Source organism: Patagioenas fasciata, chromosome 5, assembly GCF_037038585.1.
Source record: "Patagioenas fasciata isolate bPatFas1 chromosome 5, bPatFas1.hap1, whole genome shotgun sequence".
Lineage (NCBI taxonomy): Eukaryota > Metazoa > Chordata > Aves > Columbiformes > Columbidae > Patagioenas > Patagioenas fasciata.
Window position 1 is genome coordinate 33,393,620 of NC_092524.1, and position 243,793 is coordinate 33,637,412.

The window sequence follows — 243,793 nt, forward strand, 5'->3', positions numbered from 1 at the left end:
GTCTGCAGCTTCCTCACAAGGGGAGGAGTAAGGACAGGCACTGATTTCTTCTCTCTGATGGTCAATGACAGAAGCCAGGGGAATGTCAGGAAGACGTGCCAGGGGAGGTTTAGGTTGGACATGAGGAAAAGGTTCTTCATGCAGAGGGTGGTGGAGCACTGGAACAGGCTCACCAGGGAGGTGTCACAGCCCCAAGCCTGACAGTGTTCAAGAAGAGACTGGACAACACCCTCAGACACATGGTGTGAACTGTGGGGTTGTCACATCCAGGGACAGGAGTTGGACTTGATGATCCTTGTGGGTCACTTCCAACTCAGGACATTCTATGATTCTGTGATAAGGACCGCTCTCTGGAAAGGTGTGTAACTCTGCTTAAGTGTGGACTCCGGAGGGTCTTGTGATATACATAAACCTTTTTCTTAGGAGCTTGATACTGGGTTCTCTCCTTTATGGCCAATCTTTATTTAACTCTTTTGTTTCCTGTTAAGGCAGTTATTGGAAAAAAACCACAACATTTTCCCTTAGATATTCTGAAATTCAGCAGTGGCCAGGAGATAAACTTGTCCTTGGTCTTTTAGGGCCTTGCTCCTCCAGAGCTGAAGAGCCCCTTGATGTGCTGGATGTCAAATACGCCTTATCTTTCTTTCAGCAGAAGACAAAGCCTTTTAGGAAGTTTCAAAGGCTCTTCTCTCTCTCTCTCTCTGACACATGCAGTAGAAGTGGTGATGTGTCTGCACATCTTTCCAGTTAGGCTGCAGACTCTGTTGGGATGCTTGATACTGCCAGGCAGTGCTGGCTACTACAGGGAGAGTGCAGTCCACAGGAGCTCTGTTTGCTTTAGTGGCATTACTGCTGTCTCTCTCCCTGACATGTGGAGAGCCCCCACTTAGAGTTATGTCCGTGTTCCACTCAAGCTCTGTCTCACTGTGGAAACACACAGATGCTACACAGCTGGCAGAACAGTCCCTGACTCTGTTTTCTCTTTGGTGACTCCTTCTTCCAGCCACTGCTGTGAGTGTGCACTGCTTGCAGCTACCCTGAGGGTCAAGCTGCGTAAGGACAACTATTTTCTGCAAAAATAGGTTGTTGTGCATTACCTGGAGGCTCTCTGAGATCTTTTTCATATGCACATTCACAAATTTCTCACTTTCCCCCACACTTTGCAGTGCTCCTGGAGGGAAAGAAGCTGAGAACTGAGGAGATTGTATTTTGCAGCCTGCTGTGTCCTTTTTATACTAATGTATACATGGGACTGATGCCGTGACAGTATGTCATTGTGAGGGCTAAAATTGTTTCCAGACAAAGTGGCAGTCCGTGGACCTACATGTCCAGTGACTGGAAAATGCCCTTTCTCTTACATTAAGGCTGTGAGTAACAAGCCTGCCTCTGCTTGCCTGAGCTTACCTGGGGCAGAGACTGTTTGTGTAGGTGGTGTCCTCTCCTCTTGCATGGCCTGCAGGATGAATCCTCATTTCACTCATAGTGAAGGGACACATGCAGCTGTGGGATGAACTGTCATGAGCAATATGAAGTACGGGGGTGTCACCTTTATTTGAATTTGCTGTGTGCTGTGATGCATTTATGATATGGAGGATATGGAGGCATGAGCCTGAGAACCGGAATTGTATTAGCTTTGTGTATAAAGCACCAGGTACACTTTACATGCACTCATGCACAGCTATGCCTAACCTTTTTTTTCTGATCTATTTAATAATGATCTACAGAATTTCCCTCATTTGCCCTCCGTGTCTTTAACTTAATTTTTGTTCTAGTAGCAGCTGTAGCCTCATTTATTGCTCCAATATGCATAATGGTGAGCAGAGGTGATTGCTATTTCTGGCACAGATGTATGAACCATGGGCCATCTGAAGATAGCCATTTTTTTTCAGAGACAACAAAAGAGGTTTGCCTTTTCTCTTGATGTTCCTCTATCAACTCTTTCAAATTTTGGCTAGAGAAAAATGCTCCAAGATACCACAGCTGGGATGTGGGATGCTATAGCCAGCCATCTGCAGACACCACGTCCACTGAGGCCAAAGCATGCAGCACTTAGCCGAACTTTGTTCAGCTCTCTGTGTTTCAGTGTTCATGTTTCAGCTGAGGGACGAGCGAAGTAGCTCTGGGTACACTCACTTCACACTGACCACCATGGCACAAACAGAAAAGGACCCTTAAGCCAAGGAGCCTGAGCTCTTAGAAGCAATCAGACTGCTGGAGGAGGCCTAAACAGGCCCTACGGGCTGCTGAAATAGGCTCCAAAGCTGTTGATCCTGCTCTGTTTGTCAGCACCGTGTTCTCCTGTTAAAGAAAAAACTGGACACAGGAAGCATCAACACAAGGTGGGAGAATCAAGACCTCAATCCAATGTACTAATAATACTTAGCACTGTACATCACTGTACTGTTACTTACAAACATTAACTAATACATCCTCACAACACCCCTGCGAGGTAGGGAAGTAGTATTATCCCCAGTGTACAGATGGGGAAACCGAGGCACAGAGAGGCTAAGTGGCTTGCTCAAGATCACACAGCAAGGCATTGGCAGAGCCAAAATAAGAATGGAGACGTCCCTTTTTCCCCACCCCATGCTGCCGCCCACTAGACAGTGTTGCACATCTGGACACGGGGAACCCAAGAGGTCCCTTCGAAAAGCAATGCCTGGACTTGTTGCCTATGAATAATTTTTATTTGCCTTTAATGAATTATTTCACAGTTTTTCCCTCACACTGTACACCACACTTTCACAGTTCATTCAGCATTCTGTGGTAGCTCACAGCCTTCTCCTCAGGCACCAGGACAGCTCTGCAGGGGGTTAGTAGGGTGCTCTGTGCTTTCATTAAGAGGATGTTTAGAAACAGTTTTCACTGGCATTAGACTGGGAGCATGTGAGTTCTTACTTGGAGACCGGTAACACACACTGGAGACGCAGGCAGAGGGAACTGATGGTAAAAGGGCATTTGCTACTCCCTGTGAAATGATCAGCAGCTTTCTTGGTTTCTTAGCTCTTCAAGGCTCCAGTGAACATTGGGAAACTGTTTGTCTCCAACTTGCCTGGTCAGGAAGTCATTGTTCCAGGGTTGCTTCCCAAAGGGTAACAGGCAGTCAGCTCAGGACCAGAAATGAACCCCAGCATTGCCTACTCCAGATGTGTGACACCGTCTTGGAAAAAGGTTGGCTGTAGCCATTGTGCTCTCCTGCCATGGGGAAGGCGTATTACCACGACTGGCAAGCAGCCATATCCAGCGTCTCTTTTTTTCAAAACTGGGATTCAATGAAGAGCAAGGGAGAGTGGATGGATGAGGAGATGAGGATGAGGCAGAGCAAACAGGAAAATCCACCAAATGGGCTTCTAGGAAGGGAATGTTCCCCCTTTGGGCACTTCAGCTGAAGCGGCTTCATTTTCACATGGCTTCTTTCTCTCTCTGGGAACATCTGCTGAGCTTCATCTCTGTCAGCTGGATATATCGTATGACATTGGTATCTGCAGGGAAAGAGCACACATACATGTACAGTGGTTATAACTCCCTGGAGAAGACAAACACACTTTACCTTCATTCTCAGTGCATCACCTGGGGAGCAACATGGCTTCAGTGCTGCCTGCAGGAACAGCATCAGTTGGAAGGGGCTCTGAACTAAACCCTGCAGCTTTGGTTTTGAAAAGCCTGGTCTGATTTGTGGTCACTATCCCTGTTGCTCACAAGCTTACCTCAGCTACTTTTTACCTTCTCACTGGTTACTCTTGGTCAGCACAGTTGAATCTGCACAGTGGAAACTATCCAGGTCATCCCTGCCTGTTCTTGTGGAACAGTACCATCATTGGCTTCCATTCCCTCAGTGCCTGCACGCAAGCCCCTAAAGGCATTTTGTGTACAGATATGCTCTGCCTTTTCGCCCTCTTATTCCTTTTACAGTCTATTTCACCCTTCTCACGTGTTTTTCCATTATGAGTTGAGTTGGGAAGAGCATCCTTCAGATTCTCTTTGTACCCTTTCTTTCCATAAATTTCATATTTGGAGGTTCTTCCAGCATGACACTATCTGCATTTTTGTCATATGCTGTATGCTGCACACTGCCCTGTCTGTCTTGTCCAATGAAGTTCCTAGGGGCTGGGAACCACTGATTCATCCCTGTAGAGAGCTGTGAGGTCCCAGCACTGTGCAGGTAGCAAGCTGAGCCCTCTTTTTTTCCTTCCAGTATTTCAGTGCATCAACACAGCATGCCGAGCATGTGAGTTTTGTTTTACCTCCTGGCCTCAGCAATGAGGGAAACTCTACACCCTGAAGCACGGGCTGATCAAAATGAGTATGTGTCTCCAGACAGAACAGACCCCATGATTTTGCAGTCACAGTTAATCCTTTCTCAAATCATGTCGATTTACTATCATGAGGGTGACTTCCCACATACATGTCACCCACATAGTGGCAAAAGCCACATAATATCAGATGCAAGCAAGCAAAAAAACAGCCACTTTCACTTATGTATTGATTCAAAAATGGTTCTTCGCTCACAAGCCTTACTCAGGCTCACAGCCTTACTCAGCCAGCCAATCAGGACCAAATTAGTCCATTTAAGTTATTAGATCCTCAAAAACCAATCCGAAGTACACTGCAGTCTACAGTCAGAGGGCAATATTGCCTCCTCCTCTTCCAAACAGCTATGTGCCCCACACCAGCTAAGGAAATGAGAAGTGCTTGAACTTTCAAAGAGATGAACAAATTACTGGTAACACATCCAGCACTAGGAACTGTGGGCATCACACCCACCAAAGCAGTTATGGGTGCAAAGTTTCCTTTAAACATGAGAAGGGGACATCTCTATTTCGCCCTCAGCCAGAGCTGAAACAGTGGGAGACGGATTGGCTTCCCTTTCACACAGAGCTCTCCACAAATGTGCCACAGGGTAGCAGTGGGCTGTGGCAGTGCTCTTGCAACTTCTCAAGCTGTCTCTGGTGAAGTGGGTCTCCCTACTGAGTCTCTATAGGTTCAACTACATTATCCTAGTGAGTCCAGAGGGTGGAATTCAGTGATCAAGCTACTTGCCCTGTTTAGGGCATTCTTAAAGATCAAATAAGTTCTGCTGTTGCTTATGTTAGACAAGGTGCACCAGCATCCTGGGCTGTTCATGCATGAGCATTTCAAACCAACCCAGCAAATTCTAAAGCAGCTTTTTTTTAAAAAAAAACAGGATTGGTTTTAGTTGTACAGCCTTCTGGAGCAAAGAAAGTCAGTTGAGGGGGTAGTGCTGAATTTTAGGCCTAAAATACAATCAGTGCACGTGGCAGGCAGGTGACTAACAAGCTGCCAGCAGTGCAAAGGCAGAGCTCATGGCTCACGGCAAGTTCAGAGTCCTGCTGCGCTGCCTGCTCGTCACTGCAGTGTCTCTGCGCTGTGCCCTTCCAGACTTTGATGGGCTGCAGCCTGGGTAAACGTCACTGCTGCAGAGGTTCACACCATGAATGTCTGCCCAGGGCAGGTGACAAGTCACAACTGCACAGGTATGTTAGTAAATCACACCGGAGTGGGCCTGCAAGGACTCCACGCCTGGCTGAGGGGGCAGAGGTGATTTTCCGTGGATAATTGGGCAATGAAAGGTTGCCAGCTCCTTCTGGCTTGCAGGTAAAGTAGCTGCTGATGGCACAACTTCACTTACCTGGCAGATTTCCACATACCTGGGAAGCTGGGGCAAAATCAGGTGTAGCCTGATAAGAGGGTGGGAGATACTCCCACTGTGAGCTAGTTATAAATCTCCCAGGCAGGCCTCACTATGTTTTGCTTATTTTTTGAGGGCTGCTATTTTACCAAAGAGAAATGATGAGGGCAGCACTGTTTACAGAAGAGTTAGAGTTTTGTGAGGTCTTTTCCATCAAATAGTATTCTGCCTGCAGAAGTATTTCAAAGCTAAATGTTAATGAAGGCTCTCAGCTCTTAGTGAGGAAAAAGCGATCCCCTTCTGCTGATGTGGGAATAACAGGTGAGGACAACTCAGATGAGGGGTCAGACCCATGCAAAGAGATGCTGGTAAAGCTGCAGTTATCTCTGGGGTCTTAGGACCATGCCTGTGCCCTTGTGCAGAGTGACCTCCTGACATTTTGAAGGTCATTTCTGCTCCTCCCTGTAACTTCAGAGCCCAATTGCTTATCTGCTGTGCAGACACTGTGACCTGGGTTTTACTCTGGGGACTTCTGAGTTGGAGATGTTGAGGAAGGCAGCTCCTGAGCTCAGCTGTGATCCTGCTTCATGCAGGATGGGAAATCTGGCATTTACGTGCAGTCTGTGTGATGTCCAGACATGAGCTTTCAGTGCAGGGCCAGGAGAGACTAACCACAGGTGTTTTGATATTATCAGGCCAACTGATGATCTGGTCTAAATCCCAGTCAGGACCTACCTTGATGATGTGGCCCTGTAAGTGGGAAAGAGCTGAACAAGGCTTGAAGGTAGGTGAGGTGTATGCTTGGCTGCCCTTCCTGCACCAGCCTCTGGACACAGAGCTCAAGGAGGGCTGCATGTATGCTTTGCACAACCTATCAGTGGCTTCGCTCTCCTTTAGTAAGGGGGAAAGGTTACACAATTATCTTCTGTTATTTCCATCTGCTTGTGTGATTTTCATTGGGAGGTGGCATAAGAAATCAGGCCAAACCCAACCTTCACCCTTGTCAGACAGTAAACAGCTATAAGGGATTTGCTGTGCTGACAGCCCTTTAGAACAGTAAAATCCTTTGCTAGCTAATTCCTCTTTACTGTTTAAAGTCTCCCCCATCAAAGAGAATAACTGCCAATGATTTGTGCCAAAAACATTCCTCGTTAGGAAAAAACCCCAAACAAATAACCGAATAAACCCCAAAACACCACATAGAACACAACTGTAATAATAAACAAGTGTGTTTACCAGTGAGCCTAGTGAAATCCCAGGTTAAGAGAAACAATTGTATTTTGCAGATGGAGACACTGGCTTATTCCAGGTCAGATAATTATTCTTGATAGTGTTACCTCATTCCTACTGCTGTGTTTTAACAGCTGCATCCTTTCTTACTGTATGCATTCGGTTCTTTCCCCCTGAATACCCTTCACGTTTTCCATAATCATAAATAAAACAGTGGAACAGTGGCCTTGAATGGTCTAACAATAGCAGGGAAGAGTCTCTGATGCAGAGCTGAAGGCCAGAACTGTTTTTTTGTATACATTAAGGGCCTTTGGGGATACTTTCTGGTATGTTTTTGCAGCAAGCTGTGGTATTTTAAGCCGTTGCTGTTGAATAAATTAGTATTTATTTCAAGAAGCAATGAGGGATACCAAATAAATAGTATAGAGGGGTGGGGGGAAGCACAGGAATACATATTTTGAAAAAGGAAGCAAAGTGCTTCAGCTAAAAGGACTTTTTCACATCTGAGCCTAGTCAGAAACTCAAGGTTAGGATAACTTCTTATTTTCCACTGACTATTTTTTCTCTTGCATAGGCTCCTCCATTTCCTGGTTCTGGCAAGAGCTGAGAGCAGAAGGGCACGCTGTAAACCAAAATAGGCTAAACTGAGCTTTTAAGCACATTTGCTCAGGGGGTGTGGGGTGCACAGCTGTGCTGTTGGATTGCTGGGAGCCCATGGCCAAGTGCCGCAGATGGGACCAGGCAGCCTTATGGGGGTGGAAGAACAATCAGACCCCAACAGACCCTCCCTGGTGCTCCTCCAGGACACAGCCACCGCAGGAGCCCTGCAGGGCCAGCGCCCGTAGGACACGGAGCATCTCCCTTGCCACCTCTTGTTCCATGAACATCAGCTCCACTGTTCTCTGCCAGGGCCCAGGTTCACTCCTGTTTCATGCTCAGTTCTCTCTTCCCTCTCGGGTTCAGGTGGAAGAGCTGCTCTGTGGGATTCTCCTTGCACATAGCTTCCATTTTGCTTTCTTACAATCCTCTAATTTTTCTTTGAGTATTATTTAATATTTCTTTGAGAATTGAGAAATTACTTTCTTTTCACATAAATGGTTTACACAATAGTGTGGTTTTACATCTCTGTTAGGCGGCTCTCTGAAAAATAAAAGCACCATTGTGACCTTCTGCCTGCCTTCTGAGGTTGGGTAGGTCAGCACAAAGGTGGCAAGGCTAAGTTGTTCACATATATAACTTCTTGGCTGTCCCAAAATGAATTGTTGGGTTTTGACAAGTGGATGACAGATACCTGGCTGATCTCATAGTAAAAGTTGAACCATCCTGATAAATACTTTGTGAGTAAATGTCTGTGTCTCTGGTCAAATTACAACATTAACCCTTTACTGAGATGGTGGAAGGCATGGCTATTGGGAATTACAAATAGTCTCCTGACTTTGCTAAGGGGAAAAAGCTTATTCTCAAAGAGTCAGAAAATGTAATGGTCAGGACACACTCTTCACCACCCTGCTTTCTTCTTCAAAAATAAACTACGGAGAGAAAGAGAGGCAAGATCCCCCCCGCAGAGGCAGGTTGTGCTGCAGCCTCCGCAGTGGTTAATGGTTGATCACTGCAGCCTTGCTGCAATACCAGAGTGCTTGAAGGGGAGTATGGCTAAAGACACAGCGAGTCATGCTCAACCCTGTGGAAATGAAAGCAATCAAGTCAGGGACAGACTGAGTGTCATGAAAAGAATGGCAGAAGCCCTCAGTGTAAAGCCACATCCCTGCTTCCCCCTCACCCCCCCCATACCTGTTGGCTGGCGGGATCTTGCCTCTTTCAGGTAGTAGAGGGCCTTGTTGTAGTCACCCAGGTGGTAAAATGCCACTCCTGATCGATAGAGCGCCTTGAAGTTCTCACCTTCTTTCTGGAGCACTTTGAGGCAGTACTCCTTGACTCGCTCGTAATTCACCAGCTCGGCCTGGAGCAGGCAGGCTGCAAGGGATGGGGGAGACAGACAGACAGACAAACGTTATTGCCGTTATTTCTCCCTGCTCCTGCAATCCGTATGGGGGAAGAGAGCAGCTTAGGTGAGGGAAATGACTCAGACCCGTGATTCAGCAAGGGTGCAGTCATACGAATTGTTTGTCAAACCCGATTGTTCACAATTTAAATACCAATGCTTCTATATTTGGCATTGCAAAGTGAAGGTATTGTGTTTGCTCCAGGGGCCACTGGGAAGAGATTGAGAACATAAACATCCCTCTGCAGAGTGGGAACACTGTATGGTCTCGTGACACTGACTGGCTTAATTTGTAGTAAAATTGCTTCTCAGGCTGAGGGCTGGAGCTCAGGAAACTATAAAAAGGCAGTCAAACAGTCATCTGACAATAAAAAAACCAAAACTAAATTGGATCAAATTTTATATTTGTCTTAATCCAAGGCTGTTAGATTTACAAATAATATGTAATCGCCTTTTATCCATGAGGTTCTGTATGGAGTTTTGCTATAGGAAACAGCAAGAGGCTCTGCTCTGTTGAAATGTGCTGCTAACAAACCAGAGGCACCAGGAGTTGTAGTACAAGGAACAAATGTGCTCAGCTGTGTGCTTTCTGCAAAGTATTGCAACGCAAGGTCATCCTGAGAGGTCAGTTCTGCTGACTTCCTAAAGGAAAAGGTAATAATGGAGAAGAAACCGCGTGCTGAGGGCTCTGTGTGCTGAAGGACAATTGTTGCATGAATGTCAAGGAGCTGAAGAAAATCCCTGCAGTGAGTTTCCCACAACTAGGAGTGAAATAAAGAGGAAAAGGCAAGATCCTTGAGACATGCTTCACAGCTCCATTTGTGGCTGACTGTGTTGCTTACTCCAGTGGGCTAAACTTATTAGGTATAAGAATGGTTCGAGGAATGCTCACAACAATAGGACATGGTGCAGTCATGGTCTTTGCGAAAATGAAGAAAGTTGTGCTGTTCACAAGCCCACCTAGTGTTGTAACCCAAGGTAACTTCGGGAATGACAGGATCTGGGGAAGGGGGAAGGCGGGCAGGATGCTGCTGCAAGGATTAGTTCAGAGGCTGGCAATGTCAAGTGCCAGGGCATGGAGAGACATTTCCCATGGCAGGTGGTGTTACTCAGTGTGTCTCTGGCAAGGAGACTTGCTGCTCCTGGAAATCCAAGTCGTCACAGTTCAGGTATCACCAATGAACAGCCAGACTTTATTTTTTGCATAGTAACTGCAGCTAAGAGGATATGATGCTGGGTCAGGAATATGCTAGAGTGAGTTCTTGATCCCCTTCCCCTGCATCCCTAAAGTAAGCCCTGTACCCTCTCTGTACCTCACTTTATATGTCATGAGCAGGAGGTTGGCCAGATGACCTCCAGAGATTCTTTCTGATCTATGTTAGTCCACGTCTACGATCAGTTAACGTGGATAGAATACATTCCTTACCAAAGTACACATTTAAAGTTTAAATAGCTAACCTGTACAAACATAAACAGGCTTTTACCAGTAGAGAACTGATGGTACGGATGTGTTGAGCAAGGACTGCAGAACTAGCTCCACTGCTGGTATGGTTGGCTGAGTGACGCAGTAATTACAAACAAGAGCTTTGTCCCATTTGCTTTAATGATGGACTCTCAATACATTTTAACAGCTCCTGCCATTAAAGTGCACAGGTATTTCAAAGGCATCCGGTTGCTCACTATTTGACTACCAGTTAAGAAATATATATGTTTCTAAAAGCTGCATTTCCTTATCTAGAATTTGTTCCTTCCTATTTGTCAGACATTGATTTTTCTCACTCTAGTTTCTAGTGGACCTTGAAATGACTGTGCCTTGTTTTCTTTCATTTTTTAAAGCTATTAAAAAGATGGCTGTCTAAATTTACTGCTGGCTTCACAGCCCTGGAAATGGGATTGCATTGTTTATCTGCTGACCAGTAGCATGTACAGCAGTGGCAGTAGCTTTCTGAATGCTGCCAATCTGATCCAGCCTTTCAGGTTCTGTGAAACTGCCTTTGAGAGCAACTGAGGGGAGTGTATTTTGGTCTCTCTGCTCATTTACTTCTTGGTATTTCCAGTCAGAGTCATTGAAATGGCTTTGTGAAAAATGACAGGCAGTCTATTCATGTATATTAACTCAGTAATTCCATATTGGACTTATTTCACGGTTTGGTTCAAAAGAAAATGAAACGTCTCCCACATCCTGCTAATCCATAAACCCAAATGGGCTTCCAGATACCCAGCTGGGTTCTTTCTGTGACTCACAGTCACAGTAAAGATTCTGCAGGGCATCCCCACTACGCGTGCAGGCAGCTGAGAGGAGTCAGTACCACATGGCCAGCAGGAGAGATGCATGTTTATCCGAACAAAGTGAGCAGATGGGTGTGCAGGAAACTGTTCTGCTGGAAGAGTTGGCCATTTGGAGAGCCAGCATTGGAACCAGTTCTAGGAGATGAACCTGGAGGGAGTATCTCCTTTAGAAATATTTAGAGGTGCATGCTTTCAGTTCTTGGTGGACTGAAATGATTTTAATGGACTGTGATTCAATGCAAATATTGAGGCTGTTAGTAACTCAGCTTCCAGAAATGGAAGAGACATGGAATCCTTGTACTTCCTACGTAATTCAGTCAAGGGGAGAATTGTTTTGAAAATGTATTGCTTTCCTAAACAGACATGCATCTCTGGCTGAGAGTGTTTGTTTACCACATCAAACACCTCATCACCCTCCTTTTCGGTTCATAATAGGTCCCCAGTGAATCTTTCTGAGGAACTGATCTCACTCAAAGAGACCAAATCAAGAGGTTTATCCAGCTTCTCCTCCTGCTTTCTTGAAATGGAATGGGCTTGATACCACACAGCACCATGTCTAGTAGCTCTTCAGAGATTAGAAGCGTGTCCTTTACTTGCAGGTGCAAACCTACAGTCACCCATTCCTTGCAGGTCTCGTTGTCACTGTAATACAGCATCCAGGGGGTACATCTCTCCAGCTCAGAATGTTGGGTGTCCTGCTTCCCTGCAGTGTGTGATGATTATCCATCACACTTGCTTATCATTCTCTATTTGGCAGCTCATTTATTGTGTCAGCTTAAGCAATAAGTAACACTCAGTTTTTAAACCATGTATGTCATATGATGATGAAGAGTCCCTATCTCTGTAAAATATGCCATTTTGAAACTACTGGGTGAAATGTACTATGATGCGGGGGAGAAGGTTAACGCTATTAGCTCCAACGGAGGGACCCTGTCCATCTTGCTTCCCACCTGACTGTTGAGGTTTATGCAAGGAGACAGTAATTTGTCTGTTTTTCTTCGTAAGAGGAGTGTTAAGTCCATATTTCTAAGTTTATTTTTCTCAGTCTATGCCAGCCAGTTCCATGAGCTGCATGGATTTGAGAGACGCTGTATAGATGTGCTACCAGTAGATAACTGTGCTGTCAGAGCTAATTGGTGTGGCCCTGCTTAGCACTAGGTTAGGCAAAACAAAGATTAAAGTACCTGTAGAGCAAAAACACATCTACATCTTTAACATTTCCCAGTAGCCGTGGTTAGCAATGGCATGAAGTTGCTACTAAAATCCTGTCAGCTGAGGGGTTTGGATTCTACATTATTGCACCCTGAGTTGATTTTGAATTCCAGAGTATCTTTCAGGAAGATATCTAGGCTTGACAGATGCCAGTAAGAAAGGATACTTGACAGCCCTTTTCTCTCAAAAGTTAATTACTTTGTTTAAGAAATGACACTACATTTCTATATTGATTTGTTTGTCTGTTTACTTGGAATTCTTAGCCACTGGTGCAATTACTAGCCACACTTTTGCTACCCTGAAAAGCTTCTGTTTGCTTGTTTTATCGATACTCTGAGACTCTGATCAAGTCACTTCTTCATCTTCTCTTTATAGCCTGCATAAAGAAATGGCTGAAGTCGCTTTCTAAAAAACCCATGTTTTCCAGCTTTCCTCACTTACCTGGCTGTTCTCTGAGCCCTCAAAATGATGTTCAGATGAAAGGACTGTTAGTTAGCATTTTATCAGAGAGACACCTTCCATGTGAATATCTCTGCTGGTTATGCAAATAGCTCAGTTTGGCCCAAGCTTTTGGCTTCTAATTTTGGCAGAGATAGTCCAAAAGTCTGAAGTAGGATGCATGGGTTTAAAAATGGAGATTTTGAACAAAAATATCAAGAGCCTTGCCTACCTGGCAATTTTCACCCAAGGGTAAATCTGCCTGCCAGAACAATCCTCCAGACACAGTTTACACCAGCAGCAAGACTCCCGCGGAGCCAAGGCTCAGGACCTACCCATGTCGCAGAATACTTAGGAGAGTGAGCCAAATTACTGTGCAAACAACGCTGGCATATCCCTACCCTGTGGCACGTTCCTTGGGTTCAGCACATTGTGTTAGTCATAACAGGAACTCCATTTGTTGCTGTTCGGGGCGATGAAAATGCCCCTACCCTACAGGAATATCTGGCGTTGAAAGTTTCACAAACTTCTGCCTTGTTTGCAGTTCTCTGTCACTCAGGTAAGCTGGTAGCACTGCTTATTTTTCATAGAATCGTAGAATACTTTGGGTTGGAAAGGACCTCCAAAGATCACATAGTCTGACCCCCCTGCAACGAGCAGGGACATCTTTGACTAGAGCCCTGTCCAGCCTGGCCTTGAATGCTTCCAGATTTTAAGGTTGTCTTGTGCCTTCCACTGCAGGAAAGAGTGAGTTGCTTGTAACTTTGTTGGTCTTTTAAGTTTTTGGTCTAAAATATTCCATGGACAATGTCTGCCTTTGATGTCTGCTTTCGGAAAATGTCAGCCAAGACTGTTCAGGTATTTTTGAAAAACAGGCTAGGGAAACATATCTTATTTTTCCCTTGTTAAAGATCTCTGGTGACTGTCTCTTCAGATTTGTCTCATGCCCTCTCATCGTTTGGCTTTGCAAACTGAAATCCGGCAGATATCATTTGTGTCAAGCAGGTGCCTTCTGTTATCCCCAGGGTAATCTATAGCCGGCCAACTGATAACCTTCTGAAAATAAAACCAGTATAGTACTGCATATTGTATTTCATAGAGATGACTTAGAGTTTGATACTCAAATCCACGGAATATTTTGTTCATCCTGGGCACAGTCCATTCTACAAAAAACTGGGGATTTGTAAACTTAGCATGAAAATTCTCTTACCGGGTCACTGGTTATAGGAAGAAAGAAGTTCAAAAATGAAAATAAAGCTAAGAGGGGTTATCTTAGTTAGGACAGAAAGACTGGCAGACATGCTTGCAAAGGGTGGAGGCTAGGGCTGAGAGACACATGGGGATACAGGCACAGAACTGTTGGGGTGGTGAAAGGGGAGAATGAGCAGGGAGTTGAGGTCTATTGAGGAGGCAAATTCTGGGGGGAGAAGTGGAGTTAAGAGTTTGCGACAAGGTGCTAAGGACGTAGAGACACGGTGAAGGTAGCCTGAGGACCAAGAGGAACATTTACAATGGTGAAATCCAAGCACAGAAAACTCGTCTCCCTAGAAGCGTGTGAGAGCACAGCTCCTCTAGCAGAATCTAACCACAAGCACAGTCCTGCTCCGCACTGGCTTTTTCTCTGCCGAGTATAATCACCAAGGGACAGTAACTTGCAATGCCAAAAGGTAGCCTTTGCTAACATTGCATGGAGACTGGAGCAGGTGTCCTACACAAGAGCTAATAGTAAGTCACCATTCTGTGTACCCATGCAAAAGGCTCTCAATTCAAACGACCTTTGTTTTCCTCCTCTTACACTGGGGAAAAGAAAAAAAAAAAAGGTACCTGTATGGATTTGTTTGGTTGCAAAGCAGAGAGAAGTAGCTAAACCCATTATTGATTAGACCTGAAGTAGATATTGTCTTTACCACATTTACTCTTGACTTCACCACTGGAGTTTAACAGCCTATGTAGATTATTATTCCTTGGCAAGTGCTAGGTACTTCAACCACTACAAACTCAAAGTCTGTTTCACAAACCGACAGTGGCATTCCCAGAAATAAACTCTGCAACATACTTTGCTTTCTGACGTGATCTCACCCTAAGTAACCAACAGCTCACTTAAGATCTGTTTAAATTGCAGGAGATGGTGCATATTCTTGCTCTGTTTCCATTTTGGAAAACAGATGACTGATGCTTTGATATAACTGCTTCAGGGTTTTTTTCAGACATTTGATTAAGACCTTTATATATCATTGAACAGGCTTTGTTCTCCTATCTCTTTAAAATTTGAAATAATAGGGCAGACTAGGAGAGTATCATACTTCTGTTACTTCAGAAGGCTTGGCATCCTCCATGGCAATGCTCCTCCTCAAAAAAGAGAAAACACAATGCTAAGTTCTGGTTTAAGTGTTTGGGAAGAAAAACTATTGGAATCTAACAAAACAAAAGAAACAAACAAAAATAAATGTGAGAGGGGGAAGGGAGAAGGAAAAATGTTTGTCCTGGAATAGTCAGCAATCTTCTAACCATGCCACTAATGGATGTATCATTAATATCCGTGTGCTGCAGTCTGTGTAAATGGTGTTTACAAAAAGCACATGCAGCTTAGGGATACCATTACTACATGAGATTGAAATTTTCACCTGTGTGTTAATAATTTGAAATGTAATTCTAAAATAAATCAGGTATGTGTCCCATCAGATGATGCTGAATATGTAAAGGGTTATCTTAGATTTAAAATCATGTTGGACTTAAAACACTGTAATTTTAATGTACAGCACAAAAAGATCTGGACTACTGGAATGCTTATCCAAATTCTTCTGAAGTTAACGATCCTGAGTGTGCGGACTGCACAGGCTACATGTGGATGGCACAGACCGATTTATAACCTGTGTTAAATTTTCAATCCAAACTGGCACTGAAAGGAGATGTATAACATGTGGGGATGTAAGAAGCCTACACCAAGGGCACAGAGCAGAGGTAGCAAAGCATCCATATCTGCACAGAGCTCCATGTGTGCTGTGCTTTTCAGGAATGCAACCTGGTATTCCTCAAAATAGGATGTTTAAAGCATCATTTCTTGTTTTGATGTGGTGGGGTTTGTTGTTGTTGTTTTCAGAGAACTGCTGCATGCAGTTTCACTACAAGGCTGAGACACTAATTAGGATCTGCAGCTTTCGAACAATCTCTTCCATGAAATATTTTTCTTCTTTCTCTATAGTCCAAGCTTGCAAACAAAGAGGATTTTCTGGCTTCTCATCAACAGAAAGCTAATTATAGACAGCTTGATAATGTCCTGCAATAATCTGATCAGCTGATTCCTAGTTCCTGGACAACCTTAATGGGATGAAAAGGGAATATCGGAATGACAGTACAACTTTCCAGCCAGTGGCTCTCATTATTCCCCTCCAGGTACCAAAAAGGCCTAAACATGCCCGTATGTTTCTGCTTGCAGGGAAAAGTGTGGAAAATTAAAATGCAAACTGTACGACAGGTTGTCTCTCTCTGTAGGGAGGGATTAATGCTAAATGAGGTGTGGATCCACAAATGTTTGGAGAGCCCAAAGAGAGCCACCTCTTCCAAGTTGCTTTCCCCTTCTTTTCAGACTGGCTCTCAATTTGTAGACAAATACCCTACTGTTCCTCCTCATCCTGCCTTCTTGGCCACGCTTTCCTTCCAATATGTAGCCTGGTCTCCTTCAGTTCTCCTCTGCTCCCAAGGCCTTCATACCTCTTCCAGAAGAAAGACCCTGACTTCAACATTCCAATTAGCTTTTCTAGGAGAGAGAGAGAGCCAGCAGTAGTGACTGAAGCATGCCAATGCTTCCATCATCCTGCATGTTACGAGGCATCCAGCAGTTCTCAAAGGAGCTGCCGGGTCTGTGTGTCAGGCTTTTTGTGGCTGGCAGCCCACCCCAAGACTCTGCCTATTGCCATCCCTTGGAGTGCACCGGGCTGATAACAAGATAAGTAACGGCTAATGTGAGCTGTCAGAACAAATCAGTTTAACTTCAGTCTGCGATAGGGTGATCAATCTTGAAGATAAAGGAGAAAGAGTAGATGTTACATATCTTGGCTTTTACACTCGTCAGATGACAAATTTTAGTGACATTTTCTTAAGCAAATTGAAGGAGAAGACTCTAAATGAATAGACTTAATTCTGTTAAAGTGAAAGACAATATTGAGTAGGGTTCCACACTGATCTGTCCTAGGCCCCATGGTATTCATTATTGTCAATAAAGACCTAAATGACAGACTGCAGAGTGCCTTGCCAATTTGCAGATAACCCCAAGATGTGAGGAGCTGGTGTATGACAGAAGACAGAGCTAGAATTCCACAGGATCCCCACAAACTGTCAGTGTCCTGATAAAGATAGGATACAATTCAACAGGGGCAAGTGAAAGGTCCTACAATCAGGCAGAAAAAAACCCACACTGGATAAGTACAGCAGGGGAACAGTTGGTTGGAGATTAATTCTTCTGAAAAGGATCTGGGGAGTGACGTGGATCACCAACTAAAGTCAACGAGGCTATCCTGTTAATGAAGAAAAATGCACACCAAAATGCATGAAACAAAGCAGTTTCCAAGGTGTGAAAGTACCGTGTCTCATTTTTTACACCAATCTTGAAAGAACATGTGGATGGATTCCACAGGAGTACCCTGACAATAACAGGTTGTCCACAGAAGACAGAATATAAGCCCTCAAGAAGACACAGAGGGAACACTGGCTAACAGTGTTCATATATGTAAAAAGAAAAAACAAAAAAACAAAACCAACCCCACCACCACAACCAAACAAGCAAAACCAACCAAACAAACCAACCAAACCCACAAAAAAAAACGTGATGCAGAGAAGGGTTTAACCAGGATACGATCTGCTCTTCTTGCACTTGGGAAGTAAGAAGAAGGCTCACATTTCAGCTGCGAAGAACCTTCTAGCAGTGAAGAGAGTGAAGCACTGAAAGAGACTGCTTGGCAAAGTTGTGAAGGATCTGAGCTTTGCAAGTGCTTAAGGACAGTTTAAGAAAACATTACCTGGGATATGTTTTATTTATACCCCTGTACCACCCATGAGTATGGATAGAAGACTCTTGAATTGCGTTCAGTTCTGCCATCCTGTTATTGATTGGGCTGTAACACTCAGAGCATGAACAGTCCTCAGTTCTCCTTGAGGGCTGCCATTTAGTGCAAATTCCTATCAGAAGGTCTTGCTGGAGATGTCAGAGCAACATCCTAGCCAGACACGTGAATATGTAAGCACTTAAGCGACAGCACGCATGAATGATTTCTGCCTTTGCTGTGTGTTTAGGTTCCTGTATTTCAGACTTTTCTAATTTTCAAGAGTCCAATTCTTCAGAAGTGTTCATTATTTCTAAATGATTCTTAAGCTACTTTAAGACAAGTGGTGATTTATGCTTCTTTTTTTTTTCCTCACAAATCCAGTGATACAATACTGCAGTTTCAAAGGGCCAAAGCTTTCAGAAGAAAGGAATTTCAGCAAACTTTTCACCTGATCCTTAAAGCTTCTGTTTTGAAAGAGCATTTTGACCTACCAGTTCCTGCAGTTACTGATCCTTCGAAATAAAACCAGAGACTTACTGAAAATTCTTAGCTATGGTAAGATTAAGGAAGTAGTTAAAACCTAGATGTTAAACAAAAAATCACTGTTTTCTGAAACCAAAATCTGCACCCAGCTGTGTACCAGCAAATCTTTATTTTACCAAAATAAAGAGCTTCGTGAGGAGATGATCTTCATATTACATCTTCTAATATCCATGCTCTTGGTTTTCCCAGCCAGGAGAGGTAGGAGCAAAGTCCTAGCAAAGCACGAGTAGAGTAAGAGCTTCAGTCAGCTTTTAACTACTAGACCATTTTGATCCTATGATATCCATAAATATTAGCTCCTCCTGCAGCCACATTAGAAGAGATGGAAGTACCTTCTGTTTGTTTTTGCCAAGGCCGTTATTGCTGATCTGCCAGGTGAAATGCCCTAGAGGTTTCCTCCTCTCTGACTTTATATTTATCCAGTAATCTTTGATCTGTCTTTTAAAATCAGTACTCACCTAGTCTAGTCAATATGACTTTAGAAATGTTTGGCCTTCAGAGCTACTGTTCCAGTTGATACTTGTTCTGCTGCCTCTTCCTTGCTGTTTGCTTTTGTTTACCTTGTGTTGCTCTGTCCTCTCACTGTGGCACCTTTTCTACATCATACACTTTCTGCCTCTGCCTTCCTGCTGCTGTTGACACCCGCTGGAAGAATCTGGTCTCTTCAGTTGTTTTCACAAGGGAAAAGTACACAGAATTTTATCATAAATCAGCAACATCAGATGGTGACAACCATCTGGTAAGTGCCTGGAGTTCAACAGCAGTCCAACTCTAACAAGTGCTTTCAAATATTTTATGATTCTTACCAGAGTACATTACACAGTGAAATTAAGGTCTGAACTGAATGATTTTTTTTTTTTTTAAACCCACGAGAGACAACAAGGAGGCTTCTGTAAGTAGGGGGACGCTTTGGAGGAACTCATGGATTTCAAGTTGCCTTCTCTACTGAAGAGTACAGCATCCTTTGCTCATTGTGGTTCAAACACTGACAGCAGTACTGTGAAATGCAGCTGGAACAGCTTGAGGGCTCTCAGATGAAGTCATTGGCAGTGGTGCATGCCACAACTGTCTCAGGCTTGGCTTACTGCAGCATGTTCAATTTGGGATGAAGGCTAGCACTTCATCCTGTACCACAAATAGGGCACGATGACATGGCTGTGTAACACCTGTGTGCTGTGCCCTGTGGTCGCTCACAGTTCACCTCCCAGGACATGTGAAAGAGCTGACAATTGCAGAGTCCACTGAGGGGTGAAGAACTGGCTGTCTCTGAGGTCACGTCCTTATGTACTCATACCATGTATAGCTGATAGGGACTGAAATCCTTTTGTTTTTTCTTTGAACCCTCCCTAGCTTTTCAGCCTCATCTGGGAAGATGAAGGGGTCAAATGGTGGGGAATATTTCTTTCATGGTCACAACAACCCCATGCAACACTACAGGCTCAGGGAAGAGTGGCTGGAAAGCTGCCTGGACAAAAAGGATCTGGGGGAGTTTGATGACAGACAGCTCAATATGAGCCAGCAGCATGCTCAGGTGGCCAAAAAGGCCACCAGCATCCTGGCTTGTATCAGGAATAGTGTGGCTAGCAGAACTAGAGAAGTGATCATCCTCATGTACTCAACACTGGTGAGGCCGCACCTCGAATACTGTGTTCAGTTTTGGGACCCTCACTACAGGAAAGACACTGAGGTGCTGGAGAGAGTACAGAGAAGGGCAACGAAGCTGGTGAATGGTTTAGAGAACAAATGTTACAAGGAGTGGCTGAGGGAACCGGGGCTGTTTGGCCTGGAGAAAAGGAGGCTGAGGGGAGACCTTATCACTGTCTACAACTACCTGAAAGGAGGTTGTAGCATGGAGGGCGTTGGTCTCTTCTCCCAAGTAGCAAGTGATAGGACAAGAAGAAATGGCCTCAAGTTGCCCCAGGGAAGGTTTAGATTGGATACTGGGAATAATTTCTTCACAGAAAGGGTTGTCAGGCATTGGAACAGGGTGGCCAGGGAAACGGTTGAGTTGCCATCCCTGAAGGTGCTTAAGAGACCTATAGATGAGGTTCTTACGGACATAGTTTTGTGCCGGAGTTAGGTTGATAGTTGGAATTGATGATCTTGAGGGCCTCTTCCAACCAAAATGATTCTGTGATTAATTAAAATAATAACCTGTTCACATGTTTTATCCAGGTCCAGTGTAGTCCAAAAGCTTTCTATTTTAATGATGTTTTGAAACAGAGAGAAACCTTTATGGCCACTGTGGAAGGGATAGAGAGGAGAACAACTGACAGAATCAAAGATCCAGAGGATGCCTGAGTCAACTGTTTTCTAACTAATTGAAGAGAAAGATGTGTAAAACAAAGCTCTCAACTTTATTTTCCTTAAAAATGCACTACACAAACATACACAGCAGAGTGGTTTGTCAGCAGCAGAGCCAACTAACCTTGTCTGTGTCAGGCTGTGTCATCTGGCTGAGCTTTGATAGACAATGTAAAGTGAGCTTAAGCATCACCCCTTAGTACAGTTGGGCTTCCGGCATCCTTGCCTCTTCCCTGCTCTCCATTTGTACAATATGAACTTGGTACCATTGAGACATCTGTCTCCATCAAATCTAGCTGGTGAATAGGTTTAAAAGTTATTGAGAGCAGACTGACGGGCACACTACTGAAAACATACTTGCTTATGACTTTTTTCCTTTGGAAATCAGGCTGAAAACAAATAAACCAAAGACCAGAGGGATGATTCAGTACATTATTTGCTTGAAAAAGTCAGGGTTTGAACTGTGCAGGAACATAAGCCAGTTCTCTAAAAAGATGTCTTCTCTTTAATATGAGCCATAGCAAAGTGTTTCAGGTAAAATTCCCACATTGCTCCTAAACCCTTCATTACCCACATCTGTGCAATGCATTGCTGGCAGTGGAAGAATGAGGTAGAAGTGTGTGTCAGATTAAACAGAGATCACTAGTAGAATACCTCAGGAATTAATTTCAGAATTGAGCTTGTTTAGTGTTTTGGTTGTGGGTTCGGGTTTGTTTGTTTTGTTGTTTTTTTTTTTTTAATATTCCTGATCTAAAAGTAGGAGCACCCTACTGACAGCTGGAAGATACTGTCAAAGGGGATGACAATGTCATGTAAACAGAACTACAAGACCTGGTGGACAGCAATAAATTTATTTGGAATGGAAGTTGATAATACAAAATTTAAGACCATGCTCTTTGGGACTAATAGGAATTTCTTGTAGAATTTGTGAGTTCATGAGCTGGAAACAACCAAAGAGGAAAAGGATGCAGATATGTTAGCTGATCGCAGGATGACTGAGTCATTTATGTGACATGTCTACGGAGAGGGAAATTAAAACCTTGGAGAAGTTTATTCATAAATCCTAACCAGTTAGCAGTGGTTCTCAAGCATGAAAATGTAATATTTGCTTTACAGTTTTTATCCTATCTAATGCAGCAGTGAATGTTGTGATTAGTTATATGTCTAAGCCTTCTTTTCTAACCTTATTAGGTTCTTTAGCTTCATGATACCTTCTGGCACTGTACTTCAAGTTAATCAGCCCTGGGTTTGAAAAATTATTTTGTATTCATTTATTAATTTAATTTACACCCCCCCACCATGAGAAAAGCTCCTGAGCTGCCTCAGTTCAAGCTCCATCACAGTAGTTAGAAAATGTATAAAGACAAACGAATAAATTTTCTTTGAACTTTGAGTATAGGTGAGGATCTTATGCTGCTCTGCTCTCCTTGCAACATGAACGCACTACTGTGTCTTAAGCAATTAATCACTGCAAAGCATTTAAGAGGATCATAATCCAGGATTTGAATTATGCTAGTATTAAAAAAATATGGTGGCTAAAGAAGGCGTTGAGGCTTAACTTTGCACCACATTGTTTGAGACAATCATCGCTACAGACGTGGGGCAGAGATTCTGATTTGGTTCCCTTTGGAGCACTAGGCAAAAGGTGCCTTTGCAGAACATTGGCTAGTGCTGACTTATGACTGTCTCCCAGAGCATCACAACAGAGTCCTTCCCTTGTGGTTCTGCTTCTGCAAGGTCAAGTCAGTGTGGGGACAATCTCTCCGAACAGCTCCTGTTCAGGAGAGGCTATGGCCATGGGGCCCATTTATTCTCTGAAAGACTGGATGAAACATAAATCTTCCTGCCCTCTCTCTCTCTAGCAGCCGAAGTGGGGCAGAAGAATGCAAATTCTCCCAGCTTCTTCCCTGTACTTGGTTGAAAGATTTTTCTTTGTATCATAAAGAAGCTTTACACGTCAGGGTGAATTTGTGGATTAGATGGTGACTCTAAGGACAGCACAGCACACCAGGGGTAGAAGTTTGTTAGTCACATCAGCCCAGGAACAGCCAAAGGAAGTACTAAGTGTCCTAATTTTCAAGCTCCAGACACTTCCTCTGCTTTTAATTTGCTTCTAAGAGTAAATTTCCTCTCCCACAGACTACACTGGGGAATGTGCAGGATAAAGATACCCCGTTGCTTTTTCTGTATTCTCCTCTCCATCTGCTGCAGGTAGCAGTAAACAACTCTGCTGCCTGGAGTCAAGCGCTAAGTCTTTCAAATTGGAAAAGACCTAAGATAAACAGCATCCAACTGGGCTGATCTGAAATCAGTCTTTGCATGTTAGGCTAAGCCTTACAGATACATCAGACAGGTAGCAAATTTCCACCACTGCCAGATTAGATTCTACCAAGAGGGCCATGAACCCTGTTGCTTTACAGAATAAGGTGACTTATAGCAAGATAGATACCTCACTTGAGTTTCCTCAAGTAGGAAACGAGCCGTGTAGATGTCCCTGATGTGGCCAGGCCAGAGCAACACCAGAGGCATGAAAACTGACATGTGTAATCAGGACATTGCAGGAGCTTTGTCATCAAAAACTGAGGAACACTAGTGTGGTGGCTCTTTGCAGGCTGACCCAGCTGTTCCTTTCCAGTAGCTCCAAGGCAAGTAGATCGACGGCTAGTTTAGCAGAGTTTTGCTGCCTGCCACTCCGATATGAAAGGAGTTGCTGTTGCCATCGATGCAGAACAATCTACGTGACAACCCCCTAAACTGGCAGCAAGTAACGGCAATGGGCAGTGCTCCTACTAAAGAAAGAAAGGGAATACTGAGCAGTGGCTGGAAAGGTATTCGCTTTAGTAGGGCAGAGATTTGACCTGTCAAACACAGGTGTATCAGAGAAGGAAAAATGCTGTAGCGTTGCAACGAGCGATCAGTGGCCTGCATCCTGAAAGGCTTATGCAGTGGTGTAAGGATGATTGTTCTCTCCACCTAGGGACATGTAGAGTTGCAGTTCCTGCATTCTTGATGGTATGTATGAGTGAATAGGACTGAGATATCATGATAATGTCAGAAGCCTGGGACACAGGACTTGCCAGGCAGTTCTGGGTTCTTTGGCAAACAGATCCATAACTGCCTGAGGTGCAAACAGCACGAAACTGCTCTTTTTTTTCCCTCTGATGCCTGCTGGGAGGCTGTTGCAGAACCATTCTGAGGTAGTGATTTATACAGCCTAAGGCTTTCAAGATGAGTATGTACTGCTAGGAGGGGCAAAGTTGTAATCATGACTACGCAGGACATGCATGTGTTAAAATTCATGTCCCAATTGACGACTTAGCAATTTTATCAAGGTGAATGACAAAGGGTGTGAAGATATGAAATACGGTCACATGCTTGGACATGTAGACACTGGTGTGGTGAGGTTCTCCTCCTTGTTATACGTAAATTGGTAACCAGCACCAACTGACTGGCTTCCTATAGGTGTCACAACAGAGACAGGCCTTGCAGAGAGCCAGAAAGGGAGAGAAGGTCCAACCTGAACTAATACACCACTGGCAAAATCAGCTCAAAGGAATTAGGTGCAACAAGCTGCTGAGGGCAGAGTATGAGAGCAAAGGGGAAAGATGGCCTCGCTGGCAGAAGCCTGGAAAGGGACAAAACTTTGGGAGGTCAAAAAGTCTAACAGAGCTACAGAGAGCTGGAAGAGCAAGCAGAGGAATTCAAAGGCAAAAGGCATGGACTGCGTAAGCAGCTCCGACTCCTGCGCTCAGAAACGTGATGGGAGAACTGGGTACACAGGATGAAGCCAAGGAGAAGCAGATGGTGCTATCCAGCCTATGATCCTCCGGGCGATGGCATGTCAAGAATTTTGGACAGTGCAGAGAATGGGGTGAATTCTGAAGTGAAGATTGTGACGTTAGCTATTGCCTATGAATAGTAACAGATGAGCTCTGGCATGTCAAGCTATGACAGCTAAAGATCATTGCTCCCAGCTGTCCCTTCTGCCATGGGTTATCATGGAGAGAAAACGTGACTGTGCCTAATTCATTCCCATGATTTGTCTTAGTACCGTTTCTAGCAGTGTCTGAAACTCTGAATGGCTACACTGAGACAGACTTTCTACTCCAGCTCCCCTTCAATGGCCGCCAATACCTAGGCAAGTGTGTAAGAACAGGGCAAGCTATACTGTCCTACCACCACCTCCCAACATGCTAGTGAGTGTGCTGCAGCTGAAGCTGCCTCCAGCAATTCCAACAAAGCTTCCAGAAACTGCACCGACTCTACAACCTTTGTTAAAGAGAACAGAATAGTAATGCTCCATGCCACCACAAGAAGATTTACCTGCATTCATCGATCAATGTCCTAAGCGTACTGTTTCCCATCCAAGATGCAGTGCAGGAACGAACAAAAGGAGACAGATTCCTGAGCAGCCATTAGTAACAACTTTCTGGTTAATGATAGCTAATATTGACTCTCTTCCAAAGCATTTTTAACCCTTAGTATTAGTCACTGGTATGCTTGCCTGAATATGCTGAAAACAAGATTAATAAACAGTTGTCTTCCTTCTGTATCAGTTTCCAACCCATGAAATAAGAGAACAAAGAAGAAAATAAATAACCAGTAAATTTCTCAAAACTTCGTCATGTATTTTCTCCCTTTCTTCATTTTGTTTCCTCAGTTTCATAGTCCTTTGTTTGTTATTTCCTATGAGACAGCACAATGTCAAGAAGAAACTGGGACCTGGCAATATTTAGATCTCCGCTTTTATTTTTACTGTTCCTTTCCTCACAGCAGCTCCTTTATCAGGTCTGCATTAGATCTCATCCTTAAATCCTAATTTGAAAACTTCCGATGACCCACCATTCTTGCAGCATCAGTTGCATTGCTCAGAGGATACTCGTAAGGAACTGGGGATGTGCTGCTGAACTGACAAGCAGTTCTAGGAGAAAGGATGGAGAAGTAGGTCTGGAGCTGGGTTAGAAATTTCTGGGTCTGAGCCCAAGTGAACATGAGGAAGAGAAGGATCCTCTACCTGCTGAACCACGCAGAGGTGGCCCAGCTCGCAGAAAACGAGGTAACCATGGAGCTCATGGGTGTATTTAGCAATAGACTGGGAACCAGCTTTGATTTGACACTAGGTTTTATTGAACCAGCTGAACCATCTTCAGCACAGCACTGGTGGAAACCTGTGGAGGCTGTTACTCATTGTGGGACTTTTGCTGGAGGAAACTTCAGGACAGCATTTCAGAAGAGGACAGAGTAAAGGTGGCAGGATGTGCTACTTAGGTATTTACTTAGGTAAACACATTAACCACTGCTCTGTTCTTAAGGAAGCTTTTTGATTTTTGACCTATCTTGCTTCAGCTCCCATGGTGAGCTGTAGCTAGACTTGGACAGATCTCAGCTCACCAAGACTGCAGCTCCTCGGGTAGTCTGGCAAGGGGCTCTATACCATCCCGATACATTGTTTCAGGCAAATGGTGACAAGGTCAGCTGGGACAGGTTTCTTCTCAGGCAAAGGGAATTAAACATGTGGTAGAAGTGGCTGCAAAAAAAAACCTGCCCCAGACCCTGAAGTTTTGAAAAGGCTTAGGAAGAATAGTGACATATGCAGAGGAAAATGCATCTCCTGCCTCAGCAAGAGAGATGCTGTCAGAGATGTATCACTTAAACCAAGTTTGGAGGCAGCTTGCTGTCCTTTCTCTCCCTCTATCCCACCTCCTGGCATCTGGATGTATTTCCATACCATCCTCTCAATGCACAAAAAACTCTTCCCTGAACACGGAGAATTTCATCCTCAAAAATACAACGGAATAAGTAAATTCAGAGTATTTTGAAAGAGTAATTCATGACAATGGCTTCAAATCCCACTTCTTTCTTAAATACATACCAGAGTTTGAGCCTATCACTAAAAACCCACACAGTCACCTGTGTTTATTGTCTGCTGCAATTGCACCTACCTGGAGCAGTAATTGCATCAGGCCTGTAAAACAAGATATTCCCATGCGTGCACTCTGGCTGGCCAGACATATCTAAACCAAGAGTGTCAGTAAACTCTTTCCTCAGTCAGTGAAAGCACAGATCACATCCTGCTCTGCTTGCTGCTGCCTCTCTTTCCCACTGTATGGCATCCTTACGGATGGTGTTTTTTGTTGATGCCGCACATAAAAAATAACTTCACATCAAGCAATAATCCAAGACAGCTTTAACACCCACAGCACCATGTGTCCTGGTAGAGTCTGTACTTGTTAAAAGCTGTATACTGGGATGCGATTTTAGCAGAGACTCTTTGTGAGGTGTCCTAGTGGGTGGTCAGTGGAGGCAAGTTTTACCAGCTTTTCTAATGTTTAGTTACATTTTTACTTGGATTAAGTATTATAGGTATTTTTACTTGTATTTCTCAGTGGGACTGCTCACCAATGTCTGTGCAACTGGTGATGTTTGGGAGTAGTACCTCTACACTGGTCTAGAGCCTGAGGGTGCCGGGAGGCTCCTACACTGCTGGAAGGGCCATGTTTTGTGGGACTGTCACTATGACCTTTGCATAGTCATGAATGGTACCAGTGCACATTTCTGCCGGTGCAGGAGGTCAATCATCATTATCCAGGCTGACACATATCTTGGATGGCTACATTTTGTAATACTCTGTGCAGTATGTGTGCCCTCCTGCCAAGACTCCCAAACTAAACAGTAAACATACCTGAATGGGAATATAAGCACGTTACATTAAATTTTCATTAAGGTAATTAACAAAGCCCTACAGTACTCCTAAGAGGTCATAAATGCAGACAGATAAACTATGGTTCAAAGAATGAAAAGATTCGGGGAAGATAATACAACTGGTTGGCACAGAGAGGAAGGATTAGAAACCCAGATCCCCCAGCACTGCTCCTTGTCCCCAGTTCTCTTCTCTGGTTCCATTTCTCCTGCCAGGATTAGCTCAGGCATTTCTGTGTGCTTAGGAAAACCAACAAAGGTTTGCTTATCGTGCTGCAACATTCCCTCATGAGAAAGGCTTAAAACTATGCTTACTCTTAGCATTTTGCTGCTTTGGAATGACTAGGACTTGTTTCTCTCTGCAGAGCAGACATAGTCCTTTTGATCCTGTAAACTTCTAGGCAGTAATACTGGAATAAAATGACCATTGTGTTTAATGAGAGTAATGGTTGCCTATGTAGGAGGTAAATGATCTCTTCCTGCATGCGATTCATAAAGCATTTAAGTTTCTTCTAGATCAAAGATTCTGTAGGAGTGGAAAGGAGGAGACTAAGACTTGAGGGATATTTGGCCAGTTTGCTTTTTCCGCATTCTTCATACATTCATCTTTTTTCAAAAGAACACAAACCACTGACTTGGGGGAAACTCAGCTGAATGTACCATCAGGATGAGATTGTGGTGCCTGTTCTTTATTTTTCCATAGGGCTGAGAGAGGCAAAAAGAGGTCAAGTGACTTCTTCAAGGTCAGAGACTTATGGTGAGTCATAAAGGATGGACTGTCTGCCTTACAGCCCTGCATTCATTCCACGAGGTTCGACGCTGCTGGTAGGCTTTTTCTTTGCCTACTCCAGCATTTCCTGGGAGCCTCGACTGTGCTGCTGCTCTTGCATCTGGTGACATTTGTCAAAGAGACTTGTGGTAAAATGGAGGGTATCAGCAGGCCCGTGTGAGAATGCGGCAGCGCTGGATTTTGCAGATGTGAGGAGGAGTCCCTTTAAGGCAAAACTCTTTGAGTTTAGACTGAAGCCCAGCTAATAACTTGTAGAAAGAAATGCAAGCAAGTTGTGAAAATCCTAGGCCAATTTAAAACACAGTAAAAAACCAAAAAACCAAAAAAACAAACTGAAATCACCAGCAGATTTGGGATTCTTTGAAACAGGCTAAATCGTTTAGGTTGAGGAGGTGCCACACAGCTCCAGGGGACTTCAAAAAACACAACAAATAGTGCGGGGCTCTGGTTAAACACAAGAGTTGGCCACCCCACCTCGCAGTACAAGAATTGCCTGTTGAAGGTGCTCTACAACAGAAGCAGAGCTTAACATGAATCTGTGTGCACGTTTGTGCCTAAATTTACATTCTGCAAGGCAATACATGCACTGACAACAGTTTAGTATTTGTCCACATATTCTTACACATGTAATCAGTCAGATTAAAAACAAACAAGCACCAAAAAAACCAAAAGCAACAACAAAAAAAACCCCAAAAAACAACCCAACCAACCCCAGCCTTTACCTATGAGATTGCCCCAAATACCCTTTGGGTGTATATTTCTCACCTGCTTACTGGGCTAAATGCATATTTACCCATAGTTGATAGTCTCCTCTGACCGGTATGCTGTATCTAAACCAGTAACTCCGTGTGTGTGTGTGCATCTATGTGATGCAAAACATCTCTGACAGGTGGATTTGTGGTGGCCACACGAAAAATGACAGTGCAAAAGCAAGGTGGGCTTCTTAAAGGCTATGCTTAGAGAGTAAGTGGAGGTGCTAAAAGAACTTGATAATAAGGACACTCAGATGACAGCTGCTAATGCTACCGGTTATACATCAGAGCCAAGCAAAAAAACTGCCTGCTCTAGAATTATCATGTCCTGCTGCTATGCCCTCTGCACTGTGCAGATTTATTTATCTTAAAAACAGCTCTAGGCACCTATTCAGTGCTCAGAAACAAAACTCCCTGCATTTCCCTCTCTTTCCCATATCAAATAACACTGATTTCAGCTCAAACAGTGTGTACTCGTGCCTCTGCCAAAGCCCACTGTGTAAAGAAACCAGTGGCTTCTGCTGGACCACACTTAGAGAATAAAATCCCACTACTGCACTTCTTGAAATTGCTATTAGAAAGGTATAATAACGATTATGCCAGTTCTGGGGAAAGTCCCTCCCCCTTCTTCCCTTCAGACATGAATTCATAGATCCTCCTGCTAGAATGGGAGCTCTGGGACTGGGCTAGGAGTATCAACACTGCAATTCCAGTTTAAGTGCACCCTCCTCTCTCCAATATGCAGGGCATTTCTTTAACATTGTGTGTAGACAGCTCAGCAGACATGCATGAAGCTATGCATTTCTGAGACAAATCCTGTTTCCTCCTCTGTGCGTGCCATCTACTGAAAACATGTGACAACTGGCTGTGCAAAATAACACCTTGACCTGCTGTGAGTTTGTCCCAGGAAAAGCACTGCTTGCCACTTGAGGGTTAATTAGAATCACCTCCTCTTAGCTTCACACTGGTTAAAATTAGGAAACAATCTGTTCAAATCTAGGTTAAAGATGGAGCACGTTTCTCACACTGATTGCTACTTCTGACAAGATCAAATACAACCAACAGTGAAAATAATTCACCACACAAACCCAAAACAGTAAATAAATTTGCTGGACAACAACCATTACATAGCACAACTCTGTCAGCAGGAGCAGACACACTTCTAGCAAGTGGAACTGTGCACTCAGCAAAGAATGCCACAGAAGCAAATCCCATCCCTCCCTCCCACTTCATTTACCTACTACCTACCACATCTCATTTGTATCTAACAGAGATATTTCCTGTGAGTACTTTTTCAAAACCAGAAACCCACCAAGCTATCTTGTTCAGAGTATTATGGGCTCTTTGTATAACCCTGCCAATTTAAATTATACTTGCCAAACACAATGGATTTTAATAAACCCGTGAACAGAAATTTGGAGACACAAAATTGCAGCTATGCAATTATGGTATCACTCTGGAATCTCACCTGCCTCTCCCTCTATGCGATCTCAACAGGCTTTTGAAGGAAGAGCATTTGAAAGCATGATGAAAGGAGGATAAATTGTGCCTACCACTACATCCCAAAAGACATATCACATATAACAGTTTGACATGGACTAAGACAAGATAAAATTCTGACTTGGTGTTCCAAACCATTTGCTTTATTCTGCATCTTTTTTAGCACTAGATGACATGAAACAAAGCTAACCAACTCTGTCTAGAGAGCCAAAAGACAAGTGATCATGACAGCTGACACACTGATTTTCACCATTTCCACCCCCAAGGATATGAAGATTAATGAGTGACCCCTCATCCTTTTGGAAAACAGCACGGCTTTATTAATGTTGTCATTTTGTGCACCTTGTTCAGGGTATGAACATCCTCACCCTGTACACACCTAGGCACAAGTTTTTGCTTTAGAGATGACTTCAGACTTGGAAAGAAAATATCCATGTGCTGCTAGGGACCAAAAAATAACCTCTGATCCTGCAGTTCTTGCATGGGTAAAGCTCCCTGAAGTCCACAGGAGTTCTGCCTCTCCAAAGACTTCACAATCGGCCCACATAATACAGGGTGTTTCAAATAAATGGACCCAGTTTCAAAAGGTAGTGATTTTGTATCGGGTCCATCTTGTTGAAACACCCTGTAGTTCAACTCCTCACCCCACCCTTCCATCCTTCTGCAGCACTTCTTCTGAACAGATGGCAGGGAGCAAAGGGAGTGATGGTCAAATGTCAACTGACCACAGTGGTGACTGGTGGCTAGTTGAGAAGCCACCACTGTATTTGCTTTCAACTTTCATTGTTAAGAGGCCAAAAAATTCTTTTTATATCTAGTAGTATTCAGAGCTACTGCAGCAGTGCCCAAACCCTTCCCATTCCTTACATCGACTGTGGGAGAGTCTCTCTCTCTGTAATACTGTTAATTACAGGCACCAGAATTGGAGCTGTGGTGAAGGGACTGAAGGACATCGCGGGCTGGAGGGAAAAACACAGCATGTAATCTCGGCCAGTTCACGCGCCACAATTCCCCTAAGTCTGAGCATCATCCCACGTACGCACTGCTGCCCCATCGCCCGGCTCCCGAGGGAAGGGGACACGGGGATCAAACGGCGGCGGCTGGAGCAGCCCCGGGGAAGGGCTGTGGGGCCGCGGGGCTGCAGATGAGCCCCCGCGCGAGGAGCGGCCTGGCCGTGCGCCCCCTCCCCTGCGCTACCCAAGGCAGCCGAACACCGAGCCGTGCACCGGCAGCGCTTGTGTGTCACACGTGGGAACAGAAATAAAAATGGAAGGCAACGGAAGGCAAGGAGACGAAATCAGCAGAGAAGAGAGGCAGCGCTCTTTTGCGGAGGGGAAGGGAAGGGTGCGCGGCGCAGGTGAGGTGGGGGGACCCCGCCACCCCACGCCCCGCGGCCCCGCTGACCTGCCAGGCTGTTGTAGCAGTCAACCTCGATGGCCTCCACCGCCTGCCGCTGCTCCTCGCTGAGCCCGGCGGCAGCTGCGGCGGCTGTAGGGCGCTGCCCGGCCGGCTCCTGGCTCAGCAGCAGCAGCAGCGCCTTGAGCTCCAGCAGGGCGCGGTGGTACTTGCCGATGGCCTCCCGGAATTTCTTGTCCTTGTAGCACTGCGCCCCTTCGCTCTTGAAATCCAGCGCCCGCCCGATGAGCTCGCCCGGCTCCGCGCTGCCCGCCGCCGCCCGCGGCTGGGCTCCCCCCGCGGGGCCGTGCCCATCGCCCGCCCCGCGGCCGCCGGCGTTCAGCTTCCCCGCCGCCGGGCTCGCCCTCTCCATGGCCGCGGCGCCGCCCGGCTCCCGCGCCGCCCTACGCGGGCGATGCCGCGGCGCCCGCCGCCGCGCTCCCGGCCTTGCCCCCGCGCCGCTCCCCGGCTCCGCCGCTCGCTCCCATCCTCCGGCGGCCGCCGCTCCTCCTCCCCCGCCCCGCAACCCGCGGGGCGCCCGCCTCCGCCCGCCCCCGCCACCAGCCGCCCGCCGCGGGCACCGCCGCCCCCCACACCGCCGCGACCCCCGCCCAGCGCAGCGCGGAGCGGCGGGGGCGAGGCCGAGGTGCGGGTGCAGCGGCTCGGCTCCCCGCTCTCCGCGCTGGCCGGGCGAGGGGCGAGTGCATGGCCGCCCCCTCTGCTGCCCAAACTGGCCGTCCCCACAAATCCCCCGGCTGTCCTCCTCCTCTCCCTCAGATTGAGATCCCCACAGCCCCTGGTAGCCGAGTCCCTTCCCCATCTTGTGCCTCGCCCTCCTGCACCTTAGGGTCTCGTGTCTCTGGCTGCAGGCTGGGATCCGATCTCCTCTTTTACCCTCCTCACCCCGATTTCCCTTCTCCCTCACCTCTGCCAGATCCCACCAGGGACCATGCACCCCCACACCTGCTCAAGGTGTGCCTCAAGGTGTTTTGGTGCATATACTCCATATTACTGGGCAAATAAGTGCTGGGCAAACAAATGCCAGGCAAACAAGCAGGCTGCGTCCACTGCATCAGGGCAGCAAAGGCAAAGGCAAAGGCCTGGCAACTGCCCTGGCATCAGTCACTCACGGACTTTGATTTTCCTGAAACAGGTTTTCCCACGTGCTGCTGAAAAGTGGGTCAATGCTCAATACCTGGAATATTGTGTGGTTTGGGAGTATTGTTGGGGAATGGCTCTCCTCTTGCAAACAAATGGTGGAAAAACTGCTGTGAGCACCAGGCTTTGCTTTATTAGGCCAAACACCACGTCTGCATTGTGTATTAGAGCAATTTGATGTATTTTGGGTGCATTGTTGTGCCAAAATATTTTGTAGTTTGTACCTCATGCGTAAAAATAAGAGGGTGGATGAAAAAAAAAATAGTGAGATTTTATTCTCGATAATATATTGGGAGGTGTCTTTTCATTACCCTTGTAACTTTCACATGGTAAAGCTGCAGCTGTGGTACAATGTGTTCAAGGTTCCCTCTGCAACCACGAGGACATTTTAAAATGGATACTTGAGTTTCTCTTTGAGATATGTCCAGCCTAATGTGATAGCATGTGGTGGTGCTGTGCTGGACAAACTGGGATAGCTGTGCAGCACAGCTCCATGTAGGGGTATTAATGCAGGTCTGGAACTGGTGCCTGGATAATTCCTTGTTAGCAGGGCTAATAAGTCTGGGTTTATGCATTGGTAACGTGAGTCTGCTGCTAGGTTTCTGGACCTTGCTGAGGTTGTCGTCACAGTGTGGTACAGACATACATCTATTACACTTACTTGAATCCAAGAGCCAGAGACTCAAGGAGAAGCAAATAGCATCATACTTGTGATAAAAGTATAATTTTGAAAATACTTGCATGAGAGAAATTAAAGCTAAGACGTTCAGCAATGATTACATGATTTTGAGTGCTTTGATTTCCAGGTGCTCTAGATACATCTTCACAAAATCTTACTTTATGTAAATGTATGCTCAGCATTTCAGGTTTCTCAAGCCAAGAATAAGTTACTTAAAAATCTTGCTCAAAGTATGTGTGGTCTAGAATTAGGATATCCTGGGGGCCGGGTGTGGTGTTAGATATTAGCCACAGTAGCTAGACTGGAACCTAAAAATTAAGGAAGGAGAATTCCTGCTGGGTCATTTTAAAATCTGTCTGCTGGTCATCTTGTACAAAGTAGGTTTAAGTAATTTCAGAAGTTCCATTGTACAATTATTGGTTGCTGTTCAGGGGACTTCACAAGGACAATGTATGTCTCTTGTGTTGGAAAACTGACTTTGCCAGAGGAAAGAAGATTGCCACCTTTTTAGTTTCTCGGATCTGAGCAGCTGCAGAAACAATTGAAGAAGGGACTTGTTTCTTGGACAGTGGTGTGGCAAAGTGACATTGGGAGTTGATGTTGCTTTCCTCTTTCAGAATTTGCCTAAGCCCACGGACATACATGATATAGGGGGCTCTGAGACATAGGTGACTTTTCCTTCTTTCTCCCTATGTGTTAGCCGTAAGGAAATCTTTGAGATTTCTTCCTTTGGTAACTGGTCATCAGTGGATGACTGAAACAAGCTATGCAAAGCTGAAGTTTTCTTACAGAAGAGCCTGGCAATGGTCCCTTCCAATATGGGTGCAAATCTGATCAGAAAAGGTCACAAAATATTGACAAAAGTGGGTGCTCCTGACATTATGAATTATACTGAATATACTGAACTGTGGCTTAGTCCCAAATATTGCTTACGCACCCAAATGAGTTTTCCATCTTGTAGTTCTTCCAGAAATGTCCAGGCTCTCTTCCTGACAGATTGCTGGTAAATACGAAGACGAATGTCACAACTGTGTAAATCCCAAAATAGACGATAGCAGAAGTGTTGGAATGATTGCTGTTTGTTGGCCAACTTAGACTCTATGTTGATACCAAACAGTATCCCTCAGCTGAGAGCTGGATGTCTCAGACAGAGAATTTAAAGCTGCCATGAGATTTGTGCAGGATAATTGGCAAAGGTCAGTTTAGCCCACCAGCTCCTTCCTCCTAGAGAGGAGCAAAGTAATGTGCTGGCTGCACTAAAATATTTAGGAAACATCACAATCTGTCATAGAGCCACCACATTGACCATTCTTGTAAGGGATGACTTTTGTTTGTTTCTCTTTTAAGGGGAACCTGGTGTTTGAGGGAAAACATGAGAAGCTATCGCCCTTCCAAGACAGATAAGATTTGCACCTGAGACATACCTCACATTTCATTTAACATATGACGTGATGTCCAGATCTAGATTTCAGCTCTCTGGGCCCCACTACACTCCTCGTACAGCCTTGCAGATGGTCAACACCTGACAGGAACCTGAAAACATCAGAAAGAGGAGGTTTATATACTATATAGGAACACTGGACTGTGAAATAAGGCATACATTCTGATAAAACAAAGCCAGTTTGCAGTCATTATCTGTATGCTGTGAGATGAGGTCATGGTATTGGTCAGTATTAGCTATTGTGCCTGTCTTTTGTCCAACGTTGAGGTTTTTGCCCATAGAAGCAGAACATGCTTATCTGTCTCATTCTGTACCAGATGGGGTGTGCCTGTCTGTCTGGATGCCCCTAGGTGCCGTGAGTGTCTAAAACTGCCTGGGTGTGCCTGTCTTTCCTCCTCCACACTGAGATTTCCTTAGCATGTTCCAAAAGCGTACACTTGTGTTGCTCAGTTATTACTAGTATTATTATTATGCAGTCGTCACATGCTTCATAGTGATATTTTAGGATCTGTGACTCACCAAACCATAATTTCCTGCTCACAGCTTACCTGAGAAAAATTGTGAAGTCCTGTTCACAGTGGGGAGATATGTTCTTGGGTGAAGCTGTAAATATTGAGAAAGATATTGGACACTTACATGTAAGATCTTCACGCCTTCCTTTAGCTGTGATTGTTTGCATCTGCCCAATGGGATGATTAATTCGCAGATGTAGGACAGATTCCTCTCATTTCAGGACAGTGCTATAAGGAAACCAGAAAGGCTTCTGAGGAGAGCTAAGGAGGTTGGCTACCTGGGCTCTGGGAATGCATTTTTCTAGGTGGATGTGAATTTGCTGCAGCATTTTTGCTGTTGGGTAAGATTTTTTACAAATTGAAACTTTAAGGGCTGCCATGAGGACTCAAGTCTATATGCATTCAAAACCAGATATGATTTTGGAAAGTACTATAGACTGCAAGACCTCAGTCCAGCTCTCTTTGTGCATTCATTGGCACTGATGGGACTGTTGGCCATGTGAGAATTGTTTCATCAAGTCCTTTATGAACAGAGAGGCAAACCAAAAGCGTCGCCCCTTTCCGAACGGGCCGAAACCAGGTTGTGATGACAATGCTGTCAGATCCTTGAGAACAAGAGAAGAGGTCCCTAACTCCCTCCATTCAGCTGGAAAGAGAATTCCCAAGCTGCACCAAGCTTTCAGCATACACAGCTGCTGCTGCTACAGTCTGTCACCAGATTAGTCAGTCATCCATTATTTATTTCCAAATTGTATGTAAAGCTCTGTGTCATAGCCTTTAGTCCATGTACATGGAAAAGAAGAGACAGAGCTTCTGAAAAACCTGGGAAAATAAAAGCAGAGAAACCTCTGAAATCCTTTGCTTGGAAGATTGTCTTATGTAGTTATATCCAAATAAGAGAGGAAAGGGACATAAAATCATATGGAACAAAATGTTACCACCTTACTACAAATTCCTTTGATCTCTCCATATGATTTGTTGTAATCAACAATTTCTTTTAACACGAGAGATCCTTTGTTTACAAGTGTTCACCAAATGCAGCACACTTCACTCAGAGAGTGTTGTGCATGTGTTTTCTTCCACACTCTGGGTTGTGTGATGGGTCAGTCGATCCTGCTGGGCTGTTTGATGCCTGCTGATTGCCTGGTGGAGAATGGTTAATCAGGACTACAATGAATTTCCCAGGAATAGTATACAATCAAGGAAGAATAGTCAACAGAAATGTTTGCAGGCAAATAAGAATGTCTCTGTGACAAACCATTTCTTGGGTCTGTATATGAGCAGCATCTTTGTCATGGAAGTGTTTCCTCATAAAGAATATTAAGAGGTAGATGCTTAAACAGAACAGCTGTTCAGAGTTAAAATGGCTGTTCCAAATGCTGTTTTCAACATACCAGATTCTTTATTTTTTCATAAAGACAATAGCAAATTGCTAACTAAGAGGCCTAGCCATGGAGGCTAAAGGACCCAGGATGGGCCAAATCAAACCTATTTATTACAATTCCCAGTGTTTCTTTTTGCATTTTAATTAAAAACGGGTACTCCAATTTGCAAAATGGTGGCACTGGAAGAGAATGCTGCCAACAAAGTTTGAGAAACACTTTTAGTCTCTTAAAATCTGTTGTTGACAGCCCATCTGCAGCTTGCAGCTATAATCTCTTGAGTGAACCCTGATGTTCTGGGAAAGCTCTTGCACTTTGCTCAGGCTGGACTAAAGAGCAGTAAGGTTGATTCCTCTGTTGTGTTTGAAGAGTACATTTGGAAAAAAAACCACCTACATGTCTCTTATCAGGCAGATAATGAGAATTGCAAAGTAGGCACTTCTTTATCTTTCAGCCCTCATTTTTCTTCTATCTTATCTACTAGCATCCAAGGCTGTCCTAATTCTGGAGGCACATCTACACCAGGCAAAGGAGCATGGTGTGAGGGTTTTGAGCTAGCAGTGACCTAGATCTGATTTGAGAGCAATGCTTTTACTGAGACCCGAAGGAAGCAGACCCTAGCTCCATCGTCCCAGTTACTACTCCCCCAGAGAGACCTGCAGAACTATATCATGGCAGGATGGGCTGGAGTTGCTGTGCATCAGCTGCTCCCACTCAAGTGGCAGGGTGCCTGCTCTGACCCCTCCTGAAGGTGAGGACACTCATTCTTGTAAAGCTGAAAGACTGCTTGTTGTGCAGTGTTAGTGGGGAATATGAGACTGCATAGAAGCTGTTGCTGCAGGGCTGCTGATGTCTGGCATTCCCTTACTGCCCACGTAAATGGCAGATAGTTCAAGGTTAGTGAAGATCACTTAACTTCCAGAGGTGGAACAGGTGATACTTGGTGTTCAGATCTATACAGGAGTGTAGAGTAAGTCACCTAGGTTTGAGTCTAATCAGACTGTGTGCCAGGGTAACTGGAAATTGAATCACTGAACAACATAAAAAGAATCCTAAAATGCACTATTTCCCTGTAAATCTTGGATTGCTGGCAGTCTGAAGAGACACACCATCCAGTGATCACCAGCAGTAAAGCAGGCTCAGTTGATGCATCCACATTAGGACTCTTACCTAGTCTTTATGTCATGTTTACACCTTCAGGATCAAGCCATGATTGCACCCGCATTCCAGGATAAGAGCATATTTATCATTACTTGCCCATTACCTACGTAGCTAACACCAACACCACTGGGTTGAACTCAAGAGTATTGAACCACCCCTGAGCTTGAAAAAATGTCTCTCTCAGTTTTGTGGCTCAGTCTCTGTTTATAAAATTAAAAATGAAGCGTGGGAGCAAATGGGGACACTTGTGTTTCTAATTGCTTGCTTTGTGCGACAGCCAGATAGTGCAAGGCACAGCTATTCCCAAACCATTTTACAGCTGAACTGCAAGAGGAAAACTGTGAGCGCTAATTTTACAGAGCAAGCAGACCTGCTAGAGAAGTGGCTGCCTTTTTAATATCTCTCCCAGTGACGTAGGAAGGAGTTAAGATCTCACAACAAGCTGAGTTGTCTGGAAAGTTCCTAGTTTGGCTATGTCTTTGAAAACAGGGGCTTACATGAATTGTCTCACATGTGGCATCCATTTTTATTTTCTGATGTCATGGGGCAGTCTTCACTGAGGTGAAGATTCAATGGCTACCAACTTTGTCATGCATGATGGGTACCAAACCCCGGGCTCTGGGATGGCCCTTGCTGTGCTAGATGTACCTGACTGGGCTGATGTCAACGGGAAAGTTTCTGTGGTTTTCCTGTCTGATCTCAGAAGTCCCTGCAAGTTCTAGAGGGTGATCAGATGAGAGGCCTCCAAGGAGAAACAGGCTATTTCAGGAAGCGTGGCTGATGCTGCAGTAAATGGTACTCTCCCCTAAGAGAGTACTTAGCCACTCTAACAGCAGACTGGCCCTGCAGCTCAGTTAACTCCGCTATCTTGGGAAGAGAGGTGAGATGAAGGTGTTTTATGCTTCTGACCTTTAATATGCTGTTATTGAGTTTGAAGTTTAAGCTGCAAGCCCTGGGTCAAATTTCAGTGTAAATGCATTTGCACTTGCTTTTCCAGCTGGATATCGTTATTCTGCTTGCTTTTCTCTCTATCCTAACATGCTGAGGGTGCTGCAGTGCACAGCTAAGCAGATGGCTCACTTCATCCTAGAGACGGATCCATTTCTGAGCATGGGGATTCATGTATCTATAGAAGTGCTTGAGCGAAACCACTTGAGTGAAAGCTACAGTGGAAATGGGAGATCTTTAAGGTCATTTACCACATGTATGGGTGATGTGCTCACAAGGAAGCAGAAAAAGGGAGAAAAGGTCTGCAAGAGGAATGCTTCTTGCTGCATCTCCAGCATTCATCATCCTGCAGCACGGGGGAGATTTCCTGAGGACACGCAATCCCATATTTGCCAGAAACAAATTTGTAAGGTCTGGTGAACTCAAGGCCGCAGGCAGAATGGTCACAGGGTTACCATCTGTGAGGGATCCTGGTAGCATCAGGCCTGCAGTTCACATGTGAGGTTCTTGACTTTCTTCTTTTATTTTAGAAATAGTTCTGTTCCCCATCCAGGCAGCTTTCCAGGCCAGACCTCATCTCCCAGAACACTGCAGTAATGGAAGGTGGCCAGTACAGTGTGGTATCAGTATAACTCTGTGTATACTGGGAGCTTAAGTGACCCTTAAGTGAAGAAACATCATTGCTTCATTCCTGCAAAGAGAAGAGAAATTCTAATGGACCTTGATCTATGAAAGCCTTTCAAACTCACTTAGAGGGGCCATGTGATGTTGCAAATGGAAGGTCCCAAGTGTGGACATTGAGAGATTAGCGCTATCACTTTTAAATCAAAGCTCACTGAGGATTTCGCTGCAGAAAAATAGTATTTATTTAGTGGTTCCTACAACACACTGTTGCTGCATTATTATAGTGTTTGAAAAGGTTTCCTTCCCTATAAGCTGTTTGGCACAGCTTGTATTAGCAGGATCACGCCAAGGAGAGTCCAAAGAGCAGCCTTTATGGCCCTACTTGTCCATACACAGCTGTTGCAATAATTTTTTAGCCCTGAACAGGAGTGTCCTAGTAGTTCAGAAAAGGAAGTCTTCCTGGTGTTGTGGAGATTTTGGCTGCTGTCTTGGCATTTGAGTTTTCTCTACTGTTTTGAGATTTTCCTGTTGCTGCCTGCCTTGAGAATTTTCTGTGCCTTTTCTATGATTTCTTAATTCCCTTCTGCATTTTGTGTGACATTGATATGATCCTTAGCCAGGTGGTTTGGCTCCCAAATGTCATTGACAAGCAATATGTGAAGACTTTTGATGAAATGCCTTTGGTGAACGCAAAAATGCAAATCCTGCATAGGTATACGTGTATGTGTACTTATACACACAGGAATTAAAATCCTTAGCTAAACCAGTAGCAAAGGGAATACAATCCAAAGACTTTTTTTCTCAAAATAAACAGTTACCATTACAAAGTATAGTTTTCAGTATTTCTCTTTATTTGTTTGAACTATTTCTAAATCAGGTGCATACAAAGTCCATCTAAAATGTGAGCAAGCTGTAACATGGGTCAGTTTTGCTCTGGAGAAAGTGTCTCCTACAAGTTGTGTCCCTTGGATAAAACAAGGTTAAATGACACAAAGTTTGAAGTATTTTGTGTATGAATGTTAGGGCAAAATAAAACGCATTTCATCAGAATACACCAGGTTTAAAAAAGGTGGTTGCAATTAAGTGATTCCAAATTTCTCAAAACAGGGCCACTGTAAGTTATGTTTATGATCCTCTTTCCCTACCCTGCACTTGTCTTAGAGGATCAGAGTATGAAAATCAGTAAAAAATATAGCACATATTGTCAAACAACTATGGGAAATTGCTGCTTTGAGCATCTAAAGCCGGAAATTCCTTTGTCTTGGAGTACAGCTATGAGCTTCCTTTCTTGATACATCAGTAACATGTTTCCTCCTTTATAATGTCCTATTTAAAAACTTTAGTGTATAGAGTATATAGTATTTACTACAAACAGAGATATAGTCCTTATATATGTTGGATATGGAAGCTGGACGTAATTTTCTACTCCAGTCCAGTGTTTCTTTAAATACTGTGTGGTTTCAAGGCAGATAGCAGTTAAATACTAGCTAGGGAAAAGAGAAAATATATATTCTGAAACGGATTGAAAAATGGAGAATCAGTGACCTGGAGAGCATTGGACGGATGCCCCAAAGAAAGATTAGAACATGGGCTTTGAAATCAGACGTAGTGAGAATATAAAAGAACAAAGACAGGGTGGAAAGAGGAAAAGATAAACTAAAATGATGTCATGGATGAGGAAGAAAATTGAAAATACTACAAGAAAAACAGTACCTTTGCACTTCAGTGAGGAAGCAATGGATGTTTGAAAATGGAACTGCTGCCTGGAACACCTGTACAAATCAGGATTTCTAGAGCAGGAACAAAGAGAGGCCACAGCAGCATGGGACGCTAAGAGGAAGCAAAGCTAAATATCAGTGGCGGTGAAAAATGCATTTTGGAGCATAAACAGGCAAAATGTGCAAAACTCTTTTATCTGTCATCATCCTACAGGTAGCATTTACTATCCAGACAACTGTTCTCTGGAGAAGCCAATTTAATCCCAAATTAATTTGAAAAATGACCAGCCTTTCTTTAGTAATCCCTGTGACAGGAATAGCAAGCAGAATTTGTCTGAGCCATGACTCACTGTTTTCTTCAGACAAATCTGTGAAATTACACACAGTGATTGTTTTCCAGAATGTATCAGAGGTGGATTGTAGTCGAGACGCCAAAGGTGTGGATCTCTACAAATAAAAAAAAGGAGATACTATTCCCAAATGAGTAACCAAACTTACTGAGATGGATAAAGGTGGTTAAGGAGAAAACTTGTTTTCTAAACAGGGACAAAAAGTTGTAGGCTTGATCTGGTTCAGCTAAAGTCAGTAAGGCACCCCTTCTACAAAAGATGGACTTGCAAAATCCTTGTTGCGTAAATTCAGAGGTCTGTGCATATACCAGTGAAGTACGTTGGCATGTGGGACAGACTTTCTGAGAGTCTGCCTGCAGACCTGCCAAATCTGCAGTAGATAACAGACTTTGCAGCTCTTTACGATTTTCTCATACTGAGGTCAGGTGCAGTGCATGAGGAATTCATCTGAAACCCGGCTTTCCTTGCCCTCATTATTCTCGTAATTTATATTAACCAAATCCAGACTGGTTAAACAGAAAGAAAATGGACACTTCTCCTCTAAAATGAAAATATTTGTATTAATACGGATTTATGAAAATGCTCATTGTCCACGCCTCTGTTTGCTTCTCTGATTGCATCTCCAGTCAACTACCCACTGACTTCACTATCCAGATTTTATTTAATTCTTGGTCCATTAGTTTTCAATTATGGATGGCTTGCTCATGAAGATCAGCCTAGAAAAATCTCTCACTGGGCTGTTGCATTACTTTATGGACTTGCCCATCATCATCACAGTGCAAAGCTGAGACACTCATACCGAAAACTGTAGAGCACTTAGAAATAAAAGCTATGTTTGACCTTCTTAGCAAGATCTTACATATATAACTTACATTATAAAATGTGAAGAGTTCTGTGTAAGCCACACAGTTTACTCAAATTATTCTTAGGTCATCAAGAGATGACAAACATGGACAAAGTATTTAGAAACTTGTTTGTAAATATTTATTGTATATTTTAAGAGTGCTTTAAAATTAAAACGGAAGCTGAAATGAGATATTTGAGCTGCATAAAGGATACAGGAATTGATATAATCACCTAGTGTCATGCTTACATTACAAATCAGTTCATTGTGTAACACAGTCTTCTATAGATTGAAAGCAAGCAGATCACTTCTATATTGCAGCAAATATTTTATTAAAAAGCTGATTTGTGTAGACAGACTGGATAAGCAGCAACATCTTTGTAGCTTCATAGATTTTTTTACCTTCTGTTTGAGGGGTGATATTTTGACATACCCTTGCACTCATAAATCCAGCGTTTATCTTTTCAACTGACTAAGGTCTCAGGATGACAAAAATGAGAAATACAGCTCCTAAAAACAGCTAGATTCTGGATGTCATTGAGACAAGCTGTTCCAATGAAAATTGGTATGGGACATGATGGAGCTAATATCTGGAAAAGAGATGCTATATGTAGTCACTTCCACTCCATCAGCAGTGAAAGGTAGTCAGGTTTCAGAAATGTAATATTCACAAATGAGAAAGTCAATGTGTCCTGACATGAAGGGCTTGAGATTTTTGGGGTGCAACCCAAGAACTTACAACACTTAATATATACTGTATTTTTCCCTTAGATAGACTGAGAGAGCCTGTAGAAGGTACTGATAAATATGATAAGTAATGTGTGTGAAATGGAGGTAGACATAGGAATTTTAACAAATGAGACTCATAGAGAGAGAGAAATGTGTGATGAATACAGCTTTCCACATCCACTTTTGTAAATGTTCAAAGAAAGAAGGAGACATTTGATGTGCCATAAAAGCCACTGTGCATGAAATAGTAGAAAACTCATGAGCAACACAAAATTCAGGCTACAGCTTCTGTATCCATGATACTCACCTGAGGTACAGTACGAAATGATCAGTTATTCTACCTAGAACAGAGTCCAAGGTTTCTTCTCAAAGGCTAGTAAGTCAGAAGCCATCAAATCTTCTTCCCTGCTCTGTTCCCTTTTAGGAAGTAACAACCATCCTGAGTCGAATAGATGGATAATATGGATGGAAAAAATACCCCAGTTGGCCTGAAGCTTAAAGCAGAAGGATATTGCCTTCACCACAGATCTGCCAGTAGATTTGCAAAAGCAAGGAAACTAATTGAGCTCAACCTTCTTTAAATCCAAACCTTGTTATAATTTGGAATAAAAAAACCAAACCAAACAAAAAAAAAAAAAAAAAAAACAAACAACAAAACAAAAAACCAAACAAAACCAACCAAACAAACAAACAAACAAAACAAAACAAAACAAAAAAAACCCAACCATGGTTGAGAGATTTGGCAAAGGGGCAGAGACTAAATAAGGGTAAATAATGTATTTTGGGGCTGAGTGAAGAAGATCGTATAGCCTGGTAAGGCTCATGATGTCCTTTTTCAGAATGGAGCCCAGGCTGATTAGGTAAGGGCATTTTTTGCTGGGTAGAAATGCAATTTCTTAGAGATGCAATTTTTTACAGATGCAATGGTGCATATGTGAATGAAACACTTTACTGCTGATTTGTCCCATACTGGGGAAGCTTGTCCTGGAGAAATAGCCCTGTTGATGGAGGGCTTCATTGCCATGCCTTGCCTTCTGTTTCCTCAGACAACAGTTTACACTTCATGGCACTGAATCAAGCTGTGAAGGTCAATCATGTGGTATACTGCTGATGGTAAATGTTAATTTTTGACAGATTTGTAGGACATATAGCTTGTCTGTATTAATTTCTTAATGTTCCTGTTATCATTATTTATCACAGGATCATGATAGCTTCTGAGTCCCAGTGGAGCAACACTGTGTTAAGTACTGTAGGAACACGTGCCTGGCTTTGCAGTTTTGGCTTCACTTCAGTAGATCAGCTATATTTGTGTATCTCCTGCCTTGCTGTCCTGATTTTTTCCTGTTCGACAAAAGGGATATATAAAACACTGGGAAGGGGGGATTGTGAGGAATGATCAAATAACATCTGCTGCTTGTTAATGTAAAAGGGGAAACATAAGCTGCATTTACAAAAACGGAAAAAAAGGAAGACCTGAGGAACTACAGGCCAAGTTAGTCTCACCTCTGTGCCCAGGAAGATCAGGTCCTCCTGGAAACTACGCTAAGGCACATGGAAAATAAAGATGTGATTGGTGACATCCAACATACCTTCACTATGGTCAAATCATACCTGACAAATTTGGTGGTCTTCCAGGATGGGGTTACAGTGTTGGTGGATAAGGGAAGAGCAGCTGATATAATCTACCTGGACTTGTGCAAAGCATTTGACACTGTCCCACATGCCATCCCCATCTCTAAATTGGAGAGACATGGATTTGATGGATGGACCACTCAGTGGGTAAGGAACTGGCTGGATGATTGGACTCAAAGAGTTGCAATCAATGGCTTGATGTCTAAGTGGAGACCAGTGACAGGTGACATTGCTCAGGGGTTGGTATTGGGACTGGCGCTGTTTAACGTCTTTGTTGGTGACATGGACAGTGGCACTAAGTGCACCCTCAGCAAGTTTGCCGATGACACCAAGCTGTGTGGTGCAGCTGACATGCCGGAGGAAAGGGATGCCATCCAGAAAGAACCTTGACAGGCTTGAGGGGTGGGCCCGTGCAAACCTCATGAAGTTCAACAAGGCCAAGTGCAAGGTCCTGCATATGGGTCAGCAATCCCAAGCACAAACACAGGCTGGACGGAGAATGGATTGAAAGCAGCCCTGGGAAGAAAGAGTTGGAGTCGTTGGTTGATGAGAAGCTCAACATGGCCCAGCATTGTGCACTCACAGCCCAGAAAGCCAACTGTATCCTGGGCTGCATCAAAAGGAGCGTGACCAGCAGATCAAGGGATGTGATTCTAGCCCTCTGTTCTGCTCTGTTGAGATCCCACCTGGAGTCCTGTGTCCAGCTCTGGAGCCCTCAGCACAGGAAAGACATGGACCTGTTGTATCAAGTCCAGAAGAGCGCCATGAAAATGATCAGAAGACTGGAGCTCCTTTCCTATGAAGACAGGCTGAGAGAGTTGGGGTTGTTCATCCTGCAGACGAGAAGGCTCTGGGAAGACCTTATAGGAGCCTTCCAGGATGTAAAGGAGGCCTACAAGAAAGCTGGAGAGAGAGTTTTTACAAGGGCATGTAGTGATAGGGCAAGGGGTAATGGCTTTAAACTAAAAGAGGGTAGATTTAGATTAGATATAAGGAAGAAACTCTTCACCATGAGGGTGGTGATGCACTGGAACAGGCTGCCCAGAGAAGCTGTGGATACCTCATCCCTGGAAGTGTTCAAGGCCAGGCTGGATGGGGCTTTGAGCAACCTGGTCTAGTGGAAGGTGTCCCTGCCCATGACAAGTGGGGTGGAACTAGATGATCTTTAATGTTCCTTTCAACCCAAACAAGTCTATGATTCAAGTATTCTTGCTCCACTCTTCATTGCACTGATGGAAAAATATGACTAGTTCTTTGCTGGATGTGCAGCTATCCCAGCACATTCTGTAAGTTGCCACATACCTACTGACTTTCATAGGATGTGCAGAGTAGAGAGGTGCTGTGGCACTTTCAATTATACAGATGAAACTCTGATGCTGTGCAGGTTTGTCACTTGTTTGGATCACATGCTGGCTTTCTGACGTGAGCTTAATTGGTTTATCCTACTCTTTCCTATTGAACTCTGGTGTAAAATATTCAAGATGAGTCCACTCTTGGCTGATGTGGTTGGGGGAATATCCCCAAATGCAGGTTTCTCTCCTGTGCAAAATGTACTAGAAGTGCCCTCTTGCCAAGATGGTTTCCAGCTTAGTACATTGTGAGGGCAGGGTTACAACTGTAGCCTCTTAAAGTTCTTGTGAAGTGTCTGGGCTAGACTAATCTCAGTGTACGATGATGGAGAGTGCAGCACCAACATAATGGGCTGGTTTTTTCCAATACCCAAGGGATCAACCTCATTTCTTTGGGACCATACTGAAGCCAAAGATGAGATAATCTGTATCTGGGGAGGAAAACCAAACATTTTTTAATGCAGCCTGTGATAGGAATTTTGCTACTCCTGCAGGAGAAGGGATGGGTGCTCCTGAGAGTGGGATTCCTCTGCAAATTGCAGTCTAGAACTATTTGAATAGACTTACACTGCTGTTTGAGTTCCCAGAGCCCGTGCTGAACACTGCTTCACTAGTAGTTTCCTACCCTACAGTGGACCTTGTAGCTTAAAGGCTATTGGGCAACCAGGTGAAGCCTATAGTGATGCTTTCTGCAACAGCTTCTGAAGGGAAAGGAAGAGGAACCCAGACCTTCTCAGACACATTTGCGGTGAATGAATAAATCCCCCCTGTGAAAATACCTCGTGCAGACTAACAGGAAAAAAGCCCCATGTAGCTGTTGAGCTGAAAGGCTCCCATAAATTCCTGTCACCTCTATCAAACTGGAATTGTCCTCAGCCCCAAACAGTTTCCAATTACCTCACAAATAACCTTTGATAACGCAATATTACCTGACAGAGAAGGAACACTTTGCTATAGCTCATTTTTCACAGTCTCGGCAAATGGGCCAAGTTCTCCAACTTAGTTAGCTCAGTTGTTAGCATTAATTGCCTCTGGGCCTGAGGACAAGCAGACCTTGCCATGTGGAGATGGCTAGCGTGGTGTCAATGCTTGGCTGACCTGTCTGCCTTCAACATTGTGAAGCGTGGAAGCACAGATGAAGAAGGAACACAGCAGTCAGGATGGAAATAATGTGGTTTTTTATCAGTATCTCTTGGGGGGGAACACATAAAATTCCTGGGAAGGAAGCAGAGGTGTTAAGGTTACCAGGCAACCACCAGTAGGAAAAAATATTGCGAAAGGAGAGCAGGAAAGAAGGGATCCAATCAAGGACCTGCCTGGCCAATTATGCAATGGAGACAGTGATGGAGTGAGCACATTAAGATTTCATAGTAGGTGAGGAAATCTGTTTTAGGTAGACAGAGAGTGGGGAGGGGGGGAAGTATGTAACTAAATGGGAAGAGCAAGGATGAAAATTCTTCACTGAAAAGAAACCAAATATTTTATTTTAAGCATTATAAGGCCTGGGATTGTTCAAGCAGAGTGATTTTTAGGTTTTTCATTCATGTTCTGCCACTAATGCTGCTCGTTGGATTTTGAAGCTCCCTCCAATCTTCAAACACTGAAATTAAGCATTTATTTCCTGATCTGGTCAGCCTGTCCATGTTTTGCATCCTCCCACTGGGTAGCACAGGGCTCACTGCCAAACAAAGCCCTGTTTTTTTAATAGAAAATACAGTAAACCAGGAAAGCAAATCCTAATTTTATTCATCAGGCTAGAAAGACTCTTTATTTTATTAAAACCTCCTTTCAGATCAGCCAAGTAAGGGCATAAAAATCAAAGACCTTGCAATTTGACCATATCAGGGTTTATAATGCACAGTAAAATGATGGCATTCAAAGCTTACAGAGAGGTATTCTGCAAACACTAGATCTGTAGTACAATCTGGAGATTTGGGTTATTAGATTATTAGGCAAGTGCAATACAGAGGATGCATGGGGAAGCGATTACTTTGCTTTTCTTCCCTTTCCCAGACCAGCCTTGATTGTCAGCTGTCACTCACTGCGTGCTCACTGGCAGTCAGCGGGGCCGGCGCTCTGCTCCCAGGGCCATGATCTGCCCTTTGGAAACTGTGTGGAAATGAAACACCAGCTGAATCCCAGTCCAGGAAACAAATGCAGACAGACTACAGGATGGAGGCTGTGCTCTGGGGGTACCTGATGGCTCGATCTGCCTCTTCCCAGACATCAGCTGTGTCTGATCCCTGTGTCTGTCGGGACATGGGACAGCTTCTGCTTCTCCCACCAGTCCCCTCTGGGTGACCCAACAGCCGCAGATTGGACTTGTTGGATTCTTCTCTGTTGTGGGCTTTTGCGTTGATGGTGCCAATGCAACCACAGAGATGCTGAGATCAGACATGTCTGCAGAAACACAAAAGCCAGCACCAGGAGCCTCAGCATGGTTGTAACATGTGCTCATGCACAAAATGCCACAGCTGGTGCTTCTTACTTGGGAGCTCATTTGCCCCCCTGCCTGCACATGTTTGGAAAAGAGAAGGCTCTGGGGAGACCTTATTGCAGCCTCTCAGTGCTTAAAAGGGGCTTATAAGAAGGATAGAGACAGACCTTTTAGTAGGGCAGGACAAGGGGTAATGGTTTTAAACTAAAGGAGGGGAGACTCAAGCTAGACATGAAGAAGAAACTTTTTACAATGAGGGTGGTGAAACACTGGCACAGGTTGCCGAGAGAGGTGGTAGATGCTCCATCCCCGGAGACATTCCAGGCCAGGAATCTGATCTAGTTGAAGATGTCCCTGCTCATTGCAAGGGGTTGGACTAGATGACCTTTGAAGGTCCCTTCTAACCCAAACTGTTCTATGATTCTGTGATTCTATGTGACATCCTGACATTTCATTTTTATTAACTTCTTTACAGATAGCCTTTTGGGGTTTACCGTGTGATTGTTTTCAGGGAGATTTTAGACTGTTAGTAAGGTTTTACCTTTTTTTTCACCCATCCCTTCAAACAGGTGACTCTAATAAAGCACTGTGAGGTGTATTAAAATTCTCCAGGGATGCCAGTAGCATCACTCTTCTCACTGTCCCCCAGCTTCTCTGCTCTTTGTAGCCCAGAGCTGAGAGCAATGGGGGGGTGATCCAGTTTTTAAGAGGGCACCAGCTGCAGCCATCATTGCAACCACTTTAATGAGATCTTCCCCGTGGCAGTTTTCCAGGAGAAAAAAAGAGTACACAAGCCTGGCTATTTTTTTCTGTAGTCAATGCATGTGATTAGTGGTATTTATAAAAACCATGCAGAAAACAGCATCTCAGGAAAAGTAAAAGTACAGGCAGATGCGCTGAATGAAAGGAGAAATTAACAGACTTTGAAGTCAGCAAAAGTGCCTGATTAAGGATTTAAAAAGCAGAATTTTGCAATTTGGCTGTGCTATGGATTTCTAAAGCTCAATTCAACAATGGCTTTTGAGGCCTACTGGAAGCTGTTCTGTAAATGACTGCAGGTGTACTGCCATCTGAAGATACTGGTAATGTTGTCATTGTTTCTAGGATGGAAAGAAGGAAACTTCACCAGCAAAAATATTACAACAAAATAAGTGGGACAAACTCATACTAGCCTACTCATATCTTCTCTTTCCGCCCTTTAAAATTTTGTGATTTCAGCTTTTTCCTTGAATTGCCCATGACTCCCTGTCCCTGGCTTGTTCATTTTTTAGATGTTTTTCTCCCAAATGAGAATATAAGCATTTAAAAGAATATTTTCCAATCCCTACTTACTACAAAACCAGTAGCAAATAGCTCATTTCGTTGCTAATTCAAACCCAGCAATTTTGCATTAGCATAGGAATTTAAATCTCCGTTGTGAATTACTGCAGAACTAGATTTGCCCAGAACACAGAATGGGACCTGGGGCTTGTTACTCTTGATCCTTGAGTTCAAATGCAGGTTGGCAGAATCCAAGGCACTGTGATTATCTCCTCGTTTAGCAGCCTCTAATATGTTTTGGAAACTGCCCAGAGTATAATAGGGATATGTAGGCAACACTTTTTACCTGATATGCACAGAGGCAGTTTTCCTTCCATTTGTAGAAGTTGTCCTGTCAATTTAGTTGTGTTCATTCAAGACTATAAAGGGAATCCCTTCTAGTGTCCCCACTGTACCCATAACATGACTGGAGTGCCCAGTGCTACAAATGCTGCATTTACTCAAGATAAAAAACATTATAAATTAGGGGCAGTCTCTTTTGGTATGTATATGTGTAGTGCCTAGCAGAGAGGGCATAGTAGGTCGAGATTTCCCATTAGCGCTGACCAGAGAAATATATAAAAATAATTCCACTGGGATGAGAGTGACACTAAATGACATTCAAACACCAGGGCATGAAAAGGTGCCAGTTTTTATCCAAGTATTTTATGCATTTTTAAAATACACAAATGGAATTAGTACATCTAAATATTAATTGCTTAAGGTGCCTTTCTTTGACATGAAAAGCAGTGTGCATAAATTCCTCATTTTACCTGACAGATTTCATTAGCTCTCTATCTGAAATCCACACCTCCTGCTAGCAAGGACAGAACTGCAATGCTCATTAGGACTCTCCCTTCAGAGGAAGCTGGGTGAAAAAGCACTAGACTTTTATGCTGCAGTAGAAGGTGAAAATGTTACCAGAGGAACAATTCTTTCCAGCAGTCCTTTGGCTAGACGTACCCTGTAATTAAAGCCATCAAACCCCATTATTTCCCATCCAGGAGTCTTTGCTTTTCAGCCCCTCACTCATCCAAAGACATACTTGCTAAGGAAAAGTGCAAAGTCAGCAGGAAAGATGGACAACATGGATAATTAAAATGGAGCTTGAGTTCCCATTTGCTATTGAAGAGAAATGGTTTGCCCAAAAATAAGGTGAGACAGGGCATCAGAGATGCTCCAAAAGGGCGGCTGTTACATCTGGTGACATTTCTGGTCTCTGGGAGGATTGTTCATGACAGGAATATTAAAATATTAAGTTTAGAAAGGCAACCTATCGTTATTTTATTTGGAAACACTCTGCTGTGGATAACGCCAGAGAGGTGTGTTTGGCAAAGGCAGAATCTGCTAACAAGTAGCAGTTAGCTCATGAAAGGGGATCTGCACTGTGTGTGCACAAGTGAATTACCCACTGGGGAACTATATTACACAGAATATTATCTCAATAGCAAAGACAAGCACTCAGAAATGATAGAATTGAAAAATTAAAGTTAGCTTTTATTTTTAATGTAGTTGCGCCATTAAAGACAACCAAGTGCTGTGTTTTCATGGCTTCCTTGTGTATTCAGCATTAAGGATGGACGGTGCTCATGTGTTCTATATTTTGCTTTCTTCCTTTGTTCAGTCTTGTTTTCTTATGTTTTGCACATTAAGCAAATTCTATTTTGAATCAGGAATAATTAATTTCCACATGACATTACCACCCCAGCATCATAATATTTTGGCAGACATTATTAAATTTATTTTCACAAACCACTCTGAGTTAAGGGATCTGTTATCACTCCCCTAATAGAGATGTAGTCTTGAGACACAGAGATTACCAAAATCTTATTTTGAGTGCTTAAAGTGAGAGAGATTTCAGAGAACTTGACTCCTCAGAATGCAGAGAATTATAAAACACACAAAGCACGACCAGCATAACTTCATTTGCAGTGAGGGCTCAGCACATTTGCAGATCAGATCCCCAGTGTCAGTCTCCAACAACTGAGGGACTGAAATTACTGGACAACTGTGAAACATTAGGTTGAAAAATCTTAATTTATGTAATGTATGACTCTATCACTTGCAAGAGTAGAGTCCAGTTCTCCAAAGCAACATTCTTCTGCCTTAACTGTTTGATCTTGTCGCTTTCTGTAACCTTCACATGGTATCTTGGCATCTTTCAATGCTTGAAACATGTAAAGCACCTGTTCTGCAGGCAGCTTTACTTCACAGAAAACAAACCCAGTGTATCTCTGAGTTACAGAGTGACTCCAACATGTTGAATGAGACAGGAATCCTGGGGTGGGGAGCGGAAGAGTATGTGGTTATGCAGTTAAAGTCCGTCTCATAATGCATCTGTACAGTACAAGAGGATGAAGAGCAAGTAAGCAGCATCAGCTCTGGTTTGTCCTAACTGTTTGATTGCTCTTGTAAATAATAATAATAACAATAACAACAACAACAACAATAATAATAATAATAATAATATCCCTCTCTTTCACTTTGTATACCCTATACACATCTCTAATGGAAAGGGAAGAAATTCCATCACCAGTTACCACCGCGAGGTGTCATCAGCAAAGTGGTGAGCTCCAGGGTCCCTTCACAGACCCCGTGCTCCCAGCGAGGGAAGGGTTGATCTCGGCAGCCCTCTGCAGAGGCTCAGGTGAGATGGGCACCTGGAGCTGTGCTCACAGGATGGGGAGGTATTCCACGCTCTGTGCAGCAGATTGGTAGATTGCGGCTCCTAGTTTAGATAAAAAGCTTGTTTATCCTCAGTGTATGTATATTCTTCCACCCACTGAATGTTGTTCTTCACCCTATAAATGACTGGCAATGTCACTTAAGAGTGAAAATGCCAAGGAACAAACCTCAGGACAGGAACCGTGCAATGTTCTGGTGGTGTGATCTCAAACATTCTGTATTATTCCCACGCAGAATCTGAATCAGAGCTACACCAGCCAATGCGACCAGGCTGGGTGTGATGGTGAGCAGGAACCTGCCGCCCTCATCTCCTCCACTTTGAAAGTGAACAGCAATTACCAGAGGGTCAAGGCGAGGTGAATATGGTTGTAAAATGCCCGTATTTCTGGTTTTGAGCAAACAGCTCAGAATCAGCATTACAAACGCATTTAGTGTTTGTCACTAACACTGTCATTCCGGCTACTCATGGGTGAAAAGCCGGTCACCTTGTGGCTGTGATGCAATCAAGGTCATCAGCCCCGCCCAGCTCCGCCCCGCCCAGCTCATCCCAGCCCCGCCCAGCTCATCCCAGCCCCGCCCCGCCCCGCCCAGCAGGGCTGACCCAGAAACGTCCTCGCCCTAGCTGGCCCCGCCCCGTCCCTTTCCCCACCCCGCCGGTTGCGGCGCCACTCTCGTTCCCCGCCGCTCTTGCCGGCGGCGCTCTATACCCCGTTTCCGGTCCTCGCCTCCTCTCCTGTGAGGGTGGTAGGCGGAAGTGTGCGGCGCGGTCATGGCGGCGGTGGATATCCGAGGTAGGGCTGGGGCTTTATGGGTCTGTGCACGCTCGGGGCTTCCCGCTACCGGTCCTGGCGAGGCTGGGCCACTCCGGGCCATTGAGGGCCGCCTCCGTGTCGCGCTGTGAGCCGTGCTCCGCCGCCGGGAGCTCCGGGGAGCGCGGAGGAGCCGCTGCCGCCGTGGGGCTGAGGGAGCAGGGTGGTGTGATGGCCGCTGTCCTGGTTATTGGCGTGCTAATAGCATTCGCTCCAAGGAGCGTCCAGATGACTGGAAGAGCAGGTGCGGCCGGAGCCATGCGGTTTGTGGAGCTGTTTCTTTATTAATGCTCGTCTGGGGCAGTGGGGCTACTGAGTTTGTTTGTATGTGTTTGAAAAGTCTGCACAAGAGGGTTTAGCATCATTGTTGGTCGATTTATGTTTTGAGGAGGAACCGTGAGGAAAAGCTGTGTCCAAAAAGCGATTTTGCTGGGCGTGAGGCAGATTGGGAGGGTGTGCTCAGGGACACCTGGGAAAAAAAAAGAAAAAAGCCTCCCTTCTGCTACATTACTGCCTTTTCGGGTGGAATAAGGAGGTCCTGGGGTGAGACTGTAACATAAAAGAAAATCTAGAAAGGAGAGCTTTAATTCTGAAATATGGAAGAAAGTGGGAAACACTGGCATGTGTGGGACTTGCACAAGAGTGAAATGTTGAGTTTGTCTCGTTTCTTACAGCACTTCGGGTAGATGTGATGAGGCAGGCCAGGTGTTAGGACAGCCTGAAACACAGCTGAAGTAACTGAGAACAGGAAAAACTTCGGCAAGAATTCAGGGATATGAACAGAAAGAATGTTTTGAAGAAGAAGGGGTGGTATTTTTCTCTATAAGAGCACCTGAATGAAGTCTCACTGAAAGCCTGTGTGGTGGAGTCTCAGAGTGACCAAGAGCAGAGATTTAGGGAAAGCACCTGAGGGGTTAATTTTGATAATACCACAGAGGTTTTCTCTTCTTTTCCTTCACGTTCTTTCTTAATGATGTTTGTGTCCTGTTTGCTTTTCTGACAGCCTTGTTTCAAATCGCAGCAAGGAGCTACATGGACAATTAATGGCAGGAGTGCTGTATTAAATTATTCACCATTTAAGCTCTCTCTGAATCTTCTGTGGTTCATAATATTGAGTTTAAAGCCTGATTTTTAAGCTGTCAGACTACTTTTCATGTCAGTTTGTGAAAGACTAGTGTTGGGCTTTCAACTGATGAGGCCAAGTACAGCACATTGTGTTAATTGATCTGTTATTTCTTATTTCATGGTTTGCTGGCTCATCTCCCAAATTGTTGTGACAATCGTGACAGATTGGTAGTGTTGTCAGAAGCACTTTACTTCTCCATCTGTGATGCAAATCCCACAAAAAAAGCTTTTGAGCAAGATGCCCTGTTTTTGAAAAGAACAGGGAAGCAGGAACACCATCCTTTCTCATATCCAAAAGAAACAGAAGTACCTTCTTCTTAGTGAGAATAAACATGCATGTCAGTTCATGGATGGTTTTGTTTTTCCTCCACTTTTTTTCAAGCATGGTTTGAGAACAGTCTTACTAGTTACAAAGGCAATTGTTGACACTGAGCAGCTATGGATAATTGAGCCTTGGAGCTTAACTTTATATGCCGTTTTACGATAAATTTATCACTATATACAGCATTATGGATATATATACACATATACACACACACACACATATATGTATATGAAGCTTGCATGACATTCCTCCTGAGAAATATAGTTAATCATAAAAGCAAGAAAAGTTTGTATTTGAAATGTAATAAGAGAATTTATTATGGCAAGAATGCAAGCACTTAAAATTTTCGTTTTGTTGGGAAGGAAAGCTTGTCTTTTGGTTTTGAAAGGCATTTAGGATAATTAGCACTACCACAACTTAAGTACTTCATAATGGATCTTAGAACTGTGTTTTTGAGATTTCCTTTTTGTAGTGAGGAGAGAGAATAATGTATGTGAAATAAGATGAATGGCTCTAGACTTTTTTTTTTTGTTCCCCCCCCTTCTGTGAGAGAGTTAGGCTAGCAATTCTGAGATTAACAAGGCAAAATGATTTACACATGACTATTTATGCTGCGTTTTTCTTAGCTTGCTGGGCAGCTAGTGTTACTTTATCAACTGTTCCTCAGAGAAGCTGCTAATAGTATATGAGCTGACACTTTTGGAATTGATCCAGTCATCCCTGAGCATGCAGAGTTGTCACAGAAGTAAAATATTCACAGTGGAATGATAAGTGGGAGTTCTGGGTGTATATATAATGTGTGAATGTAAGGGAATGGTTCCTGTGAGAAGGAAATTTTAGTTCTTAATTCAGTTTTCTGTGACTTCTCATCACTTCTGTTTTTTAATTCCAAACAACACATGCCTTTGTTTCTTGCTTTCTAGTGTCTTGGGAACTCTATTTGCTGCTGCAATTTAAAATGGGTGAATTTCAGGGTTTTTCAGGGTGCATCATGGATCTTCAACATTAGCAAATGTGTTGACTATAGGACGAATTACTGACACTGGTTTCTTTGGTCTTGAAGAACATAATTTTGCTGCAGTGTGATAATAAAATCCAGTGATTTTAATTCAAATATCCCAGATCTGTAGGAACTTATCTGGTGTATAATGATTTGCAGATTACAATGTATATTTTGTTTATAAAGCTTGCTGTTTTATGTGATTGTTAATACTCCTTGGTTAGATTTCTGTAATATCCACTTGAGTTAAGGAACAAGAAATTTGCTGCAGGCAATTTGGCAGATAATTGTAGAATCAGGAATAGAATCTGTTGTTTCAGACTACTGGGAAACATCTACCCAAGATAGCATCTTTGTGTATGTTTTGTTTTGTTTTTTTTTTAAATTATAGATTTCACCCACACTAAAAAAATAGTCTTTGAAATATAACAGTATCAGCTGCTATGATATCATACAGATAAGTATTTTAATAACATAATTTCTCAGAATGTTAACAATGCCACTACTTTGTTTCGTTCAGTAGTTTACTCACTGGCAAAAGAAAACTCTTAGTAATTAATAGATCTCCACAGTGTTTTACCAATTTTCAGTATCATAGTTTACAGCCTGGGAACTCTTTTTTTGTAAGAAAGAAACTGTTTTTAATGTAACCAGGTTCAGGTTTAGTGTGAGTTGTATCACTTCCCTCCCCACCCTCCAAATTGATCCTAGCTTAGTTTAGTATCATATAATACAAGGTTGGAAGGGACCTCAAGGGTCACCTGTAAATTCAAATTACCAGAGACCTAGTTTTCAAAGGGAACCATGCTTTGCCTTTGTCTTTCTGCTAAGCTAATGCCGCAGTTCGTAAAATAAGCTGTATATAATACTACAAAGTAGATGTAGTATGATAATATTATATACAGTATCAGAACTAATTAACTCCCACCAGTGCAGCGCACACACATGTGCACACAGACACTGCTCACATTCTCAAACCATAAAGGTATAACAGGAGCTAGTGGTCAAGGAAGGAGAAGTGCAGTAATAAAGACTATATTTACATTGCGTACCTACAGAGAACTGCAGCAGATTAAAGGATATAAATTATTAATTGAACTCTGTGAAACACATTCTTGATTAGAACTGGTTTGTGTGAGGCTGTGTTCCACCTCCTTACCCTGATATAATCATTAACTGGTACCGATTTATTCTTGGGAATGTTTGTAGTGTTTCTGGCTGCTTTTGTACTCAGTGCAGATTTCTTTTCTCAGATAATCTCTTGGGAATTTCCTGGGTTGACAGCTCCTGGATTCCAATACTAAACAATGGGAGTGTGTTGGACTATTTCTCAGAGCGAAGTAACCCATTCTATGACCGAACATGTAACAATGAAGTCGTCAAAATGCAGCGGATGACCTTGGAACATTTGAAGTAAGTTGTAATTCGAAACTGCTACCTGTGCAGTGTCCTTTGTTCCTCTTTCCAGAGGCTTTGGTGGTCAAATAGGAACGTGCTGGAAACCTCCTTCTGTTCTGTGTTTTTTAGTTCTGTCATTTGCCAGGGAGCTCAGATCTTTTGTATTTGCATGTGTTCTGCTTCCCCTTATGCTGTTTCAAGGAGGTGTTAAGCATGAATGATTATGTGTATATCGTGAGATTCCAGTCAGTCACCTTCCACGTGTTTCTTTGAATTAGAAAAGCTCTCTTCTCTCACCTTCCTAGCTCAACAGAACCCGAGTAGTGGTAATGTAGCTAAATATGTTTCTGTGGTGAGTAGGGTTTATGTCAAAGGATACTTAGAGTTCATAAATAGTGAATATCCTGCTGGCTGCATGCCATAATTAGTACATAATTCCTCCAAAGAGCTGGCTTTATAGTATAGATAATAAAAGCAGTGAGTGTTGTAAATAAATTGATCCCAGGTGGTTGTGTAATGAGATTGCAGCATGCACAAGTTAACTTTCCTTGCAGTTCCCCATCTGCAGCACAAGTGAGATATTTGAGAACTATTTAAAGACTCCACAATGTGATAGGGAACACGCAAGCTGAGCTGGAAGTTCATTGGTAAAATCAGTTGTGCTCAGATGTGGTTGTGGAGGGGCTTTTGCGTCAGACATGTATCACAGAATCACAGAATGTTAGGGATTGGAAGGGACCTCAAAAGATCATCTAGTCCAATCCCCCCTGCTGGAACAGGAACACTTAGATGAGGCTACACAGGAATGTGTCCAGGTGGGTTTTGAATGTCTTCAGAGTAGGAAACTCCACAACCCCCCTGGGCAGCCTGTTGCAGTGTTCTGTCACCCTCACTGAGAAGAAGTTTCTTCTCGTATTTAAGTGGAACCTCCTGTGTTCCAGTTTGTAGCCATTGCCCCTTGTCCTACCAGTGGTTGTCACTGAGAGGAGCCTGGCTCCATCCTTGTTACACTCACCCTTTATATATTTGTAAACATTAGTGAAAGTCACCCCTCAGTCTCCTCTTCTCCCAGCTAAAGAGACCCAGCTCTCTCAGCCTTTCCTCATAAGGAAGATGCTCCACTCCCTTAACCATCTTCGTTGCCCTGTGCTGGACTCTCTCCAGCAGTTCCCTGTCCTTCTGGAACTGAGGGGCCCAGAACTGGACACAATATTCCACGTGTGGTCTCACCAGGGCCAAGTAGAGGGGAAGGAGAACCTCTCTCGACCTACTAACCACCCCCCTTCTAATACACCCCAGGATGCCATTGGCCTTCCTGGCCACAAGGGCACAGTGCTGGCTCATGGTCATCCTGCTGTCCACCAGGGCCCCCAGGTCCCTTTCCCCTACACTGCTCTCTAATAGGTCATTCCCCAGCTTATACCGGAACCTGGGGTTGTTCCTACCCAGATGCAAGACTCTACACTTGCCCTTGTTATATTTAATTAAATTTTTCCCCGCCCAACTCTCCAGCCTGTCCAGGTCTCGCTGGATGGCAGCACAGCCTTCTGGTGTGTCAGCCACTCCTCCCAGCTTGGTGTCATCAGCAAACTTGCTGATAGTACACTCTATTCCCTCATCCAAATCATTGATGAACATATTGAATAATACCGGCCCCAGTACTGACCCTTGAGGCACTCCACTAGATACAGGCCTCCAGCTGGACTCTGCCCCTTTAACCACAACTCTCTGGCTTCTTTCCTTCAGCCAGTTTGCAGTCCACCTCACTACCCAATTGTCCAGATTGTAATCCCTCAGTTTAGCTGTAAGGATGCTGTGGGATACTGTGTCAGATGCTTTACTGAAGTCAAGGTAGACCGCATCCATCGCTCTGCCATCATCTATCCACCTGGTTATGTCCTCATAAAAGGCTATGAGGTTGGTCAAGCATGACTTCCCCTTGATGAAACCATGTTGACTGCCCCTAATGACCCTCTTATGCTTGATATGCCTTGAGATGGCACCAAGGATAAGTTGTTCCATCACTTTCGCAGGGATGGAGGTGAGGCTGACTGGTCTATAGTTACTCAGGTCCTCCTTCTTGCCCTTTTTGAAGACTGGAGTGACATTTGCTTTCCTCTAGTCCTCAGGCACCTCTCCCATTTCCCAAGACTTGGCCAAGATGATGGAGAGTGGTCTAGCAACGATTTCAGCCAGCTCCCTCAGCACCCGTGGGTGCATCCCATCCAGACCCATGGATTTATGGATGTCCAGATTGCCTGATTGCTCCCTAACCCAGTCCTCATCAACTGAGGCAAACTCCTCCATTGTCCTGATTTCCTCTGGGGCCTCAGGGGTACGGGGCTCCTCAGGACAGCCTCTGGCAGAGAGACAAAGGCAGCATTCAGTAACTCTGCCTTTTCTGTATCTTCTGTCACCAGGGCACCCACTTCGTTCATCAGTGGGCCGACGTTGCCTCTGGTGTTAGTTTTATCTGCCATGTATTTGAGAAAGCTCTTTCTGTTGTCTTTGACCCATCTCACCAGGTTTAATTCTAAGGAGGCCTTAGCTTTCCTAGTTGCCTCCCTACAACCTCGTGACAACAACCTTATATTCTTCCCAAGTGGCCAGCCCCTCCTTTCGTGATCTGTAAACTCTCCTCTTCCACTTGAGCTTACCCAGCAGATCACTGTTTAACCAAGCAGGTCTCCTGGCTCCCTTCCTTGACTTCCTACGTGTCGGGATGCTCTGATCTTGAGCTTGGTAGAAGCAGTCCCTGAACACTAACCAACTATCTTGGCCCCGTTTACCTTCAAGCAGCCTTGCCCATGGGATTTCCCCTAGCAATTGTTTGAAAAGGCCAAAGTTTGCCCTGCTGAAGTCCAGAGTTGCAGTTCTGCTTGCTATTCTGTAGATAGTCACATCAGACGCTGGTCCTCTGTTTCTGTGTTACCTTTCTTGCTGTTTGTTAACATGTTCTACTGAAATGTTGTGTCAGGTGGTTGTATCTCCCTTTGCAGCTACGTTTTGATAGCTTAAGAAATCCTATGTCTTTATTTGCTGCACATGATATAGAAGAGCTTCCAGAGTATCAGAACTTTATGCCAGGCCATTTGCTAGCTTTTCACATCCTACGGATTTTACTTTGAGGAAGATATTTATTCTGGTTGCTTCTTTTTCAGCCAGATGGTTGGAGTGGAATACATCCTCCTTCATGCTCAAGAGCCCATTCTCTTCATTATCCGGAAGCAGCAAAGGCAATCTCCAACACAAGGTAAGGTCACTCAGTTCTTGTCACTGTTCAGAAGGCTGATCAGTTAGCCTCTTTTATCTGTTCCTGATTTGTGTTTAAGCACTTCTGGTTCCCCTTTATGCCTTTATTTTAAATCTAAACAAAAAGGTATGAGGCTTTGTGGTGGCATGGAGATATTTTGGCTGGCAGAGTGACCTCTAGTGTGCTAATAGCAGGGATTGCCATCTTGTGGTGAAATATGAAGAATGCAATAAGAAAGTGCTGCCCTGTGTTAGATATATTTTACTGTGGGAAATTTATAATAGCGTTCATGCCATGTTGTATTTATCTGTTAGGCTATGCAGGAGTTCTTATTTAATTATTTGAATGTAAGACTAACAATATGCTTGCTTGGGGTTAATGAGCTTTGTTTGATTTGAGCTAATAATCTGAAGTGGCTAGTATGGGATTGATTTATTTATTGTTCATTCATTTTGCTGAACCATGATTTCCATTAGCTAGGGAGAGGGATAGTTCATCCTTCTGTTTGTGTCGCATCACTCTCTTGTTTTGCACTGTTTCCACCTTGAACTGTGCAGTGGTTATACAGCTGAGTAGGATCTTGTCAGTAGAAGACCATGACCCCTGTGAAGAATTACCATGAGATACTCCAAATGCTGGTTGATTTGGTTATTCCTTTGAAAACTGAGTATTTTGGAATAGTGAGGGAATCTTGTGACATCAGCACCAATCTTCCTTAGTGTCACTGATGACCTTTCCAAGTTTTAAATTAAATACCTTAGCACTTTTTTTTTCCATTTGCATGCAACTGGCTTCATTATTTCTTTTTAACCTTAAATGTGCTTGTGCATGTGTGATTATTTAAAAAAGTAACCACATTTCAGTAGTTATTGGACTGTCTTCCATGTTACTGCATGTATATCTGAAATAATTGGGTTATTTCAGAGTTACTCTACCCTTCTTATCTGTAAAAGTTAATGCTAGATATTTCTTAACAGTTTTTTTTAGTGACTTAGGCTATCCGTATGTATTTTGGTCCTGTGCAGGATTTTGCTGTTTCTAGGAATGCTTCTTATTTGCTTATATCAGGTAATGGCTTCTTTATATTGCAGTTTTGTACTGAAAAAGAGTCCTCCTTTTAATAGATTTTCAAGTTGTTTCTTTATTAAAGGTTTTGAATCTAGCTTTAAAAAGGTGAGTATGGAAATATCATGCAGCCCTTAAAAAGTGTCAAAACAGGAAATTAAGTTAAGAGTAGAGTTGAAATTTCCACCATATGTGCGTTCAGACTTCCTCTGTAATGCAAATGTATGTTTGGAACTTAACTGGGACTTGTTTCCCATTTTGACTGTACAGATTGTGCTAGATACATTGCTGGAATCACATAGTTCCCTAGGAACTGGTGCAGGTCTGTCTTATGACTTCCGTGTGTGTGGGTTTTTTTAAAGTATATTTATATTTTAAATTCTTTAAGCCAAGTTTTTGCCTGTTTGAAGTGGTTTTGGAAAAAATCTTCAGATGCACTGACTACGGAGAGTTACCTGTCTAGGAAAGTACAGAGCTGTGAGACAGTAAAGCTTCTGTTCTCTCTCTCACTTCATTTCTAAGAAAATGCTGAGAATCCTCTTTCTTTTGAGGAGAAGTGGGTACTGACTCTGATATGCACCCAACTGTCTTGGTCTGTTAATTTAGGCAGGTGTCCAAGCTTCCTAAAGTGCAAGTAGTGGATGAATTGGGTCCTGTCAGTAAAAAAGTTGAGACAGAATGTATTAACAGACATGGAGGAACTGGGACAAAGGTGCCGCAGGTAAGATCCTTAGGAATGTGAAGCTGATAGCATCGCTACAGTTTCTCAACTGAAGAATGTTTGGCAGAGTATTACGAAGGCAATTGTCGTGTTCCTCTGCTGCAACGCTAATGAAGTTTTCATGGGTCAGTAGAGTTTCCAAATCTGATTTAGCAAATGCCTTTGAAAGATTGTATTTTTTGTCAGAATACTATTTAGAAAGGCATATTCTGTGTGTAGCTGCCATCAAGTCTGGGAAATCAAGCTAAGAAGACTGTACAAATTGAAGAAAGCTGAGGCCAAAATAATGAGATGTTGTTTTGGGTTCCTACCAGTAGCAAAGGCAAGTGGAACTCTCCCAGTGCAGTTCACTTGACTCCTCTTGGGTTGCTCTGAAAACCTCAACTCTTGTAAGGTCAAATAGTTGTCCACAGTAGGACAGGACTTAAAGCTGATGTTTTACTCTCTGTAAAGCAGACATTGTGTGCCTGTTGTTGTTGTGGAGTTGTTTGTTTGTTTGTTTTGTTGTTGTGGTTTGGTTTGTTTTGGGGTTTTTTTCCTGTATCAGTTTGTGGCTACTGTGCAAATAAAGCAACTTGAAGGAAAAAGTTAAAAAGAGAAAATTTGGTGATGAGATGAATATAGCAATTTCTGCTGTTCCTGCTGAAATTCAGCAACAAATGCAGAGTCTTCAGCTAGAGCTTTAAACTGATCCCGTTTTTTTGTTTTTTCCCCACAGTTATGCCGATGGCTGACTACTATATTATTGCTGGAGTGATTTATCAGGCACCTGACTTAGGGTCTGTCATTAACTCCAGAGTTGTAAGTGTTCTGAGCATTTGATGTGTACCAGTCTATATCTGCTTTTACTTTTGGCTATTCCCCGGGCTGTTTCAGCCCCTGTTTTGAGCAAAGATCTTGTGTAGTATACACTAACTTAAAACAAACGCCACTGCTTAATATGGTACATATCCCACATGGAAGTGAAAGAACCTGGGAGGGTGCAGTATGGTCCAAAAAGTAGGATACATTGTTTAATGATGAAGGGTCAGAATAACTGAAACTACGCAATTGATGGAACAGCATGAAGTTTGAAGAATCAGAAGAAAAATTAAATGACAAATACGTATGAAATAGTAATTAAAAACATATTCAGTGAAGCTTGGTTTGGAATGTTAACATTAATGTAATGTTTCTCTTTAAATGAGGTTTATGTTTTAAGTTGATGTGGTATTTCTTTTTAAATTGCATACTTGAGTTTGTTTTGATTTCTTCTGTTATAGCAAACTACTACTTCTGACTACCTGAAGTCAGGAAGTTTGTCAGTTTACAAAAGCACTTCAGAAAAGGTCTTGTAAGAGCCTGTTAGATTACGTTCTTGGTCCAAAACTAGATGTCCCATGTCCCCTTCTCAGAACAAAAATGGATATAGAATACAAATTTTAAAATCCCTGGTTTCAAAAATTTATATTGTATTTTCTTCTTAAGTTCTGAACACTGTCTTATGTTCTTGTTCTTGAAGCTCACTGCAGTGCATGGAATTCAGTCTGCTTTTGAAGAAGCTATGTCCTACTGTCGCTATCACCCATCCAAGGGCTACTGGTGGCATTTCAAAGATCAAGAAGAACGAGGTATGATTCCTAGTTGCTCCTGTGCACTTTGGGAGAGGGCGAGTAATGTGGGGAAAAGCTTGAGGCAATGCATAGTGATGGTGTAGAGATGAGGTTGAGTGCCTGTCTGTCTGAAGGGTTGGTGCTCCTTGTCAGATGGAAGGAACGTTGCTTTTTTGTGCTAGTGGGGATGAACATCAGACATGGGTGGGAGATGAAAATGGTGAGCTGTGTGTCAACAAAGTGAGCAACTTTTCAACCCACTGGACTCCAAAGTACATTTTAAGAAGCCAAACCAGTTTGCAAGGAGGTAAAAATCATCCTTAATCTGTCTTCCACAAAGAAATAACTAATGTTAAAGGGAAAATGTAGCTGAAGTTTAGAGGAGAGGCAAATACCAACTTGTCATACAAGGAGCTGCTGAGAGAACAGAACTTTTAATACAGCTTCCTCTTACATTTCTATGACTTGCAGAGAAAGCTAAACCAAAAGCCAAGAAGAAAGAAGAACCAAGTTCTATTTTCCAAAGACAACGGGTAGATGCTTTGCTTTTAGACCTAAGACAAAAGTTTCCACCCAGATTTGTTCAGGTATGACACTTACAGGCCATAGTATTACTGTAACTTAGAACTTCAGGCAGTTCTGAGCACTTGAACAGCTGAAACTGAATGGGAATTGTGCTTTTTGCAATTATAACATCAATTAGATAATAAATTTGAAATGGAAGCCTCTGATTGCAGTGTAGAATAAACTACGAGGAACAAATTTTGGTATACAAATTCTTTATCTAATCACAGAGGGTCTGTTCTTATCAGCCATCAGATTTTGCTGCTGCTTCCAGTTTCCTCCTTTATGAGCTCAGTCAAGCCACCACAGCTATTTTGTTTTAGTTACTCCATTGTTCTGGAGGCTTATTGATTAGTGTGGAAATTCTTGGCATCCTGTGAAGTTGTTGTGATTACCTCTGATTGTCTTTAGTATCCATTTGTTCCACCAGGTCTTCTGCTTGGGAACAAAGGAAATAATGTTGACAGCATCTCACAAAACTGTTTACTCCTCAGATGTGTATTTTTTGCTTTAGCACTTTTTAGTTGTTAGAGAAAAAACTGGATGTTATAAAATGTTAACTGGATTTTGTTTAAAGTGTATTTAGAGATCTCTTCTACCCTCAGCTCTTACGTACAAGGGTCATTGCTTGGTTTATATTACTAAGTGAGTAGCAGGAAGGGTTAAGAATTATGACTTTTGTTCCACTGATGTGTTTATTTTTTTTTTCTTTCTCCACCACAGCAAAAGCCTGGAGAAAAGCCTATCCCAGGTAAAACTCTAATATTCTCACAGGACTTAAAAATTAGGCTCTATATCGCAGTGTCTCGCAGTTGCCATATAAGCTGCTTGCTTCTGCTGCTGAAGTGGTTAGGAATTCTGGCATTGCCTAATTGTGCAAAGTGCTAGATAAGAATTCTCTGTGACAGCCAGAGTGAAATTGAAGAATAGTATATTCTGGTCCTGCGCTTCCTGTCTGTAAGGGTATACTGCCTGGAGGTCCAATTGCATGAAGTGATCTTTGAAAGCAGGAAGAGGGTAAAAGGGCAACTGAGGGAACAGTCTGATCAGTCCAGTACGTTAGTGATTTTGGGTGCTGCTACAAGCTTGAAGTGTGGGAAGGCTTTGAGTTGGCCATAAGCAACCTCGGAATAGGAAAACCTCTTCAGTCTATTCCACTTTTTTACCTTTACAGGTATTAATTTAGTCCTTGGCTATTCTTATACATTTGAAATTAATTTTGCCCCTTTGACATCAACAATATTTAAGTGCTCTGAACAGTATTTTAAGAATAAAAATTGGAGGTTTAACTTTCTTTTGCTGTTGCTTCTTAAGTGGATCAAATCAAGAAGGAACCAGAACCAGCTCCTGAAGCTATCAAGCCAGAGGAAAAAGAGACTGTAAAGAATGCTCAGCAGAGTGCTGGCACTAAAGGACCACCTGAAAAACGGATGAGACTCCAGTGAAGGGAGAAGTTGTTACACTTCTGGATTAGTCCAGTACCTGGAAAACAGGAGATTCTGGCTCCCCTTTCTTTATATTTAAGCTCTTCAACTGAGACTGATTCGAGGACTGAAATCCCTGTAACAGCTTTTTTTGTAGAAACCTGTCACACAAATGTAAACATCAGGATATGAACTGCCTCAAAGAAGGTGTTATCAGTCTTCATCATATTTTGAATGTTGGATTCTGAAGATGGACGTATTTTGCAGACTCCGGAAATCTTTACAAACTCTTACATCCCTTACATCTTGTTTCCTATGTAAAAAGAAAAACCTTTATGTATATAAAAAAAGATATGAATTCTTGGCAAATAAAACTTGTGAGTGTTGGAATGCCTTCCTTAAATGCTTACTTTGTCGGTAGCAAATATATCATATATGCTGGAAGCATTTTTTTTCCTTGAATATCAGAATATATTGTGTGCTATTTTGAGGAAGAAAAGTTCAACTAAAGGATTTAGGCTGCCTGCTATAAATTGCTGTGCCTTTAGTATACTTGGGATACAGATAAAAGATTTGATAACTGGAGGCCGAAATCTAACTAATTAGATGTCAGACTGCTCTCAGTCTCTAAATGTTCTTGGGCACTCATTTTACTTAATGGCTAAGCTGTTTTATTTATTATAAAAGCTAGTGTTCTGTGAGTGAGATTTATGATGGCATAAACAGCCTAAAATGTCTTGCTGTTGCACACTCAGTGAAGCTTATATTTCTCCTTTTTTCACTGTAACTCAAATATATGAATTACATCACTTCCTCTGTGCTTCTAGCACTTTCTTGCTGCATTTGATCACCTTGATTAGTCATCTGCCTTTTAGACCTGAGGAGGTAGGTCAGTGGAGGCGAAACATCACTGACAGCTCTACACTTTGCTATTTAAGCATATTGGTTACACAAACCTTTCTCTTTTCATCTATTGCTGAGAAATGACTATTGGTTTGGGTTTTTTTTTTTCATTGAAGTAATGGAGCAATCCTTGAAATATAGAATCAGAGAGTACCACATTGGAAGGGATGACAAAGGTTATCTGGTCCAACCTTTCTTGTCAAAAGCACAGTTGAGATAAGATGGCCCAGAACCCTGTGCAGCTGAATCTTAAAAATGTCCAATATATTGGGGAACCCACCTGCTTTCTTTTCACAACTGTTACCTGCTTTCTTTTCACAACTGTTACCTGCTTTCTTTTCACAACTGTTACCTGCTTTCTTTTCACAACTGTTACCTGCTTTCTTTTCACAACTGTTACCTGCTTTCTTTTCACAACTGTTACCTGCTTTCTTTTCACAACTGTTACCTGCTTTCTTTTCACAACTGTTACCTGCTTTCTTTTCACAACTGTTACCTGCTTTCTTTTCACAACTGTTACCTGCTTTCTTTTCACAACTGTTACCTGCTTTCTTTTCACAACTGTTACCTGCTTTCTTTTCACAACTGTTACCTGCTTTCTTTTCACAACTGTTACCTGCTTTCTTTTCACAACTGTTACCTGCTTTCTTATATTAAATTGTAGTAAGCAAGGAAAAGGTCTGTACATAGCAAACAAAATGTGGATAGGAAGACTGACACATGGTTAGATAGCTGTGTCAAATTTCTTTTGAGGTTTTAACAGACTCTCTTCTGTTTCATTAACTAGTAGTTGTGGATAGCTACTGAATGGTGGTAAGAACCATCAGATTTTTGACCTGTAAACCAAAGCTTTAACATTGAATATGTAGATGAGCCAATAGCTGTTTGCTGTTATTGCAGATACAGATGTAAAATTCATATATCAGTGTACTTAAGTGTGTATTGGCTTTATTTCATAACTGAGTGCGTCAAGTTTGAACAACTCTTTCTCCAAATGTTGGTGGAATTAGATAACAAGCTCGTGTGAACTCACAAAAAACGTGAAAATTTTCACAAAAATATGTGAAAATACAGAAAGCAGTGATTTTTTTGTTGTTGGTTTTGGTTTGGTTTGGGTGTTTTTTTGGTTTGGCTTTTTTTTTTGGGTGCTCAAAGCAAGACAGCTAATTATTCAGCATTGAATAATTACAAGGTAGTATTACTTAATTTAGAACAAAAGACTTTATTCTTTCTTGTGTTAAAGAAATGTCTCTGAAAGCAAGGAGCTCAGGAAGCACCAAAGCCATCACCTTGTCCACCCCCATGATGGAAAGGGGGATCTCCAGAAATGAGGCATGAGTGGTGAGGAATCTCAAGAGTCCTTCCTGGACTTTTGATGTTCAGAATAAAGTCCTTGGAAAAGGCCATTAAAGCAGCTGAACTTCTATGTAGTTATTCATACTACTAAGAACCTGCATGTCATTTGAAAAAAAGATGATTAGCCTGCACTGTAATGAAGGTTTAGGGTGCTTTTTTTATTTCTTCGAGGGAGGAAAAGTTATTCATACATGAAGGAAAGATTTAACATGGCTAACAGAAGAAAGATATCTTGCCTATTGATGAAGGCATATAAAGCTGTGGTCAAAAATGGATGCAAGAACACATACATAGTATGCTCCAAGTATTCTATCAGTCACTGAACTTCACCTGAAATAAAGTGTATTGTACAGCTCAATGTCTGAAAAAGAATTCTCCTGAGCTGGAGGGGCTTGAAGAAGGGCAATAAAATGAGTAAGAGAAAGTTTCTGCTATTAAGCCACTGTGAGAACTAAGACTTCAGTTCCTCAGGAGAGAAAAGACATTGAGTCTTTATAAAACTAAGTGCTGCAAAGTGGGGAGGAAAGTAGAGAACTCTTGTTCTGTCTTGTAGTGCAAGAATAGAGGGACAAGTTAATGAAGCTGAGCTGGAGTTACATTTAGACTGAATCGTTATACTCCGTGCTCAGAATTTGAGCTGATTCAGAGATGAGGGTGGAACTCGAAGGGCAGACTGTCCTCACATCTGCGTCTCTTAACAGCCTTTGTCTTTTCCGCAGAAATGTCTGGTATTGGCTGGTGTCAGAGGGCATTAGGAAGGATGGACTTTTGGTCTGATCCCATCTGAGTTCAAGTGCCAGCATCTAAGCTATTGAGAGGGTAGAAATTGGCTTCCATGCATGAAACAATGCATTTGAATGTGATAAGCCTCTTCCAGGGGAGTGATCTTTTCCAGAGAGAATTATATTACAAAGCAGTAAGGGAAGTTGCCAGGGAGTATGTTGACTTCTTAGTAGCTGTCCTTCAATGCTGAAGGTTTGCTGTATGAGGAAATGAGGGACTGAAATATCTTCTAATTGTGTTACTTGCTGACAAGATATTATAAAATAATTTTATAAGTTAAGTGAGCTTTGATATTAACTTACTCAAGTGACATTATGTCAGATATTACAGATATTAAACTCCAAGTAATTTACTGACAAAAAGCTGTTAAGCAGCTATCTTCTAGTCAATAATGTTTTTCGGTTTATGAGAATCTAAGCCTTTTCTCTCTGGTATTTATACACTGTCTCCTGGTTTGGAGCCTGAGTGCTGAAGTCCAAAGGTCTTCCAAGAACCTTCAGTATTCATTAAGCTTGTAGATGAAAGGGAAATAAGCAGTTCCAAAATTTGCCCTGTGTGTCACTTTATTTTGCATAAGGGAGGGATTTGATTGTACAGGAGAGCTATCTCTGCTTTTGCTCTTAGATAATAACCATTCAAAGGACTTTTCTTGGCCTAAAAAACAGGGTAGCAGGAGCTATAAATGACCTAGAGCTCTAGTAGAAACATTCTCCTGAAAGTACATATAAATCCATGTATACACAGAACAGATACTCATATGTGTATGTACATGTGCATATATATATACGTATACATGCAGAAGTCCATCAGACTGTAGGAAGAGGGGCAGTCCAGCTACCTCAGTTCACTGTGTAAAGCTAATGGTGTCTAAGATGCAGCAGAAAGACTGTTTTTCTCAACTCTTCTCTAAGTAAGGACTGACCAGGTGATGTGTTATTCTCACCTGTTCCCGTTTGCCACTCTGTCCTCATACTTTGTATTTTGGTAACCTTTTCCTAGCAAAGAAAGATTCCATTTGGAGGGTCAGTATGTGGTGTTTTCCCCAGCAAGCTGTACTTGGAACAAGTTTAGAAGGGTACAGGCAATGGGAGGGACAATGCCAAGGGGAGAGATTGGCTTTATTTTTGAGACATTGAAGGTTCCCTATGAGGAAAAGTGAAGATATGTTATGCAAATAGATTGTTGCTTCACTGAACCAAAACTCTTGTGGTACACTTTTCAATTTTTGTGGTATTTTTTCAGTGATGAAGCAAATGATAATAAGGCATTCAATGTTCAAGACAGTTTTTTCTTGGAGACGAAAGTGAATTAAAGTTGCTTTGGTCTTGTAATTATGCACAGAACAAACAAATGGTCACTTATGTTGCAAATATCCTTCTGTAGCCTAATGTGGATCATAGATGGGCGGATGATGGGGAGAAATTTTCTCAGAGGGATGAGTTTTGATGTATTCTTGATCTCTCAACTATCAGAAAGCTTCATTTCTTTCTGCCAGGACAGTGGACTTCAGCCTGTGGTCCACAAGGCTGCAGGGGGTCTGTGACCTGTTCCTAAAGACTCAACAGAAGGTAAGTGAGAAAAGTAAACCTCTTGCTGGTAGGACTGAATTCCATAGGAGTTTGCACCTTCCCTGGAAATGTTAGGGGGCTACAAGGTTGAAAAAAAAACCCAAACACAGCAACAAAAAACACTGATGAGTCATGAGAAAGCTCGTTACACCTTCTGCAGTTGAAGATAACTGAAGGAGCTATGGATTCTGCTCTACTGTAAGGTCAGTCACTTTTTCTTCCAACAGGAATTTTTCCCTCCCTCCACTTTGATCTTTACCTGATCAGGGTTCAGAAGTACAAGATTTGGTAACCTGAACACAAGGGTGTCATCCCTTTTTATGTAACCTCTGTTCTATTCTCTACACCTCACAGAATCCCAGCATGATTAATTTTGAACGTGACCTCTGGAGTTCATCTTGTCCAATCCTCAATGCTTGAAGGGCTAGCTTAGGTGCTCAACACAGGGTTGCAAACTTACGTTGACAATTCCCCACCAAGAATAGCCTGCCAAGAGTTCAGCAATGGAAACAGAGTACTTCCTAGTCCTAACTATATAGTTAGGGCAACTTCGAGGTGGAGGGCCAAGATGTTTCTGGCAAGTTGGCAGAGCAATTTAGTAGGGCTTTTTCTGTAACTTAGGGAGTGGTCACACAGCAAGAGTATGCATTTAAGAATAGCACTACAGGCACTGCACACAAAGATTATGTAGCAGAATTTTTCTATTACGGTTATTGTGGTCTGAGTTATATTTATTTCAAAAGACATAATCTGACGTAGTTCACAGCCCTGGAAAGCAAAGCAGATACTCGAAAAGTAGTGGACAATTACTCAACAACTAACTGCACATACCAGACTTCACAGAAAATAGTTTCTATAATTTTAAAATTAGTAAGAAAATTAGGGCTAATGCAGGTCATGAGTTTGTTCACTTTTAGGTAAAGCAGTAATAAATTTGAACAATACACAATTATGTATATCTAGAAAGATCCTATTATGAGCAAGCATCCTCATGTTCATTCCTGTAATCTGAGGTGCTGAATTACAAGGTGTGTGCTACTAATGCTGGCCACACTTGCAATGAATGAGCAAGGTGTCAGTTCACAGAGTCCAAAGCCCCTTCGGGCAGCTGTTGGTAACCTCCCCAGCTGTTGGTTAGGTCTGCCATGTGCCCAATGCAAGGTACCAGCCCACTCAGGATCCTGGGGCATGAGGCCACAGAGGAAGGCTCTGAGCACTCTGCCAACCTCTTCTCACTGCTCAGTCTCCTGAGGGGCAGCGCCTGTCTCGGGTAGTTTGCTGCCCATGCCAGGGTGATGGTCAGCACCCAGAAGTTGGTGCTGAAAGGCAGGATCCCTGAGATGGAAATGAGGTAGTGAGAGGGTGCACCTCCTGCAGCTGAGAAAAATAAGGGCCATAGAAGGTTGGACTTCATCACAGACATGTTTTCAGTGCTGAAAAGGAAGTTGTGAAGAGTTCCCAAAAGATAACAGCTGTGACTATGTCGAATCCCAGCAGTGCATGCCAAAAACCCAGTGTGCGTTGCTGTGCTGCACAGGACATCCTGTCTTAACCACAGTCCAGATTGCTGTCTTAATGGAGCTGTTCCCTAAAAGAGGGATGGCAACCAAGTAGCAGACCTACCTGTGAGCTCTCTTTCCAGTGGTCTACAAGCACAAACCTTTAGAAAAGCTTTGATCCAGGAAAACGACTGTTGGATCAGTGCTGTCTGTAATTGAGGCACGTTGCTGTAGGTGTGTAGTAGCTGTGGTCTAGTTAGGCTTTATGCTTTTATACTTGCTGCTTTTAGTTTGCCTCTATATTATTGAATGTAGTGGACATGAATTCCTCCCTGGATCTACCTTTTCTCTTGATGTGTGTACATACAGCTGTAGTAGCTGTAGTAAGACATGTGCTGAGAAAGGGCACCAAGGAGTTCTGTGTCCTAGCAACCAGCTAGGAGACTACTATTTCTGTACTTTTTTCATTTCAGACCCTAAGCTTTTCCAAATATTATTTTGAGCTGAAATATCTGTTCCTGATCTCCACTCACAAATTATCCTTCAATAAAAAAAAGTGAACAAAGCAAAAGCCAGCCTTTGAGCTATTAAAATAGATTTTGCCCCTTGTGGTCTAACCAAGTGATCCCTTTGCTCAACACAAATATCCATGACAAGGAGTGTTAAGCTGAGCTGGTGCCTCTCCTTGTTGTGTCTGCTCAGAAGAAGAAACGCCTGTTAATTTGAAAATGAAGATTATAAAAAGCTGGGAGCATGCTTGTAGTAGGTTAATTTTTCTTTTCTCCCAACAAGAGCCTCCATACACACTCAAAGAGCAGGGGATGGCTGTCTCTGGGCTCCCTCGCAGCTCTCAGATGTGCCCGTAGGCCATGGGGTGTCGTTTTGGCAGGGGGAATGTGAAGGGGCTGCGGTGCCACTGCTGCTCCCCAGCTGCGGCCCTCCCTGCCCAGGGACAGTTGGTGGGGACAGTTGGAGGCGTCGGGGCGGCGGTTCTCCCCCAGCAGGGCCATTCCGGACTACATCCCCTCAAAAAGCAGGGCATGGGGCAGCCCCGGCCAGCAGTGATGGGGGTGCTGCTGTGGCTGCTGGTGCTGCTGAGCCTGTCAGGGTGCCCTTCCACCCTGGGGGAGCTACCTGGGGAGCTGCGTGTTGCTGCCAAGTGGGTGGCGGTGCCGCGGCAGCTGAGCCCGCGGGCTGACACCGACCCCCCGGCCAACACCGACCCCCAGGCTGTGTCCTACTGGCTGGAGGTGGAGGGGCGGCCACGGGTGCTGCGCCTGCGGCCACGGCGAGGCCTGATCTCCCACCCCTTCACCTTGATCACCTACGGCAAGGACGGGACCCGCTGGGAGGAGCACCCCTTTGTGCAGGACAACTGCTTCTACCAGGGCAAGGTGCAGGGGAGCCCTGGCTCCCTGGTGGCCCTCAGCACCTGCGGCAGGGGCCTCCGTGGCGTGCTCTGGGTGGAGGATGGCACCTATGAGATTGAGCCCATCCCTGACGATCCAGCCTTCCGGCACATTCTCTACCGCATGGAGGGGGCCAACGACTCCGTGAGTCCCACCTGCGGGCTGACCTCGGAGGAGATGAAGCACCAAGAAGTTTTGCTGCCCTGGTTCAAGGCCTTCCGGGCTGTGCAGGAGGAGGAGGAGGAAGAGGCGGAGGATGAGGAAGAGGAGGAAACAGTGAAGGACTGGTGGATGCACGTCAGGTATGTGAAGATGGTAGTGGTCGTGGACAACATGCGGTTTGTGAAGTCAGGCAGGAATGAATCAGAAGTCTTGAGGCAAGTCATAGAAATCATCAACATTGCAGACTCTCTGTACGACCAGCTTTCTATTCATCTGTTTCTTTTGGCACTGGAGATCTGGACTGAAAAGAACCCTATAATCCTTACAAATGACATTGGCAAGGCACTTGATAGCTTTAACAAATGGCGAAAATCAGAGCTGTCTCCACGGATGCGCCACGATTCTGCTCACTTATTCGCATATCAGCGCTTTGGTAGGAGGCTGGGATTGGCGTTTCTAGCATCTGTGTGTGATAACCAGTGGTCATCAGCAGTTTGTTCCTTCACTAATAGGAAGTTGTCCTCATTTATTGTCACATTTTCCCACGAGCTGGGCCATATTCTTGGGATGCGCCACGACACAGAGCACTGTAAATGCAGACGGGGGAAATGCATTATGCATGAACATGATGTCGATACCGATGCGTTCAGTGACTGCAGTTACAAAGACTACTTTGACCTGCTTTCGCGTGGTCTTGGCTGCATTCGTCAACCTCCAGCACCTGGGACTTTCTACACCTTGAAGCGTGAGTACTGTGGGAATAAGGTAGTAGAAAATAGAGAGCAATGTGACTGTGGTTCACCATCAAGTTGCAGAAAGGATCCTTGTTGTCACCCAAACTGTACGCTTACTGCAGGTTCAGTCTGTGCTTTTGGAAAATGCTGCAAGCGGTGTCAGTTCCTTCCAGCAGGAACACTCTGCAGAGGAAGTACTGGCTACTGTGACCTGCCGGAGTACTGCAATGGGACTTCCCCTCAGTGCCCACTGGATATGTACATGCAAGATGGAACCCCTTGCGAAGGTGATGCTTATTGCTATCAAGGAAAATGTCCTTCCCGCAGTAGACAGTGCAAGCATCTCTTCGGCAAACGAGCTGAGGTCGCTCCTTTAGATTGCTTCAAAGCAGTGAATACTCGAGGTGACCGGTTTGGGAATTGTGGTATTCGTGACAATACCCATTTTACAAAATGCAGTATTGAGAATATCTTATGTGGTAGGATCCAGTGTGAAAACATAAACAAATTGCCTGTCTTGCAAAGCCACGTAACGCTACTCCAAACCCCTGTTGGAGATAAGAAGTGTTGGGGTCTCGACTATCACCCAGGGATACCAATAGATGACATGGGGGCTGTGGAAGAGGGCACACCATGTGGTAGTGAAAAGCTTTGTATCAACAGGACATGTACCAGCTTGTCAGTGCTGAACTACAACTGCAACCTGACAATGTGTCACAACAGAGGAGTGTGCAACAGTCGTAAGAACTGTCACTGCAGCTATGGGTGGGCTCCTCCATATTGTGATTTGGAAGGACTGGGAGGGAGTGTTGACAGTGGACCCCCTCCACCCAGGAAGCTGTTTGAGGCAGCAAAGACAGGATTCATGGTGTTTAGCCTTGTTTTACTCTTTATTCTTGGAGTAACCCTTGCCACACGTTATAGACGGGAAATAATGGGATGGGTTCGGAAGAAAAAGGCCTGGTTCCACAGAAGATAGCAGTTGTTTGAGACAGTGGAAGTGTCAGCTGTTCCTAAAGGAGAATGCCTGCTCGTGAGTCAGAATCTGCCACAAAGCAGTTGCTGAAGACCAACAAGCAGTAGCTTTGGATGCTCCTTTGGAAATCTCCCTTGAATCTCGCAGCTGATAACTCTTCAAAACAGTTCTTCAGCACATTCTGAATAGTTCTGGTTTCATGTAGTATCATTAAAAGAAGAGTAAATGTTATATTTGGGTTTTTTAAGTTAATAAAGACAAGCAATAAGGCATGTTGTTCTTTTTTTCTTTCCATCCTGAGCCCTTTAACTGAACTAGTTAGGCAAGCTGTAGGGATAACTTTTATGCTTCATATCAACAGTTTACAAATGTAAACTTCTTGAAACAAGTGTAAATAAATTATTTGCTTCAATTCACTCCTCCATCTAGTGCTTTCTCCTGTTCATGGGCAGAGATGTTTGTGAACATCTTGCTTCTATCATTAGTTAATAACCAAAGAGAAAAAAATTGCTCTTGCAGTCTTCGTTTAATTCGCATTTGTGCCACGCAGGCAGGCGAGAAACACATATTGTAGTGAGATGCAGGTGTCTGTGGCATAAACCCTTCCAACTGTTTCCAGGGAATGGCCCTTCAGGAGGGAGGTAAATCATAGGGAACAGGGTCTTCATTTTGTCAGACAGTAGAGAAGCATTACCCAGATCATGCCAGTAAGCATTACATTTCTGAACCATCGGATATACATCAAGAGTGCAGTGACACTAAACCTGACATTTCACAAGAACAAATTGTCTTTCTTTTCTGGAAGTGCTCCAGTGCCTTGATTGCTGGGTTCTTTTGAGAAGTGTGATGTGTTTTATGGTCGCTAAGAGGAGCCGTCTGTGAGGTTAAACAAGTTAACTGGATTTCTAAAATGTTTGGAACTATTCTGCAAGTCTCCCCTACCCAGAATTCCTGCGATATCTGATAGATGTTTTATCTAATGATCTCAGGGGGTTTCTCTTGGTTTACTACGTGTTTGCTTCTTAAGCTACTACTGAATGTGTCCTTGCAGCTCTACAGAGTGTCACACAGAAGCACTGTATGTTTCATTTTTTAACAGGAGATAAAATGTTTTTAACATGAAAAAATACGAGAGATGTGGAAGTACCATTCAATAAGTTTTACTTTTATTATTTATATTGTAGCAGTGACTAGATCTTTCAACCAGATCAGCATAAATAAGAGTCTGTAGTCCAGATTTACAGTGAAAACTTTATTTTAAAGAACTGGTATTTCTGGATTAAGGCCTATAATGCACTGACCTGCTACCAAAATATGTATTTGGAAAACAAAGACCACATTTTTTAGGAAACATTCTATAAAGGCAGGATAAGTACACTAACACTTGCAACATTAGGGAAGAAAGATTATGGTGGCTCTACAAATGATGATGTTAAACTCTTGCTGCCTCCCAAGTTATGACATTTGTGTTTTTAAAATACAAAATTTTCCTCTGCATTTTTTTTAAATGATTTTGTTCTGCATCCAAAAATGGCTGATTACATTATGATTGGATGTGAAATACAAGGGACATTATTCACAATTCTTCACAGCTTTTTGTATAAAGGAAATGGGTCATTGAATTGTTATCTATATTTGTCTAGGGAAACAAGGTAACACACTGTTTGTTCAGCAGGCTATGCTTATTGTCTTGATACAATATGGATGGTTTTGATCAGATGAAGAAAATTTAACCCTGCATTTATGTCAAAAGACAAGAAAACAAGATAACAAGTCTGTTCTTTATAACTAGAGACCTTTTTTTGAGGGGGAGGGAAAGAGTTTGTTTTGGTTGGTTTTGTGGGGCTTTTTTTGTTTGGTTGGTTTTGGTGTTCGTTGTTGGTGGTTGGTTGTTTTTCCTTCTCAGAGAAATAACAACCTTAATTCAGGTGTGAGAACAAGGCATATATGACAAACAAGGGGGATGTGGATTAGATGAAAGATGGAGGTAAAAAGTAACACAAGCACTACCCCCAGCACATTGCAACTAGCTATACACAACTGGTAAGTACTCACAGATATTTTTTTATATTGCTTTTTAAATACATAAACATCAGTGGCAGAAGTCTTAAGCTGCCACCTTGATGGCCTGCTGTTGTTGACTGATAGTATACCATAAATTGCCAAGCATAGATCTATGCTGAGATTAGAGAAACACTTGGAGAGTTCTTATTTACAGACCTGCATACTGAAGATACAGAGGTGCAAATGAAAGCACAATTTAGGCTAGAAAGCTTACTTGCATATGTAGTTTTGGAAGAGACAAAGCAATAAATTGCTGTAGTTCAATTTTTCTCTGTGCTTAAAGATTGATCTAAAACCCATGACTGTTAATTGGGAGAAGGCTTTCAGCAAGCTTTGGACTGGACTATTTCTGTACACTTTTCTTCTATTTCTGCTTAGGCCAGATGAGCAAGACAAACATGCATCCCAATAAACCTTGTCTATGTTTTATTGAATGTGTGAGTTCCCTCAATAAGGTTTACTCCTTGAAAATATTGTTTCTGATTTCACCATAGCAACAAATGCCTTGATACTTCTGGTGGTTTGTTAGAAATATCCAGGACAACATACCTGTGGGAACTGGACTGAAACTGGTGTGAAACTGAATGCTGTGCCCAAAGGTTTAAGGCAGGGGTGTCAAACTCATTTTCACCTGTGTCCACATCAGCCTCGTGGTTGCCTTCAAAAGACAGAATGTACTGTAATTTTAGGACTACAGTCCTAAAAGACTACAGTTCCGCCTCTTGAAAGCAACTGTGAGGCTTACGTGGCACCCTGTGAAAATGAGTTTGACACTCTTGGTTTAAGGAGTCTTCCTGTGGCAGACAAGTCCTGGTTTTGCTTGTCATTGAAGATGTATGTGGGCCTTGAATGCTTGTCTCCCACCTGCGAGGCAGGAATTCTAACACTCATTTTAGCACTAAGCATTAATGGTGTAGCATTAAGGCACATGGCATGCTCTTCATCTAATCCAGAGGTGTGGCACCCAGGCTGCTTCTCCCTATTAAATTCCAGAATCCAAAAGTGCAGGTAGTCTTGGAATGAATGCAGTCAAAAATATTTGTATTTGCAATACCTAACAAACAAATTGGTAGCATAACAATGATGACCAGAGCATCTGGTCCTCATTTTCATCAGAAAAGATCCTGCAACATGTAGAGGTGGCTGTCCTAACAGTGCCAAGCAGTCTGATGACTAAATTGTACTGGGCCTTGTTCATTGTTCCCTGTTGTCTTTGTCTGTATTGCCATACTTGTAGCATGTGCTACAATAGATAAAGTTTAACAAGTAAATCAATACGGATAAATTTTGCTTTGCTATCTTTTTGCTAGTAAACTAATGGTTCAAGAGCTCCCTGAGGTACAGGAGCCTCAAGCTCAAGTGGCTCCTCTGTTAGGAGGATAACTGGGAGTTGGCATGGCTGCTCCCTGTGCTACCTACCTGCATTGGGCTTCTGATTCTGCCCATCACTGTCCGATCAGCTTTCCAGTTTGCTGTGTGGCCAGCTACAAGGGTCACACCCTCCGTTTCTCTGCTATGCCCAATCCAGCAACCTATCACCCACTCCTTCACCTTCATGAACCCCCCCTCCCGCCTGGGGGCAAAGCATGGCCAAGCAAAGGCGCTGTGTAGGGGCAGGGGAAGCTGCCCGCGGGCAGGGGGAGGCCGTGTTGTGCACCCGGGGCAGGCAGGGAGGGAGGGTTCCCCAAGGCCCAGGCCCTTCCGCCTCTGCGCTGAGAGCCCATGACAGGGGCACTAGGGGACCGCAGGGAAGCCGCGTCCCGCAGGCCGCCGGTCGCTCAGCCCGGAGGATGCCCGGCTCTGCAGAACCGGACTGGCACCTCTTTCCTTGGCACGGCTGGGCCGGCTGCAAGAGCCGGGCCCCGCGGGCACAGGCCGGTGCTGGGCCCGGGCGCGGCCTCACCCGCCGCCCCCAGGCCCGGTTGTTCGCGGCGAGCTGGGGCCGCCGGCTGGCAGCGGGGCCCCGTCCCCGGGCGGCGCGGCGCGGCCGGGTGCGGACTACAACTCCCAGCGCTCCGCGGCGGGGCCCTCCGGCGGCGGCCGAGGAAACGAAAGCGGCCGCCCCGGGAGCCGACTTCACCTTCAGGCCGCAGCATGAACGGCAGCGTGGCGGGCGGCGGCGGCTTTTCCGAGGAGGTCATCAGCCTCACCCGCAGACCCTCAGGTATCCCCGCCGGGCCCCGGTGCTTCCCGGGCCGGGCAGCCGCGCCGCGGCCTGCGGAGCTCCCGGCGGGACGGGGAGGCCGGAGCGGGAGCGCGGGGGTGGTGGTGGGGACTGCCCGGGGGTCTCAGCGGGCGCGGAGCGGCGGGAGGGAGGCTGAGCGGTGCCCGCGTTCCGGCACCAGCGCGGCAGCACCGAGGTTCCCGGCCCCAGAGGCTTCTTCTGTCGCGGCGTGGCCCTGGAAATGGCCCGTGGCGGACACGCCGCTGCGGGAAAAGCCGGTGACCTGCGAGAGGGAGAGCTGGCTGGGTCCGGCTTTGTCTTCGGCGAGAACAGCGGCCAGGAGCACCCGCTGCGGCTCTAGTCCCCTCTGAAACAACTCAAATCTGTTTTTCCCGGGAGCTGCTGACTGCGGTGCAGCTCCTGTTGCTTTCAAGTGAGGTGCCAGGCGCTCAGCACTCAGCCGTGTTGGGTACCCAAAATTAGGGGGCATTTCGAAAGATGACAGTCAGAGTGATCGTACCCTATATCGTAAGCTTGTTGTGAGTTGCTGGGGTAGCTACAGAGAGGGCTTCGGGGTGGTCAGTGAAGGAGGAGCCCTGGCTGTGAGGGAGAGGGAACTGCGCAGTCTCTGGGACAGTTTTTTGGCTTTCCTTTCCCTGTCACGGCAGCGAGTGCTGTCATGAAAGCCTGCAGACGTCTGCCAGCCCTCGTATTTTTACAGAATTTATGATGCTATTCAGATCACCCTTTCAAAAGTGTGGCAAGTTAGCACCAAATGTACAGCGCCGGAGCAAAATCCTGGCTCCAAAGAACCGCAGGCTCCGGAGAGGTTTTGGAGCTAGAGCTGTACTTTGGTGTGCAAGCCCTTCTCTTTAATTAAAACAGGCATGGAAAAAAATGCGACAGCCGTTCAGTCCACACGGCTGCTGGGTGCGGCCGCTCCCGGCCTTGGCTCTGCGCGCTGCCCGGGCACCCGCAGCACTCGCTCCGCTGCCGTGTGTGCCATTTTGCCTTCGCCAGGGAGGAGGCAGCTCCCATGCGCGGCTGGGGTCGACCCTGGCCCCCGTGCTAGCAATCGCAACCCCAAGGGTGAGCCTGATGGGCATCTCTGTGCCTTCTCTGCTTGCCAGAGTGGCCACCGCTCTCAAAATTGTGTAGCCCTGCCTGTGCAGCCATGAGCTCAAGCTAGTGAGGCCATGCTTGTCAGTGAAAATTATTTGCTAAATGAAGCCAGTTCTCATGGGGAAAGTGTTTCCATACATTTGGGAACCTAAAGTTTTGAGGGAGATAGACGGGGATGTTGAAAGGCAGAGCTGAGAGGTCTTGAGTGTGGCCACAACAATTTAAATCTGATTGTCACCAGCACCATTTGTCCCATCATTAAGGTGGACTGAGTATTTTTAGAGTTGGGTTTCTAACTACGTCACTTGATTTGAAGGTTGTACAGCCCCTAACGACCTTTATGCGTTCACCATTTGAATTATTAATTTCTGTGGAAGGAACAATACACTTTAATCTGTAACGCATAGTATAATCCCATAATTTCTCTAATCAGAGTTTTGACTGCAACTTTTTAAAGTAGGTCTGATGCTAAGCATCTCTGGCAAAAGTTTGCTGAGGAGGTTAATGTGTTTACAGAGGCAAAACAGGATGTTTATGTCTCTTTTTCAAATCTCCTTCTGAAGTACTAGGCTGAAATTAGGCAAAAAAAAAATCTGGTTTTATGGAAAACTAAATAATCAGATCAATCTGCAATATTATTTGATTTATCTATTCCTAATCACAATTTTTTTAATGTATTTTTGAGGAACTTTTTATGTTCCGGGTGGGGTGAATGAGGCATAGGGAGGTCTGCAGCTTCAGAGAGGGTCAGAAGTTTAACCAGAAGCTTTTAAAACTCTGCCATTCCGCTTCTGGTCCCTTGTAGACAAGGGATTTAGTGCTCCTTTTCTCCCTGTTGCGCTGTGTCTCTTTCCATGTCTGCATGAGCTGGAAGGGGAGAATAGCAGAGAACTCAAGGGATGATAGGGAAGATATTTTTAGCCAGAGTGGAAGTTTAAGTGCTGGAAAGACAGTGAAAAAGCCTGTGAAGGCTTAACTAGGTTTGGCATGAACTGCTGCCTCTTTTTGTCACAAAGATCTGCTCCTGTCTCATGTTGCCTCTGCTGATGAAAGCTGTGACTTTTGATTGTTTTTCCGATTATGGGTGAAGACTTGCAAAATGTATACTTTTTCATATCTATATATATTGGGGGGGGGTTATATACGTGGAAGAATCATTATACTCTGAAACTCTGATTTCTTCTTTCTGGCTTTTTAATAAATGTTGATTAAACCTTAACTTTCTGTAGTATTGATTCCTCCTGTTCCCAGGTTATTGGCTTCATAGCAGATAATTTTTAGGTTTGTGGATTTTTATTTTTTTTTTCTTTTTAATTCCCATCAAAGGGTGTGTTATTGTGCACAAGTGTCTTTTCTTGGAATAGATATTAGTCTAGCTGAAATATCAGTGTTTCTTCAATCTGCTGCTGCTTCCATTTTCTTCTTCATTTGTCTGAAGCTGCCAAGAAGGGGAGGGGAAAAAAAGGTGTGGCAAGATTGCTGATTATATTTTTTTACTTCCTAGCTGTAGATGCACACTTAAAATAGCATGACTCATCCTGTACATCCTTTGATCTCCTATGACTGATTTAAAATGCTGCTTCCTAGCAGGCACAAGGTGGTTTTACTTTCATTTGTAACTCTCCTTCTCCAGGTTTCTAGTCCCAACTTTAAGAGAAAGCAAGCAAGAAAGAGAAAATAAATAAATCAGCCTGTCTGAGTGTGGGGCGAACTTGCCTTTAGCTGTTCTTGACAATAGGTTTTGGATGACTGATTTATGTCACGAAAAAAAGGGTGTTGTTGGTTTTTTGGTTGGTTGGTTTTTCCCTCCATTTACTTTGATTGCATATTTGATTTTTTTTCCTTTGATCTTTCTTTTTTCAGTTGTGAGCCTCTTCTTAGGGAATGTTTCCCATCCCTTGTCACTTACTATTATTTACAGAGCAACTTAGCTGCATTTGCAGTGAGGAAAGTGCTCTTGTAACCTGTTTTTTTCCAGATTTTTAATTCAATTTGCTCTTCTGAATTTTGATGAAACAAGAAGTTTTAACCTTTAACTGCACTTTAAGCCAGCAGCTGGTTCCACCTAGAGATCTGTAATCAAGGCTTACTTGAAAGAACAGTAAGAAACATAGCAAAAATGTGAAGTGGACATAATTTCTGTTTACTGAATGTGTATTCCTTTTTGTTTTGCCTTAAATCAGAGAACTGTGTCTTTATTTCCTGTAATGTTTTGAATTCCTAAAACAGAACAAAGTGATTACATACAATTTGAAGTAGCTGCATCTAAGCTCATCTTGTTCTTGGAGGCGAAGGACGCCGGTTCCAGCTCCTGAGATGTGGAAGGGGAGCCGTATGAGCTCCAGCTATCCCCGAGCTGGTAGCACAGCTCTTCTTGCCTGTTTCCTCATCCTTAGACAGGGTCTAATGCTCCTTGCCTTACCTAACTGTTTTGCAGCTCATGAAATGCTTGTCAGGCATGATTTCTTGTTGGTCAAAGGTAATTATTTACTATAGGCTCCTGTGAAATGCAGAATGCTTTCCTTTCCTGCTGTGCTGAAGAGGCGTATTCCTGCTGAGGGCTGAAGCGGCAGCTCAGAAACGGTGGCATGTCCCTCAGTATTCCCCAACACCCACCTGAAAACAGCTCATGGATGCTCTGTGGAGTGCGTTCTCTGGGCCCCCAGGCATTCAGGGTCTCTCTGTGTGCTGCAAGTTTTAGTATGGCGGAGAAAACAGCACAGCGTAGGAGGGTACAGACCCCAGCAACAAGAAGAATGTCTGAACCTTTGAGCTTTTTCTCATCAGCTTTCTCTTTGGCTTGCCTTAGGGCTGGGCTTCAACATTGTTGGTGGGACAGATCAGCAGTATACTTCCAATGACAGCAGCATCTATGTCAGCCGGATCAAAAAGGATGGGGCAGCTTACCTTGATGGCCGGTTACAAGAAGGAGATAAAATTTTAGCGGTAAGCCCTTTCTTCTGTTGCCCCCTGTGTTCTTGAAATGCTGTGATCAGTGATGTGATATGAGATGTAGGTTTGCTGTTGTAGTGCACATAGAGGAAGAATGTGATTAATGCAATTAGATAGTGCTGAGCAAATTCCATGGAGGAGCTATTTTGGGGGTGGGAGGAGAGCTTTGAGCACTCAGAAGATGAGTGCCTCCACACATGGGCCCATCTCTTCTGCCTTCTTGATTTGTGTCACAAGCACTCCTTGATGCTGCATTGGTATTTCCTCTGTGACTTGCCTCCCCAAAGTTTTAGAATCCATCAGACCTTCTCTTGCTCACAATGGATCATCATTTATACAAAAAAGGTCTTCCACCTCTTAAGTTTCCATGTTTTGACTGGTAGTCAAAACCACCTCCTTTTGCTCACCAGGATTTTTAGGCTATAAAGCTTCTAGGCCATACAACTCTTCATTGTAGCTCATCAGGAACATGACAGGTTGCTTCCCTTTTAAGAAAAATGTTTTAAAGTGATTGAGGTTCAGTGTCCCTAGTTCTTCAGACAGTTGGCAATCATACAAGACAATATGCTTTACAAAGTGATGAGTGAAGAAGTAGTCTCTCCTAGTGTGATATGTGATCTTTTAATACTCTTTAATTTTATTTTGTACTTGGTTATTGTGTTACACATGTAATCACTCTAGCCTCTATAAATAGATTGCCTTGTACTAGTTGGAGCCTATTATTGATCCATAAGATGATATCAAGTTAAACTGCAGAATATTATCCTGTCTTCTCTTGGCAGTTTAATATTTATGTACTTGAATTTGGGGAGTCTAAATATCAAGAGAGGCACTAGATGTGATCTCAGCAGATACAATTAGGGGTAATGGGGATGAAACAGGAAAATTAGGATTAATATCTTTAGTTAGTGAATTAAATCAAGTAGGTTATAAAAACTTGTCCACGAGAAATTATTTTAAATTAAGAAAAATGCTAACTTTCATGTGAATGCCAAATATGTATGCAAGTCTCTGTTTTATTACATCAGTATGTTCTTAAATATATGTTTACAAGACTCTTTCAAACAGAACATTTCAAAGGTAGACCAGTAGAGGGAACAATGTGGAAATGATGCTCATAATAGCAATTTTGCTGTAGCAGCTCTTTTATTTTCATTAGCTGTCAGAGTTACACCTTTGATTTGTTTCCAGTGAAGCAACCGCATAAGAAACTGCTATTGACACAACTCTTTTCTTATATTCTAGTTTTGTCTCTAGGTAGTTTTTTTCAGTACCTCTGTTTTTTTGACTTGGAGTTTCTCATGTTATTTCTCAACATAAAAATGCATCTATAATATGAACAAATTAATATGGATCTTGCTGATCATAGTATCATGACCCAAACACAGAATTTTGTGAAAGAGGAAGATTTTTATCTCCTGTCTTTCCTGTGTTAGCTTGCATCATTAAAAATTTGATTTTTGCCCTTCAGCAACTGGTTCTCCTTTTCCTTTTTTGCTAGGTCAATGGCAAAGACTTGAAGGATTTGCGGCACAAGGATGCTGTGGAACTGTTCAGGAATGCAGGCTGTGACGTGTCTTTGAGAATTCAGCGCAGGGTATGTTTTACCCATTTCTTAGGGTTATTTTTGGTTCATTTTAGACTGGTTTCTAGGGCTGATAGCTCTTTATTTCATTAGGCAGAAAAATACCATGTCCAGGTGCTCAGTGTGAATTATACATATAAATATTTTGTTTGAAATATGGCCTTCTCTATTTGACCATGGCTGTTATCATCTGTGCATTGCTTGTTCGTAACAGTATCAGTGCAGTGGTGAGTTTGGAGAAGTCCCCAGATCTTTATTTTGTTGGAGTATGGTGTGTTTTCTCACAGATCTCCTTTCTCAGAGGCAAAAGTTTGTCTGTGAGGACAGAATCTCAAGTTCTCCAGTTTTGTTTCGGAGACTAAAACCTTACTGGAGACAGAACTCCCGTGTTGTTTTGGAGGTCATTGCTCATATTAGTGTTGAGATGTGTGTGCAGCCCAGCACACGGGAACAAATGTGGGCTGCTGTAGTTTAAATATGCTGGCACCATTTTGGACATGGAAAGAGAGGAATAATTTGAACATCCTTGGCTAGCATTGACATTGATGAAGGAAATACTGATCCACCTGAAGCATGCTGGTGGCGAGAGGTCGGTTGAGGCCCCTTTTCTACTCCCTTAATAAAAGCAGTAAATCTTCTGGGCTAACGTACAGGTAAGAAAAACAGAAAATTAGTGATGCCCCCTTCCTGGTAAAGACACCAGGAAATGGTGTGGTGTGAAGTGCATCAAGGGATGACTGGATGTCATTGCTTTTGCTGTATGAGATGTATGCAGCTCCAGCTGTTACAGTCCTAGTTGTCCAAGTGGCAGAGAAACATGAGGGTGCCAGGTGATGACTGAGTACCCTGCAGTAAAGCTTGGTCGGACCAAACCTTTTCTAACCCTCCCCTGTGTGGAGCATACAGGTACCTGGGAAAACTATGTTGTACATCCTTAAAGAACCACTTGGTCCTGACACAGAACTGGGGGCTCTCCTGTGATGGGCTCTGACGCAAATACTTCTTTTTCCTTGTAGTTGCAGCCACAAAATGGCCCTGTGGGTCATCGAGGCGATGGAGAATCAGGTGGGCTTCCTCTAGCAGCTGTTCTTGTGCCAGGCCTGGCGCTGGCTGCGGCAGCGGTCTGGATCTTGCTGAGGTATCGGCAGCGGATGTGAAGAGTTCACATTTTGGATATCACTGCGTATTTCACACAGCTATGATGTAATTTAAAGATAGAGAATCAACGATCTTATCACAGACTGATGTCAAAAAGGATCATTGCCTATCGTAAAGCTGCTGCTGATGTTCTTTATATATTGATTTTGTTCCAAGGTGGATGGAAGCAGAGAGGAAAAGAAAAAGGGAGATGACTCTGTTCATGTATAGAGTGGGATAGCTCTATTTTTGACTAATCTGAGGAGGTTTTGCCATCTGCCTCTATTTTGCACCATGAACTTTGAAGCACACTCATCTATTTCATGTTTTGAGATGCGATTTTTGGCTAAAGGGGGTGGTTTTAAATCAAAAACATTTACTTGAGGCTTTGCCTTGTTTCCACTGAATTTTTCTTGAAACTAATGATACCTGTCTGAACCACGAATAAAGAGGAGCAATGTGGAGGGTATTATTTTTTTCCATTGAATTTTTGTTGGTTGTTGCTAAATAAATGCCTTAAGAAAAGTGTATAAAATCTAATTGTGATTTCACAGGTGAAATCATCAGTGTAGCTGCTGATTTAGCAGTAGTATGCAGTATTCGTGAGGTATTCCAGTTCTGGAAAGACAGAAGATAGCGTACTGCTAGAAAAATACTTTGATTGTCAGAATGACTGCTCATTCGTGGGTCAGAGTTCTAAGAGAAAGCTTTCCACAAAATGCTAGCATACTGGAGAGAGACAGGCAAACAATTGAATCACAGGGATGAATAGTGGTGAGAGATTTGGGCATGCTGAAGCTGCAGTGGGGTCATTAAATTAGTGATGAAGCAGTAGTCCCTCCATCTGTCAAGTGGGCTGAAGTCTGCATCTCTCTGGTTAAAAGGCCATTTGGTGGGTTATTTTGGGGGAGACTACTTTAGATAAAGTTTTCTGTAGCAGGTAACTTGCTTTCCATGGTCAGAAAATCTTGTGATGATTGAAAGGGAGAAGCCAAGAATGGGCTGGTATTCTCCTGGATATTGCTTGTTTGTGAAGATGGATGTGATGTTCAGGAGATAGACTGACAGGTCAGGTGTAAGCCAGGCTGAGGCTTAACGAGTAAAACAAAAGGGAGAGACCCTTGCTCTGGAAAGCTTGTTGCTGAATTTGCCTGCAAGGTCTCATCTCCTTGCTGTGATTTGAATGGTTTTAAATGCCCCAGCTGACATGAGCTCTGCAGGGTGAGACCTGTTTCTCTTGTCTTTGTAAAAGAAAAGCAAAATGCATGGTCTGGTCTGTTTGATGCCAAAAAAAAAAAAAAAAGAAATTACATATGCAATATATGTATTCAAACAAAGAAAAACTGGTGTTGTAGTGCTTTACTTATCTTTATTATTCTAGTAGATCATTGCTGATGTATTTGAAATTGTTGTATGTTGGCTCAGGGCTGTATTCCTGCTGTCTGCTGGAAACAGAAATGATGTGCTGCTACACATGACATTCCTAGATCACCATGGGGTTTCAGAGCACTTAGACCACAAGAAACCTTGCTTTGGCTTGTAAAATGCTCTAGTGTAAGGGGAAGAGGGAACAGGAGGAATTTTGCTTGATGTTCTTATGGGACTCTGGGAACAGACTTGAGGTTTGGTACAAATATATTGGCATTGGATGGCCTGGGCCGATCCATGCAGTGACTTGCCCTGGCCTGCAAACCAGTTGTGCCTGTAGCATGAGGGCTGCTGCTTGGACAGATTTTTGCAGGTGCAGCATGAACCACCTTGCTTGTCTGCGACTTGCTCTGAATGTTTGGCTGTGGTGTCCACGTGGAGCACACATGTGTATCAAGGTGGATGATTACAACTTGATGCCATTGCATCCCTGCCGTCAGAATAAAGATGTAGACAGTAAGAAAAAGGTCTGTCTGGGACAAACCTCTTGTTTGAGGACCAGGCATGTTCAGACATGTTTGCCATAATTGTTGCAGGCAGTTCATTACTGGGGTGGGGAGTATATCCAATGCCCCGGTAACTGTTGTGGCTTGCTGAGCAAGAAAAGGCCCTTCTGGTGCATACCGTTCCTTTGGATTTCTTTTCACAATTACTGAATAATTTTTTAATACCACAGCATTACCTCAGTGGCTTTTCCAGAAGTCTGAATAGTAGTTTTTACTTGGAATTTAAACCATCCAGTCTAACCCTGAGGAACACATTCCTGTGTCTGCTGCCTTCAAACCAGTGTCTGAGGAGTTCCAAACAATCGTTTTTCCAATGACCAGCCACCTCTTGTCTCATTTATTGACAAAATCTGTGTGGAAACTATACCTCAACCCCAAACTATCCTGTGAGCTGTGGCTCATATTGCTTTGTCTCAGCAGCTGGACTGTCTCACCTAAACTTTGTGTGTTTTCCAGAGTGTTTTCCACCATGTGGTTTCTGGAGCCTTGAGTTTCATCTTTACACTGAACATTGTTTATACATTTTCTGTCATTGCAGAAGAAATGAATTTAAAAAGTCATGTAATGAGAACAGCTTGTAAATGCAAGTGATGAGAGAGGGTTTTAGCTTTTGTTACAACTTAAATCTCTGGGTTTTGAAAAAAAAGATAAGCTGAAATCTTGAACACAAACATAAAAAGCATCCTAACTGTTAATTCTAAGTTTTGGGTTTTGAGAACTAATTTGCCATTAATACTGATGGCAGCTGAAAGTCTTAGATTTCCATGTTTCTCTCCCATTCTCATCTGTTCCCTAAACCTTATTGTGAACTTACTAACCTACTGAAGCCTGGGTTTTCAAATCCATAGTTTAAAGACAAATCCAGCTAGTTTGATTTCCTGTACATTCTAGGCACTGGGATTTCACTGAGTCTCCTGAATTATATCTGCTAATAATATGTATTTGACTTGGGCATGACAGTGAGAAAGAGCAGCCAGACTTGATCTCAAGATATAAGGATGCACTACTTCTGGCACTTCATAATTAAAACAAACTAGAAGGGAGTGTGTGGGAGGGAAAGGTGCCTTGCTTTCAATTTGCCTTTAGGTTCCAACAACTGGTTTGTTGGGTTATTCTGTGCTAGATTAAAGAGGCCTCTAATAACTGATAGTCCCTCCCTGTGAGGGGATTTGTGTGTTGTAATTGCTTTACCTCTCACATTATTTTTAAGAAATGAAGCCAACTGAGCCTTTTAAGATTCTCAGTGTAAGATACTCTCTCTGTGGCTTCCTGCACCCTTTCCAGTGTTTCTGTGTCACTTTGTAAAATGCAGACACCCCAACTGTGTGCAGAGCCTCACTGTTGAGCATACCAATACCATACACTAGAAGTTTTCCATATCACTTTTATCTGCAAACCCTTTTTTTTTTTTTTTGTGAAGGTGCAGTCACCTGCAAAGCAGACACCTAAGAGCTGTGTTTTCTGAAATAACTTTCACAAATCTCTTAGAAGCGGTATACAGCTTTTCCCCTCTTTGTTTGCTTTCTCAAGTGCCTGAAGGAATCTGCAAACCACAGAACAAACATCATTGCCTTGTGAGAGGTAAGTTCTCTTAATTCCAGTTGGAAGGTCAAAAGAGCAATCCCTTTTGGTCATAGGATGACACTAGAAACGAGTGTTAGGTGTCTGTATATTCTGACTTCTAAATCCTTGTCCATACCCAGATGTGACCTGCCTGCTATGGGTTAAGGTGTCTGACGTTGCATTTTGTTGAATGACTGCATCTCCTGTTTGAATTGGCTGCACACACTGACAGGCCCAGATTACTCTCTCTCTGCCTTGTCTGCTGTGTTATTTACCAGTCCACTACCTTTAGCACTACTGGTTTTGTCTTCTGCCACATCGTTGGTGAAAATACCGAATGGAGTTTGGTGCAGAGGTACGTTTCCTCCATGGTTGTGATTTTTCAATAACTGTTGGTATCTCCTGATCTTTGGATTCTTTGTTTAATGGATGCATTTTGATAGTGTATAGCATTGATTTAAAAAAAACCCAAACAAACAAACAAAAAAAACCCACCATGTACCAGCACGTTGCATAGTACTAAGTATGTTGCATCTAAATGGTCAGTAAACTTCAGCTGTTGTCTTGCTGGCAGAAGCTGATATAAGGGTAAGAATCAGATCAGGTGAGCTTGATGAGCCAGTCTCCCTCCTCCCTCCTCTTTCCTAATTTATTGATGTGGGTTTTACCTCTGGAAGTCATTTTCCTCTACTGACGTTGAGGGAAGGAACAGGTCACTCACTAATGGGACAGTGTCCCACACACTGGGAGCCCAAGGAAGGGATTACACAGAGAAGACTGAAGGAAGACCTTGGCTGTACCCTTGTGCTCAGGGTTTCCTCATCACTAGCTTTAGGCGGACTCATGCTGTGTCTGTGCTGCTGTGGTTGGCATGTGTCCTGTCCAGAGCTCTGCTCTGTCTCTCCCCACAGGCAGCTGAGGGGGACTCCAGGCCTTTCAAAGCTTCCTTGAAGAAACATCGACATACAATGAGGAGATGCTGCTTTAAATGAAGAGCAATGGTAGCTCTCCTTTTCAAATTTGAAAGCTTTTGTCCTTGCTGATGCAGCTGTAATTGATTGCAGGCAAACCTCACAGTAAAGCAAGCTGTATTTCTCTTACCTGGCTGCCAAAACCAACTTTGCTAGGCTGGCACTCTTGGTAAACAAGAGTAACTGTTCTAAATATGTAGGGTAATTAATCAAAGTGGCATGTGAATGGCTAGAGATCATTCACCAAGCTTTCATGCTTATGTTTGTGTCCAAGTCTTCCAGACAGGTTTCCTTTTGGTAAAGTTCTTTTCCCTCTCATCCCTCTTCACCACCTCTCAGCAGTCTGGCATTTGTGCCTGGCTTGCATTTTTTGCAGCGACTCAAAGCAATTGTCATAGAAAAATTGCTGCTTTTGCTCTGTGTCAGCAGATACTGGTATTTGTTAATTCATCTGTGTCCCCTTGGTTGCTCTGAACTAGCTATTGAACTTGGTGTTACTTATTCCATTCCTTTCCTTTTCTTGTCCCTTTGGAAAGCAATGTTGGCGCTTAGTTCTGCGACTGCTCTCATTCTGGCTGGTTTGTCAGCTCTCAGAGAACACATCACCAGAACACCAAGCACAAGCACGTTCTCCTCTGAGGCAGTGGAGGCCATACAGTTGGAGCAGCTCTGAACTGAGCTCAGAGAAGCCCTACAAGCTTCACACTGTGATTATGTGGACACTAGAAGCTCTTGCTGATGATCAATATTTTAAGCAGGATGGTCTGGTCTCTACAGCAATAAGGTCTGGATTCCAGTTTTGGGAATGCCTCTGAAGACCTGTGTTGATGCCATGTCAACTCCCAGCTCCAGGCCTGTCCTTTCTGCCCTTATGATGTGTCTGCCTCGGCTTTCCAAGTTGCTGATCAGGGAGGTGCTGGGACAAAAGATGTTTCCAGTTGTCAGAGTGTGGCAGTCACATTAGAGCTGTACCCCACCTCCTGCTGTGGTTTGGATGGGCAGCGTAAGCAGATCTGGAGCTCACCAGACAGATGACTATCCCCAGTACTTGGGAGAGTGCAGCAGAAGTGCAATTTATGCTAAGCATATCAGTCTTCTGCTGGGACAGAATATTTCCAGAGAAAGAAGAGAGAAAGAGAGGATGTTTAGGAAAGGCAAGCAGAGTTTTAGGAAGATAGCTATACTTGTGCTTGAGAGAAGGGTCGTCTAAATATCTGTGGCTAAACAACATCTCTGGGAAAAGTTTTTGGGAGAGACTTAGAGTGGTTGAGAAAAGAAGGGCTGAAGAAAACCTGTTTGTTCTTATACATAGTGTGTGAGGGAAGTGTTCTCCTAAAGAAAAGGAAATGAGATTAAAACAAAAGGCTCAATAGGACTGCTTGGGCTGGAAGAGGGATGGAAATTTGGGCAACAAAGCTGGGGCTCGGTGGTTTACACAGCATTTTCTCGTAATGGAGAAGTAGCAGTATAAGCTGTAAGCCATGCTGTTTTTTATCTTTGGCACAGCTACTTTAGTCTGACTAGTAATAAGTACTTGATGAACCATTAGAACTACTCTGGGTGTTAACATTCATGTAAATAGACTAGGAGCTCTGTTTCCCTTAATCACTTAACATTTGGAGTTCATGGTTTTCAAAGTAGGTTGGTGACATTAACTGAAGGGCATCAAGCTATTAAATGAGAGATAGTCTAAGATGGTTCTCTGGTTATTTAACATTCATGAGTGCAGGAAAATGCTTGGGTTCTTAAAGGTGTTTTTTAAATCTAGAATGACTGAAATACTACCAATGTGGTATTAAAAGTTGTTAGCATAAGGCTTTCCAGGTGGAACTGGAGGCTGTATGAAATAAATTACTTAGTTAACTGGTGAAATATTTGCTGTTTCACTTAAGTACACAGGCTGCTCAGGAGTCCTAATGCAGCATGGGAAATAGTGGGTTCACAGTTACCCCAAATGGTCTTTGGCATTCATTGCTTCTCAGCATGTTTTAGTAAACTTTTGAGTCACTGAAACAAAAAAACATGGAAGGAAAGGGAAGAAAATAATAGTAATATTTAGGGCTTCTTTCACCTCTTTCTGACTATAGCAAATATGTTACAAAGTTTAGGAATAGAGTTCAGAAATTTAAATTTAATTTTAAGAGGTGAGTAGTAATCCAAGATTATGTGGATTTTTTTCTTCTTTTATTGTGTAGACAATACCATTCAAAAGGGTTTCTAGTGGATTTAGAGAACACTTTATGCAGCTCTGCTCGTGCTCCTCCATAGACTGTTGTCAGATGATGCACAAAAAGGCACACTGGTCTAATAGTAAAGAGAATACCTTTGGGTAAAGTGTTCTTACACAAGGCAAGTTTTCATGTATTCTTGGCTTTGTCATGTTGGGTCACATGGGAAGGGAGCAGAAATCAGGTAGGAAGTAAGGCCAGAAGAGGTGCAGGGGTCTTGCAGCAGCAGGGTGGCCAGCGGTGGGACACGTGGTGGAGATGCGGTCTGCCTGGCAGAGCCTCCCCCTCAGCTCCAGGAGCTTCCCGGCAGACACCGAGCTCCTCAGCCCCTTCATCCAGGTCCCTGCAGCAGCTGGGGGCTCCTGAGACCCAGCTGAGTTGTCACGTGCCGCAAAGCGGAACTGCAGCAAGGGCGCCACAAAAAGCCAGCTCAGCTGCCAGCCCAGCACCTGAAGATTGCAGTTCTGCAAAGCAATTTCCCTAGCAGTGGTACCAGCTTTGCCATTAACTATAAACTGCTGAGGAAGTGTTGTGTAGACGTTGTCAAGGAATCTGATCAAACTGTTCACTTTTTGCTGATGATAATTAAAAGAGAGTGTTTGTATCTCTACTGAGCTTACACAGCACAGTGGTTTATGGGCTCCACTGCATTTTGCTCAGAGGTTGAAACAGGGCTTCAGATGTTCTTGTGTGAACACACAGACATGCTGGGATGAGGAGAAAAAAGCCTTCCTCATTCCGTATTCAAGTTCTCCCTGCTTGGCAAGCTTTAATTAAGCTTTCCTTGAACTGCTGGTACATCCCAATTTGCTACTGAATTTCTTTGTAGTGTATAAATACTTATAAAAATCCTAAATGGAGGATGTAAGAGTACTGATCAGCGAAATGAGAACATGTGGTGCTGAAGCTGTGGTGCAATGCTGGAAAATAAAACCAAGCACAATCCAGCACACAGACTTCTGGGGCTGTGGTTAATAAAAATGTGTAGTCAAAATGCTGCTTCAGGGAAACCACTTTACTCTGCTACTCTTGTCTCTAAGTGGTATTTCAAATGCTGGCATCAGAACATGTCTGCTGTTGTTCAAGGTGAGCACCACAGTACAGAGACGCAGGCTGGATGTGAAAGGCACTGATTGTGAAAGATTGGCTGGAGAGGGAGAAAGGTTTGGATAATCCTGGGGACTCAACAGTTGTTGCTAAAGGACGATATTTGGGCCACCTTGTGGCACCGTTTGTGTGTGCCTCTGTCGATGTCTTGTAGAGTATCTGTGCTGATTCTTTGAGAAGCAGACCCTAATGTGCAGGCTTGTCTTTTGCATAAAGCCAACATGTTCTTGATGTTTAGGTGGTTAAAAGGAGATGCTCACAGTGGCTTCAACTGTCTGAAATTGGTTCCGACAGTCGTGATATTTAACATTTGAGAGGTGAGATTGTAGGCTGCCCTTTAATAAGGCAACAATTTCTGACTCAGAGCTTAACAACAGGGGATAGAGAGGATGAACGTCTTGCATTGAGGGAACAAAAGCAATATTGGGCTGTTGTTCCTGCCACTCCACTTCTGGCAGTCAGGGCAGGTGGGAGGAGAAGGAGGATGGCAGAAAGTTGTCTCTCTTGCTTGCCTTCCTAATCTATTTTAAGAGCACCAAGCTGGAAACTGTTGTCTAGAACTTTGCTGTGGCCTTCTAATGACTTTTCTTAAATACCTAAAACTTTTTTTTTTTTCCCCCGGGCCATCAGCAAAACACGTGACCTTTTTCTGCCTAATTCTGAAAGTTTTCTGCCTGTCACTAGCTCCTCCATGTGCTGGAGGGACACAATTTCAAGCCTGGAATGGAAACCACAAATTTGAGAGTAAACATGCAGTGATTCATTTTCTCAGATTTTAACTGTATTATGTTAATCAGATAGACAACTTCAGAGAGAAAAGTGGTTTTTCTCTGTGGAGAAGAGATGTCTAGTTGCCCTTACTGAAAGGCAGAGAGGTATTTATCACCTGTTGGACAGGGTTGGGTTAGCAGGAGGGAAATCCTAGTGTGCCCCAAAGCTGTCCTCTTGAGATTCTAATTCAGAGATTAATTCCAATTGCTTGACTGGCCTTTCAAAGATGTTCTGTACATTTCCCATATGAATTAAATCTAAGGTGTTGAAAGTAGGGTGCTTGTTTCGTGAAACCACCAGTAGTGGCATAATTCTGTCATTTAACAGTTGCCCTGGTAAATGATTTCTGATGCGTAGGATTTGTGTCGTTTAGCCCCCATACTTTTCATGAGGGCACCTGATATGCTTTCGCTATCTGAACGTATTTTTAAGTGTATAGCAAAGTAGGGATGAAAAAAAATGAATACTGTGTACATACAGAAATGACCCATCTATACCAAATATATCTGTTGAAGATATATAATCACTGAGCATTAGTGATTTGTTAGCAATTTTCAGTTAATTGGTTCCCAAGATGGCCGTATCAAATCAGTGCGGTGTTTTTGGTTATGATCAGTGGCTCATCTAAATACATGTGTTGATGGTGGCTGTTTTATGGGGAAAGGTCAGACAAATGTTCCTGCAAGTTGGGAAGCATGAATGGGAAGAAGAATGTGGAGCAAGGAAAATGAGAGATTAATGCAAATGACATGTTGTCGCAGATGGTGAAGGAGATGAGTCAGACTTGGATGTGCTAATAGCTGTTATTGATGAAGGAACTCTTTCTCAAACAGTTGTTAGTATGGTTTAAGCTTATCATTAGGGGGCCTCTGTGTTTATTGCAGGCTTTAACAACAAAGGCTGTTCAAGAGCCGAGGCTTGTAGCCACTTGTTCACAGCTGCCTGCACACAAGGCTGCATGGAGAGGGTCTCCAGCGAGATGATTTATGCCAGGATCAGTGACTGGCTGTATTGTTTTTCCTTGACTAAGAGGATACTTGTTGGTTATTGAAATAACCTTAAAATAGCAGGAAAAGGGCAGAAGAACAGAGAGTTTTAAAATTCTAGCCAGAACATCTTCAGCTTTGCAAACCTGAGTAAGTGGCACATTAGAAGTGTCTAGTTATGTCTGGCAGGAGGAAAATCTACCTGTCAGTAGAGTTAGCTATGTTGAAGAGAGAGGGGGTGTTGTTCTTGCCTTTCACTTCTTTCACTGTCTTGGCTGCAGTTACTCCCTTTTAGAAAAGGTTGCATTGATTGTGCTTCTTTCAGGATGATAAAATTGAACTTTTCTGTAGGAGGGACAACTCCAAACTAGGGAACTGGGTCCAAATGTCACACAAATTCAAATAGACATAGCTGGACAGAGTGTTTGTTCAGAGTGGAGACTTTGAAAAGCTTATCTAAGTGAACAGTGCCACAGCTTTCTAAGCCCTAGTTCATAGACACCAACTATATTCTAGGAATCTGGTCTTTGTGCAAATCCCTGCTGTTTTTTGATTTGCAGAGCTTCTGTTGAAGCTCTGTCCTGTCTTTGAATGGAAGGGGCCTTCACACAGATAACTTTGCTCTGGTCAGCTGTGGCAAAAGATGCCTCAGATGCTTATGGGAGCTCAGGGAGAGGCACAATGAAGATCTGCTCTCAAGTGCAAAAAGATTTGACCGTGTCCTATAGCATATGCATCTGGCCACAAATTCTGCTACAATAGTACCCCTAGAATACTGAATCCGCAAGAGAGTCATCAATACGAAGTATATTTAGGTGCTCTTTTTCCCATTAGTAACACAGGCTATAAAAACACACCACGAAGATCTAAAGCTTTTGGTGTCTTATGAAGCTAAAGTCTTACCGAGAAGATAAGACAAACTCTGTGATTCTATCTTGGTGCTCCCTTTCATACCGTTCTACTTTCCTGGCTGTAGAGGAGTAAATTTTTGTCTGGAATGGAAACAACACTTGGTTACTAGCTTTCCTACCAGGGGATGTCTGAAATGCTGCAGGAAGAAGTATACTTAGCTTCCAGAATGGCTCTTGCTCACAACCCTTGATATTAACAATACAGAGCTGCTTTGTGTATTCCAGAAATTAATGGGGAAGCTTGATCAATCCTCTTGGACATTCAAACAACAATTACCCAGCAGGAAGAGCTAGTGATTGAACTAGCTACATGATATTTCCTACTAGACTAGAGCATTAGCAGAAGGAAAAATTGAGTCATTAACTAGAAAACTTGCTAAGTGATTTTTATATTTTAAGCCTGCATTCAGTATGAGCCAAGTATATTTTTAAGTCCAAATTATCACTTCTTGCTGTGCTTTTACCTGTGCTGAATTTAAAGTTAACTGGTTGCTTAATAAATGAATGAACTGAATTTCTGAGCTGTGGGAATTCGTCTTGCAGGTGAAGTATGTCAGCACGTAATGTGCTTTTCTACTGAGGAGTGGAGGCCTGTTTTGGCAAAAGAAATGCAGTAGTGAAGGTACATGGGTAAAATAATCTTTTTATAAGGTGGTATTAAAAAAGCCTATGTTAGAAGAAGAGTCAGTGATGATATAAGGAGAAAGTAATAGGGATAGAAGTGCCGCTGCTTTGGAACAGTTTAGAGATCCTTCCAATTTGGACCTGATTCCAGTTCCAGTCTGTGCCTGGGACCAGTACTGGATGTTTCAGATGAAGATGCAGTGGACCTCCCAGAAGGTGTTGAGGAGATGGACCTTTTCTATAAACATCTTTAGTTAGTCATTACCTTATATTTTGAAGCATCAAGGTCCCACTGTTATAAACATCTTTATCTACAGATACAAGCATGGCAGGTTTCAGAGGAAGAAGTTATTAGCCTTTTATTTAATCAGCTAATAGAACTGAAAACAGACAGGCAGGTTGGAGGAGAGTTACCATGCCTAAATGCTGGCTGTTTTCTACCAGCTGTATCCATTAGTCAAATAAACAGTATCACCTCCCTGTATAAAATTTGCTTTTCCATGTAATGGTACCACTTGAAATACTGTTATCATATTGCTTGTCTTCTCCTCCAGTTCACTAGCATGTATTTTAAACAAAATACATCCAAGTGTTGCAAGTTCATGGATCATGCTGTTGACTTTCTGTCACAGAGGAAATTAAGTTGTTTATTCCCATTTTTCTGCCCTCAGTCATAGATCAGAATGGTCAAATGGTACTTCTTGCAGCTCAAACAATAATTATTCATTACTGCACCATGAAGAGGTTTGCTAGATGTCTTCCAAGAATGGAAATTGGTTGCTAGTTCTCTCCTGCTGTTTTATTGATACAATCAAAGAATTATAACAGAGGATGCTTCTTCTTTGCACCCTGACCCTGCAGGGGTTTCTTTAGGATTCTGCTTTCTAGGAGCTATTCAGCTGATTTATTAAGAAGGTGAGCAAGGTGTAACTTGCCCAGATTACTATCTGAGCCTTTTAAAATTAGGTAAAACGAACTTGGTTTCTAGTTCTCTGGAAAAGATGCTGGTCTTAATAAGGCTGCATGTTTTTACTGTGTATCTAGTCACTTGAACATTTAACACCAGGCCTCACCCTTTGCTGCTCATAGTCCAAATCCCTTTGGGTTGTTTACACTGAAGAAATTGATGGTAGAATTAGGAATCTTTGATGTTACGTTCCGATTTACAAAAATATTCAAGGTCCTTTTCTCATCTACTGCAGCAGGCAGTGTCTGCGCTCTCTCCTTGTCTCTTTCAAGAAGATACCCAGATCTCACTCCAAAACTCCCTTGCTGAATTGTTCTCTGAGCCATGTTTCTGCTTGTTCTAGCAGTTTTTTTGCTTTCTTTTCCTACTCCTTGCTGGTTCCTGTGGTGTTTCTCCTGACCGCTCTCTCACTCTTCGCAAGTGTATACGTGCAACCCTCTAAGAAAACCAATGTACAACTTACCCCCTTTTCTAGAGTCCCTAGGCAGCCCCAGAAATGCCTTTGTTTTAGGCAGTGACATATGCTTATGTTTGGAGTAGAGACTGCTAAACTTTCAGATAGCATCTTAAATAATAGCTCCTACTTTTCTATTGGTTTCAGTATGTATTATCACAGTATCACAGTATCACAGTATGTTTGGGATTGGAAGGGACCTCAGAAGATCATCTAGTCCAATCCCCCTGCTGGAGCAGGAATGCCTAGGTGAGGTCGCACAGGAATGTGTCCAGGCGGGTTTTGAATGTCTCCAGGGAAGGAGACTCCACAACCTCCCTGGGTAGCCTGTTCCAGTGCTCTGTTACCCTCACTGAGAAGAAGTTCTTTCTCAAATTTAAGTGGAACCTCTTGTGTTCCAGCTTGATCCCATTGCCCCTTGTCCTATCATTGTTTGCCACTGAGAAGAGCCTGACTCCGTCCTCGTGGCACTCACCCTTTATATATTTATAAATATTAATAAGGTCACCCCTCAGTCTCCTCTTCTCCAAACTAAAGAGCCCCAGCTCCCTCAGCCTTTCTTCATAAGGGAGATGCTCCACTCCCTTAATCATCTTTGTTGCCCTACGCTGGACCCTCTCCAGCAGTTCCCTGTCCTTCTTGAACTGAGGGGCCCAGAACTGGACACAATATTCCAGATGGGGTCTCACCAGGGCAGAGTAGAGGGGAAGGAGGACCTCTCTCGATCTACTGACCACCCCCCTTGTAATACACCCAAGGATGCCATTGGCCTTCCTGGCCACAAGGGCACAGTGCTGGCTCATGGTCATCCTGTTGTCCACCAGGACCCCCAGGTCCCTTTCCCCTACACTGCTCTCTAATAGGTCATGCCCCAACCTATACTGGAACTTGGGATTGTTCCTGCCCAGATGCAGGACTCTACACTTTCCCTTGTTAAATTCCATCAGGTTATCCCCCGCCCAACTCTCCAGCCTGTCCAGGTCCCGCTGGATGGCGGCACAGCCTTCTGGCGTGTCAGCCACTCCTCCCAGCTTAGTGTCATCAGCAAACTTGCCAATAGTACACTCAATTCCCTCGTCTAAATCATTAATGAATATATTGAATAATATTGGCCCCAGTACTGACCCCTGAGGCACTCCACTAGATACTGGCCTCCAACTGGACTCCGCACCATTGACCACCACTCTCTGGCTTCTCTCTTTAAGCCAGTTTGCAACCCACCTCACTACTCTATTGTCGAGACCACACCTCGTCAATTTAGCTGTGAGGATGCTGTGAGGGACTGTGTCAAAGGCTTTACTGAAGTCAAGGTAGACCACATCCACCGCTCTGCCATCATCCATCCACCTTGTTACATTCTCATAAAAGGCTATGAGGTTGGTCAAGCATGACTTACCCTTGGTAAAGCCATGCTCACTGCCCCTAATGACCCTCTTTTCCCTGATGTGCCTTGAGATGGCACCAAGGATAAGCTGTTCCATTACTTTCCCAGGGACAGAGGTGAGGCTGACCGGTCTATAATTACCCGGGTCCTCCTTCTTGCCCTTTTTAAAGACTGGAGTGACATTTGCTTTCCTCCAATCCTCGGGCACCTCTCCCGTTTCCCAAGACTTGGCAAAAATGATGGATAGCGGTCTAGCAATGACTTCAGCCAGCTCCCTCAGCACCCGCGGATGCATTCCATCTGGACCCATGGATTTATGGACGTCCAGACTACTTAATTGTTCCCTAACCCAGTCCTCATCGACTAAAGCAAACTCCTCCATTAACCTGGCTTCATCCGGGGTCTCAGGGGTACAGGGCTCCCCAGGACAGCCTCCAGCGGAGTAGACAGAGACAAAGGCGGCATTCAGCAATTCTGCCTTCTCTGTGTCTTCTGCCACCAGGGCACCCACCTCATTCATCAGTGGGCCTACATTGCCTCTGGTATTAGTTTTATCTGCTATGTATTTGAAAAAGTTCTTCTTGCTGTCCTTGACCCCTCTCGCCAGCTGTAATTCTAAGGAGGCCTTGGCTACCCTAGCTGCCTTCCTGCATCCTCTAACAGCAGCCTTATATTCCTCCCAAGTGGCCAGTCCCTGCTTCCATGACCTGTAAACTCGCCTCTTCTGCTTGAGCATACCCAACAGATCCCTATTCAACCACACAGGCCTTCTGGCTCCCTTCCTCGACTTCCTGCGTGTGGGGATGCTCTGATCCTGAGCATGGAAGAAGCAATCTCTAGCATGGAAGAAGCAATCTCTTATGTTGGTTATGATAGGTTCTTACCTTTATTATCAAGGTTCAAGTCAGCTAAACTTCCACACATGAAGATGTGATGGAAGGCGGGTGACAATGTGTCAGCAATGTGCCATGGAATGCAAAGGTTGTTCCAAAGAAGGAGCTCTGGTCTCTCCTCCTGCAGGGAAGCTCTGAGACTTTTAGTTGCTTCAGTCTTTCATGAACTTCAGTTTTTCCTCTTCTTATACCACTCAAATTTACCAGGAGGAAAAGTCAGTATCTCTTTGCTTACAGTTCTCCAAATTTCTCCCTGGGCCTTTTTGAAACATCATACACTGTTTTCTACACTCCTGTCTTCCAGAACAGAAGCTGCTGCACTAATTCTCTCATGTTTTTGGTGACGTTTTGCAGGTCAGAAGAGTGTCAACTGAAAAGGCTCCTTCTGAAAGGCACTGTGTTTCTTTTTAAGGGACTCTTCTGGGCAACTGTCAGTGCCCAGTTCTTTGAAAAGTCACTGACTGGGTTTTTGTGACTCCCACAAGCTCTGAAATTGTATAGCAGTCAAAGCCAACCCTTTACAGATGACAGCACCAAGAAAGATTCAGGAAGGAGTAATCTAATAATATTGCAGTGAAGCAATTGGAAGGACACCCAACAGGTAGTGCTTTGTCTTCTGTGAGGATTTAATAAAGCTATAGTGACTCTGTAGTGTTGGGGGAGTAATACATGCATCCCTTAGAGGTAGTTATTTCTGTGGAGAACCAAGTAATTAGTGGTGTTCTAACAGCTCCTTTCAATTTCCAGGTTGTTCCATGCTTGTATCTGGTTCAGAATTGGAGAATATTGGCAGATATATCCACAAAATGCCCTCTCCTTTCCTTACCTTTATCTTTCTCTCTTTGAAACATCAACAGTTGTGGCAACAGGAAGGTTGGAGGCAAATAAGCAGCTGGCAGTCTTGCTAATGGGCAGAAGCATAGGCTGGAGTCTCTCCTGAATTCAGCAGCATGGTGGTAGAATTGCAGTAGTGTTACTAACAGTGGCACAGAATGCATTTTGAGCTTGCAGTGTAGCTGGATTTAATGAGGTGAGGTATTGCTCATGCTAAACCTGCTACCAGAGCTGAACAATGTGATGCATATAAATGCAGAAAACATGGTCTAAGGTTTTAAAATGGCTTTCCTTATTTATTTATATGGCTGTTTATTTATTTGCTTGTTTATTTTCTAGGACAAAATGTTAAAAGATGGTCTGGGCTTCAAAACTAGGACTGAAAATGCTGCTTAGCTGCTGACTCTGGTTTACTTTAAGAGAAAAAAAGAGGGACAACATGGCTGCCTCTCTTATCTGGCTCTAATGCAATGGCCTTCTTTTAGCCTGACAAGTTTCCCACAAATGAGAGAATGAGAGGGGGGGAAAAAGTAGGTTTGAGAACTATGGAGTTAGATGCTAGTGTTCTGGGGGGTTGATTTCCAATATACTTGTATCTAATCCCTCTCTCTTTTGTTGAACCGTCCCTCTGTAGACTGTTTTTCTGACATATTTATATTATCCTTCAATCCATTATTTTTTTGTCTGCTGAGGGTTTCCTTAGCTCAAACTGTTCCCAGTTATAGGATTAAAAAATACATTTTACAATCAGTATGCCAATAAGGTGAAAATGTTTGGTAACTGTTACCTTTATTTGACCCCAGATTTAAGTTGTGCAGATTTACTAGGTCTATTGGGACAGATTCATTCTTGATGTTATTGAAAAGCATTGAGAGACTGAATATGTCCTTAGTTATCTGTTAATGGAGGTGAATACTCCATATATCAGATCTCAGTCCTACTCTGCTGAATTTCAAAGGAGTTTTGATAGGAATTTCAATCCAAACTACATTTCTTGGCTTTATCTGCCTATTGGTTTGAAATGAATCAAGACTTGAAGCATCTTCCATGCTTCAGGTTGACTCAAATTTGGACTTTAAGGATGGGGAGGAACAGGAGGGAGGCAGGAGGAAGCTAGTGGGATTCCCTAATTACTAGTAACATTTTAATTAAGTGGAATAGAGCTACAAGAGTTTGATAATCTGAGTTCTTCTTTAGAGTATTGCTGTCTGCTAGGAGATGCCTACAGTGAAAGTGGTTCCTGCTCATAGCACCACAGTTGTGTGAGAGACATTTTATCCTGTCATTTTTCAAGAAAATTATACCAGGTGTGATAGTATTTGAAGGCTGTCACTTCTGGCTGACAACTACTTCATCTTTGTTTTCATGCACTCAGCTTTGTGTTCATAAGCAATGCTTAAATATACGGACTTCTGCATACCTGTACTACAAAATCCATTTGTCTGAGAACTATTCAAAAGTCAATGTTTAGATGTGCAAGGTATGAGAGAGACAGACACTCTCTGTTTGCATTTGATTACAAAGTTTGGATTTAATCCTGAAATAACTCCCAGGTTGTGCCTATAAACACGATTGTTGTAAGCAGTAGTAAGGCCAGCTCAGCATGTGTCAAGTTATACAGTGATATGTGTCGACAAAACAGCTCTTCTGCAGTCACAACTATTTTTAGTGCTGGGGCATCCCAGAATACTACAGCGGCTGCTGCCTGCGCTGAGATGCTCATGGCTTTTCCGTGGCCACTGTTGGCTTCTGCTCCTGGGGTCTCTTATTCCTCTCCTGTGATGGAGTGGCCATGCATTGCAGTCCTGCGGATGACACTTGATGCCCCTGCATTTTGATACCCAGCAGGGAAGAAGGAATTGGAGCCTTTACAGCACTCTGGGGTTGGAAGGGCAGAGGAAGCGGAGACTGGGGCCTTCTAGACCTATGTGGCAGTGAAATTTTACTGAATGGACTTTCTGCAGTGCTCGGAGCAAGCTGTCACTGTGCCCCAGGCTTTCAGGACATTAAAAGAAATTACGGTCTTTACAAGCTCATCTAAAAAGTGTAGTGGTGCTGCACACTTAGTGCCTGTGAGTCAAAGCCTCACGTGGAGGATGTTTGCAGCTTGCAGATCAGTAGAGGTGCTGACAGGGATCGCCTCTATGTAGTAGTGCTGAAAACTGCAAGAAAGCCCAGTAGCAAGGAGAACAGGGACATTCTTTTTTTTCTGGGAGGAATAATTTGCAATCCCTTTTTAATAGCATTATATCACAGAGGCATTTAGGCTTCAGTGGCTTGGCACCACGAGATGTTGCTGAGAGGCCCTCAGCAGCTTGCAGAACTGGACGTCACCCACATTAGAATGGCCCATGGGCTCTTCCTTCCTTCCCTACACCTTGTGTTGCTCTCCAAGTGTGGTAGGACACTTCCTCGGTCTCCGATGCTGTGATTCCCACACCCATGAAATTGCTGCTGTTTTTTAGCACTAAAATCCCTTCTACTCCCTGTGTCTTTTGAGTCTGCTTTTGCTTCTGAATTCAGTGGGGCTTCTGTCTGTAGTTTCAATATATTAGGAGAGAGACACTGTTATTAAAAAGCAAAGAAAAAAACCATGAATTTTCAGTAGGAAGGCACTTTTAGGGTATAATTAATTTCATGGCAAAATGCTTTTGAACTGTGTAAAAAATAAAAAATGCTAAAAAAATCCTTCAACTATGCAAAGCAAAACATTAAATAACGTGCTAATAAGCATCTATAAAATGGATGAGAGTTTCAATCTGATTTATTTTTCTGCTGTGTGGAGACAGCTGATGAATCATACGTGATTATGGCACTTGTGAATTGTAAATCTCCTCACGACTGAAGGTAAATGTCAAAGACACCGTGTGTTAGAACAAGATATTTTGCTTGGCAGGTATGCCTTATTCAGGAAATAGGCTTCTGTTTTATACATACACACTCTGCATTGCTCAATTGGGTGTATTGGTTCCTTGAGCACCCATCCTGTAGCTGTCTTGTGCGGTTGAATACCTCCTTCTCATTTAGGTAAATAGCATTTTCTTTGGTAGTGGAGAAGGGAGAGGGTATGATCAGTGAATCCTTTCTCTTTGGCACTCGTCTAGTAAGCAATAAGCAGAACACATCTGTCACCTGTGTGGAGGCACAACGTGAGCTGGGTTGGAACTGCGTTGCCAGAAGGCAAAACGTTTGTAGCCGTGTCCTCTGCTATTGCTGACCTTGCCTTCCACCTGAGTGGGAGTGGGTTTCTCCTGTTGGTGCTCAGAGCTCTGGCCTGGCCTTTTTCCAGCAAACAGAAGAGGTTTCAGACATTCAGGCTGAGCAAAGGACATCTAATCCAAAGCTTTTATCTCCTGAACTCCCAGGGCTTTTCTGAGAGAGGCAAAAGCTTTCCTAGAGGACCTGCCTCTGAAATGGTTCCTTGGATAGTTTTCACATCTCCTGGTCTCATTTAGCTTCTCACTGCTATTAATACAGAGCTTAAATCCAACAGCCCTGGAGCTGACTTTTGAGAGAATAACAGAGAGAAGTGCCTCCCATCCCACACCCCTGCCCTCCTTTTGGGCAGTGACACTTGCAGTCTGCAAACTTCACTCGAAAGTGAGGGCTGTTTTTGTCGGGCAGTGTCTGTGTGAATGCAAGTCAGTCAAAGAGGAACTGGGAAGACGATGGAAGATGGCTCCATGCTTGCAGCACTGATGGTGAAGCACCCTCCAGAGAATGTGCTGTATCTGCCAGAAACACAGTACAAAATGTTTCCTGCTGGGCCTATGTGTTTTCTCCCTTCACCTGAGAAACTAGTGTAACTTACTGAGATTGGGAGACTCCAGGTATGTGGACCTGTGTATTGCTGGTGTTTTACTGCCTCTGTATGAAAGAACAAGGTGCCACTGCTCTGCTGCTGTGCACCACGAAAATTTGTGGTCTTGAGTCAGTCTGTGTAACCTCAGGCACTCTGCCAGATGGTGTTTTCCACCTGTCTTACTTTCTTCTTTCTGGATGCTGCCTCCCTCACAGCGTCCTACAGCTGTGATGAGGCATTATGGGGCAGTTTATAGGAAACTCTTCAAATGATAGTCCATGATGGATTCTTCAGTTCCTGTAGAAATGACTGATCCCTTCTTCTATTGTAGTCCCAGGGGAGGTAAGCTCATCTTTGGCGAGTGATGAGTAGTGGAGTGGGTACGAAGGAAATGTGGATGTAGCCCTGATGAAAACCTTGTTGGAATGGAAGGTAGGATTATTCCTGTGCTGTTACACACCCTACACTTATCTAATAAGATCTCATATGTGAAAGTCTCCCAACTGCTAGCAGTGAGTTTCCTAGACGGAGAATTCAGGCGTTCTGAGTTTTTACAGATATATTATATCTTGGCAGAAATATAGCTGAACTGGTGCAAAGGATATTGTTGACTGTCCCTTAGCTGCTGGGGTCAGGATATATTTTTGGGCTGTATGAGTTTATCTGAGTGGCAGGGACAGGAGATGCCACTAAGCAGATTTTACGGAATTTCCTTTAAATCAACATTTTTTGGAATCTGGCATCTGAATCTCTCTTCTCATACCGTGTGGTTAGCAGAGAGATTTCAAAAGCAATGTAGTTCAATATAATGGAAAACACACATGACCTGTATCTGATTTCATTTGGGATCTCAGTAACAGCTGTGAATGAGGCCAGACTGAATTCCATCAGCATAGAGAGATTTCAAAAGCCCCTTTGCAGTATGCTTGGAATACAAAATACAGCTAAGCCCCTTTCATTTATTAGCATGACAGCTCCCGAAGTGGGAGAGAGAGGATGTGTATGTGTGCAACTTGGTGGCTAAAGGTGGAGTTGTGCTGCTTAAATTTGTAAGGATGAATTTGTTGAGACCTTGATGCTTGAAGAGGCTGGGATGCTTTTAAGCCAGGGAAGAAGAAAGGTTGAGCACCTGCTGGGGTTCCATTTTGCAAGCGGTTCCTTTCTTTATAATGACATAAGCTGTTCTGCTGCAATGTGTTTTTAGTAAAAACTCGCCTTTTCATCCAAAAGGTTAAGTTTGGTTTTTTATTTTTTTTTTTCCAGGAAACATTGATTCCCACTCAGTCTCAGTGGGCTTTACCACAAGAAGCAAATTCCCTTCTTCTCCATTGCCCATGGAGACACTGTAGGGAGTGGGTAAGGGGATTTTAGCCAAGTGAGAAGAATAACGCACTGAACTCTTGTCAAAAGTTGAGTGTTTTATATATATGTGAATCTATGTGTCCATAAGAATATACACCCACATGCATATATATTTAACGAAACCCTGAACACCTTTGAGGAAAAATGTCCATGCCAATATATTCAGTTTCATCAGACTTTCCTTTTTGGTTCTAACAACACTAGTTACTTTAGGAACGGTCAAAACCTGCACCTGTGATTTCACCCTTCAGTTGGTTTGTGTTCGATCAAACCCTATTCATTGTCTAGCTCCCCCTCTCCCTTGTTCTCTGATGATGTATCCAGCCTATAGCCTCATGTGCCAAAAGCGGTAGTCTCCTGAGTCCCAGAGGGGCCTCCAGAGCATTGCAGGTGGTCATTCTGGGGCAGGATGGGCAGGCCTGATGAATTCAAATTATGTGCTTCTTCTTCACTACCCTCTACCCACCCAGTTCAACACAGCAGATCTTCCCATCATATATTTTCTTTTTTTTTTTTTCTGCCTATTTCAGCTGTACCCTTGGCTTTGTCACTTCATAGTGCCTTCAATGTCAGGAACATGCCTGTGTATTATAGCCAAGCCTTTTATGGCTTAACTCTGCTGGTTTGGTCTCTGCTTTCCCACCAGCTAGCAACATTTCCCCTTGGTATAAGTACATTAATTGCAGTCTTTATCACTTGCCACTTCAAGAGCTGTGTCCCAGGCTCTAGCAGGCTGGTGTGTTTCCATGCCAGGCTCTCTGCTGATTGTGCTGAAGCCTGGTGTCTCCTCCCCTTTGAAAATGTGAAACGTAAGTGTGCCAAAACTCTGATAGGATGGATTCAAAAAGGGTCAGTGTCCAGCTGCCTCCCTCTTTCTCCCTTCCCTTTTCCTATCAGCTGCTCTGTAAATCATCTCCCTTTTCTGGGCATTCCATGATTACAGAAGCAGAGGGGCTGCTCCTCTGTCCCCCATCAGCTCGAGCTCCCTGGCCAGGGTTTCCTCTTGGACACAAAGATGACTTTTATGGCGAGAGAAACCTGAGAGGAAAATGGAAAAGAGCAGAAAACTGAAGAGCTGAAGGATATTGTCTTGTCCTGTTTGTGAGAAAGGACAGTGGTTTGGGGGTGAGGGTGACACCTGAGAAGCTGTTCATTCCTGCACATTTCTTACCCCAGGACCCTATTACACACCCCGTGGGAGACACATCAGCCTGTCTCCTCAGCAAATTGGGCCCAGGAAGAGGGTTTTGCTCATCTCCTTTTCTCCTGCCACAGCACTGTCACTTTTTTTTGCCATTCCCCACACCTGGTGGGTGAGATGAAGGGTTAGAAGGGAAGAGGGGTGCTGGTCTGGGAATTCACAGCCCCCTGGTAGGAGAAAGGGAGAGAGCACAGGGAGGTTGAAGCCCTTCTGCTCCAGTAAGTCCACAGCCATCTGAAGCACACGAGTGCATTCTGGGTGTAGCTGGTACCTTTGGAGCCGTAGTGTAAGGACAACCATTTTGTCTCTTGCACTAAGTGCAATGATACCGAGGTTTTGCTATATGTTCTGGAGTTCTGGTGTCACTGCAACAGAAGGTAGCAGGTGTGACACCTTCTAAGGATCAGAGGGCTGTCCTCTTGGAGCAGATGAAAGAGCAGATGGCATAATTTAACTCCCTGGGTTCTTTAGACAAGATTGGTTGGAGACTGAAAGGTACAATTCTCAGATCATTGTAAGGCATGTCATAATCTTAGATTTAACACCTGACAATCAAAATGTAAGTCATAAAGCATGAAAGAAAAATTACACCGTACTTATAGGAGTGTCAAATTTGAGAAGCTGGAAGATTTTGCTATCTCTATCTATTGTCCTCCCAAGTGCTGTCTTGTACTTATCCTGCCTCTGTTAGAATACTGCTAAGGGTGTATTTTGCTTTTCAATAAGGAGTAATTTTCTAAGTAGTAATCATGCAGGAACTTTTATTCTAGAAACTGTCCTTCAGGCTAACATGTCCTTCACTGTAATTCAGAGCTGGAGATGTTTCCTTGCAGTTATTTTATACATGGGAATTATTGTTGTTATAGAAGGTGACTGATTACTGCTGTGCAAAGATGCAAGTAAGGGTAAGGTGGGCACTATGTATTTTTTCAAGACACACAGAAAGATAAATGAAATCTCTTTGTTGAATAAAATAACTGAAGACAGTGTGGGCAATCCACAGGCAGTACAGGCTAAGATGGGGCCTGAGCAAGGCTAAAGCACCTGGGCTGGGAGTGTTGAAAATGCAGAGGACCAAAGATGCATACACATGTGTGCATCAAGGGGTATGAGAGTGAGAGAGAAGGTGTCAGGAATGATGCTGATGGAGCAAGGCTCAGAGTTCACTGGGAGGAGCAAGCCTGCTATGGGTTTTTTCTTTGGTGGTGTAAATAGGACCTTGTGTATATTTTTGTGAGCCAGCAGGGCTGTACCTGTGCAACATCTTTACTGATACAATTTTTAGGAACATAGATAGGTCTGCAATACTGACAAAAGGCTTAGACAGAGTAGGCAGCACAGGAATTGTTTTATTTTATTTTATTTTATTTTATTTTATTTTATTTTATTTTATTTTATTTTATTTTATTTTATTTTATAAATTTTATTTCAGGGCTTTAACCAGAAAGGAACAGTCTCTTTTGGGCTGAGTTCTGGCTACAGGTGGGAATGTGTGTGCTTTAGTGTTCATGACACCTACAATGAAGAACTGGCAGAACAGGCAAACTCTGATATATGTCTGAAGCAATATTGACATTTGTATATACTTACTACATTACTTCAAGCAAAGTTATGATGAGCAGTACTTCAGGGAAAGTAGGCTTCTATTGGCTACTCATTCCAGGACTGACTCTGCAAAATTATATACTTAGACCTGTTACCTTCAGTTTTACAGTGATTGAAGGTAAATAAATCTATATTGGCCATGGAGCTTGTTGGTAAGCTCACCAAATTCACTTAATTAATTCCCATAGTAATAAGCTAGTCAATTAGCCTACAGTGCCACCTAGCCTCCTCATCCTTTGGAGAGCAGGGAGTATGGTGTGAATATTTAGAATTATAAAAAAAAAGCTGGAAAACATTCATGTAATGATATTTTATCCCCTTTGTTTAAATATATAATAATTCAATCTCGTTGGAAGATATTCATCAGCATGCTGAAAATCATTGCCCTGGGGGAAAAAAACAGTGGGGGAAAAAACAGGAGAGAAACAGAGATTATTTTTCTTCAAAATGTTAATTCCTTGTTCAATGCAAGTATTACTCATAATTTGTGAGATCTGAGCTGGGTAAGGAAGCAGCTAGGCTGGTGCATGACTATTAAATATTTTAAGAGTCTGATTCATCAAAAAGTGATTCAGAAACTATTGATAGTAGTCCTGTCAGGGGCTGCCATCTCTGTGGTGAAGCTGGGGCGGTCAGTGACATACCAGTCGCGCTTTGTGGCATTTCACAGCATCCGCGAGTTAAGAATATGCAAGGAATTGAAGGCAGCAAGTGGAATTCTGCTGGGACACTGATATTGGCATCTCCGCTGCCTGAAGAAGTGATGCAGAATTGGCATCTGTCAATGAGCAGGTCCCCGGGCCGACAGCTGAGGGGAAAAATGGCCCTGGGAGAGGGGACCCATGGCTCTGTTGATCTGACTTGTCTGTTACAGACTGTTAGTAAGTGATGGGGAAAATAAATTTTAATACTCCATTTCTGACCAATACACTTCCAAGATATCTGTGATAGCTTCTGCGTCTCAAAATAATGAAAGTATTTAATCTGAAGCTTTGGGTTTCTGTAGCTCCATAGAAACAAACAGCTTTTTATTTTGGCATAGTTAACCAGAATCTCCCTGTATTTAGACTTGAAAGAGTTTAGCATATAGGTGCTTTGTGAAAGACTGCAAATGGTGACTAAACCCAGGGCTGCTCATGGTGTGAACAAAAATAGGCAGAAAATGGAAAATGTGGGCTGCCACAAGCTGCCTTTGTGCAGTGGGCTCTTCCAGTTATTATAGTTTGTCATTGCCAAGTAAGACCTTGAACTAAGCTCAGTGAATGTGGGTGGGATGGGACGTCATTACTGGTTTCGTTTGATATGAATTTCAGCTTACATTATAGCAGTATGCAAAAACATTGGTAGTCAGATTGTTATGCGTACCACAGCAGTCTTGTGCAAATTGGGGGGTGGTAGGAGTGAGGAAAAAAAGAAGAAATCTATTGAGTTGCGTCTTGAAATCCTGATAGATTTTCCTCTTTATCAACAGCCTTTTCTTCACTGTTTGATGATCTTTTTATGTAATACCAATTCTGTTTGAGAAGGTACTGCAGTGAGTTTGGGCTTGACTAAATAAAGAATTGGCTGAGTACCGTACATGTATCCAATGGTGAGCCACAGCCTGTTTGTTCAGACTGATTATGTGCAAAGGCCTGTTAGAGCCCCCCGGGTATGCCTTACAAAGTATGTCAGGTTAAACAAAGCCAGTCACTAAGCCTTGTAAATCTTTAAAATGACATCCACTTTCAGAGATGCAGTGAATCAACTTAAGGGTCTAACACTGAATCCTTATCCTCCTGTTGTGTTGAGGGAATGAGCTGCTCATTCTCTGTATATAACCAGACATGAGACAAGGTACTCCTGGGGAATTAGAGAGCTCCTGTCTTTGCTTGGGCACAGGCTGATATCTCACTCTTTAAAATTAACAGAGGCTTTTGAGTGGCAGCAGTTCAAAGTAGTCAAAAAGAGCACCAATTAAAGCTGGCATGGAGGTATCTATAGGTGGTGCTGGTCAGTAGAGCACAATAATCATGAGCTTATCAGAAAGTACTTGTGGATGCACCTGCCATCAGATGTGGGGTTTGATGTGTTGTGCTAGAAGCTAAAGGGCTGCTTGTGTTGTCTGGATGCTATAATAGCCCCTGAGAATCGCAGCATACTACTGTATCAGCTGGCTAATCATCCAACATGAGGTTAGGGTAAGTAAAATAAGAAAAGGGTATTAAGTTTTTATATTCTGAAACAAAAATCCCAACCAACCACAGTGATTTGTAAAGAAATTAATACAATCATGGTAAAGACAGTGGAGCACTTTTAGTTACTAACCACTGTTACCAAGCTGTAAGACTGGCTTGCAAGTTGTATTTTACTGTACTTTGCACATACAAATAAGAATCAATGGAAAAGTTAAAAATTAGGACTAGTTTTGAGAAAGCTTTTGATATCTTTGTGATTTCTTAATTTCCTCTATGTTCAAGTTCTATGAAAGGACTGCACAGACAGGCTTAGGTACAGAAAAAGGAACACCTATATTCTGTGAATAGCTTATGATGCTTATATGCATCCCTTTAATGAATATCTTGTACCACTGGCTTTGATAACTTTTCTAGAATGACTGGACTGCAGCTATGATGCAGTTGCAAAATATGATGCTCAGCCTGAATGAAAAAAAGACAATACCCATGCACCTAATGCCTGGACATGAATCAATAGGCAGCTTGAGGGTGCTGGAACAGTGTGATTTAGGAGCTAGAAAACGTGTCCAGGAGCAAATGCTGGAGCTCCTATCTCCTTTTCTGTGGATTGTCTTCACCCAGTGTTAAATGCATTTGGGAATGGAGCCCAGGGCTCTTGCATCTTTTGCTGTGTGCTGAGCAAGAAGGATGTCAGGTGCCTACACCAGCTCTGTAATCAGAAGGTTTGGGTGCTCTCCTTGATGGTGGGAGCTTTAAATCTGCAGGACTAAGAGTGCTCAGGTTTCCAGTTCCCTGTAATCTAACTAGTGATGATAAAAAAAGCAGTCAGTGGCCCCAGCAATGTGTTTTTGAAGGAGGTTGGCCTTTTCTTCTGGATTCTGTGTGCAGCTGCCAACATGTGGTAGGAGGGATTAGAGCACATCAGACAGACTGAGTTGTCTGGGGGTATTATGTGTCACCATGCTGATTTCCTGGGTCTCTGTCAGACTGCAACAGGAGCAAAGAGCCACAGTGCCTTGGTTGGAGTAGTTTTTGACTTGCTCAGCAGGGTGACAAAGATTGTCCTGGTCCAAGAAGGAAGCAGCTGAAACACATTTAGAGTTAAGAAGCATCTGGCTTTTTGGATCACAGCTTATGGTGTCAGTTCCTATCTTCTTTACAAGTGTGGTGTTGCACCTCACTGCAGTTCTCTTTGGTCCTGACTACAGCAGATTTGCTGTTTGGCTGAAGTCTGGTCACTTTGCTTCCCCATACCTCTATGACACAGGGTTGATGACATCTCTTTTCTCTTGCCATTCCCTTGTACCATCTCTTTAAATTATCACCTTTCATTGAGCGGGTGTAGTTGCCTCCTGTGAGTTCATACAGTGTCCAATAACTTGGGTCCCTGCTCTTCCCTGAAGCTTCTAAACATTATTATAACATAATGCAGTGTTGCTTTACATAAACAGGTGTGATAAGAGTCACATACTCCCTCAGTGCCTGCCCATGGCCCAGCAGCACTATTTCAGCCCAGGGCCATAAGGTATGATTCTGATCTCCAGCCCTGCCCTGCTGGGCCTGACCCATGGGCTGGTGTCCTAGCTTGACTTTGGACCTGCCTTATCCGTATTAACTTGGCTGATGATCTGGAGCCTTGGCTGAATGTGGTAGCCATCTCCAGGCCTGCCCTGCACACCTTGCTCGTGGGCTGTGGGACAGGGCGCAGATAGTGAAGTCCCTGCCCTGCCAGCCATGTTGTTGACTCAGGTTCCCATCCCTTCAGGAGCTGCCAGCCTCCATTGCCTCCTGGCAAACAACATAATATTCAAAAGTTGGGAAGTGTAGCTGCAGTGAGAAGGGAAACAAAATGTGAAACCAAGAGTGACTCAATGAGCAATTCAATAGAAATATTAACTTAGTTTCCCCCAGCTGCTACCATACACCTGGCTTTCAGGTACAGATCCCCACAAGCTTGGATAAAATCTTTTAAAGGGTTGAAATAATCCAATTTGACTGTTGTTCTTTCCTTTGTGCTGCAATCTGCAGTTAAATATTTCACATATTGCCTTACATAGGGCAAAGCACAAGCCCTCTGCCATTGCTGGCATCCTGTGCTGATTTTTCTCTCCCCATTTTTTCCCATATCCCACACTCAGGTCAGACCAGAATCAGTCATCCCCTTGGTATATGTAAGTGTCTCAGGTAGAAGTGAGATAAAATTCTTTCAATCAAAATGCCTTCTGTGGTGCTTCTGGAGTAAGCCTGCAAAGCTCTAACACCTACTGAGGAGATGGTTTACTCTTGGAGATTGAGGAAGGGTGATGCAAATCTCTTTGCTTTCTGAAAGACCCTCCACCATTCTCAGAGACCTGAAAAGATATTGTCTCTAGTTTTTAAACAGCCATTTTATACTTCCTTTAAAAAGAATAGTCTTGGCTAATGTACTCAGAAGAGGATCATAATGACAACTTGATGTGGGCAAAAGCACTATATGCAATCCAAAATGACAAGTTGTCAAAAAGTATAATGGACAGCCAGAGGTGGTATACCTGATGTAGAGATAAGACCATTATGTGTCTTGAAGTTTAAACTGGGCAGCCCCGCTGTGAAACATGCTTGAAAGTTTCATTGTCTACTCGGTTGCTAAGGAGTCTTTGAAATTGCATAAGGGTAAATTAAAGAAAGGTGTTAATTTAAACTAGAGTTGCTGAATAGCAACACAAGCAGACAGACCCTCAGATATGACCATCATCTCTAATGCATCCATTAGTTCCCTCTTGCGCTGCTGTTCTTTTGTTCTTGTCCCCAGTGGGATGTCACAGCACTGTTCACAGTGCCCAGCATTGTCTTTTTTGTGCCTGAGACCTGGAGGAGCTGGCTGAAGCCCTCAGCTCCTGCCTTGGTTAGTGTTTCAGGGAGTTACTGAAGGTTGTACCTGATTCTTGGTTTTGTAATCCATGTTGGATGGTGGCATTATTTTCCTTTTAACACTTTTCACCTCTTTCTTAATCTAAGAACACGTGTAAGACCACATTGTCTACTTTAGACAGCGATCCTGGAAGATGCATACTTATTTCTGTCATGATTAGTAGGTGTGGATGACCACAATTAAATATATTAATCCCTTTGACAGGATGTGAAGAATCTCAGAAAATTAGGCCTTGCAACAGGTTGTTCAAATGTGACTGAAGGTCTTGTCTAACTTTAGGCATATGTATGGGAAAAATGTGTTTCTGCTATATCCTATAAGTAGTGTAAGTGGTTAAAAGAAGAATTCAAAACAGATCCCAAAGCTCTAGTTCCAGCTGCTCTAATCAGTAGTAAGAAGAATCTCCCTTTTCCTCTGTATTTGCAATTCATTTACATGTTAATGTATTTACAGGGCAAGGCTTGGACTCTGGTGCCTGTTGGCAGCCTGGCTGTCTGTGGGATTGTACTTACACACCTGAAATAGAACTGTTCAGTTTCTTGGCTGGTGTCAGCTTGAGCTGTTGATGAAACACTTCAAGACAGCCCAAAGCAAACCAAACCTTGTAAAGAGTTTGTGTGACTGTTAAACAGCTTACTTTAATGTTAGGACACTTGCAGTCAGACTGATCCCTTCTGTCTGGAATTACAGTAAGTCTCCTAGAATAGAATGGGGTAGAAAAAGGAACTTTCAAAGGATCACTGAAACACTGATGAGGCTAAATTACCATGTGGAACAGCTTCTTTCCATGAACATACAGGGAGCCTAAAGCAATGACATTTGTAATGTAGCTCTCACAGTTATGTTTCAAGTTAGGGGGAGTGAATCCAGGTCTTAATGTGCAAGTGACATTTACTGTCTCCCCTACAGCAAAAGTCCTTTAAATAACAAATGCACTTGTAGACTTGCTTTGATCTCTTAAAGCAAGAAAATGAATTTAAAGATAAGCTTTTAGCTTTAAATTATTTACCTTATTCTATCTCTGAAATTTAGAAGTAAAATTCTGGTATTAATCTATAGTTGTGGATTTTATTTTGTTTTCTTTTGTTTTCCACCCAGGTGATTATTTTAGAAATGTTCACGTGACATAATGTCTAAGCTTGTTACTGCCTGTCACCTTTCCAAAATCCCAAGTATTTTTAGGTGTTTTTCCATGGAATGTGAATCTGTTTTAAGTCTCTTAATTTATTTTAGTGAACTCCGGGCACAGCAGATATTTGAATTAATTTAGCAAGTAAGCATGTGGACAAATGTGGGAAGAGCTGGTGTGCTGCTTTTTTTTTTTCCAATTATATCTGTCTGTCTAACACCACTTATTCCCTCTCCTTTCAAGTCTCCTTAAAACATCACCATCACCAGAGCAGGACATATACCTAAAAGTGACAATCTCATGGTATCTTTGACAGTTTGGCAGGAGCCCTGTGGGCTTCAGTGGAGGTTTGTTTTACAAGTTAGGGCATGAATGATGATGTGCTTAGCCCCTTACAGAGGGATGTTTTCATTGCTTCACAGTCTTTAAGGTTGATGATGGGGGCTCTGTCCTCTGAGCAGTATCTGGACTCAGAGATCATAGGGCAGAGGAGGCAGCATCTTCTCCCACCTGCACAAACTGCTCCTGAAGGCCCAGGCTGCTGCGCCAGATGGTTAATGCACCTAGTGGGGAAGCTGGAGTTGGTGGGCGAGTGGGCTGGGGGAGGGGGGGCAGTCAGGGTGCTGGCCCAGCCCCTGTGACAGGTGTGTGTAATTGCTTAGCCCACCCATCAAGTGAAATTAGTGTGCTGGAGTCCCCACCATGTTGCATGCCCAGGCCCCAGCCCTGGCTTTGCCCTTTCAAAATGAAAGTGCTTATCATTAGGGCAAAGCAGTTCTGGGTCTCCTGTGGCACTGCTGGGGGGAAAAGTTTTGCCTGACTCTGTCAGACTGGTACTGAGCTATGTAGGACATGGACTTACTTTCCTTTTGTGCTGCATGCCTCCATCACAAATCCTCTTGCATGCTGCGTCACAAGTCATTTACAAGGCTGCAGCTCTATGGTCTTGTCCTTCTGCTCCTGACAAAGGAAGGTGAGCCCTTATCCCGGACAGGATGGTTCCCATGCGGTTGGAGACAGTACCGGGAAGGGCTGGGGCATGCTGGGCTCTGCTGATGTAACGGGCTCCCAGCAATTTTCATCCAGATCTGGTTGGCTGTGAGCTGGCAGAGAGCCTCAGATACGCCTCCAGCTCAGATGAGGTCATCCCTGCTGTGTGGGTTTTTTTGGTTTGGTGTGTGTTTTTTTTTTTTTTTTTTTTTTTTTTTTTCCCTGGGGGGCGCGGGAGGCTCTTTCAGAAAATCTGTCTGAATGTTTGAGGTCAGCGTGCTAATTCCCACACCAACGCAAATCTCTAGGTGCAGGAGCCCCCTGCCCCGCTCTCACTCCCCAGCTGCACCCTTTCCCAGCTCCATCACACAGAGACCCTGCTCTCCCTTTAAGGGCAGAGGAGGAGCAAAAGGAAGATGAATTTACCGCAGTGGATTTTATAATTGACATCCAGGTCAGATGGGAGTGTTTGCTGGCAAGATATGGCAGAGCCGCGCGAACCCAAGACGAGTGTAGAGTAGCTCCAGGACGGAAGAAACTCCAGACCCTGCTGCTGCCAGAAGTGAAACTACTCGCCCTGCCCAGTTGCTCTGTCCCTTCCCCGCCCTCCCGCCGTGTGCCATGCAGAAATTCATCCAGCCAGCAGAGGACGGGGTAGGTCCCCCCGGCTGTCAGTCAGCAAGGGCTGCCCGGCTCGGGACGAGCGGATCCTAAAATAAGGACTGACCCTCACGGAGAGCAGAGCACGCATACCTGGGGGTGCCCAGCCCCGGCCCTGCACCGTGCCTGGACGCATCGCCTGCTCGGCATCTTCCTCCCGGCGCTGGGAAATCCCGCGCTACCTCCCGCGGAGAACTGCCCGCTAACTTGGGCGCCGACGCCAGGTCTGCCTGCAGGGCTGTGGGCAGCATGGGGGTTACAGCATCCCGCCTCTGCCCTGGGGGCAGCCAGCCGCTTCCTCTTCCCCCTCTCACCGTCGAGCCCCGCGCTGGAGCCCCCCTGGCACAGCCTCTTCGCGATGTTCTGCCAGAGCCGGAGAGCCCTTCCCGCAGCGCCTGAGCACCGCGGCGGCTCCCGGCGGCCGAGCCCCAGCCCCGCGGACGGTTCCGGGCGAGCCGAGCCGCAGGACCGCGGACAGCTCCCGGCTGCCGGCCGTGCGAGCCCTGAGTGCCGGTGGTTCGAGAAGCAGAACCGCGGACAGCTCCCGGCTGCCGGGCGTGCGAGCCCCGGGGACGGCTCCCGGCTGCCTGCGGGCTCGGGCCGGGCGCGGGGTGCCGGGTGCCGCCGGGCTCTACCCGCGGAAGGGACACCGGCGCCCCGTTCCGGACCTGCTTCGTTCCTTGGTGTCCCGCTTTATTGCGTGTTGCGGGCAGCCCTCTGCTATAGCAGCACGCCGCTCTGCCGAGGAGGACACCGAGAGAACAGCCCCCCCTCACGACCACCCGCCTCTCTCACGGAGCCAGAAGAGGGCTTATCTCTGGGCTCGGAGTCTGTCTTCTGTGGATCGGGATTTACAAGGCTGGACGGTGCCTGGTTGCAGTGGTGTGTGTCTACAGACCCCGAGGTGCACTACAGAGTTAGAAAGAAACGTTGGATCTGTCACGCAGTGGAGGGGTAAAATAAACCCTATACAACCAGCAAACCCAGCCCAAGCCTTCCTGCCTCCCTGCAACCAACTTTACTCCCCCCAACCGCGAGAATTCCCTCCTCTCCTCCTCCCTCCACACTCCTTCCTCCGGAGACTGTAGGATGAGGCATTTCCTTCTATCTGTCTCAGGGTAAAAGCATACCCTGGGGGCAGCAACACACATCTGGCAGGGACTGAAACGTTTTCATCCAGCCTCTACTGCAATCAACAATGGCAAATGAACCAGTGATTTTGAATGTTTATGACATGGTGAGTATGAAACAGTACTGATTGGGGGCGGGGGGAGGAAGGGGAGTGAGGCCGGGTGGGAGTTGGTGCTTTGAGACAGGCATTGCACGAAGAAGAGCCAAGCACTGATCCCCAGAGAGGCTGATCCCCACCCCCTCCCAAACTCCTCATCCAAGCATGTCATGTTCTGGCTGTCAGAGATGATGCTGACCCTGGCCTTTGAAACGTTTAGCATATTGAGCTGAATTACAGGTAGAGCTGTGCTCAATTTTCTGCAGGATGTTTCAGGAGCAGAACTGGGTGAGAAGAAGACTTTTTAATTTCCAGTGTCCCAGTTAAGGAAGGAGATGTGATCACCTCTCTCTTTGTTGGAGCTAATTGTCCTTTAATTTTGTGTGAGCAAGCACTGCCAGGCTGTGGGGAAGGGGTCAGGATTTCATCCACGGAGGAGAAGCAACTGTAGAATTGCAGTAAGCACATAGTTTCTAGGTCAGTAATCTGGATCAGTTCCTCTTATGAATAAGATTGTAGTTAATTATTTTCTCTGAAGGTTAATTGCAATGACAGGAGTAAGAAATTGTCTGAACTGGTGAAGTTTCAGCAGAGGGAGGAGCGCAGGGACATGCTCGTTGACAATGTTTCCTGAAAGTTAATGGTGTAGCAAGTAGCTTTCCTTGCCTTCTTCTTGCAAGGGGGAATGTGAATGGGAATTATCTGTGCTAACAAATCAGAAGATCCAAATCCTAGCCTTGGCACAAGCCCCCAAAGAGAAGATTGCTTGGCAAAACTTGTTTGCTTTCTGGTTCAACAGAATTTTAGGTTCAGACAAGGAATATTTTGATGATGATGTACTTTCTCTCAATTTTTTGTTTATAAAGTCATTATTAAAAGAAAAAAAAAAGTTGTCAGATATTCCAAAAATTTAGTGAACTTTTTGCTGGGAAAAATATAAAGTTATGGGGCCCAGGTGCTGGCTGAGCTCTAAATATCTAGCTCAAACCTTTAAGATTATGGCACACATTTGCTTTTTGTCATCAGGCAGTGACAAATTTCAACAGGAAGCTCACGGAATAGTGTGGGTTTCCCTGTTGGGGGAATCCAGAGAATAGACACCAAAGAGATTAGTAGTGGGTTGCTGTAAATGTCAAACACACAAGAGTTTCTCATTAATACTTTGAGGAAGATAAAGGGGTTGTGTTTATTAGAGCCACTGTCTTCCTTGCAATTTTTTTTAGTTTGTTCTGCAGCAAATTGTGGTCTGAACTTTGCTCTCTCAGCCACTGTTGAGCTGTCCCAAATCAGTGAATATTTTGCTATTGAGCTGCAGAGATCTGGATACTGGATGGACATGGTTTTTGCCTTTTTTGTGTGTATGATTGACACCAAAGATGAGTCCCAAAGGAATTATGGGAGAAGGGACTTGTTTTTCACGATCACTGTGTTCTGAGATGGACACCCAGACACAGTGAACTGAATTGAGGTCATCAGTTTAATTCAGACTGAGTGATTTTTGCTGCTCAGCAAGCCATTAAAACCTTAATGTGTGAGTACTAACTCCATGGGTTAACTACTCTGTACACAGGAACCGTTCTATTTTCATATAGCATCCGTTGGACTACCACTGAGTCACCTCTAGTTGAAGTCCTACATTATGATTAGCAAGGCTACATGCTTTTCCATTGCTGCTATGATTTTAATGCCATGGAGTTTGGAATGTAGCCATGCAAAATCTGCACTTGGTTACACTATGGTGGGGAATTGCGGGGGAACTGGGAAATGAGCACATTTGCTTGAATGACTGCTGGAAAACTAGCCTCAATGAAAAAAAAAAAAAGACAGCTGGGTATAACAGTTAACTGTATGTAAAGCTCTGCTTTCTTTAAAAGGAACATGACCCCTCTATGGCATCTGGAAGCACTTACACTGCAGGAAAACTTACCCCTAGGGCAGAAGTTCAATTATGGGCTTTGTTCAGCTATGAAATACCCACTCTGTGTAGTCTTGTGTATTCAAAGATTATAGTCCTTTTACCCATTGGATATATACCAGGCTTCTTTAGGAAAAAAAGTGCTTCTATTTAATGAGGTGTTTTGCACAAATAGAGGAAGCAGGTAGATCTATTTGTAGATTTATTTTCTTCAGTATAAAGGAATTGAGCAAAAATCACTGGGTATTCCAGGTGTTCAGAATAATGTCATCAAAAGCAAGTTCCTACCACCCCTACCATACAGGGTGATTATGTCCTTTTTAAAATCTCTTGTTAAAGAGTTTGTACACACTTGTGCACTTGCAAAACAGACAAGGCAGGAGAACTTTGCTGATCAATGAGGACAGGATACTGAACTCTGATTTAAGGTGTAAGTGTAAACACAGAATAACAACAGAGACAGGGGGTTGATCATGGATGAATCTCCCACTCTGAACCTGTCTCTCGCATGGACTTACTCTAAGCCAACAGCTGTTTGGAGACCTGCATGAAATAACTGGATCTGTAAAATTTATGACAGAGTTTGCTCTGATCAGTCAGTTATCACTTTGCTTTCAGAGGGATAAATGAAATTCCTCTTCATAGCTTGCAGCTGTCTTCCTCCACTCCACCTTAATAAGCTGTTTATCGTGCATCAGTTCTTACTTAGATCACAGGGTTACTTTCTTCAGCCAAAATATCTTCCTGTTTCCTTATTGCTTTAAGCCTTTGTGGCTTACTTTAGAATAATTGACTTTATCACTGTACATTAATAAATGTTGCCCACTTAAACCAAACAGAAAAGTAACTGCAATTATTGCTTAGGTTTAAATCTTTAGCAAGCAAGCTAAACACATTCCACTAAAAACAATTTGCTTGTCAGGGATTCAAGCTGGGGGCTCTCATAATATTTTCAAGCTTATTGCATAGCACATTCATGCTATTAACTTAAAAGCAGAGATATTCATATCACTGCTGTCCGTCTTTTATGGTTGTCCTGAATTTCCACTGTCTTTGCAACTGATAACATACAAAACTGACATTTTGATCTACTGGTATTTTTGCTTACTATTTATGCCAGGGAAATTGAGTCCCTGGGATGTGCTGCAGAGGAGAATGAGAGCCCTGGTCAGCAGGGAGCAATGATGTAGGGTCTGCTTGGATGGGAGGGGTGACTCTTTCTCAGCTTTGTCCCACTGTTATTTCATTGATTCCACTTACATTACCTGTCATCCTCTCTAGACTGAATGAGGGGGAAATAAGATTCAAGACACTGTAGAGGCACTAGCTCTGAGATTTTCCACTGTGACTTCCAGCTTAAGAGAGGTAGCCAAAATGTAATTATTTTAAATGATTCTCCCATATTCTTTCATTTTTTTAATATAATTTAAATAATTTGCCAGCTAAATGGCTGAAGGGCAATGGCTCATGGCAAAGGGTGGCCCTGCAGGTAAGTGTTTGGTGTCTCTCTTGCTTCACTGATCAGTGGGTGATGGTGTAGTTGACGTGATTTCTCCATCACACCACGAAGTTGCCCTGACAGGAAAACAAACACAGTAGCATTCTTGTCTCCACAGCAGTGATAAAAGCCTCTGTTTTGTGTTTGTGATATTACAAGGAGAAGCCTGTGTTGAAGTAGGGGTGGGCTTTGGTCTGAGGATATAAAAGCTTATAGTCATGTGTGTTGTTTCTAGAAGTTCTAGAAACATGAATCTCACTCCTGATTTTTATTGATGCAGCGGATCAGAGCATCCTGGCAGGCTGCATCTGCGCAAAGGGTGGCACTTCTGGGGAGGGAGAGAAGGAGGAAGGTGGTGTTACAAACTATAAAGGTTTGTAATGAGTTTATATTCCTTCATGAGAGAGGAGAAATAGTTTCAGTTGTACCACCAAGAAACACTGACCATGCTCTGTGTCTCAAATCAGCTTGTGGTCTCCCAGCAAAGGCTGATCAGAAGATGATTGCAGCCTGTGAGTAGCCAGGTAGGGAGAAGAGCTCTGATGAGGTTCTTTCCATCTGGCTCTACAAGTGTCTGTCATCTTACAGTTGCTTCTATGTAGAGCCAGGCTTGGGGATTGAGGGCTGGTAGAAGGGTGCTGGTTCAAGAAGGAGAAATTGCAAGAAGCATTTTGGCTATTCTGTCAGTCCCAGGAGGGAGGTAAGTCAGATTTTTGGACAAGCAGTTGAGATGTGGGAACCTATATGTGGGATTCTGCAGCAGACCCTGGGATAGGGTGAAAGTTGAGTTTTGTTTATATGTTCTGAGAAAAGGATTGTGAGAGGGTCTGTGTGTGAAGAGGACACACCAGCTACCTGTGAGGTAAGGGATAAAACTAGAGGGGTCTTTATGGCCACAGAATAAACGCTTAAAACTTTAGTACTTCAAGTCAACTTCTCTGATACAAAATAGTATTATGGAGGTAGAAGTTACTTTTCCTTTTGCACTTTTCAGCTGTCATTTTCGCCATTTTGCTTTAACATCCATTGCTTGCATGACCTGTGTGTGCCATTGAAAACCAGCACAGATTTAGCATCCTAGTATCATTTTTGGCTTCCTGTGCAAGTGGAAAAGAGTGAGACTCTTGGCCACTATAATTAAATGATTGAGACTGAAGGAATAGAGGTAGTTTGTACCTCTATCTTCATTATGTAAGGAGCATTTGAGCAACAGGATTGCAATCACTTTATTCTGTGAAGTAATTTTTTTAAGCACTGACTACATCATGTAACATTTTATTGTCTCTCTGGAGGAAAGAATACTCACTAGAAAATTCTCAACATGTTTGTGATTGCTGTTAGTAGAGGTCTCAGATGATCTCAGCTCTGTTAGTCAAAAGAGTGAGAAATCCTGTTGTAGGCGGTGGTCCCATCTCTGCAGTATTCGTTACTTGTTTGTGAGCTACTGTGTGTGGAGAAGTACAGCATCACCTGACCATGGTATTCCAGGAAACCACATGGAAAGCAAGGGAACTTTTTTGTCAAGTAGGTTGGTAACTGTGGAGTTTCTTGCTGCAATGAGCTGAAGGGATGCTCTAAGTCAATACAGCAACTTGTGGTCTTAAAAGATTAAGTGATAGTCACTAGCATGTCGTCTTTCTTTTTTCTTCATATTTGGGTCAAACTGAATGAATTCAACAGAGAGCAAAATGCAAAATATTGCCTTCTGGAGACTTTAATCAAATTCTGGCAACTGCTCATATATATATACATATATATATATATATATATAAGTTGTTCTGAAACAAAATCACCACTTTTTAAAACACACCAAATGAAGTGTTTTGACTTTTCCCTAAAATATTTGCCAGTCATCTCTGGCCAAAACTGTTTGCCAAATCTGAATCATTTCAGTTCTCCAAAACACACTGTTAACTCAAAAGTTTGCCATGTTCTTGGAAGGGCTTCGTAGGTGTGTAATATTCTTGTTTATTCTTTGGTCGCTCTCAAAGTTCATAAGAATTCCCTCTTCCATGAGTAAGACCTGGCTAAGGAAGATCTGGGATGTTTTATCTTCTTCACAGGCTTGTTGTGGGGGTAAGGTCAAAACTAAATCCTTAAATTTCTGAAGGAAAGGGGGAAGATTTTGGCCTTGGAATTTTACTTTAACACTGACTCTTCATTTATCTAGAGCCTTATTCATTTTGCTGTGTTCAAACCATAACAAGTACAGTGTGCTGGGTAACAAAACAGAGTGGTGAGATAGCAGGTGCCTGGTGTCTCATAGTGGGTTTCCCCACAGTGTGATAATATGTCCTACCTAAGTGCTAAACTTTGTTTCTAAGGTAGTTGAACATAGTGACATAGGGCTAATCACAGGCAATAATGTGAGGGATCAGGTAGGTCTCGGATGCTTGTTTTCTGTGCCTTCCTAGATCATTTAATTGGCCTTCTGTGCTGTTTGGTTTGGTGTGTTTACTGCTTGTGTTTTTGTTTTGTTTTGTTTCTGGTTTTTTGATTGAGTTTAGACTGTTAAACTATGCTTATGCTGCATAATAGGTCTGGGGTTCATAATCACTCAGGTAAAGTAATGGTCCCACTGCAAAATTTGTAACAGTAGTATCATACTATGATACTTGTTATTGTGGGCCCAAAAATGCTCTGGAAGACTCCTGGTTAGAGGCCAAAGTTAGAGACCCGTTAGAGCAGTGCTGCGAATGAGACGGTGCAGAGAAAGCTGCTCTCAGTGTGTGTCAGCAGAGTCCTGAGCCCAAGAGATGAGAGGGCTATCCAGACCGCTTTGCTTTTCTTGGTTGCAGCAGTTCCCAGTGCAAATGTTCTTGACTTAGAAAAAATAATAATAGATTTTAAAAATGTGTATGGAAAATTTGATAGCAGTATATCAGAGTTTTCAAATAAATCAGGCTGAGCAGCCTGGCAGTGCATGCAGGTGAGGACAACTTGCTTTGTTTCTGCTTTTCTTTTCCTCCTAGTCTGCATGAGTTTTATTTGAGTGACAACAGGCTGATCTCAGGCAGGTCAGTCACAGCCTTGCCCTGCTTGAACTCGGCAGCAGAGGGAAAAGGAAAGCAGCCTGGTGATGCAGAGCACTGTGTCATAGTCAGTGCCTGGTTCAGGCCTGTGACAAAATGAGGAAATGAAACTAGACATCACTTCTCTCATATCTTTGGAGAGAGAAAATCAATTGGAGGAAGAAAAGATATAAGAACTAATACACTGAGCTGCAGCTGAGTTCATTTCTTCAAGAAGAAGGAATCCAAACATGGCATCAGATCTAAACCAATGAAGAAGCTAAAGAGTAAGTGCCATGGCCTGGGTTAATAAGTCCAGTGATGAAGTGTACCCATTTATGCATAATAAATGGATTTTTGTTGTCTTAGCAACAGCCTGGAGATGTATCATCCATCAGGGAAACAGTCTGTTTTGATAATGTCAGAGTGACAAGCTGGCTACCTGTCCATGTTACTGCTGATCTTCTCCACCACTGCAGTTCTTTAGCTCACTGCTCTGTGCTTATGCATGAGAGATGTTCAGAGCTGTCAGCTGTACACAGGGCATTGCTATCTCCAGCTACAGCATCCATCCCATCAGCAAGCTCATTGAACCTGTGCTCTGTTGCCCAGTGGACTGACTTGAACTGACCCATCCACGGCAGTGTGGGAGTTCTCGATTCTGCTAGTCCTGCATGTGTTAGGAAAACTGCTCCACAACATGCTCTGCTTTACACCAGCAAATACAGTAAACCCTTATGAGTGAGGGGAACCTAGGAAAGCTAATGCAGTGGTAAAAAATGTGTGAACTCTGGTGCTGGAGCAAAGCTTCCCAGGTCCTGTTATTAGCCCAGTTATCTTGGGTTTGATCCTGCAGATATCAATCTGAATTAGAGTCTCTAAAGTACTCACTTCAGGGCAGCCGGAAGTCCTGCAGAGTCAGGAGTCTTACGGCAGGATTTCAGGTGTAAGCCCAGAGGCTTAAGGTAAGGTCAGGTCTAACCTACAGCTACAGAAAACTTTTGCTGCTACTGGAAGCTGTCATTGAACCCCATCTACAGGCAAAGTCACAATCCCCTGGCCTGTCTCTGAGCAGCTCTGAGAAAAATAATTGTTTCCTTTTGAAACCATATGGAAGCTGTTTTCCAGTGAATTTTCTCTGGTGCTTTTTGGGGTTTCCTCAAACAAGAAGGCAGACTCCTTTTAGAACATGACACTTCTGTCAGCAAGATTTAGCCTCTGGCTCCTTAGGCTGTCAAAGTTCCTAATGTCACTTTGCTATTCTTTAAAACAAACAAACAAAACCCAAAACCGAACAAAACCCTCTTAGTATTGATGGAAGATGATGTGTTGACAATACTGGAGACTGTCACTCTCCTACCAAATAGATTTATGCTGTGGTAGCAAAGCAAGATCCCTCTGCCTTTGTACCTCCTTCCTGATTTATAGGGTGAGCAGCTGTGGTGTCGTGGCTCAGCTGGTCATCCAGCTTCCTATGGAGGCAGCCCACAGGGACCAGTTATGCAGGTGGTGGGAGCTTCTGCTGTGGGGAGCTGAGCACTAGTGATGGGAATGGTGCTGCTAAGTTGGAACAGCTGTCAGATCCATTTCTAAGTGTTATGATGGGCAGGTATATAGTTGTGCATTAGTGCAATGGACTGAATTTAAATGTGTGTCCTAGGGCCAAAAGCTATGTTAAGTGACCTGGGTTGCCCTTGTTCTAATTCTCTGTTTGTTTCAGTCTTTTTTGTTCCTGTCATTATGCCAAGATGACGTAGCTGAAGCTGGGGAGGGAGACAGAGAGCAATCAATACATAAAACCTATATTTCTGCTGGGGAAAAGAAGAAGCAAAATTCACAAGTCTGATGATTCTTTCTCTAGCAAATTGACTCAAACTGTTAGGAAATAAGTAAATTTTTGATACCATTCTAGATAAACACTGAATGTTCTTGAATATGAAAGATCAAGAGGAGTTAAAGCAGATATCTCCTTACTTCAGAGCTTTATCTAATCAGCATGTGAGTCTGTGAGACTTTTCCTCTCAGAGCAAAATATGAGGCTATGTCCTAAGAGTGGAAAATTGTTTTAATTGGAAACTTAGTTTTTCAACAATTAATCTTAAGGTGTCTGGAAAAGCAATGATAAGAAAAAATACTTTGGCTTACAAATTATCTGTGATAGATACGAATGCTTATCTGCAGAAGCAAGTGTAAGATGCTAGAAATGCTGAAAGCATTTCAGTCAGTTTAGTAAGTGCCTCCATCATATGGGTCAACATATGAGTCGAATGCCATGTGACTACCGATAGATCCACATGTCTGGGACATGGATGATCTGGTGCAGTGTGAACTCTGTCAGTAACACAGTTTGCCAAACCTTCAACCATGGACCTATTACTGTGCTTTCCATGCAGTCTTACTTCAACCCACAAGGAACTGTCAACCCCTTTGCTGTTCTCTTCAATATCTTCTGCTAGTGATTAATTTATACTGAATACTGATAGAAGGAAAAAAGCTTCCTAGATGCTGATTGCTGCCTCGGGATTTAGAGTGCATGAGGAGCCCAGTGTTGCTTTTTAGAGTGAATTATAGGCTTTGCCATAGGTTAGCTTTCCCTACATACATGGTGTACTTCTAGACATATGTTCTTGGGTCATCTGTGTATGTTACTCAGTTTGGGATTACTTGGAGCAGATGATTTTGTAATTGCTCTGTATTTGTCATTTTCCCCTGCTCTGGGTTAGCCTGGTGAGTGTGAAAAGTGACAGAAAGAGAGGACCAAGAGGTTAAGCATGTGACAAATCTGATAAGTCATTACCTCTGTCATTAAGCTGCACTTTTAGGCAGCACTTGGGGAAGAGACTCAGCAGGTTTCTTTTGGTTGCTTAAGAAGAGGCCTAGGCTGTACATATTTCCAGGCACGGCTGAGGTGCTTTCTTAGCACATTGCTTGTCTAGAAAATGAAAAGCTTCATTCAGCTGCTGAAGAACAGACACCAAGGGCAGTTTTAGGATATCCATCTGACCTCTGGCTTCCTCTCAGGGAAGGTCCAGGTCTCTTCCCTCATAGATCCTGTTTCGTAGCTATCAACTTTGTGGAGATGTCTTGAATATTTTAGGGCATTTGAGATGGCATGACATGCCCAGAGGTTCTGACATGAGTGGTACTTATGTGCTAGGGGAGGATCAGTAGTAGTTCTGCATTTGAATTCTACCATCTAGTGTGCTGATGCATTTGGAGTGACAGAGACCTGGTTAAAATCCCTGAGGGACTCGAAGACAACTGCCCCATCACGCAGGTCTGCCAAAGAAGCAGACAGCAAGAAACTCTGGAGTTGGTTGTTCTGGGCCTCTTGTGTCAAAGCATTTAGTTTGTGTTTAAAATACGTATCAGAAGAGTGTATGTTTCCAGTGGATCCTAGCTGTTTCACGAAGCTGTCCAGGCTAGAGCCAGGCTATATATTCACACTTGTTCTCTGGCCCACTGAAAGTGTATTTTGCATGAAAGGAATCTTTTCCTTACTTTATATGAAAGAAAACTGCTTCACCACAAAGGACTGAGAAGGCCTCACTCCAGGTAGACTAAGAAAGGGTGACCAGGCTGCTTCCCTCTGAGGCAGGTGGAAAGCCATATCCCCTCTGGCAGGCTGAGGTGGTTAGAAAGTTGGCCCGTACTGCCCTGGAGAAGCATCTGGACTCCTGGTTATCAAGTACAAGCAGAAAGAACTTGTTCTTCCTGATAAGCAGAGCCCAGTGTACCTCTTCCCTCCTCCTATTGATTTGTTTCTATTCAGGGCCTTTTTAGACAGATGTCAGGCTTTTGTTGCCCTGAGAAGATCTGCCTTCTCCTCCTTAGCTGGCTAGCTAACCTGGAGAGTCAATTATTTGGGCAGCTGTTTTTCTGAGTCTGTCCCAGCACTAACAATACATAGGCTAGTGCATCTTTAGAGTATGCCTGTGTTGGAGGCATTGTGGAAAGGCAGTATTGGAGGTTTCCAAATCTGTGCAGGCCAGAGCTAAAAATGCATGTCCTGAGCCGAAATCCACCCACCATCTGTCTCCAGTTCTGACATTCATTGTTCTTGATTGCAGTGCCATTTGCTGTGCCCTTGTTAACGCTAATTTTTATGGATGCTTGTTATCCAAGGCAGCTGCCTGTCTTCTCTTTGGCAGTTGTTTGGGATGTGGAGTAGACCTCTTCTATTTTCTGCTGCTGGAGTACTGTGCCTCTTGTGCTTGCTACTGCAAGAATATTGGGGGCCAATGCATTGAGGAACAGGTTGTACTGAACTGAAACAGAACAGATTCATACCAGTGTAAGCCAAGAAGAAACAGATCAGAGAGAAAGGGGCAAACTCAATGGGTCCATTTCAAGCTCAGGTGTTTTTGGGAAGAGAAGAAAGGAAGTGCTACGAATCCTGTCTTCTCCTGTGTGTCTCATAAGCAAAAGAGAGCTGTGACTTCTGCTAAGCAAAAGCCTCTTGAGGGATAAACAAATGTAAACCATGTGGATCCATGCAAATTTTGCTGGGTTTTATTGTCTGGGCTAAATTCTGTCTCCTTCCTTGGGCAGAGTGCTGCTGGCAGGAGATGCTCTGCATCTTGGTAGCCAGAGGCCTTGGCAAAGCCAGTCAAGCAGGCAGCACACCCCATGTGGGGCAAGGGAGGACAGAAAGGAGATCGTCTCAGCACCCTGTTAATTGGATTAATCACATGTCCCCCTGACTGCTGAGCATACTCTTCTGTCCTGTAAATTCAGGCAGAGCTAATGGGAGGGAACACTTCATCTGAGAGGCAAGAGAAAAGGGGTATGAGGAGGGTGAGACTCCTCCTTTCTTTCACAATCTTCAACTCCACAGAATCAAATAGAACTTGAACTTTTTCAACACTCTTTAAAACATCCTCTACTTCTGAGAGAAAGGCAAGGAAGCAGGAAGCAAGTTGGAGTAAAAGTGACATTCTGTCTTCCCGTTTCATCCCTGCAGTAAAGTTTTGCTAGTAGGCTGTGGCTGTGGCTTTTTAAGTGCTGTTTGTAAATGTTATTGAAATGCTTCAAGAATTGCCTTCGTCATGTGTAATTACTTTAAGACGTGCAGTTCAGTGCCTATTGCAGCTGCTGTTTTAGATAATCCTGATATAGTTAAAGCTTTTGCTGGATCAAACGAATTTATGCAGATGGAGATTTTAAAGTTGTCGTAAAAAACAATTTTATAGTTTCTAAAATATCAGGTGCTTAACAATCCTGTACTTGGTACTTCTGAACTCAAATTCTACTTCTCATACCCACAGGACTTGGAAGCATGTTTCCAGCTGTCTGTTACCTCTCATGAGGTTTCAGAGGTGCCTCATTTAAGCTGATATTAAGTCTATTAAATACATGAATGCAGCTTCTAATGATGCATCTCATTTAGGTGAGTTGTCATCAGGAACTGGCAAGGATCATTGCTGCTCTGGTCCCCAAGTGACTAAGGCAGTGAAAGCCACCTGGAGAAGTGCAGGATAATACCTTCTTCTGTATTGGGAAACAAAAGGCAAGGTACCTCAAAAAGGCTGCTGACTTCCAGGGACACACCAACCTTGTCACCTTCTCGCCCTACCACCTCCCATCCCTCCCTCCTGCAAAGTGCAGCCTCAGCTCCTAGAGCTTGCAGAGGGGAGGCATCTGTGCTTGGGCATTTGGTGTCTCCAGCCAATTAATTATTAATCATCACAATATCCCTTACGTCAAGCATCTGTACTACCCGTGAAGTACGGAGAACTGTTTTGTCAGTTGAGTCATAAAGGTTTTAGTTCCCTGCCACTCATTATTTGTAAAGTGCTGCTAGCAGGGGCAATGAAGGTGTGAATTGGGAAACCAAAAGAGAAAGTTAAGCTTGTATCATGGATCCTGCAACAGTACTGGTGCTGTACCATTGGGTATGTTCAGAACAGTAATGCTACTGCAGTGTAGGTATATTGCCCATTATGAGCATCTACTAGGAAAAACAGTTAAGTATTTAGCTCCCCTGAAAGATACCAGGAGGGCTCTTAAATCCTGGGGGGCACAACTAATTTCCTGTGACTCAGCTGGCTGTTGTACCTCCATTTGGGATGCTGCTGCTTACCATTGCTCAAGAAACAAGGAGATGCATGAGCTTGTGTGGGGCTCTAGGGCTTGCCTGCTCTCTGTATGCAGGTTGTAGGGTAGTCTAAAAGAGTGAGATTGAGCAGAGACAGACCAGAGTGTAGGCAAGAAAGAAGAAGAAAATCACTCAGCTTGTATCAAGGCACTTCTTACTTTTGGGAGTATTCAGACATGAGAACCTGACCAGCTCCTTCTAGCTGGAACTATTCTAGTGACAATGGACAGCACTGGCACTTTATTTCTGGTGTAGTTTTGATAACATAAATTGAAGCAGATCTGAAAACAAACTAAAATCCTGGCCATTTTCCACATGTCTGTAGAGCAGTTTTTACAAGGAATAAATGTTTCCTTCTGCCTGTCTGCAGAAGTAGCATTTTAAATAATGTCACACTCTCAGGATCACCCAAATAAAAATATAGGTCCTGAAGCCTCTCTTACCAACATGGCACAAGATACCTTCACTAAACTATGCTGTGAAGCCTGCAGCTGGCACTCATCACAGTGATAGCTCTCACTAAGCACTGCCAGCCTCTGTGCCCTTTGCAGAAGGTTTTTAGGGTACTCAAAGGATCTGTCTAGCAAGAGCATGTCTCTAATAAGTTGCTGAGGCTTACAACTGGAGGCAATATTACACTTTCCTGCCACCATTGAAAATCCTACTGTGGGAAGCTTGGATGATGCAGGTAAGTGAATCCATTAAAACAGGATCATACACATGACAACCTGTGGTCTTTAGTGTCCCTATGACATGACTAGGTACTGAGGTACTTCTGCGTTCTCCCCCACCCTTCCTTCTATCCCAGGATGTCTTCATGCAGAGTGAAAGAATTGATGGTGGATCTGACAGGATGCTTTTTTGTCTCAGTAAATTGATGATATTAGATAATAGATCATCACTAATGAGCATGGCTAGGGTCAGGCTCAGTCTTATTTCATTCTCTACTAAGACAGCATGATTGTAAGAGACCAATTCTTATTTAAGTGTAATAATAGATGGAGATAGGGCTTTTTGTGTTTGGTTTTACTTTTTTGTTTCCTCCTCATTTCAGTTCAAACATAACATTGTGTTCAATGACACCACAATGTTTTGTGAAAAGTACAAGTGCTTTGAACATGTGGGAATCAAAAAGCTCTAAATAGATTATGTAATGCTGCCAACAAAGCATGTCCTTGGACCCTAGCCGAGAACAACCAAGCCTTCATTTTGAGTAAAGCACTGGATTTTTAGAAAAAGAAATACCAAAACTTTAGTCCTAGATTCCACCTCAGTCATCCTCAGTCACTTCAGCCTCTTTGCCTTGGGTTGTCTCACCTGTAAGAAGGGAAAGAGTGCTCCTGTTAGGGTAGGAGGAGATGCTTGGGAGGTTAAAACCCTAACTGCTTTTTGGCAGCTGAAGTGTAACTGCCTGGGTTGCTGTGACTTCCAGAGGACTGGGAGGCAGCAGCAGGGTTTCTGGGTGGTGGGCTGGGGAGAAGCAGCCACATGTTGGTGCAGCACCTGCATGGCCTGCGCCCAGTTGAGCACCTGCCCTGTTGCAGCCTCACGCCTGCTGCCTCAGCAGCTCTCCCTGGCCCTCCTGTCAATCAAGAGGTGGTGGTCTCCCTCCTTTTCCCACCAGAGCCTGCCTGGGGAGGGTGGGAAGGCTCTGCAAGCCCCCACACCTGCACCTGGCCTTGGCTTTTACTGCCCTTTGACCGCATATGGCAGATGAAGTACTTAGAGGCAGCTGCTATTTCTGTCATTACCATACAGACTTCCTAGAAGAAAACTGCTGGCTTTTTGACAGCTGAAATCTGATTCAGAGGAAGCTTTTTACTTCAGTATATACCAAAGCAAGGGGAGGGTGAAGTAAGGGGGAGGGAAAGACAGCATTCAATTTGTTATTCATTTAATCCTGTCAGGAAAGCCCAAGTAACTCGAGATGACGGCATGCAAATTGCAGACTTGCATGCTGCAGCGCAGTAGATATTGTTCAAGGGGCTGCGGATGCAGAAGCAGTGGATAAGAAAACACGGCATGCAGCCCCCTTGTGCTGTGTTGCTTCTACCAGGGTACATTAGCTCCCGCTGAGCAGTTCTGGGCTCTGGAGCCTGCTGATGGTATTTGCCAGTTTAAAGCAAATTTGAGTATCTCTGTGTTGTGCTGCTCTTGCAGGCACTGTAACAGGAGGGCACCCAAGAGGTCTATTTAGCCTTCTGCCCCAGTGCATGATCCTTTCTCAGTCTTCTCCAGTGTACTTCCCAGTATGTCTCTGGATAAGGAAAAGACTATTATTCCCACTCTGCAGCTGAGGCACTGGCATGCAGAGAGGCTGACTCATCTGATTCTGGGACATGAGAAAATAGAAAGAAGCTGCATCAGGGGAAGTTCAGATTGGACATTAGGAAAAAGCTCTTCACTGAGAGAGTGGTCGTCACTGGAGCAGGCTCTCCAGGGAAGTGGTTATGGCACCAAGCCTGTCAGAGTTCAAGCAGTATCTGGATGATACTCTTAGTCCTATGGTTTAGTTTTAGATAGTCCTGTGGTTTAGTTTTAGATAGTCTTATGAAGAGCAGGGAGTTGGACTCAATGATCCATATGGGTCCCTTCCAACTTGACATATTCTGTGATTAGGTGCCTTGTTGTTGTGTCATCTCTTGGGTTTTTGTGTTGAGTTATGTTCCTCTTCTTCAGCTGTGGCTGCTGAAAATACTCTGATTTCTTTTTAAGGACTGTGATAGATGTTTCAAAGCAGAGCGTTTTTACCTGTGCTCCCCTTTGATGGAGTTCAGATCGCTTCCAGTGCTGGAGGAACTGTAGGTCAGAAGCACTCTCCCAGCCTCAGTCTTCTTGAAATTAAATTGCAGGCTCTCCGTTGCTATCATTATTTCCAATTTGAAAGAAAACTCCTAGGATTTCATGTCGTACTGTGACACCAACTGAATCAAAGATAGCTGTTCCCAAACCAATTAATTTACAGAGCAGCTCTGGTAATATAATTCAAGAGGCTTCCCGAAAAGATATCTACAAGGCTAGATGAGCCAGAACATGAAGGATTAATGCCCCCCCTTGTTTCCCATGACTCTGTACAAGCCTTGGACTGAGATAGGAAGAGCTAAGAAGAAACAATCAGTCCTAGTTCTGCCCAATGACTCAACAACAGGATTGTATGCATGTTAATCTACTAAAATTTATCCTCTACTTTAAAAATAAGTACGGTTACTCTGGGCCAGCCTGAACTCTTTGTGCTGGCCAGTGTACACAGGATACAATGTAATTTGATGGCCAATGGATTTGAAAATCTCCTTGTGTTTTACTTGGGACGTGTCAAAATAAAATGCTACCTAGGATTTTGGGGGGTTAGGAACACAGTTACATTACATACTAGGGTTACAGGAGGTGATGTGGTTAAACACTGCATGCACATATGCACAGCTTGACAGACTACAGGCTTTTGGAAAGAACTAGTCTAGCAAAGGAGGGGAGAAAAAGCATCTCTCAGTAAATAGATGGATAAAGATCCTCTGTGCTGCTTTTAAGAAGCACCAGTCATCTTTATAACTTTGACAGGTGGCAATGGGGCAGGGAGGGGAGGAGGAGATTCAGAGAATTGTGTGGGTGGTGAAGAAATTAATCCTGATGAATTCGAAGAGCAAATCCACAGCAGGCAGAAAGCTTTGGATTTCTGCCCTGATGGATATGGATAAATGCAAGAGAATCCCCTTTGCACGCAAGAGCTAATTGGGTAATTACAATGTAATCTCAAAACCTTTGCTTAAACTGTATCCTGAATATCATAGTGTGAGGCAGATTCTCTTCTGGTGGTTCATAAGGCTTGCTCGGAATCTTTCAGATGGGTGTTTGGAATAGGTCCCCCCTTTATCTTTCCCTTTCCCTCTTCCAGGAAAGAAAATGTGTTACTTTCTCTCTCTTTCTTTCTTTCTTTCTTTCTTTTTTTTTTTTTTTCCCCCTTTTTAAAAATATCCCTGTGCTATGACGGGAGAACTAATTTCTATGTCTTCCTTTCAATGTTTCATTATGCTTTGCAAAGAAGAACACAGAAACATAAGAATGGCCAAACTGGTTTAAACTAAGGGTCCATCTAGTTCAATATTTTTATTCTTCCCTCGGTGTCTGCTGGAGGGAAGTCTGGAGTCTGCTGGTCCATTACTGGAGATGGAGCAGCATGAACACATATGGCATTTCCTTATAACACTCTTGCAGCTTCCAAACATTTTCAGCTCAAGGGCTTCTCTGAGCATAGCCTCTGTCTCTTTACTAATCCTTGATGGCTCTTTCTTCTACTTAGTTCTCTTAAACAAATGAAACATTTTGTATCCACATGCCTTGCCACAGAGTTTGCAGGCCTACTACCTAGTAGTGAAAAGCCACGTTGTTTTGGTTTGGTTTTATGGCTTCCTTCTGATAGGTTTTATATCTGACAGAATAGTCAATTCCAATCTGCTTTTCTCATGTCACCTGCAGAGCCCTACCATATCTCTGTGTCTCATGACTGGTTACATCCTTAAAGACATTTTCTGAAGAATGTAATCCAAACCAATTTTGAAATAAGTTAACTGTGTCAACAAGATCATTGATTTTGCCAAAGAATACCAAGAAGCTGGTGTCACAGGACTTCCCCTGACAGAAGTCGTGTTGACCCTTACCCAAAATACCATATTTATTGTCTGTTAATGCTACCTTTTGTTATTACTTCTACTAACTAATCCAGTCTAGATGCCAGGCTTGCAGACTTGTAATTCCCTGGCTCTCCCGTGGACCTCTGTTTGAAGATTAGGACTGCAGTTGCTGCCTTCTGGTGCTCAGGTCCCAAAGACATTCTACATGAGAGGCTGCCCACATTCATGTAATTCAGCTATTCTGTCCCTGCAGTTCCTCTGGAAACCTTGAAAAAGTGTTGTTCTGCCACTGGGATCCTCCAGGGCCATTTCTATCTGTCTGTATCAAACATTCATCCATGTCAACTTTAAATAGAGCTGCTTCTGATTTCCTCTTCCTACTCCTTCTACAAAAATGAAAGTGGGAGGTTCAGGCATAGGAATCTCACCAGTTTTCTTCTGGTGAAAACAAGAAAGCTCTGATGCAAAGATTTAATTTATTTTCTGTGCAGCAGCTGTTTCAGATCTGAGTTCTCCTCTACAGATTTGCTATCACTTGACCCTGCAGACTTTTCTGATATGTTGGAGGAAATATTGAAGAAATAGCTAAATGTCACTAGAGAGGCTATCCTTATCTTTTTTAGGTCTATCTAGAAGCAAAAAGTGACAATGTTTTTATCTGCTTTTGAAAGCCCAAGGTCCTGAGACAAGTTGAATGAGGGATGATCAGTAAGAGAGCTCTTTGTCTGCGGTGCTCTCTGGATACCTTGGGGTTTTCCCATCCCTAATTTGTGGGTTCATGTTGTCTAAATCTTTTATGTGACTGCGCTTGAACTAAAGTTTGAGTGCTACAATGCCAAACACATTTTTACACTCCAAGGAAACATAACATCGAGGTGCTTCTAAAAGCTTGGGTGTTCTTAAGGCTTTGTAACTCCAGACTGATCCCTGTTTACTTCAACCGTCTTCCAAAGGCTCACTTGTAACATGAAGCATGCTATTGGCCATCCCATCTCTCTGCTGAACATAGCTGTTATTCTTTCTTTCGGAAGGAGCTTTTTTCTTTAGAACTGGCACCAATGCAGTGATTCGGCATCAGGCTGGTCTTGGTCACATTCGCTGTGTTTTGCTATCTGATCAAACAGGTGAAAAAGAGCCTGTGCCTTCCTAGGACTGAGTTGGAAGGGAAAGCAAAAAAGGTATTTGCGAGAATTCGTGCTCAAACCCCAGTGGTATCAGTGTTCAAGTAAAGTAGCCACCATGGCTACAAGATAACACAAAATAGAAACCAAGCTCACCATGCAGCTTATGGTGTGTTTTTACAAAGAGAGAGGAAAAGATGCATTGGTGGCTAGTATTTATCTGTCTAGCATTGTTTTCATGTTTGGTTACCTGGAAGCTGCTGCAGCTGAAGGCTGACAAACATAGCTATGTATTTACTCTCATGGTTCACAATGTACAATACACCTCAGAGAATAAAGCAAGATGGGAGGGAGTTAAGAAATTTGCCTCTTTTTGTAATTTATTTGCTGAAGGAGGCTGTCCTCTGAGCAGGCTAACTATTGCCACAGAGAGCACAGGCATTTCTGGGGATTCAGCAGCATTCCTGTGCAAGGGACCACGTTCTGGAGGAGGATGGTTAGGAGAAAATCATTCCCATTAGGATACTTGCCAGGGCCAAATCTATCGTGCTGCACCTTTATTGCAATACTTGGCCTGTTTATAAACTTGATTACTAAAATGGCTTATGTGAAAGGAAGCTGATTGTTGATCTAGCTATTGTTTGCTTTGTACATACGATTGGGCATGTTGCTTATCGCCAGCAGGACACTGTCTATAAACCAGACAATTAAAATGCTGCTGTTCTCTAAGACTTCACTGTATATGTACAGACTGTGTTTATATTTGTACATATGATGCATGAAAAAATATATCCTATTTGCTCGTGCAAGTTTTATCTGTGCTTTCCTGTGGAATGAGGTAATGTTCTCTTGCTTACAGCATGCTGGTGCCTGCCTCATCCTGCTGTTAATGAATTATTTGTGTTACCAACTATGAGCCCCAGCAATGACCTGGGATTGCACCATATTTCATTAAGACAGTGTATAAATGGGAACAAGAGAGAGAGTTCTGGCTCCAAAGAGGTTATGAGCTACTTTAGCTCTGATAGGATGCATGCAGACAGCAACTGGCTTATTAACTCCATCTGGTGACCCTAACCCCTTCCAAGATGAGATCTCTCACTAATGCAAGCTTTCCTTTGGTCATAATGTCTAGTCAAAGACAACTTTGTGCCCTCTGTGGGGTTTTATACTGACAAGTTTTTGGTTTTTTTTTGTTTTTTTTTTCCCCAGTCCCTTTTGGGTCTCTTCCAGTAAGATGAGCAAGATTTCTGAGGTGTTAAAGGGGAAGCATGGTAAAATGATTTATATAAACACGACTGAACTCATGCTTCAAAGACCAAATGAAAGTTTCACATAAGATGAAATATATAAAGCTGGGGCTGCTGACCTTATTTGTTTGATGAATCTCTCTACCTCTTGTATGCATTCACGTAACTCAGGAGAAGGCAGATATATGGAGTGGGAACTGAATGGTCTTAGACCTATCCATTCATCACTTGCATGATGCATCACTTGCATGACTTTGCTGGAGCGTCTAGATATTTCCCTGTTACATAGGAATAGAAATCTTTGTTTTCTCTTGATCTGCAGGGTAATTAGCTTAATCTATAAGTTTATGGCCTTCTGCATTCTCTAGCTTGCGCAAGTGAACTTGAAGAAAAGCAACACAGGAGAACTGAGATCCACATCTGTTGAATGATACCTTTCATCTCTTGTGGGAGTCATGCCCATATCTAAGCTGGGCCCAACTGTATAGAGTTCTGCTGTTGTTCTCCTGCCCTGTGGATCAGTTTGGAAAGAGTCTGGTGACTTCTTTAGGTCTCTGGTTTTCTGGGAAGCATTTTTGGGTGACTATTGAATATGATTTATGTGTGTAGTGTCTTATTATTAAGAGCACAAGCTCTTATTTTTGGTACTAATCAAAATGGAAGTGTACTTTGAGTGTAGTTCTTCACTCCTTAGAAATGAGTTACAAGGTGGTGGGCTGTCGTCAGCTAGGGCTGAATAAGGCTTCATTTTCCTGCAGTAGTTATCTGGGCATCTACAGCGTTCTTAAAAGGGCCAAACCAGGGGGATAGTTTAATCTTGTAGCAAGTGTCTTTGATATTAGAGGATGTTGTGAGCTAGATGAGATATTTACAGTGCTTGCTGCTTTCTCCTACATTTCCTGGCTATAGTTCAGGTTGGATGTCTGCTCCACATGCAGGAGAATTTTTTGGCAGGGTTCTGGCAAACAATACCATTTGCGTGCCATGGTACAAATATACAACCATTTCTCTTTTCACTAAAATAAATAGCAGCCAAGATGTTGTTGCAGTATCTAATGGATTTTTATATAAATAAATACAAATGGGTGGAAGGAAGGGGAAGGAATATTCCTGGTGAAACCTGCTTCAAAGGGCAAATTCTCTTCCTTGATCTTACTGAAGTATTTCCCTATCTTCCTCCTTCCCCTTCAATCCCTGATCTCACTGTGTACATTTCAGATGTAGAGATACCATGAGATGCATGACCATGAAGAAACCATTTGGCCGAATCACTAGAGTTATTTCAGGTCTGTTTCTAGATGTACGTAATACACAGTGGAGTAGCACAACTAGCACAGAATTTTGTTTTAGCACAAGTGTAAAACTATTACTGTGCCCAGCAGAAGCCAAATATTTGGGTCCAACACCAGTCTTGTACATGCTATGATGCTGGGGTGCTGCACTGGCATGTTTGTGCCTCTCCCTGTGCAAGGGTGTGTGTGGCTCTTGGGAGAAGCAAGCACAGAGTCTGTCCTTTTGAAGGGACAAACACCCATGTTTTAATCTGAAATGGTTTTCACACAAAACAGTATATTCATAGTACTAAATGCTGATGATTTGTTGCCAGGCACTGCTGCTAGCTGTCATCTCCGTCCTTCAGCAAGGGATGGCTATTAAATGGTATTGCAGAGCTGCATGTCCAGTGCTGTTCATTAAATTAAGACAGTAGGAATACTTGGGGGATGGGGGGGGTGGGGAAGAGAGAGAGAGAGAGAGAAAAAATCCCCTGTAGCCCTCAGACAAACCAGAGCAGAGCACATTATATCAGAATTGTTAAGATAGTCCCAAAGCTTTTTAACTTTTTCCAGCCATCATGGCATGCTACACATATTAATCATTCTGTTGTATCTTCGTATGGGGGGAGTGGCAAAAGTATCTTTAAAGCAGTTTTTCAGCATCTAATAGCTAAATGCCAAAAATCAGAAATGATTACTCATTTCCAAAACTGCTAGTGGTTAGTATCTTTGGTCATTTTAAACAGTGCTAAAAATCACTCAGCATAGAAGCCCCTGGGTCATGAGTTATAAAGAAATTTCTATCTGAACTTCCCTGACTGCTGTTTTAATATCAGTTTTGTGCTTTGTAGAAGATAATCATTCCAACAACCCGATTTTGCATTGGGCTAGGTTATACAGCTAACCCTTCTTGCAACAGTTCCCTTCACAAGGAAATGTTTCTTGCTCTACTCTTATTTTTTTTTGTTTTAAATTTTATTTTTATTCTTCAGACCAGCAGAAAAGGAGTTTTTGGGGGAGGGTGTATTTGAATCTCTGTGGCACAACAGCATTTTATCATTGCTATATTCCGAAGCCTTGCTTTCTGTTTTATGCCTTAATCTGGTGACATCACTGCAACGCGATTCTTCAGTAATTGTGCTGGAACAGCAGAGAGAGAGTGTATGATTATGGCAAAAATGCACCCATATCCTTTTTCTTGTAGGAAAAGATAATGCATAGAAACGAAACATTGTGTGAAATTGGCACTGTGTTTGAAGAGTTTTACCAAGACAGGACAAAGCACTGTAGGAAAAAGGACAAGTCACTAGCTTCAGGAATCTGTATTTCCCAGTATTTTTCTAAGCTAAGCTGGTTAGGCACCCTGCCAGCTGGGCATGGCCCCTGGAACCTCTCCAGGAAAAAAAAAAATTCAGCTCACATTTTGAAAGGGTTTCCCCCATCTGTGCTGGAGAAGAAATTCCCTTCTGGGAAGCTTAGACATAAATATTGATTTTTTTGCAATAGCAAACTAATGTTAATGGCATGTAGCCAATTTCTGTCATGGGCACCATGAAGTATTTTGAACACGTGCCACCAAAGCCAGCATGAAGCATAGATTCCTTAGATGCAAATAGCCCCTAGCTCACTCTTTTCTGATGCTGCTGCTGTTGGCTCACAGGATGGGCACAACTGTTTCTGGCAAGTGAGTGGGAATGAGACAGTGAGAATTTCCATGCCTTTGTGACATGTAAGTACTGGATTTTGACCTTGCATAGCACTTGCATGGAGAGGAGATCTGACGAGTGTTACTTTATTTTTTAAAATTTTCTGTAGGGATCCATATTTGCTTGTGGGTAGCTTTAACTCCTGGCTATGAGATGCTGTCGATGCCAATAGGCACCCCAGGGTGAGGCCTATGTCCATGGACTTCCAGCAGCAGATGACCAGTGCTGGAAAGGAGAGCTAGAAGACTCATATCTATTGGGGATTCTCATCATCTGAGTGAGGAGCCCATCTGTTTTAGCTGCAGTGGAGTGGGAAGGTCTTCCATTTAGATTGCTGACGCTAATGTTTTTAAAGACTTCAGGGTAAACAAGAATTTGAAGAAGAATTTGGAGGATCAGAATTTTGAATTTAAATATAGCATCATGCTGATGAAATTTTAGTTTTGACGTGTTTCAAAGTAAATCTGTAGTAAGTCCACAGAAGAGCAGGGAACATGAACCTCTCATGTCCTTGGCTGACGTCCTAGCTATGGGACTATCCTTCATCAATCTCTCTATGGATGTTCAAGCTTGCTTCCACCTCCTGTTTGAACCCAGTTTTTTTTTTTTCTCTGCTTTTCTTTTAGGCAATAATTTTCTTCCCTTTAAGGTCCTTTTTTTTTTTTTTTTTTACTGAAGATGTCAGCTTTTGTCTAACAAATGTAAGCCTGCCAGCTTGCAGATTTATTCGAAGGAGTCTGCTATATCTCCCTTGGGTCTCTGCAAAACAGGTTGCTAACAATACATTATTGTGCTCTGCATTAATGGCATGGAACAAAAGGAACTATTTATTCCATTGCCTGTGGTGTTCTTGGCCCTTCTGTGACATCATAAAGGGACTTCTTATCCTTTTGTGACAGCTGTAATTACAATGACTTTGTTGTTACCTCAGTCTCCTCCAAGTAGTTGTCTATGTAGGAACTTGACAGAAGTCAGAAGTTGTTTTAACTAGTTTCTTGACTTTCTGGGTATAAAGAGAGTGAAAGTCCCTACCTTGTGTATCTAGGAAGCTGTTGTCCTTGGTGAAAGCATAAATGATTTGGGTTGCAATGAAAAAACAAGGACATTGTTGTCCATAAAGGTTTGACTTTTAAGGCTAGAACTCCCCAAGAGCTGAAAAATCACAACTGAAACTTCTAAAAAACTTCCTCCATATCCTTCTTCTCTGTCAAATGGGATGGTAGTTTTTCATTTGGTTATAGTGTTTTTGGCAAAGGAAGCCATTGTTATATTCCATTTCAGAAGAGGAGCTGTGGTGGATCAGCCTTGCTCCCTTCCACTTCATCAAACCTTGTGACGGTCCTGTAGATCACTACTTTTTGGTGGGCAGTATGGAGTGTTGTTGGATTGTTAAATTTTGAGCCAGGATGTTGAGCTCATCTCTGCTACCGATTTACTGTGTCTTCGTAGCACAAAGTGTATGCTGGTATTTTCTTCCCCTATCTCTAAAACGAAGAATGCCTTCCTGCTTTGCACAAATGCTGTGAGGCTTAACAATTTAATGTTTGTAAAGCATTTTGAAATCCTAGGAAGAACTGCAAAGCAGAGAAGCAAAGTGTTGTTGAATGAGCTACTCTGACACCACAGCGAAACAAAACAAAATACCCACCAAAAAACCCACAACACCACACATCACAAAAACCCCTTGGAATATACCTTTAAATTTATAGAAAAAAATGTACCTTGATAGTCGCCTTCTCTGCCATGCATAGAAACAATCTCCAAGTCCCATGGTTTCCAGAGTAGTAATTCCTGAGATACTTTCCCTTCTAGTATTACATTGGAGAGGTTTGCTTCTTCGGGTATAGCCAAAGAGCCAGATGATCATGAACCTGCTTGCTTACTCTCTCTCATGATCTCTCTCCTCTTGCTTTGTTTTGTTTTGTTTTGTTTGTTTTGGTTTTTGTGGTTTTTTGTTTGTTTGTTTTGTTTTTGTTATTTTTGTTTTGTTTTGTTTTTAACCCTTTTATATTTACAGAAATTTCTAGCACCAAGTAAAGTTCTGTTCCTAATTCCTTCCACTGGGTAGACATCCTTGCAAGTTTTTCTCCTGACTCCTGTTCTATCTCAGCACAGTATGCCTTCAGCTGGTAGCACTTAAGGGAATGTTCCTGACAAAATAAAGTTGAAAGTGGGCTCCATGCAGCTGATAAAAGTTTTCAAGTTCATATCTTTGACAATAGGGTTTAGTCTGATGCATCCCATCCCTTCTGGATGATCACAGCCTGGCACTTTGGAGATGATTCTCCCTTCCCCTACCACTGACTGAATATGGCTTGGAGAAAAGGCAGACTGATCTCAGCAGGTAAGCAAACCTTATGATGGGAATTGAGTGCGTTTGTCTGGATCACCTGGCAGGTCTGAGTAACTGTTGGAGGGTAACAGAAAGAAACACAATTCAGGAGGAAGAGCAGATGTTCCAGTCCACCAAGCCATGGAGCTCTGTCCCTTGTTAGCAGGATGAGCAGACAGACTTTATTTTGTCATAGGTATTTATTTTCTTCCTCAAAGGCTCTGATGGTTTTATGTGTGAGTTGGATCCTGCTGAGCAATCCTTTATTCCTGAATTACTTATGAATGGAGACAGCATGGTGGAGGGTGTGTTTTGAACTATGTCATAGCTTGAAAGACAGTTCTCATTAGAAACCTGAGAAGAGATCCCAAGAAATCTGTCTTATATTGTCAGTCATGCATTGTTGGTGTGCTTGAGCTAGCCAAAAGTATGTATTTGTTTGGCCAGGCAGGAACACTCCAAGAGAGCAAACCGATGAGGAAGAATCAGTGTCATATTAGCATCTTGGTACTATGGGAGAGAAATTCAGGAACCTGAGCAGGGATCTAGCTGAGCCCTTGGTAGGAGAAGTCTTGACTGCCAGTTAATTTGGTTCCATGGATCTCTCAATCTCTTTTGCTGGAACAGTTTACATGTGCATACATCACTTTAATGGAGAAGCTATAGCTGGTGATTAGGGTGTTCATCTTGTATATGAAAGGCTGAAGTTTGAATCCCTGCTACCAGTCTGCCAAAGCAGAGAGAGGAACTGTGCTTTTCAGCACTCCAGGGATATGCTACAGCTGTTGAGCAATCAGCTGGTCCATGGAGGGCTTGGAATTCATGTTACCTGCAGCCCAGTTCTCTGAACAAAGACTGTTGCTTAGGCCTAGGCAAGATTGATATGTAGAATGGAGTGTGTTTTCGAAGGATGCACTAAATGTCTGTTTTCCCTCTGTAATGCTGGACATCAGGACAGGGCTAGTCTCTTCTTTGGTGAGAAAGACTGGTAGAGGTCCACAGAAGACAGCAAGGATGCTTACCAACAAGAAGGAGGTGTTAATGTTTCTTGGTCTGAGCAGGGCCTAGCCACAGCATTACTCCACATCTGGGAAATCATTGAACAGCCTTATTTGTTATTACAGTTCAAAGTTACATGTTTCCTGCAAGATGAAGAGCAGAGAGCCCTGAGGCTGTATTGCTGACCGTGCCAGGCACATCGGGACTTAGCTAGTTCCCAAGTCAAAACATCTGCAGTGTGCTTCAGATATCTCTTGGTGAACTGAGGTGCAGGGTATTTATCTCCCTGGGTTTTTTTTTAAGTCACTTGAATCTTCTTTGATGGGAAGCCAACTTCCTGACACAGTCTGAAGATGGGGCTGAGGGTTCACAATACATGTAGGTGTGCAGGGTCTGAAATATGCTCAACCGAGGATAGACATTAGCAGAAGAAAACATTTCAGATCATTCTATACTCTGTCCTGCACAGACACATTAAGGCTTTCTTGATATCTGGCTTTCAGTCACACAAAGGTTTTCCTGGGCTTTCTTATTGGCAGGAAACTTCTAAACACTTAGCCAAAGTATCTCCTCTTTTTAAGCTATGTTACTCCTACTTGAATCCTTTCGTGTCATTCTTCAGAAATCTTCTCCCGTAATTCATGTCAGCCCTTCAAATGTTTGCAGATTTGTCATCTGTAGTCATTGCTTTGCCAAGCTATTAACTCTTCTAAATTAATAGTCTTATAAGTCAGCCTCACTATTTCCCTGATAATTTTGCCATTGTTCTTTTTGAATACCTCTCAATTTGTCATTGTGAATGCATCTAAGGCCAAAGCATTGGCACTTTGCTACGTTTATAACACATCCAAGTTTCTCAGACACACTCACTGAGTAAATACACTTCAGTGTAATCCTTCAGTGGGGCTGCTTATAAGACCACTGTCTGGGGCAGGCTCTTGGCACTGGCATGTGCTACACACATCTCCAGCAACTCCCCCTCCGTGACTTCTGTTTGATGCCCCCACTCCCACCCCAGCCCTTCAACTGATTTCTTCAGCCACAGTCAGGACTGAGGTTAAGGGAAGCAGGTGTAGGTTGGAAAAATGGCATATTGCTTCTCATCTGGCAGAAACAATCTACTACAAATACCATGTTGTGTACACAGACACCCAAGCTGGGCCATTAGTGTCATGACTGGTGTGACGAACCCTTGGGCTGGTGGATTAACTTGTGCTGGCTTCTGTGTGAAGTTCCAAATGGAAGAGACAGGTATGTTCATTTTGCCGGGACAGAAAATAGTTACCTAATTGAATTAGTTAGTTGCCCTGTCTCTTCATTGGTAAGGCAGGTTCTTGCTCAAGCTCTGAGACATAGGTTGGATGAGTGTTTACTGTTCCTAACAAGAGTCAACTGTATTTAACACAGAGCATGCTGGATCAGCTACTTTCTGAATAGCAGGCTACAAGTGTGTATCACTCGAGGCAAAAGCTGCACAGTGGTAAACTTCCTCCCAGGTGTGGCTGCAGGAAGGAAACCCTGCTCAGGACAACACCTCCCATCAGTGCAACAGGGTAGAAAGTGGAACAGTGATGGAGAAAGCAGAAGATTATGAGACTTAAAGTAATATTTAGATGGGACTATACCTGCCCTTTTGTAGAATAAAGCTGTAAAATGTCGACACTGAAGGTATCCCATTCTCACACCTAAATCTTGTTTATAATTTTTCAAATAAAATACTCAGAATACTCAGAAGTGCTGAAATGCATGCTGTTTCCTTCCTGCATCATGATTAATATTTTCTTCTGTCCTGCTGTTCTTCAAGTAAAATCACATTGCATCACAACATTGAAGCATAAGTAGTCTTCCAACTCTCCTGCAGCAGCAGCAGTTTTTAATCCACATACAGAATTTTGGAAGCTGCTGAAATTATCTCTTTATGCTTCATAATTGTGAAGATTTTAGCATTGGCTCAGGCATCAGGCAATGCAGAAACATATTATAATGTTTGAAAAGCCACGGCAACCTCCAAAGAAATTCCTCCTGTAGAGACAGCTAAGGAATGTATTTAGCCCAATCTGAGAGGAAAGATCCTTTGCAGGGCAGAACCTGGCTGAAATAGAACTCCTGAGGCAGAGTTGGCTGTTATGGTCCTGGAGAGGCTTGGCCTGTTGTTCCTTTCCATGGTGTAGTGAGTTTCTTGCCATGTGTCTTTTTTATTCGCATTAGTAAGGTTGCATGAAGGAATACATTTAGCAGTATAAGCTGCAAATTTCCCAGGAAATTCTTGGTCTATTAGAGTGTATTAACATGAAGGGTGGAGAACTGTCCTCGGCAGAAACTTCTTTCATTCAAAACACAGCGGAGTGGAGTCACTTGCATGCCAAGAGATGACTTGTCTTTTTCTTCTTTCTATAATGTGACTGTCTTCCTCAGATGTCTACTCTCTAGCCAGTACTTCTGTTCTGGTCCAAGTCTGAAGTATCCCAGTCTTTGTGTCCAAGTCTGAAGTGGAGTCCTTGAGCAGGGTCCTTATATAATCCTGTATCCCTACTTCATCAGGACTACATCAAGCTCTCTTGCTGCACTGCAGCTGCAGATTTCTCAGTGCTGTCCTGGAAGAAACCCTGTAGTTCCTCCAGCTTTGATCAATTCTGCCAGTCGGGTTGCTTGCAAATATGCCAATGACCACACTCTGAGAACTGTTTTTCCTGAGACCTGCAAGCGATAGCCTGTTGCAACTGGAGGCTTAGACTGTTGATAAACAGAGAGCTGCTTACTGCAGTATTCTGTTCCTTTAACGCTGTCTGGCATGTTAAGTGGAAGTTAGTATACTCAACTCAGGTAGGGACTTTTGCCTAGCTGGGTTTGGAGTGACCTGATGGGCTGTTGTGCCCTGGCCAACAGCAAAGAGGACCTGGCATAGGACATGATCCTCCAGCCAGGAAGAGAAGTGTTCTGCATGTGCTGGAGTGAGGACCCAGCCCAGGGTCTTTTCTCAGGTACAAAGTAGCACAGACATGTCTGTGTCATCACCCCCCTTCTCAATATCCTGTTAAGCTGCTTTTTCAGTTGCTGTTCTAACCACATGCATTTAAATCCTTTCCTGCATAATCTGTATTCACAGTATATTAGGAAAACAGCATTTTAGGCTTCATTAATATACAAGCCCTGGACCACCAGAGAGCTGAGTGTAAGGAAGACACAGGTCACACTGAAATGAGCTTGGATCTCATCCAGTTGCCAAAGAGGACACACTGATAGCAGCCATGCTGTATAATTTGATGTCATTCTACATGATAGTGAGGTTTTTATTATTAGAGCTCCAGACCAGAAGGGGTGACCAGCAGAAGGACTGAGACATATTGGCAGAACTGTGTGCATGCCTGGGGCTGTGGGACGTGAATGAGTGCTGCTGCAATGTGACTGAAGTGCCTTGGCAAAGATCTGTGGGAAGCCTCCTGTCCTGTATGTCTGTAGTTGAGGTAACGCTTCCTTCACCAATGCAAACATTACTCAAGGAATAAAGTCTGTGACCTGTTTTGGGCAGATAAGTGGGGCCAAGATTCTGGATCTTTGTTTAGAGAAATATATTGGGGAAAACTGAAACTTTTCTGAAGCTGCTGAGTGTTTTGCACTTGACTGTATAGGGCTGGGATTTCACTCACTGGTTTTCTGAAGTGATGTTCTCTAGCTTTGTCTTTTGTGCTCTCATATTTCATATCTGGATCAATACATCTCAGGAAATAATGCTGAGATATTACTTTGATGCTCCCTGGCTGGTCTCCTGCATCACTCTGATGTTGCTTTAAATACTGGGTTTTGTGTTGGGCTTTAACATAGCAGAGAATTTTCCTGGTGTTTGAGATATGATAGATCACTGCATTTATTAGTACACACGCTCCTCTGCATGTTTTTATGGGGCTGTTTGAGTTGACCACAGGAGCCAAGCACTACTGAGCCCAGGACAAAGTCGCTGTGAAAAGACCTTTACAGTGTGTCCAATAAAAGGAGAGGTGTGAAGAGATGCTCCTTGGTGGTCTGGCTCTTTCCATGGAGTGCACTAGCTAGCAGCTGGAGCCCTGGGCGTCTTCCACTTGGATTTGTTGAGCCAAGGGTCTCTTCTGCAGTGAACCAACTCCCCCATCCTACAGAGAAGAAACAACATCTCTACAAAGGAGAGCTTGGTGTTAGTGTGTGTGATTTGGCTCTCAAAGAGGAAAGCCTAGGCGGTAGGGCAGTCTGTTATTGGACCTGTGTTGCCTGGAGTGCTACACGATCTGAAGACTAGCAGAGGATGAGGTAATTTAGCCATTTATTTCTGTCTCTTAACATGGTCTTTGCTCACCAGCAATGTCAGAATATCATCTGTAGCTCTGGTCCCCTTTTTACTGTTATTTTCTTGCTCCTAGAAAAAAAGCTTTGGCAGGAAAAAGGAAGTAACTCTACTGAACGATATGCAGATAGTGATTTGACAGGAGAGAAATGGAATATTGCTTAGTGTGTTGGCTGCTCAGAGAAAATAATATCTGAGATAGCCACAGAGGTGGTCTTGTCTCCAGCCTCTAGGGAGCTGGTTAGTTAAGCTGCTCAGCACAGTTATGCAGGAAAGATTTTGGTGATACACCATGGAAAATAATGGTCTGAATTAGGGAGGTGAAGAGAAAGTTAGCGATAGAAACTTCAATGTTATACTATTATATTAATTGATGGTAGAAGTTAGTAGTTACATGGGTTGGCCTCTCCTGTCTGGAAAGCCATGTTTCCAGTGGGAGTTCCCAGGAACTCCTGCTCTGAATAGTCCCAGGATGGCATAATCTGCTAGTATCATACCATCTGCTTCTCCATCCTAGGCCTACCAGAAGCATATCAATGTGTATCACTTCAACTTGTGAAGTGAGTGAGTACCACCCACACTGTGCTACAGCAGCGGGTGTGGTAGCTCGTGCAGCAAGGTGCAGAGGTTGTCGCTCCTTGCTTGTTAGACCATCTCACCTATTGGCAGTGTACCAGACTGCAGCTGACCATGGTCTCCTCCAGACAGAGAGCTTGTCACAAAAAGACTGTGGCGACCCAGACAGAGCGCCTGCCCCAAGCCATGGCTGTTCAGGTCTCAGGCTGCAGGGAGTGTCAGAGCCTGCTGCTGCCCGGGGAGGATGGCCACCATCCCACCTGCGTGAGGTGTAAGCAGGTGCAAGATCTGCTCAGCATGGATGGTGGTGAAAACTTAAGCAGGAAGTCGAGAGACTGAGGACCATCAGGCAGTGTGAGAAGGAGATTGACTCGTGGAGTAACTCCCTGGCGTGCCACTCAGAGAGGCTTCAGGGGGATACCCCCCAAAAGGTGATGGACCCCCCACCCTGTCAGGCAGAGCGGGGAGACCTGGGACAACCCCTGCCCTGTCACTGTGGGGCAGAGGCAGGGGACCAAAAAGATGAGGAGGGTTGGAAGCAAATTCCAGTTCGGCATCATGGGCAACTCCCTCCCTACCTGCTTTGCATCCCCAGGTGCTCCTCCGTAATAGGTTTGAGGCCCTGGATCTTGAAGGAGAGGTAGGTGATGATGTGGTGCAAGGCCTACCTACAAGGTCACATAGGAAGAGGAGTTTGACTCCACACCTCAAGACCGCCTCCGATAAGAAAGAAGGGTGATTGTAGTAGGCAATTCCCTTCTGAGAGGGACAGAGGGCCCAATATGTAGAATTGACCCTCATCATAGGGATGTAGTCTACCTGGAGCCTGGATCAGGGATATCACCAGGGCACTCCCCTGCCTGGTACACTCAACAGACTACTACCCACTGCTGATCTTCCAGACAGGAGAAAGCTGCATCCCGCAGTCTGAGAGGAATGAAGAAAGATTTCAAGGCCTTGGAATGGTTGGTGAGAGTCTGGGGTGGAAGTTATTTTCTCTTCCCTCCTTCCATTTTTGGGTGATGATGTGGGATGGAATAGAAGAATTCAGTGCATAAATTGTTTGCTACAAGACTGGTGCTACAGGCAGGGCTTTGGATTGTTTGATAACGACTGGTTTTATAAGACACCAGTCCAGACAGTGATATGTGGGAAAGGTTTATCTCATAGGGGCGAAAGGATGCTGGGGCAGGAATTAGCAGGGCTCATTTGGAGAGCTTTAAACTAGACTCAAAGGGGGATGGGGCTGTAGCTGGCCTTGCACCAGTGGGGCAGCACTCTAGAACTGACAAAGACTGGGAGGCCTCCCATCCCCCTATGTTGAAATCAGTGTGCTCAGCTTGCTCTCTGAAATGCCTGCACACCAGTGCACACAGCATGGGAATAAGCAGGAGGAGTTAAAAACCTGTGTTTCATCAGGAGATTATGATCTGTTGGCAATTACAGAGACATGGTGGCACAGCTCACGTGACTGGAATGTGGTCATAGATGGCTATGTCATTCTCAGGAAAGACAGGCCAGCAAGGCAAGGTGGTGGAGTTGCTCTTTACGTGAGGGAGCAACTACAATGTATTGAGCACTATCCAGGGGCAGATGAGGAGCGAGTTGAGTCTGTGGGTGAGAATTAAGGGGCAGGGTGGCAGGGGTGATACTGTTATGGGTGTCTATTACAGGCCACCAGATCATGGTAAGGAAGTTGACAAGGCCTTCTACAGGCAGCTGAGAGCAGCCTCACAATTACAGGCCCTGGTTGTTGTGGGTGATTTTAACTTCCCTGATGTTTGCTGGAAGGACTACTCAGCCAGCCAGCCACAGTCTAGGAGGTTCTTCCAGCGCATTGATGATAACTTCCTGATCCAAATGGTGGATGAGCCAACTAGGAGAGGAACGTAGCTGGATCTCATTCTCACTAACAAGGAGGGTCTGGTTGAAGCAGTAAAGGTTGCTTTGGCTGCAGCGACCTTGAGAGGGTGGAGTTCAGGATCTCATGTGGCAGGAACAGAATACCAAGCAGAATCGCAACCCTGGACTTCAGTAGGGCCAACTTTGGCCTTTTCAAGCAATTGCTATGGAAAATCCCGTGGGAAAGGGTACTTGAAGGTAAAGGGGCCCAAGATAGTTGGTTAGCATTCAAGGACTGCTTCTTCCAAGCTCAGGATCAGAGCATCCCGACATGTATGAAGTCAAAGAAGGGAGCCAGGAGGCCTGCTTGGTTAAACAGGAACTGCTGGGCAAGCTCAAGTGGAAGAGGAGAGTTTATAGACCATGGAAGGAGGGGCTGGCCACTTGGGAAGAATATAAGGCTGTTGTCAGAGGATGCAGTGAGGCAACTAGAAAAGCTAAGGCCTCCTTAGAATTAAAACTTGCAAGAGGGGTCAAGGACCACAGAAAGAGCTTCTTCGAATACATGGCAGATAAAACTAACACTAGAGGCAATGTAGGCCCATTGATGAATGAGGTGGATGCCCTGGTGACAGAAGATACAGAGAAGGCACAGATACTGAATGCTGCCTTTGTCTCTGTCTACTCTGCCAGAGGCTGTGCTTCCTGAGGAGCCCTGTACCCCTGAGGCCCCAGAGGAAGTCAGGACAATGGAGGAGTTTGCCTTGGTTGATGAGGACTGGGTTAGGGAGCAATTGAGCAATCTGGACATCCATAAATCCATGGGTCTGGATGGGATGTGCCTGCGGGTGCTGAGGGAGCTGGCTGAGATCATTGCTAGGCCACTCTCTGTCATCTTTGATAAGTCATGGGAAATAGGAGAGGTGCATGAGGACTGGAGGAAGGAAATGTCAGTCAAGTCTTCAAAAAGGGCAAGAAGGAGGATGTGGGTAACTATAGACCGGTCAGCCTCACCTCCATCCCTGGAAAGGTGATGGAACAACTTATCCTTGGCACCATCTCAAGGCATATCAAGGATAAGAGGGTCATTAGGGGCAGTCAATATGGGTTCACCAAGGGGAAGTCATGCTTAACTTCATAGCCTTTTATGAGGACATAACCAGGTGCCTAGATGATGGCAAAGCAGTGGATGTGGTCTACCTTGTTTTCAGTAAAGCATTTGACACAGTGTCCCACAGCATCCTCACAGCTAAACTGAGGAAGTATGGTCTGGATGATCAGGTAGTGAGGTGGACTGTGAACTGGCTGAAGGAAAGAAGCCAGAGAGTCGTGGTCAATGGGGCAGAGTCCAGTTGGAGGCCTGTATCTGGCGGAGTCCCTCAAGGGTCAGTACTGGGACTAATATTATTCAATATTCAACGAATTGGATGAGGGACTAGAGTGCACTGTCAGCAAGTTTGCTGATGACACCAAGCTGGGAGGAGTGGCTGACACGCCAGAAGGCTGTGCTGCCATCCAGCGGGACCTGGACAGGCTGGAGAGTTGGGTGGGGAAAAGTTTAATGAAATATAACAAGGGCAAGTGTAGAGTATTGCATCTGGACAGGAACAACCCCAGGTTCCAGTATAAGTTGGGCAATGACCTTTTAGAGAGCAGCGTAGGGGAAAGGGACCTGGGGATTCTGGTGGACAGCAGGATGACCATGAGCCAGCACTGTGCCCTTGTGGCCAAGAAGGCCAATGGCATCCTGGGGTGTATAAGAATGGGGCTGGTTAGCAGATTGAGAAAGGTTCTCCTTCCCCTCTACTCTGCCCTAGTGAGACCACATCTGGAATATTGTGTCCAGTTCTGGGCCCCTCGGTTCAAGAAGGACAGGGAACTGCTGGAGAAAGTCCAGCACAGAGCCACGAAGATGATTAAAGGAGTGGAGCATCTCACTTATGAGGAAAGGCTGAGGGAGCTGTGTCTCTTTAGTTTGGAGGAGACTGAGGGGTGACCTCATTAATGTTTATAAATACGTAAAGTGTCACGAGGATGGAGCCAGGCTCTTCTTGGTGACAACCAATGATAGGACAAGGGCTAATGGGTACAAACTGGAACACAGGAGGTTCCACTTAAATATGAGAAGAAACTTCTTCTCAGTGAGGGTGACAGAACACCGGAACAGGCTGCCCAAGGAGGTTGTAGAGTCTCCTTCTCGAGATGGAGACATTCAAAACCCACTTGGACACATTCCTGTGTAACCTCATGTAGGTGTTCCTGTTCCGGCAGGGGGATTGCACTAGATGATCTTTTGAGGTCCCTTCCAATCCCTCACATTCTGTGATTCTGTGAAACTTTTTAGTTTCTTTCCCTTCTGGAAAGTTAGAGCATGGTTCACTGTCCCTGTGAGATTTTTCACTTCTGCCTCTGTGGATAACTGAAATGAATAACACAACAACTGACTCAGAGTATTTCCTGGAATTTAAACTATCTCACCTGGTACTTTGATCTCTGAACCAAACCAACCAGAAAATCAGAGAAGGCTTAAATAAAAACTGGAGAAGTTCAAATTCTACTTTGTCAGCAACCTGCATGAAAAGCTCTTAACTGGTACACTACAAACTGTAAATGCAAAGAGGTTCCTCTCTGGGTTAGAATGTTGACTCCTGGGCTATCTGCTGCTTTTCTGAAGCTGCTGCAGCCTGGATAGCTTTCCTCCCTGCTTCTCTTCACTTTTGAGCTGTTCTCTGTCTCTGTTGAAGATGGAAATGAGACAGAATGCTTCAAGTCCCTTTGTGGGGGGTTTACAGCAGGATTTTGCAGTCAGTATGTGATGCAGACATGAATCACAGATCCTTTAAGATACTGCTGTGTTTAATTCCTGGTTCTTCGATCCAACTCAGAACAGGCTGCATATTTTTTTTTTTAATTTAAGAAATAGCCAGTTTACTCCAGAAATGAGTATTTGCTGACTGTTGCTGCTGTTCTAATGCTCAGAATTGCAAACCCCTTGGAAAATGAGGCCAGCTCGTGCATGTGTATATAAACTTGGTTTCAAATCTGGCTTGGATTCTCTCTTCCAGCTCAGCAAGTGATTGACATGTTCATTTTAGCATAGTTTCCCCCTGAGACAAGCCGTGGGCTGTGCCAAAGTGCTGTGAGGCATTCACTGTGTGCACTGGAGGCAGATTCTGCAGCACCCTGGAGACAGGGTGAGATGAGGACAGTAGCAGCCATGATTCAGAGCTGCTTTGCATTTGGGTCTTGCTAATGGATAATACAGAAAATTTTTATTTGCAGTGAACCAAGAAGCTAATCAGACCCCACTTCAATAATGGCCTTGTGTTATTGAAGTTATTTGAAATAAAGTACTAAAGCAATACAGCCTCTCTTCAGTTCAAATTCAGATATGGCTGAGGTTGATGCAGTTCAGTCCATAATAGCTCATTAAAGGGATTCACAGTGAAAAATACACCATTTAAATACAGAAATGTCCATGTGATGGTTGCAACACCTGCAATCAGCCAGAGAAATACTTTTTGCTCATCTCTCCTTTATATCTGGTGGGGTATTCTCATCATTTGTGATTCCAGAGATGTCCTGCAGCCTGGCTCTTGGGCTCCTTCAGTTGGTCAGGAGGGGTCTTGGGGGCTGTGACTGTGCTGGCAACAAGGGAGGTGCAGGCAGATGAGGGATGGAGAGGACTTGTGTTCTAACAGTGCTGTGCACATATGAGGTGAACAGGTCTCAAGGCATTATTTTAACGTGGTAATCAAGGAGAGGTTTGGTTTTCCCTGCTTGTTTGCTTATTTGTTGTTTGGATCCATCACGGAAAACAAAAAGCTATAGCTGAAAGTGGCTTTCCGTTTAACTTACTTGTTTGATATAGAAAGCCTGATGCAGACCAGCCTCTGCAGATAGCCCTGACTTTGATAACTAGCAAGAGCATTTCTAATTTAAAAAGTCTCCCTTCTCTTCCTATTAGTTACTCTTACAAGCAAAGCAGCTGGCATGACCTGGGCATGTTGTTGTTCTATTGTTGCTGTGAGACAACAGCCCAGCCTGAGGGAAGATGACAACCTACTTACCATATCCTCTGGGAGCTGTTACAGTGGGACTCCATAGAAACCAGTGTTTCTCTGAAGCTTACTTGAGACTGTCTGAGGAGTTAACCCATGAGATCTGGGAGATCAAGGAACTGAACTGAGGGCCATGTGTCCATGGGAGACAGGCTTTGGTCTCCTCACCAGGTGTGGCTGGTGTCACATGGGCTCCCCTATGCAGCCTTCATCTCTGTATCTTCTTCCCCAGTCAGAGCAGGAATATACCTGCTGCAGAGGACAGGGCAACAGAGATCTGTGGAGAAGGGCAGAAAAAGGCTAGGGCACATCATGTCCCTAAATACCAGACCTGGTGTTCAACAGAGGGCTCACTGCTAATGTTCTGGCAGAGGTTGAGAGCTACCTGACCTAGCTCCAGTCCAATGCTCTGATGTATCCTAAAAACAAGAGTTTGCATAATTCAAGTGAAGAGATAAGTGGAGGTTATACAAGGTCTGAAGAGAGCAGTCAGCAGGGGTCCAGTTAGGGTCAGGTGGTTTCCTCTCTTCCTGCAGTAATACATCATTTGTGATACCGAAACTTACAAAGAACAAGCAGCATTACAGCATTTTCTGGAGGGAAAGGGAACTGCTGTACTGCCAGAGGCAAGTGTTTTGAGGGACATGGTTTAAGGTATCAAGACTGGCCATATATTAAGTGAGGCTTAGGACTGCACTTTTCATGTCAAAGCTACTGTGTTTTTCCACAGCAGCAGTGGTCTCACAGAAAGCATTTCCAGGTGATTTACAGAGCTACTGCAGACATCAAAAATACATAAGCAAGTGGTGTGAGGAAAGTAGATGGAGTATGCCAGACCTCTGGTTATCTGACAGCAGAGGGATTCTCACTCATACTGTGGCAGTTCAGTGACACCAGATACCAGGGAAGGTGCAGCTTATTCTGGCTCCACCAGAAGCAGCTACCAGATGCAAAAGAGAATTTGAGCTGAATGAACCTGTCATGTCATTGTATGGGGAGAAGTGAACAACACTCACTTTTCTTGCAGTGTTTGATTAAAATAATAATTCAGTTGCTCTGAGTTACTAGAGATGCATCTTCACTGAGCAGTAGCTGTAGATGAACTGTAAATATAACAGGCACAGGCAGTTTCCACTCATTGCCTAAAAACATAATTTCTGTAGCAGCACAGCTCTGCAGCTCTGCAGCTAACCTAATAAATACTGGTGCTGAGCAGGGCTAATTATCTTCAATGCAGCACTGCCCTGGCATGGCTGTGCAGCTTCCCACCCCAGAATTAGCTTAGCTGGGACTTGTCTTCACTGTCCTTCATGGTGTGGTGGAAACAGTGAGCAGTGCTTGATGGAGGTGTGTTACTTGCCTGCACTGGACTGCAGCATTCTCAGCTCTAATAGTACCAGGGAAGTGCTGGACTCCAGAGCAATGAAATCACTTAATACTTCCTCTTGAAAATTTGTCTTTGACTTGGGTGAAGTTGTGGTCACCTTGGACATAATTTTTGAGCAGAAAGCCCTTGTCTCTTCTGGAAATGATGCTTGATAGTATTTGGTGCCTCTAAGCCAAATGTTGACTAGTATGCTTGGAGCTTCTTTTTTCTATAAGGCAGTTAGCAGTGTGATAACTACTAAATGGTGCTCTTTTGACCTGGATCTCTGTCTCCAAGATCCCATTGCCTAAAACCAACTTAATAAGAAGTAGGTGTTGAGAGGTGATATAAAATGATGTGCAGGAAATATTTGGGGACTTTTTAACTCAAGATTTTGAAGATCAGATAAATGAATTGGTAAAACTGGCTCAGTGTCAGCTATAATATTTGACCTGATGGATAAATAGCAGCACTTCCTGTAGCAGCTGGATTTATGCAGGTTCAGGTCCATTTACCTCAAGGAATACAGGGAAATGCCTTATGTGGAAAGGGCTAAATAAGCATTTTTTGGAGACCTAATCCCAGTCAGCTGTATAAACACAGTACCCACTTCTGTTGGTCTGTAAGGAGTCTCAATTTGTTCGTCTCAAGATAATGTCAAACTCACTCTTGTCCTTAAGAGAAGTTGCTCTGAGGACAGGTGATGGGGGATATATCCTAGACCAAGATAGTGTGTTTCTTTTCCACTAATGCTTCCAAATGTGGCTTTTCTTTTACTGTAGTACTGGATAAATGAATACACCTCCACCTTGGGGATCGGTGTCTTCCACTCTGGCATCGAGATCTACGGCAGAGGTATGAAGTATTTCCTTTTCACTACCTGCAGAACATGGAGACAACTGTATGACTAGTCTGATAGAAAAAAAACACCCTAAACTTCTAGCTTTTGGCCAGGAATGTTTTGAGGAGTGAAAAACTCAACCAGTTCTCTTTTTTGAGTCCATTGTGGAGTCCAATGGGAATTTGTGCTGTTCCATCGTGAACCATGTAGTCCTTCCTACTTTCAGCATGTAATTGCAGCCTCTACAGCTTGTGCAGCTATATAGCAGGATGGCAGACAGAAGGGACCAAGTAATGCTGAAAAGCCATTCTGCAGTGAAGCAGGAGGTGAGAGAAGGGGAGGAATAGGGGTGGGGGAAGAGAGAGACAGATCAGTAGATGTCTTGAGAACTGTGTAAAATGTTTGTGCTTATTCCATGTCAGGATAAGTCAGATTTGTAGTAATTATTTATGTATGTCTGTTGTCTAGAAATGACGGCATCTGGATTTCCAGATCTTGGAAACTGTTCTTTTGAAATAGCAAAGTTACAAGAAAAAGAAAATGTCTTGTAAGACTTTTGAAATGGTCTGGATGGGATTGAAGCTGATTAGAGCACCCATTGCAAAAGGAGCGGTCAAGAGATCTGGGAAAACAGCTGTAGTGCAGAGAAGTACACAATAGCATAACTTCCCTTGTCCTTCTTCAGCCGTAAATGGGAATGACTTGGGCTATCTCACTCATGTCATTTTTAGCCAGTGCAATGCAATAGATAAAGCCCCTGAGCTGCCATGTTCCATCTTGAGCTCAGAAGGTTTCACAGACTGTGTGAGATGGCATGCATGACACTGTGAGTCCACAGGTTGTGTTTCACAGGCCATGCAAGGTGGCCTGCATGACATAGAGGGATCCTCTGGCTCAACCTGTGTGCCTGAGGCAGCAGAGTGCAATCAGCTTGGCTTTCTGCAAATAATTCCTGGTTGCTGTCTGTAAATTGCTCTGGAAGAAGATTGATTTCTCCCTACTCTAGAAAAGACTTTTTCCAGCTCAGTACCACCACCACCAGCTTCTCATAGTGTTTCTAGATGCCTCCACCACAGAACTTTCCACGGAGAGGAAGTCATCTGAACGACAGGCACAGAGGCAGACTCTGAGTTTTCCTGGTGCTGTGGGAAAGCAGTGCTGTTAGCAAGGAGGGAGACTGTGAGAGTATCCTCAGGCTGATAGGAAACTGGGCAGAGCCTGGCTGAAACCGGTGTTGGCAACAGCCCAGCCCTGGTGCTGATGCTGAGCTGTGCTGACAGCTGCCATAGACTTTTTCCTGACATTGCATTCATTCGATTGCTCACAGTCTGCTTCTTTCCTTGTCAGAGTTTGCCTATGGAGGGCATCCCTACCCTTTCAGTGGGATTTTCGAGATCACACCTGGCAGTGCTGTAGAACTTGGCGAAACTTTTAAATTCAAGTAAGGGCCCTTTTCTATGTCTTACCCTCTCCTCCCTGGTAGCCACTGGTATATAGGGAGCCGGGGAGCCCTCTCCTCTGGGTCCCCTTTTTCCCTCTGCTCATAAGCACCATCACTGCATCCTTTACATGACCCTGGTTCAAAGTCAGCCCTGCAGGGATTTTGGAGGTAGATAAAAGAGCATGTACAGCAAGCAGGGAACAGCGCTGAGCTGTGTTTGACAGCATTTAAAAGGATGCTTACAAATTAATGCAGTTCTCTTTTCCCATTTTCTTTGTTTTCTGTGCTCCCAGTTTCACCCGTCAGCAAGCATGGGATTAACTGTGTGTTACACAGAACCAGTGCATGGAGGGAAAAACAAAACCTAGTTGTCTTATGAATATCACCTATTTATGGATACTGCATAGAGTGCCAGAAGTCACCAGCTCATGTGCTTATTGCTACTCTGTCACAAGGGACAGGGCAGCTGCTAGAGGAGTCTCAGAGGATGCTGCATTAACATGTTGTTCAGGGTGCTCAGACTGCGGGGCTGTGGGTCAAGGAACTGCCCATGGCAAGTGGGGCTTGACCTTCCCAAACTGCCAGTTTATGTTGAGGGCTGTTGAAGACTTTTAGAAGCCTGAGCACCATTGAGCGAATACTGGGAGAAGCAATAGGTTTCTGCATAAAGTTCCCAGTCTGCTCCTTTCTCATCCACCCCACAGAACCCCTCTTCATCATGAGAAAATAATCTCTGTCCTACTAGAAGTTTCTACTGGGGGGTGATGGGCAGAGTGGGAGCAGATCCCCAAAGCTGAGACTTCCCTGGTGGTGAGCAGGAAGATCTTGGGGCCATTACCTGTGCTGTAATCTGCTTTGGGGATGAGCTGGAGATATTACTGCACCATTTTGTTAGTGAGAGTCTTGGATGGCCCCAAACATGCATGTCCATGTCTTAAGCCTGTCCTTTTTGCCAATGTCTGATCATTTGCTTTTTCCTGGATATGTATCACTCTCTTCGCTGTATCTTTCCGTGTTTCTTGATGTGTGTTTTGCTTTTAATTAGAGAATCTATTGCCTTGGGCACTACAGACTTCACGGAAGAGGATGTGGATAAGATTATGGAAGAACTGGGCAAGGAGTATAAAGGCAACGCGTACCACCTGATGCACAAGAACTGTAATCACTTCTCTGCTGCTCTGGCTGAGGTGAGCACAGCTATCTGTTGTTGGGTTTTTTGTTTGTTTGTTTTAATTGTTGTTGGGATTTTTGTTGGTTTGTGTGTGTGGTGGTGGTTCCTTTTGTTGTTTGTTGTTTTGTTCTGTTGGTTTTTTGTTTGTTTGTTTGTTATTTTTTTAAATTTTATTTTTCCTGCTTCAGATCTGTGGTAGTGCTTACAGAAGGTGAACTGGGGTCAGCATAGCCTGCCAAGCCAGAACCCATAGCCAAATCTGTCTCTGCCCTTACTATTTTTGGAAACCTTTTGCTGTTGAAAGGGATGTGATCAGAAGGTGGAAATGCAGCAGGTTTATCACATGTTTGGTCTGAACTGTGTGGGAAATTAGGAGTGTCTGAATTTTGGTTCACTGAACAGGCAATGAGCAGGAGTTGGAAAGACAGACCTGGCTAGCATGCAAATGTGCATCATTTTAATAACAAGCACAAATAACCCTACATGATCTGCACAGGAATAAAAATGGCTTATTGGTGCTCTGCAAACAAAAATTTGCAGCAATCAGGAAATGGGTGTCCTTCTTCTTTATTTAATGTGCACCACCCAAGACTCATTAAAAAGAAGCATTGATTTCCTCAGACATCTTTCTTTCCTTACTCATTTTCATGTTCATGGAACCACTGTGAATTATAGCAGTGCAGTTATTTCTCTTCAGAGAGAACTGAAGACAGAGAAGCACAAATTTATCTTGAGTATCTGCTAATCTGGGATGTTTGATTTTTTCAGTTCCTGAAGATCTGAATATTTTGAGGGAAGCTGCCTTCCCCCTCACCCCATAGATGAGATGTTTAAAGTGTTTTTCAACTAAGGTGTCAGTATTCAGCACTTGTGTAAATCTGAATTCAGATCTTGACTCAGAGCCAGAAAAAGACATAAAAAGCACAAAATGGAAATGACCTTCCAGAAAAACTGTTTCTATGTTTTCCATAGGTGTTTTATGGAAAATGTGAGGAGAGAAACTCATTCTTTACAGTAGAATTCAACTGCTTTAACAGTGAAACTTTCATTTTTCTTTCTGGAGTCCTCATCCCCATTCATTACACATCTCTCACTTTTCTTCATTATGTGGGGCAAGAGTCCTATGCCAATAACCTCTTTAGCCTCAAGTGTCCATTCACTCCCCAAACAGGCCTATCAGGAATCCTGAGTGAGGTGAGATTCTGTAGAAAAAATACTGTATGATTTTATAAAAAAACCTCTGGTGAGTCTGTGAATCGGCAATTAATTTACAAGGGACCTACTTAGGCTCTTAGGATAACCGGTTCTCTACTGGATTCATCCTTGCTAATTATAGGAAGAGAAAATGACTGAGTCCTTTCTGTAAATGTTATCAAATAAAAAAAAAAAAACAGGAAGGAATTGTATTGGTGCAAACAGAATGAAGTTTCAAGAAGAACAGTGATCAAATCAAAGTTAGCTGAGTTACTGTTTTGAAGTCTAATAAATTACTAGAGAAGAAAATGGGAACTTTAAAAATTATGAAGGAAACTCAGGAGAAAGCTGTGTGATTATCAGCAAAAGCTAAGAAAACCCCTTTACCTGCAGCAGTGAAATAAGGTCATTGCTTATTACATGTTTTGACATGTAGAATTTCTGTCTTATGTCCAAGCCAGAAGCTCAAAGCCATTCTTCCTTGATCATGCTGCTGCATGTCCATGAATCCCTCACTGTCCCTTCCCGGTCCAACCTTTCAAGCAAACAAGATAGATCTCAATAAAAACGTACTAGCATTTTTTAGATTTTGCTTTCAATACACCTTCGATGGACAGCTTTACAGGAGTGGAATTCAGAGTTAAGTTTTCCTGCAAGAGCTTTCTTGGTGGATTCTGTGTGCTTGTTCACTGCCCCATGACATGTCCAGATAGTAAAACAAAAGACTAAATGGCTAGTACTATCATTTCTGTTCCAAGGAGGAGAATTTGCTCAGAATTTAGGTCAGTTTAAATAAACTCTTCATAGGCACACAAGATCTTTTGTTGCTGTTGCTCTTCATATATGCCTATGTTTATCATCCCTCTCTAAAGTACTACAAATGCAAAACCGGAGGACGTGCACTTTGGCCCCAGGAGCAGAAGGCTGTGCATGGTTTCTAGCATCAAGATATAAAAATGGGAGCCGAAATTCTTAAATAAATAGCTGATGTTAAGACACTAAGAAAAAGTGCTAGCCATTCAACATGCCTCAGTCAGCAACATGAGAAATACATGTGGCTGCTTTATGACAACTGTCTCCATTCTTTCTGGTAAGCATGGTAATTTTGCAATCACTGTGTTTCAGAGCTGGGTGAGAAGTAGCATTGTTTATCTTGGGATACTTTTTACTTCTTGGAGGAAAGAAAGACTGCTTGAAATCTGATGAGACAGAACCTGCTTGAACTGAAAACAATGAAAGTTTCTATTCTTATTTTCAACATCTCAATGCTTGGAATGCTTGGGGTTTTTTATGTTGTTGCTGTTTGATTTTTTTTTTTTTAATTCTTCTTGCTGTAGTTCAAATGAAAACTAAACAAAACAAAAAATCACCACACCAGGAAACTTTGGAGCTCTGCCATGTAGAGTTATAAACTGTAGAGTTATAAACTGAAGCCTCATAGTGTGCAGAAGGTGCTGACTACGTGGCAAGTGGCTCTCAAGACTGTGTAGATATGTGTCACCACAGAGGGCAGAAAACAGAGCTGATATTTGTGCTGTAAACATAATTCTGAGATGAATCTGTTTAGTATTTGTATTGCCCTTTCCTTCAGACTCTTGATCTGTTAAGCTGCACTAAATAATAATAATCATCATCATCATCATCATCATCATCTATTTATGAATAGCCATGCTATGTGGCAGTTACAGACAGGAAACTGGGAAAAGTATTCAAATAATTAAAAGAAAGATATAGAAATCTTGTTCAACAGAATAGAATTGCTCACTGAAACTGAGATTTAACTCCAGCCACACAAAAAGCCACAAGGATTTTAAGTGAGTATAAATTCTCGGTCTCTCTGTTGCTGTAGCCCAGCTGAAAGGTGATGCTACTGGTACCACAGCGCCCTTTCACCACAGAGAGGGATCGAGGTGGAGGTGAACTTTTAGCATGAAATAGGGAATGACCAGCTTTGCTCCTTACAGCCCTTCAGGCCTTTCTGCTCATGGGTGGTGTGTTTGGGTGGGTCCAGGATGTGGTTGTTCTGAGCCTCTGGGGTAATGCCAGACAAGTCATGTCCCTGCACTGTGCATAAGTATCCCCCCTTGTATGCTGGGTTATTTCCTTCCTTTAAAAAGGGCTCTGAAATCTTTTGGTGACAGCTCTCTTATGCCAAGGTTAATTAGCTGTTTTATGGCTTGTGTTGTTCTGTACCAGCATGCAAAACCAGAGCTATGTGGCAATGTAGGAGTTAATGTGTGTTTACTCAAATCTGTCTACCAGGCCTTGAGATCTGGCTGTACAGCCATGTTCTAGGTAGCTGCATTTGGCTCCCTTAATTTCCTCATCTGGCTGTGGGCTTGCTAATTAGTATCCATACAGATGTTGCTCCAGTGGCTGGGCCATGGGTCGGGAGATAAACCATCTGTTCACATGGGCTGAGGGCAGATGCGGCCATGTGTCCTGCTGGCTTATGTCATGATTCTGCAGGGAGAAAAAGAAGGAGGTATAAAGCTGGTTTTCCCTCCCAGATCACCTTTCTCAGGATCACACCGTGAGACAACATCTGCATGTCTAGTTGCCAGGACCTTCCAAATCCTCAGAATGATTGCTGAAGCCACAGGGGTTAGACTTTACTTTTGAAGTTTCTGTTTTCTTGTCCTTTGCCAGTGCACTCTCAGCAAGTTTGCAGATGATACCAAGCTGAGAGGTGCAGGTGACAGACTTGAGGGATGGGATGCCACCCAGAGGGACGTGGACAAGCTTGAGAAGTGTGCCCATCTGAACCTCATGAGGTTCAACAAGGCCAAGTGCAAGGTCCTGCACCTGAGTCAGGGCAAGCCCTGGTATCAATACAGGCTGTGGTCTGAAGGGATTGAGAGCAGCCCTGAGGAGAAGGACTTGGGGGTACTGGGGGATGAAAGATTGGACCTGACCCAAAAATGTGCTCTTGCAGCCTAGAAGGCCAATTGTATATTGGGCTGCATCAAAAGGAGCTGCATCAAAGTCTATACCTAATAAGTGCTTCACACCATCTTCATTACAGTTTTGAAGGAAGTTCTAATGTAAAGCAGGGCAGAATTTCCCAGTGGATAGTAATGACAGTTATCAGATGGAATCCTTGTGCATGTGCCCAGCTTCAATTTAAGACAGCTGGTACATGTACCACTTAATGCCTCTTTGTGGTCTCCCTTCACTCTCCCAATCTATGTTAGTGTGGGAAGGTGGAGAGACCTTGACCTAAGCAGTGAAAATCTAGTTAGGGTTGCCTCAGCCACTCTGACCACTGCAACATGGTCCCGTGGTACCTATATTTATAAACCACTTAAACAAATTGTTTGTGGCTTAAAATGAAGAGGTTCATCAAAGTGAGATTAGCAATTTGCCTACCAGAAGCTTATTCCTTTCATGTTGTTTATGTTGACTCTCCCCAAAATCAAGTAGTATCAGTACCAAGCTCTCTGAAGAAATTGTCCAGGAGAATGGTCAGTCCTTTTGGGGACATATGCCTGTAATTTCTATAAAGAAAAACCAGCCAGGCCATCAGCAGCACAGCCTGAACTTCCCATCCTGTTCGAGCTACTGTGCCTTTCTGTGTCAGTACTCCAGATGGGTAATGCTGCTGGCACACCACAGGGATTTTGGCACTCTGATAAGGTTATGCATGGGTGGGGAATTCAGTTAGGACTACATCAATATCAGGTGAAGTCCTTTTGTTGATTATCTGTTGTTAAGTCACTATGTTCATAACAATCCCCCATGTATACTTACAGCAATATATTCAAATGGCCCTTCAAGGAATTTAAAAATATTTATGTTCCCTATGATTTGTCCTGGCTGAGGAAAGAGGATATTTAAGCTCTGCCAGATGGAAAAAAAATATTGGCTTTTAAGCATTAGAAAAAACTTTTTAAACAAAAAGAAAGGCTAAAATAGTTAGTTTTTTCCATGTGATTTATTGAATTTCCTGATTTTTCAGGACAAGGAGATGTGAGAAAGCAAAAGGATAGAAGTTACAAATTACTGTAAAGCAGACACAAAGGAAGATGAATACATTTGTAGTTTTGGGAAGAAGCCAAACTCAAAGTAATTCCTGGGCTGATATTCCCCTGCAAGGACCCACTGGTTTGCGGTCCCAACCATGCCAGTGCTTTGCAGGAGCACTTGTCACTGCATCAGTGGGCCACAATGCAGTGTGCCATGAGGTGCCAAGAAATACATGCTGTTACACACTCTTTGTCACCAAGACTGTTCTTTGGTCATAGATAAGGGCAGGTGCATGCAGATACAGGGAACTGTGAAATTATTGTTAGAGGGCTCTTTTCAATGTGAGAACATGGCTTATGATGGCCCCTGCAACTCTACAATACAATTTGGGCTTGTGTAAGGCAGATACTAGGCAAGGCAAATGCAAACTTGGCACAGGTTGTACCCCTAAACGTGTGTAAAGGAGAAAAGTTGACTGCCAGGGATTCAAATATGAGTGTATAAGAATATGAGCCCTACTGATGTGTAGGCATATGGTGAGCAGGCAGTGCCTGAGGACAGCTTCTTTAGAGAAGATAGCAGTAACTAGAGGATCAGAGGGAGGATGGTTTTCTTCTTCAAGGGTCTTCTCCATTCTTGTGATATTCCTCAGTGATACCATGTTGCTGAACCTTAAAAGACTCTGAAAAAGCTTTTACTGCTTACCCTATTCACAAACAGAAGATGACTCATTTGACTTCCCACCAGCAATTTTCCATGCTTCTGAAGTTTCCTGCCTATGACAAGCTATGGAGCTGTGTTCTTACCAGAGTGATGACAGTCACTACAGCATGTCTCAGAAAAAGGGCAATTCACCATGGGAAGGGGGAAAAACACTTTTGAATCAGCACCAGAACGGGAAGATAAATGGAATGACTCAAGGGAACCACTCCTCACTTCATCAGTGTGATTACTGCCAAGCAACTGGAATGCTCCCTATTTAAGGAAACTCTTCAGCACATTGCTGTAGGACCAGTGACATATAATTATTGAAGTTTCTGAACACCAGGAAATATTGCCCCTTTTATCCCCCAATAGCCTTAACAGTGGTGGAATAGCAATGAATTCAGTGGGTCTTATGGGCCATTTTGATATAAAGTTGATGCTCCTTGTAATTGGGAATTGAACTGAGAGGCACTGATTTGATTCACCTTAAAAACTGTTGATGTTAGAACTTTACCTGAGGACAGCAGTGACAGAAGGTTTTTATTACCATGTATTTCCTTCTCCTTTTTGAAAGGGGAAGGATTTCAGGATTTCCTTCTGATTTGTGTGCATAATTTATTTTAAGTACCAGAAAAGGTCAAAACTCTCTGTATTTTGTAGCAGTTTCCCAGCCTGCAGTTATTTATCTGTCTTGCAGCTGCTTTGAAACTTTTTAGGAGAAGGCTGATTATGTGTTAATTGGACCTGTTTGTGGTTTTTAAAGTACAGTCAGAAAATCTGCAATAGCCCTCTGGACAAACCTAGCTCAGAAACACCTGAGTGGTCCGGTATGACTTCTGCTAAAGTCACTGGAAGCAGAATTTGGCTGCATGACTGAGGGATGGTGAAGCACAGTTAAACATCCTTATTTGCTTCCTAAATTATTACTACTTTATTTTATATCTAGATAAAGCTATTAAAAAGCATGAGAACCAACTCTGAAGCTAAGGCACACAGTTCATGTCCACATGTGATTTCATTCTTCAGAAGGCTCTTTGAGGTCATTTGGATTTGAAGGATTAAAAAACCTTGAGGAAAACAGATTGGTATCTCATTGTCCAGCTTCCTTTTGTACCCATTGATCCTTTTCACCCCTTTATTCCTTTAAATATTAAAGGATCTATTTCCTTATTGCTCACCATTTCCTGATCCAAAGGATTGATCCAGGAGACAGTGCTTGCAGATGCCATCACAATAAATGGCTAAAATTTGAACTAATTATTAAAGCTGAACTAGGATTTTTGGAGTAAACCGAGTCATCAAAAGCAGAACCTTTTAGAGAGATCTGACAGTTTTATGAAATCTTTTGCTAGGACATTTTGTGGTCAAACAGAACTTTTAGCTGGTGAGACACACTGATTCGCAAGTAACTGAGAGTTTCCCAGATAGAGATGCTTGCTGAGGTGTAGGGAAACAAGTTGAACTACAAATTTTTTTTTTAAACTTTTTGTACTATATTTCAGCAAAAATTCTCCTGAATATCAGCCACAAGATGCTCTGGAGCAGGGAGTCCCTCAGCCTCTCTTGTGGGATCTGTCCTACCTCAACTATTTACATAAACAAGGAGTTAACACATTTCAGGAGAAGAGAGAGCCCTGAATCAGAATTTTTCTGCTTGTGGTTTTAGAAGCTCATTTTGAACTTGTAGAATTTGCAGAGGTTTCCAGAGAGAAAAAAATATTTTGGGGAATGGGGACTCTTGCTCTTGAGCCCAAGGGGCCTTGGAAAATAGACTTGGAGTTTAATGAAATGAGCTTGGCCCATTCTTTTACACAGGAGGGGAAGAAAGTCTCCTAAGCATCTGAGGTGGCTTAGGTCAGCCTTGGAAAATTCTTCAGCATCCTAGATGAGGCTGTCTTGTACATGGCAGGGATTATGGACCTTATCACAATCAAATGCTTTGCAGCTAGAGTCTTAGAGCTGCAGCACTGCAGTGCTCAACCTGGGAGGTAAATAGCTCCCACTCTCCCAAAGTCAGTAGGACTCTCTCAAATCAGCCTAAAAGGAAGGTCTCCAATAGGAAATACCTGGAACATTAACAGATGGAGTCTTCATAGTGATTCCTGCAACCTGATGGTTACAGAGGACTGAAACAAGAATATAGCGCACCCACTATGGATGCTGACACCACAGTGATATTATTAAACCCTCATGCCAGATTGGGTGGAAATGCTTGGTGAAGCCACACAATCTGAATCTCCTTGGCAGGGAGGGGTGCAATCAGGCTCTCCTGCATGTGGGTAACATCTAAGCTGGATGCTAGGGCTTCTTTCCCCTTTTCTTTGTATTATTGGTAACGATTTGTCCTACTGATAGTAGCAGAGAGAGGCTTTGTCATCGTGTATCAGCGCAATAGCAGGAAATATGTATCTTTCATAACTGAAGCACAGTATAAGATATCCCTGTGACTGGCTTTAGAGCTGTGTTTGATGTATGGTATGGCCTGATGGTATGGCTATGGCTGTCTTGGTTGTGCTTTGTCAGTGTGGTTGGAGCTTTGAGTAGAACAGAGGGTCTTGCTTTACTGGTAGAGGGTATGGAGCTGTGCTGAAGTGACAGGAGGTGGTGGCCAGTGCGTATTCTTTTCTCTGGCTGTTCACCTGTCCTTTATCAGCCAAGGCAAAGCTGATGGCATATGTTGTAACAATCTGACATCAGAAGCTTGTTTTCCTTAGAGGAATTCAACTTTCAGTAAATTCTCTGTCAAAGACAGGTTTGCTGAATCAGAGACCAAATGAGGGCAGTTTTTTAATCATCAGTAAATAATTCAAGCCTAAAGCTTGGGGTCCATCCCCAGGCACATATGAGTTCTCATCCTAATGTTATTAAAAACTAGGAAGCTCTCCTTAGTCTGAAAGCTATCAGAGAGATAGGAGTAAACACCAGAGAAGGGAGCTTCAGGTGCCCTGTGAGTCACAGTCAAGCAGAATCTTTTATAAACAAGTCTTCAGCAGATCCTAAGTAGACAAGTAATACCTGTGTTTTTCTTAGTCAACAATTGCTTTTCTGTTGTAGGGGAGGAGAGAGGTGTTTTGTTGCATAAAAGCCTACGTGGGATTCTGCTAATGGCAGGGGACACAATGCTCCCAACAAACAGAGAGAAAGAAATGAACAAACAAACAAAAAAACAACCACAGGGCATGAAAGAACATTAGGAAAGCTTTATTTCCGGGCTCCTGAGCCAGTCCTGCTGAAGCTGATGGAAAGACTTGCTTCATTGCAACAGCCTTTGAATGTTGTTAGCTCTATGGGGAACAGACTGTGTTTGTTTTCTGTTTTTTAACTGCCACATACGTTTGGAAGAAGCTTATTAATAAAGACGTCCTGCACCCATAAATTATCCTCATGGTTTCAGATAGATGTCGTTTTTTCTCTCATTATTTCCGCCTGCAAGTATGCACAAATTTGACTGCAGGCGGTTAAAAGAAGCTGCTATATTGCATTCTAGAAGTGGCTTCTCTGCAGTGGTAAAATGGGATTTCTAGGTGTGGTTTGTGTATTAGTTGAAATTGATGACATCTTTGGGAAGTCCTTAGAATGAAGGCTGTTATAAAAAGATAAACTTATTTTTCCATCATTAACCTTTCTAGCCTTGCCTATCCTGAATGAATTCTTATGCACCTTTTACTTCTTAGTCCATCCTGTTTACCCCATCTATTTACATGTGCAGGGGAACAGTATGAAGCAGCAAGTAATTTGAAACAGAAATCAACCCCCCCTAAATGGGAAGTTCTTAGCACGTAATTTCCATTTTTTGGAAAAGGGCTGATTTTGCCACATGTACTTCTGCATTTATTTCAGGTTTTGCTTTAATGTGATCTATCTAGCCAAAAAGATTAAATGCAAAGATATTTTAGGAGTAATTTTGAAGAAAAAAAAATCTTAAGCTTGCTGGGGCTGGTATAAATATGAGTGTTTTGTACCATTTATTTTATTTGCTTGTTGCATTTGTCCTTATCTAAATAAGCATAATACCTTGGAGCTAAGTTAGTTCATTTTATCTGGGGCATTCATCTTATGTCATCAAGGAGCCTTTGACTCTTTCTGTGTGCAACTGCCTGAGAACAGATGCCTCTTTTCCACAAATGAAGATGGCAAGGAAAATCCCTGATCTTTTCACTGCTGCCTGTTGATAAATGAAAAGTGTCAGGAGTGTAAATGAACTGTCTAAGTGTGTTGATAGGCTTTTGAGACTGGAACCTTTTGCTTAGGAGTTCTGCCAATGCTGCCAGACAGAAGGTCTTTCCCTATTCTGATGGGTCCCTGTATTCTCTCTTCTCATTGTATCTCCATCCACAGTAACCTGCTGCTCACTAATTTTAGAAAACAAGGCTTGATGCTGAAACATAGGAGGCAGACACTTCTGTTTTACATGGGAGAAATGGCTGCCGTCCTGGGGAGGACCCACAGTAGTGGCAGTGCCCTGCCTGCTGTAGAACAAAAAGGGATTGCATGGGAGAATGGGGGCATTTTAGACAGTCACTTGAATTCATTTAAAAGGTTTTTCACTTCCTGCCTTTGACTCAGGCTACTACCTCCCAGAATGCAGCCGCATTACAGAGCTCATTCAGCCTCATGTACAGATTTTCAGCTGTACTCTTTCCTCTGCAAGATGCCAGCCATGCCTGGCTTTGCTGAATGTGTGCTGCATGCAGTTTCAGGGTCCAGTGCCACCTCATCTGTTCTGTTGATACCCACAGGCTAGTTAGATTCCCTAGAGTAGAAATTGCAGTTTTTACACAATAACTGTACAATACATTTCTTTCAAGAAATTGATCCTAGTGTGCCAGCTCTGCCAAGGTGAGACTGTGTTTTCAGGCATGTTGTGAAGGTGGTATGCCCATTTTCTTTCAGGAATGTTATTTTCAGTGTATACACCATGTGCAACAGCCGTTTAGGAGTGCAGAGCTAGAGGTATGCTCCTCACTGACATGAGGAGACTCCCTTAGCTCTGCCAGCATGGGGCAGTTATACTACCAGTTCAGTTTTTGCCAGGTAGTTAAAAAGATGTCTCTGTGCATTGGGTTAATGGTTTATTCCAGATATGTCCAAGTACTAATTTTATTGAATTGCCATGCTTCTCTTTCTACATACATTTTTGGCTGCCCTAGCAGAGCCTACACTCTTTGCCTGGCCAGATGTGTTGGTTTGTATCTAGTGACCTTATTTTGAAATTCTGATAAGCATTATCTATGCTATACTGTCTAGCCCTTGTTGGAGCCAACTCATGTGAACACTGGAAAGATTCCCCTTAGGCACCAAAGGCTTTGCTTTTAAGGTTCTATGTCATGTGTGTTAGACTCCTCAGGCACCAATTAAAGCCCTTTGCATTTTCTAAGACACAGCAAGGGAAATACTGTATAGTAGCTCAACTGGATGCCCCATGTGGACGACACCTCATTTTTAGCAAGGCTGCTAAATGGAAGTGGCAGTGGGTTCAGCAGATGTTCAGTGCTGAACTCTTAGAGTCTCAGTTTGAAGACAAGAATTGAAGTAATTAGCATGTATTGTTTGAGGAATGTAATGTTGCCTCTGCTCATCTTGATTTTCATGGATCAGAGCACTACATAGTGCCTTTGGGAAGGCTCACTTAAAAAAAATTCTCAAGTGCCTTCAGTTATAGTTCTGTGCATGTTTTGAATTGCCCCAACTGCATCATCCAGCACAATGCAGAACTTACTGTATTTGAGAGCTTTCTCTTAGGATCTACAAATAATCAGGCTCATCTTGAAAGGGGCTCAGCCTGTTAGACTATCGTCTCAGATAATGTCTAGCCTATGCCTATAGACCCAAAGCCCTGACAAAATGCAGCACATTATAGCATTGTCCTCCAGAAGGCAGGAGACTGATTCTTCTATTGCTGGATGACATTTAAGCCCATGTTTCCCAGCTGCTAGGGAAGCTCCCTAGGAAATTCCCCTGCCCACAGTAAAACTTCACAGGGAAGCGTTAAGGCCTTGCTAGGCAGTGATTCCTAAGTCTTGTGGCACTTAGGGCAGGGAGGAGTGATGGGGTGCAGTCCTTACTCCCAGGGCAGTTTGTACATTTTAACCAGTGACTGTTCAGTACAAATGACACTGCTTAAGATGCTCAGAGGATCTTTTTGTATCCCAAATTACTTGTTTCTTGATGAGTTGAAATCCTGGTGTGGATTTGACAGCTGCCTAGAAATAGCACCTGAACTGTCATGTCCCATTTCTCCCGCACGTTTGGCTCCAGCCACAGATGTCTGAACTGCTGTTTCCACTTGACTCTGCAGATGTCAGCTGGGTCATGTACAGTTCTTACACAGAGTCCCCAGAAGAAGCTGCAGCTATGGGAGACTTGGCTCTCTATCAGGAGGTGCCACTCAGTGGAAGCTGCAAGTACATGCAGCCTTTGGTGAAGTTTCTGCCTGAAACAAGGACTGATCTTTTGGTGGGCAACAAGAAGCTGCACTCACTGTCCCAAATGCTGGATTTTGGTCTGTGACAGGGACTTGCTCTCTCTGTGGGTCGAGAATAACTCACACCTTCAGCGACCTGGCAGTGAGAAAATGATGAGGAAGTGCTCTGCTCAGCAAAGGTAGCTGGACACTGTTCATGGGAGGTTTGCAAAGCTTAGTGAAACCCTACACGGGCTGAGGTGTTCCAGGCACTGCTGCCACTAGTTCAGCCTTTCATGTACTCTGCAGGGTTACCCATCCCAAACACTTTTCTGCCTCACATGAGCTATAACTAGTCCCTGAGCTTATATCTCACATAGGCTTAGCCCTTCTGTGACTGTTTCTTTTAAAGTTCCTTCTTCAGTCTGCTACATATCAAAAGGCTCAGCTACTTTCTTGTCCAGTGCCAAGCTCAGGCTCCACTACAAGTGTGCTAAGTTTCCTGAAGGGATGGTAGCAGGACAATTTGGTATGATGGTCATGTTAGCAATCAAGACACATAACCACAGGAGTAGTTATATGCGGTGCTTTATTTCAGCGCTGGGAAACCAGGGGTTCGCACCCAAAGCTGGCTTCGCTAGTCAGTTTAAGTTACACAGTACTTATACAGTCCATTCACATACATATTCATATATTCATTAAGATACGTAACAGTTACTCAACATTGATTACAACATTGATTGCAACATCTTGGAACTACTTTGATCATGCGCAGTGTCCTCTGGTGGTCTTTTAGGGGGTCTTCGGGATGAAGTAAGTAGTCTTCATCGCTTCTGTCCTTTTCACCTTTGGGTACTGCACATGTGTACTACTTCTGTAGTTAGATAACTGCTGACTTGCTCAACCTCCGGAGATACTGTATATACTTCTTCTCATTCTATGCATATTCGGGCTAAGATAAAAGCTAGGTTGATAAGAGTATACTCGAATTCCTTGTTAGGTAAAACATGATATGCTTGAACATCCTTTCAGGGACAGTTTACAAAACTGATTCATCCTTTCAGGAACATTTTGTAAAACTGATTCTGTTACTAACAGTCAGGATCAGCAATTTCCTACCCATAACAGTTTATTATCTAAAAAAAGAGTTCTGCTGGTGGAAAAAAATGATAACAGGGTTCTGTGAGTTTATTGTTTCAGCGTGTAGTTTTGAGTTGAGAATTGCTCTGAAGAGCTGCAATAAGTAGATTTTTCTGTGGATTCATGTGCAATTGGAAAATGCCTACTTCACCTTGCTTGCACTGTTTTTTTTTTAAAATCAGTTGGCTTAATCCCCTTGAAGTCAGGTTGATTTGATGTTTCTCCATTAGCTAAGTGCTGCTGAATGCTCCAGCACAATATGCTTTATGGTAAGGAGTGAAAAACATAGGAGCAGGCTTTAGTGCCAGTGGCATTCCCTGCCGGTGCTCTTTTTCTTTTGTTGAGGATTATGTTTTGCTGTGGAATAGTAGCAAGGCTTCACTGACAAGAGGCGAGGACAAGCATGACTGAGGAAAGGGAAACCACATTGACTTCATTATCCTTAAGCTCCACAAACTGTCCTTTGCTGACTGATGGCCTGATGCCCACACATCTCTGTTCTTTTTCTGGCTCTCCCTTGCCTCACTGATTCATTCAGTGTGAAGAAGCTCCCATAAGCACAAGGCAAACATCTAAGCATTGCTTCCACATTAGGAAATGCTATTTCAGTTGCTACGGGATCTGCTTAGAAAAGAAAGCCAACTCTTAAACACAATATTTTCATTTCAGGCCTCTTACCTTGTGCTGTTCTGTTGTTTCATCTAATTTTCATGCCCTGGTTTTGTTTTCCTATTAATATCGGGGTGGGGGGGGAAGTGGGGGGTGGTGAGTCTTTGTTAAGACTTACGACTGCTTGAGAACTAAACTTACATGCACAGATACATTACAAGGAGCCTAAACTGAGTCACTTTCCACACTGGCAATATGTTGCCTAACTTCTTGGAGAGGAAGAAAAACACTATGAAATCTAGAGGGAATTGTGCTGCTTTTTTGGCTTTGGCTCAAGTTCAGTGTTCAAGTAGAACATATTGAAAACAATTTAGAAAATTCAGTAGAATTCTTGTGAAAATGATCAGAAATGTCTGGAGAAAAGCAACTGGATCAGCAAATTTTCTATGAATGAGTCTTAAAAGCAGGTGGAGAGGTCATCTCCTTACAGGCTCAGGCAACATCTCTAACAATGAAAATGAGGGACTTGGATGAAGATAAATAATTGTTAATAAAGTACATGTCCTCACGTTAAAATTTTTAATAATACAGATTTACATACGTTTATCTGAGGTTAAGTAACACTGTTACGTAGCAGTTACCAGCACTGGTAAGAACAGAAATCAAAGTCCTTGGGGTGTATTAGATAAAGAACAGTCTATGTTTGCAAGTAATTTTAGCAGTGAAATGGCTCTGCTCATTCTCTGATACCTAATGATAATGTCTTCAATTTCACACATTGATTTTTAAACAATGCATGCCTAAATAAAGTGAGTTCTGTGGTCAAATTAACATGGTCACAGGTTTGTTGCCTTCTCCATAACTCATTGGAAATTCCATGCTGTTGGAGCAAGCTAATTCTCTTATCCTCAACACCACTGTTGGAATGGGCTTAGATTGTTCTGCTCAGACTATATGCATGAAGGACCAGCAGGTAACAACTATTATATAGTGCCACACAGCCCATGCTCTAGCAACTGCTTCTGTGATGATCCCTGAAAATATCTTGAAACCTCTAAGCACTGCATTTCCATTGTCAGGAACAGATGTCTCTCCAAATAATCCCCTGAGTGGGTTACAGACAATTTTTGTAGTAAATAGTATTAAATTAAGTGTAGTTTTAAAAAGGAAGAAGGTGGGAGGAAGAACAGAAGAACTTAGTATCGGCAGAAGGTGCAGTATGGACAGCTCTAGAACCAATAACCCATGTAAATTGTGGGACAAGGTCTGTGGGATGGAGTTTCCATGGGATGCAGTGCTGGGAGGTAAGGAAAATTCAGTATTATGACTACTGTAGCTGCCACAAACTTCAGGCATACTGGTATAGGGCCACATTGGCAGTGTATTTACTAAAGACGGGCTCTTGAGGCACCCCGGCTGATCAGTTCCACGTGTTGCTTCTGTGTCTGGCATGGGAAATAGTAAAATGTAAAGGGAAACTTTAATTATGTGGTCTAAGCCAAATACAGCTAGTAAATCTGACACCTGTATGGTATGCATGGTCAAATGCCACAGAAGAAAAGGTCTGCTGTCTGTAGCAAGTTGTTTCATTGTCCCGAATATTATATGACCTTGGAAAACAGTATCTATGCTAGCAGAGTGTAACCCAAATCAGTGCCTATTGATGAAACACAGGCCTAGTGAGAAGCTAGTATTTTTGTTTGTTACATTCTTTCCCATGTTTAGGAAATACCATATTAGGATAAATTAAAGGGTGATGTGCTAGAATAGGAAAAAGACCTTCAGATACTGTAACTTGACTGACTGAGTGTGTCAGCTGGCAGAAGAAAAGTGAGTAGCAAGAATAGCTTATTAGGCATCTCCATCCACCTACTCAGGCTCATCTTCTGGGCTCCTCAAGGTCTGGCCAGCAACAGCCTAAATAATATTCCAAATTTTTGCGCTACTTGGAAAATGATTGTAATTATCTTGGTTAGGAAGTACCAGCAGACCTGTCCTCTTACCTGTGGACTGCCTAGAGAACAGAGTGGCTGAAGATATTGAGGGCCATGAACTATTTTTTCCCTGGTTTCCACTAAGATGCTGACAAGGGCTATGGCTGGCAGGGCCCTCTGTGCAGGTCCAGCAGTTGTGTAATCATTTGCATTTATAGCTGTTTCTGACTGCAGAAGATGCTCTCTACATTTCAAACAGCTCTCTTCTGAGCAACAGGGACTTCACCCTGCTGAGGTGGTGGTGCAGATGGGGACGACATTGCCACTACACACGTTTTGGTACTATTAACCATGCTCCTTTTTGGTTTGCTCCACAGATACTATGCGGGAAAGAGATCCCCCGCTGGGTGAACCGCCTGGCCTACTTCAGCTCCTGCATCCCCTTCCTCCAGAGCTGCCTCCCCAAGGAGTGGCTGACCCCAGCAGCCCTGCAGAGCCACATCAGCCTTGGCCTCCACAAGGAGGAGCAGGGGGACACAACAGATGAGGAGTCCCCCTCCACCTCCGCAGCCCCCTCAGCCTCAGGCACCTCACGAACCTGTAGACATACTCGGGTCTAAGCTGTGCCCAGTATGCCCTCAAATAGTATGCCCTCTCTCTCTTGTACTATTTCTTTCTCAAACCCTTTTGCACAGCTTGGTTTCTCTCTTCTTCAATGGACAACACGAGAAGGAACACTGTTTCAACTAAGGAGGTGTACTTCAGTCCCTTTTCTAAGGACTGCCACTACAGTTGCTTCAGCAAAATGACTGTGAACCCCAATGCTGAACTGGGGAGTGTGGTGACTAAACTGGATTCTCCTCCCAGGTCCCTCATGCTCCCTGATCCACGGAGAACTGCTGGCTCTCTCGGGCATGAGAACATGCATATGGGCCGGGAGGCACCATGCTGTGATGCTCCTTCTCTGGAACTATTTTATTTTTTTAACTCTTCCCCCACTCATCTGAGCCCAGCAGCTTCCTCTCTATTTTGGCTGGGTTTGCTGTTCCCCTATGGCAAATCTCCTGCCCACAGCCAGTGAAGGAAGTGGAGCCAGAACTCAACCTTCTCATCTCTTAGACCAGCAACAAGCTCCTCTCAGCCCCATCCCTTTTGTAATTACCAGGTTTATAACTCATGTGAAAGACAAATGAAAGGTGCTGCTGTTCTACAAACATCAGTTTTCAGTACTCAGATTTAAGAGTTCAAATGACTGTCCTGCTCTTGAAAATAATAACAAAGAACCTAGAAAATGAATGTGTTACCATGGGTTTTCTTTGGGGTCAAAAAGAGGATGGGGCTAGTGCTTAGAGGCAGCTACTAAGCAGGTGCAGAGATGACTGTTGATCATATTGGTACTTTTTGGCACAGACCCCCTCTCAGTTCCCCTAATTCTAGGCAGTGTTCCTGGTTTCTGTTTTATTCGCTGGACTCCCTGAGGAATCTCTCTCCTAGCTGACATTTGCTGGTTGTCTTTGGGGGAATAGCCCTTCTGAGCACAAGGAGGAGAAGAGAGAATCTGTTGGGAAGGGCAGTATTTCCTTCAGCTCTTCCTCCTGCACTCACAGACCTAAAACATGGCTCCTAAGCCACTCTTCCCCAGCCTGTTTTTGAGCCAGCCCAAGAAGGTAAAAAATAAGTGGTGAAGCCAAACAATGTCAACCTATTTACTTCTCCTCCCTTTTTGGAGGTGGAGGGGGAATCTTAGGGCCACATCAGGAAAGCACGGATGACCCTTCCAATGCATGGGCCACCATCGTGCCTTTCATTGTATGCACTATTTCAGTGTCATGAAGAATAGGCACAGCTGGCTCACCGGCCTCTCCAGGCTGGCTCTTAACAAGTCTGGTCCTTGGATGTATTTATGCTCATTCTGACAGCTGACAAGAAAGCAGAGCAGGAGAAAAGGACAAGTACATCAACACTTCCACTCTATTACCTCACTAGGAGTTCTAGTCAGAAGATGTAGGAGAGAATCAAAGGGGAAATCCAGGCTGCCTCTCTCCCTCACAATTCGTCTTGGCTACCCAAAGGAAGAGGAAAAAGGAGCAGACACAGTGTTGAGAAGGGATTGCCATTTTAGAAATGCAGTTCTCAACAGCTACTACTAAGAAAGGGTTTCCCTCCTACACCCAGAAAGAACTACAAGCCCTTAAGATTGGTGGTTGTTTCCTTTTATTGGTTGCAATAGTATGTGAAGTCCAAGCAGCTGTTTCTTTAGCTCAGGTATGCAGCAGTTTGTGCTTTCAGGGCTGAAGATCTTGACTATGATGTAAATCATACCCGCATAGACAGCGCTTAATGGTTTGTTACATATGCATGCTCTTCATGAAGCTGGAGGCTTTGGAGAGATCTATTGGATGGAAATGTAACTCACAGGATGGCCTCACTCCACCACTTCCTGAAGTGATGCATGTTTGGGCAACAAAACATTTACAACATGCCTCTCATTTACATTCTCTGAACAAATTGCTCCAAGTTCTGTACTGAAATAATGTTTCTTATTAACCTTGGCTACTCAGAGCCAATACTGCATTGTGAGCAATGCTACAGCTCCTGGTATCCAGTCCAGCACCAATCTTGATTACTCTGGCTTGTCCAGGGATGTTTAATAAGATTTCTATCCTGTTCTCCATCCTACTGCCCAGAAACCACGTTACACAATGTACTGTTGCACTCTGTATTCCCCTGCAGTCACGATCATTACAGCCTAAACCAGCAGCGCAAGCTCTATTTGTCTGGAGTTCCCAGGGTGCCTGCCAATAGCCAGCAGCACATTATGTGCAGTGAATTTTAAAATCTCTTTTTAGGTCTTTCTCTGGAGGAAGAAGCTTTTCCAGAGCTTTTATGTAGGCCAGGAAAACTGCAGCCAGAAATACCTAATTCCTGAGATGACAAAAGCCAGCTAGCCATCACCCTCGTTGTTCTGCCCTGCACTGCACAGATAAAGCACCATGTATACATCTAGGAGAGAATTAGGGCTCCAGAGGAAAGGTTTTCACATGGAAAACCCTGTCACAATATTTTACAAAGTGAAAAATGCTTAACTGGCTGAATGGTAACCCAGACAAGAAAGCTACATTCAGCATCCTTGGGGATATGAACATGTGCTTGAAGTATTAGGAACAAGACTTAGGGCAAGCTCTCAATGTCAAAAAAGACAGATGTTTGTTTATCTACTTCTATGTTTGTTTATGGCAGTAGGGGTCACATCAAGGAGGCATCAAACCTCTGTTGAAGATCAAAACCAGAATATATTCCAATCTTAAGAAGTGTTTCTCCCCACCCCTCTCCATGCAAGGTGACTGACCAACAATGACAAGAACAAAGGGACACTGTGGAAATAAAATACATAATGACAATAGCTTTATCTCTGTAATTTAACAGCATTTTAGATTATTAAACGTGAAGACATTTTAAAAATCTACTTTGCTGTTCATCTCTGGAACAGCATGTTTGTTTTAAGCATTCTTCTTACCCTTCCAATTATTACAAAATTATTATTACAACTTTTAGTGCCCTTTTAAAAGTCGGAGTGAAAAGGCACCAAATTTGCATATGGGCATCAGCAGCTGTGGGTTATGTCTCTAGCAGAGAGCCAATAGTACTCAGGTGGGACAATAAGACTGAAGGTGAGGTTAGCCTAGTCCTGGAATGTTAGAATTACAAATCAAACTGTTTCCAGGGAAAGTTATGGTGAGAGGAAAGAGGTAAGTAATAACTTCTTATCTCACCACATCTGTGTCTATAATAGCAACTCTCTTAATTTCAGGAGATTATTTTTACTGATTTTTTTTTTGTCAGTTGGCTTCCTCTTCCTGAGTCTGTGATTTGAGGCTTACATCTCTCAAGCTCTTATGAAGCTTTGAAAGGGGGACAGCTGTGCTTTCAGAGGCCTTGGGTGAGCTGGTGGCCCAGCACTGAGCCTGTGCTCTGTGATGAGTTCATCCTGGTCTCAGCATAGCTCAGGGATGGGCACAGACTTGTTCTTTTGTTTTCATTGCTCCCAGCTGAGACTTTGCATTTCTGGAATCCAGACCCATGTTGCTGTTATGTTATGGAGGTTCTCAAGAAGCAGTAATTTCCTGCTGTTATTTTTTTATTCTTCAGTTCTATTTATTTGTCTCTTGGCCTGAGAGGCTCTTGGAACAAGTTAGTGGCCACTGGATTGTGATAATGTTAACTTATCTTCTTATTACATGTGTTTGATTTTTTTCTAATTTTATTTCATATATACAAGGTGGCTTATTGACATGTTCAGAAAACTTAGATGCAATACCACTACCAATTCCTTGATGTGATTAATGGAGAAGACAAAAGGAAGTAATCATCAGTGTTTCCTTTTACAAATTATTTTAAACTATTATTTGATTTGAGGCAGCAGGTGCCTTGTTCTACTTTCCTCCTGCTGTGCTTGCCATCGGGCAATTGTCTGGGTTGTAGAAAGGCTGTGTAGTGACTCAGGAAACATTTAAAAAAGGAACTTTCATTATGCCAACTCCAGTCTACCATTGCCACGAGCTACCTGAGCATGGCAGAGCCTTTGGCTGCAGTAATATGTGAAAACATCACAGTCTGTGCCTGAAGAATACGTGCTCTTACCTCCAACATGTCTGCACTCCACTGTTGTGCATGTGGCTGTAGCTGAAAGGTGTTTGAGTTGATGGCAGGGTACGCTTAATTACTACCAGCAACAAATGACAGTGGCTCTAAATTTCAGAGGAAGACTGTCTGTTAGTGCTGCTGTAGCCAGCTTTGTTCTGAAAAGACTATAAAAGTTTCTGGGAATCCAGTGTGATTGGGGTAAGGGATAACAAGTCAGGAAAACAGACAGTATAATCATGGCAATCACCTTCTTTCCTTAGGGAACCAGGCTACAGAATGAAAGACATGGCTAGTGGCCAGATCTTGATGACTGCTTTGGTCAATGAGCCTTGATGGAAAGTTCAAAATTACAGAAGGTGACCCTCAGTAAAGGTGTGTGCTCACCTACAAAATCTAGCAGGGACTGCATGTGTGGCTTCACAGTGTTGAGCTGGCTTCTCTTGTTAAAAGTAAAGATTCAGCTGGCTATATATGTTCTGGTCAGCCTCTGGGTGAATATTAACACAGCCTTCAGCTCTCACTGGAGATGGCAGAGGCGCCCTCCATGCTTACTGATGCCGAATGGCAATGTTTCCTGCCATTCCAGCCCTGATCTCCTGACCTGTCAAGGTATCCCAGGTGTAGGTTGCAGAAGCAATTTAGCCCCTCTGTGCTGCTCTTCTGAAGTGTCCCTGACCTCTGTTCTGCAGGCTGCCTTTTCTGGTGTGTGTGGGCAGGTGAAATCCCTAGCTCTGTTGAGATTCAGTGAACTAGTCAGTCATTTGAACTAGTCATAATTTGATTCTGATTTTGCAGAGTGGCAGATTTTTGTCTTTGACATCCACTTTACCCAAGCCAAGTCCTTTTACCAAATACCCCACAGAAGCACAAAAGGAAGTTCAGAACACAGAAAAATGTCAAGAATCTGAGTTGAGTCCTCTCACTTCAAAGTCTTTGTAAATGTTCAACAGAAAACAGATAAGTATGCTCATAGGCTAGTAACTCTACATATGTGAAATCTCTTTTGCTGGAAGTTCTTATGAAGTAGGTATATGCAATGCTGAATCTGCTCTAGGCTCCAGACTACAGCACCTAGATCTCCTCAAGCAAGAAAAGGCAATCTTTGCCTTGCTGATGGGTGGAGGAGCATGCTTGTCACTGCTGGGAATACTGTGGAAGCTATCAATGCTCACATGGATTTTCCTTCATTACGCACAGCAAGAGCATTCGTTTCTTTCCAAACCATTCACTGCAGGCTTTTCCTCTGTCTGCTGAAATGGACTTTGTTTGGAGAAACATGTTATTTCTGTTGCCTTTGAGGTTCTTCAAGGGAACTTCTCCTGAGGGTCTTTCTGTGGCAAACCACCTGGCCACATGGAAGCACTAAGCTTCCTCATCAGCCCCAGGGTTATCTTGAGAGTCTTCTCTGTAGTCTCTTGTTTTCTGTGAATTCTTGACTCAGGTGGCCTGAGTGAAGATGAACTCCTCTCCCTGATACACATTCAAAGGGAATTTTATCTTAGTAGGATAATTCAGGGTCAGGCCTGGGTTACTACAGTTTTGTGGATGGTGATTTCACATCGCTATTAGGGATTATGTTGTAGTGACTAACTTTGAATTTTCAGTCCTGGGATACAGGTAAACTGGACTGCAACTCATGGATGGAGTTACATTACAGTATACTCATACAATATTTTGTGATATTACTGAATGGGCATTCACAGGTACCAAACATAATCAACAGTAAGAATAAGAGCATATTGTGCAGCAGCCCTAATCAAAAAATGAGAATGCTACTGTGTGGTAGAAACACCTAACAAAAAAAAAAAAAAAAAGTTTCCAGAAAGAATAATGAGTGGGGAGATTTCATTCTACATGCCATAGGTAGCTGATGAAATAAGCAGGGGCAGAAAGCTCAGAAGGGGCTTTCAGGCAGCCCAGGTTTGGCAGCCATGGAGCCAGACCATTTCAAGCACACACACACTGTTAATGGCACCCCTGGCCACAAATCCTGGCTGCTCGCTTGTGCAGGTGACAGCACAGCTCCAGCCCCATCCTTCCCTTCCCATAGATACGGTGGAAGCTTCGTAAGGTTTAAGCAACTTGGTTACAGCTGGTGTAGCTGGGGACGAGCTCCCCAACCAACACTTCTCATTAAAGCCAGCAGGGTAGATGAAGCCATTCACAGCCCAGTCTGGTACCAGCATGAGGGTTGTGTAAATTCAACAAAAGTCCATTAATTCAAAGAGCTTTTGCGGTACGTGTGTGTGTATAACCTAGAAGAACTCTGTGGCTTTATAACTGTAACGCGGCCGCAGCAGGCAAAGCTCACGGCTCTCTGACCGCAGTTTCACGGGGATTATTTCAGCAGGCGAGCTGCTGCGGTGGCAGCTCGCTCGGCCCGGCCGCGCTGCTCCGCTGCCGGCGGGCGGGACGCTGCGGCCCGCTCTGCCCGAGCCGCCTGCTGATGTCGAACACCCGCGAGAACACGGCATGGAGCACAGGACACCGGCACCACAGCAGAACCAGCTTCCCCGAGCGCGTTGCCGCTGGGGCTGCTGTGGCGGTGGGACCCGCGCCCTGCCGGAAGCGCTAAGGCCGGGCCGGAGGCGGGAGGCGCTGCCGGAGCCTATGGGGAGGGAAGGGGATGGAGCGGCTGCGGAAACTGTGGCGGGGTCGCACCATGACCTTCGGGGTCCCCCTGTTGGTGAGCACGGCGGGGGGGGTGAGCACCGGCACCAAGGAGGAGGCGCGGCGTGGGGACGGGACGGTGCGGCGCCAGGCCCCGCCCCGGCGGCTCCCCGGCGGAGAGCGGGCTCGGGGGGTGGCGGTCCCGGCGTTGTCCGAGGGAAGCGGGGCTGGGCTCTTGAGGGCAGGGCCCTGGCCGTCTGCGGAGGGCCGGCACACCGCGGGGAGCTGTGTGCCGGTGTCCGAGGGGACAGCGGCTGGGAGTCCGTGCTGGCGGGAGCGGAGAGGAACGGGCCGTGGTTGCCCGGCAGGCGGTGCTGCTGTCAGGCCTGCGGAGTCCCCGGCCAGGAGGGGAAAGGAGCGGGGAGCAGCGGGCCCAGCTCTGCCCGCAGGCCCAGTGGTGGCCTCTGGGGGGCGGGGAGGGGGTTTGACAGCGTGGTCTTAACCATATTCCTAACTAAAAGGTGAGGGAAATGCACCTCGGTGTTTTTCTTGAAAACGCTGCTTATGTGATAGACTTACTTTAGCTTTTCAAAGGATTTTGAACTGCAGCGGCAGTGTTGGTCTGATAATGTGTACCTCTAAGTAAACAGAAAGAATTTTAGTTAGATGAGTTGATAGGTCATAGTTACTGTTGTGTTCAAACCGTTAACCTGTAATATTGTGAAAAAAAAAAAGAAATGTCATTATAAGACACAGAAACTTGTCAGAAGTAAAGACAAGACACGGAACAGGACTCTTACAGTCCTCAGCTGGAATAATTTTCGAGCTTTGTGGTGCCATTGTAGAGCTGATGAAGATAAACTGTGAAGTCTAGAGCAGAGCAATGTAAAAGATACACCAGACATTCCACTGTTCAGGAATGCTTGAAGAATTGACTTAGTTTGGTTTAGAAAAATTCTGCAAAGTTCTGTACATCATATAGTGAGAGCAGCAATTGGTTTTCATGGCTTGGGAAAGAAGTACCAGAACAAATGAGCTTCAGATCAGATGTTAGGAAAGTGTTACTTTTTGTCAGGATAGAGCACCTGTGATACACACTTGAAGTTTTTAAGAAGCAGTTAAACAATCATCTGGCAGTGATGGAGTAGATGTTCTCACTTCTTCACTGCTGGAGGTAGGATTTCAGCTTCCCAGGCCAAGGCTGACCTATGGTTGGCCTTTTGGCCCCCCTAGTGTCTTTTAATGATTTGCCAAAGGTCATAGCAGAAAATTTTGAGACTGGTTTCTTTGACCTTGTACTAATTGTGTTCACTTTCTGTTACTGCGAGAGCTCTTTCCTCTAGAGACAATATTATATAGAGAAATGTTCTATTGTATTTTTTTCCAGGGTTTCATGTCTCACTGCCATAAAATTGTTATCTCTTGTGAATATTTCAGAATGTTTCTGTGTTGCTGCCCAAAGGCTTCCCAAGGAGTAAGAAAAAAGAAAATCCATGTAATTCTTGTCAGTTCTTGTCAGTTCCCCAGCTGTCTATAGAATTCTGAAACTATCTGTGAAGCTGAATACAGTTGTGCTAAACAATCAATTACAGCAGAAAGACATTGAATCTATGCACAGAATCAGAAAGGGCATGCCTTTGTAAACCTTTAAATTCTGCTGAATTTGTAGATAACATTGAAGCCAAAGGTTTCTGGTCGATTCTTGCATCCTGTACATTGGTTTTTAACTAGACAGGTACAGAATTTTTCATCAGTACCATATTTGCTTTCCTTTTTTATTTTTTTTCTTTCATATCTTCTCACAGTGCATATTTGACTAAAAAAATCCCTGTGCCACTTTTTCTAAACATTCCACAGTTAGAGAGATCATAATTCAAAGACCCATGAGTGTCTCATTATACACAACACACACACAAATATATAATAAAAATATTTATTAGTTTTTAGGGTAAATTATCTTGATAATTTTTCTTCTTTTGGGCTTGGGACTTTTAGAATATTTCAGTGCAGAGGGAATTTTCTTTGTTGATCTTAAACCTCGAACTGACAACAAGTTTCAGGGTAAGATGTGTAAATCACAGTTTTCAGTCATAGTTTCTCAGCAGATAAGACTGCTTCTTTGTGAGCAGTAACAATACCGCAGTAAACCTTGCTTTGTGAATGTTTTCTTTAACTCTGTAAGCTTCGCAGATAGAATGTCTCCGCATGGCATAGAACAGTAAGTGTGCAGGAGGGAGTGATGTAACCTGGCACAGAATATCTTAACAGCTTGAGTGCTACAGGGTGAGTAGTCTGAAGCACTGGTAAAGATGGTAACATCTGTGTAGATGTTAGGATGAACTCCAGTGAGCTTACAGATATATCTGTAAAATTTGCTGTTGTGACGGAGGGCTGTGTTAACTTTGTCAGCTGTATCGACATCTTTGTTTCCTGTCATGATAATGGGAACTCTTTCCTTATCATGTGGAGCTTAACTTGCAAGTCTTCAGGATACTTGGTTCTGTTATAGAAGAAGAGTTTCAGTCACTGCTGCTTTATATTCCACAATCAACTCTACCTGACCAAAAAGGATGTGTCTGTCAATGTCCTATTGCGGCTGTGTTGCTTCTGTAAGATCTTGAGAGAACAAGGCTCTTATTACAGCTAGTGGATCCAGTGTCATTCTTACAAGACACTGAACATGTTACGTTACTTCTGTAGTGCCATTACAATGTTTGAAGTTGCTGGAAGTAATTTTTTCAGACAAGTATAAATGGTGATTCTAGATCACTGAGAAAATGTATTTGGATTTTTAAATTGCAAAGCAGTAAGAGTTTTAAAACACACATTAAAAAACACCGTTTCATGTGCTTACACCACTTTGGAAAACTTGCATTTGTGTTTCAAATTTGTACCATGGTGCAATAGCCTCTCTGTCTATGGCTGCAGATTTTGAGTTCTATTAATTTTTCTGTGCTCCCAGCCCCCTGCCATTCTGTAATGACCATGCTTTTACAAGTGCTTTCCTTGTGCTTGTCCTTCAGGATCTTGTCGTTGGTGTTTTATGTGCTGTGCATAGTGTTGCCAAAGAGAAGATGGGGGTGGCTTGAAACTGGAATATTTTTCTGTGGATGAACATGTTTCTAGAATCTGTTTCCATCAGTGTTCATGCACACGGACTCTACTATGTTGCTATTTACAATGCTACCTCGAACAAGATACTGCAAGATACTTTGATAAACACTTCATCAAGAAATGCTAAGAGTGCATGTCACGTACAGGACAAGAAGAAAGGTCAGTTCAGAAAGAATCCTTAACAATGCTTCAGCAATGTGATGAGTGCTCCCAGGCACCATTAGAGAAGGTCAGTGGCATCTCAGGCCCTTGTTAATGGACCTGTTGTCTCTCAACCTTTTTGACAAACAAAACAAAATGAAAAACCTTTTCCAGACATCAGGATATGAATTTATATGTCTCTGGATGAGTTTTGTTCACTGATGAAGTCAGGGTAATCTGGAAGCCATGACTGATGCTCAGAAATGTTTTGCAAGTACTGTGAAATGACATTTTGTTGTGCTGTGAGTCACTGGAAGTGAAAATATTACTATTTTTTTATCTATGTTTTACAATGTTTTTATCGTTAAATGTATTTAAATAACTAAGTTTCCAAAGATTTATTTAAATACAACATTTCTAATTCATGTCGTAAAAAGCTGCTGCATTCTGAGTCCTACGGTATGCTGGATATAAGGTACACTTTCTCCCATGGATTCTGGAGGATCCAGCCATAAAAGATCACATGGACATCATTCACATTGTCACCTTGAACAATTCACAATATTGAAATGCAGGACTTTTATTAATATCTGTTACTACATGTAACTTTACAATAAGATTTGACATATGCAGAACAGTTGATTTAAATGTTAATATGCTTTTGAGAGATGAACAGAAGTTAACATTTACCCAAGAAGAGAATTCTGACTTCTAATATATGTGTAGATAAATTGTGGTTGCCTGTAGAAGTCCACAAGTATTACATTTGTAGCCTAGAAAACCAATAAATACAAAACCATTTTTAGAATTTTAAAATGGTTGTTCCCAGTCAGGGAGTCACAGAGTGTCACTTTTATGCTTCAGTGACTTGTATGATAAATATTGGGTCTCTAACCTTGTGATGAGATATGTTTTTGACTTCTGCTGTGCTTTTGTTTTGCATTTCTTGTTCATCTGCATGTGTTTGAATCCACAGCAGAGCGTGGAGCTGTTCCAGACAAAACCACTCCCTGGAACTGTTTGTGCTGGAGTGGAAGCCAACGTGTTCAAGCTAAATGGGCTTTTCTGGACTCCAGTTTGTGCAGTCTGAATTAGCTGGCGTCCATCTTTCAGTTGACTGTCAGGCCTTAAAATTTCCAGGCTTATCTTTTGAATCAACACCTTAAACTTTTCTTTTGATTCTTAATCTTTGAGGACTATTTTCCAGATAAATGTTAGACAAACAGATAGGTACTCTTCAGTACTCCAGATTTCCCTTCTGTTTCATTTTGAAACATAGAGAGTGTATTTGCATTGTTTAAATGTGGTAGAATGGACTAATTTGACACTCGGGGAGCTGGGGTTCTGTGTTGAGCCACAGAACAGGAATGTAAGTAGAGACTTGCCTGTTTTCACTTACTCTGTTTAGTCCTGTTCTAAGCCTCCACCTTCTTTGAGAGGTGTCGAAGGTAGAGATCTAAAGTTAGTATTTACTCTATAGTACATTTCATCTTCATCCTTTGTCCAGCATTGTCAATGGGGAAGTATTGCTTGACTAGTAGGGGTTTCTTTTTATGTTATTTACTGCAGGTTTCAGTTTATTGCTGTTTCAGGCTGGGCCTAACCCATCACAAGAACCCAACAGGTTGCCATGAGACCTAAACAGTTTCTTGTTGTAATGAACCTTGGCTAGACTTGAACCTATGAGTAATGGGAATGATAGTTTTAATAAGGAATCAAAATTCTGGCTTTTAGAAGCTTAAGAAGGAAGAGAGGGTTATGTTGAGAAAGTGCAGCTTGACCACCACGGCAGACTTAGTTTTCAAACAGCTGCAGCTGCTGATGAAATTCTCTTGTCATCTGACCAGGCCAAGCAATCTGTGTAATGCAAAATGACAATGTTGTGGCTGAAAAGGCCCTTTTTTGCTAATGCTCATGCTGAGGAACATATGGGTTTCTGTCTCTTCTGCATTGTTCTTAGATTGGTTTCTATTAAATGCATTTTCTGTGCTTTCCAACCTGTTATGAAATGGATGTTTTAATAAACAAAGGTTTTATTTTCTTCCTAAGACAAAGAGTAGTAGCTTTGAAAGGATATGGACAGTTTTTGTTGTATTTTGGCCTGTAGCCTTTCATATTTGCAATCTTCAAAATCACTGCTTTTAACATACTCTATTTTGAGCCAATTAGCCTGATACCTTGGCTCAAGGTTAATACTCTGCACAGAGTTCTGCATGCTGTGAAAACTACACTCTTTTGCTTTATCAGTCTGTTATAATTGGCTTGACTTTATACCGGCTGCTGTCCTGGGTTGCCAGCATGGTGTCCATGGGGCCACCCACTGCATATTTAATCTGTTTTTGAATGTAATGCAGTGCAGTCTTTCTGCAATTTGTGAACTCTAGCATATGTATTAAGCCAGTGCATTCTATTTGTTTTGCTTTTGAATGAAATAACTACTAAGGGATGTATCATTTTGGTTTTTGTTTTCCTCCAACGGAGGCCTCTGATCTGAACTAAAGGATTTCCATTTGTTGCAGACAAGAAGAAAAGGTAGACCCTCTTCTCCCACGTAGAGTGGGGAGAGGATTTAGTAAGTTTCTGAGAAGGCCTTGTACTGTTTTTCTCTCTTCTCAGTAGTTTCAGCATTAGAGCCAACGCTTGGAATGGCTGTGGGAAACTGACTCTGGAGAGTTAGAGCTGGCAGAGGGGGGCGCTTCAGGTTAAGATGACTTGCCTGGGTCTTCTCTGAGACTGGCAGTTTGTCCTGCTACTTTATTTAGGGAACAAAAGAAAGACTTCAGTTTAGTAGGCTGTCAGATTGCTGTCTTTGACCTGTCTTGCACTGCACGTAGAACAGTTCTTTAAAAAGGAAACCCCAAACCCCTTTTCAGCATGATCACTGCAAACTGAAATAAAATACCTCTCATAACTGTTGCAGTTTTGAAGGTCTTGATTAATACCTGGAAGGTTTTGCAGCAGCAGTCTTGAAGAAGAGGTTAGAAAATTATCATGCTTTTTCTCCAGTGATATGTATCATAACATTTTCCACCACTGCATAATCTCTGCTGTCTGCATTAAATATTGTGATTTGCTTAATTCAGGGATTTATGACAAATGTAATTTGTAATCTGGCTCTCACAGTTGGTACTATAGCAGGAATGGCTTTCTCTAGCAACAAGGATGCTTGTGATACGGCAAATTGCTGGTGCTGCCAGATAAATAGTTTATTGTTATTTTGTTAACCCAGGGAACTGAAGATGGCTGCTTTAGATTATTCAGGAAACTAAAAAAAGTAGGGATCAACTCTAAGTCCCAAGTTCTTCTGCTGTTATGAGTCCTCAGTGACCATCTGACTGTAGTTGGTGACAAACACAAGAGTTTCCCATCCTAAGATACTGTTCAAGGGATCAGTCTGATGCCATCCATAACTGATTGCATAATGTACCTTCCAATGGAGAAGTGAACCAATAGAATTTTTTAAAGTATGTTATTAAAGAGAGTTTTATGTCATTTTTTTACATAAAACATTTATTGAGGTTGCTGAGTGTATGTGACAGATGGTGCTCTTATGTCACATCCTATCTTTCATTTTGTTTTGGAACATGCAAGTCTTCCATGCATGCATAATTATATTACAACATTGTAGGGATTTTTTTGTATACTCACTGAAACATAAAGGAATAATCCAATGTGAGATCTTTAATGGGGGGTTGTGCTAGCAGTGCTGTTAAACCGTTTGCTTTGGTGTTAAGTGCTGACTAACCTGTATGTTTTATGATTTTTGCCTTCTTAAGGTAAACTTTAGATGTAAAGAAGTGAGAAGTTATTTCATCAGTCTGCTGAATGCATTAAAGTAACTAGACATATGATGTTCACTACATAATGATGTTTTTGCTCCACATTCTGAAGCACATAAAATTAATAGTTCTCTCACACTGAAAGAATGAAGGTATGCTTGAGCTTTCCAGCTTCAGTACTCTTCAGGTGCTGATGCCTTAACATTTTATGATGCGAATTAAGTATCTGTATGATTCTAAAATCGGAATGAAGAAAAATACATCTTAGTTTTCATTACATATAGCATTACTTTTCCCCTTTCAGTTAACTGGAGAGTGAACTTGACCCTGACTTCATTAGAATGTTGCCAATGTGTTCTATTGGTATGGCATGCTGAATAGCTTGTATGAGCTCTTTTATAAAGTCTGGATGGAACATACTGGACTTCGCTGTTGCCCTTGGCTTACGTTAGGCAAATTTGTCCATTGCAGTGCTTTTTTAACTGAAGAGTATTTGGCAGGGAATGTAGAGATTATCCGTGTTTTACAAACTGGGAAACTATACATGTATGTGAGACACACATATGCAAAGCCAAGAAACTGATAATGTTCTGGAATTTTTAATTTGAGTCCTATCCCACTTCTAATTTTTTTTGAGCAGTGACTCTTGATGCTTCATTGTTGTTTGTATGTGTGCATTCTTCCCTTTAAATACAGTTAATGTAGAGGAAGGTAGCGAGGATATCTTCCCTCGTAATGCAAAAAAAAGAGAAAGGAAACAAATCAAGACTAATATTTCCACTCAATGCATTGTCAGTCACTGAGTCTGTTACTACTTTTAATGTTATTATTGTTGCATAAATTCATTTATACCTTCTTTTATTGGCATTTGAACACAGTTTTCAAAAATGTAATTGACTGCATAGCTGTCTGTTGCTTGTGTAGATGAACGCAAGGCGTGCTCAGGGCTGTCAACTAACTATTGACGTGCTGTTGGTTGATTAAATACATGCTGAAGATGACTGAATCTGGTCTGGTTTTGCAATGAAGTCTTGGACATCGCCTTTGGTTCTTTAGAACATTGATCAAGTAAACTTGTAAACATATTATTTATATTTTTGTGTGTATTCTGTACTTTTGAAAATTATTTAATCTTAATCCTAGCCTTCTTAATCCTAACTGTAATATTTCAGTGGCATTTGTAATTTCTCACAGCCTAAGTGTGCTTTGACTTGGATGCAGCCTAGCTGATGTTCCATCATAAGATAAATCAACCATTGTAGCATTGGAAGTGTAAAGGCAACTATACTGGTAATGCCTGATAAGCAAAATGTGCCAGCTTGCCAGGCTGGTTACACTGCTTATGCGATATGAAGAGCAAAAGTACTTCACAAACAAAGTGGGTTTTTTATAAAGGTGACATGAGTAAAATTACAATCTCAGGACGAAACCTACCTGACAGAGCTGAGAGGGCTGTGTGCATGAACTTCTTTACCATGTGTATAACTGGAGGTGTAAAATGCACTGTACAACAGATGGTTGCTGTCGAATGAGTGATAGGATGTGATGAGACAAAATGAGTAGCATGACGATTTCATGCAACAACCTGCTACATGATTTCCCTTAGTTACAGTGTACATTACATTGTTTTAAATTATCAAAGCTGAATAATGTAATATGTGTTTTTTAGCTTGGAGCATGGCTTTGTAAGCCACAGTGTACCTTTTCATTATGTTAATTAATAGTTGGATTATGAGGAACAGGCCAGTTAAAGCTCTTCCTCTTGTTCATATTTTATCTCATAATCGTATATACTTCATGCAGGTTTGTTGTTGGGTAAACTAATTTTTAATTGACGTCACAAATAATTGCCCCTTTCTGCCTAGTTTAACAACTGTGTACTGAACCATTTCTAGTGCAGTTGCTTTTGCCTCCTGTAGCCACTCTTTGACAACACACTAATATACACAAAGGCAAAAGGTGTGGTTCGTAACAGCCACAAACTTGACTATAGCACTTACGTTTTCTGTTCATTAGGACTTGGAGTTTGTTAACTCATTGGATGTTAATTAACATAGTACTTGTTAGGAGTTAAGGAAGATCAGCTAATGAAAAACTATGCTGAGGTGTCAACCATATAAAAATTCAGTTACAGTCCACTACTTGAGACTTTCAGCATTATCTTGAATTAATGTTCAGGTTCTTTTTAACCATTTCGTATACTTTAGTTTCCTGCTATTCTTTCTTACCAAAGGACTGACACATGAGGAAGACTTTTTTTTTTTCCTCCTTTATATCAATACCTTTTTTTTCTGTGTGTATTTTGATGATTCAATATTTGCAAGAGCATCATTAATTCCTTGAGCAGTTATGCCGCAAGTATGGGGCTACTCAGTTTCTAGTAGGTCAAATTTCTAGTCGCTGAAAGTGAACTTAGTACCACATGATGATTTTCTGAGTTCTGTGGCCTAGCAGTTGGATGTTCATGTCACAAAATTTTGGTCCATTTGTTTCTAATTATCAGCTAGATTCTTAGGCTTATGGAAAGGGACAGACCAGAAAGAGACTGCGGAGCCTTTCACTCCTGGCTGTTGGGAAGGGGTTCCCTGTTCTGTGACCAGAGCATGTCAGTTCCTGGGTACCAGTCTGTAACCCACCATCATCTAAGTCTGTGTTGGGAGCACGTTCACATGGTTTTGAGTAGTTTTACCTCCTGTTTGGTGCGAAATCATGGAGTCCTGCAACTTTTAGAAGGAATAAATGTCGAAGACTTTTTTTTTTTTTTTTTTTTAATTCAAGTTGAATGAATATGGCTTTGTGACCTCAGTGATCTGAACTTTGGATAGCATACTTTTTGAAAAGAACATAAATTTTGACTACCTGTGCAGCGTAATTATAACAACTCTTGGACACAGATGTTTGCTGCAAACCTAGTATGTAGCAAGAAATGAGGCAGTATTGTGTGGAACAGTTACCAGTGCAGCAACAGCCAGTAATGAAAGATTTAACAGCAATGTGGTGTGATAAAATAGGGTGGTGTAGGTGTTCTGTTTTGTTTTCCACTACGGTCTTTAGAGCTTCCTCTTACTTCCACCTTCCTTAGATGTGCATCTGTAGATGTGAAGCCTTTTGGCACCCTGTGCATCTGTCGTCATAGAGAACAGCAGACGGACTCTGTCACATCAGAGCAGGAGCAAGAGGCCTGATTCTTCCACAAAGTAGCTAGATTTCTAAGCTAATTTTCAAGTCCTTAATGGTGTTTGTTAACATTACTTGATCTTTTGGTTGGTCTATCCATTTTTAATGGTAAAAATACATAGACAGTTTTATGATCTCCCTCTGTCATAACAATAATGATTTTTTTAATGCAATATTAAGGTGCACACCTCCCCCTCCCCATTTCTCCCTTTATTATTCTTGTTCATAAGCTTCACAGGTGTGGAGGGAATTGCAAGACAACTAAGGAAGCAATAAGAGAAGTGCATGTGTGCTGGATATGGTTTCTTAGCCTCTGTGATAATGTATCATTGAACCACAGCTCCAATCATCTGGTCTGTTCAGAAGCTTAATTAGAACTCTTACCCACAGACACCAGAGTAAGTCGAGGTGGCATTGTTACTTCTGCGTGGAGTCTGAAAATGGTGAGGATAAAACCTGTGGTAGTGAGGCGAAGGCTCCTCTGCTGCAGTTATGTCAGGAACACCTATGGGGAGGGAAAAGCAGAGGTAAGAGGAGAGTAAGTCCTAGAAAATGTGAATCATGAAGCAGCTGTCTTTGTATGAAGGAGAAAATTTGTGAAAGCCAGGCCCAGAGAGTGGCAGAAGGCTCCAACTTCACATATACTCCTTCTCTTATATATTTTTTCTGATTCATTGTTTTCTTTGGTTCCCATTATTTCTGTTGGAAGAACAGTAGGGTCCCTTGGTAAATGAATTGGGTCAGTGTGCAGAGTGTTATTTTTCATGGTAGTCCTAACATATCTGTTTTCATTTTGTTATTTTTCAGCTGTATCTTGTTGGAGGATCTTTTGGACTTCGTGAATTTGCTCAAATAAGATATGATGTCCACAAACTACATGGCAAGGTAGTTGAAATGGTTGTCTTTACTTTTCCATTTAATTTTGTGTATGTACTGACTTATAAAGGATTGCTAAGACAAGCAAACTATTTAAATGGGGGATTTCACTCACCACTGGACCCTGGGCTACAGCTGAGGTTTTTAGGCAGTGAGCAGTGGAGGTAACAATAAAGGGGCTGACATGATGATGAATCCTCTGTGAAACAGATCAACATAAATAATAGAAAAAATTTGTTTCCTTGGTTGATTTTAAGTGGCAATTCTAAATCCTGGGCAAGAAGTGTAGCACATCTAGAAGGAGATTATTACAAAGATTTTGTATCTGATAATATCTGGTAATCCCTGTTTAATATCTGACTAAGAAAACTGATATTTTAAAAGGTTCTGTTTCGAACAATACTTAGTGTCAAGTATATAACGTTAGATGTTTTTCAGGGCTTGGCTTTGACTGAGATAAGCAGGTAACTTTAACATCCTATTCTTTAAACTCTGTGAAAGAAACGAGGTAGTCTTTACTCAGTCTGACAGAATGTATTGTATGGAAGAAACCTTTCTTTAAATGAACGAGAAGCCTTCTGAATGAGGGAGAAAATAGCTTGCTTACACCTCCAAGTGTAACACTAGTTCCAAACTGCATATGAGATACTCTGAAAACAGTATGTCAGTTCAGCAGAATGTAATATTTGGTTGCTTTACCTAGCTTTGTATTATAATATGCAAGTCTGCTGTTGCAATGCACGGATGTTTTATGGTCTCAGTGCTGCTGACTTGCAGGTGACATGAAGCTTTTTTGAAGACTATATGTCACTTTATATAAAAAAATGTGTAACACTCTGGACACTGTGGCTTTCTACTGTAGTCAGATCTTTGAGATCTTGAACTCTGAGAGTTTGGAGACCCCTGTGCTTTGTCTTAGAGACTTGTTGTGGGCTATCTAAATTACTTCAATAATTCTTCATTGTTCCTTGTGTTGCACACCTGACTGTGGTCTTTGAAGTACCGTGTAGCCCACTGCTGCTCAGTCTTGTATTTGATATAGCCCATAGGCAGGGGGGAGTAATCTTACAGATGTTTTCTCAGTGCTGTCTTATGGGTCCTGAGCTTTTGGGAGTAGTTGGAGCCTTTTAAGTTTTTGTCCAAACAGATGGGGATCACAATAGGGGCAACAATTTGCCTGTTGTGTTTATGTCAGTTTTTTGGTCAGATTTTACTCAGTGAATTACATTTAGCCTCCATGATCTGCACTGTGACTGGAGACCAGGGATAAAGCCTGGTAATAGTTGTGCTCATTCAGATTTATGTGGCTTCTTGTCCCAGCATTTCTAATCAAGTGAAACATCATTGAATTAGACAGTAATATGTGAAAGCTCTGAGGGGAAGCTACTACACCCTGGAGTTCTTAATCTCTGGAAAGCTAAAAGAGGACATCTGGATTCTTCTCTGACCAGAATTACTTAATTCTGCAGCATCTCTTTTGTGCTTTTCATTAATATTTTGTTAAGGAATAGATGGTATTTCAATAAATAAAAATGCAGTACTGGATGAGAACTAGCAGCATCAACTTTGGGCTCATTCATAGACAGACAAATCAAAGCAGTGTGTTCCATTAGTTTCTGTTTCTATGTCCATAAAAACAGAATTAAGAAGCATTCTAGTTCATCAAATAGGACATCAGAAGAGATTAGAATCTATTTTAACTGATAAAGAGAACAAACCTAGTCTAAAATGTACATGAAACTCAGGAAAAGAACATTAATCTAAGTAATTTAAAAACATTATTTAAAATCCTGATAATAATAACATCTGCTTAATTTGTCACCGGTTAAAATGTTTTTGTGTTGGAGTAGAATATGCTTTTCTCATATAATGCGCTTTTACTAGCATAAGTCCTTATCAGAACTGGGACAAGTGCTCCTTTTGGGGGTTGAGCAGTTACGTGCAAATTGCAATAGGCAATAATAAAAAGGATATTTTGTTACAGTTGCTCATTTGAAACAATAACAGTGTTACATTAAATAACACTTTTGATACAAGGAGTTCAAAGGACTTTCACATAATTTAAATGAAGTAAGCTTCACAGCCTTACTGTCAGAAAAGGCATGATTATTATTTTGATGTTTCTGCTGAAAAAATTGAGGTTGCAAGAAGTGAAGCAACCCATCCAAAAGTAGGCTAGGATTTGTAATACGTGTGTGCCTGTCTTTTTTGATTATATTTTAAAGATGTGCAGATCGTAGTATGCCCCCTTCTGTAAGCATGACTCCTAAACATGTTTTCTCGGTAATTCAGCTGCTAGGTAGACAGAACTTAGATGATCCTTTTGTGGTACGTCTCTACTACATTTCAGATGCTAAACTATGATTCCTTCCCTTCAAAAGTATTTGTGCTTTTCTTTTTTCAGGCTAACCATTCTCATTGTGCTGTGAGGGAAACCACATTATTAAACGAGTTCTCGGTTGACAGTGATATTTCGAAGGAAGTGTTATAGTAGAACTAGTGTCTGTGTTTCTGTCACTAATGGGTTAACTGCCACTTTCTCTTTGTATTCTTGTGACTTAATGAGCAAAATCTGCATTAGTGGTAATGCCTATGTTATTAATGTCAAACTGGCTTTTGAAGGACGTTCCTTGATAAAGGAATTGAAATTCAAGAGAAAAAGGTGGTTTGGACTTTTCAGAGCGAGTCCGGTTTGGTGGTGATGCATTGGGCTGGGGCTGGGATTGGGATCGGGAGAGAGACAGAGCCTGGGGCTACAGCTGGAGTGCGGCTGGGAAGGGGCTGCAAAAGGAATCCCTGTCCTCATGTTCATTTGAGCCGTGGCTTTGGATCTTGGGCTAATGCTCAGCTGATGTGCAGGACAGAGCCAGAACCTAGAGGTGCAGCTAGAGAGGGGCTACAAGCATCTCAACAACAGATATTTTTATCAATTTAGTATAGCATCTTTGGATCTCAAGGCTTTATATAGGCCCATCTCTTAGAAAAGCAAAAAAAAACATTTTGGGTACACCTTTACTCAGAATAACTAAATCAAGCAGATTCCCTCAGCACAATGAATGTTCTGCTTTTAAAGTCAACTTACACTGAGACTCTTATTGATGTAAATGCCTGTTTATGCTAGTCAGAATCTTCTGAAACTAATCAAGCATTTCTCCATTATCTATTGTTGCCAAAAGGTCCATTAATGGAGAAATCATTAGGTTAGGTAATTGTTCCTTTTCTGGGAAGAATTTATGCAAATCAAAATTGGTTATAGAAAACCAGGTATGCTTATGATAAAATCACGTGGAATTAATGAGAAGAAATGAGTAGCTTTCTATAGGCATCGTTCCAAACACTGTTAATTCTCAAATGGAAAGCTAGGCTCCTTCTTTGTATTCTTGTTGTGTATGTAATTGAATAAGGATGCTTATTTAAGGAGGTTTTTTACAGAAAATGTTTCCTTTCAAGTATATAATAATAATTTTTATTTACTGTGTGCCCATTGTTGTCATTCAAGCATCATAGAGACTTGCTGATTCAGATCTAATTTTGGATATGAGAATCTTGGACATGTGGAATGATCTGTAGTATTGACTGATAGTTACTGTGGAGTGTCGAAGAGAAGCTATGTATTAAATACCTGGGAAAATCTAGGCTTTTAGCCTGTCAGCAGAACATTTGGACTAATAAAATAGAGTTTGTAGGCTCCATAATGGCTTTGTTGAAGAAGTATTCTTGTGAGGCAGATTCTTAGAGTATGGGGAGGAATAGGAGTGAGCAAGTTCCTCCAGGGTAACATGCAGCAGAAGCACTTCTAGGAAAGCTAGATCATTTTGGCAGGAAACAAAACATCAATTAGCCTTTGAAATCTGCAAGTAGTTCCTGCTGTGGATTAGGTAGACAGTGTTACTATACTGACCTCTTTAGTGTTTACAAACTATGTAGATAATGTTCACTTTTCATTTGTCCTGTGCAAATGAGTGCACCCCAAAAATAGAATCCTAAGAAATGAGAACAATGATGGTTTCTGTCTTTCTGAGGCAGAAAGTAGAGACAGTGAAGAGTCGAAAGGACTGCAGTTTAATCTTTTCTCCTATGAGTTTTGCTATTGAATCAACTGTTGTGCATTAAAATATGTATGGCCATTGCATGACACTCCAGGAATTAAAGTCCAAGTGAAAATGAAAATACTTGACCTATTCTTTCAGAACGCTGTACTCTATTAGCAATAAAACTAAACTCGGAGAGATTATAAAAGGAGCGATGGTGGTGGTATGAAGCACACTCATTAGTAAGTGCGTAGGAGCGTAAAGCTTACTTGATGCAGACTGAGTAGATTGCCTTTAAAATTCCTGTAAAGGGAATGGCAGTGTTTTGAGTTCCTCACCTAAGCTTTTTGACCAATTGACTGGTATGTAATTACCCGTGAGACATTGCTTATAGACACATGCAAGGTGCTAGTGTTGCAATTGTCAATTCTCATTTATTGCTTTTACTTGGCGTCTTGAAATCCTAACTCATGAAATGATAAAACTGTGAGGATCTCAGCTTTCTTTTATAATCTCAGACCTCAGAGTTAGGAAGAAGAGTTCATATAGTACATAGAGGGTTATCCTGGAAGCCGTGCTGCCCTTTGAAAAAGAAAAGAATGAGGAGTGGAAGAGAAAAGAAAGCTAATATGGTGAGTTACAGTGCTGACATTTTACTGACTTACAGCTTTTCTCATAATTGACCTTGATAGTGATTTAAGTGTGTTGAGTGGTTGGTTATACTAAGTATTACGGTTTTAGAATATTGTTGGGGGTTCCCTGCTGTTGTCCGTTAACATTGTGTCTTGAAACTCACAGCAGGTGTCAGGGGACCCATAGCAGCATGTGATTTAAATAACTTCCATGAATCTCCTTGAAAATCTTATTTCACAGAATGTTAGAATTGGAAGGTACCTCAAAAGATCATCTAGTCCAATCCCCCTGCCGGAGCAGGAACACCAAAATGAGGCTGCACAGGAATGTGTTTGGGCAGGTTTTGAATGTCTGCAGAGAAGGGGACTCCACAACCCCCCTGGGCAGCCTGTTCCAGTGTTCTGTTACTCTCACTGAGAAGATTCTTCTCATATTTAAGTGGAACCTCTTGTGCTCCAGTTTGCACCCATTACCTCTTGTCCTATCATTGGTTGTCACCAAGAAGAGCCTGACTCCATCCTCATGACACTCACCCTTTACATATTTATAAACAATAATGAGGTCACCCCTCAGTCTCCTCTTCTCCAAACTAAAGAGACACAGCTCCCTCAGCCTTTCCTCATAAGGGAGGTGCTCCACTCCCTTAATCATCTTCATGGCTCTGCACTGGACTCTCTCCAGCAGTTCTGTTTCCTTCTTGAACTGAGGGGACCAGAACTGGACACAGTATTCCAGATGTGGTCTCACCAGGGCAGAGTAGAGGGGAAGGAGAACCTCTCTCGACCTACTAACCACCCCCTTCTAGTACACCCCAGGATGCCATTGGCTTTCCTGGCCACAAGGGCCCAGTTCTGGCTCATGGTCATCCTGCTGTCCACCAGGACCCCCAGGTCCCTTTCCCCTACACTGGGAAATGACCTATTAGAGAGCAACTTATACTGGAACCTGGGGTTGTTCCTGCCCAGATGCAAGACTCTACACTTGCCCTTGTTATATTTCATTAAATTTTTCCCCGCCCAACTCTCCAGCCTGTCCAGGTCTCGCTAGATGGCAGCACAGCCTTCTGGCGTGTCAGCCACTCCTCCCAGCTTGGTGTCATCAGCAAACTTGCTGAGAGTGCACTCTGGTCCCTCATCCAAGTCATTGATGAATATATTGAATAGTACTGGTCCCAGTACTGACCCTTGAGGCACTCCACTAGATACAGGCCTCCAGCTGGACTCTGCCCCATTGACCACAACTCTCTGTCTTCTTTCCTTCAGCCAGTTCACAGTCCACCTCACTACCTGATCGTCCAGTCCACACTTCCTCAGTTTAGCAGCAAGGATGCTGTGGGATACTGTGTCAGATGCTTTACTGAAGTCAAGATAGACCACATCCACCTCTCTGCCATCATCTAGTCACCTCATTTTGTCCTCATAAAAGGCGATGAGGTTGGTCAAGCATGACTACCCCTTGGTGCAGCCATGTTGACTGCTCCTAATCACCCTCTCATCCTTGATATGCCTTGAGGTGGCACCAAGGATAAGTTGTTCCATCACTTTTCCCAGGGCTGGAGGGAAGGCTGAGGATTGAGGAAGTGAGACTCACTAAAATTCAATGACTTGCTCATAGGCAGAGAGGAGATATGTGGTAGAGGAGAGAACTGAATCAAGAACCTGAACAAGATGGAAATATTGTTCAGATCTCCTCTCTGCCTATGAGCAAGTCATTGAATTTTAGTGAGTCTCACTTCCTCAGTCTGTAAAAGGGAGATAATTAATACTGTTCTACTTTATGTAGGGAACAGGAAAGTTAATTAATTCAAATAAAAGGCATTATTTAAATTCAAGTGAGTATTTTAAAAAAACACTTCCTCAGGTGATATCCATTAATTCAAGTGTTTTGGATCAGAATGAAATAGTTCAGGACGAAACAGGAGCAGAGAATTGACCGGTTTCCATGAGGCCTTCATATCAGGGGCAAACATAACTGGCTTTTGCTTCAGGAAGGTCCAGGAAATCAGTCTAGCATTTTCTCATTATTGTAAGTGGATAGTTGAGAAGTGATATCTGCCTATTAGAATGCTTTTATGTTGCAGTTGAAACATTACTTTGTTTCACAGACATACTACAGTTTAACTGTTGAGATGGTGACAACTGCAGCAGCATTGTGTTTAAATGACATTGGAACATTCATCCAGAAAGGGGAATAAATTTGTGAGTGATTGGACAAGACTATGCTGTGTTGCTGGCTGGCACATTAATATTGCCATTATTATGGAAACTAGCTCAGGTGTGTCTGCAGGGTTTGCACACATAAGCATGCCCTGACATATTACAACTAAAATTATCTGTTGGTTATTGCTTCTGTTTTACCTGCCTGTTAATTCAATCTGCATAGGATTTCTGTGCCCAAGCAGAAGTTTGGTTTGTGTTTTTTTATTTGTTCTGTGGTTTGTTTTTTGTGTGAAGTGGTTGGTGTTGTTTTTTTTTTTTTTTTTTTAATGAGTGTGTTTTGTTGTTTGTTTCCCCCCCCCCCCAAAAAAAAAAAAATTAAATTTTAAAGGTTACTTTAAAGTTAGTATGGTTTCTGAACAATCTGCCATGTTTCTATATGTCACATCACTTTCTTCCTTTAAGTAGTTTATTTCATATGAGCTGAAAATTTTAAAACAGAATAACCTAAAGTTATGAATATGTCTGTAGCATTTAAAATTACACAAAAAATGCTATTTTTTTACTTATGTTTGTGGAATGTCAGCAGATTGTCCTCATCATTAAACATACTGTGAGCCACTAGTGCTACCTAGAGCTGCTTCCCTGGAAGCTGTCTTGTTTATCTTATTTGAGGACCTGCATCTGTGTTAGAAAACAGTATTTGCTCTATTTGCAAAGCTATTGAAGATACTAAGAACTTAACTGAGATAGCAAACAGTATTTGTAGCTGGATGTGTAAAGGTGTGTTTTCTTCTTCCTGCCCCCAAATTGTTCAACTGACTTTTCATTGCAGTTCGTAATGGATAAGCTTCCACGTTTGAAATCATATTATACCTTGGTGTTCCCAAAGATCATAAGTCTGCCCAAAACTTGACTGACTTCACCATTTCAAGGAGAAATCTGGATAGGCTAAGTCAATGGACAGGGCTGGTGAAGTACATGCTGGTGTAGGTTGTTCTAATGGCAAGTAATGTACCTGACGCTATTGCTGCCAGCCCAGCTCGTTCCATACACTCTGTTATCTTCTGTGTTCTGCTGGCTTTCTGCTTGATTTTGCTCCAAATGGATTTAGGCTCATCCTTTAGATTTATAGATTTCCTGGAGTGCCAACACCTCCTACCAGTGCTAAGGTCAATGTAAATTGATGCTGTTATTACTGAAAATACTCTAGTTATCATTAGAGTTAAGGAAGTAAAATTTAAACACTCAGTATCTGCCTAGCTAAATCTAAATGCATGTTTGTGGTGCTGTGCACTGAGTCAAGGATTCGTCTTGCTCATGTTGCTATTGTCTTAAATGAAATGCTTGGTTTGAGGCAGCTATCCAGGCAGCCCATATAGATGGTTTGAGAGGGAAATGCTCCCATATGTACTTTGTCTAATTTAAAAATAGATGGCTGAGAAAGATGTTCTCTTTTGACCAACAGAAAAGTAGAGAGATTGAGCTTGACGCTTCATTATTACCACATTTCAGTGAGATGAGTACCATCCTTAGTGTATGAATATATTTACATTTAATTTGAGAAGGGAATGGTAGGTGAGATAAACCTCTGCCTACCTTTAGGTGCAGATGAGTTAGGTTTTTGGACACTTATGTTAAAGTGTCATTAGTTTTCTCTAGAAATGCTGTTCTCTATTCAGCTGACTGTAGGGGGAGCCTGAATAGAGACTTTGTGCTTCACATCAAAGGTTTGAAAATTAGTTTGACACCCCTGATGTAGATCGCTCAAATCAGGTGAGATGAAGCTTGCCCTAAATATGCTTTCCCTTGCAGCTTCATTGGCAGACTAGCAGATAGCTTGAAGGTAGAGGAACTCTCTCTTATTTGATCTGTTGTTTGTGTTTGAAATATTATGTGATTCTGGAGAGTTTCCTCCATGATTTCATAGGAAGTTGTATTGAAAAGATCCTGTTTAATTTGTGAACAAAATCAACTCAAAATATCTTTAATTGGTGTCTGGTGGAATTTTTTTGATTGGAAAGGTACCCTTTCTAAACTTGTCTGCGAAGGAACATGGAATCATTTTAGCATCTGTCACTGAACTTGGAAGAATAATTAAGTCTTCTCATCTAGCCTTTGAGCATTTATTTATAAATGCATCTTCCTGTGTTTAATTGGTTTCAGTAAGCTAATTACACAAGCACAGTGTGGCAAGGGATTGATGTTGGTGATTATTGTTTTCTTCTCTTTTTTCCTTAGGCAGGTCAGGTTGGCCTGAGTATCAAGTCTAATGGAGACAAACTTAGGCTAATTTCTTTGTGTAAGTTGATTTAGTTGATTTTCAAATACTAATTTCATTAATGAGCTTGGCCTTAGGTCCTCAAAAATTAAGAAAATAATACACTGAAATGTTGTTTGGTGCTTTAGAGAATGTGAGAGGCATACATTTATGACTGCTTATAGGAGGAAAAAAAAAATCTTTGTTAGTCTTTTATGTATTGAAGTGTATTTTACTAAATTAAAGCAGACCTTGCTTTCAAGCATAGCCTGCTTTGTAGAGCGTTTTAGAATCGGATGTTAAGTGAGGCAGCCTGGCTCCTGATTGATGGCTAAACAGGTGCCCTTATGGTGTCTTTGTTGGCAGGGGGAAATTGGAACTTGTTACATATCTTGACCATGGTTCAGAATCATCCAAGGTAGTAATTTCACTCTTGCAATATGGCACAAAAATGAAAGGGTAGCAGAGCTTTATATACTCTGTATTGTGGTGGTACCAGATGTTCAGACATCAGTTTTCTTTCTTGTTTCCATTCAGTCCAGAGGAACTGCATAGAAATGAGCCCTTTATCTGTGCTATTCTTGAAGATTTTGAGGTTCAGCTGTTAGTGGTGGGTTCATGTTTTTCCATTGATTTCAGGAAAAATTAATCTGTTTTGCCTGAGCTTAGATGACCTCCACCTAGATGGGATCCACCTAGACCCACTGCTTATCATCACCACAAACAGCTGTAGAAGAACCTGGAGCTGAGGTGTTGCCCACACCTGCCCTTTCTTACCATCTTGTATCAAGTTGAAAAAATGAGACCAAGGCCATCCAGCCTGTTCAGGTGAAACCAGGAGACCTATCAAGACCAGAAGGCTTATCTTAATAACCTGGGCTCCCAAAATCACAGCATGGTTGTTAAAAGTTGGGACAGTCTCACTAAATCTGGATGTGATAACATTAATAACAGTAATACAGGTATTATTTTGGTAATATGTGTGTTCACTGGTGAAGAATTAGAACTGTACCAATTTTTAACTTTGAAGTATCTGGTTTTTAAATTAATCTTTAGTTTCAATCTTGTAATATTACGCCAGCATGATTTCTTTGGCAATGAATATGAAAATCTATTGCTAATGATACTGAGTTTGGCCAGAGACCCTAAATGATAATATTCAAGGTTTCCATGGCAGAGCGTTTCACTGAACCTTGTCACGCTTTTTTCTTTTTTCTTTTCTTTTTTTTTTTTTTTTCTTCTTCTAATGAAGAAAGCCCTTACCCATCAGTTTCCACATATGCAGTGGTTACCGCTGCTGTAAAAATTGCAGGTTTTTTCTGCCATCCACAGCAGGATGTCATGTTATATCCTGAGTGTAGTATACATTAATAAACACCATTGAATTAGAAATGGCTTGTCTCTGTGAAGCAGAGAGGTCTTGTGCTTTTTAGGAAGATTGGAAAAATTGATTTAAAATGTCAGGGGCTTCATATCTGTCTAGATCTAAGGTTTCATTCTTTAAACTTCCATTCTGCAGCAACCTGGATGTGTATCACTTTTGGACTCAAGATCCTTTGTGTACCTAAAATTCTGCTTTTGGCCACGCTCTCTGGTATCTTAGCTTTCATGGTGCTGGATAGCTTGGCATCTGTTAAATATATAGAAAATCTTTTAGGCTTCATTAAATAGATGTTCCTCAGTCTGTGTTAGCTGAAATGTGAGTGCCACTAAGTCAGCTGTTGTATAGAACTGGTGAGGTTTCCCACACGATGGCTGCAGAAGTGGGGATGCTGTTTCCCAGGACCTGCTGGTTCAGCCAGAGGGCAGGTACCCAGGCTGTGGGTGACAGTTTCAAGGCACATTTTCTTTCTCTGGGCAACATGCAGTAACCCTAAATTCGTAGATTGCCTGGAGCTACAGGCACTACCAGCTTTCCTTTTTGAAAGTTCTTTCTGTACTATGTAGTCGAGAAACTGGAAGAATGAGGGAAAACATGTGATTGTGACCTAGATTATACATGTGAAGTAGGGAAAACCTGGTTTTTAATTCCTATGTCTTTGAGAATGTCTGTATTTTGATCAAATGAGTATTCAATATTAAACATCTTGAAGCTGTCCCCCTTTTGTCAGGGCATTGTTATTTCTCAGAAATGAGGGAGTTGTTCTTTTTCTTTGAAACAAAGAAAACCTGGTTCACCATGCTCTGGGATGGCAAGGTTATGAATCCTAACTGGAAGGAGGTATCTTCTAGAATCTCAGGATACGTTGTCTAGTCCTTACTAACTCTTCAACCTTTCCTCTTGTCTGTCTGTAGTTACTGCTGCTCTAATTGCTGCCTAATGTGTATCCCCTTTCTAAGCATTTAAATATTTTCTTTTTTTCAAATTATTCCAGAAGTCTAATTTAGTCTGTGGATTTTGCCACACAGCCAGATGCTAATCTCCTGTAAATCTAGTTCTGAATCTTCACATATGTGTACTAACACGTATGTACCCTTTGCTATTTACCTATCTTAAACTAGGAGATACCTTGGTGACCCTATGTGGTGTTCCAACTTCTAATATGTGTATGCAAGTTGTAGATGCACTTAGAAGATTGCCTTGGAGTCAGTGCCTCATGTGAGGGCTCCTATGTCCAGGAAATTCAGGACAGAATTTGGATCCTATGTGGCATGTCTTGCTCGGGAGTACTCAGTGAAGGGAGCGTGCTAGGTGTGTTCTGCACGCAAGATGACTCTTTTTCGGGTGCACAAAAGTCCTAGTGAATGTACATTGTTTAGGATTTCCAAGCATCAAGCAGCTGTATTAGAGCTACTACCTGCCTATGCTGCTGTGCTGCCCAGCATCTGGAAATTCCAAACAAATGGCAGAACTTGTCTTTTTTTTTCCTTTTATTTTCTTGCCAGGGCACGATTTCTGTGTGTGGGGAAAAAAAGGGCTGTATATGGAGAAACCTGGACATCTGCCAGGTTTCACTCAGATTATTGAGCTTCTTTGGGATGAAATACAGAATAAAGCGCAAGTATTAAGAGTTCCTTGTTTTAAACAGAAGCCGGTTTTTCATTTCATAATTCTTGATGGTGTTTCTGTTGTCAAGATTAGATTCAGATGAAGATGCCATTGCATTCAGATTCTGATGCCATTGCAAGTGGAACTAATTTCAGTACGTAAAATGCTAACAGCTTTCAGATTTTTACATTTTATATACTACCAAGAATTCTGTTTGGTTGCTTTAAATCCTGTCACATTGCCACAATTAATTACTAGTACTTTTGCCTTATGATTGAAGTGATTACAAGTGTATAATTTAGCTTCAGGCAGCTTTTAGCCAAAATATAATTCAATATCCAGCTGATTTTCCCCTCACCTCACTCAAGCACCAGAAAACATCTAGCTTTCCAGACTCATCTGGTGAAGCCAATAGCCACGGTGTCAGCAGATGGAAGCTCAAACAGAAGTACTGGTGTCCCGGTCCCTAGATCAGCATTTTCTGTACTTCTGGACTTGTAGATCACTATGGTTTTTACCAGGAAAGCATTGAAAACCCTTTGCCCCAGAAAGTTTCAGTTTTGAGCGTGATCTCTGTCTAAATGGACCTTCCCTTTCTTCTCCTTAGCGTTTTGACGCTAGAAAGACCCAAATCAACTGGTTCTGTTGTAAACTACAGCAATGCAGCAATCTGAAAAAACAGAGTCCAAACTCGGATCTGGAGTACAACCACTAATGAGAGGGGAAAATGCATAATCTGTCTCTTCAAATATCTGTCACTGCAGAAAGCGTTTATAGGTTTACTTGTGATTCAGTAGGTGATACATTTTTCCCAGAGTCAGCACTGAACCTCCTGTATGTTGTGTCAGTTGGTGCTTAACTGTCTTTTTTAGATGAAGCATAAAAATGAGGCTTTGCCTTTAGAACCTTAATGAGTGCTGGGATTAGCGTTCTAGTTGTTACACCATAGCGCTTTGTCTCCCTGGAGCAGAGCTCAGGGAGGGTGGAAGGTATCTGAGATGGTGTTTGATTTGTTGTCCTGTGTGAGCAGAGGGACAGCCATAGGGTTAAGAAATTCACAGGCTCTCCTGACAGTCTGTCCACTTCGGCGCCCTCGAAGACTGTGTGCTGTTCATAAAGCTTCTGGGCCTAAGTTCTGGGATGATTCAGAGCGGGAGACTAATTTAGGTATTCTCAGAGGAACCTGTCTTTCTTCATTGACTACAGAGAGAATGTAGGATTACAAGCTTTCTGGGTATTGCACAGAGAAGGGAGATGACTTTTTTAATCAATATCTGAAATGTATGAATTAAAATATTTTGCATTCATAGTTCTCACTGAATGTAGTAGAATTGTTCTGTTAGTGTTGGATGTTTAGCCTTTACAAGTACAGCTGGCATAATAGGAACACAGTAACTTTCCTACTCAGGTTGTAAATTGAATTACACCAGATCTTATCATTATAACATTCTGTAATGCACTATCAGAATGTCTGAGCCTCAGGCAGGTAAGAATGTTGTTTATTAAAAATAGTGGCAAAATATCTTTTAAGATAAAATAGTGCACAATGTACTAATGTGTTGCTAATTCTAGTAACCTAAAATATAGGTAATTTGATGATGAAATGCTCTCTGAAAGCGGAAGGCATTAGAACAGATTTTTTTCTTCTTACTGTAAAACTTCACTAGATGTCAGTGTGGAAAGTATTTTTACTTAAATCCTATGTGAACTGTAGGATGAGAAGTGTTAGTTCCTTTAACACATGCAGATTTAGGATGACAGTTGTTAGAATTTCGTAGTTGGGGAGTTTCTCAGTAATTTATTTGCAGAAATATAGTTTCAGAACAATGAAAGCAATTTGGATAATTTCACACTGAATTCTGAAAATTATTTCTGTCCATGTAGACATAAAAAAATCAAAATTTGTTTCAGTACTTACAGAAAGTTTTGATATAAATGAAAATGATATTTTAAAACAATTAAAACCAATTTTCAGTGTTAAAAACCAGCAGATTTTTGGTTTTGTTTTAAATTGTTGATTTTCTTGAGTCAGTAAAAAATTCAGTGTATATTTTCTTGCTCTTGGTTTGTGAAAACTGGACTTGTTTGTGTGAAGGTAGCAAGTATATTTTCACATGGCTCAAGACGGGGCTTAGGCATTAACTTACACATTTAGAAAATTTTAAAATGCATATGTAATTGTGTACATTTAAGTTTGGTTAAGGAAAACGTTCCTAATCTGCAAGAGTGCTTGTGCAGTCTTTTAGCTGTATTGGGTATTTAGATAACATTTGAAGTATCACCTATGTCTGTTCCTATGTGAGAAGGTTGGTTGGGTTTTTCTGGGTTTGGGGTTTTTTTGTGTGTGTTTTTTTCCTCATTGTTGTTGTTGTTACATTGACGCCCCAGTGCTTTTATTGAAGCTTTAAGGTTTGGTCTCTCATGAGGAAGGTGGGCTTTTCCCTTTAAATGAATTCCTTTGTATTTCTGAACTGAGACACCAAGCGAAAGATAGTGGTTTAGACATTGAATGTTGCCTTTGGTTTTGCTATGTTGTTAAGGTGGTACAAGGACTAGTTGAGTAGGACAAGCCTAATTGAGCAGTCAGTGAACACCTGAACACAGGTATTTCTGCTGAAGCACAGAACTACAGAGGACACCCTCTCCAGTCCTCTTCCATCTGCTCGTACAGTAGTGAAAAGATGATGAGGAGGGGAACACCAGCTGCTTACACGCTGGCTTCAACTGCCAATTCTCATTTTCCCTCTTGAAGTTACTTGCTTTTAACAGAAACTTAAGTGACCTTTCTGTTTTTTGGAGTTACCACAAAGAGGTTGGTTCTGTCCAGAGTTAGGATAAGACTAAAAGAGTGATAAGGAAAAACTTAAACTATATTTACACCTATTTTCCAGCTTTAACTTGCGTACTAGGTACATAGCCATTAAAGGCATTCTTTTAAAAAATATGATTAAAAAGTGTTCACTCTGCAGGGGTTGCATCCAAAAGTTGTATTTTATCTTTATTATTTCTTGCTGTTAAGTATGTTCCGTTTCGAGGCAAAAAGTTGTGTTTTGTTTTTTTGTTTTCCTAAATACCGGCATCACAAACTCGCATTATGTGAGTCCTTCCATATACCTTAGGGGTGCTTTCAGTAGCGTGTCCATTATTTTCAGAAAGTTGGTGCAGGTGAAACCAGTTAACCCTATAATTTGGATACAGCAAATCATTCTTCAGTAAATATTGAAGAACTCTTATTTGAGTTCCTTTTGTGTTTGTGCAACTTTTTTTCAAAGTAAAAGCTTTTGCTTTTGCCACTGAAGATCACATGATTCTGAATGCAGGAGTTTGACATTTTTCATATATAGAATTGGACTTCTGCATACGTTGATTAATGCTGTACTAATAATATCTAAACAACATGGTGATGGGTTAACTGAAATATGCAGAAAACATTTTTGAAAATGTAAATTTCACATATGTATAACAGCAGATACATTATAAGGAATTTTGAGAGGTTTGTTAAAACATTGCAAAGAGCTTGGGTGTAAATTAAGGTATGATGAAACTGATACTTAAGAGCTTAAAGTCTTTCAGTAGATTTCAGTAATTTTTCATAAATCATGCTCACACATTGAGAAGAAAAGGAAATTTTTAAGTACTGTTTTATGTAACATTTCGTTTTTCTAAACTGGTACCTTAGGGATGTTCAATTTATGTCCTGTACTTCACACAGTTTATGTGGCAGGACAAGTATAGCATTCTAACGAGACTTTACAAGGGCAACTTGAGAAATTGTCTTTTAATGTTTTTAAAATAGGCAACTTATTGCTCTTGTAGTTTTCTCTGTCAATGTTTTGTGATGGCTGACTCAGCAAATTCTGCAACTCTTGTTCCAGGCTAAGAATCTTTTTTGGCCCACAGGAAAAACTGTGCTGTTGCCTTACTTTGCACCCCTTTCTGTGATGATAAATAAATGCATGAAATAATCTGATAGTAAGTCAGGCTGAACCACTTCTGCCTTTCTTGCGTAATTTACACCATGGATCTTCAGCATGTTCTGTCCATTTCACCTGGGAGGTCTTACACTTTGTTTCTTGTTTGGAAGAAAGTAAAAAAGAAATTTGTGAAAAACTTTACACAATACTTAGCAAGTTCTTCCCTTTGTACTAGTTGGTTGCAGGGAAACCAAGATGTAGCAAAGTGTGTGAATGCCAGCTGTGAGATCCTGTATTGGACAGCTTTGCCATTCTGACTTTGAGAGGTGAGGTTGGGTCTGTACTTAGAACTCGTTCATCTTTATGCATGCTGCAAAAATTGCTTTTCCTTGCAGGGACCTTTCAAAAACGCCAAGGGTCTTGCTGTTAGTTCTGGACTTGCATTTGGTCTTTTGTTGTTGTCAGGGTTTTTTGGTGGTGTGGTTTTTTTGTTTGTTTTTTGTTTTGTTTTGTGGTGGTTTTTTTGGTTTTTTTTGGGGCATGTTGTTTTGTTTGTTTGTTTTGTGTTTTCTTTTTCTCTGAAACATTTTATTTTATACTGGAAGAAACAGTTTTTGCACTGAATTCCTCTGTGAAATGAAAAATGCAATTTATGTTGGCATACTCAGAGCCAAGATTTAAGGCACTAATTTATGTTTTATCAATCAAATAAATAAATGTGCATACAAATCACTGATTAAATGCTTGAGTACCTTCTTCTTGGAACTGAAAGCTATAGAACCCTTCTTAGTTTTGATGACCTTATATATGAGAAATCTAGATATGTTTAAGTGCTTTCTGAAGTGTGGTATGGTTTGGTCGTCATATTAGCCTCTAACTTAATTGTGTTTCCCATGACATTATCATGTGAAAATGTATGGTTCAGAGTTTGAGATTTTTTTGATCCATCTGGAAGCAAGTAGAAGATTTGGATTTTGAGAGATCACAGGTGCACCATGTACTGTATCTTTGGGAACTGCTGCTGTAATAAGATTTTATGTTGTTCCTTTGGAAATGTCTGCATTGATTTCTGTCAGAGCCTGGGTGAAATATTTTTTTGTTTAACTGTCTGTATTCTATGCAGATCTTAGGGAAGCGTCAATGAACACAAAGCCAGGTTTTGCATCTAGTCTCAGTTGCCTCCCCAGTGTTCAGAAGTATTTCTGTCCAAGAATATGCCTTACCAAGTCTTTTTCATGTATTAAATATTATAAATAATGTAGTTAAGGGATGTCGTGAATGAAGTTGCATGGAATGGTATGTTTTGCCTTGCCCTTCCCTGTCGCCAAAGACTATGTGCCAGAGAATTTGGCATAAATACAACCTTTGTTGTACTTTACAACCTTTACAAGCTTGGTTCCTTTAATTCCTTAATTAGAGCAGCTCTCATCTTGACTCTTGTTTACACTGTTCTTCATGAGTCCTGGGATTTATCCTCTCTTGTCTACAGCTTCTCACTCTGCTCATAAACCACAATTTGGAATATATGTGACACAGACTTTTATAACAATTTATGGGAGTCTTCTCAAGGAAGATTAGAGTTGACCGATCCACACAAGGTTGCTGATTTTTGCATTTAGAGCAGTTAGGCGTGTGATAAATGTTTTCAAATAAAATATTCTGTTGGGAGAGGCAGAACTGGTGGCTCTGGTTTACTTTAAGTTTGAAAAATGGGTGGTGAGAGCAAAATGAAGAACTTAATATAGGGAGTTGTTTTGTGGTCTCTGTGTTGTGGATCCTGCAGGACAATTTTGTCCCCTTGATTTATGCTGATGTGAGCAGATGAGAAAAATAAGCTCAATTCATGTTCATTACATCCAAGCCATCATCCTTCCCCATTTCAAAAGTAAAAGCTGAAATCTTTCTCAGGGGGATATTAATTTGTGGAGGATAAGGTAGAAAAGGATATTAATGTGTTAGAAAAAAAACAAAGAAGTTTCATGGTAGAAACATCTTCTTCCGCCGTCTGGAAATGCTTCCTAGAGGGAAGGTTTTGTAATGCTTTGGCATACAACTGTTTGATCAGTACATGCCAGTCGCCGGACACAAGTGTCCAACTTACTAGACTGACTTGTGTGAGAGGAGGCTGTTAAAAGTGTAGTCCTCATGACACAGTTGTCTCCAGACAGTTTCCTTGTGTAGTAATTGAACTATTAATTTTAGGTGATATTTGAGACTTGGTTTGCACTAAAACCCATGGCCACAAATAATAAGTGGTCAAATAAATAATAATGGCAATAGCTGAGAGACTGTTGTGGAAGTGGGCTATTTAAATTACAGGTACAGGCATATGTGTGTTGCGGATGACTGGAATGCTACCCTGAAAATCAGAACCTGGATCAACTTCTCCTCTCTGAATGCTTAGCAGAAGTGACACTGCTTTGTTTCATAGTCATAGAATAGTTTGGGTTGGAAGGGACCCTCAAAGCTCATCCAGTCTAACCTCCCAGCAATGAGCAGGGGCATCTTCAACTAGATCAAGTTGCTCAGAGCCCTGTCTAGCCTGACTTTGAATGTCTCCAGGGGTGGGGCATCTACCACCTCTCTGGGCAACCTGTCCCAGTTTTTCACCACCCTCGTTGTAAAAAATGTCTTCCTTTTATTTAGCCTAAATATACCCTCTCTTAGTTTAAAACCCTTACTCCTTCTCCTACTGCAACAGGCTCTGCTGAAAAGTCTGTCCCCATCTTTCTTATAGGACCGTTTCAAGTAATGAAAGGCCACAATAAGGTCTCCCTGGAGCCTTCTCCAGACTGAACACCACCAGCTCTCTCAGCCTGTCCTCACAGGAGAGCTGTTCCAGCCCTCTGGCCATCAAAAGGGGCTAGTGATGGTGTTAGGGAAAAGCTATCCTTTCCTGATCCTGGAGGTAAATTTTGTGAAATTTGTTAGTGTCACTATTGCTCTCTATTTTATTTGTTTCTGAACCAAAATGAACTGTGATTACCAAGGAACAGTGAAAAATTGTTAGCTAGAAAATTTTTTTAGTAGCAGCATACTTCCTGCTTGACCAGTCTGATCTCCTTCTATGACAAGGCATCCCACTTAGTGGATGAGGGGGAGGCTGTAGATGTTGTACACTTAGCTTCAGTAAAGCCTTTGACACCGTAACTCACAATGTTCTCCTGGAGAAGCTGACAGCCCATGGCTGGATGGGTGTACTCTGCAATGGATAAAGAACTGTCTGGAGGGCCGGACCCAAAGAGCTGTGGTGAACGGAGCCAAATCCAGTTGGTGGCCAATCACGAGTGATGTTCCCCAGGGCTCAGTACTGGGACTAGTTCTATTTATTATCTCTTATCAATGATTTGGATGAGGGAATTGAGTGCACCCTCAGTAAGTTTGCAGATGACACAAAATGGGGTGGGAATGTTGATCTGCTGGAGGGTAGGAAGGCCATACAGAGGGATCTGGACTGACTGGATCGTTGGGCTCAGGCCAATTGCATGAGGTTCAACAAGGCCAAGTACTGGGTCCTGCACTTGGGTCACAACAACCCCAGGCAGTGCTACAGGCTCAGGGAAGAGTGGCTGGAAAGTTGCCTGGCAGAGAAGGACCTGGGGGTGCTGATTGACAGCCGGCTAAATATGACCCAGCAGTGTGCCCAGGTGGCCAAAAAGGCTGGCAGCATCCTGGCTTGTATTGGGAATAGTGTGGCCAGCAGGACTAGGGAAGTGATTGTCCCCCCATACTTTGTGCTGGTGAGGCCCCACCTTGAATCCTGTGTTCAGTTTTGGGCCTCTCATGACAAAAAAAACATTGAGGTGCTGGAGCAAGTTCAGAGGAGGGTTACAATGCTGGTGAGGGGTCTGGAGCGCAAGTCTGATGAGGAGTGGCTGAAGGAACTGGAGTTGTGCAATCTGGAGAAAACGAGGCTGAGGGGAGACCTTATCGCTCTCTACCACTACCTGAAAGGAGGTTGTAGCATGGAGGGTGTTGGTCTCTTCTCCTGAGTAGCAAATGATGGGACAAGAGGAAACGGCCTCAAGTTGTGCCACGAGAGGTTTAGATTGGATATTTGGAAAAAGTTCCTCACGAAAGGGGTTGTCAGGCATTGGAACAGGCTGCCCAGGGAAGTGGTTGAGTCACCATCCCTGGTGGTGTTTAAAAGATGTGTAGATGAAGTTCTTAGGGATGTGCTTAAGTGCCAGAGTTAGGTTAATGGTTGGACTCAAACACAAGAGATTCCACTTAAATTTGAGAAGAAACTTCTTCTCAGTGAGGGTGACGGAACACTGGAACAGGCTGCCCAGGGAGGTTGTGGAGTCTCCTACTCCGGAGACATTCAAAACCCTCCTGGACACCTTCCTGTGTAACCTCATCTAGCTGTTTCTGCTCCGGCAGGGGGACTGGACTAGATGATCTTTTGAGGTCTCTTCCAAGCCCTAACATTCTGTGATTCTGTGATCTTGAGAGTCTTTTCCAACCAAAGTGATTCTATGATTTACATTTATATGTAAATGATTACATTTTACGTTATATGATTACGTTTTACGTGCCAGAAATATTTGTGTTACAATCAAAAATTTCCCTTTATTGAGTGTAGAGAGGCCGAGAGTTTGTTGCCATGCACTGCAGGAGTCCCTGCTTTGGTGGGGGCTGCAAGCACCAGGTATTCTTGCTTTGCTCTGAAGTGGTGCCCCTTGTCTGTTCCCTGAGATGGACCTCTTTGTGTGGCAGTCACATTTTTAAAGGTTTTTAGGTACTTACAGCCTCAAAAAGGTGCCTACTAAGAGTTCTGAGAATATTTTTGTGCTTAATCCCTATTACTTTTAGCCAGCTAAGAAATTTTTTTTTGAGTCTGTAGCTTTGGGAATCTTTTGAAGTTAAAAAAGGGTAAATCTGAAGGAACAGTGGAATGTAAAATGGGACAAACCTCTAATTTGAAAACTTTATTCTTAAACCTTTTTTGAGATTCGTCTATGTACCTGCCTTTGCACTTCCAAATTGCTGTACTATTAAATAAGCCCATATAGTGCAAAATACTTTGAGAATCGCAGAATGTTAAGGATTGGAAGGGACCTCGAAGGATCATCTAGTCCAATCCCCCTGCCGGAGCAGGAACACTTAGATGAGGTTGCACAGGAAGATGTCTGGGCAGGTTTTGAATGTCTGCGGAGTAGGAGACTCCACAACCTCCCCAGGCAGCCTGTTCCAGTGTTCTGTCACCCTCACTGAGAAGAAGTTTCTTCTCATATTTAAGTGGAACCTCCTGTATTCCAGTTTGTATCCATTACCCCTCATCCTACTGTTGGTTGTCACCGAAAAGAGCCTGGCTCCATCCTCCTGACGCTCACCCTTTACATATTTATAAACATTAGTGAGATCACCCCTCAGGCTCCTCCAAGCTGAAGAGACACAGCCTTTCCTCATAAGGGAGATGCTCCACTCCCTTAACCATCTTTGTGGCTCTGCCCTGGACTCTTTCCAGCAGTTCCCTGTCCTTCTTGAACTGAGGGGTCCAGAATGGGAAACAGTATTCCAGATGTGGTCTCACCAGGGCAGAGTAGAGGGGAAGGAGAACCTCTCTCGACCTACTAACCACCCCCTTCTAATACACCCCAGGATGCCATTGGCCTTCCTGGCCACAAGGGCACAGTGCTGGCTCATGGTCATCCTGCTGTCCACCAGGGCCCCCAGGTCCCTTTCCCCTACGCTACTCTCTAACAGGTCGTTCCCCAACTTACACTGGAACCTGGGGTTGTTCCTGCCCTTGTTATATTTCATTAAATTTTTCCCCGCCCAACTCTCCAGCCTGTCCAGGTCTCGCCGGATGGCAGCACAGCCTTCTGGCGTGTCAGCCACTCCTCCCAGCTTAGTGTCATCAGCAAACTTGCTGACAGTGCACTCTGGTCCCTCATCCAAGTCACTGATGAACATATTGAATAGTACTGGAATGTTTCATTCATTTTTGCCACAAGCGCTACATAGGAAAACAAACAAACAAACAAACAAAACCAAAACAAATATAAAAGGCAAACAACAACAAAACCCACACCCCAGTAAAAAATATAGTAAAGCCTGGACAAATGATACTTGCAGTATTGGTTTCGAAGCCTTGCAGACAGCATCTCATGAAAACTGTCTGAATACTTGCGTTAAGTATTTAGATAGATTTTCAGTAATGATTTAATGTGAAGTTATGCTGTAATTGTAAGTTCACACATCTTTGAATTCCATATTTGAAGACAAAGCTTGAATATAAATGGATCTTAAAGGAGCATCTGAGATCTTGCCTGACAAGAAGGAGTCCTCTAATGTAACGGGATATTTTCTGTTCCTTCCTGCCTCCTAAATAACGGTGCAGAGGACATTGCCAGGCTGTTATGGCACTTGGACTTTGTCTGCTGCCCTCATCATATTTACTAATAGGAATTTGTATTCAAAATTTAGCTGGTGATTCATTTGCTAGTACATAGCTGAATACTTCTAGCTCATTTGGCAGTAAGTGTGTTGGCATAGTGGGCATCATGGAAGCAAAATGTGTGTGTTTGTGTTTGAATCTTCCAGCAGATGTGTGATACAAAGGAGCAACCGCTTTGTCATGAACACTTTCCTGGCTCTGCCCACATTCTAAGCATTCCTTGGTTATGGTCTGTGATTGCAGCTCATATTTATGTTCATCTGCCTTTTCAGAATGAAAATAGCACCATTCTGTTTTTCTTTCTTTGTTCTTTTCCTGTTGTAAAGACACTGCAGCATGGTACAAACACTGTGGAAACAGAACTTTATAATATACTTTTTCTCAGCTGCCATATTGGTTCTGAAAACAGTTTGTAACCCATCTGCCTCCATTTGGCACCTGAAAAGCAGGGGTTTGCAATCAAGGCTTTAGAACGTGCAGATGACTCAATTTCTGTGTGAGGTTGAGTACTAATACGTTTAAATTATTCTACATAGGTAAGTGTGTAGGGAATAAAAAGGTAAAGATAAGAGGAAATACATACTTGCTCCCTTTTTTGTGTGTGGAACTTCAAGCAAAATAACATGTTCTGCAGAGTGGACTTCGAGTCTTCATGTGACTGTGTGTTAAATATTAAGAGCTTGCCGAGTTGTGTGTATAGTTTTCCCTCAAAACACAGTATAACTACTCTTTTTTTGTAAGTTAATTTGCCGAATAAAATTCCTGCTTCTAAAGAAGCAGCAGTTTCTCTTCATTGCTCATTTACAGGATAACTTTCTGTCATGAGAAATTTCAACTCACGTCCTTAATTTCTTCATTTTCGTCAATATTACAGCTACAGCATCAAACAGTTGTGAGTATTGGGATGCTGTGTCCCAGTTCTACCTGGTCTTCTCCCTTTGTGTGGGCAGGGAAGAGTGAGGACACAAGGAAATCTGAGGACAGAAGGGCCTGGAAGGGAGGAGAAGCAGCATTAACATCACTGCTTGTTTCCCTTTACCTTACACAAATGTGGCCATGCGAACACCACACATCAAACAAACACACAAAAAATTGCGAAAATAAAACTTGATAATGGGGATATTGAGTTGTCTTTGTAAGTTAAATTCTGGCTATGATTATTAAGTGAAAATGCTGTTCCAATCGTTATCTCATGAAGGGAAAACATAGGAGGGTATAAAACTCGCTTGCTTCTTTACTTGCTGGAGCATTTATTTCGCTTTGTCCATACATGTATTGTGAGAACACCAAGCATAACAAATAGTGTTTGCTTTTAGTTTTGAATACAGTAGGGTCCACGATCACTCTTATCTCTGTGAAAGCGAGCTCCAAAGCCTGTCTGACTGCCCAAAGAGTTTGCATTTCTGGCCGTGTGATGGATGGGTTAGTTGTTCTAACGAAGCATGGCTGTTGTTGGAGGTCATGGTCACAGGAGAGAGGCAATCCATCTTTAATAAGGGGCAGTTCTGTGGAGGCCTTGAATGCCAAGGCAGAGATGCAGCATTTCATTTTTTATTTGATGTTGAGGGCCAGTGCAGAGACACTACCTTGTTTTACAAGGTTTTTTTTTAATTAAAAAGAAGGTGGGAGCTGTATCTTGTACAGACTTAAACCATTTTAGATGTTTTGGCTTAGCTCCCAAGTGTAATGAGTCTGGAAGTTGCAAATAAATGCATGTATTTCTATGGCCAGATCTCTGATCAGATAAGGAAATAGAACCTCTGGCCATGCACAGATGGTGTTAGACTTGCCAGTCTGAGCATCCTTAGGAACTGAGATCTCACAGGTTGCATACTAACTAGCAGGCAGTGTCTGTAACCGAGGGGAACATTATGGCCTAGGGAAATTTTTCAGAGCAATCCCCATCAGTACAGATAGTAAGTGTGTATTTTTAGTACCTCTGAGGTTCAGGAGCTTGCATTGGGGCGGAATATGAAGGTGGATCTTGTCAACAACCAGGCAAATTCTATAATATTTATTCCCTGCTTTTTTCTTTTCCAGACTGCTTATAGACATTTGAGGTTGATTGTGGCAAAGAAAACTCAGCCCTCTCCATTGAGATCAAGAAGAAGCAAATTAAGAATAACAACTTTTTTTTTTTTCTGAACTAATCGTAGTTGGGCTAGTGTGCCAGGGATGTAGAACTAACCACATTACCAGTCTCCTAACACATCTGGCTTGTTGAACACTGGTTGTGTTTAAGGTCTAAAATTGAGAATGTTTTCTCATGGTAGATTTATTTGATATTTTAATTGATTAGCCTAAAGACTACATCTGAATACTGCATATGTAGCTTATATCTGTTTGAGGAGAACATTAAATGGTTTCTCTAAGCATGAAGAATGCTAATTATCTTTTTCCCCTTTGCTTCTACTCCTAAGCCTGTGGGAGACAGATGTTACTTAGTAAAGGGAGGGATAAACATAACTGCTTCTGGGCGCAGAAGCTGTTAAAATGTGGAATGTATCTGCTGTGTTTCACTGACATGTCTGTTCTTAGATTTGTTCTTTGAACAAACTTCTCTGAAAGTTGGCAGGAATCTCCAGCACTGTCAGTACAGAATCAAAACGAGGAAAGAGCTGTGTGTTCACCAGAAAATGGGAAGTTTTAACTCATGCTTAGACTTTGAAAACCAGAATATATATTATACCTATGTACCCAACACAACTTCCAGGAGTAAAATATGTAGTGTGATGGCAATTTTCTCTTTCTTGGTCTTTCTTGTTTCATTTGTTCAAGGCTTTGTTTAGTTTCACAGTTTCAAACAAAAGTTACAGATTCAAGTATCTAAGGTAATGCAAGGGCAGATCTACTTACAAATGTGCTTCCTTTTTGATTTGAGAAGTTTGGCTGTTGACTGGTCTCTTTTCAGCCCAATTCTTGTACTGTGTTCATCGTCCTGGTCTCTGAACAAACAACACATAAACTCATTTAGAGGAGAGGAGGATTTGCATGTACCAATATTTAGTTTATTTGGGGTTAGGATTTATTTTAAAAAATTCTTAAACAAAAATAGAGTAAAAATGTTTGCTTTTATCTTGCAGGTTGATCCAGCTTTGAAAGAAAAATTAAAACAGAACACTGTAACACTGGAATCTGAATATGAGGTAAAATAAATTTGTTGCTTGGGGCTCATAACCTTGACTACCCTTGATTACCCTGGCCGCTAGTGGGTTGTATCTGTCCCTAACTAAAATTAGATCAGCCATCTGCCTTTGACTCACTGATGTCCAATAAAAACAAGGTTTTATGTAAAGGAAGGTTTTTGAACATGCAGTGCCTCTTTCTTAACATAGCCTTACTTTGATGTCCAGGTGCCAAGTACAGTGGTACAAATAAATTCCACTATTTCTGTGGTTAACCTACTCTATAAATGTAGAGCTGATGTTGGCCTTAGATGGAATGTGTATACATGTATGTCAAGAATTCCACTGCATGAGTATTTATGATCTTTAGACCAAATTACAGAACAATGTGCTTGACATGCTTTTTGTTATTTCCTGCTTCTGAAACTTATATGTATCTTTCAAACAACTGCTATTCCTTTTTCACTATTCAGAAAATTTTAGAGAGAAATATTTCACTCTTTCCTTAACAGTGCATTTTCTTCAAATATTACTGAGCACCAAAATGGCTGTTTTGGCCAGTTTAATATCCAGAGTTTCATAAATCTTCAGGCCTGCAAAAAGCTGTGTTAGGAAAACTGGAAAAAGCCTCCCCCCATGTCTGGAAACAAAGATAAAGGCTATATAAGATAATTTTTAATGTTCTAAAATTATTTGGATCAAATGTCCAGCTAACACTTTATCTATCTCCGTGGTCTTTATGCTGAACACAGGTTTTCTTTTTCTTCCCATAACACATGCTCGTCATAAGCCTTTGAAGAGCAAGATTGCACCCATAGCTCTCATACTTAGGTGTCCAAATGGGAGTACATGGTCTTGCTAATAAAACCTTTCTGTTATATTACTCTTTTATGATTTGTCTGAAATAAAAATAAAGATTACCTTTTGTATTTTCACATGCCCAGTTTCACAGAACATCTGTCTGTCTGTCAGGTTTGTGACAGTGTTTTATCAGTGTTGCAAACAGTTTTGGGCCATCCACCTTCTACAAAGATCTGTGTTTTATGCTGTAGGGAATAAAAAGATTTGATCCCTGAGTACATAGGGAAAACTCCAATGGAAACTCAAAACATAAAACGCCATTAAGTTCTGATTGCCTCTGGGATTATTGTGTCTCACTTTTCATAGAATATACTGTAAGGCTGCACTGATTTATTTATGTGGAAGAACCACAAGCCGTAAGAAGAACCACATCACCTCTCTGTTTACCTCACTACCTAACCTCAAAATCAGCTGCTCTGTATTCAGATGAACCTTGCTTTCTCTCCAGAAGATAAGTAAATAGTTGAAGGATAATATTTAAATGGTCATAATTGCGTTAGCTTTATGGATACATCAATGGCAATAAAAAGTAACCAACATAACGATGTATCACAAGCCTAGTTGGGCAATGAGGCTGCTTCCTGATGGACAGAAATGACAGAAGCAATCTTATTTTTTGCTTAATCTAACCTGCAGAGAATTTCCAGGCTGAAATACTTCCAAAGTAGAGTTTGGGTCTCATAGAGGGCAGACAAGTTCAGCAAAATAAATGGATTTGCCTTCTCACATAATGAAAATGGATTCAGATTATTGTTTTGAGCTCTAATCTCAATGTATACTTTACTATAGGCACCAACTTGCAAGCACTGTGTATATTAATTTCTTGCTTCAGTGAAACTTGTGGAACTACCAGCAGTCATGCACATGCTTTGCAGGCTCCACACTGTGTGACAATTTTAGTCAACGTTGCCTCTGTATTCTGGTCGACAAAATCTGCCCAGTCACTGAGTTACAGCTGTCATTTAGAAGACTAGTTTTCTGTGGGCCCTATGTGTTTCGGGTTGGGTGGGTTGAGTGTTCAGTTGTTTTTTTTTTTTCCCCCCCTTTCTTTATTTTTTGACTTGTCCAAAATATAGCTTTTTAAGAACATCTTTTAATTCTTTATATAGGTCACATTAGAGGATTACACTGGTGGCTGTTACTGAATATGGTATGATAAGAGGTCAAGGGTAGTTTTAAAAAAAGTTGCTGTTTTGATATGTAAAGCCTTATTTTACATTATTATTCGCATTATATCTGCAGCTGTTACTGAGGATACCAAACCAGCCCTTTTGAAGCATGCTTGCCTGATGCATGCAAATGTCTATCAGCCCTCCCTAAGACTTTTTAAAATATCATATGGTCCTTACAGAGATGTACATATTGAATACGTACTGAATTGTTTTAGAATATCAGAATTTCTGCTGTAAGTATACACCTTTATGGGCATATTGATAAAGACATTTCTGATATTTTAAACACGTTGAAGTCTGCATTTTGTCTCCAGTGTGGTGGTGAAAAAAAGTTGTAATCACAGATTTGATCCATTTACTGTGAGGAAATTAAAATACATTTTCTCATCTTCTATTTTACTGAATTAAATCTTCTCAAACTATAGAAAATTTACTTCATTTCATATAGGAGTATTTCTGGACAGGATACTATTTTGAGAAAGAAAGAATTTGCATGTGTAATTCATACTGCATTTCTTATAGCTCAGATCTGTTAATAATGCCATTTATCTTGTGCCTTGGGACGTGCCAGAGAAGCGAGCTACCTTTGCATGTGTTCTCTGTTGTTTATGTATTCCTGTCACACGCATTTATGTCCTCATATGGCCAATTAGTCTTTGCTGCTCCCCTTTACCTAATAAATCACAGCTCTGTCCACTACTGACACTGGTACTAATGTGAATGTAGTTCTTGTTGCTGAGCTGGGCCTTGTAGAACATACTGTAAAAAATGTCAAGTGCTTGACCTGTGACAAAAGCCTAGAGTATTTTATTTGAAAGCACAGAAGTATTGTTTGAAAGAGGGGGATAAAAAACTGGTCACTGCGATGAGTGAAAAACATCCCTGTGGATGTTTAACAATGACAGTACATTCCTTTTCACTAGTTTAAATGCAATCTCAAAATAACGTTCCTTATTCTAGCACTCAGTTTCTGTAGTTTGTGAAATTAATGGTCTAGTACGCACTAAAAATTCTGGCCTCATTCAGTTACATCAGACTCCAAAATAAAGAATTGTTGTTTAGGGTTTTTGAAGGAAATAAAAACATCTTTAGGAAGGATTTATTAACATTTTACAATGGAAAAATGAATCTGAATCAAATATGTGATGTCTAGTGGGAACCAATGGCAATTGATGGCAGAGGGAAGAATACCACAATGAATAAAAAATGTGAAGGATTGCTATAGAAACAGTAAATGAGAAGTTGTAAAGCAGAGAAGATTGATAAAAGATGGTAAGGACATCAGAGAGTTGTCTGATGCTGTGGCACAAAGAGCTAATTCAGCCTTTATGAATATAAACAGGAATGGTAGATGGCAGGAATGGGTGATTTTATTTTGGAGTGTGGCACTGATGAGGCTGATACTGAAATACTGTATCTACTTCTGGTGTCCACATTTTGAACAGGGCTTTAAAAATGGGATAAGTTGCAGAATAGGCTGAATAAATTAACTCAGGGCTCCAGAAAATGCCTGAGAAGAAACTTAAAGATTTAAATCTTTATAATGGTGCTGAAAAGAATGTTAGTTATATAGGAATACTTTCGTAAGAAGAAAGTGCCAGCTAGTGAGGATTTTTTTATTATTATTGCAGCAAAGATACTAAAATTAGAAGTCCATTATTAATAGACAGGAACATCATTTGAACACAGGAGCAAGAAAAATAGGTTCTCTGTCTTTCAGGATATTAAAACTGTAAAACTTCTAAGAGTTTTCCTTAAACTGGTTGCAAGCTATTGGACTCAGCATGGCATAAGTGAGTGAATGTGTTAGTCTGCGAGTAGTCAGTCTAGAGAGCACTGCTTTCTTGACTTAAAGTTTATGAATATTGAGCAGGTTTTGCTCCTTGTGATTTGATAAGTCACAAACAATCAATGTTAGCTCTGGACAAAAGTTGTGTGACTGTTTGTCCTGAGAATTACAGCAAAAGTATTGTAACTGCAGTATTAAAATGTTTATTCATGACAGTTCAAAAAGTATGGAGAGGTCGCTTGGAATATAACCCATGTATTTACTATCTGAAGAGCAGAAGAGTTTGAATAAGCTCTTTTAAAAAGATTTAAACCACTTAATAATAATTTGACTTAACTTTGGGGATTATAGTGCTGGCAGAATGGATGAAACATTTTTTTTTCAGGAAGGGACAGTGTAGTAACATAGCAATTTATAGTATTATATAGATGTGTCAAAGTGTGTGGACATGGAGGACTGCTCTAGAAGGAAGGTAAGTCCTGAATGCCAGTGATTGAAATCTGCAAGTATCTTGTTGCTGCCATTATCAGTACCAGAGGATTTTGTTGTTAAGAACGAACACATTAGCATATTGAATGGGGTTACTTCAGTGTCTGGGAAGATACTAGTGGCTAAATAGCTTGATGTTTGAGAGATGACAAAAATGTTGGGGAAAAAAAAAATCCCTCCTTAGTGACTGTTGTGGCATTAAATGAGGTTGAGGTATTATTCTTTCTTCCTTTAATCACGCCATCCTTTCCATGCTTTCTTCTTTGTCAATGCATTGTCCAGCCTAGACATTAGATTCTGACTGTCCTCCAGGTTGTGTTGGGATGAGAGGAGTTTCTTGCATTTTGGTTTATTCATGTGTAAAATGGTATGGAGAGTTTTTATTTCACTGTGAGTCCTCATCATTAATGTTTTGTAGAGAAAGACAACGTGGTGTTAGTTTATCATTAGTGGAAACTGCTGTGGGAAAGGATTGTGGTTAGAATAGTTTGTGCTAGGCATTTTATTCTGAGTGTATGTGCAGTCCACAGCCAGGCTATGGTTTGCTCCTTTTCTTCTTGACATCTTAAAAGTCTTGTGTGCCATAGTTCAAAACATTATCAGAGCAACACAAGAAGGTGGGATTTGGTGGTGGGTATGACATAGGAAGAGTTCTGGTGGAAAAGCCTTCTTGCAGGAAGAAAGACACTTAACCTCCAGAGGAATGTCAACAGGGTATCACTTTTTACTGGTCTTATTTCAGGAATTCATCTCTGTTAAATAGTCCTGTAAATTCTTTCCTTGTCATGTTTATAACATGTCTCTTTGCACAGGATTTTCCTTAACCATGAGCTGTTTCTTTCATGTGTGTTGCATTTGCAGTTTGCTTATCCCATAAGAAATCTTCCTATAAGAAACCACCTTCTTATGAAGGTATTTATATATAACTAACATTCTTTTCAGTACCTTTAAAATATCTAAATCTTTAAGTTTCTTTTAAGGCATTTTCTCAAGCCCTAAGTTAATATATCCAGCCTTTTCTGCAGCCTATTCCATTTTTAAAGCCCTGTTCAAAATGCGGACACCAGAAGTAGATCCAAAAATCTATGATTTCTTAAAATTGGAAAACAAAGTGGGACAGTTAACAGTGCAATCATACAGCAAATATGATCAGACATACAAATGCCTGTTATAAATAATCTCTTCTCCTTATCCTTTCTCCTCTCTCCAAAATAGAATCCTTTGTACCTGCTTGCGTGCCCTGAACACTTTGGATTTTTCTTTTTAATCTCAGAGGAATCAAGCAACTATTACCATGTTAGGGCCAACACCGTGTGTTGTCTCAGTCACAAAAAAGAAGTTTGAGTGGGGAAAGTGGCATTCATGAAGCATGGCTGAATTCTTTTATTTATTGTCCTGAGGGATGCTGCTAGCTTCTACCCGGCATTTTCTTGTGCAGCCGACTAGGTGGAAATGTTAAGCACTTCTGTCATACTAATGGGCCCCCAGTGGGGAATTGCTAGATCTTTGGTATGAAATACCTCTGAAGTAACTTTAGTATGACGTATGGGAATTCAGCTACACAGTTGTATACATTCTTCCCATTGACTGCCTCTAAAGAAGATATAGCAAAATGGACAGTTTTGAAGGAAGCTCTTGTCTCAGCAACCAGGCACAGTGACTTTTTGCAAGAATATCCTCCTTTTTGTTTTGCCTAGCTTTTTTTTTTTTTTTTTGGGTTGGGGGCAGGGCAGGTAACGGTTTTATAAACAATATCTGGAATATTCTGTGATTGCCAGTGTACTTCCAGATGATGCCCACATGGACACTCAGGCTAAATTTTAAATCCTTTAGAAGGTTGTGATATTAATGAAATTCTCACATGTTCTTTGCTTCTCAAATTATTGTTACCCATCTTTATTTAAAGCTGAGACTATACTGTACAAATGTACTCTGCAGCAGCAAGTTGCTGTCAGAGAGTCAGTCACTGTCCTAAGAGACTTACTCGTCAAACAGAAAAATGAGATATGAGATGATGGTGAAGGCTGACCATGGAGTTTGCATACTTTTTATCTAAAAAACGAAACTTTAAAAAATTGAATAGAGAAGTTCCCTATTTCAACCCCTGACTTAATCGTACATCTGGTATGACTTGAGTTTTGCCCAGTTATAGCTGGGAGCTGTCACTGAGAATTTCAGAGGCTGTGGGAAATGCTGTTGGCAGTTCACTGTGTAATACTCCATCTTGTTCATGGCATCTACCCAGCAAGTCGCTGGAGAACCAGTGTCCCACTGTGCCATCCTACAGCTCTAACAGGAAAATAAAGGGTCTTTAAACACAATGCAGTTCAAAACCAAAATACCCTCCAACCATAGAAAGACCCCAGCACTTACCTTCTAAAATTTCCACTTAATTCTTGTAAAAAATTTAGATAGATGCCTTGAGCCTTCTCAGATAGAAGTCTTTCTGATTTGATTTTGAAGACCTGTTGGTTCTGGTAGAATGAAATGTAGATTTATTCACGGGTCGTTTGTGTGCTGCACATCCAACAGTATTGCTGAGGAGTAGCTTTACTGTCACTGGCAATATAGCGGGGGGCTAACACCCATAATACTGTTGTTATCAAACAGATGGGGGATGTTAGCTGCAGAGAAGAAACAGGAGGAATTTTTTTCCTATGTGAATTTTGCCCAGCAGCACAAATTGAACAGTGGCCATTGATGTCACTGAAAAAACTATTTATGGCTGAAAGGACTGTGTTAACATTTAGCCAAAACCATAGTTTCTACACAGAGAAAAGCATTCTGTTTCAGCATATAAATGGTAAAGCAAGTTCTGGAAAAGAGATAAGTAGAAAATCAGCAGGAAGGTGTAGATAAGAAACAAAAAGTCCTAAACGACACTAACCCTGTGTGAATGTTACCTGAACTAACTGAGGCCAGGATAGAGAAGCAGCACGTGAGAGATTTAAGTCACCAATTCAGAAGGGTCAACTACTTAGTAAAAAAAAAAATTGTCCACACTTTCAAGTATGCCTAGGCCTAGCAAGATGTTTGAAATACACTGTCTCTGTGGTGCCAGGAGGCTTTTGTGGGCTCCAGACAGGGACGTGCTGTGGAAATCCATTTGCTCTTCCTACCAGCCACAGAACTGTCATTTTTTGCTCTTGCTACTCCTCTGCATTGCAGAAGATCACATATCTCCTTCAGCCAAGCTCACCTTTATATAGCTGAAAAAGATCCTACAGGCATCCCAGAAGTCTGTCCCTGGCCACTCCTCTAGAGGATTGTGCTGCAGTAACTAGGACATAACCTTTACAAAGTTTAATATGATACAAAGTTGGCAAGATCAAGGACTCAAAGTTGCGAAATTCCTTGGTTCCATTAACTTGGCTAGGTCTCCCAAGCTGTGAATTCAGAGAGAAAACTTAATAAGCAGCATTTTTCTTTCTGCTGCACATTAACTATAGCTTGATAAAACTTAATATACAAGGGAAATGAAAACTACTATAAACATACTTCATTGCTTAATTAGAAGTGGAAATTACTAAATTTTGAATGGTTGATCTTGAAGGTGTACTATTGTACTCATGCTATTCTTTATGTAGGATGATTGGAGTTTCATTTTTGCGCAAGAAAAATTGAAGTAAATAGCCCATGCATGAGTTCTCTTGGCTTTAGCCATAGAGCTTGTGAGTAGGTTGGACTGAGAAGTTCATCTTAGGTGATCTGCAGATGTAATCCATAAAAGGCACTGGGTTATCCTCTGAGATTTTTAAGACATTCTTCATTTTAAGAGGGGAAACTGCTTGTCAGTTAGGAGGAAATCATGGCAATCCCTAATTCTTAGATGGAAGTCTATTTGCCTAATATTATTTTCTGTTATTTTAAAAATTCAAGGCTGTGTAATCATGTAGTTTTAACCAAGTGCTATGATTATTTGTTTTATTGAGTAGTGTATATCACTGTAGCATCTTCACACAAAGCCATGAGAGGTCTCTACAAACATTAACTAAACCCTGTGACATCTCTGAGATGGAGTCAAATTCTGTTCTCATTCTTCAAAGTGGCAAAACAATGCACTGACACGTAGATGGTGCAGTTCCTTCGTACACATCTTCTACAACATAGTCAAAGATGTTTCTGTTCTCTCTCCACCCAATTATTCCTTCAGCTCTGCCGGTTCAAGTGTTTGCGTAGCCTTATGCATATGTAGGGTTCATTCATAAATTGTATGTATTTGTTTTCCAAGTCTGCTTCATTTTTCTGATTGGGGCACAGCCCCACATAGTATTGAACTGGCATAGTTAAAGGGAAAATAACCTATAGGGAAAGAGTCTCTTAAACCAGTTCACCATAGGTTAATTGCTTGTGCCATAGATGAATGGTATTTGAACCCACTGAAGTAAGCAAAAAAATCTCTGCTGGTTTCATCATCATGGGTTTTGCCAATCTTCAGCAAAGCCAAAAAGAGAAGCAGCTCTCTGGGTGCTTACATGCAAAGGAAGCCCCATTTATTCCCTTAAAAAAAAGCCTTATCTAGCCATAGCACGCTGCTTGCTGCCTTGCTTGTATACACATTCTCTAGTTGGAAAAAAACCCACTTTTTAATGTGAAGATTAAATCGCTAATCATGAGCTGTTAAATCACAGATTATTAAATCACTAATAACAGATATTAAATTATGTTACAATATAAACAAAGTACTTAAATTTGAGAAAGAACTTCTTCTCAGTGAGGGTAACAGAGCACTGGAACAGGTTACCCAGGGAGGTTGTGGAGTCTCCTTCCCTGGAGACATTCAAAGCCCGCCTGGACACATTCCTGTGCGACCCCACCTAGGCGTTCCTGCTCCAGCAGGGGGATTGGACTAGATGATCTTTTGAGGTCCCTTCCAATCCCAAACATACTGTGATACTGTGATATTAAGAAAATGAGATACCAGAAGGTGGTTCTTGGAAAGAGTTGTAATGGCAAAGTTAAGATTTTCAGTCATGCACAGGGCAGCCTATTGAGTGTTAGCTTTAATTCTGTACCTCTGCTTCTACATGTCATCATAGTGTTCCTCAATATATTTTTTTATGGTCTTCAAGTTAGTTTGACATCCTTGCAAAACCAGACTGGTTTAATGCATTTCTTTCACTGCATCTTTTGGCCATGAGGATGTCCTTCCATGGCTCATCTTTTATTTGCAAATGGGTTTGCTTACTATAATGATGGGAAATAATTGTCTCTGAATTAGAGCAATTTCTTTCTGTGGTGCTCATCACAGAATTTATTGCATCGAGCTGTAAAGTAAACAGGAGTTTTTTTACCCCTCCTTTCACTTGTGGGAAACAGAGACTAAAGCCAAACATTTTTTGCAAGTGATCACAATGAATTAGGTCAACCTGAGCACCAATAACTCTAAATGAATTTCTGCAGATTTCAGTTTATTAATTGTGGCATGAAGACTATCCCACAAGAGTAAAATTCAAACTATTTTTAAAATTTTATTTTGTTTTAAGATTGACAGAGGATTATGACTTTTACTTAATTTCAAGCTAGGCATTTGAACCAACAGTTATGAAGTGAAAGTCTATTTACATGCTGCTTTTTGGTTTGTTTTGGTTTGGTTTGGTTTGGTTTGGTTTTTTTTGTTTGGTTGTGTATTTTTGGTCCTTTTTTTTTTTTTTTTCCACTGTGCCTGTCTGTATAGCTGTGTCTTGGTTTTTGGTGGTGTGGGGTTTGTTTTGTTGTTTTTCTTGAATTTACAGCTTTTGTCAGTCCCGTACTTCTAAGAGGCAGTTTAGCTGATTTAGGAAGTGAATCAGTAGATTTAATGGACTACACTGATCTTACTTTAAACAGCTAATTTTCAATATCCTTTGGGCTATTTGAGACAAGCAGGAAAAGTGATGCTGGTCTGATCCAATTACATTTCATTGTACTCTTGCAATGACTGACTATTTAGTACATTTGAATTGGGAGAAAAATCGTTTTGATTTTTAGACTGCCAGTTTATGTGGATTTCAATTTAGTAAAAGCTAGAAGTGATTTACTGTCTTTAGGTGATGTCTCCATGAAGTTAGGTGAGCAGAGTCCAGGTGGCTAAAAAGAAAATAAAAAAAGAAATAGGACATGGAAAAAACTCAACCAGGTAGAATGGAAGAGGTTAAGTTCATCTGAGGGCAGAACTAGCTGCTTACCTAAATTCTCACTGTAGCTCAGGCAACCTGAAGGAGCTGTGCAACTTTGCAGCTTGTGCTGCACCTAATCAATGGAAGGACTCTCAGTCTGGTCTTATTCTCAGCCCTAAGATTAATTTAAAATGTAGCTACATGCGTGTCTCAGCTCACATCTAATGTAGCCATTTATTCTGGGGTGATACTGTTGTAAGAATTTACATGTCTGTGATCAAGCGAAAAGGTTATGTTTAGTTGTAGGTGAGTTATTGTCATGGTTTAACCCTGGCCAACAACTAAGCACACGCAGCCGCTCACTCCTCCCTGGTGGGAAGGGCGACAGACTCAAAAGAGTAAAAGTGAGGAAACTCGTGGGTCGAGATAAAGACAGTTCAATAGGTAAAGCAAAAGCTGTGCACACAAGCAAAGCAAAACACGGGATTCATTCACTACTTCCCATCAGCAGGTGGGTGTTCAGGCATCTCCAGAAAAGCTGAGCTCCATCACACCTAATGGTTACTTGGGAAGACAAACACCACCACTCCAAATGTCCCCCACTTCCTTCTTCTTCTCCCATAGTGTGCACTGAGCATGATGTCATATGGTGTGGGGTATCCCTTTGGTCAGTTGTGGTCAGCTGTGTCCTTGCCTAGCTTCTGCACCCAGAGCCTACTCACTGGTGAGTGGTGTGAGCAGCGGCAAAGGCCTTGACTCTGTGTAATCACTGCTCAGCAGTGACTAAAATATCCCTGTCTTATCAACACTATTTCCAGCATAAATCCAAAACATAGCCCCTGTGAAGAAAAATACCTTCTCCCAGTCAAAATCAGCACAGTTAAAGACATATGAAAATAGCTATACAGTAGGAAAACATTGCAGAACTGAGATTTTTCTGGTCTACTTTCACTGGTGATACTCCTTCATATGTTTATCCACATGCAACAGGAGTCCTCTGTTCTTTCAAAACTTGATAGTATCAGTTTTGAAAACTGGACTGTCTAATCATGCTGCCTTCTGATAACTGGACCTGTCCCTTGAACTACTAATTTTTTCAGATACTGTCATGTGCCAGTAAAGAGGGTGCTGCTTGAATTGCAGCAAAGTATCCAACACAGTCTTTATACATGACACAAAATGATATCTATAAATATAATGAGAATAAAAAATAAAAATATGATCTATGTGCTTGTTAGAGTCTTTAATTCTTTATATTTTATTTGAGAAAACTTAGCTGAATAGATCTCACCTGTTCTTTAGTTTGAGGCAGTGCTATTCACTGTACATAACCGTTGTTTGTTTTATTCTGTCAGAATATCACAGTGTGTTTTCCAGGTACTTTTATGCTGCCTATTGGAAACTGCCAAAACACTTTCTTGTACTCGTTTGTTTAGATTGTATAGTTTTGAAATATTTCCTGTTTTGGACAAACCTCCTTTCTGAAAAGCCTTTATGAAGTTTCAGGGGCAGATTCGTATGAACTTTTGGTAAAGATCTCCAGTATACACGTCTCTTTTGATAGACTTCTTTACGTAGCCTGTCTTTAGATACTACACATTTTGTTGTATGTATTTTAAATGGTGATTCTTTTTCAGACTTTGGGAGCTGGGTGCCTTTGGGAATAGTTTAGATCTTCACAGTTATGTAGTACCTTTGTGTTTAATAAAATCAGCATGCTTCCCTTCTGGTAAAGCTCAAGGTTATTTTCAGTGTAGTTTCCTTGAAGCTTCCATTAGAATCAGATGTTAAATTCTGAATTTGCGATCAGAGTGAATAATCGCTGCTGCGTGGGATGACGGGTACCTTCCCTTGTTCTCCCTCCTTCCATGTCAACTCAGATCCTTTCCAGTTGAAATGGAGTACCAACTAATCATAAGATGTATAAAGTAGTGAAGACAATTCTTCAGAAAGGCCTATGCCAACTCCACTGTATAAAAAAAATAATTTGCTCCTACCTTGTGCAAGTCTGCTACGTTTGTGCACGTGTTCTTATAGATCTTCTGTTGAATGTTGCCTAATTTATTTTGATATCTGACTAACCTCATTGCAATTTCCTCAATTGTAGAAGTGGCAGAAAACTTTTACATAACATGAACTAATAGCAGCAGGTCTGTTCTGTTAAAGCTGTTGAATTATTCTGCAGCTATTATTCAAGTCCCTCGGTGTTTACCATTGATTTGGGTGATTGATAGTAGGCAAATTAGACCGCAGACTCAGGGCAGGGTTAAGTATTTTCTGGTGCATTTTTACAGCATTTGCTGAGATGAGGCCCTGATCACAGATCGGAGGCTGAAGTCCCATTGCAGTATCATTAATGGTACGCAGTATTGCCCTGGTTAGTGGCACATAGAACAGTGCTGGTTCTGGCAGGGGTGCCAGCCCCCTCCTCAGTCTGCTGTTGTCAGGGCCCTGTTGTGCCTGACATACTGTGCCACAGGCTGCTTGGTGTGAGACTTGAGGTCTCTGTCTGCTGGGAAGGGACTTCTATGTCTCTGCCAGTAGGACTCTGAAGATGCAGAATATGTTTGTGTTCTTCAAATGCAGCACTTAGTAGGTGGGGTCAGGAGGGTGCCTGTTCTCCATTTTTGTGTGCCTCCAAGGCTAGATGAATATCACAGTCATTGGTACTTCTGAGTGAGAATGATAGGAATAGGCAAGGTGGTAATTAAAATGTTGATAATTTTTAAGTATCGGCAGTTCAGGCAGTTATAATAGCATATCTCATGTATGAGACCCATCTGCGAAGGCGGGGTGCAGTAGGCAGCAGAAAGCATTGCGTACCTCACTAAAGTTAAAACCACAGGGATTGAAGGGAATTACACTGTTACTGTCTCTTTGTGTGCTAGATAATGTATCTTTTCTAGTATGCTTTGTATTCCTGCTGACAGGATACATCAGGTCACTAATTACTAATCTTCCGTTTGAGTTGTACCAATGCTTATCACTCCTATTACTTCAGTACCTGGCAGACTTGCAGTTGAAGAACTGATCTGGAAAACAAGGTGAGCAAAGAAAGAAAAAGTGCACATAGGGTATCTTCAGTCGTGTTCAGATGCTACAGTGCTTCCTGTCCTTACGTGTTATTTACCTGTTGGTAAGAAGATGCAGTAATGCCCACCCTAGTCATTTATGTACCTAAATGGATAAGTCCCATTTTTTTTTTTTTTTCCTTCTTGTTGAACTTCTCTTGCAGGGTAGAGGAAAATTCGTCAACCAAGTAGCAATACTGAGTTTCTTGTGCAAACAGAGAACAATTCAGAATAATATGTACTTTAAAATCATGTGGCTGTCAACATGATATTGTCACTTTTGCTGTTTATCTGCAGAAGCTGAAAGGGGCTGACTTGGATAACTGGGAGAACATTAGAGGACCTCGTCTGTGGGAAGATTCCAGGACTGTTCAGCAGCAGCGGCGGGAGGCTGCCCGTCTCAAGAGAGAGTGATTGAGGAAGCCTACTTTGGTGCATCTGCAAAAAAAAATATTCTCAGGCTGGACTGTCTTATATTTTAATCCAGTGTCAGGAACAGACATGGGAGAGGAGATTGCGCTGAGCAATTAATGCCCAGTATACATAAGTAATAACTGTGAGATCAATCTAAAAGGCACTGTATTATATGAAGCTCTTTGTTTGCATCCATTTGCACAGAGTTCCACGGGCTGTATATATGAATTCTCAATTAAAAAATAGCTGATTATTCTACAGAAAATATCTCATTGTTTTTCAATCACTATCTTTCAAAATGGAGATGCTTCAGCAAGGAATAACATTTCAGGAGTAATTTGTCAGTACCAGAAGTTGTTGTCCTAATGAGAACAACAGTGCTGTCATCTAGATGTGTGTGACTGGATAAACGCTGCCTCAGGGAGCCCCATCATAGCGTCAGGCCCTTCAGCTTGGAAGGCGTATCAGCTTTTCAGAACAGTGAGTCCATTTTTGGCTAAATAATATTATTGTGTTTCATTTCCAGAAACTGGGCTGTAGAGGGGCATGTACAGAACGTCAGCTGGTAATTGATCAAAAACCATTCTTTTAGCTGTGGTTAGGTTTTTGTGATCAGTTTATTGATACCTTCATGCAGGCAGGACCTTTAAACTGGAACTTCTCAGTTTAATTTGGAAAAATTCTTCCTCACTGAGAGCTGTGCTGTTTCTCTGTGAGCAAGTATTATAGCAGAATTTTCTTGAACCACAATATAGGACAAAGCTCATCCTACATGTGTTATTACATGCATATTTGTACATGTGCACAGAAATTTTGTCTTTTGTTGAATTTTTCTGGAATTCTTGTCTTTTAACATTGATCTTTGTGTGCTAGGTGTTTGCTGTTAGAGCAAACCATGCTAACTAACATTCAGGACCCTTCTGCTGAGACAGTTCAATGAAGAAGCATCTAGTCAGTTTTTCAAATGAAATGAAGCTTCTGATTAAGGTGTTACAACAGACTTGTAAAACACCTGTTCAGGGAAGTGGAGTAGTAGAGCACAGGTTAACAAACAAAAACAAAAACAAACAAAACCCACAACAATAACTTTTGGCAGGTACAGAAGCTGTACTTTTCGTAAAATGGGGAGAGCTATTTCAGCCATGCACTTGGACAATGGCTTCATGGTTTATGCTGTACTTTTCTTAGCCTTTGAATTGCAAATAATACTTACAAAGGCATGTTGAGAGTCAATTAAAGTCTCTTAAGTTGTCGTGCGTCCTAAAGTAGAAGGTGCTCCAGAAATGTGGAGAATTATAGTTTACAACACTGGCTACTTATTTGAACTATCCTTTTGAAAGCCATGTTACATACTTATCTGTAAGGCACCTGGGGACAACCTTGTTGAATTCTGGAATTGTTATTCTAAGCATCTGTGGCTGAGGGGGTCAGAGGTAAATGAATGCAATTGTCAGTCTGAGACACTGATTGACGTTTTTGCATCCTCTTCGGTAACTGGCATATACCAGTCTGAGGGGAATGAAAACAAGGCTTTAGTGAGAGGTGTGAGGTATTAAGGGGTAAAAGAAAGGACTAAAAAAGCCAGATCTCCTAGTCAGTGTTGCTGAAATTAGAAATAAGGAAGTCTGGCTAGGTGTCTGTGTGTATGTGGACTGAAAAATCAGTTTCAAAATCCCTATTTTGACAATAAGGGAGAAAGTGTTTATCTCTCAAAGAAATTGCAGTGAGGTTGGTCTGTGAGAACGTCAGCAGGACACAGAAGTGGAGGCACTCTGGGGCACTCGTGTGCAGGGACAGGGAGAGCTCAGGTTGGCACCAGTGGGTGTCCACCGGGATGGTTCCCGGCAGCAGACGTCTGCAGCCCAAGCTGCTCACCGGATCTTTGGATGAGATCAGCCCTGTGGATGCTGCTTATTGAGCATGTTTCTCCTACAGTACTTGGAATTTGCAGACTCATCAATGACCCAAAAGAGAAAATGCTCAGTATCTTAAGTTCAGCTGTAATGAAGATGGAGAGACTTAGTGAAAGCTGCGGCTAGTGTGATCCAAAAACATTTTCAAAACCTGCTCAATAGCATAGCATTTGAATTTCAAACTCCTAAATACATCTGGATGAGCAGCTGGGTATTAAAAACCTTTACAATCAAGATGCAGAGAACAATCTTGCCAATAGTGATCCTCCAATGTCTTCAGAGTTGCTCCAGCTACCCAAAAAAGGTAGGTTATGGTGTAATAAGAGTGAGTGATGGGAGTTTTAGACCAGAATATAGAATGCAAAAAGTTCTGAAAAACAACTTAGACACACCCCATCATCTGTTGGGGACTAGTCCCAAAAAGCAGAGGGAGAAATCCGTTTCATCACAGAGAAGTAGCAACTTGGATTGATTTACAGTTGACTGTTCATTGGATGTTTTACATGGATACTTTTTGTTTAACAGTATGTGCATGTGTATAGGTGAAACTTAAAACACTAGGTTTCACATTCTGAAACAACCACTTGTACTTCTTGATGATCTTATATTTGCTCTGAGTTGCTATCTTTGAATTTCCAGCACAAGTCCAGGGCAAGTTTTATTTTTATAACTTGCATTTTCCAGAGGCTTTTCTTTCTGCAAGAAATGGGAAAGCCTAATATTGTCCTTTGCTACTAACTACTTTATGTCCACTGGAAAAAAAATAATAAAGAATCAGAGAAGAGAATAATCTGAAGTCTTAGGGAAAGCAGAATAACTATTTTTACATGAAGATGGTCAAAGAAATTTCCATAAACTTTTGTGGTTAGAAAGGCTGCTTTCTGTCAGTGTGTTCAGTAGAAAACCTCTTTTCATCCTTCAGTGGATTAAGGTTCAAAAAATTTCCAGTCTATTTTAGCCTAGCTAACTAGAAGGTTTTAATCAAAGGAAGGTCATTGCTCACTGTTAGACCTTCTTTTCCTACAAGGACTTGCAGCCAGACCCAGCCAACACACAAATAGTCTCTAGACTTAGAAACAAAAACTCCATGCAGATGTTTTTCTTAAACTTGTGCTCACCCCAGGAACCCAAAGCCGTCTTTCATACCACTGGAACCAGAATCACCATATTTTCTTGTAGAACATGTGCTTTAACTGCATGTTTAACAGTCTTGCTTAACACAGACGGACAATTAAAGTTTTACCCTCGCGATCTCTGTGCTGCTTGGGAGATGTGTTAAAATTAAATTCAACCAAAGTAGTAGCAGGTAATGCTTCAAAAAGGACATGTAAAATACAGCTACGCATTGCAAATGTGAAAAGAAGTATAGGTGTCTTACTCACAGGTCATTTGAGAAAGAAAAAATAATCTGAAAACCAGGAACAGGGGAGTACCGTGTGTTGCCAATGCCTCTGCAGAAGACATTTAGGCCCCTTCACCCAGCATATTTGCAGTCTGGCTTGATGTGCTTCTGTTGATGGAAGAAATGGCTGTACTTATTTAGGGTGTCTGGTTCAAGGTAGTTGATGAGACCCTTGATGTTCAATACCCGCTTCATTGTGCGAGGTCAGAACCAAATCCCTTATGGCAGGGGTGTCAAACTCATTTCCATCGGAGCCATGTCAGCCTCTCAGTTGCCTTCAAAGGGCTGACTGTAATCTTAGGACTGTATGAATGTAGGAGTAGTTACATTTATACAGTCTTAAAATTACATTCGGCCCCTTGAAGGCAAGCAAGAGGCTGACGTGGCCCCGATGGAAATGAGTTTGACACCCCTGCATTATGGTGTCAACCTCCAGGAGGCCCCGGGGGCTCCCAGAAATCTGGCTGCATCCCAGGTGGGACCAGGGGCAAACCCATCTCTACCCAACAAACCCATTCTCCCTCCTCTTTCTGTCCTTTTTCCAGTGTTCCCCCTAAAAAGTAACAACCCAGTCTCTGAGCTGCTCTTTTCTGGTGGAGCTGGGTGTAAAATGTCGCCCTTTTTTTTTTTTTTAAACATTCGCTGTCTACCAAGAAATGAAGAATAGTGGTTTCTAAATTAATTTGAAGGTGTCCTGTAAAGTGTAAGCTCAGAAACACAGAGCCAGTATTATATCCCTGTAAGTGTTGCACCCAGCATACACTGGGTCCTTTTTTATCTTTAGATACACAATGCTGTGCTCTCTATTTTATGTACAAAGGAAATTAAATGTACTTTTTTCTTTAAAAGATGAAATCTTTATCCATCACCAGCTGTCAGTTCCTAATAATGTTGCCCAGAGAAGTGTTATCTGTGATTTAGTGGACTATCTTTTGTTGAACAGAGGACAGCAGAATAAAATTTCAGCTTAATATAGCTCTTTTCCTACTCCTTCTGAATAAACAGAGGAAAAGAGGAGAGCAAGAGCGAGAATCTTGGGTTCCAGGCTCAAGGTTCTTTTTTTTTTTTTTTTTTTGCAATACTTAGGGCATTTTAAGAAAGAAAAAAAAAAGTGAAAAAAGGAAATAAGAGAGAAGAAATACGGAAAGAAAAAAGCTTACAGACAAAAATAGTAGGAGAAAACAGAGTGTTCTTTCTGACTGGTCCCTCTGGATAGAACAGGAAGGAAAATTGTTTCTGACTCAGGAAAAACTTTTGAGCTCAAAAAATACTTTTCTCAAGTCAGAATGAAAAGTCAAGTCTGATATTTTGCAAGCTAGCAGTTTTAGGAATACTTCTATTTGGGAGAACGGCAATGTTTTGTTTTGCTTTTCATGTTTCTTCCATTCTTGATTCTTTTTCCTCAGGTAGCTTAACTCTGGAAATGAAAACCCACTGCTGATCTTGAAAAGGTGTTTTTCATGTAAAAGACTGTCAGCACAAAATATTTCAACAGTTTCCAAAACTTTTCACGAAAACTGTGCTCAATAAGAGTAGATCCTTCTCAACTAACAGGTTGCAAAATGTCAATCAACTAGTTTAAAAGTAAATATATATACATAGTAGATCTTTTGTCAGCTGTACCAGTCGGTTTCTTCGTTAATTGGTGAGCGCTGATCCCGCTGGCTGGCAAGTGTGTGACTGCAGACCAGCGTTCTCTCCACCGGGTGTGCGCACCTGCATTTGGAAAGTTGCATGTTTGCAATTTACAGAGGATTTTGCTATTCATCAGCTCCTAAGAGAAGACCCACTCCTTACTGCATCCAGTATTCTGCTATCTCAGGTAATGCCATTGTAACTGATGAAGTTGCCCCTAAATACTAGTTCCTCTTCCTCCCTGCTTTCGCCAGTACTACAACCTAAGTTTATTTCTGTTTAGTTCATATTAAATAGTATAATTTTTTAAGGTATTCAGACAGCACGTTCATATGTCATAACAAGAAGAAACTAAACATTTATCCCAGTCTAAAAAAAAGGCGTCACCCCTGGTTAAGTGCCAGGTCTAGGGTTTTCATCATTTTAAGTTACCTGCCTACGTAACTCCAATCCTGCTCGCGTTCATGCATATTTTAAGTGAGTAGAGTCCATCCCATTTTGGAGACATGTATTACCATTACTTGGCTATCCACCTCACTGCACATGCTTTTTTGACTTGCAAACATCCTGACTGGGCTGCAGATGTGGTTAAACGTGTATTTTCAGTACAGAAGTCTGAGATTGCACGTTTCTTGTAACAGGCCTTTTGAGCTGTGTGCTCCCTGAGAAGTGCAAACATCCTTATCGGCTCCGCTGGAATAACAGCCAACAAAATCTTACATTTTATTTTTATCATTCTTTAAATCAAGATGAACTTGGATGCAGTTTGACCAAATTTTTAAAAGCTCACCCTGGCCCTAATTTGTTTTTTTTTTGTGAAGGTTTAAAAGTGAATTGTGACAGTGTTTTATGGCTTGACTTAGGGAAGCCATTGCAGAGGAACAGCTGAGAATATTCACAGTATGTTTCAGTTTAACTAAAAACCACCATATTTTAAATAATGAGAAATTTTAATGTCTTAAATGCTTGTTTGAATGTCTGCTGTAGTGTATCTTTCATGACCAGCATAGAACATGTCCTTTTTTTTAAGTGGACTGAGGTTTCTGACTAATGCAGGTTATTCAGACTTTGCAAGAAAAGGCTGTGTATGGAAACCTGTACTTTGACAGACCCAGTTGGCTGGTCAGTGATTCTGAATACAAATAGGAGAAGGAGACTTTTATCTCTTATCTTTCATCTATTCAAGAAGATTTCTTACCCCTCTTATGAATTATTCACAACAGAAATTAAAAATTGAATGGTCTTTGTCCCTCGAAGCTACACAGGGTTGTGCAATGTTATCTGACAGGTCCATTTTTCTAACACATGCTGCAGATATAATTTCCTGGCAAAGCCAGATTTGTACATTGCTACCTTAGGCTGACCTCACTAACTTGATAGTATATTCTGCATGTAATATCATATCATACATGGGTCTCCCAGTTATTTTTCTCTGAAGTGCCTGTTGTTTTTCCCACATGTCCTCTGCTAGCAGAAGGATGCACAAGATGTTCTACAGCTCTTTGAGATTAAAAACATCAATGCTTCTTCTCCCAGAAAGGATATTTTCTTACATATATATATATATATTTTTTAGGTTCTGTTGCTGGCAAACACTGGCCACTTTAACTGCCACATATTCTGTACAGTCTTTTTGCATTTCCCTTTCTGTGTGTTCAGGTAATGCCAAGAAAACAGCGGGAGAGCAGGTGTTCGTTCTCTTCTGTGCTCTCTGGCCAGAGATTCCGCGATCTAGGAACTCCTGCAGCAGTTGGCCAAGGTATTTCTGTGGCTCATTCTTTTGTCCTTGAAGAAGTTTCTTTTACTCTCGGAAGATTCACCACTGTCTCCTTTCTTTGCGTGAAGAGGTGTAGAAGAAAGATCGGAAATTTGGAAGATCCCTAATACCTTTAGGTCTCTTGTGTGTTGCCTGTGACCGTTAAAGCTGTTTTGTAGTGGGTGTGCATTATGTATCAAATATATATATAGGTAGCTATACACACACATATTCAGACAGCCCCAAAGACTGCATTGCCCTTTCTGTGCACGCACAATGGAGAGCTGGAGCACAGCATCCCTTTGCAGTCTCTGTCCTGCTGAGGAATCACCCCTGAGGGATGAAGATGGTTTCCGCAGCAGGAACTGGCTTTGTGCGGTGATTGCCTGCCCAGGTTACAGAGAAGATAATTCCTCTTCCCACCGACATACATGGTAGTTCTGTAGAAGTCAAGTGTCCAGGCAAATATTAACATCAAGGCATATGCTGACAGTGACCACCTCATTCAAAAGCAGATGTCTACCAAGGTGGGTGTTGAGTTATGGTCTACCGCTTCTTCCCTTTCACTGATCTTGGAAGGCCCTTAGATGATGAGTTTTGATTACTTTGCATTTATAAGGTGAGCTTTGGGCGAGCTGGGTCCCAAGAAGTCTCGTTTAGTATGCAGTCTGGGGAACTCCATTTTTGGCATTCATGGAAATTGAGACAAAACCTTTGGGTGGATGCTTGCAAAAACAGCGAGGGCCTGTGTTCTTCTGCGAGTGCCCTCAAGCTTCTCCCCCTACACCCTCTGGGACAGGGTTACAGGCTCTGAATTAGTTTGAAAATTAGGGCAGCTTTGATATTTCCATAATTTTTTAATTTATTATGCTTTCTCTTGAAAAGCTGCTGAATTTCCTGACAGCTTATAGAAAGACTATCCCAGTAAATTCTTATTACAAAGATCAGCAAATATCTTGTTCTGTCACACCAGTATTTAGATAGAAATTGCAATCCCAGCATTGCCCACTACAGAGGTAATGTGTCTAAGCTACCTTTCTGACAAGGGGAATCACGCCACAGATAAGGGGAAGTCATGCTATAGGCTTTCTTGGGTGGGACTGAATGCAGTCCTGTCTGCTGCATGAAATAAGCTAAGTGAACACATATTTTCTACTTCAAATGCAAAGTTTTGCTTAGACCATCCTTCAGCCAAAGCTCGTGTTTATGGGCAATAAGGTCAGAGAATCCATAGTCTTCTCCAAGTCAACAGGGAGGAATAAAAAGATATTTTCTGCCATTAAAGATAACCTTGTGTACAGCAAGGGCAGGAACAGTGTGTCAGCAAACTGGCCCTGTGAGACTATTTTATTGATGCTGCTTCGGGTTTCTTGTAACATGCAAAACAGCATTATTATTACAATAGAGAACTGGCACAGACCTTTCAGGATTATGTATTAAGAGCAGCAAGTCAAACACCATCTGCCTAATGTGATAAATTCTAAGTATTATTCCAAAGAGGTTTGCCCAGATCTCCTCAGCAGAATGCATAGAGGCAGCTGCCAGTTGCTTTTATCCTCAGTCCCCTTCCCATTATTGCTTCTTGGCCTTTTGGCTAAGATCAAGTGTAGTATCAGTTGAAGTCTTGGCATGTCCTCTCTTCAGGGACTCTCTCCTGCCCTGGCAGCAGGCTGAGCTCAGTGACCTCCTAGATTTTTTCCATCTGTAACTACTATTATTCCTACTCTTTAAGAGACCTGGCAGCTTTTAGAAGTCAAGTCCCCTTTAACATGCCTTGCAAGTACAGCTGAGATGCATTGGCCTGATTTATTTCTGTTCCAAAAAGCAGGTGGGCTTCTGCTTTCTAGAGTGGGAGGAACTGCAGTGCAGGGTTTGGTTCTCTTCTGCTGAAGGCCAACAAGAATCAGTTATCTGTAACAGGAGATTCTTTCCTTATCATAATTACTTTGATGCTTAGAGGAAATATAAACCAAAAATTTTTAGAAGATAACACGGGTAACTCCTCTGAGAGTTTTGTACCCCTACATTGATGGGACCAGGCAAAAAAAGCCATGTTTTACATAGGAAGACCTTAAAATACTGTAATGATATGTCCATATTTTCCTAGTTTTAGTAGCTGTAAGCTTCCTGAATCCAAAACTAAGTATCCACAAAGGGTACTGTAATTGCCAGCCAGACTTAGTGGCTGAAGACCGTACCTGATCATGGCTTTTGTACATGTATCTCTTAATTTGCAATGAAAAAGAGTTTGGGCAGTCAGAATGGGGGGAAGCGGGGAAATGTTGATGCCGCAAATAAAAACTTTCGGATGCTATTTTATCTGGGACTTTGCTGAGACGCTGTTTTTTTCCATGCCTTGACTTCCTGAGCTGTGACCCATTCAATCTATTGTGAGAGGAGATGGCTGCCTCTGTTAGAAGCTGTGACATAATGCAGGTGTCATGTCCCTTCCATTCCCATTTGGTTTTCATCCTGATGCAACTGCAAGAGTCGAACCCCCAGGTTAGGAGCTCTCCACTAGCTGATTTTAGCCAGAGATCTGTGCATGGTTTTCTGGCAAATTCTTTACAGAGCAACCCCTGGTTTGCTTTCTAGCTCAGGGATTATATGGAACAGTTGCATCAGCATAATTATATGATGCATGGTGGTTTTGGGGTTTTTTTTCTTGCCAAAGTCACTTATGGAACTGGAAATCATATGTATTATCTCTGGAAGAGACCATAAAGTGATATAGTGGAACCTCATAAGTAACTCAAATAAAGGAATTTCACTT

The 243,793-nt window shown here is 42.5% G+C and overlaps 6 protein-coding genes and 1 pseudogene across 11 annotated transcripts; 6 read left to right on the forward strand and 1 right to left on the reverse strand.

Moving 5' to 3' along the window:
* Positions 1–2,340: 2,340 nt before the first annotated feature.
* TTC9 (tetratricopeptide repeat domain 9) lies at positions 2,341–32,331 on the reverse strand. The gene is made up of 3 exons (XM_065839990.2): positions 31,856–32,331; positions 8,672–8,854; positions 2,341–3,482 (listed from the first exon to the last, which is right to left on the reverse strand). Exons 1-3 carry the CDS (start codon positions 32,217–32,219, stop codon positions 3,403–3,405), a joined length of 627 nt encoding a protein of 208 aa, XP_065696062.1. The 5' UTR covers positions 32,220–32,331; the 3' UTR covers positions 2,341–3,402.
* A 21,117-nt stretch (positions 32,332–53,448) lies between these two features.
* On the forward strand, positions 53,449–66,460 carry MED6 (mediator complex subunit 6). Its single transcript, XM_065839670.2, has 8 exons — positions 53,449–53,585; positions 57,307–57,466; positions 60,613–60,704; positions 63,209–63,291; positions 63,992–64,100; positions 64,554–64,669; positions 65,370–65,397; positions 65,961–66,460. Exons 1-8 carry the CDS (start codon positions 53,564–53,566, stop codon positions 66,089–66,091), a joined length of 741 nt encoding a protein of 246 aa, XP_065695742.1. The 5' UTR covers positions 53,449–53,563; the 3' UTR covers positions 66,092–66,460.
* A 6,768-nt stretch (positions 66,461–73,228) lies between these two features.
* On the forward strand, positions 73,229–75,463 carry LOC136102767 (disintegrin and metalloproteinase domain-containing protein 20-like). 2 transcript variants are annotated; one of them, XM_071808602.1, is made up of 2 exons: positions 73,244–73,813; positions 73,850–75,463. In XM_071808602.1, exons 1-2 carry the CDS (start codon positions 73,244–73,246, stop codon positions 75,461–75,463), a joined length of 2,184 nt encoding a protein of 727 aa, XP_071664703.1. The 2 variants fall into 2 exon arrangements, with proteins under 2 accessions (XP_065696209.2, XP_071664703.1); XM_065840137.2 differs by having other exon boundaries at positions 73,229–75,463.
* A 3,779-nt stretch (positions 75,464–79,242) lies between these two features.
* SYNJ2BP (synaptojanin 2 binding protein) lies at positions 79,243–86,953 on the forward strand. The gene is made up of 4 exons (XM_065839824.2): positions 79,243–79,688; positions 83,620–83,756; positions 85,264–85,359; positions 86,364–86,953. Exons 1-4 carry the CDS (start codon positions 79,247–79,249, stop codon positions 86,502–86,504), a joined length of 816 nt encoding a protein of 271 aa, XP_065695896.1. The 5' UTR covers positions 79,243–79,246; the 3' UTR covers positions 86,505–86,953.
* Positions 86,954–117,754: 30,801 nt separating this feature from the next.
* Positions 117,755–180,075, forward strand: LOC136102613 (deubiquitinase DESI2-like). 2 transcript variants are annotated; one of them, XM_065839825.2, is made up of 5 exons: positions 117,755–119,185; positions 157,947–158,019; positions 159,353–159,446; positions 160,492–160,633; positions 176,946–180,075. In XM_065839825.2, the coding sequence occupies exons 1-5, from the start codon at positions 119,147–119,149 to the stop codon at positions 177,186–177,188; spliced, it is 591 nt and encodes a 196-aa protein (XP_065695897.1). In that variant the 5' UTR covers positions 117,755–119,146; the 3' UTR covers positions 177,189–180,075. The 2 variants fall into 2 exon arrangements, 1 of the variants encoding a protein (XP_065695897.1); XR_011739353.1 differs by lacking the exons at positions 157,947–158,019; positions 159,353–159,446; positions 176,946–180,075 and having other exon boundaries at positions 160,492–160,579.
* Positions 180,076–183,712: 3,637 nt separating this feature from the next.
* On the forward strand, positions 183,713–234,579 carry COX16 (cytochrome c oxidase assembly factor COX16). 4 transcript variants are annotated; one of them, XM_071809278.1, is made up of 5 exons: positions 183,713–183,916; positions 194,841–194,918; positions 199,459–199,572; positions 220,379–220,441; positions 234,198–234,579. In XM_071809278.1, exons 1-5 carry the CDS (start codon positions 183,839–183,841, stop codon positions 234,312–234,314), a joined length of 450 nt encoding a protein of 149 aa, XP_071665379.1. In that variant the 5' UTR covers positions 183,713–183,838; the 3' UTR covers positions 234,315–234,579. The 4 variants fall into 4 exon arrangements, with proteins under 4 accessions (XP_071665379.1, XP_071665380.1, XP_071665381.1 ...); XM_071809279.1 differs by having other exon boundaries at positions 183,746–183,898; XM_071809280.1 differs by lacking the exon at positions 199,459–199,572 and having other exon boundaries at positions 183,754–183,916.
* Positions 234,580–242,594: 8,015 nt separating this feature from the next.
* LOC136102854 (U2 spliceosomal RNA) lies at positions 242,595–242,673 on the forward strand (annotated as a pseudogene).
* Positions 242,674–243,793: the final 1,120 nt, after the last annotated feature.

Excerpts from the sequence above, each read along its gene's own strand:
- TTC9 (XM_065839990.2), bottom strand. The coding sequence starts at position 32,219 with ATGGAGAGGGCGAGCCCGGCGGCGGGGAAGCTGAACGCCGGCGGCCGC. Across the intron at positions 8,855-31,855 it reads CTGCTACAACAGCCTGGCAG|CCTGCCTGCTCCAGGCCGAG; the intron begins GTCAGCGGGGCC and ends CATCCCTTGCAG. Across the intron at positions 3,483-8,671 it reads AAGATCCCGCCAGCCAACAG|ATACCAATGTCATACGATAT; the intron begins GTATGGGGGGGG and ends CTTTCCCTGCAG.
- MED6 (XM_065839670.2), top strand. The coding sequence starts at position 53,564 with ATGGCGGCGGTGGATATCCGAG. Across the intron at positions 60,705-63,208 it reads AAGGCAATCTCCAACACAAG|TTATGCCGATGGCTGACTAC; the intron begins GTAAGGTCACTC and ends TTTTCCCCACAG. Across the intron at positions 63,292-63,991 it reads CTGTCATTAACTCCAGAGTT|CTCACTGCAGTGCATGGAAT; the intron begins GTAAGTGTTCTG and ends TTGTTCTTGAAG.
- LOC136102767 (XM_065840137.2), top strand. The coding sequence starts at position 73,244 with ATGGGGGTGCTGCTGTGGCTGCTGGTGCTGCTGAGCCTGTCAGGGTGC.
- SYNJ2BP (XM_065839824.2), top strand. The coding sequence starts at position 79,247 with ATGACAGGGGCACTAGGGGACCGCAGGGAAGCCGCGTCCCGCAGGCCG. Across the intron at positions 83,757-85,263 it reads AAGGAGATAAAATTTTAGCG|GTCAATGGCAAAGACTTGAA; the intron begins GTAAGCCCTTTC and ends CTTTTTTGCTAG. Across the intron at positions 85,360-86,363 it reads CTTTGAGAATTCAGCGCAGG|TTGCAGCCACAAAATGGCCC; the intron begins GTATGTTTTACC and ends TTTTCCTTGTAG.
- LOC136102613 (XM_065839825.2), top strand. The coding sequence starts at position 119,147 with ATGGCAAATGAACCAGTGATTTTGAATGTTTATGACATG. Across the intron at positions 159,447-160,491 it reads GGCGAAACTTTTAAATTCAA|AGAATCTATTGCCTTGGGCA; the intron begins GTAAGGGCCCTT and ends GCTTTTAATTAG. Across the intron at positions 160,634-176,945 it reads TCTCTGCTGCTCTGGCTGAG|ATACTATGCGGGAAAGAGAT; the intron begins GTGAGCACAGCT and ends TTTGCTCCACAG.
- COX16 (XM_071809278.1), top strand. The coding sequence starts at position 183,839 with ATGGAGCGGCTGCGGAAACTGTGGCGGGGTCGCACCATGACCTTCGGG. Across the intron at positions 199,573-220,378 it reads GAGAAAAGAAAGCTAATATG|GTTGATCCAGCTTTGAAAGA; the intron begins GTGAGTTACAGT and ends TTTATCTTGCAG. Across the intron at positions 220,442-234,197 it reads CACTGGAATCTGAATATGAG|AAGCTGAAAGGGGCTGACTT; the intron begins GTAAAATAAATT and ends GTTTATCTGCAG.